The sequence below is a fragment of the Aotus nancymaae genome, unplaced genomic scaffold (genome assembly GCF_030222135.1).
Source record: "Aotus nancymaae isolate 86718 unplaced genomic scaffold, 86718_ANA_hifiasm-v0.15.2.pri h1tg000021l, whole genome shotgun sequence".
Taxonomy (NCBI): domain Eukaryota; kingdom Metazoa; phylum Chordata; class Mammalia; order Primates; family Aotidae; genus Aotus; species Aotus nancymaae.
This window is the reverse complement of record NW_026988433.1, coordinates 30,667,113-30,910,905: the sequence shown is the minus strand read 5'-3', so window position 1 is coordinate 30,910,905 and position 243,793 is coordinate 30,667,113. Positions and strand designations below refer to the sequence as shown.

General features: G+C 36.9%; 3 protein-coding genes across 12 annotated transcripts; 1 reads left to right on the top strand and 2 right to left on the bottom strand.

Moving 5' to 3' along the window:
- Positions 1-11,960: 11,960 nt before the first annotated feature.
- On the bottom strand, positions 11,961-117,349 carry WASHC3 (WASH complex subunit 3). 4 transcript variants are annotated; one of them, XM_064379916.1, is made up of 8 exons: positions 117,203-117,349; positions 116,551-116,649; positions 102,652-102,717; positions 100,700-100,807; positions 96,135-96,245; positions 78,150-78,214; positions 16,767-16,834; positions 11,961-16,408 (listed from the first exon to the last, which is right to left on the bottom strand). In XM_064379916.1, the coding sequence occupies exons 1-7, from the start codon at positions 117,251-117,253 to the stop codon at positions 16,792-16,794; spliced, it is 543 nt and encodes a 180-aa protein (XP_064235986.1). In that variant the 5' UTR covers positions 117,254-117,349; the 3' UTR covers positions 11,961-16,408; positions 16,767-16,791. The 4 variants fall into 4 exon arrangements, with proteins under 4 accessions (XP_064235986.1, XP_012324650.1, XP_012324651.1 ...); XM_012469227.2 differs by lacking the exons at positions 11,961-16,408; positions 16,767-16,834 and adding an exon at positions 66,898-67,152; XM_012469228.2 differs by lacking the exons at positions 11,961-16,408; positions 16,767-16,834 and adding an exon at positions 66,898-67,152 and having other exon boundaries at positions 96,135-96,242.
- An 8,702-nt stretch (positions 117,350-126,051) lies between these two features.
- NUP37 (nucleoporin 37) lies at positions 126,052-171,498 on the bottom strand. 3 transcript variants are annotated; one of them, XM_012469226.3, is made up of 10 exons: positions 171,441-171,498; positions 169,753-169,973; positions 164,171-164,295; positions 151,198-151,270; positions 149,291-149,385; positions 136,215-136,305; positions 132,384-132,565; positions 131,862-131,912; positions 130,034-130,127; positions 126,052-129,508 (listed from the first exon to the last, which is right to left on the bottom strand). In XM_012469226.3, the coding sequence occupies exons 2-10, from the start codon at positions 169,906-169,908 to the stop codon at positions 129,395-129,397; spliced, it is 981 nt and encodes a 326-aa protein (XP_012324649.1). In that variant the 5' UTR covers positions 169,909-169,973; positions 171,441-171,498; the 3' UTR covers positions 126,052-129,394. The 3 variants fall into 3 exon arrangements, with proteins under 3 accessions (XP_012324649.1, XP_064235985.1, XP_064235984.1); XM_064379915.1 differs by lacking the exon at positions 171,441-171,498 and adding an exon at positions 170,845-171,150; XM_064379914.1 differs by lacking the exon at positions 171,441-171,498 and adding an exon at positions 170,701-170,817.
- An 83-nt stretch (positions 171,499-171,581) lies between these two features.
- PARPBP (PARP1 binding protein) lies at positions 171,582-241,828 on the top strand. Of its 5 annotated transcripts, none has more exons than XM_012469222.3 (12): positions 171,582-171,671; positions 172,336-172,486; positions 174,874-175,029; positions 189,768-190,001; positions 196,317-196,424; positions 206,373-206,543; positions 207,686-207,840; positions 217,098-217,281; positions 219,949-220,127; positions 223,860-223,938; positions 239,441-239,576; positions 240,110-241,828. In XM_012469222.3, exons 3-12 carry the CDS (start codon positions 174,877-174,879, stop codon positions 240,448-240,450), a joined length of 1,740 nt encoding a protein of 579 aa, XP_012324645.2. In that variant the 5' UTR covers positions 171,582-171,671; positions 172,336-172,486; positions 174,874-174,876; the 3' UTR covers positions 240,451-241,828. The 5 variants fall into 5 exon arrangements, with proteins under 5 accessions (XP_012324645.2, XP_012324644.2, XP_012324647.2 ...); XM_012469221.2 differs by having other exon boundaries at positions 171,583-171,671; positions 172,196-172,486; XM_012469224.2 differs by lacking the exon at positions 206,373-206,543 and having other exon boundaries at positions 171,583-171,671; positions 172,196-172,486.
- Positions 241,829-243,793: the final 1,965 nt, after the last annotated feature.

The following is a 243,793-nucleotide window of genomic DNA, read 5'->3' as shown; positions in this document are numbered from 1 at the left end:
GTTCTTCCTCCCTTTTTATGTTTTCCACTCACGTCCTACGCATCCTCCAGGTCCAACTTCTTACCTCCTCCAGAAACGACTGTTCCATCTAATCCGCCAAACCTGGCATTTCATGATTCGTTCTAAGAATGGCAAAGACATGTCGTATAACCACATACCCACACTCCACACATCCGTGACAGACATCACTAATTGATGTTGGGGCTCTTTCCTTCTGTAGCTGGCAAAACCCTCAGAATTCTTCCCAACACAGCTCTGGAGGCAGCCACTAAAGGCTGACTGGAGTTCTGTGAAACCTAGTTGCTGTCTCTCATCTATTCCCTTATATTACTACTGAACGTTTCTGAGCGTGTTTGTCTTCTTTCTCCAGCTGAGCTGAGTCCCTGAGGACGGCGACCATGCCTCAATAACCCTAACAACAACAATAATAGCAGTGGTGAATATTTATTGAGTACTTATATGTGCTGGCCACTTAACATGTATTATCTAATGGAATTCTCAGCCCATTCCTCTGGAGAAGGTATTATTATCCCCACTTTATAGATGGGGAGACTAGATCTTAGAAGATAATAAGCAACTTGTCCAATTGTACAGTCAGAATGTAGCAGAACCAGAACTTGACCCCCAAATATTTGCTCTTATCCAAAGTGGTGCATTATCTTGACCTCCTTTGTATACGTGCATAGTAGGTGCTTAATGCAAATTTGTTGAATAGGAGATTTTTAGAAAGCAATGAAGTTCTTCACAAGAGAAAGAAAGAAATGGAATTGAAAATACCGGAAGCAAATTCTCCTCCCCAAGGAGTCAGAGCATTCTTGAAAGAGGTTTACTGAACGTTCCCAATATCCTTGGCTAAAGGCAATATCATTCCCCATTCCACAAGTAAACACGCTTTATGGATACAGAAATACTAAAGGTCAACTCCAATGAATGGGAGGGATCCTGGTGAGGAAGTGGCCTGGGAGCCTCTTGACAGGGGCCCTGCAGTGTCTACTATCTCCCAGTCACTGGCACCTCCCTGGGACTCAGTTTCCAGACTTGTAGAACGATTCATTTGGACTTGATTAGCACTTCCCAGTGTGTTCCCTGGAATGTTGGCCCTGCAAGAAATTCATGTAAAAAGTAGTTCTTTTGTCAAGCATGATTGGGAAATTGCATCTCCCTTGGGAGATACGTAGTCCATATTAAATGCTCTAAGAAGGCCAGCAGGAAAGAAGCTCCTTATTTAATGTTACTTAATTCTTATTTAACCCAGCATTTCCTAACCCTCTTTGGTTTCACAGAATATCAGCAAATATCTCTCATAACTAATCCCATACTTGGTAAAACAAAACAGAACAGAACAAAACACACAATTGGCCAAATATATTCTAAGGACCCTCCCTCACATTCGGTAAGTTTATGAGATAAAAATATAAGTTGACTATAAACGGCCCCTCAGTGAATTACAGGTGGAATCACAATTTTGAATTTTTGAGATGTATCCAAAAAGTGTAAAGGGTTTTAAGATAAGGAACCAAGCTTAGCAGTTCCTGCTGCCTGGTTAGTTTCCCAATATGAACGACAGGGGGCACTAGGGGACCGTAGTAATGACCACCCCTCCATAAACTCAGCAAGAAAGGGCAAACCAAAATTGTAGCAAACGGAGGGAGGGATTTCAGCAATTCCTTTTCCAGCTGAATGGAAAGCTACTGAGAGAAACTCCTTTCCCTTTCCTGTTTCTGTCTGTCTTTCTGGTGGAGGAACACAATGAGATAGAATCAGAATAGGTAACATCTTTCTTGTGCTGTTCTGTTTACAGAGAAAATCACATAAAGCAACTCTTTTCAACAACTGCTTGTCAATGGTCTGTTTTCACCTTGGGGCAACTAACTACATTCCACTGTGGAAGTTCTTATTGAAGAAACATAGAGCCTATGAGTTGAGAAATGAATTTTTTCCTTCAGCAGCTCTCTCGTTTTAGAGGGGGAATAAATTGTACATGTGAGGAAAAGAACAAAATTCTTTAGGACGTAAGTTCTTTGTAATTTAGTTTTTTTTTTTCTCTAGACTTTGGGGTCAAGACTTATACAGTAAGACTCTTTTTAATGATGTGGTGGGCTAGAAAAGGATTGGGGGCAAAGGGATATGTCACATAACTTTTTCTCACTTGTCATGTCTTTGGTGTTCTCCTGTGAAGTAGAACAAAACAGGCGGGCCTCCCTATCCAAGCCAAGCACAAGAGACTTAAGGTAATTATCAGCAGTAAAAGCTCAAGTGGGTTGTTTTTTTTTTCTTTAAATCTTCCCCTGTTATTACCGGCCAATACTACCCCTATACAGCACCTCTCACGTAGGAGAGAAGACTTTACATAGACTTTTAAAATGTTTTCCTTAAGAAAAGAGGTGTAAACAAGATCCAGGAGAGAAACTCTGAGCTTGGAGAGTCTTCTGCATTCATCTAATTCCGTCCTTGCACTGTGTACACGAGGGGACCAGGGAGTCATGCAGAGAGGTAACAGCCCGGCCAGTCCCTGTGCTTCTAGGCAATTGTTCGCCAAAGCAATGCCCTTCCCACCATCCCGTGCTGGACCCCAACCTCAAGCCCTTAAGCGACTTCAGGCGCTTATTTCTGCAGGCAGCAAAGTGCAGGAGCAATAGCCACATTCCGCCCTAATTCTATACACTCAGCATGCGGCTTGTTTTTGACAATCCCTTTCTTGTCCCAGTGAGAACAGTGGAGAAAATAGCATGTGAGGGGATATTGCTGGATCAGCAAACAAAGCGCAATTTGTCTGATTTCTGATCCATCTCTACCATTCACCTCTCAAAGAAATGCTGGGAAGAGCTTGGAAGCTAGCAATTAAGCAGTTTAAATTCTTTGGAAAGTTTCTAGTGCCTTAGAATTCCAGGAAGTGCTGAATCACATAGTCGCAGAATAGGAAAAGATTTGTAAGAGAAGAATAAAACGAATATTTATTGAACACCTCCCATATTATTGGATATATTTTGTCTCAACCTCACAGTCTTAGAGGCATGTCTGCTGTGATCTCCTGTTAGAGAAGTAAACTGAGGGTCAGAGTGGTTAACTGGAACTGATAAACTAAGATTTGAACTTAGGTCTATTTGGACTGAAGAAAAAACTACTCAGAAGTATTACGTGATGACTTTCTTTGTTCTCACCTCCTGTTTCCTACTGGAGGATGCTCAGCTCATATCCTCTACTATGAAAGATTTATTTTCCCCATACTATCTTCAGATTATCTTCTTACAGATGGAAACATTCTACAACCACATTTATATTTGCCTTTCCCAACCATTTCAGTGAACAAGTTCTTCCTAGCATCTAACTTAAATGCTCCCAATGCACTGAGAGCCAACGGCCCTTCCCTCGGGGAACATGGAACCTGGTTACAACATTCCAGTTAGCAGCAGATTCCCAGTCTTGGTTCCAAACTGCTTCTGTTAAAAGAATCACCAATTCACAACACATGCACTGTCACGAAGCCTCGCCCCGGTCCAGATGCTCAACTCCTTGGGCCCCTTTCAGGGTGAACATGAATATCACTCAGGATCAGTCTTTGTGATCCAGGTTGCCACCAAGAGGGATCAAGGCTTTTCTTATATCTGCATTCCCGAGCTGAGCCTAGATTGGATCTCCTTTTTCAAAGTACATTCTAGGACTATCATTTTGTGTGATCAAATAAAGGGCCTATTTGTATTTGAGCTGTGTCAGGGATGAGAAAACAAAATTCTTCCACTGAGAATTTGGGCACCTTCTATAATTCTATGATTCTTTTTTTTTTTTTTGAGACAGAGTCTTGCTTTGTCACCCAGCTTGGAGTGCAGTGGTATGATCTCAGCTCACTGCAACCTCCACCTCGCAGGTTCAAATGATTCTCATGGTTCAGCCTCCTAAGTAGCTGGGATTACAGGCATGTGTCACCACGCCCAACTAATTTTTTTTTTTTTTTTGTATTTTTAGCAGAGATGGGGTTTCACCATGTTGGCCAGGCTGGTCTTGAACTCCTGGCCTCAACTGATCCACCTGCCTCAGCCTCTCAAATTGTTAAGATTATAGGTATGAGCCACACCATTCAGCTCACCTTCTGTTTCTTTACTAATAGAAAAATCAAGCCCTTTGCAAAAATGCCTGCATACAGCATGATAGAGAATAACCTTCAATCTTGCTCCTTTAGGGGCATATCTTTATTTGACATGTATTTAATAGCTAATTTTAATAATAGCTCATGTTCAGTGAGTGTTTACTATGTGCTGGGCTTTACATGTTTTAAGCTTTACATATTTTAGCTTGTTCTTAGCAATTCCAGGAAGAACATTGTCTTGTCTTTAGCATTTTGATATTTTTTTTTTTTTTTGAGTCAGAGTTTCACTCTGTCGGCCAGACTGGTGTGCACTGACGCAGTCTCGGCTCACTGCAACCTCTGTCTCCCAGGTTCAAGCTGCTCACTTCAGCCTCCCAAGCAGCTGGGACTATAGGTGTGTGCCACCATGCCCGCCTAATTTTTGTGTTTATAGGTACAGATGGGGTTTCACCATGTTGGTCAGGCTGGAGCATTTTGATTTTACAATTAAGGCCAAACAAGGGAAGCAAATTACCTAAGGCTGCGAGGTAATAAGTGAGTGAACCTAGGCAGTCTAACTCCAGAATACATGCTCCTGAGCACTGTATTAGTATTCATTTTGGCTGTGGGTAACGGAACCCAAAATGACAGTGGTTTAAATTAAATGGAACTTTATTTCTCTGATGTAAAAGTCCAGAGGTTAGTCCAAACTAAATAGTCCAAAACTAGACTGGAAGCTCGATTCCACACAGTGCTCAGGGCTCCAGGCTCCTTCTCTATCCCAGGACTCCTAATGTGTAGTTTCATCCCTAACATTCAAAATAGATGCTAGAACTTAAGCCATCCCGTCTGTATTCCAAGCAGCAAGATGAAAGAAGTCACAGCATAGAAAAGGGATGAAACGCATGCCAGTTGTTTACTATGGACTGTTCCTGGATGCAGCCATGTGACATTTCTGCTTACATGCCACTGATCTTAGTAGCAAGAGGACTGGGGGTAGTCATTAGTCTAGGTGGCCTTGTGACTGGTTATAAATTAGAGGATTTCATTACTGGAAGGAGGAGAGGAGTAATCGGAGGCTAGATGGGTATATAGAAGGATAGAGGGAGATGAAGCTGGAGAAGGGGCAGAGCCTGAGGGATGAGAACTTACCAGGACCCTACATTTCCTCACTCTAATCTTTGGGTTCATTTCCCATTCCAGCAGGTACCCAAGGAAGGCAGGGCCATCCCTTGAAAACCATCAGTTATGGCCAGTGACAGACCCCCTGAAGCTTTGTAATCAGCACTCCTAGAACTCAACTCAGGCGTCCACTTAGGTGATGAACTTTAGGCGGCTTCCAGTCTGGGACCACCAGTTCATTAGGTTCAAATGGACGTGGGTGGCTTCTGATTGGTGTTTCTAGAAAGCCCAGAAAGGGAAGAAGGTGTGGGGAGGAGGACACTGTATTGGGCCACAGCCTCAGAGTGGCCCTTGCCTCTGAACCTCCAGAGCGAGCCTGGATGCCAGCCATGAGAGAGGAACTTTATGGTTTCCAAAGCTCTTTTGCATGTGCTATTTCCCCTGCAACACAAAAGATTGTGGTAGGGCTTGCTCTGCTCCCTGTTTTGCCAGTGAGGGAACAGGAGTCAGAATCCCCCTGTGATTTTCAGTAGGATGAGGTGAGGTCTTAGAATCTGTCTTATCACAGGGGTGTCAGGAGAGTCTTATGTTTAAATAACTTTGGAACCCCCGAGCTCAGGGTGGCAAGAGATATCGGAGGGTCACATCTCAGGGGGCAGATAAATCACAAGACCGTAGACTCTGTGATTAATAAAATGCTCTAATTTATTTTTTAAAAATTTTTTGTTTACTTATTTATTTTTGAGACAGAGTCTCACTCTGTCACCCAGGCTGGAGTGCAATGGCACGATCTTGGCTCACTACAACCTCCGCCTCCTGGGTTCAAGCGATTCTCCTGCCTCAGCCTCCTCAGTAGCTGGGATTACAGGTGCCTGTCACCCCGCCCAGCTAATTTTTATATTTTTAGTAGAGACGAGGTTTCATCATGTTGTCCAGGCTGGTGTTGAACTCCTAACTCATGATCTGCCCACCTTGGCCTCCCAAAGTGCTGGGATTACAGGCGTGAGCCACCGTGCCCAGCCAAAATGCTTCAGTTTATAACTAGACACGAAGCCATCTAGAATAGCAACTAGCTCAGCCCTCTTGCTAGTATGATCAGTGGGATGTAAGGAGAAATGCCACATGGCTGCATCCAGTAACAGTCCACAGTAAACAACTGGCATGTGTTTCATCCCTTTTCTATCCTGTCCCTTTGAGATATGCCTGTCATCGTCACTGCTGTGTCTCTGTTTCTGGCACATTGTAGATACTCAACACATATTTGTTGAAAGGATGAATAAAGACAAGCTTAGACATTCAGACTTTTAGATCCTAATTCCTCTAGTGCCGTAGAAGAATCCTAGAAGGAGTTCACATTTTATTATGCTTACCACCCACAAGATGAGAGATAAGTACTATTAAAACTCATTTTACGGATGTTAAACACTGGGCTTAAATGACTTCCCCAAGGTTACACAAACACTACGTGTTACAACCAGGATTCAAAGTCATGCTCTTCCATATGCTGCTCTTTTGTTTCTTTGATATGGAATTACTATTTATTCCATTGCAATAGATTTGTCGTAGCTCAAATCATTCCCTGGGAAACAGAAAGTCTATCCTCCAGATTTTTCATATAATAAGTAACCTAATACACAGATGTGAGCCCTGTCACTTGACACCACCCATGTTATAGAAAAGTTCCACTCTGCTTCACAGACTATTTGCTCATATTGAGATGCCAAACTACATTGGCGGAGAGGAGCGTATATTGACCTTGAATGTTTACACTCATGAGCACACATCTGTTTTTGTTTATGGGGATGGGGGCAATGAGAGCGAGCACTCCTCAGCAGACATTCTTGACGGTGGTGGATTTCTCTCCTAGTCTGTGAAGTTTTATCATCTCTGAGGTTGGAAAGTAGGCTGTCAGTTATACTGTGCCCTTTTGAACCCAGAGGCTTCTGGGCTCTTCCATTCTTTCCGAAGAGTCATTATTTCTTCAGGGCTGAACTGAACCTTAAGGAGATTTGAGATTTTGTGGTGGAGTAACTATATCCAAGGGACCTCGAGTAGACCTGGAAGAGTGAAACGGCTCTAAAAACCCTTCTCTTACCCGGTGATAAATTCAAAGTACAAGAGCTGAGTCCTAGTCTGACCTGCGTTCCTAGGGGCACTCATTCCTCTGCCCTTTTGCATCCTCTGCCCTAGCTCTTGCACGTGTGGAGGAGGGAGGGTGCTCACACTGGGAATCATTTCTGTTTCCTCCCTCTGTTGACATACCTTCAGAGAAGACATAACGCACACAGATTGCATCGGCACGTGTCGCCTCATAACGTGTTTAGTATTAGTAGCCTTCAGGTGGTTTCTGGCTAGTTCTTTCTCTGTGTTAGACACAGACTGGCCGCTGCACCGTCTAACGCAGGGGCAGGTTCGGGTAGTTGGTAGTGGGTTTCATGAGGACTTTGCTCTTTCACTCAGCTGCTTTTCCTGAAAGAAGAGTTCAAAGCAGGACTTTATGTTCCTTGGGTGCAAGCAACTATGACTAGGTTTTTGCATCTGTCCCATCACCCCAAGTGATGAGACCACTAGTCGGTTCATTGGCTGACAGAAGGTGGATCCTGTGACACTGTTTGGAAGTAAGCTTCTGCAAAGAGCATGGTATGAAAAAATAGGGGCTTGGTAGTGTGTCTATGAAGTGCTGTTCAGTCTGACTTTGTATTTATAGTCTAGCTCAATAAAAATGATGCAATTTTTTTCTTGGTTACAAAGGAAATAGGATGGCTTGTGGGTTGCTACTTCCACATCTGATTTCTTAGAACTTTGACATTTAAATTGCACTTCCAACAGTTAAAACTTGTCTTCTGAAATATCTGTTCATTGCACTGGGAAAAGCATTTTGGAATACACGTAACCTTCAGTGACCCCAGCCACCTCCCTTTACCTTCCCACATCCTGCAATGCATGCTTACTTATTTAATTTTTTTTTTTTTTGAGACGAAGTTTCACTCTTGTTGCCCAGGCTGGAGTGCAATGGCACGATCTTGGCTCACTGCAACCTCCACCTCCCAGGTTCAAGGGATTCTTCTGCTTCAACCTCCTGAGTAGCTGGGATTACAGGCACCCACCACCATGCCCGGCTAATTTTTTAATATTTTTGGTAGAGATGGGGTTTCACCATGTTGACCAGGTTGGTCTTGAACTCCTGATCTCAGGTGATCCACCCGCCTCAACCTCCCAAAGTGCTGGGATTACAGGTGTGAGCCACCACACCCAGCCTATTTATTTAATTTTATAACCAGCAACAAGCCTAGCATGCCAGACTTAAGTGTTCCCAAACTATAACTCTGCCAAGTAATGGGAACAAGAGGTTTTCTTCCTGTGGTACTGACAGGAGGTGATATTGGGTAAGCAATAGGTGGTTAAAGATTTGAGCAGGAAGGGGCCCCGTGCCCATTCCAGTTTCTTTGAGGGAGATATAAGGCATGTGTGAGTGTGAGAACCGGCCACCGCGTTCAATGCTGTAGGAACCAGGTTTCCCCTTTAGAATGCTTACACATTTTCTTTAGATACATAAATTGGTACAATTCTTTTGGCACGTAATTTGATAAATACTCACAGTCTTACATTTCTAACTAGTAATTCTTTTTCCACCACTCTATTATTTAGTGGAAGTTGTTGTTATTATGAAATAATCAGAAACTTGGATAAAAATTTATACACAAAGCTGTTTATGGGAGTTTTATTTATAGTTGTAATAAATGTGATGTTACACATTTGGTAAAAGTGTGATTTGAATAATGAAAAGTGTTTAAATAAATGATGGTGCATCCGTAAAATTTAATACTGAGGTAGACATTAAGGTTCTGCAAAACTATTATGGCTCCCTCCCAGATTAAGTTAGAAATAAACATGTGTATAAGCCAGCTCTTGCCGCATAACAAACCACCCCAAAATTCAGTGGCTTAAGACGCTGTCAAAATCCATGGTTTGCTGGATGAATCTTTTGGTCAGAGCTGGCTAAGCTGGAGCTGGTTGTATGTATGGGACAGCTGGGATGGCTCGGCCAATCTCTCCATGTGGTCTTTCATCCTCTGAGTCAATCTTAGATTATTCTAAAAGCATGAAGAGAGAAAAGCCCCAATGCACAAGCATGTGTCAAGTTTCTGCTTATGTTACATTATCTATCTATCTATCTATCTATCTATCGGCCGGGCATGGTGGCTGATGCCTGTAATCCCAGCACTTTGGGAGACCAAGGTGGGCAGATCACTTGAGGCCAGGAGTTTGAGACCAGCCTGGCCAACATGATAAAACCCTGCCTCTACTAAAAATACAAATATTAGTCAGATGTGTGGCACATGCCTGTAATCCCAGCTACTTGGGAGGCTGAGTCATGAGAATTGTTTGAACTCGGGAAGCCAAGGTTGCAGTGAGACAAGATTGCACCACTGTACTCTAGCCTGGGCGACAGAGAAAGACTATCAAAAAAAAAAAAAAAGAAAGAAAAGAAAAGAAAAGAAAGAAATAATTAAAATTAAATCTATAGATATTTATTTTACACACGAAACTTGCTTTGGTTAATAAAATGTGTATGTTTTTCAGTATTCTCCTTTCCTTTCGCTTGATGATCAGATACATTTGAAATAGCAGCTGCTCTGTCTGGCTCTGTTTCAAAGTGATCAAAATGCTGTCCTGCACTGGATGTGAAGCTTGAATCGGAAACAAACCTTTGCCATATGAAGTCATATAGCCACATTGAGAATTTTTTGTTATTGCTACAAAACCTAGTTTGTCTAAACTAATAGAAAAATTATGCAGGCTCTAAAATGATATTTTAAGAAAATAATTATGTGGGAAAGAATTCAATAATATAACTCTATATAAACAAGCAGCCTATAAAGCAGGTACGTACTTGTATATGTTATATAATTCCAAATTTACATTTGTATTTGCAAACACACACACACACACACACACACACACACATATACTGAAAGGAAATATATCAAAATGTTAACTGTGGGTTACGGGTAATTATTTTCTTTTTTCTTCTCCATATTTTCCGAATTTTCGATATTGAGTTTGTATCATCATGGTAAATTACGTATTTTTTTCAATTTCTCCCTAGCCTGTCCCTATAAGAGTATTACTCGGCTGGGCGCAGTGGCTCAGGCCTGTAATCCCAGAACTTTAGGAGACTGAGGCGGCTAGATCATTTGAGGTCAGAAGTTCGAGATCAACCTGATGAACATGGTGAAACCCTGTCTCTACTAACAATACAAAAATTAGCCAGGCATGGTGGCATGTGCCTATAATCTCAGCTCCTTGAGAGGCTGAGGTAGGAGAATTACTTGAACCTGGGAGGCGGCGGTTGCACTGAGCTGAGATTGCACTACTGCACTCCAGCCTGGGCAACAGAGCAAGATTCTGTCTCAAGAAACCAAAAAAAAAAAAAAAAAGAGTATTACTCATCCCTGTCCATCATCATGTGGTTTACAATCCCTCCTGTGGGGAAATTTTATGTCTCCACCTCACTGGACTGGGGCTTGGCCATGTAACACACTTTGGCCAATGAAATGTGAGTAAATATGGAATCTGTTACGTTGGATGTTTAAGATGCATTGTGAGTTTTGGCCAGCTTTCTTGCTTTTTCCCAGGTATGCCCCATGAAGGGATTACTCTCTCAGCCTGGCTCATGGAATGAGACAGAAGTACAGAGAGGTACAAAAAATTTTTGTTCTGAGTTGTTGAGATTTGGAGGGGTTTTGTTAACACAGCAAACCTCACTAAGAAAATGTATTTTTTACTTTAAAAAACACACCTAAAAATATGGCCATCAGTGACTCATAAGCCACCAAATTCTATGTCCTGTCCATAAAGGACACTGCTTTCTTCTTTATCCCACACCATTTTTTTCTGTCTCTTTCCCTTTCAACTTCAAGTGGAATATCACAAAATCAGGTTGTCCTGAAGTAAACCAGTTCACAGATACAAGATCTACTTCTGTCCTCTTATAAAGGAGTGTGGGTCATGTAATTCCAGAACTTTGGGAGGCTGAGGCGGGCAGATCATGAGGTCAAGAGATCGAGACCATCTTGGCCAACATGGTGAAACCCTGTCTCTACTAAAAATACAAAAAAAATAGCTGGGCGTGGTGGCACGCACCTGTAGTCCCAGCTACTCAGGAGGCTGAGGCAGGAGAATTGCTTGAACCTGGGAGGCAGAGGTTGCAGTGAGCCAAGGTCGCGCCACTGCACTCCAGCCTGGTGCCTGGTGACGGAGTGAGACTATGTCTCAAAAAAAAAAAAAAAAAGGAGTAAGTCATATCCCCGCTTTCTGGAGATGTACCAGGAGCTGTCACTTCTTTGGACCTGAGGACAGGTTAACAAAAAGGAGCTCATCTCTTATTCTATTGAATATTATAGAGCAGGTGTGTCCAGTCTTTTGGATTCCCTGACTCACATTCGAAGAGAAGAATTAGGCCACCAATTTTCTTATGTGTAGTCTTCAGCCACACATAAAATACACTAATGATAGCCGATGAACTAAAAAAAATCACAAAAAAAAATCTCATAATGTTTTAAGAAAGTTTACAAATTTGTGTTGGGCCGCATTCAAAGTCATCCTGGCTGCATGCAGCCATGCGCTGTGGGTTGGACAGGCTTATTTTAGAGAATATTTTAACACTGGCAGGGAGTATGGCATCATTCAGAAGTCATTAACCAGCATGGAACCCTTATTCTGAATTAGAATAGACTTGTTTCTTTCAAAACCTGGCCAGGGATTTCTCAAAACATACAGAAGGTTGATCCTTTATACATAAAATGTTCATTTATTAAAAGAAAATGAAGCTTTTTTTAAAAATAAATACATATATATATATAAAAATTACCTAATCCTCCATCCCAGTAACAAGGAAATTTAGATTTAAGTATCTCAATGTCCCCTCTGTCTTCTGCTCCAAGTGGCTTGCTGGGGTTTGCTGATTGTGTTGCTGTGGTGGTGGGTGGTTGGAACGCCAATCTTTGTGCTGGTCTCATGCCAGATCTTCACCAGTTTTGAAGAAATGATTTCCCCATCTACTCTGTCACTCCTCACTCTACTGCCACCTCCTGCAAACATCTGTGACTAGAATAATACTCCTGGTATGCTGTCTCTTAGCTCAGCAAGGGTTTGGGGCCTCCTGGTTAACTTGCCTCATCTCAGCTCTCTGAGGTTGTGTATTTCCTTAAAGTTGTGGGGATTCCCATTTGATCACCAGCCCAGGTGGTATGCCCCACAAACTCCCACTTTGGTAACCCTCTGCTGAACTTGCCAGCATACCATCTACCTTCTTTATCCTTCACTGGGCCCTTGAAGGACTTCAGGACATTCTCTATACCACATGAGAGCCAAGGACAGTTGGGCTTAGCAGCCCAGATTGGTAGAGGGGGACTCTATTTTTTTCCAATTGCCGCCCTTAGGCAGGAGAAGAATTTTCTGCCTTGCTGGAAGGATGTGAGCTAGACTTCCTGTCCTTGGCTTTGGGAGAAGGTCACAGAAGGAAGGTAGACTCTATTATCCCAGTGGTTGCAAGTGAGGTCTCTGCAGGCTCTTCAGTTCTAAATGAGATTCTCTCCTGCTTCTCTGAGAGCCATTCTCTAGCCGTGTTTGGGAGCATATTTCCCATCTGCTTTTCATTTCCCCGGCATAGAACATGGGAAGTCAGGATCACACAACATTCCCTTCTCGTTCTCAGGATGCCTGTGAATTCCCATCCTTGAATGTTTTGCTCAGATTCATGCTGACTTTCTTGAATGGCCCCCAGCACACCCCATGTTACTTCCTACCTCTGAGCCTTGACCCATGCTGTTTTCTCTGCCCAGACTGCCCTTCTAACATCCACTGCCCTTGGAAAACTTCTGCTCACCCCCTAAGACACTGCCTAGGACTCTTTCTCTGAGGTGTTCACTTCATTCTGGGCACTTTGCATAATGAACTTCATCAAAAAGACCTTCTGTGTCTGTCTTCATCATGAGAATAGAAGGTCCTAAGGGGCTAGGGTTTCTTCTAAAACATCTTTGTTTTTCTAATGCTCAACAAATGTTGGTTTACAAAAATAAACCTTGGGTAAAGTATGTATGGAATCTTTCTGTATTACCTCTTACAACTGCATATGAATTTACAGTGATCGACAATAAAAAATTTCACAATAATTAAAAAAAATCCCTAAATGAACAGATCCCATGATTTTCTAAAGCTCCCCGGTTACCCCCTGGTAGAAGATCAGAGTCCATAGTAAGTCTGAGGCTTTTAAGAAGATGCCATTTCCAAGTGAAGGGTGGATGCTTCAAATTATTAATAGTTGGATCCCCCACTTGCCCTCAGAACTATCAAGTTCAGAAAGCTTTGAGGGAAGTTAGGGCACCTGTTAGCACATCCAAATTACACTGATTATAAAAAGGAGAGCCTCTGGGCAGATGAATTAGAAAAACATGGGCTTCTCTAGGCTTGGTGGGTGGTAGAATCTCTGTGTGAAATAAAAGCATTGTACCCCTTCCACTGGGTGCTTCAGCCACACAAGCTAAGAGAGGAGTCAATTTCAGCCTCTCTTTCCCTCAGCCCCTCTCTCTTGTGTAAGGCATAACCTGAATGTGGCAGCCCAGGCCTGAGTATTTTCCTAGGTTTGCCATCTCACTTCAAAGGGCCAACGGCTATGTTTTCATCCCCACTGGAGTGTCTGCTCATGTGGAAACATTATTTGGGAGTGTAGCAAAAACTTAGCATTTTCTGTTAAATTTCTTAAATGAGTCAATGCAAGTAAAGAATTAATGCCAGGTGCAATGGCTCACACCTGTAATCCCAGCACTTTGGGAGCCAAGGCAGGGGGATCACCTGAGGTCAGGTGTTCGAGACCAGCCTGGCCAACGTGGTGAAACCCTGTCTCTACTAGAAATACAAAATTAGCCAGTCGTGGTGGCGTGTACCTGTAAACCCCAGCTACTCAGGAGGCTGAGGCAGGAGAATCGCTTGAACTCAGGAGGCAGAGGTTGCATTGAGCTGAGATTGTGCCACTGCACTCCAGCCTGGGCAACAGAATAAGACTCTGTCTCAAAAGTAAAACAAGAGCAACAACAAAAGGAGTATACTTGAGTTAGTGGCCCATTCTCCATCAAAGTGAGCTCCCTTTTAGTGAAGATCCCCTCTTAGTCCATCCAAGCTCTAGTGACAGTGTACCATAAATTGATGCTTAGAAACAACAGAAACTTATTTCTCACAGTTCTAGAGGCTGGGAAGTTCAAATCAAGATCTGGCAGATTCAGTGTCTGGTGAAAGCCTACTTCCTGATTCACAGGTGGCATCGTCTGCTGTAACTCACATGTTGGAAAGGACAAGGGAACTCTTTCAGGTCTCTTTTTATGAGGGCACTAATCCCATCCTCATGACTTCATCACCTCCCAAAGGACTTACCACCATCACCTTGGGGGTTAAGATTTCAAAATGTGAATTTTGGGGGGACACAAACATTCAGACCATAGCATCCTCCTTTGCGGTTTCTTCCTAGTGGAAGTTCTTGTTAGGATAAAGTTTTCTGTAGGGTTTTTGTTTGTTTGTTTGTTTTAATACCTGGAGAGCAAAAGTGAGGGTCCAGGAACCAGTTCTGGTCTTTTTCGTTTTTCAAAGGAGTGGTCCTACAGGACTTTGCTAAGCAGGCAGAAATATGCATCTTAGTTAAGACTACAATCACTGCACATAGTGTATTTGTTATATGGAGTAGGGGTAGAGTAATAGCCTGTTAAAGTCACTTTTTAAAATAAGAAATGTCTATACATGTATTTGCATCTATTATTGTCTTTGATTTCTTTTCCACAAGACTGTGAATTCTTTATGCATGAGGACCTTGAGTTCACACTTGCATGGCTAATCTGCTGGGATCTGATGTTGTCATGCCAAGGTGACATCACACCTAACAACTCACAAGTAGCAGAAAGTGAAATATGGTTTACTGGGGATGCCTCGATGTGGAGTGGCAGCAGAATGCATAGGACCCTCGCTATAATCATCAACAGAAAGCTGTGTACTTGTCAGCCAGAGCTGGATACTGGCTTCCTGGCAGGGCCTCCTGGGAAGGGACCCTGACCCTTACTGCGCTATGTATTTATGAGAAATGATGGCAGGGGACATCTAGCACACTGCAGATAGTAGCAACTTCTTGGTTGAGGAAGCAGCCTTGTTAGAAGAGAGAGCTTCTAGAGTTCAGCCTCTGGCATCAGCCTGTTTTTCCCTTGAACTAATACAGACCTGCTTAGCCAGTTTCTTGCTAAACTACCAAGAAGGCTGCTGGGATACATCTGTCTTCTAGCACCAAGTACAAAACTGGGCACTCAGTAAGTGCTGAATGAATAGAGCTATTATTGTTAGGAGGAAACTCATGGTTCTTTCATTTAGATTTACTCTCCTCTCACAAGCTGGCTATAGTAAGATCCCTTAAGAATGCATGGGCTAGGCAGGGTCAGGGGGGATGTTTTCTTCCTGTCCATTTCATAGAGAAGGGAGGGGGTAGATTAGCTACCATGAGGTGTTTTGTTTGTTTTGCACCTGGATTCTTAGAATAAAAACCAAGAGAGCTTCTCTGTCCTGCTGAATAGAAGAGGTAGCCACTGGAGAGACTAGGTACAGAGGAAACAGGCAAGGCATAGCTATATGCCCCAAAGCACAGTTTGGGCAGAGTAGCCCAATCATACTCCATTGTGCCAAGGAGAACCTCCAGACCATTCTTGGGAGGGGTCTGAGTAGGCATAATGGTCATGTCGTTTCAGCCCAAACCTCAGGGCAGCCACGTGGCAGCTGTTGAGTGCTCTTTCCGAGGTAAATGTTTGAAACCAGGACTGTCCCAAGGGGAAAAAAAAAGTCCAGGATTCATCATTGAGATGGGTTTCTCGTGGCCCCTGAAGGCCCCAGCATCACAGGAGGTTACAGATCTGCTGCTTCAGGGATCCACATGGAGCAGGATCATGCTCCTGCTGAAACTGAAGGGACAGGGCAGTGGGAAGAGTCTCCATCCCAGGACGGCAGTCTTCCACAGCCACAGCAACTCATGACGGGCCTCAGCGGGGATGAGCAGAGCTGCGTCCTTTGGAGCCAGAGACATCAGGGCTCAGGTAGTGTGGAGGATCCTCTCTGTGGAGTGGCCAGCCACTAAACTGGGTTGGGCAGTGAAGGACCAAGAATCTGGATTCCTTCCATGGGCAAGAGGAGGCACTGCAAGAGAAGGCAGAAGATGGGTTTCTGAGCATTAGGCGAGCCTTTTTTTTTTCCTCCCTCAAATGCAAAAGAATTCCAGGATAGGATGGATCTGTGACCTCCTGGTGACAGGTGGACCCATGAACTTGAAATACCAAGGATAAGGAAACAGCCTATTCTACTGAAGGTTCACATGGCCCAGTGGTCCCCAACCTTTTTGGCACCCAGGGACCAGTTTCATGGAAGACAATTTTTCCATGGACCAGTGTGAGGGGCGGGGTGATTTCAGGATGATTCAAGGACGTTACATTTATTGTGCACTTTATTTCTGTTATTATTACATTGTAATATATAATGAAATAATTATACAACTCACCATAATGTGGAATTAGTGGGAGCCCTCAGCTTGTTTTCCTGCAGTTAGATGGTCCGTCCCATCTGGGGCTAAAGGGAGACAGTGACAGATCATCAAGCATTAGATTCTCATAAGGAGTGCACAGCCTAGATCCCTCCTATGTCCAGTTCGCAATAGGGTCCGTGCTTCTATGAGAATGTCATGCTGCTACTGGTCTGACAGGAGGCAGAGCTCAGGCAGTGGTGTGAGTGATGGAGAGTGGCTATGAACACAGATGAAGCTTCTCTCACTCGCCTGCCACTCACCTTCTGCTGTGCGGCACAGTTCCTAATAGGCCATGGACTGGTAACCAGTATTGGTCTGTGACCTGGGGTTTGGGGACCCCAGATATGGCCCATCTACTATTACTACTGCTACTACTATTACTGGCTAACGAGGCACTTTGCTAAAAGCTGTACAAGCATTTTTCCAATTAATCCTAGAAATAACCTTATGAGGTAAGTACTGCAATTTACGAATCTGAAACTAAGCAAGGCTGAGTAAGTTGCTCAAGATAAAATAGCTTGGAGTGGTCTAGTCTGGAACAGAACACAGTTACGTTGGACTCCAGAGTCCACAAGCCTCAACAGTACTCTGTTTTGTGTGTGTCTCAAATGTCTTAGCAAGTAATTGACGCAGCCAAGATAGCTTCCCTCGGTGAGTGCCATGTGGCAGGAATTGTGTTTATTCTCTTCTCCACTGTGGTCCCAGTGCTTAGCACGGTGCTTGGCTCCCGATAGGTATTAGATATGTATTTGTGGAATAAAAACAGGGATGTGTGTGTAGCAGAAAACCATCAGTTTTTACTGAGCTTCTTTCCTGAAGAGAGTTATGGATCATATTCCCATCCCAGATCAAGGGATGGAGAATGTGATCATCAGGCTGTTTGTGCTTTTAACATTTCAGATTCAAAAACAAGCACTGTTTTATGATCAAGATGAATTATCCTGACATTCTATCACATCTTATCAGACTCTTCTTAATTCAAAATGCTGTTGGTACTATTACTTAATGTAACTGGAGCAAGCAATAAATTCCACTGGTCTGCAGAGACTGTGGTTGGGTTCCCAGTACCAAAATGATTTTGATTATTGACTTGGCATATACCCCTAAACATTCCTAAATCAGTGGTTGGCAGCAGCAATATTCTGAAAGAAAGAGTAAGAGAAAACAGCGTGTGCACACACATACACACATGCGCGCACACACACAGCAGCTTCGAAGCCTCTTACACATTAATGGATTCCTCATGGATTACATGGCTGTAATTGTGAAAGAGGACAAAGAACCAGAGGGAATCTTATTTCTTTAAACAAAAACATTTTTTAAAAGACGTTTCTTTTGAAAAGTCATTTGGTTTTTTTCTGAAGAGAGTAGAAAAAAAAAAAAAGCTCCAACATAATGGAACTCTTAAAAATGTGTCAGCAACACAATAGAAAACCAGAATAAATGTAGGCAAGGCAACCACATGAAGCCAGTCACAGAGTGAGTTCATTTGTACTCTTAACAGCAGACAGGGATGGAGAAAACAAGCAGCAGGAGAGAGAGTAGTGAGAAGTGCCAGCTCATAGTAAGGGGGCCAGTAGGCGTGGGGGATGGGGTGCCGTATGGGGAGGGACGTTCTAGAATTCAAAACAACAGACTATTCATATCATATTCCTAAAATTGGTATAATGAAACCTGTTTATATTATCCTCAAATTAATTGTTCAATGTTCGAATGTCAGTGTCCTAGCCAATGACCCACCAACAATTTCCTTGGTTGTAACATTTTCTTTCCTTGGTCTTTCAAAAAAAATAACGAATGAGTTTCTCTGAAATGTCTTCTTACGTCATGGAGGATGGGAGTTCATCTTGGGACACTGGATGTGATGGTGGGGGGGCCCTTGGCTGGGACCGGAAGGTTTTTGTGATTGTGAGGCAACTTTTGATCCCATTAGCTGATGGTTGAGTGACATTTTGGAACAAGATTTTGCAAGAGACTGGGGAAAGGAAAAGAAGGAGCATGGGAAGGAGGCACTTAAAAGATTGAGAAGGCAGGAATAAGCTGAGTGCTCCCAGATTTGAGGAGGATTTTATTATTGGACACAGATCTCTGGTGAGCTTGCAGCCAGGATGTAGGAGGCCTAGTATGGGGGACCTAGCTTAGGTTTTCTTGTCAACTTTGTACTGATCTTACCAAGCCAACTGCCTCTATGAGAAACAATACATTACTTCTCATTTATAAATTAAGTAGCAATGTATACAGGCATGAGGGGGACAGCCTTTCCTGGAGGGTTTAAGGTAATATTTTAGAGAAAATAAAAGGAAATACCACCTTAGATGCCTGGAAATTGCTTCCCAGAGAAGTGGCATAAGCTAAAAGTAACTAGTTCCATGAAAGATTTATCTAGATTCTTTGTTACTAGATTTGTAAATACTTTTCTTAGTGGAAGTGAAATGCTTTGGAGAATGTTTTTAAGTTTTCTTTAGTATTCATGTCAGAAGCAGAGTATTGGTTGGGTTGCATAGGATCTGACTGATTATGTAATTTCTTGCTGAAAAAAAATTATCACACTTTGGAAGATTTCGGGAAGCCCCTCTATCCAAAGTGTTGGAAAAGTAGAAAAAAGGAATGAGCTTTGCAGTGAGACAGCCAGGGGTTCGAAGCCTACTTGCACTACCCGCTGGCTGTAAGACCCTAGGTAAACCACTTACCCTCTCTGAATCTCAGCTCAATGCTGAGGACAAAAGCACTGCCTTACAAGGTTTTTGTGAAGAACAAGAGAGATCACGTACGTGAAAATGTAGCATAGGGCCTGTGGCACATAGTAGCAGTATTAGTAGTATTAGGTTGATGCAAAGGTAACTGTGGTTTTTGCCACTTAAAAGTAATGGCAGCTTGTAATGATACAAGCTTGTAATCATTTAACTAGAAATAACATAGGTCTGCCCCTGGTCATCTTGGCCCACAGTCAGGAGTTCAAGATCAACCTGGCCAACATGATAAAACCCTGTCTCGGGGAGTTCACAGCAGGAAGGGAGGAAAGTAGTCCTTCTCAACCCTGGCCGCATGTGAGAATAAATCGAGAAGCTTAAAAATAAATAATAATAATAATTTTAAAAAAAGCCTGTCTCTACTAAAAATACAAAAATTTGCCAGACTCAGTGGCATGTGCCTGTAATCCCAGCTACTCAGGAGGCTGAGGCAGGAGAATCACTTGAACCCAGAGGGTAGAGGTTATGGTGAGCCGAGATTGTGCCACTGCACTCCAGCCTAGGTGACGGAGTTAGACCCTGTCTCAAATAAAATAAAATGAAATAAAATAAAATAAAAATAAAAGGAATTGCAAAAACTATGATTACTTTTGCACCAACCTACTAGCTGTCCAATAAATGTTTGCTTCACCCATTTTCTCTCTTATGTAAATAAGTAACATACTAGCTCTAAGCACTTACCATACATATAACTTCATTTATCCTCACAACAATTTTATGAGAGAGGTATCATTATTGACCCAATTTTGCAGAGAAAGAAACCAAATCTTAGTGAGTTTAAATACTGTTTAAGATGGAAGTTATCTATGCTGTATAATAAACAACCCCCAGAACTGAGTGGCTTGAAACAACCACCATTTTATTATGTCATGATTCTGTGAGTTGACTGGGCTGGGTGGTTCTTCTACCCCCCCATGCCGATATCTGGGGCTGCATTTATTTAAAGGCTCAACTGGGTTGGAACATGTAAGGTGGCTCCCATGTATGGCTGGCGGTCAATGCTGGTTGTCAGCTGGGAGCACAGCTGGGACCGTCCACAAGGGCACATACCTATGCTTGTTTCTCCATGTACCTTTCACAGGATGGCAGCTGTGTTCCAAAAGGGGGCATTCCAAGAGGAAAAACATGTAAACTTCTAGTTCTTTTAAGACTTGAGCTCAGAAATCTCAGAATGCCTCTTCTGCCACTATCTAGTGATCAAAGCAGTCACAGGTTCACCAAGATTTGACAGAAGGAGAAACAAATTTTACCTTCCAGTGGAGAAGTGGTGTGAATGTATGGGAGGGAAGGAGTTGATGACAGCCATGACTGGAGACTATCTGCCACAAATGCTTTGCCAAAATCACAGAACTAGTCAAGTGTCAGAGTTAAGATTCCAACCACACAAATCAAAATACATATTCTCAGCCACTACACCATACACATACACATGACAATATACAATTACATGCTCATATCTATGGAAAACACAAGTAAAATACAATTTCAGAGGAAAGATCAACAAAATTAAGAGCTCTAAAGGCCAGAAACAAAAAAACATATACTTTTTTTGTGTGCTTTATCCCCATACCATGCAGAATAAATGTTACTTCTTGAACACATACTCATACTCATTTGCCCTTTTGGGTAACCCATGCTTGTGTGGCAGATGTCAGAGAGCCCTGTAGTTATTAAGGGAAGCTTCCAGGGAGAAGCAGAATTTAGCCTGGCTCTGAAGTCTAATTAGGATTTGAATAAGAGAACGAGATGAAGAAAGGGGAGGAAGAGAAAATATGAACAAGAATGAGCAGCAAGTAGTGGCTAAGGGATGGAGGAAGGGTGAAGTGATTTGGAACGGTAGGACTGATTAATAACTCAACTGATGATTAAAACTAAATTGGTTCCCCATCTTTTTTTTTTTTTTTTTGAGGTAGGGTCTCACTCTGTCACTCAGGCTGGAGTACAGTGGCATGATCTCAGCTCACTGCAACCTCTGCCTCCTTGGTTCCAGCGATCCTCTTCTCTCCTACTTCAGCCTTCTGAGTAGCTGGGACCAGAGGTGCATGCCACCACACCCACCTATTTTCATATTTTTTGTAGAGATAGTATTTCACCATATTTCCCCGGTTGGTCTCAAACTCCTGAGCTCAAGTGATCCACCCACCTTGGCCTCCCAAAGTGCTGGGATTACAAGTGTCAGCCACGGCACCTGGCTGGTTCCCCATCTTTTTAAGTATCCCGGTGTAGCACTGGGAACCTGATTAAAAAGAATGAAGATCCTCATGACACCAGCCCAACTGTGCAAACTCTGTTTTAAGATTGCCGAAGGTGGATGCTGGAGAGCCTTTTCAGGGCTACATGGGGAGGATGCTGCTTGAGGATCACCCTGATGGCAGGTCTAGGCAGGGCCAGGTTCACACCACTGTCTTTCTAGTTTAATTTGGAAATGAATTGACGAGCATATGACAAACCCAGTCATTATAACTCTTATTATAGAATGCTCTAGAGAGTTCATTAACCTGAATCTCTTTTATATTTACCTTCTACCAGTACTGCCTGATGAAGGGAAGGACTTGGGGATTTTTTTGAGCCATTCTGAGCAAACACCATCTTTAGAATATTTTCCCATGAAGGTGGCTTCTATCATTCTCATTTGCAAAACCTTTGCTCTTTCCTCACATTTGAAAGAAACCCAGCATGACTGTTGTAATTTTTTCATGTAAATTACAAATATTTAGAATCCCTGTCAAAGGAGTGAAAAAAAAAGCAGATGGTTTCCTTTATGTTGGCCCCAAAAATACCGCATTAGAAAATAGAGAGTATTTTCAAGAGTTGTCAAAAGATATTTCAAGGAAATAAACATTTGTTGAATGCAAACAAGAACAGATATGGCATTTAAAAATATTAATTTAGAGCTAAGGAGTCTGAGGGTCAGAGATGATGAGTGGTGTGTATAAGGTCACAGAGTGAATTTGCAGCCATGTCAGAATCTGACCTCAGTTCTCTCAAGTCCCAATCTGATGCACTTCCTGTGCTCTAGAAAGCACTACTCCAGATTTATTGCAAAGATGGCCATATTCCTTTGGGCCTCCCCATATCCACATCCTTCTCAATATGACTTTGCAGTTCCTTTCATCTCAAGGTAGACTATTTCCCCACTTCTTGAATCTGGGCTGGTCTTGTGATTTGCTTTGGCCAATGAAATGTGGTAGAAATGATGGTATACCACTTCTGAGCATAGGCCTCAAGAGACCTGTGAACTTCTGCTTGCCCTACTGTAAACTTACTACCACTATATGGACAAGTCTAGGTTCTTAGTCTGTTTCTTCTGCTGTTGAAAATACCTGAGACTGGGTAATTTATAAAAAATAGAAATTTATTCTTCACAGTTCTGGAGGTTGGGAAGTCCAAGACCAAGGTGTCAGCTGGTTTGGCGCCTGGTGATGGGCCAGTCTCTGCTTCCAGAATGGTGCCTTGAACACTGCTTCCTCTAAATGGGATGAATTCTGTGTCCTCACATGGTGAAACAGATGGAGGCAGAAAAGGGGCAAATAGCTCCCTTGCACTTCTTTTATAAGATAATTAATCTCATTCATGAGGGCTCTGCCTTTATGACTTAATCACCTCCTAAAGATTCCACCTCTTAATACTATCACATTGATGATTAAGTTTCAACATATGGACTTTTGGGGGACACATTCATGACATAGCACTAGGCTATACTTAGAAGATAAAAATTCATGGAGAGGATCCCAGTGATTCCAGTCAAAGCCATCCTAAACTAGCCAACAACCAGTCGTCCACCACAGATGAGAGAGCTTACCCCACATTGCCAGAGCTTACAGATGATCATGAGTGAGGCTTGAGTGAGCACAGCTGAGACTAGAAAAGGCCAGCTGACTCATGAGCAGTCACAAATACTCGTTGTTTTAAGCAGAATTGAGCAAACCTTTACTTTTAAAGGATCCTATAGTACATAATACAGGTGCATGCAGCATAGGCTCTGTTGTAACTCTCCTCTGCTGCTGTAGTGCCAAAAAATAGCCATAGGTGATACGTAAATGAACAGACATGGTGGTGTCCAAATAAAACGTATTCACAAAAACTGGCATCTGGACCACAGGCTATAGTTTTCCAACCCCTGATTTTAAGGAGTTGAGTTTTGGGTGATTTGTTTTACAACAAGAACTAACCGATACGCCACTTGATTCTGAGTTGATATCCCAAATAAAGAAAAACATCAGAGTTAATACCAAGTAATGTATTTGCAAAAATAAAAGGAAGTAGCAAGAGGAAGATATATCCATTTGCTTGAAGTTTACACCTTAGCTGCCTTTAAAGTTTATACCTTAGCTGCCTTTACAACATTTTGTTTGCAGACTGGGTATATTGTCATAGAACTGCTATTTCAATCTTTACAAATAATATTTCATGAGGCTAGCCACACTTCTAGCAGAAAAGAAGTTATTCTGGTTGCAAACTCAGTTTACAAGCTTCTGAATTCAGATTTCAATTCCATTGAAACGGATTTCAAATATTCCTGGAAAGCTTTTAAAGCCAAATTCATCAGCCTCTGCTTAGTTCTCCTCATTCTCACTATCTCCATCGCAGTTAGTGCTTCTGACTTCAGCCTCCTTGAAACTCCCTTCTCTTTTGGCTTGTGTACTGCTTCTAGTTCATTTCTTTTGTCTCTGGTCTACCAGCAGGAGCTCCGTATTCAGAGCTGCTCTCCTCCTTGCATATTTCAGTCCTGGGCCACTTTTTCTAGTGGGTCTTGGTCAGGCATATATATCAGAAACCTCTATGTAATTTATTTAAAACTTGGAAGCATAATAGCTATTATTGGCAAAAGCTCTTCAGGTGATTTTGAAGAACACTTCTGTAGCAGAGAGTAGTTTTCAAATATGGCTCCAAAATATCTCCTATCCCACATCCCCTTCTGCAGTGTGACTGTGCCACTCCCATATCAAGAGAGAGATAAAATCTAGGCCGGCCAGGCTGCCTTTGCTCTGCACCACATGCTCACTGTGGTGGGCCCTGTGCCAAGGCAGTGGCTGCAGCAGCTGGCAGTGCTAGTCCTGGTCCCGGTGCTAGCCTGGGGGGCCGATCCACTATGGCAGGAGGAGGATCGGCCTACCTCTTTGGCTGTGAAGGGAGTGGGGCTTGATGTCATCTCTGGAAAGGAGTTTTGTGGACAAAGAGCCACCTACAATGCCTTGACCAGGAAGGACTCCACTAGAGGGGTAGCCAAGATGTCCTTGGATCATGCAGACCTCACCTGTGACACACCACAGGTCTCATAGCTAAGAAGTTGGATTTTGTGGATGGTGTCTTCACCAGTGTGTACAAAGCCAAATACCCCATTGTTAGCTACAGGGCTCTGACAATTCTCAAGGAGTTTGGCAGCCCTAACCTGGACTTCAAGTTTGAAGACCAGCCCCATTTTGACAACGAGGAAAGGTTCTGAGTTCCATCTGCAGGAGCAGGTTCTTGGGAGTATGAGGGAGGAAGACACTCCAGCACTAAACATCCTGCAAAACAGGCTGCATAAAACTTCTGAGTTACCTAGGTTTGAATAAAACAGATGCTTAATCTGGAAGAAAAAAAAAGAGATAAAGTCTATTTCTCAACCTCTTGAATATGGTTGAGGCCTGTGACATCTTTGGCCAATAGAATGTGATAGAAATGACTGTGCTAGTTCTAGACATAGCCCTTTATTGGTCTGGTAGCTTTCACCTCCTACCTCTTGTAAGAAGTGTGATTATCTTGAGACAACCATGGTATGAGAAAACCAGGCCATATGAAGCAGCTGCTAAGGATGAGATCCCATGTGTGAGTGGAGAATCCATCTGGGAAGTGGATCCTTCAGGCCCAGCCACTGTCATGTGGAACAAAAGTACCTAGCTACACCTTTTCCAAATGCCTGACCCACAAAATCATGAACAAAATAAATGGTTGTGTTATGTCATTAAGCTCTGGGGTAGTTTATTACTCAATAATAGGTAAACTAGACGAACCCTGAAGAACCTGGCCAGGTACAGTGGCTCAGGTCTGTAATCCCACCACTTTGGGAGGCTGAGGAGGGTGGATCACCTGAGGTCAGGAGTTGGAGACCAGCCTGGCCAACATGGTGAAACACTGTCTCTATTAAAAATACAAAATTAGTGAGGTGTGGTGTCCTGTGCCTGTAATCCCAGCTACTCTGGAGGCTGAGGCAAAAGAATCACTTGAACCTGGGAGGTGGAGGTTGCAGTGAGCCGAGATTGCACCACTGCACTCCAGCCTGGGTAACAGAGCAAGACTCCATCTCTCTCTCTCTCTATATATATATAGAGAGAGAGAACCACTGAAGAACCTGTATTTTCTACCTGGCCTTACCCTGTTAAGAACCAGTAACATCCTATACTGCTGCCCACCTGGCCTATATGGATTAAGCCACCCTCCATGAGCTGACACTTCAGAAATCTTAATCTTACCTCTTTTATGAGCTCTACACCAGGTATTTTTATAGACGTCCTGCTGGTACCTCAAATGCAATACATCTGTTGCTAAACTGAACACATCAGCTCCCTTTTTAAAAAAGTCCTGTCCCCTTTTGCAATTAATTGTCCCATTGTCTACCAAGTTACCCTTGGAATAATTTTTCATTCTCCTCTTTCACCTGGAGCAGCCAATTAAGTCACAAAGTTCTATTTGCCTTTTTCCTTCTATCCTTTTTGTCATTATCTTAATTATGACCTTATCATCTCTCAGCTGCATTATGGCAGTGGTCTCTCTGTCTTTTATTCTTTAGTGCATCTTCCACACAATGGCCAGAATGAGCTTTCTAAAACATGAGCTTTCTCACATTATTTCCCTCCTTCAAAAGCAGCAATAGTTCCTGAATGCTTACCAAGAACATCTCACACTTAGTGTGGCAGGCAACATCCTCCATTATTGAGTGGCAAAGTAACTTCTCTACCTATCACCCATTACCTCCTTATCACAACATAACTCTCAGCTACCTGGTCTACTAGCTGCCTTTCCCTGACTCTGGGCTTCTATACAGACTCTTTCCTCAGTCTGAAATGCCTCTGCATTCTTTCTTCACGTGTAGAATTTTTTTGATTATCTCAAAGCCCAGTTCAATTTTAATGTTTTTCTGGATGTGTTTTCTGATTGCTCTTTTCCTTAGGGCTGCCACACATACCTGTGCAGGTGTGTACCACACAACTCTAAAGAGAGCCATTCATAATTACAATGTAAGTTGCACCTCCTAGAGTTGTACAACATACAACTTATAACAAGCTCCAGTCACAAGTAATTATTTTGTTCTCTGTACTCCTTCAATACAGTTCTTTATTTTTTTCCCTAAAAATACATTTATAACACTCACTATATGCCAGGCAGTGACAAAAGATCACAGACACAAATATGAATATTATCAAGTATTGGCCTCAAGAGGCTTAAAGTTAGAGCAGTAGACATATAATTGGATGTTACATATATACATACACATGTATGCTACATATATACATACATATAATGTATATTACAAAAATCTTTCACCTTTATTTTGTCCTTACTTTTGTCTTCTCTGTATCAGTGTTGGTTGAGAGCTCTATTTTAGCGCAAAAAAAAATTTTTTTTTTTTTTTGAGACGGAGTCTCGCTCTGTTGCCCAGGCTAGAGTGCAGTGGCGTGATCTTGGCTCACTGCAACCTCCTTCTCCCGTTCAGGTGATTCTCGTGTGTGTGTGTGTGTGTGTGTGTGTGTATGTGTGTAAGCATCCTACATATATGAAGGATAAATTATAAAAATTGTTCATATGTTCAGGAACAAAGGACATATTTTCTAAAATTATGTCAGAAGAGTCAGAAGAGGATCTTTCAACCCAAATGAATCATTTCACAATCGAAGTGACAGACTCAAAGAGGTGAAATGACTTGTCAAAGGCAAACAACTAGGAAATAGTTGAGCCAGGACTTAAATCTTAATCTGGATTTCCAGTCCAATGCTTTCACCAACTTCTTACTAGTCGAGTTATTCCATGATGCCATTGAATAGGGCTTCTTGGAGGTCTTAGTTCCATTTTACAGGTGATAAAAATGAGGCCCAGAGAATGATAATGATGGCTTCCATCCCTCAACCACCTACCTCATGCCAGGCATTGTTCGAAGCACTCTCTTCTATAATCTTCACCACAGCCCTATGAGATGGGAAATGAGGAAGAGGAAGCTAAGTGACTGGTTCAAGATCCCATATGTAGTAAGCAATAGAGCAAGAATTGACACCAAGGCTGCCTGGCATCAATGCACATGATCTTCATTACTGCATTATACTAGCAGATTGGATTTCTGCTCTTATTCTTTTTGTTAAAATATGATGCACATTGGCTGGGCACGGTGGCTCATGCCTGTGATCCCAACACTTTGTGGGGGCCAAGGCAGGTGGATCACTTGAGGTCAGGAGTTCGAGACCAGCATGGCCAACATGATGAAACCTCGTCTCTATTAAACATACAAAAATTATCTGGGCGTGGTGCCACACACCTGTAATCCCAGCTACTTGGGAGGCTGAAGCAGGAGAATCGCTTGAACTCAGGAGGCGGAGGTTGCAGTGAGCTGAGACTGCGCTACTGCACCCCAGCCTGGGTGACAGAGTGAAACTCCGTTACACACACATACACACACACACACAGAAAGATGATGTATATTATGTCAAAACTCTGCTGGTGAGAAGCATAAATTATTCTGTCTACAGGCACATCTGCTGAGAGTACAAGTATTATTTTATAGATGAGAACATTTGCTTGAGTGCTTACTACGTGTCAGAGTTCTGCACCTGTACACATGACCTCAGGTAAAGCATGCAGCACGATGCTGGCCCACAAAATATCAATGAAACAAAAGCTGATCATTTGAAAAGATAAACAAAGTTGACAAACCTTCAGTCAGACTAAGAAAAAAGGGAAAAGACCCAAATAAATAAAATCAGAGATGAAAAATGAGACATTATAACTGATACCACAGAAATTCAAAGGATCGTTAGAGACTATTATGAACAACTATATGCCAATAAATTGGAAAATCTAGAATAAATGAATAAATCCTTGGATACATACAACCTACTAATACTGAGCCATGAAGAAATCCAAGACCTGAATAGAGCAATAACATGTAATGAGATAAAAGCAGTAATAAAAAGCCTCCTATCAAAGAAATGCCCAGGACGTGATGGCTTCACTGCTGAATTCCATCAAACATTTAAAGAACTAATATTAATCCTACTCAAAGTATTCCAAAAAATTAAGGGCAAAAGAATACTTCCAAACTCATTCTACAAAGCCAGTATTGCCTTGATATCAAAACCAAACAAAGACACAACAAAAGAGAGAAAACTAAAGAACAATATCTCTGATAAACATAAAGGCAAAAATCCTCAACAAAATACTAGAAAACTAATTTCAACAACACATTTTAAAGATCATTCATCATGATCAAGTGGGATTCATCCCAGGAATTCAAAGGTGATTCAACATATGCAAATCAGTTAATGTGATACGTCATATCAACAGAATAAAGGACAAAAACCAGATGATCATTTCAATTGATGCCAAAAACACATTCAATGAAATCCAACATCTCTTGATAATAAAAACTCTCTCAAAAAATAGAAAGAACATACCTCAACATGAGATAAGTCATATGCAAAAAACCTATAGCTAGTATCATACTGAATAGGCAAAAACTGAAAGCCTTTCCTCTAAGATCTAGAACAAGACAAGGATGCCCATTTTTACCACTGTTATTCAACATAGTACTGGAAGTCCTAGTGGGAGCAATTAGACAAAATAAAGAAATAAAGGGTATTTAAATTGAAAAGGAAAAAGTCAAATTATCATTGTTTGCAGAGATATCTTACATTTAGAAAAACCTAAAGACTTCACTGAATACATCGATTAGAACTGATAAACAATTCAGTGAAGTTGCAGGATACAAAGTCAATATACAAAAATCAGTAGCATTTCAATATGCCAAGAGATAACAATCTGAAAAAGAAACAAAGAAAGTAATCTCATTTACAATAGCTACAAATAAACTACAATACCTAGTATTAGACCTGGGGCGGTGGCTCATGCCTGTAATCCCAGCACTCAGGGAGGCTGAGGCAGGTGGATCACGTGAGGTCAGGAGTTCAAGGCCTATCTGGCCAAAATTGTGAAATCCCATCTCTACTAATATATATATATATACACATACATAATTAGCTGGGCATGGTGGTATGTTTCTATAGTCCCAGCTACTTGGGAGGCTGAGGCAGGAGAGTCACTTGAACCCAGGAGGTGGATGTTGCAGTGAGCCAAGATCGTGCCACTGCACTCTGGCGTGGGCAACAGAGAACAGCTCCACATCAAAAACAAAACAAAACAAAACAAACAAACAAAAACACCAAAAAACTAGTATTAAATACCTAGTAGTAAAATACCTTTTTCATCAAACAAGTTAAAAATCTCTACAATAAAAACTATAAAATAATGACAAAAGAAATTGAAGAGGACACAGAAAAACGGAAAAGATATTCCATGTTCATGGTTTGGAAGAATCAATGTTAAAATATCCATACTACCCAAAGCAATCTACAGAGTCAATGCAATCCCTGCCAAAATACCAAGGACATACTTCACAGAAACAGAAAAAATAATCCTAAATTTTATATGGAACCACAAAAGACCCAGAATAGTCAAAGCCATCCTGAGCAAAAAGAACAAAATTGGAGGAATCACTTTACCTGACTGTAATACAAAGAATACTTCCAAACTCATTCTACAAAGCCAGTATTGCCCTGATACTAAAACCAAACAAAGACACAACAAAAGAGAGAAAACTAAAGGTCAATATAATACAAAGCTATAGTGACCAAAACAGCATGGTACTGGCATAAAACAGACAAATAGACGAATGGAGTCAAATAGAGAACACAGAAAGAAATCCATACATCTACAACTAGCTCATTTGCAAAGTATCAAGAACATACTCTGGGGAAAGTACAGCTTCTTTAATAAATGGTGCTTGAAAAACTCGGTATCCATATGCAGAAGAATAAAATTAGACTGTCTCTTTTCATGTATAAAATCAATCATATAGATTAAAGCCTTAAATCTAAGACCCGAAACTATAAAAATACTAGAAGAAAACGTTGGGAAACACTTCAGGACATTGGTCTGGGCAAAGATTTTTTGAGTAAGACCTTAAAAGCACAGTTAACCAAAGCAAACAAAACAAAACAAAAAAGACAAATGGGATCACATTAAAGTAAAAGCTTGCACACATCAAAGGAAACAATCAACAAAGTGAAGCGGCAACCCACAAACTGTGAGAAAATAGGTGCAGACTGTCTATCTGACAAAGGATTAATAACCAGAATATATGAGGAGCTCAAACAACTCAATAGAATAAAAATAAGAATAATTCTTCCCCCCACCCTGAGACAGAATTTCGCGCTTTCGCCTGGGCAGGAGTGAAGTGGCACGATCTCAGCTCACTGCAACTTCCATCTCTTGGGTTCAACTGATGCTCCTGCCTCAGCCTCCTGAATAGAGACGGGTTTCACCACATTTGGCCAGGCTGGTCTCAAACTCCTGACCTCAGGTAAATGTAAATTGGTACAGCTTCTATGGAGAATAGTATAGCATTTTAAAAAACAAAAATAATACTACCATATGACCCCATATGACCCAGAATTCCCACTACTGTGTATATATCCAAAAGAAAGAAAATCAGTATCTCAAAGAGATTTCTGTACTCTCAGCACTATTCACAAGAGCCAAGATATGAAATCAACCTAAGTGTACATCAGTGGATTAATGGATAAAGAAAATGTGATCCTTATACACTATGGAATATTACTCAGCCATAATAAAGTAAGATTCTGTCATTTGCAACAACATGGATGGAACTAGAGGAAATTATGTTGAGTGAAATAAGCCAGGCACAGAAAAACAAATATTGCATGTGGGAGCTAAAAATAAAAAAGGTAACTTATGGAGATGGAGAGTAGAAGGATGGTTGGTTACCAGAGGCTGGGAAGAGTAGCAGGGAGGGGTGGATAAAGTGGAACTTGTTAATAAATACAAAAATATACTTAGATAAAATCAATAAGAGCTAGTATTCAGTAGCACAATAGGGTGACTATAGTTAACAATAATTTATTGTATATTTAAAAATAACTTAAAAGTGGAATTGAAATGTTTCTAACACAAATAAATGATAAATAGTTGAGGTGATGAATGCCCCAATTACCTGATTTGATCACACATTGTATGCTGGTATCAAAACATCTCATGTACTCATAAATACATACATCAATTATGTACTCATGAAAATAAATAAATTAGCTTAAAATGCTGGCTTTTAATAGATCTTCAATATAATAAAATGGTAAGCAGTAGGAATAAATAAGTAATGCTAGAAAGAACCAAGAAACTTTTAAGGAGTGGGGCTGCTGATAGCAATATTTCTTTATCTGTATTTGGACAAATATGTTTGTGTTTTTGCAAGGTTGGGTTTGCTTTATTTAAATATAAACAGCAAGTGTCTACATAAACTTACACACACCTGTTAGAAAGAGGACAAGTTTTGCAGAATTATATATCAGTCAAAAAAAGTTATTGTGTAATATAATTTACCTGTCTGTTTAAGCCATCCCATTGCAAAGCATGGACACAGTCCTTGTGAATAAAAAGCAGACTAAAACAATTTTCACTTTCAAGTCAATTCTTTTAAAAAGGAATAAAACAGTGAAATCACAAAGTTTCTTTATTCTCTTCCACCATATGGGTCTCTTTGAGGTTTAGTAATATTATAAATAAAGCAGCTCTGAGATGAAATATGAAACAGTGAACAATTTAGAAACATTTTGAAGGAGCAAGTATTATATCCTAGTGTTGCCAGGCTTTCAGCATAAGTAAGATAGAAAACAGAGCGAGAACTCTCATTTGTTCTATCAAGAAAGCATAAATATTGGGTTCTTATTAAGACAATCTCTTGCAGCTGTACACCAACTCTCAACTATTAAAAAGAATCTCAAATTCCCAGGGAAACAAAAATTAATTTCGATCATATAAACTTACTGTGTTCATATATATATATATATATATATATATATATAAACTTATTGTGCTTTATGCCAAATATTTTCTCACCAAGGAGTTTGGAACAAAAATTTTTAGAGAGAGAGTCAGTTCACCTATTACACCATTATAAATATTTGAATGACCTCCAGCAACTTTGCTTAGAAAATTTCATCATCTGTATAACATGCCAGTGACAGCACAGCATTAGTGTCAATACATTTCATTATTTGGCAAGATAACCACTCATAGCAATAGATTGAAATTCTGATTGTCATTTTCACATATTTCAGTTTCACCACAGCACATTGGACGGTTGTTCTTGCCTTTTCTTTCCCTCTTGGCAAGATACTCATTTGTCAGATTATATTAAAAATTTGTTTTATCTGTTAAAGCTGAGAGAGTGAGCTAAGTGATACTGTTTTAATCCCAAATCAGTATGTGTAGTCAGGTCTTGAAATAATTCCAATCACTGTAGCCCTTGTTCATATTTTAGATGGATAATAATGCTATTGTGTTGTTTTCCTCGGAACTCATTTTATGTATTCCATTTGAAGGAATTATAGTGACAATTGATCACATAGCCTAAACAAGGAAATGGATGTGATATTCATTTTCTGAGTTTTACAAGAATCTTCACTGGAAAAGTGAAACATTATATATATATTTGCTTAAGTTCGGAGAAATAGAGTAGAGGTGTACTTCTCAAATTTTAGTGTGCTTTAGAATCTCCTGGAGTGGTGATTAAAATAGACTTGTAGGTCTCATAGCCAGAGATTCTGATTCAGTAGTCCTGGGTAGAATTTGGGACTTTGGGACAAATTCTCAGTTGATGCTAATGTTGCCAATTCAAGAACCATCCTTTGAAAACCAATAAAATAAAATGGAGTGGTCAATAGCAACGGCTTTGCCGTTAAACAATCTTGGGTTTAAATCCTGCTTTCTTGTTTAAAGATTTATTAATTTGAGGTAATTTATTTAAACTATTTTTAAGCCTTTGTTTCTCATTTGCTCGATAGGGGTTTTGTATGTATTAGATAAAATAATGTCTGTCCAGCACTATATCAAGATAATAAATGATAGCCACAGTTATTAAAAATGAGATAATCACTTTTACTGGGATCTGTCTGGTTGACCATGCAGTGCTTCTGTTTCATATCTGGGTGTATTTGACAAATTATTTGTCAGTTATATCTAGATAGGAGTTACTTGATTAGTGGGTTAGCAACTATTCAAGACTTGAATTGCTCAGGTGGGCCCCAAAACACTTAAATATTTTTATCTTTGAGCCCTCCTTAAACAGGAACCACAACTAAATACCATACTAAAATTTTGTTTGGTTCTGTCTTTTAAATTATTTTCCGTGTAAATTTATAGTTCCACAGTCATATGTCTTCTTACGAATGATTTTTTTAAATGAACATCGGTTTATTTTCAAAATCAAACTCGAGTCTTTGGAGACTAATATCCTTTCTCTCCATATTTTGTTATTAAGAGGCTTGGTGTTCTGCCAAGGCAACATATTAATAAATTTAAGCTTGAGATTTTCATTGTCATGTGAATGTTGAAATTGGCCCTCAATTACACAAAGCAGCCAATTCAACAGGATACGTGAATTGGATTTATAACGAACACGTTTGTGAAGAATTACTTTTAAATCCCTGATTTTGTGGTTTACTTCTAATTCATTCAAAAAACATGATCCAGCAGTCAAAAAAATCTCAGCCAATTCAGATCAAGTTTATTTTGGGAAATACATGATTTTACTTTAGTCAAGTGTTAATAAATAAATTTGTTTTACATTCAATCACTTATCCAGTTGTTCATTTAATACTAAATCCCATCTTGCTGGTAGGCACTAGGCTAGACACTAAGGAAAACACCGCATCCTCCCAGAGCCTATAGTCTTGTGAAAAAGGTAAAAGTACAGTTATTAGAATCTCATTTTAACAGGCTGATAAATCTCCAGTCCTTATCAGTTGTCAAGTGTTGGAAAAATGTTTGTGTTCATATCCAATTACCCATGAATCTATTAACCATCACCCAAAACTTCACATACTTCATGAGGTGGTATCGTCTAGATGTGGTATCCTCCAGGGTATCTAGCCAAAGGAGAACTTTACATTTCCTATGGTTGTGTTTGTAAAATGAACATAGAGATGGCAAATCAAGTCAGTTCTGTTGCTTGCAATTAGCTGTCACTTAAACTCTCTAGCAAAATGATGTGATTGAAGAAAATAGCATATCTGTACATCAAACTTGATTTTGGGGGATTTTCATACAATGCAGGAATTTACATTCACGTGATCTGTTATGAAATGAATGTTTGTGTTCTCTAAAAATGTATATATTGAAGCCTTAACCCCTAATACGATGGTATTTGGCAATGGGGCCTTTGGTAGGTAATTAGGGCTAGAAAAAATCATGAGGGTTGGGGCCTTTATGATGGGATTCGTGCCTTTTTAAGAAGAAACACCAGAGCTTGCTCTGCCTTGCTCCACCATGTGAGGACATGGTGAGAAGACTGCCATCTGCAAATCAGGAAGAGAGACCTCACCAGAAGTTGAATTGGTTGGCATCTTGATCTTGGACTTCCCAGCCTCCAGAATGGTGAGAAATAAATGTCTGAAGTTTAAGCCACACAGTCTATGGATTTTGTTATGGCAGCCCTAGCCAACTAAGACATGATCTCGGAAAGACCACAGGGATTTATACAAAATTATGGAAAAGTTCTAAACTTATATTATACCCAAATGGGGCCCCTTAGCCCTAGTCTGCCAGGGTGGCTCTTTACTATTCCCCGAATACAATTTGCTCTTTCTTGCCTCTGCTATATATTTCTCCTGTGCTGTTTTATTTGCCCAAAATGCCCTCCCCAAATCTTCCACTTCTGGCTGAGAGGCTCATCTTTAAGAAATCTTTTTTGATTAGCCCTAGTCCTTTCCTAAACAATCCTTCATTACAAACTTCGTGTTTCACCATGCATACACACATATCTAACTCTATTTTGTCCTTATGTTGACTCAAGGCTGTAGGTCTTATCTCTTCAAGTAGACCCTGAGCATTCACAAAACAAGCCCAGATCTAGAATTTTAAAATCTTTTGTGTCGTCCATTGGCTCTTTTAGAGTATTGTGCAAATAAAATGGGAATCAAACTTATTGAATGAAAATTGAACTGGATGCCAAGAGCCAACAAATGTTTTAAGGCAAATGAATCAAGTAATACAGGGAAGTACAATAAAACCCTGACTCGAGGTGCGTGGTGGGATGAGAGTTGTTCTGGATAAGTGAGTTTAATGGATGGCTGAGGATTTATCTTTTTGTTTTTACTTTTAATTGTTTTACTTTTAATTGTCTTGGATGGAAACATTTCCAATATAGCAATCTTAACTGTCTTCTCAAATAGTGCATTATGAACATGACCCAGCCAGAGGACTTGGGGTTGTCATTAAAGGGAATAACCCTGAGAAGCCCTCAGGCCCCACTGAGGTCTGCAGAACTGTTTGTCCCTAGTCTAAATGGCTGCAGATTGCTGTGTTTTTATTGTTGTTTTGTTTTTTTGGCTCTTCTGAGTCCTCCCTTGCCGCTGTCCATCTCACTGATGTCCGTGTGAATGTGCCATTTCTATTCCCTGATCCTAATTTGCTGCTTCTCATCTAAAATGAGTTTGGAAATCAGATGTCCAAGCTCACGGTGGTTATTGTCATGATTATTATTGTTAGAAATGTGTGTAAACTGAGAGAAAAGGGCTCTGTGTGTGAGGGCTTGCCAGAGTCTCCATGGCCATGGCCAAACTGGGCAAGAGTCAAACACATCTATGTTGTGAACGCCTAGTCTGTCTCCTCTGAAGCCTTTTAAATTTATTTTCTATTCTTACTTTTACGTTCTGAAAATAAAACTTCCTGGATATATTTGTTTCAGATAAATTCAGTCAGGTATTCAACAAATAATCATTGAGTGCTTACAAAGTGTAAGATACACGCTAGGCACTGTATCATGACTCTCTAAAATGAATATTCTATATCTTTCTCACTATTTTCTATATTGCATTAGCACATCATAAATACTCAATAAATATTTGTTGAACAAATGAAATGAACCTTATAATTTGAGCAGTGATGAGATACACACCACACACACAAACAAGCTTACAATGTAACTACAGAGCAAGTCATCATAGAGATACAACTAAATTCTACACAAAGACCAAAAGATTATTTTCTGCTGAAAATTCCAGAAGGACTGCCTAGAAGAGATAGTAGCTTCGACTGGGACTTGAAGGATGGCATCATATTTCAATCAGCGAGAAGTTAGGGAAGTAAGAAAGGGTGAGAACACTGCAGACAAGCCCCAGATGCTAGAATGGGTAGGATGTATTTGGAAGTTGATCAGTACATTTTGGCTGGAGTGCCTGTAGGCAAGTAGGAGAAGATCACATTATAATATTATATTGGGGTCAGAGCATGGATGGGCCTTAACTACCAGGCTAAAGAATTTGGACAGTGTTTATTAGGTGATGGGAAGGAGCTGAGGGTTTTTGAGCTGGGAGGCAACATGCTTAGATCTGGGCCTTAGAAACATCACATTGGTAGAAGTTGAAATTTAGGAGTTGAAGAGAAACAGGGCTAGAGGTGATTCCAAGGGTATAGGTGAGAAGTGATATGGGCGTGAACTAGAATGCTAGCAGTGGTAACAGAAAGGAGTAGCAATTGCCAGTGATGCCGTAGAGGTAGATTAAGAAAACTTGGCAATGTATTTGTTGCCAGGAGTGACACACAGGGACACATTGAGTGTAACTCCAAGTAATGTCCTTTTGATAGACAGTCCACAAGAACAGGTTTTAGAGAGATAGTGATGAGTTTGATCTGGAATATGCTTAGGTATGAGAGTGAACTGTTGATAGCTCTGCTGTAAAAACATGAATGAAGGAAGGGTGCGGTGGCTCATGCCTGTAATTCCAGCACTTTGGGGGCTGAGGCAAGCAGATCACTTGAGGTCAGGAGTTCAAGGCCAGCCTGGCCAACATGGCGTAACCCAGTATCTACTAAAAATACAAAAATTAGCTGGGTTTGGTGGCGCATGTCTGTAATTGCAGCTATTCAGGAGGCTGAGACTTGAGAATTGCTTGAACTGGGGAGGTAGAGGTTGCAGTGAGCTGAGATCACATCATTGCACTCCAGCCTGGGTGACAAAAGTGAGACTCTGTCTTAAAAAATTAAATAAATGAAATGAAATAGGCTGGGCATGGTGCCTCACACCTGTAATCCCAGCACTTTGGGAGGCCGAGTTGGGTGGATCACTTGAGGTCAGGACTTCGAGACCAGCCTGGCCAACATGGTGAAACCCCATCTCTACTAAAAATACAAAAATTAGCTGCTCATGGTGGTGGGTGCCTATAATCCCAGCTACTCAGGAAGCTGAGGCAGGAAAATCGCTTGAGCCTGGAAGGCAGAGGCTTCAGTGAATTGAGATTTTGCCACTGCACTCCAGCCTGGGTGAGAATGAGACTCCATCTCAAAAATAAATAAAAATAAAATAAATTAAATTAAATAATAAAAACATGAATGGAAAACGACATTGAAAAATACTAAAGAGAGAATTAATACTCACAAAATGAGTGCTTATGTGGATTCAGGCTATAAAAAGTGTTAGAAGATCCAAGTCTCATTTTTAGTCCCTTTTTGATATGACTATGCTAAAAAGTATTAATTATTCAATTTGCTTCCAACTGAACCTTTAAAATAAAGCTTTTACTTGTTTTTCTGAGAGACTACTCTTGATAAGACCAAAGCACTAGTGCTCTTCAAAGTCTGAGCATTTTTGGACTTGCTCATGGAAGTAGTAGTAGATCCTTTTGTCAGAAACAAAAGTGTTTTCGGATTAGCAAGGAAACTCACCATGGAGTAAGTAGGGAAGTTAAGACACTGCATTGGATTTCCATTTTTTCTAGAAGCATATTTTTCATAGTAAAAAGAAACATTTACTTTATTTTAATAATATATTTTATGTAACCAATATATCTGAAATTTTATTCAACATGTAGCTAGTACAAAAAGAATGGATGTGTAGGATTTTGACATGTAAATAAGAGGAAAAAGTTTATTCTAGACAAAGGAGACTGGGTATATAAACCTGGTGTGATAAGAATGATAAGGCATGGTCCGAGACCGGCAAGAAGCAATTTCCATGTGGCTGGAGCACCTGCAGAGAGAGTATGGGGAGATGCCATACAATTAGGGAACTAGATGGATGCTACACTACTGATGTGCTGCTGGAAGCAAATGAGGTTATGAATGAAGCTACTGACCAGCTTATAATGGCACTGAATGTGTGCTCGTTGATAGGCTGTTCATGTTGACAACAGCTTCTGGCCCATCAGAATTGGATGAGCCTCCTCTTAGGTTCAAATCAGCTTTAGCAGTAGGTTGCTGGAACAGAGACCTTGAAGTGGGAAAGATTCTAGAAGATTAATACTATAGCCAGCAACCAAGATTCACTGTTGGATTGGGGCACAATTTTAATATAGAAGACAAAGGGAAGCAAAATGCCATCTTGTAACACGCATAGCACCTTAAGACATAATCATTCTGGACAGGAACATATCAGGTCCTTGGGGGTCAGTGAGTGGGGATAATATAGTTTCTAAGCAAGACCAAGGGGAAAACAGCAAAGGCTGTACATCAAAGACACTCTAGTTCTTTTTTAAATGCAATAAATATGTTGAGCAATTCTATCTTATAGAATTGCTCTGTCCAACATGGTAGCCACAAGCCACATGCAGCTATTGAGCATCTGAAATGTGACTAGTCTGAATTCAGATTTGCTATAAGTGTCAAACACAGTCTACCGTATTTCAAAGACTTCATATCAGAAAAAAATATAAAATGTTTCATTATTGCTTTTTGAATAATAAAAACATTCTACATGTTGAATAATATTTTAGATGTATTGGGTTAAATAAAATATTTTATTATAAGGAAGTAAATGTTTCTTTTGCTTTGAAAAATACGGCTTCTAGAAAAAATTAAAATAACTTACATGGCCTATTATACTATTGGACAGAACTTCTATGGTAAGTTCATATTGGAATCATAAAATTGTTCTATCATCTCCTCTGATGTTTCTGAACTTTTTTCCTCATAGGGAACTTGCCAACACGTGTACTAGGAAGAAATTCAAACTGTAATAAACAGCTTAATGCATTCTTATCTGTTTTCTAGGATTATTTATCTGCATTTTAATGTTTCTGTGGAGATTAGTGCAACCGCAGGCTTGTTTTAATAGCCACGGTGTTCTGTACAGTTTGCATATTATAAAAATTATTTAAACAAAAAAATTTGAAATGGTTTATTATTTGGGGACATTTAAAAGCAAAAAAGTCGAGGGGAAAAGGTCTCATAATAATAACTTTCATGTCAGGCAAGTTGTGGTCTGACATGTTCACATAGAGACCTTTTTAAAGAAGAGTTATTGCAAAATACTCCTCCCTTGCAAAGAGCTTGGAGCCAATATCTCTATTAGAACATCACATAACAATAGCAAATTCTCAAGAAGCGGTATTTGAAGGATCATTTTGCTTTCACATTGGTAAACAGCAAGCAACTGTTCAGAGAAGGCATTCCTGGATTCAACTACAGGGCTTCCAATTATTATTTTCTTGTGGGCTAGTGGAAATTGTAATGTTTGATCATAACACAGACATTTAGCTTAATTTGTCTTAATGTCGCAATCATTCCTGCCTCGTACCAGCAATCCCCCATGATTCTACAAATTTGGTGTGTGTTAGCATTGAACAGAATGTGAAATAGGCTCAAGCAGTCTCCACCAAATGGAACTTACTTATACAATGAAAATAAACTTAAGCAAGGGTCTGAGACATCCTGTAAAGTATTTTACTACATTTTGCAAGGCTCTTGGCATTTAGGAGATAAGTTTGTTTTTAAATAGAAGTGGTCTCTTTAAAAAAGCAAAGCATTATTCACTTTCTGAAGTGTAAGCAAGCAAAAAAAAAAAAAAAGAATTTAAAAGTTAAATAATGACTAACCCAACTCGAAGGACAGAGTTACAACCTGAGGCATGCCTACCACACAGAAGGTCTACGGTGCTTTAAAGGAGTTGGGAGCAGTTTATGTATATGGACAATCTGATAGTACTTGGTAGACAGTGAACCTTTTGGAAGAACAGGCAGTTCCTAAATACCTGTCACCAGGGTTATATTGCAGAGTGAGATGGGACTGAAAGATTCTCAGGTCAAGCCTTTAATATCAGCACAACAAAAATGACTTCATCTCTGCAATTCATGAACAAGCTGTTCCCACTCGTGTAATAGCTCCAGAAGGAGAAACTTATTTTGACTTTGATTTGTCCCGGTTTTCCTCTGCACTGAATGTTGTAACCTTGTCAACTAAAATCTCTTGGCCTTATAATTACAGTCAACATTGACAAGCTCTGCCCTTAAATTACTAGTACAAATAAAAGGAGGGAAAAATAAATTAAACTTGGCCCTTATATCCCCATGTGATGGATGACATCCACCTGCACCTTGGAAGTTTTGTGCTCAAAATGTTTCAGCACTTTTTCATCTGGAACATCAAACTAAGTTTCTGCTAATAAATTAAATTTACAGAGTTTTGTTTTGCTACTACTATCATTGCTTTACTAGCCTGTTTGGGGAGTATAGTTCATAAAGTTGAAGAATAATTACATTCTTTTACTTAAAGGAAAGAAACTCTAAGCGATCCCTTTGTTTCTCCATTCAGTTTCAACTGTTTAAAGTGAGATAGCTTCCAGAAATGTATGGGTACTACGAGGCCAATGTATAATAAAAACTGAATTGTGACTTGAGCATCTCATTTAGAAGAAAACTTTCAGTTATTAACATGCTATGTCTCAGAAAAACTTTTTAAAAAGATGGTGTGTTTTAACTTTGACTCAACAGTAAGCCCAAACAAGCAGACTTATTGCTCTTCTCCATTGAAAACTGAAAAGAAACATCCAAAAACCACTCTAAATAAATCATACTTCCAGTTCTAATCTATCTTGCTAGCGATAAGCCCTCAGAGTCTAGGGAGTATGATTCAAGTTGCTAAGTGAAGCCAATTCCTTCTAGGATTTAAGGATCTAGATTTATTATTCTAAAGTAAAAAAATAAATGTAGAGCAAAAGCAATATGTCAGAAAATTCTCCCTTGGAAAGCAGCAGTGATAAGTCATTATGTTGTGGTTGTCAGGTGTACTCTCACTAGATTCCATTTTAAGTTGAAGAGAATATGTTAAGAGAATATATTCAAGTGAAATTATTTTTACTTAAAAAGTGTTTTCATTTAATTCACATCTGAATCTTTTAATCCAAATAAGGTTTTTTTCTCTCTTAATGATGGAATGATATATGGATATCTACTCTTGTCATTTCAAACAGACAAACAGGTCAGTAGGGATAAAAGAAAACCAGCTGTAGTGAGGATGGAGGGTGCCTAAATGCCCACTATGTGCTAACACAATTACTCACTTTGAACTGAATTTACTTTATTCTTCTGATTTAGGAGATGATTTTATTCAAGACTTTTTTTTTTTTTTTTTTTTTTTTTTTTTTTTTTTTTTAAGCAGGTAGCCTGGTAGCATGGAAGAGACAGAGTCAATATGCCAATATTAGCCATTCCCTAGCACTTTCTAGTGTTCAGAGCATAAATTATGAGACCAGGGCCAGGCTAAATTATTTTGGCAGATGAGACATACGAATCATTTCCTCTGAAGAAAATTTAGGCCGCTGGATTAGACTACTGTTTGATGGGTACGTAACTGTTTAGAGATGCTGTTCACAAAGATATCAGCAGATTAAGTCAAACAGAGGAAACTACAGTTTATGTAGGTTCTCTCTAAGGGATTTTTTTCTAAACATTTTAAAAGGTCTGTGGAAGGCCAGGTGTGGTGGCTCATGCCTGTAATCCCAAAACATTGGAAGGCCAAGGTGGGAGGATCACTTGAGCCTAGGAGTTTGAGACCAACCTGGACAGTAATGAGACCCATCTCTGAAAAAAAAAAAATTAAAAAAAAAAAAAGAAATTCTATGGAAGTTAGAATTTAACACACGAAATGGATATAGGAGAGTCAATATTTCAGGAGAGTGAACTGGAACTGATAATGTTCTTGGTATATCAGAGCAATGGTTAGAATTAAAAGAAAAAAGTTCATGGAGGACAATGTTGAAGGAAACAGGCCTCATTCATTCAAAAAATATTTAATGAATGTCTACTATGTGCCAAGTTCTATTCTAGGTGCCAGCTTAATTTCAAGGTGCTCACATTCCAACTAAATTTAAGACTCTAACTGAAGTTAAAGCATTGAAATTTTACCCATGGCCATAATAATCAGGACAAAATTTACCCTCCGTTCTTTAAAAATTAAAAAAAATGGTCAAAAATCTATGAGACAATGACTTTCAGACATTAGAAAACAGGCATTTCCCCAAAAGGAAAAAAAAAAAAAGCCAGGATGAACCTGAAGAATGACCCAGATTACTGGCTGAAGAATTTCCAGGTTGGCCGGGCATAGTGGCTCACGCCTGTAGTCCTAGCAGTTTGGGAGGCCGAGGCAGGTGGATCACGAGGTCAGGAGTTTGAGACCAGCCTTACTGACATGGTGAAACCCCACCTCTACTAAAAATACATAAATTAGCCGGGCATGGTGGCGTGTGCCTGTAATCTCAGCTACTTGGGAGGCTGAGGCAGGAGAATTGCTTGAACCTGGGAGGTGGAGGTTGCAGAGAGCCAAAATTGCACCACTGCACTCCAGCCTGGGTGACAGAGCAAGACTTCATCTCAAAAAAATAATAATAATAATTTCCAGGTCACTGCACAGGGATGGGAACCTAGCCTAGTTGGTGAGCTGCCTCAGCTGAAGAGACAGAATTCAGAGTTTGGAGAAGCCAAGGCAGCTAGACTTCGTGGAGAGGCAAAGTGCAGGATAGAAGGAAGCTATGACAGAGAGAGAGAGAGAGAGAACGAACTCCAGATATCTGCAGAGGGTCCCTTTGAGTCTTTAGCTGAATAATAATTAGTGCATGAACTTGAGGAAACTACCAAGCTGGAGAGGAAACCACTGGAAAGGAGCAGGTGGAGCAATCCTTAGAGCACACACATGGCTGGGAATACTTTATGTTCCCATGAGCTACAGTAGAAGGACTTCTTATCAAAAGAAACTGAGTAGAGCCTTCTAAAGGGCAATTGCCTCAATAGTAGTGTCAAATTATCCCTAGACTGAAGGCTGTTCTGTACCTACCTAACAATGCTTAAAAGCAAGCCTTGAAAACATAACACTGTTTGCAAGCAATTTTCTTTTTTTTTTTGAAATGGAGTCTCACTCTGTTGCCCAGGTTGGAATGCAGTGGTGTGATCTCAGCTTACTGCAACCTCTGCCTCCCAGGTTCAATTGATTCTCATGACTCAGCCTCCTGAGTAGCTGGGATTACAGGCATGTGCCATCATGCCCAGTGGCTAATTTTTGTATTTTTAGTAGAGACAGGGTTTCGTCATGTTGGCCAGATTGATCTCAAACTCCTGACCTCAAGTGATCCACCTGCCTCGGCCTATCAAAGCGCTGAGGTTACAGGAGTGAGCCACCACGTCCAGCCTGTTTGCAAGTAATTTAACTGCATTCTTGTGCAAAGATAAAAAATATTGAAAGGGTTACAAACATATCCAGCATCCCTCAAAAAATAAGTTTACAATATCTGACATTAAATTAAAAATTATCAGACATGCATGGAAGCAGGAACATAAGATCCATGATGAGAAGAAAATCAATAGGCACAGACTCAGTGAAATAGATGATGGAATTAGTAGACAATGACATTAAAACAGCTATTATAAATTTATTCCATATGTTTAAAGTGTATGAGGAAAGTATAAGCATGACAAGAAGAGAAATGGAAGCTATGAAAAAAGACTGAAGTCAAACCTCTAGAGTTGAAAAATGCACTGAATGTTGCTGAAATGAACAGCAGATTACACATTTCAAGAAGAAAAGAGCAATGGACTTGAAATTCACAATAGGAACCACCTAAAATGAAGGGTGGGTGTGGTAACTCATGCCTGTAATCCCAGCACTTTGGGAGGCTGAGGCAGGTGGATCATCTGAGGTTGGGAGTTCCAGATCAGCCTGACCAACATGGTGAAACCCCATCTCTACTAAAAATACAAAAATTAGCCAGGCGTGGTGGCACATGCCTGTAATCCCAGCTACCTGGGAGGCTGAGGCAGAAGAATTGTTTGAACTCAGGAGGCAGAGACAACGTGAGCCAAGATCACACCACTGCGCTCTAGCCTGAGTGACAGAGTGAGACTGTCTCAAAAAACAAACAAACACCTACCTAAAATGAAACACAGAGCCTAAAACACTGGGGAAAAGCCTGTGCAACATTGCCAGACCCTGTCTCTACAAAAAATAAAAATGTTGACTGGGCATGGTGGTGTATACTTGCAGTTCCAGCTACTTGGGAGGCTGATGTGGAAGGATTGCTTAAGCTCTGGAGCTGAGGCTCTGGTGAGCTACAATCATGCCACTGTATTCCAGCCTGGGTGACACAGCAAGATCCTATTTTTAAAGCAAACAAACAAAACCAACCAAACAATAAAACTGTTGGGGAAAAAAAATGAATAGGACATCAGTGAGTGAGCTATGGGTAACATCGAGCAGTGTAACAAGTGTAATTGGAGTCCCAAAAGGTGAGGAGAGGAAGATGGGAACAGAAAAATTGTTTTAAAGAAGCAATGGCTGAAATTTTCCACATTTGATAAATCTAAAGCATGGCTTAAAAGATCCAGGGGATTTTTCTCATCATAAATCACTACCTCTGTTGTCCTTTCACCTAGAATTCTCTTCCTCTGTTTCTTCACCTTCTCCACCTAACACAATTTAAGAGTCATCCTCCAAAAAACATTCCTGAACCCATTCAAATGATTTAGTCTTTTCCTCAACACTGCACCTTTTTGACCAGATGAAATAAATACTTGTTTCAATGAATACTTGAATTCTTGTTTGCAATGAATACTTGTTTCTATAGTTAACCTTTAAATTTTTATGCAATTATTGTCATGTTTATATCTTTCCTCCACTCAAGCTTTGGATTCTGCCTTCTTCCCCATTCAGAACATACTTTCTCCCTCAATTCTCTTCTTTTCCTGTTCAGATCTCTACCAGCTTTTGAACTACAAAAGGTTTAATGGCCAAAAAGCCTACCATGACCCTTCTACCCCACTTGACTTACGGTTGTTTTATCTTTTTCCCTTCACACCAAGCCTCTGAAAAGATTTCTCTATTTTTTTCATACCCCATTTATACCACAACACACTACCATGTGGCTTCCATCTTCATCATTCCCACCAAACTTTTCTCATCAAGGTTACCAGTGACCAATTTGCTACCAAATACAGTGGATTCTTTTAGCTTAATCTTTGCATTTTTCCCCCTCTTTTTTATTTTTAATTTTTGTGGGTACAAAGTAGGTGTATATATTTGTGGATTACATGAGATATTTTGATACAGGGATGCAATACATAATAACACATCAAGGCGAATGGGGTATCCATCACTTCAAGCATTTGTCCTGTGTTATAAACAATCCAAGTATACTTTTAATTAGTTTAAAATGTACAATTAAAGTATTTCAGACTCACCCTGTGGTCCTATCACATACTAGGTCTTATTCTTTCTAACTACTTTTTGGCACCCAATAACCATCCCCACTCCCACCTCCTGACCCTTACTACCCTTCCCATCCTTTGGTAATCATAATTCTACTCTCTGTCTCCATGAGTTCAATTATCATAATTGTTAGCTTCCTCAATTAAGTGAGAACATGCAAAATTTGTCTTTTTGTGCTTGGCTCATTTCACCTAATACAGTGACCGCCAGTTCCACCCATGTTGTTGCAAATGACAGGATCTCATTTTTTTTAAATGGGAGTGTAAGTATCCCATTTTCTTTATCCATTTATCTGTTAATGGACACTGAGGTTGCTTCTAAATCTTAGTTTTCAAAATTCCTCTTGATGTTGATTTCTAGTTTTATTCCATTGTGGTCAGAGAAGATGCTTGACATTATTTCAATTTTTTGAATGTTTTAAGACTTGTGGTCTGTAACATACAGTCTATCGAGAATGATTCATGTACTGAAGAAAAGAATGTATATTCTGCAGCAGTTGGATAAAATGTTCTGTAAATGTCTATTAGATCCATTTGGTTTATGGTGCAGATGAAGTCTGATGCTTCTTTGTTGATTTTCTGTGTGAAAGGTCTGTCCAGTGCTAAAAGTGGGATGTTCAAGTCTCCAGCTATTATTGTATTGGGGTCTGTCTCTCTTTTTAGCTCTAGTAATATTTGCTTTATATAGCTGGGTGGTTCAGTATTGGGTGCATATATATTTAAAATTGTTATATCCTCTTGCTGAATTGACCCCTTTACCATTATACAGTGACTTTTTTTGTCTCTTCTTACAGTTTTTGTCTTGAAATCCATTTTGTCTGATATAAGTGTAGTGACTCTGGCTCTTATTTGGTTTGCATTGGCATGGAATATCTTTTTTCATCACTTACTTTTCAGTCTCTATGTGTCTTCACAGGTGAAGTGTGTTTTCTATAGGCAACAGATCACTGTGTTTAATTTTCTCAATCCATTCAGCCACTCTATGCCTTTTGATTGGAGAGTTAGCCCATTTACATTCAATGTTATTATTGATAAGTAGGGACTTACTCCTACCATTTTGTGATTTGTTTTCCAGTTGTTCTGTGGTCTTGTCTTTTTTTCTGTCTTCCTTTTAGTAAAGTGATTTTCTCTGGTGGTATTATTTAATTTCTTGCTTTTTACTTTTTGTGTATCTGTTGTATGTTTTTTGATTTGAGATTACCATGAGGCTTGCAAATACTATCTTATAACCCATCATTTTAAGCTGATATCATTGTATGTTGTTTCTTTTCTCTTGTTGCTTTTAGGATCTCTTCCTTATCCTTGACCTTTGGGAGTTCGATTATTAAATGCCTTGAGGTAGTCTTACTTGGTTTAAATCTGCTTGGTGTTGATAAGATAAATATTTCAGCCAAATTAAATTTAAAGGTGCTTAATTGAACAATAAACGATTCTCGAATCAGGCAGCCTTCCCAGCCAGAGTTGGCTTGGAGATTCCAGAACAGCCACATGATGGATGAGAAAGGAGAGTGATACATAAAGTGTAAGTGAGGTACAGAAACAGCTAGATTGGTTACAGCTTGGCGTCTGCCTTATTTGAACACAGTTCAAACAGTTGGTTACATTTGATTGGCCAAAAATCAGTGATTGGCACAAGTGTGGCTACGGTCTGGTTACACCTCCACTTATAGTTCATGATGTACAGAAAAACCTTTAGGCCCAACTTAAAAACTGTAAAGTGGCAGCTTTAGGCTAATCTTGACTTAACGGCATTCTATAACCTTCTCGCACTTGGATATTAATATCTTTCTCAAGGTTTGGGAACTTCTCTGAGATTATCTCTTTGAATAAACTTTCTACCCCTATCTTTTTTTCTACCTCCTTTCTAGAGCTAACAACTCTTAGATTTGCCCTTCTGAGGCTACTTTCTAGATCTTTTAGGCATGCTTCATTCTTTTTCCTTTTGTCTTCTCTGACTGTATTTTCAAATAGCCTGTCTTGAAGCTCACTAATTCTTCTGTTTCATCAGTTCTGCTGGTAAAGGACTCTGATGCATTCTTCAGTATGTCAATTGCATCTTTCAACTGCAGAATTTCTGCTTGATTCTTTTAAATTATTTCAGTCTCCTTATTAAATTTATGTGATAGAATTGTGAATTCCTTCTCTGTGTTATCTTGGATTTGACGTTCCTCAAAACAGCTATTTTGAATTATCTGTCTGAAAGGTCACATATCTCTGTTTCCCTAGGATTGATTCCTGGTGGCTTGCTTAGTTCATTTGGTAAGGTCATGTTTTCCTGGATAGCCTTGACGCTTGTGGATGCTTGTCTGTGTCTGCGCATTGAAGAGTTAGGTATTTATTAGAGTCTTCACAGTCTGGGCTTATTGTACCCATTCTTCTTGGGCACAGCTATTTCCAGGTAGTTGAAAGGACTTGGGGATTGTTATCTAAGCCTTATCTGCATTAGGGGACATCCCTAGCCCAGTAATGCTGTGGTTCTTGCAGACTCATGAAGGGACCATTGGTTGTCTTGGATAAGATCTAGAAGAATTATCTAGATTACCAGATATTTTTGCTCTCTTCTATTCTCTCCCACACAGAGTCTCTCTCTCTCTCTCTCTCTCTCTCTCTCTCTCTCTCTCTCTCTCTCTCTCTCTCTCTCTCTCTGTTCTAAGGTTCCTGGAGCTGGGTGTAGGGTGACAAAAGAATGCCTGTGGGCACCACCACTGGCACTGTGCTTGGTCAGGCCTGAAGCCAGCACACCACTGAGACTTGCCCAAGGTCTGCTGTAACCACTACCTAGCTGTCACCTATGTTTGCTCAAGGCCCTGGGGCTCTACAATCAGCAGGTGGTGAAACCAGTCAGGTTTATGTCCTTCCCATCAGTGTAGCAAGCTCCTTCAGCCCCTGGGCAGGTCCAGAGGTACTGTCCGAGATTCAGGGACTGGAGTCAAACACCTTAGAAGTGTATCTGGTATTCTATTGTACTGCAGCCGAACTGGCACTCAAACAACAAGACACAGTCCTTCCCATTTTTCCCTCCCATTTCTACAGGCAGAGGAGCTTCACTTCATGACCACCACCACCACAGGCTCACAGGTGTACTGCCAGGCTACCACTGATGTTCTCTCTTAAGACTCAAGCGTTCTTCAGTCAGCTTGTAAATGCAGCCTGGCCTGGAACTCACCCTTCGGAACAGTGAGCTTCCTCTGGTCCATAGCAGGTTCAGAAATGCCATCCAAGAGCCAAGTCTTGGAAGTGGGGACCTCAAAAGCCTGTTTGGTGCTCTATCCCAATATGGCTGAGCTGATACTTAAGGTGCAAAACAAGTCCCCTTTAGTTTTCCTCCACTTTTCTCAAGCAGAAGGAGTCTATCCATAACTACAACAGATGGGAATGTGCTGAGTCTCACCTGAAGCCAATAGTCTGAGAGTCTTACCCAAGGCTCATGGCTCACTACCTGGGTACCTCTGCTGGTTATTCAGGACCCAAAGGCTCTTTAGTCAGCAGGTGATGGGTCCTGCCAGAATCGATCCTTTCTCCTCTTTCCACTTTAAGTCTTACGTTTTCTTTCATGATTTCATTCATGTCCATGGTTTTATCTGTCCATTTTAGGCTGATAACTTCCAAATACATATCCCAGGTTTAGAGTTTTCCCCCTGAGTTCCAGAATTGCTTTATTTCCTGGACAGCTTCACTGGGATATATCCACAAGTGCTCCAAAGTAAACGAGAATCAAATGGAATTATTCTTTCCCTTAAATTTGTTCACCTCTGAGCTCTTCAACCTAGTGAATGGGACCTATTCACCATAGCCTTAAGTCTTGGCATTATCCTTGATTTCTCTCTCCTTCAAACCCCACATACCATTGGCCACCAAATCTTGTTAATTTGCTTGTAAGCATTTCTCAAATGGGTCTCCTTTCTACCTCTATAGCCAGTGACTTAATTCAGACCTTATCATTTCTTTTGGACTTGTTAGTCTTATCTCCCTGCTTCTGACCTTGGTTTCTTTCAAATAGTCCCATACAACAAAAAGTGACCTTTCTGAAATATTAGGTTAGTGCAAAAGTAATTGTGATTTTTTGGCCATTTTTTTAGGCAAAAACCACAATTACTTTTATACCACCAACTAATATAATCCAATTATTGTTTCTGCACAATTTTTAAAAAAGTAATTCTCCATAGGCTTCCAGATAAAACTTAGGTTCACCACCACAGCTCACAGTGCCCTAACCTGCCACCTTCCTCTCTTACCACATACTGAATTACTCGGTTCCTGGACGCCCCGTGCTATCTCACAGATCCCAGTATTTCCACGTGCCACTCCTTCGGCTAATTCTTCCTCCCTCCTACTAATACCTCTTCATGGCATTTTTTAAGACTCAGGTCAGACACTTCCACATCTGAAGTCTCCCTGACATTCCCCTTTTCCAAGCTGAGATTGGGTGCCCTCCTGATATAGGTAGAAAATATCCCATATATATTATTTGTGAAGCATTGACTTTGATTTTTAAAAAGTATCTGTTCATGGCTTTCCCATCACTAGATTGTCAGTCCCTCCTTGCCCTCTACACTGTCTATCCTCTGCCCTGGCTTAGCTTTTCTTCAAGCACTTATCGCCATCTGGCATACTAGGTGTGTCTCTATCCCTAAAAAAGAATATGAGATACATGACGGTGGAGACATTTTACGTGTTATGTTCACTGCAATATCCTTGACACCTAGAACAGTGCCTGGCATATAGTAAGCACTCAGCAGTCGTTTGTGATGTAAACAAATAAATCTTCACCTTGAGCATTTAGAGCAGTATCTAACACATAATATGGGTTGTTGTACTCTACTGCAACCTTGTTTACTCGTCTGTCCCCCCTACAAGACTGTAACTCCTCAAGGTGACTATATTTTGTTTTTCTCAGTATCTCCAGTGCTTAGTATAATTTTATGGCATATACTATAGTGAATAAATGAATCTCTTCAATACTGCAAGTTCATCAGGGCTGGAGTAAGGTCCCACAACACCTGGAATACTGCCTTCCACATAAAAGATATTTGATGAATGTGTGCTTATTGCAAGCTGAGCATAAGCCACAAACAAAATGCTTTATAAAACTGAAGCATAATACCAGGGCGTGTGAATAGCATTATATTTGCACAAAGTCATTTTTTGAAACTCAACCTTGGGGGTCTTATCATTTCAAGTTAAGAATTAGATCCTCACACTGTTAAAAAAAATAAACTTTATGAGAGGAGCTTAATAAATTGGGATTATTTCATAAATTGTTTTCTCTATCTGAATAATGCAAAAATTTACTAATTTATTAGAGGTTACAAAATGGTGATATTTTATTTTGATTTTTTTTCTAAGCTGGAATGTATCTAAAAAGACAAATTTTCACTCATTGACTATTTGATTACCCTAAAAAATAGTTTGTATAGAAAATATAAGATAAAGATACTTTTTTTTTTTTTTTCAGAGTAATGAGTTATTTCACTTCATCCTTTAAGGAAGAATAGTACATTTTTATTTTTAACTTTTTATACCTTTGTGACCTAATGGATTTAAACATATTGAAAGTGTTTCAAGTCATTGCAGTTATTGTCTTTATTGATCCTCTCAAATTATCTTATTTGGTCAGTGGAAACCTATGCAAAACAGTTCTTGGATAGGATGGCTTTTAAAAAAACATTTTTTTTGACACAGGGTCTCCTCTGTCACCCAGGCTGGAGTGCAGTGGTGCAATCTCATCTCACTGCAACTTCCGCCTCCTGAGTTCAAAGGATTCTCATCTTCAGCCTCCCAGGTAGTCTCCCAAGTACTCTCTTGTTTCAGTCTCCCAAGTAGCTGGGATTACAGGCATGCACCACCACACCTGGCTAATGCTTGTATTTTTTTGAGATGAAGTTTCGCTCTTGTTGCCTAGGCTGGAGTGCAATGGTGTGGTCTCGGCTCACCGCAACCTCAGTCTCCCAAGTTCAAGCTATTCACCTGCCTCAACCTCCCGAGTAGCTGGGATTACAGGCATGAGCCACCTCACCCAGCTAATTTTGTATTTTTAGTAGAGATGGGGTTTCTCCATGTTGGTCAGGCTGGTCTCAAACTCCTGACCTTAGGTGATCTGCCCACCTCGGTCCCCCAAAGTGCTGGGATTACAGGTGTGAGCCACTGTGCCAGGCCAATTTTTGTATTTTTAGTGGAGATAGGGTTTCACTACATTGGCCTGACTGGTCTCGAACTCCTGACCTTAAATAATCCGTCCTCCTCGGCCTCTCAAAGTGCTAGGATTACATGCATGAGCCACCAGACCCCGCCATGCCTGGCTTCTAATAGCTTTCTCGCTTGCTGATATGACAACATCTTGTCTGGTCTCATAGTGTATATTTACTACCCTGCCCAGGAGACTTGATTCCTCTTATGAGAAAGGATAAAAAGTCAAAAGCCAAAACCTAAGAATGCTCACTGATATTAAATTGATCATGATTTTTTGGTCTTTAAGCACAAAGGGCAACAGTTTTTTCTCTTTTAAACTTGTAAAAAGTTTATATGGAGACACAGTGTCGCCATGCTGTCCAGGCTGGTCTTGAACTTCTGGCAGGGCACAGGTGATACCCTGTTTTGACCTCATAAAGTACTGGGATTATAGGCATGAGCCGTCATACCTGGTCAGGGCAACAGCTTTTTGTGTCATGTTTCTCCAGTTAATTTGGTGGCCTGCAGCTCATTCTCTATTGGATTCCTAAGAAAAATCTTACGGAAAAAATATTCTGTAATTGGGTTCCTGCATTCTCTTAAAAGGCTTTTATTGTGGCAAAATATACATAAAATAAAAGTTAACATCTTAATCTCTTCGCTTTTTTTGTTTTTGTTTTTTGAGATGAGATCCACTATGTTGCCCAGGCTAGTCTCAAACTCCTCAGCTCAGGCGGTCCTCCTGCTTCAGCCTCCCAAGTAGCTAGGATTACAGGTGCACACCGCCATACCTAGATCATTACTCATTATTAAGTATGTTGTTCAGTGGCATTAGGTACATTCACATTATTGTGCAACCATCACTAGAACTTTTCCAATTCCCTCTCTAGAACTTTTTTATGTTCTTTAACTGAATGCTGTACCCATTAAACACTAACACCCTACTCCTCTCTTTCCTCAGTCCCTGGTAACCACCATTCTATTGTCTGGCTACATGAATTTGACTACTCTAGGTGCCTCAGACAAGTGGAATAATAAAACATTTGTCCTTTACTGGGCACGGTGGCTCACATCTGTAATCCCAGCACTTTGGGAGGCTGAGGTGGGTGGCTCACTTGAGGTCAAGAGTTTGAGACAAGCCTAGCCAACATGGTGAATACACATCTCTACTAAAAACACAAAAAATTAGCCAGGTTTGGTGGTACACACCTGTGATCCCAGCTATTCGGGAGGCTGAGGCATGAGAATCACTTGAACCCGGGAGGTGGAGGTTGCAGTAAGCTGAGATTGCACCACTGCACTTTAGCCTAGGCAACAGAGCAAGACTCTGAGTAAAAAAGAAAAAAATTGTCCTTTTGAGTCTAGCTGACTTCACTTTTTATAATGTCTCAGGGTTCATTCATGTTGTCGCATATACCAGAAAGCCTTCCTTTTGAAGACTGAACAATATTCCAGTGTGTATACACCAGAGTTTGTTTATCCATTCATCCATCAGTGGGCATTTCGGATGGTTCTGACTTTGGGCTATTGTGAATATTGCTGCTATGAACATGGCTGGAGAAATATTTGTTTAGTCCTTTGCTTTCACTCCTTTTGGGTATATACCCAGAAGAGAAATTGCTAGATCATATAGTAATTCTACGTTTATTTTTTTGAGGCACTGCTCTACTGATTTCCACAGTGGCTGCACAATTTTACATTCTCACCTACAATGCACAGAGGTTCTAATTTATCTGCATCCTTGCCAACTCTTGTTGTCTTTTGGTTTATTTTGATAATAGTCATCTTAATGGGTGGGTGGTGGTATCTCACTGTAGTTTTGATTTGCATTTTCATAATGGTTAATGATATTGAGCATCTTTTCATGTGCTTCTTAGCCATTTGTGTGTGTGTGTGTGTGTGTGTGTGTGTATACACGTTTATTTATTTATTTATTTATTTTTTGAGAAATGACTATCCAAGTGCTCATTTTTAAATTGGGTTGTTTTTGTTGAGTTGAAGTATTAATAGTTTGTATGTTTATACTTGAAGTTCAATTTTGTTGGATATGAAATATTCAGCTCATATTTTCTTTCTTTGAGTGTCTTAAATATGTTACTCCATTCTCTTTCTAAACTGTTACTATCAAAAAGTTTGATGATGAGCTAATGTTATTTCAATTAAAAATGACTTGCTCTTTTTGCCTGGATGCCAGATTTTTTTTTCTTATTGTCCAATAGGTTTAGTAAAATATGTCTTGATGTTAGCTGTTCTCGGTCTACTCTCCCAGATACATAGTATGCCTTCTCAATAGTAGTCTTTTTTATTTTAGAAAAGTTTTCTTGAATTGTACTTTTAAACATTTTTTTTTTTTTACATTGTATGGCTTTCTTTTTCTTCTTCATGAACTCCTATCACATTTATGTAAAACCTTCTTTGATATATAAATATATAATAAATATATATCTAAAGTTTGTGTATATATAAACTTTATCTCAAATCCTCCACATTCTTGCCAAGAGTTGGAATTTTCAGTCTTTTAAATTTTAGCCATTCCAATAGGTGTACATTAACATCTCATTATAGTTTTAATCTGCATTTTCCTAATGACTAATGATGTTGAGCATCTTTTCATATGTTTATTTGTAATCTGTATATCTTCTTTGGTAAATCTTTTGCCTTTTTTTTTTTTTTTTGAGATGGAGTTTCGCTCTTTTTTACCCAGGCTGGAGTGCAATGGTGCGATATCGGCTCACCGCAACCTCCACCTCCTGGGTTCAAGCAATTCTCCTGCCTCAGCCTCCCGAGTAGCTGGGACTACAGGCGTGCGCCACCATGCCCAGCTAATTTTTGTATTTTTTAGTAGAGACGGGGTTTCACCTTGTTGACCAGGATGGTCTTGATCTCTTGACCTCGTGATCCACCCGCCTCGGCCTCCCAAAGTGCTGGGATTATAGGCGTGAGCCACCGCGCCCGGCCAATCTTTTGCCTTTTTTTTTTTTTTTTTTTTTTTTTGAGACACAGTCTTGCCCTGTCACCCAGGCCAGGGTGCAGAGGCACAAGCTCAGCTCACTGCAGCCCAAATCTGCTGGGCTCAAGTGATCTTCCCACCTTAGCCTCTTGAGTAGCTAGGACCACAGGCGCATGCCACCATGCCCAGCTAATTTTTGTATTTTTGGTAGAGATGTGGTTCCACTATGTGGCCCAAGCTGGTCTCAAACTCCTGGTCTCAAGTGATCCACCCATATTGGCCTTCCAAAGTGCTGGGATTACAGGTGTAAGCCACCACACTAGGCCCTTTTCCCATTTTTTAAAATGGTGGCAATAGAAGTTTCTAATTTTTGTGTTCCAAATAGAAGTTTCTAATTTTTGTGTTCCAATTTATCAACTTGGTTTTTATGGATCACATTTCTGGTCAAGATCAATATATAAAAATATAGCTAAAGTTACCTATTAGTTCTAGCAGCTTTTTAATAGATTGCAATAGGTTTTAGACATAGATGACAATGTCATCATAAGTAAAGATAGTTTTGTTTCTTCCTCACTATCTGTATACTGTTTATTTTTCTTCTTGCTCATTTTACTGGCTAGAATCTCCAATACAGTGTCGAATAGAAGTAGTAAGAGCAGACATTGTTGTCTTGTTCCTGATCTTAGGGGAAAAGTATTTGGCCTTTCATCATTAAGTAAGTATGCTGTTAACTCCAGGATTTTTGTAGACACCCTTTATGAGGCTGAAGAAGCTCATTTCTGTTTTCAGTTTGTTGATGATTAAAAAAAAAATCAGCAGTGGATGTTGAATTTTTGCCAGATGTATTTCCTGTGCCTATTGAGACTGCTATATGGTCTTTCTTTTTGTTAGTTTGTTAATATAACAAATTACATTGATTGATTTCCAAGTGCCAATCCATTCTTGCATTCCTGGGATAAATCCTACCTGGACATAATATTTTATTTTTAAAAAATTATAGATTATCTTTTTAGTTTGGTAGGATTCACTCCTGAAACCATGTGTGGTTCTAGTTTTCTTCATGAGAATGTTTTAAACTCTGTGTTCAATTTCTTTGGTAGACACAGACTGTTCAAATTATCTATTTAATTTTGAGTGGTTTTTGATAGTTTGTGTCCTTCAAGAAATTTTGTCAAAGACTTTAGCCATGGAGGTTTTTAAAAATTTTCTAAGCATTCTGTGTTTATTCTGGCCATTTTAAGCATCCTCACCACACACATACACACAAAAAAAGGGTGATGGTGGATGTGTTAATTAATTTGACTGTAGTAATCAGTATACAATGTATTCTCATACCAAATCACCACACTGTTCACCTTGAATATACACAATTTTGCCAGTGAAATATTTTAAAATACAAAATAGAATAAAAACTATTCTTCCACTTTTTCAGAATTTTCTAAGGTTTTATTTCTAAAACTAGAATGACAGTATACTAAAATATAAACTAATATGATTAAGAGGCCCCTAAGAAAATGTAGAAGTAGCTTTATTTGATTGCTACAGGGTTACATCTTTTAATGCAAGTGAAAAATTGAGAGATCAATGTTAAAATGTACTTAAGAGACATAAAAAACATTTCACAACTTCACTTTGCAGATTATCAATGTGAAATTTTAACAAGATTACCAAAATTGTAAGTATTTGGTCTTGTATAGATGACAAAAATTATTATTAATTATAAGAATATTACTAATATATTAAATATTTTTGTTTATATAATAAAACTCTTTTCTTTCTCCCATTTCTTGGGGCAATCATTCAACTTTTCTGGGCCTCAATTTATTCACTGGTAAAAATGAGTCAATTAGATTAGATTTTTGCTAAGACTTCTTCTAAATTTCAACTTTTTAAAAAAGTTTTCAACATTAACTATGAAACACTGTTTAAAGTGTTTTAAAATAATCATACCAATTGGAACATAAATATATAAAGATGCCTAGTAAATAATTTGTAGATACTGTAAAATGAGTTTTTTCCAAGTTAATTTGCTTGTAAGCTGCTAAAGTAATATTGTTTTGGGAAGAGAGGAAATGGAGTCACAAATAAAATCTTTATACTTCATGTTCCAAAGGAAGAGAGATGCCTCTTGTTTAAGCAATCTGCCCAAAATCCAAGTCAGAGTGAGTGCTTTGGTGTCAGTCCTCTCATTTATTAATCTTACCAACCAAAAAGGTAAAAGTGAGTGTTTTTGAAAAGACCCCTTGGCACTGTTGCAGCAGCTATTAAAGTAGAGGATTGAACTGTGTGAATCTAAGCTCTTCATAACCCTGGAAATCAAGCTTGTTTTTGTGAAGAACTTGATCAGAAACAAAAGAGTGTTACTAAACATTTTGCTGTCTGGACAGTCTTTAAGAGCACATGGACACAATTTATTCTTTAACAGGAGCCATGCTCTGGTTCAGATATAAAAGTTTCACAGAAAAACACTGTGAGGTATGTGTAAAAGGAAACATTTAAAAATTGTATTATAATTACAGCAGACTATAAAGATACAGATTTAGTCATTGTTTATCTTTTGCTCATTCTTGGAAGATTTTTTAAATTAAAATTTCTAATGAAAAAGTTCTGGAAATCTTGAATGTGCCTTACTATCCAACTTGTCTTTCTACCCAACAAGAAAAGTGTGTATTTTAAATAAAGGTAAGCTCAGGTCCTTTTGGTGTTTTGGAAGCAGCACTGTCTGTAGCTGATGCTTATGGTGATATTCTGAAATACATCCCAGACCCACCTTGGATTTCAGCCACAGCTGTAGTGGGGAGCTCCACTCAATTTTAGACTCACTTTTTGGTGACCGCAACCAACCTCAAATGACTTCCCCATTTCTCCACTTTCTGATCTTGTATCCTTTCCAAGGTCATGGGAGTACCTTAGGCCTATGTAAACCAATAATAAAATTCCAAGGACCCCCACCCATCTGAATGGACACCTCCTCTCCATCAAGGGCATTCCAAAATTAACCTGAAAAACTAGTTTAGGCAAAGATGGGAAGGGGAAGCCATACATGCCCTTCTCCCTTTTGGAATTACTGATAGATCAGACCTTTAAGTCTGATAAGAAGTATTTATGATCTAGTCTCTGTGAAGTCTGCTACCTGGAGGCTTCATCTGCATGATAAAACTTTGGTCTTCACAACCCCTTATCATAACCCAGACATTCCTTTCTATTGATTCCAGGTCTTTGGATAAGAACTCTTTCAACCAATTGCCAATCGGAAAATCTTAGAATCCACCTGTGACTTGGAAGCCCCTGCTTCCAGTTGTCCTGCCTTTCCAGACTGAACCAATGCACATCTTACATGTATTGATTGATGTGTTTTGTCTCCCTAAAATGTATAAAACCAAGTTGTGGCCCATCCACGATGGGCACATGGTCTCAGAATCTCCTGAAGTCTGTGTCACAGGCCAGTGGTCGCTTATATTTGGTTCATAATAAATCTCTTCAAATATTTTATAGAGTTTGACTCTTTTCCTTGATAGCTGTATGTGAGTAATCCCATTAATATAGAGGAGCAATGCCCCCCACCAGCTGGTCCAGGTTAGTGGACAAATTCTCCAGACTCCAGTCCTTCCAATGGACAATTCTAAAAGCATTGCTCATTTCTAAGGAGCTGCTAGTCCTGGAATCAAATCCCACATGACCATAATGACAATCACAGTAATATGCATCTTACTGGGTTTTCTTCTCTCTTATTCTTCCTGCTCTCTCACTTTTGCTTCCTGGGATTACCAAATAAACTCCTTGCACCCAAGTGTTTGTCCCAGGTTCTGCTTTAGGAGGAATGTAAAACTTTTGATATGAGGTGTGCCCCTAGAGGACAAATCTTAGGATGGGATTCTGGAACTGGATCACTTACCCTTATTGCTGGGATAAGTAGGATGGTGATAACCCCTGGTGTGCATCCTAATTCCTATGAATCTTACCCATGGTGGATTGGGATGGGAGAAGAAATGGGTTATCTGGTAACTCTGTCACTACAATGGATGGGGGCAAAGGATTGTGGAACTGGCTCACGTTTGTCAACTGCCTTGGAACCTTTGAAAAAAAAAAAATGCTGGCAGGCCCAGATCAGCCAATTATCAATTTAGGGCATGCTGTGAAAGCCAAAAGTCCTCCTTGACAGTGTTTAAAAAGGCTATTATCCCTTTAGCCATAGGGAAGCTGTGCTAAAAGCCAGACACAGAGTATAACTGTAAGGATGGCAGAGTGGCAAAGCGATAAAAGATGCGACATCAACAAGTCTCCTTTGCTAAGTTAGGGCTCTCATATCAAAGGAGTAGGACTCAGAGACCTGAGATGAGACAATTTGAGTGCATGTGCTTGAGGAACTTGAGTCTCGGATTTCCTCTGAACCCTCCATTCCAGCCAAAGCAGCTGTTTCTCCCACCCTAGAGGAGAGCAACCTCCCCTTACCTGGAGACCATGTGAAGTGTTTGTCTGAGATAGATGCCTTGTAAGATGACTCCTGTCTCTTCAAGATCTAACTCTGCCTTCCCCAACTGCTTTTAGATTAATCTCAGAGTTAGCTGAGAGGAAAAATACAGTCCTTGGACTGGGAAGAAATAGCTTATTTACTGAAAGAATTTTAGGTACTGGCTAAGAAGTACTGGCAGTAAGTTGGAGAGTGTGAGTGAAGATAGGTCTTGAGTGGGCTGGACCAGAGAGGCAGAATATGAGGCTGGATAGAGGAGAGTTTACTGACACAGGAGCACTCTCTTATGGCTCAAGATATAGTATCTCATCTTTAGGATGACTCAAGATACAGTGTGTCATCTTTAGGACACATGAGCTGGTCTTAACAGGCTGTTGATGTGGCTTCTTGAGACTTGGTCATAATGGTCTACACTAAATGAGGCAGGAATGGTGGAAATGCCTCATCAAAGTGTTGAAGAAGAGGTCAGAGGCAGAGAGAGGTGGATATTTGAATGCATTTATTTAATGTGAAGAGAACAAATGTACCATTTTCCTAGGAAGGGCCCAGAGAATACTCTCTTGACTAAGATAATAAAGGATGTCACTGAGGGTGACAACAATATCTTCGATAAAATCCTCAGAAACTGTACCCTATAGGCCAGGATTCACAGGATATGATGGCATAGAATTGGGCTCTTTCGTACTAACTGAGATGAAAGAATTCCATAATGGCAGGAGGCAGGTAGTGGCATTCAACCATCTGCAACAAAGTGACAGGAATCCTGAAGTAAATGCTACCTATGTCACCAGGAGTATATATGGTAAACATTCACTCAATCTTTCTCCAAAGGACTTTAAACCACTTAGCAAAGTGAAGCAAGTGGAATACTCAATCCTCTCAAAGGTTGTTGTATACAAGGCTTAGTTGACCTGATATCAAGTGATCTAAAACATCCTCATTGCCCCCCAAAGAGAGTGGAGCCTGTGGATACCAGGTAATAGATGGGAGTTTTGGCTCCAGTCCATTTCACAGTATTTTCAATTGCTCCAGTGGGGTTACTTTGACTGTTTCCCTGGTATCTAGTGCATACCTGGGCTAAATATTCTTAATACCTTCTCATTAGCTTCCTGACCTATGAAAAAACATCCACTGTGGTATGGAGGAGCTAGTGAAAATTCCCTAAAATTGTACCTTCCTTATCCCAGCCAAGATAGCAAACCAGAAAGAATATTGCATTCTGAGTGGAATTTCTGAGATGAGCACCACTTCCAAAGACTTACAGGATGCAGAGGTAGCATCCTCTGCATTTACGTGTATGGCATCTGCCATGGTGGAAGACAAGGGAATATTATAAACTTTATCAAGTAGTAGTACCAATCATGTCTACCATGTCAAGTATGGTACCTTTCCTGGAACATATCAACACAGCCTCTGCATGATATGTGACCATTGTTCTGACAAACATTTTTCCAGTCATTAGGAACATCAAAAGTGTTTATATTTATATGGAAATGATACCAATATGTATTAACTTGATTGTCCCAGAACCTCTCCTCTCTCTCACAGTGTAGTGTAGTCTTTTTTTTTTTTTTTTCTTTTGAGACAGAGTCTCTGTCACCCAGGCTGGAGTGCAGTGGCACCATCTTGACTCACTGCAACTTCCGCCTCCCAAGTTCAAGTGATTCTCCTGGCTCAGCCTCCTGAGTAGCTGGGACTACAGGTGCACACCACCATGTCTGGCTAATTTTTGTATTTATAGGAGAGACGGGGTTTCACCATGTTGGCCAGGATGGTCTCAAACTCCTAACCACAGGTGATGCACCTGCTTTGGCCTACCAAAGTGCTGTGATTACAGGCATGAGCCACCGGGCCTGGCCTACAGTGTAGTCTTCAGGGATCTTGTTTATTCTCACATTACAGAGAACCTTGTGTTGATCCTCTATATTGATAACATTAGGCTGCATGTATCTGGCAAACAGCAGAAAGAACTCTTGGTGTTCAATAAGATGCACATGAGCCAGCGGATGGAAGATTCAGATCCCTACAGCTTTTAGAAGATCAATAATCTGGAAGGTGCTGGGACATCCCTTCCTAGGTAAATGACAAATTAGTGAACTCTTACCCTTTACCAATAAGAAAGAGACATAGCATGTTGGGGACTTCTGCTTTTGAAAGCTTCATATACTTTCTCAGGAATACAGCTCTGAATTGGAAGATTACAAGTTTTATGTGGGGCCCAGAACAAGAGAGGGCTCTGCTGCCAGCTCAGGCTGTGACACAAGCTGCCCTCCTTCCTGAACTATATGGCTCAGATTACCGATTGATGATAGAGATGTCTATGGTAGATATGAAGATTGTGCAGCATGTCTAGCCAGCCCTAACAGAAGATTAATAGCACAGATCCCCTGCATCTGGAGTGAAGGTCTTGCCTTCTCATTGTTTGAACAGCAATACCTAGCATGTGCCCAGTAGAAGGTGAGAATCTGTCTTTCCATTTCTTCTTTTTAGAAAAAAAACACAAAGAAAAAAACCTGAGAATCTGACCATATATGATATCAAGTAATGAACTGAGCTGCCCATCATAAGCTGGGTGTTATCGGATATACCAAATCATAAAGTCAGGTAGTCACAGTAGCAATCCATTATTTAACGGAATTATACATCTGGGATGAAGCCTGAAAAAGTCAATACGGCACATGTAAGTTACATGGATGAGTGACCTATCATTTACTTCCCATCTCATTTACATCTCTTACACTAATGCCTTATCTTCAACATACTTGTGTGATCTCATGGGGCATCTTCAATCGTCAACTGTGTCAGTTATTTATCACTACAATTACGTGGTAACAACCAAGAACAACAAAAAACTTTATGATAATCAACAGTGAGCATTTACTATTCACACATCCACAGCCAGCTGGGAATTGGCTAGGTAGGTTTTCTGATCTTGGCTGGTCTTGCTCATGTCTTGGGTTGGCTGATATGTGAATGGAACAACTCATCTGCTCCATGCATCTTTCATCCTCATCAGACTATCCAAGTCATGTTCTTATGTCAATAACAGAGCCACAAGAGAAGGCAAGACCAACCAACCAAGTATTTGTCAAGCCTCTGCTTGGATCACATTTGTTAATATTCCATTGGCTAAGTTCAGAATCAAAAGTTGAGGCCAAATGCTCTACTCAGAGGGGGAGGGCAATGCAAACTGGCAAAAGGCATGGAATAGGGAGAAGTGAACAATTGAAGCTATTTTTGCAATAGTATCACACCAGCTGACAGGAAACAGTGGACCTTGTTGACACATGGTCAAGACTGATATATTGATGTGGGCAAAAATGACTGGCTGCCACACTGCTGCCTCTAACAGAGGCGGCTCTAACAATTAGTGGTAGGGAAAATAACTTTCCTGATAGACAGAACTTCAAACAGTACACTTTGTCATGATGTTGCTGAAAAAGCACGTGGCCTGAGTTAAGCACTACACAATTTTGATCTTGGTAACTGGCTTGGCTGGTCAGGGACAAGGAAGGAACAATATTGGAAGATTAGAGAAAGTGAGATTTAGGGATAAAGAATGTGCACAAAACTATGGGAATGTGCACAAAGTGTGGAGATTTTTGTAGATTTTCTGCCAGAAAGAAAACACTTAGGAGGAAAAATTAGGTGGATAGGATGATTTCTCCAGTAGATGTCAACCAGCCTTGTCCTTGATTGCCCCATGTTACACAATGAGCCCACAATTGGAGTAATCGTGGTAGCAGAGATGCAAGCTATGATTGGGACCAACGGCTTGGGCTTCCTCACTAAAACTCATCTAGTGATGAGCGAGATGAGCTAGGATTCAGCTACTGCTGAATACCCAATTGGTCGGCAGCAGAGACCAATGATTTGGTACTACTCCTTGAAGAGGTTAACCAGTCACTTGGAGCAATTTATTTGCATTAAATTTCTTCCACCTTGGAAGAGGAGTAATTCTTTCCTATTGTAATTAATTATTACTCTTAATAGGGGCTTTCATTTTCTTCCAGAGGCACCTCTGCCAGCATTACTCTCTGAAAGCCTACAGAAATGCCTATTTATCAACATGGTATCCTGCATTATACTGCTTCAGATCTTGGGATTATTTTGTAGCAAATGAGCAACAATAGGTGCATGAATTGTTGGATCCACTGGTCTTACTGTATACAGCATTATCCAGAAGAAGTCAATCAAACAGAACAATGAAATTGCCTATTATAGGCTCAGTGTAGGCACCAGCTCAGAGATGACATCCTGCAGGGTTGAGGTGCCAATCTCTAGGTTGTGGTAAATGCACTATAAAAATGACTACTGTATGATGCTGTGTCTTCAACTGCCAGGATTCACAGACCCAGGAACCAAGAGAAGAGAAACAGGAATGGTCCTTTTCCACCATTCTCAGTGACATTCTTTGGCAATTGTGCTTCCCATCCTGCCACCTCAGACTTTGCTGGAAGTCCCAGTTCACAGACGGGGTAGGGGGAAGAAACTAGCACACTTCCGTGGGCAAGCACAGTAAGGATTCCACTAAACTGAATTTACTGCTGCCAATCGGTCCCTTGGGACTGCTCATGTCTGTGGGATAACAGACAAAAACAGGAAGTAATATGTTAACATGAGGAGCTAGGGTTGTCATTACAGACTGAAACAGGAATTACATGTCTAGAATGCAGGCAATTCACTGGGGCATGTCATGGTGCTTCAGTTCCTGGTGTGAACAGCAAACAGATGACTGTGATAACCATTGCCTAAACAGGGCAAAGCAATCAAAACCCTAGAAAACTTAAAGGATGAAGGTCTGGGTCACTATACATGACAATCAACCTAGACCAGCGGAATTTCTGTTAGAGCAAGAGAAATGTAAAACAGGTGGTGGAGGAGACGACAAGTATCAGTTTTGGTCTTGCACTCAGGTGTAGTGACAGTAACGGTAGCTTGTCTCACTAATCTTCCTGTGTAGATTTTAGAAAGACTGTGGCTGGCCACCACCTTGTGCTATTCCACAGACAAAAGACAAAACAGACTTAACATGGGACTCAAGCAGTTCTGATTTGACTGCTTATGGGTAGACTGAAGTAAATATCTCTTTTGCACATTCCCTTGTCCACTTCCAGTATCAGTCACAGCTACATGGATGATTCTAGGTGAGTAAGCTCAAACTTGTCCTTTTTGCTGGTGAAATCCCACTGCAAGCTGAAGCCATGCATCTTTCTGCTTTCTGTTTCAAGTCTTTCTTCAGCACTGGAGTGCTGCTTTCCCACATAAAAGCACAGCCCAGAAGCACAAGGATAATTAATGCCCCTAGAGACAACTCTCATCTAATGGCGGATAGAAACTGGTTAATAAATGGTCCCAGTTATATTAGGTGGAAAATTTTGGGAGGCATTCTGAAAGCTTCTCAGAAGGTCTTGGAGCACTCAAACCCTAACTGGCAATCTTGATAACACACTTTAAAAAATTTTTATTATTTTTGAGTCTCACTCTATCACCCACGCTGGAGTGAGACAGGGTTTCACCATGTTGGCCAGGCTGGTCTCGAACTCCTGACCTCAAGTGATCCGCCTGTCACAGCATCCCAAAGTTCTGGGATTACAGGCATGAGCTACTGCACCCAGCCAATAATATACTTTTAAGTGGGTTTCTCCCTTTTCCTCTCCCTGTTTTCTCACATCTGTTTTCTGGGATCACCTTGCAAATGACCTATATACATCCAAATCATCTTCTCAGGCTCGACTTTCAGGTGAACTAAACTAAAATGGGCATAATTAGTTAAATGCATTTATATATTTTTCCACATAAGTACTTTAGGAATTTTCTAGACTGTGTGTAAATAACTATGAATAATTACTTATTTGCAAGGTGAGGTGAGAACATTTTAATCCTGCACAAATTTTTTTTGTTGTTTAGGTAATAAAGGAGTTGATGGCAATGATGGTTACTCACTCTGAACCACACTGAAACTACCTTCAATTCAATTTCTATCCGCTAATAAATACAGTCCTGTGCCACATAACAATATTTTGGTCAATGTTACCTAAGATTATAATACCATATTTGACTGCACCTGTTCTACATTTAGATACACAAATACCATTGTGTTACAATTGCCTACAGTATTCACTATAGTGACACGCTGTGCAGGTTTGTAGCCTAGAAGAAATAGGTTTTGTGTAAGTACACTCCACAATGTTTGCACAACAACAAAATCACCTAACAACGCATTTCTCAGAATGGATCTCTGTCATTAATCAATGCGACTGTATAAGAATATCTGACTTAAAAAACATACAAACTAATGGCCAAGTGGTAAAAGTCTGTATATGCTAAAAAATACTACCAATAAGTACCATACCCATAACATAGGTGATATAAGTTGCCACAGAAAATTTCAACCCAGTATTACTTTCTACCAGAAATGTCTTTAACAACTCATGATATGAATCCATATAGTTTTCATGCTAAAATATTCACAAAAATTGAATAATTTTGTCAAATTCACTAGTCTATTATTAATCACTAAACTCACACTGACTTTGTTTAAAATTGCTCATTGCATCTCTTTTTTTTTTTTTTTTTTGAGATGGAGTTTCACTAGATGCCACGGCTGGAGTACAGTGGCACAATCTTGGCTCACTGCAACCTCTGCCTCCTGGGTTCAAGCCATTCTCCTGCCTCAGGCTCCTGAGTAGCTGGGATTACAGGTGCCCGCAACCATGTCCAGCTTATTTTTGTATTTTTAGTAGAGATGGGGTTACACCATGTTGGCTAGGTTGATCTTGCACTCCTGACCTCAGGTGATCCACCCACCTAGGCCTCCCAAAGTACTGGGATTACAGGCGTGAGCCACTGTGCCAGGCCATAATTGCTCATTTCATCTCTAAAATAGTCCATCTTAGTATTTGTAGCACTAATTGTTCTTTATTTAGTTTATCTTATTTTTCATTTTGAGGCCCTTTATTTTAGTAATGAGACATACTGGCAGGTTATAAATGCTTTATTATTATTTTTTTAATATAGAAGAAGCTTGATAGTGGACATGTGGTCATCTGATGTTTTTATGACTAAGAGTTAGAGTTCAGGCTCAGTCTCTCATAGAATGTAAATGTACCCTTATGCATGCACATGTAATTCTTATTAAAATAAAGCTTAGTCACTAAAAGAAGATTCACTATCTGAACTTTCTTCTACAGTTTTTTCACTTTCGCCATCAGGCACTGGAGCATCTGGCCTCCTAAAAGAAAAGAAAAAAAAAATTCAAGGTCTTTTCCAATTGAAAAGAGCACTTGCAAACTGTAAATTAGGTTCATCTTAGAATATTGCTGCTAGTAAATCTGCCAAGTCCACGTCCTTAGTCTTCCGCTCCACACCACAGCGTGCTTCTCTCGGGCTTCTTCGGCACCATGGGGATTAAATGCTACGCCTGTAGAGGCCTCGGCAGTATTTTCTCTTGCCAGTCCTTACATAGTGTGCTGCTTCAGCACTTTTTGCTTCTCATTACCATGGAGACTCAACTACAGACAGAGATGCGATCTGTAGAGGCTGGCATGACCACTGCTAAATCCCTGAAGCTTCCAAGTGTACATGAGGTACAGCGAAAGGAAAGCTAGAAATGGAAAGAAAAGGAAACACTTCACGTTCAGGAAAGCTGCAGGGAGAAACTTAGAAATGGAAGAGAGTTCAATAATGGCTATTAAAAAAACAGGTAATGAGGAAATTTTGTAGTGAAGGAGAGTGCCTGGTCAAAGAAGGTTCTTAATGTTTTTTAAAATGTTTTCACTTACATATTTCACATTTATAGAATGAAAATATAAAGTATGAGTTGGCCAAAATAGTGTTTCAAAGATCCCCTAGGCATAATAAGGAGACATGAGAATGGTTAGATTCCAACTTTGCATGGATGTGCTCTAATAAACCAAAAATGAAACTTTAATGATGTTATTAAAACAGTCAACTAGTTAAGCCCCAATAGTTTGTGCCAGTAAATCACTTAACCAGTGCAGTGGCACTACCACTCAGCCTCTATTCACTCGTACCGAGAAAGCAAATTAAGCAAGGAAAGTATTTTTTTGGGGGAAACCAACAGGAGAAGGAGTAACAATATAACTGCCACATCTTTTTTTTTTTTCTTTTTTGAGACAGGTCTCTCTCTGTCACCAGGCTGGAGTGCAATGGTGCAATCTTGGCTCACTGCAACATCTATTTCCTGGGTTCAAGCAATTCTCCTGCCTCAGCCTCTCAAGTAGCTGGGACTATAGGCACGCACCACCACGCCCAGCTGATTTTTGTGTTTTTAGTAGAGATGGGGTCACCATGTTGGCCAGGATGGTCCCAGTCTCCTGACCCTGTGATCTGCCTGCCTCAGCCTCCCAAAGTGCTGGGATTGCAGGTGTGAGCCACTGCACCTGGCCTACAACTGTTGTATCTTAATAATTAAAAACTACCAGATTGATATCTCCCTCAGGCTTTTTGACTCTTATTAAACATTTAGGACAGATAAAAATAAAACTCTTCTTCACCGCAAACAGAAATTACTAAAATAAAAAAATGCATGGTATTTAATTTAGGTATTAAAATGATGGCTTATATTTTAAAATATATTTGGCATACTACAAAAGAGAAAGAAATGCTAGTGTTGCTCCCTTGTTGTCAAATATAAACCCATTTGCTCTGCTGAACAATTTTAGATTATACCTAGAAGGAAGACTTACCTACTCAATACAGTAAAACTTTAAAGCTGGGTACAGCAGTTCCAAGATTTGACTGATGCTTCATCTGCCTAAAATACTAACATGGGGCCATCATCTTCAACGCTTTTCATTTGAAGCAACAATTCTAGAATCAGTGGGCATGAGTACTAGGCACATTTTCCCCAGTAAATTTCTCTTTGCTATATAGTTGATTTCTTACTGTCTACACTTTGTTAAGTAGGAAAACACTACCAGTGGGAATTATTTCAATACCACATCAAAATTATATTAGTATCTATGATAACTCAAACAAATATGACAATGTACATAACTTCCCAAAATAAATGCTATTTAGAAAAGGGTAGGCCAGGGATGTTGGTTCATGCCTGTAATCCCAGTACTTTGAGAGGCTGAGGAGGGCAGATTGCTTGAGCCTAGGAGTTCAAGACCAGCCTGAGCAACAGGGCAAAATCCCATCCTTTACAAAAAAAATACAGAAATTAGCCAAGTGGAGTGGTACAGGCCTGTAGTCCCAGCTCCTTGGGAGGGTGAGGTGGATCACTTGAGCCTGGAAGCAGAGGTTGCAGTGAGCTGTGATTATGCCTTGGCACTCCAGCCTGGGCAACAGAGTGAAACCCTGTCTCAAAAAAAAAAAAAAAAAAAAAAAAAAGGGAAAGGGTAAAAGCAGCAGCTTAGGTCTAGAAGAAAGTGAAACTACGAAATTCATTAATTTACATGTGTAATCATTTATTGATACATGTGATGCTATATATTGCATAGTAATTAAGAATATAGACTGCCTGTGATGAAATCCCATGCTTGTTTCTTACTTGTTGGCCAATTTTGGGGAAACTATTTAACTACTTTGTGTCTGACTGATTGGATTTTGTGAAATTTAAATTAACTAATAAATATAAAATATGTCTGATAACATCTGGAAATGAATGTTATCTGCCGTTATTATGATTATATTATTTTCATCATGTATCTACTATTTGTTAGAAAATGTGTTAAGTACTGGAGATACAGAGATGAATAACAAGTAGTTCCTTCCCTGAAGCAGCTAATATTTTTGTGAGAGACAAAAATGCAAACAAATTGTTACAGAATATGATACAGCCAGGTGCCACATAATGATGTTTCAGTCAAGGATGGACTGCATATGATGATGGGCCCATTAGATTATAATGGAGCTGAGAAACTTCTATCACTTAGTATTTACATCTTATCTTATAAGGAATCTCACTCTGTCACCCAGGCTGGAGTGCAGTGGTATAATCTTTGCTCACTGCAACCTTCATTTTCTGGGTTCAAGAGATTCTCCTGCCTCAGCCTCCCAAATAGCTGGGACTACAGGCGTGCACCACCACACCTGGCTAATTTTTGTATTTTTAGTAGAGAGCAGGTTTCACCATGTTGGCCAGGCTGGTCTTGAAATTCTGACCTGAAGTGATCCATATGTCTTGGCCTCCCAAAATGCTGGGATTACAGGTGTGAGCCACAGCACCCAGTCTCTGTTTTTATTTTATTTTATTTTAATTTTTTGAGACAGAGTCTTGCTCTGTCACTCAGGCTGGAGTGCAGTGGTGCAATCTCAGCTCACTGCAACCTCTGCCTCCAGAGTTCAAGCCATTCTCCTGCCTCTGGCTCCTGAGTAGCTGGGATTACAGGCATGTACTACCATGCCCAGCTAATTTTTGTATTTATTACAAAATACAAAAAGTATTGATGGTCTGGAACTCCTGGCCTCAGGTGATGCACACGCCTCTGCCTCCCAAAGTGCTATGATTATAAGCATGAGCCACCGTGCCCAGCCAGCAAGTGAACTTTTTAAACTAGCATTTTCCCAACTGTAGTGTTAAGTAGTCACGCTGTTGTACAACCATTATCACCATCCATCTCCAGAACTCTCTTCATCTTGCAAAACTTAATCTCTGTACCCAATTAATAATATTCCCTTCTCCTTCCAGCTGCTGACAACCACTATTCTTTCTGTCTCTATGAATTTGACTGCTCTAGGTACCTCATGCGAGTGGAATCATGCAATACGTGTCCTTCTATGATAGGCTTATTTCATTTCGCATAATGTCCTAAAAGTCCGTCCATGTTGCAGCATGTGTCTGAATTCCTTTCCTTTTTAAGGCTGAATAATATTCCACTGTATGTATATACCATATTTGTTCATCTATTCATCCACTGATGGATACTTGCATTGCTTCCATCTTCTGGCTATTGTGAAAAATGCTGCTATGAACACGTGTATACAAAATCTCTTTGAGACCCTGCTTTCAATCCTTTTGGGTACGTGCCCAAAAGTGGAAGTGCTGAACAATAATGCTATTTTTAATTTTGTGAGGAACCACAATACTCTTTTCTATACCAGTTGCATCATTTTATATTCCCACCAACAATGTACAGGGGCTCCAATTTCTTCATATCCTTACCAGTACTTATCATTGCCTTTGTTTATTTATTGGAGACACTGTCTCATTCTGTTTCCCAGGCTGGAGTGCAGTGGCACAGTCATAGCTCACTACAGCCTCAGCCTCCTGGGCTCAAGTGATCTTCCTGCCTCAGGCTCCCAAGTAGTTGGGACTGCAGATACACACCATTGCGTCTGGCTAATTTAATTTTTTGTAAAGATGAGGTCTCACTTTGTTGCCCAATCTGGTTTAGAACTCCTGGCTTCAAGTGATCCTCCTCTCTTAGCCTCCCAAAGTGTTGAGATTACAGGCATGAGCCACTGCACCTGGCTCCTCACTCATTTTATTTTAATTAATTAATTAATTAATTTAGAGATGGAGTCTCGCTCTGTCGCCCAGGCTGGAGTGCAGTGGTGCAATCTTGACTCACTGCAACCTCTGCCTCCCAGGTTTAAGCAATTCTCCCTGCCTCAGCCTCCCAAGTATCGGGGATTGTATTTGTTAGTAGAGATAGGGTTTTGCTGTCTTGGCCAGGCTGGTCTCAAACTCCTGACCTCAGGTGATCTGCCCACCCCTGCTTCCGAAAGTGCTGAAATTACAGGCATGAGCCATTGTGACTGGCCCCCTCATTCAAGTTAAAATAAATTCTATACTAATTGCCAGGAGAAGAAAACAAAAAGTACGCACTAGTTCTCTTTGGGTATAAAAAAGAAAAGCACGAGACTTCGGAATCTCAAAAAATAAAAAAAAAAGCAAACCATAAGAATCAAATGAGGTAATATATAGGAAAGCATTTTATAAATTGTAAAGCCTTAAAAATATTCCTACTAATAATAAAACTCACAGCAATACCATCATTTCCAGCCTGGATATTCGTATTTTCAAGGGGAATAAAAATTTGGCTCTGCATATTATGATCATAAATGTTCTTACTTCACCCTACAAGTTGTTTTTCATGGAAATAAATTTTAAGACATATTTGAAGAAGTTGCTACTTTAAACTACTAAAGTTTAGCTTCTCTCAATTCAAAGAAAACACACTTTACTACTAAAATTTGGAAATGATGACTTTATAATAGTCTCTCATTATTTTAAAAATATGTGAATTTCCAAAAAAGATTATATTAACAAAATCCAGAAAAATATATATCATGAATATCACATATATTTTTTTAAAATTTCAATCTTTGATGGTTACAATAAAAACACTTGGTGGCCACATTTTAATAAGCATATTTATATTTGTGACATCAAAATTATCAGTACAATTTTTAATAAAAGCAAATTTTTAAAAAGTTTAAGTTTAAACTAATTACTACATCTAAACTATCTAAATATATATATATATATTCAAAGAAGTTACTAGGTTGACCTCAACTAAAAATGAGCCAAAATATAGAAAGGAGCAGGAGGAAGGATGAAGTATATACAAATCTGCCCTGTTTTGCATACCAGAGGCTGTATGCATTCTAATTTTAACACCCACTCTTCTCCTATTTATGTGAATCAATGAAGGTTGTCAATCAGAATCCTTGCTATCCTCATCTTTTCCCTATCCACTTCCTTGTTTCCATTACACAATCTAGGCTTGGCCAATCACAGGAATCTATTTCCTGGGGTGGGGGACGGGGAGGGAGAGAGAGAGAGAGAGATTCAAGGAAAGGCACACAATTCAAGCAGGGCTAGTCTCCTGAGAAATGAACTATGGGTTATGGAGAAGGAGCTTTATTTCTGTTCAACTGGAAAAACTAGCGATATTAAAGCTTTGCTGGGTAATATGTTCCCAGGCTTCATAGAGGAAACCAGGAGAGGCACGGTTTATTATATCAAGGAAGTAAAGGTAGAATGAGGTGGGGAGAGAAGAAGGCTGCCAGCAGCCCTGATGACACTGAATCCTGTGATCCTGTCCTTACCTAGATTTCTCAGCTATGAGAGTCCATAACTTCCCTTCTTGTATAAGCTAGTTTGAGTTGGTTTCTGCCTTCCTAAATATGAATAGAGTCCTAATACAGCAATATTGTTGGTTTAATTTGTTTTCATTAAATGAAGATTTGTATTTGTGTTTAAAACTGCAGTTACTTTAAAGACAACAAAAACCAAACATTCTTTGGGAAAACATGTATGATAAAGAGTTTAAAAACATTTTTCATTTTCTATACATTTAAAACCACTGAATTTAAAGCAGATTAAGTACAAAAACATTGTTAGTAAAAATATTCCTGAGTAGGAGGTGGTGAGGTAGTTGTTATTCAAATTACTAATGTCAGCTACACACACGAAGTTATGTCACATGGTACTTTTGTCAATTAATGGTGGTTTGTCAGATGAACTGAGATTGCATTGACTTAATAAGGACCTCTGGGTAGTTAAAATATAACAATTTTGACTTTGATACTATAGCAGCTAGTGAGATCATTTGGTATTTTCTCTTTTGAATTCTCATCAACAGGTATATCCTGTTCTTTCCTTAGTATGTAGACTCCTGCAACCACGAAAACAATTTAATGCCTGATATCATGAAGAAAAAGAAAAGCAGTTGTTCTAGGTAGGATGGGCTTTTGCTTTTGATCTTGGGATCCTTTATTTCTCAGCAGCTCCTCTGTCACTCCTCTGCTAGCCACTGACAGACCACAACTGCTTTAACACCTCCTCTTTGATATATCTATTATCTCTCTCATTCTTATGAGCAAGTTCTCTAGAAGCAGACCAATCACAATTTTTTGACATGGTTTTTATTTTTCCTATACTTTCTAATGTCTGCCAGCTAATGAATGGGGACTGGTAATTACATAAAATGGAGAACCTAGCTCAGCAAAAACTAACAAAATGGAAACAGTAAAAACCCTATTTTTGGATGTCCAGTTGTTCAAATGAGGTCTAATCTATCCTCAACCAGCCAAAATTCAATCTTTAATCCACTATGTTATTATATAGCAGGAGGTAAAGATCCTCCTGGCAGATAAGGAATTCTCTTAGAAGGCAGAAAAATCTGCTGGACATGCCATGTAAAAAAAAGGTTTCTTGCTTCCCAGTATCCTTTTGTTTAACAATAATAAATGCCCTCTTGTCTCAGTAATAAGTAGGTGAAGGTGGCTACTTTTATTTCTGGCAACTGTAAGAGTGGTCATTCCACTGTCTGGGAGGATGGTACAAATGTCTTTTGGATAGATATATCCAGGAGAAATCCCAACTGAGGTAGTTCTGTTCAAAGTCTGGTTCTGAACTCAATTTTTATAAGCTTTCTTTAGCCAAATCGATAAGCTGCACACTGCACCCTCCCACTAAGGTTAAGAGTGTGATCAACTGAATTTCAATTTCAGAAATCTGTTCTTTATAGCAAAGTAACAATATAGGTTTTCAGTTTGAGAAAACAGAATGTAATTTAAAAGGTAACTACTCTGTATATGTTAAATATGTCTTTGTTGAGAACACTATATAGGCAACTAAAGGATTATAAACAAGTTGTGATCCAAAAGCCTGATAACTCTTGTCTAGAATTTGCCACATATTCCTCCATTAAAACATTAATAAATCACAACTAATATTTATTAAACATTTACTGCTTATCCAGAGCTGTGCTGAGTGCTTAGATCATTATGTATCTTAGTCTAAACAACTCTATAAGGGAGTAAACTCTTCTATTTTTCATTTTACTGATGAGGAAACTGATGCTCAGAGAGGTTAGGTAATCAAACCAGGTTCATACAGCTAGAAAGTGGCAGGGTAGAGTCTGAATACAAGTAAGTAGACCATCGCTAAAGTAGGCCTTATTCCTGAGCCTTAACCATCATGAATTTCATGGCTTGCTGATGCTCAAGTCCAGAAGCTGATCTGTTTATCCTAAACAGTAAAAGTAGCAATTACTAGGTAACAATAGTAACGTTAGTTCAGGGACATAAATGTAAGAGGACAGAATAGGATAGGGGAGAAACATTTTTCTTTTTTTCTAAGCAAGAAAATCTAGGCAATGATTGAAAGAATATTTAAGGCATGATTTACTCATTCTATATTTCTGATTGTAAAGCTAAAACAGATTAACCTTTGGCCAAAGACCAATTAAACTTTTCCATTTTCTTTCCCCTTAAACTCTTTTGAATATTTTGGTGACAAAGGTATTCTTTCACATTATCTTTTTATCTCAGTGGTAGTAAAACTAATTTTTAGAAGCTAAACAGGACAAATTCTTGGTTATATATAAATGATCATTTTCAAAAACTTGAATTTTTAAAAACAATCACTTAGAAGAATAGAATCTAATTTTTATTTAGTAATTATCAGACATTTTCTATAGTTTTATAGACTTCCTAAAATTCTGTAATAGCCGTTTTTCTAGGAATATTGCCAGGGTCTCTTCTTCTTTATCATGTAAATATTTTGGTTTAAAATTATGTACTCTCAGCTTCCAATTTTTATATACATGTCAATCAAATATCAATATATTTTCTGATCAGTATTTATTTCTATATTAACCTCAGTTTTGCCCTTTGCTCAGTACAGGCAGATCTAGGCCGTTTCTTCCAACAGTTATATGAGTTTGTCTTACTACCTAAAGCTAATAAAAAAGAAAGCGTATGCTTACACTTTAAAATAAAAAAGAACACAGAACAATCTTTACTGAAAGTTCTTGGCTGAGGCTTCAAATGTACCTAAGATTCTAAATAAAAGTGTACTCTTGCCTTGGATGGCACATTTTCTTCTCTTTCATCATCTCATACTTTTCTCCCAAAGTGAGGCTATGTAACTTTTATGTAAACATGATTCCAAAAGCACCAGAATTCCTCTGTTAACAAGGTGGTTGATTCCACTTATCATATCTAGCTAAAGACAGTTAAAATTGGTTTGCCAGTAGTGATGATAGGTTACAGTGAGTCACCCCCATTCCAACCAGTGCCCCTGGTGACCAATGGCATGTGCTTATGAGGTAATGGGTCAGAATTCAGGCTCCAGGCTGTGGTTGAGGAGCAGCTTTTCTGTAAGACAATGTTAATTGTTACTGGAATTTTACCCTTAAACTTGGCACCACCTCACAAGTGAATGTTTCTCAACATTTATAGACAACGAAATACTCTCAAACTGGCCAAGTGAGATACAAGGAAACGTTGAAGGGCCTGGGATCTTCACCCCATGGTAGTTACCTTTGGATTCTATCAGGTGCTGATACCTGATGGAGTCTTGAAGAATAATAGGTTAGCCAGGCCAATAAGATGGGGGAAGGGAGTTTCACAGAGAGAAGAAGAAAACATTTAAGACACCAAAAGCGAATAGGAAAATGATACATTCAGGGAGCAGCAAGTAGTTTGGTATGACTACATGAAATAGGCATATGTGAAAGAATCACAAGAGATGAAGCTAGTGAGAGAATCTGGGTCTTAATGATAAAAGCATTTCTATACAATACTAAGAGGTTAGACTACAAGTTGAAGGCAGTGGAGCGTCACAGGAAGATGTGAAGCAACGATGAAGTATGAAGAAATCCACTCAAGCTTCAGTGGATGACTTGAAAGAAAACAGGAAAACCAATCAGTAGCTACTATAACAATTCAGATTACAAATCATGAGAGTGTGAACTAAACAGCAATGGATACGAAGGCATATGGTGAGATGTGAGAGATATTAAAAATGGGAAAATCATAGTGATTGACATTGTAGTGTGTAAGGAATAAGACAGAATCAACGATGATTATCAAGTTGCCAGTGTGGGTTGAAGTAAAGGATTATAAAGTAGATTTAGGTTGGGCAGGGGATGAAATGAAGCCAGTAGCAGATAAAAGGCTTGGATATCCAGCATATGCTGATACTATAGGGAGCTACTTTTCCATTTATTATATTTACTCTAGAAAAATGTCATAATTTTAAAGGTAATTTTAGCTCTGTGTTATTATAGGAGGTCTATGTATTTCCAGAAGCAAAAGGAGGTCATAGTTAATGTTAAATATATTTACAACCTATATATTGCAATGAGAACCAAAATGGATGGAACCTATATGTTCGATTCACATTAAAATATATATCACAATCCATCTGGCTTTTAAAGTGTGTGTCAGAGACAATTTCTGGAACAAATGCCAACTATCCCGGAGATGCTTCAGCTCAAGTTACCAAACTATACCACTACACTTGAACTGTCTGCTACTTGGATATATACCAAATGTAGATATATGTTGGACATTCATTCTTTCAGACTTTAAAAGAATTCATAAATTTCATGTTTTGGCAGATAAAATATGATAAAAAGACTACTTCATAGTGTTTTACCTCCAAAGTGTACACCTTTTCTTGGAGGACTGAGAGTCAAAGTAAAAATTCCAAAGTATACTGCTAGCACAGTAATGAATGCTTGGAGTGCTTAGCTAAATACATTGGGGTGAACTACAACCCCAAACTGGAAAGATTCTTTACAAGTACCTAGATACTTACAAAACAGAATTCTTCTGAAGAATCCATTACGATATATTTTATCCAAGATGAACTATGTAGCCAGATTTACTTGGATGAAATAAATAGTTGTCAAATTTCTGAGCCGTAATTTTTTTTATCATTTCTCAAAAAAATTTTATAAAACCCACATAATATGGAATTAAATACTTTAAGGTTAAAAAATTTCACATAAGTTAGTATCTAGTTTCTTAATAACAATGAACATAGACATAGGGTAACTTTAACCTATTTATTTTTCAATCTGCCTTAACCTAAATTATAGTAGACTAAATTTCCTACAAACTAAGATCTTAAATGAAATCATCTACCCCCAGTAGATAATAATCACCCCCCACCAAAAAAGCACAAACAAGCAAACAAATAAACAAACAAAAAAAAAAACCCAGGAAGGAGGTAGCACAAAAAGGAAAAAAACTCCAAAAACTGTCATTAAATTCCAGCTCCTTTGGATATCTAGAATCGTTATTGATCTATTAAAACTGTTCCTAAAATGTGTAAAGGCTGGTTTTAGTAGAATAGGATATTTTTCTTTTTGGTAACATAAAAGACACTATTTACAAACATGATGTCCTCAACCATAAAACACTATAGAGAAAAAATTTAGAGAATCTGAAATATTTTCATTGTAACTGACAAAGTCAATGTCTTGGCAATAATATTATATTAGAAGAATTACTTACTCAAGAAGATCTGGGTCTAGTCCCTCTGATATCATTTTGTTTCTTATTGCCATCACTGGTACACCCTAAGCAAAGGACATGAGATAATCTGATCATTAAAAATGCTTCCTTTATATGTCTACACATACCATCTAAAACAAGACCTTTAGATGCCTCATTATTTAAAAGGGTTCGTATTCTACTTTTAAATTAGCACATGCCTAGCACTTGCATAATCTAGTAAAGTACCCATTTTACACTGACCTAACAGAATCAGTCTTATCCAATACCACATAAGCCCAAATTAAGTCATTTGAGCTTATTCATTACTAATTCTGCCATATAAAAAACAGAGATCATATTCTTACTCTTCTTATATCACCAAAAAAAAGAAAACATTACTCAAATGATTAAAATACCAGCTGAAGTGATACAATAAACACTTTTACTTGAAAAGGGAAGAGAATTGATGTACAACTAAACATTTATTCCAAGTTCACTTAGTAAAGCTCTAAGGGGAGAAGATGTCATCAAATCTGTCAACTCCCCCTCTTCACACCATCCCCAAGGATAAGAAACACTAGACTGATGTGTTCAATTTGAGGGCCTTGATTCTATCTCCTTAAAGGAGGCAGAGTCACGGCATGGGACTCTCTCTCTCACCCCATCTGGCATAAGAAGGAAGGTACACCCAGGAACACACAGGAAAAAGCCCAATCACCGCTCTATTGCTGTTGCACACTCTTCCCTTATCACTAGCCAGTTGTGATGTTCATTTATTTTTACTTTTATTATTTTTTTTTTTTGAGACGGAGTTTCGCTCTTGTTACCCAGGCTGGAGTGCGATGGCACGATCTCGGCTCACCGCAACCTCCGCCTCCTGGTTTCAGGCAATTCTCCTGCCTCAGCCTCCTGAGTAGCTGGGATTACAGGCGCGCGCCACCATGCCCAGCTAATTTTTTGTATTTTTAGTAGAGGTGGGGTTTCACCATGTTGACCAGGATGGTCTCGATCTCTTGACCTCGTGATCCACCTGCCTCGGCCTCCCAAAGTGCTGGGATTACAGGCGTGAGTCACCGCACCTGGCTGACTTTTAACTGACTAATAATTATACATGTGGTAAAGTGTGCTGTTTTGAAATATGTATATATTGAGGAATAATCAAATTAGGCTATTTAGCATATCCGTCACCTCCAATATTTATTATTTGTGGTAGGAACTTTTAAAATCCTCTCCTATAGCTATCTTGAAATATACATCTTGAAAATGAGATAGGAGTTTGTCTAAAATGAAAAACATAAACACTTAGAAATATCCACAAATCTTAATATAACCTATCATATGTACTTGTAGAGCTATCTATATCTATATCTATATCATATTAATATAACCTATCAAATTTGATCTTGCCAAATTAAGTTAAATCATTACATCTAATCCTCAGTTTTTTAATCAGAAAATTTTATGTCAAAAAATTTAATTTTTATTTACTTTAAAAAACTGCCCAGAAAAGATAGCTACAGAAAGACTTATAACCACTTATTTTGGCTATGGAGGAAAAAAATAGCCACATCCCCTCTCACAGCCTGCTAGGTTAAGTAAGGTTAGGAAAGCAAAGGCTTTCTTTTGAGTTTACAGGTTACTTAGAAGACTTTCATGAGAGGTAGCAAAGGCAAAGCAGTCATTTGCAGGCCCATTTATATACTTATCTTGGTAACTGTTGTGTTTTATCTTATAAATTAGTAAAATTTAGCTTATTAAGACTCAGATAAAAATGAATACTTAAGTGCATTCTAAATATTAGATGAATCAATATAAATAGCACCATCATAGAATTCTCTTCAAAACCATACCTCTGAAAGCAATATTGTTCCATGAGGCAATTTTTGAGATATTCTGAAAAGTGCATTATAATAGGTTTGGAAGACAAAGAAGGTGGAAGATAAGTTTAATGAGCAAAAAGCGAAAAGAAAAAAGAAAAAAGCCCACTTGCTAGGGGCATCCAATGTGAACAGACTCAAGTTTGAAATAAAGTAAGCAAGAAATTAAAACTAACACCACTTTTGAAATATATTATCTAAAACTAAGACTTGAATGAAATATATTTAAAAACAAAATGTACTTAGTAACAAAATTTTCATAGTAGAGGAGAAAGCTGATTACTTCAATGACACAGCTGGTATTGATAATTAAATGTCATTCAATTATTTAGGATAACAGGGGGTAAGTTAGGAGTTTGGAACATTCCACAAAAAAATATATGAGTGCTAAGAAAAAAGAGAGGAAGAGCAGAGTTAATGTCATACTTCTTTAAAAAGAACTCTTGGCTTCTATTAACTATGGTTTGATGGTATAAGGTCTTTCTACAAACTCAAGCATGTGATTTATTTATTATACTTTAGCATAATCCACAGGACATCATTGGAAAGGTTATACAAATAAATTACAAAGCCAAGACAAGAGAAGGGAGGAGAATGAGGTTGAAAAAAAATTCCTAAAATTTAGCAAAGAAAGTGTATATTGGGTGGTGGTGAGGGGAAGCAGTGGGTGGGAAGGGGGGAATGGGGAACAGGGAAGTTGGTAGAATTAGATAAGCCCTCTATTTGAACATTAGCTTCACGGAATTGATTATACAATAATAATAATAGAAACCTAAACCTGTAAGCTCCAAATTTGAACCTTAGTTTCTGGGGTCTGCTTACAGTAGAACAGCACAGATACATATACAATTTGGTATCTTTAGTCATTTCTGTATATGGATATGGATAAAGGAAAATACATACAACTGCTCATATCTTACTTGATTCTTAGACTTATCGCTACCTTAATAAAAATCTCATAAAGCTTGATAAAAAAGAATAATCTGGCCTGTGTTCCAAAGAATGCATTCCAAAGGGATCTGCTGTTGTTTCCAGTGATGTTGCTTAGTTTGCTATATTCTTCCTTAGAGGTCACGTAACATAGTCTGGTTTGTTAAAGACCAAAAAGAAGTGTCCAATTTCTGACTGCCAACAGACAAAGCTACTGGTGGTCTAAGAAGGACAAGAAAGACCTCAAAACTGAAGTCTACTGAACTGTGGGGTTTTTTTTGGCAAGTGAAAATGGCAATGTGTCCAACATAAGTAATGAAGAGAGAAGGCAGCCATAAGTCTGATGTTCCAAAAAATAACATCTGTATTTGCGTCACTGGAGAAAGTGTGTACAGAGCCACACTAATGAAATTATGATGGCAGCACTAACAGTTAAATACTAGTTTCTTATATCACAAAAAATTGTTTAGAGGTTTATAGGCCTGACAATATTTACATTTATTTCTTATTGTGTTAAAGAAAATCAAAAGACAAAATCCTTTTATAAACCATGTTGAAATTTTCCTAAAGTTTTAGATTAGAAGGAGGAAAAAAAAAACTTTGTACTCAAGAGAGACAAATTACTTTCCTAGTTTAAAAATAACTAAAATGCTCCTTACATTTTAAAGTTTTTCCTCTTAGTTTATGAATGTGAATCATAACATTTCAGTTATAAAGGATGAAAAACATGAAGTTTTCTTCCCTACCTAAGCAACAATAAAAAACAGATCTATTGAATACGTTGATGGAAAAAGCTTTTTCTTTGCAGAGAACGGGAACTAGTAGAATTTAAAAAGATGCTACAGGTTGTTAAAAGGCAGCCAGTTCTCCAATTAGGCCCCTTTTACTTAAAATTTAACTTCATAAAATGGACTTATATCATATCTTTGCCTTCTTTTTTTTTTTGAGATGGAGTCTCGCACTGTTGCTTGGCTCACTGCAACCTCCACCTCCCTGGTTCATGTGATTCTCCTGCCTCAGCTTCTTGAGTAGCTGGGATTACAGGCGAATACCACCATACCTGGCTTTTGTATTTTTAGTAGAGACAGGGTTTCATTATGTTGGCCAGACTGGTCTCGAACTCCTGACCTCGTGATCCGCCCGTCTCAGCCCCCCAAAGTGCTTGGGATTACAGGCATGAGCCACCACACCCGGCCCCTGCCTTCTGACTTTCAACAGTGCTATTTTAAAAATATTTGACTGCAGTTTATAAAATAAATTCATAGGATGCTACATTTAGGATAAAATTTTCAGATAAAATATATAATGGATTACTGTTCACTGAACAAATTGTATCACAAAAGAAAGCCAATGCTCAATGACCTTTTCTCTTCAAAGCTTTCAGTGAAGGAATATAAATTAATTTAAATAAATCTTTTAATCACTGTAAAATGAATATGGCTGTCTAAAAAAATGGAAACTTTATTTCTAATGACCTAGAAAATGCTAGACTCTGAGATTAACTCTGATACTGTTACCATCAAGTATTATTCATTAGAACTTAAATATGTGGGTCAAAAAGAGTCTCACAAATCTTGACTAGTTATATATATATATATATATATGTTATATACACACACAGTGGTTTCCATGAAAACTAACGGTAAGTTATTCCTTTTTCAAGAATTATCTCAAGACATCAGTTTCAGTCAGAAAGTATTCTTCACTGACTCCAGTGAGATATCTTTAAAGGTGAAGGAACAAATCACATGAAAAAATGGACAAAAATGAAACCAGCCAAGACCAGGGCCCCAGCAAGTTGGTAAAGCAATTACTGTTACTTTATTCATAAAATAAATGCATTTTAGCAGTTCGACCTGTGACTTTTATAGGTGAGAACTAAGGGTAACCTGAATGCCTATGAAGAAAAACCTTTAAGAAAATTATTTCAAAAGTAAGGGATCTATTGTTATGACACAATTGAAAACACAATTCATAAATTTCCCTATGTGATTGACTCACTACTCCCTTAATCTGCCTCCCATGCCTGCATAAAATATACTTATTATAGACATCATCACATGTTAATCACCAAAAAAAAGTGTATGGTATTTTCTTTGCATACTGTAGCTACTCAGGTATTTGTTGATTTAAGGATAATTTGGGGCTGTTGAAGACCCATTTTCCTCTCTGCATTATAAATGCAAAAGCAGCATCTAAAATTTATAGATTTGCTATGCTAGGCTAATTAATGCTAAAACTCCATTATGGATATATACCTAATTTCATTCAAATGATTACAGTATTTCCACTTTGAAATATACATTAATTGTAAATTTCTAAATCTTCCTTTACAGGAATAAGAACTTTAAGAGAATTTTTATAGTAAATCATTTTGAAATTTGCTAATTAAATTAAGAGTATACAAATAATTAAAAATATAACTACCATTCAACACAGCAATTTTATTACTGGGTAGATACCCAAGGGAAAATAAACAGTTCTACCAAAAAGACACATGCACACACATGGTCATCAAAGCATAATTCACAATAGCAAAGATAGGAATCAACCAATGTGCCCATCAATGGTGGATTGCACAAAGAAAATGTAGTATATACATGCCATGGGAAACTACACAGCCATGAAAAAAGAACAAAATCATGTCCTTTGCAGCAACATGGATGTAGCTGGAGGCCATTATCCTAAGTGAACTAATGCAGAAACACAAAACTAAATACTATGTGTTCTCACTTATAAGTGAAGCTAAACATGAGGTACTCATGGAAATAAAGATAGAAATGACAGACACTGGAGACAGTAAGAGAGGAGAGGAGAGGGATGGGGCAAGGGTTGAAAAACTACCTATTGGGTATTATGCTCACTACCTGGGTAATAGGAGCACTTATACCTCAAACCTTAGCATCATGCAATATACCCTTGTAACAACCCTGCTCATGTACTCCTTAAATCTAAAACTGAAATTTAATAAACAGTGTAATAAGTTCAGATGTCTCCTGATCAGTTTTTCAAAACTTATTACTACATTGCACCTATTCAAGAAGTTTTAAAGAAATATCTCCAAATATAGTAATAAAAGTTACAAAGAACAGAATCCTTAGTAATTAACAATAAAGACGATGCTACTGATTGACATAACAGCATATTCACTTTTGAATTAATTTTCCAATAGTGGTAGTTTGTTTGAAATGGTATGATTCTCTCATTCAATGCCCTTAGGGATCTAACAGGCACCCATTTAAAGAGAGATGGCCAGGATTAGGTATTCCACGTGGCTACAGAAACCACAATGAAAGGGCCTTCAACCTGATAACATTGTGTCATCAGCACATGGTCTAACTAATCAATGGAATAAAAGTCATTTGTGAACTTGGACTAGGAAAAAGCAAGAAAAGAAAATCTGGGGTGTTTCACTGTATTATGAAAATCTTCAGAAAGTCATACTTAGGTCTGAAAATATTTTTTAAAATGATGGTATTAAGATAAACACAAAAATGAGGTTATCTTCAGGTAAAAGAACAGAAAACTTTCATTTATTTTTCCCAATGAAATTCAATATTTTTGAAATCTTCTTTAATTTCCTTTTAACACATATAGTTAACAGCATTTTCTCCAAAATGTAAAATAATCCTCACCCAAAAAAATTAGCTTACGAATGAAGTACGTGGTTGCATCTCACATTGCTTTGACCCACTCAAGACAAATTATCTTCTGACCTAGGACCATCTACCACATTATGAATGCTTGCTTATACCATCTGAGATCCTTGATATAGTGCTAAAAATGCCTTCCTCAAGTTCATGGTCTCTAAAACTTCTAAGGCGCTTCTCTCCCTTCTGAGATGAGCCCACTTGCTTATCCTAGCTCATTTGCTCCTGTGGTCCTTACTTTTTCTCTCATTAATTAAACATGATCTTAGATAAATTTAGTTAAGGTGAGAATCATGGTGTTTCTAAAATACACCAATTTGGAAAACTTATGTGAGATCCCTTCTTATTTCTGGCAGAGGTGGTCAGTAGGAAAGACAAGAGAAGGGCACTGAGAAATCAAAGCTGGAAAACTAAAAAATTACGATTGCATCAGAGAAAAGAATGATACCACACATTTCAGCAAGCTGTTATAACAACTGTTATTGCTTGTGTGCATCTTCAAGAGCTTCCTTACGAATCGTAACAGTAGAGTGCTGTTCCTTTTGTCACACCTTCCAAAGAGTTAAGGAGTTGCTTAAATGAGTTAGAAGGAAAGATATAAAGTCACAAGTTAAAATGTTTTTCTGCTTATGCCTTCTGTTCATTATCATTTTATGCATCATCTAAAGGAAATTCCTGTGAAACTTAGAACGACTCTGAGCTAATCCTCTGGAAGTTCTCTCCCCTGAACTTGCTTACTTGTGCTCTCTCTTTGCCTTACTTTCTTCTATCAGGAGATGGGGACGGGGGTTTGGTGCTGTGATGAATTTAAGGTAGATAAATACGTTTTATTGTCACGGTGAAATAAACTAAAATCAAGAATTAAACATTTTGGCTTAAAAAGGACTGTTTCAGATAAACCATCCTCCACCTTATCTAAATTATTTGAATTTTAATACCAGTGACACCAAAATATGGAGAATAAATTCTGAAGAAATAACATCTTCTTCAAATACACTTTCACACTTATGAAAAACTGATTTGACAAATTTAGCACCTTAAATTAGCTTATCAATTTTTTAAAAAGATTATTTTGCATTTTGAATTCTCTTATGTTTCACTTATTCCTCCTTTAAAATTTTTTTAATTAAAATTAATTTTACTTATCTGATGTTTTATTAAAAAAACAAAGAACTCAAGTCCACAGTAGCCAAATATCCTTCTACCACTCTAATGGAGACTGGCATCTATGCCATCTATTAGTTTGTTGGTATGTGACTATTGTTCAAATATGACGGAGAATTCTAGAACGTTCTGAGGGGCTCACAGTTCAAAATATATTTTCCAGAGACTGTATGTACTATATACAAAAATAGTTATGGTAAACAACTAGTTCCTGGAAACAAATTATTCAAAAATAAATACTTTCATGGCAATTAAATACCACCTAAGGATGGCTGTAAGAAAAAATGTGATATTAGCATGAAAATATTCTCAGCTATATTATTATGACAACAGTGGTATCAGTGAGAAATAAAGAGATGAGAATCGAGGGAGGCATATATAATATTACCAAGTAGGCACTGACATGACAACCATATAACTATTTAGTATCTGCCCACTACACGGCAAGTAATTCCTTCAATCTTCTATCTTTTTTTTTTTTTTTTTTTTTGAGACGGAGTTTCGCTCTTGTTTCCCAGGCTGGAGCGCAATGGCGCGATCTCGGCTCACCGCAATCTCCGCCTCCTGGATTCAGGCAATTCTCCTGCCTCAGCCTCCTGAGTAGCTGGGATTACAGGCACGCGCCACCGTGCCCAGCTAATTTTTTGTATTAGTAGAGACGGGGTTTCACCATGTTGACCAGGATGGTCTCGATCTCTTGACCTCGTGATCCACCCGCCTCGGCCTCCCAAAGTGCTGGGATTACAGGCTTGAGCCACCGCGCCCGGCCCAATCTTCTATCTTTATCACAAATCAGGAAAAGCAAGAAATTTAAAACCTGAACTTAGCAGTATCATTGTTTACTGCTCTCTAACAAACACTTATAACAAGAAAAATTTAAAATACACAAAAGGACAAATACATAATAAAAAGACAATACTTCTCAACATTAAATCTGTACATAGTATGAGTGGTTCTAAGCTCCCTAACTTTCAAGGCAACATGGGGAGGGTTCAAAAGGCAGCTAAAATGATGGAAAAATCATAATCTGTAAACCTGGCATAATCATTCTTCACACATACTTTCCTTAGAGGCCAGTTCACTGACTTTAGCAGAGAGTAATTTTTGTAATTCTTTGACAAAAGTATGACAAAAGTTATCTGTCTCCAGGTCCTCTGTATACTGGGGCCATGGCAAAGCGTAGGTAACATGGTAGGAGCTTCCAGTTGGTGGATAACTGTCAGTTTTCTGCTTAAGGGAAAGCTCTATCCAAACCTTGCATTTGATATAAGATAGAAAGCAGAAGGAGGAGGACAAATGTCAGAGGTCACTTTAATTTCATTTATCCCAACTCAAAATTACTATTTATATAGTCTACTATTTTGCTAAGCTTTGCTTCTTTCTTTTAGTTGTAGTCAGACAGACCTGTCTACCTATTTAGTTCACGGGAAAGATAAAATATTTTTTACTTAGAATTTTCAAAGTTGGCTAAATTATGCAATTAATTCAACAGACAAATGTTCATTTGTATCTTTTCTTTATATTCATAAGTGTGGCAAATCAAAGTAATTGGACATGAAGCTTTTATTTTCAATGAACAAAATGAGGCTAAAACAATACAAAAGTTATTCCTCCATCCCACAAACCTTCATGTACTCAATAAATGTTGATCTTGATATTGATTAGTAAGCCTTAGGTATTATAAAACAAATGAAATACATATTAATATTATAATACCTATAGTTAAAAACAATAAAAAAAATCACATAATTATTAAGCTAAATCTGTAACAGTGTTTTTCACAGCTATGATTATATATAAACCAATAGCTCCTCTTTTTTGATTATACTTTGACTATATTGTTGATCAGTGTTGAGGACTTGGAGTTCTCTAAAACACGGAAAGCCACATTGGGGTCATATCCAAAAAAGGTTTTAAAGACTTTAACTACTCTTACAATAACTACATCTTGTTTGTTATCTAAAGAACATGCTACTTCCTGCTTGATTGGTTTCACAAGGTCCAAGGTGCATAACTTCTCGATGAACATCTTTAATAATCATTTGGAGCCTCCTCATCCTTAGGTAATGGAAGTCACATTTCCTTAGGCCAACATCCACCACTGGCAACAGATGCATCAGAACCACCAGAACCAAAGAGATTATTCAATTCACATTTTAAGCCAGCCAAAGAAAATAGAGCTTTAAAAAAGTCTAAGTGTCCAAGAGACTGTTTTGGCAAATATGGTTTCAAAAAATACAAGTCATTAGCTTCTTAATGTGGAAGTCGGACTTTCCCAATGCACAATTTATTACTGGCAAAGGATTCACCAAGATCTGCCAGTAAAAAGGGGAGAATTGTTGGAAAACTGATCTATGTACACAATTCCAGTTAAGTTATAAAAGCAATATGTAATTTAGTAAAGGCTTGTGCTGCACTATTATGACAACAAACATTAAATCAAAATCAATTATGTGCCACATTTGGAACACAAAAGTATTACTGAAAAATCTTGCATAAAACTTGCTTAAAAAGGAAAAAAAAAAAGTCAGAAAATGCCAGCAGGTGTTCCAGCAACAGTCATAAGTAATGAGATTCAAATTTGGGGATCAATTAACAGATCATAAATCTAAAAGGAATTTCTGATCTCATTTTATATACGGGAGAACCAAAGTCTTGAGAGGTGACATGGCCTGATGTGATGACAAAGCTAAGAAACTATACCATGTTGTATCACAGAAGTTCTGGGAAAAGATCTGGGTGTACTCCTAGGCAATGAAATTTTTTCCCAGAGAAAGAACAACTTTTCTTTCATTGTTTTAATCTAATCATTGTTTTATCTCTCAGAGGGCAGTAATCCAGGAGTGACAGAAAAGAGAGATCAAAAAGCAAGGTATTGCTTATTTGGAGATCAAAAAGCAAGGCATTGCTTATTACTCTGTGAACTGGTACTTGTAATTAGTGAAGGACTGTGTTGGTTTGTACCTCTATACTCTCAAAGGAGTTTATATTGATTAAATAGTTTCAATTCTCTAGACTGTAAAATAGATTTACAGGTATGTGGCAAGTGAAGCAAGGCACATAGAAAAGCAAGGCATTCCAGAAGATAGTTAGTACCCAGGAAGAGGATGTTTTCATAGCAGTTTAGGGAGGAAGCCAAAGGAGCCTGTAGTTCATCCTGATACCCAGAAAGTCTTAAAATCAAGAAAAATCTGTTTTTGTAACATCCAAGACTTTCTGCCATATCTAAAGTGAATGATCACATCAGAATTCTGCAAATCAAAGCTTTCTATATTAGAGAAGATGCCAAAAGGGCTTGAAAAACATGGTTCTGTCATATTATATAAGACAAAATCGTTCTAAAAAAATAGGATAAATGGTTAAAAGATTGTTGAGGAGCTATGTATCAAGATGATACTGAGTAGAAGTATATTACACTTTGGAAAAAGAAACTCAGTATAATTGGAATAGAGGTATAAGACTACTTATGAAGCAGTAACTCATATTTTTAAATGAAAAGAATATAAAGGCAACTGAAAAAGAGATAAATCTGTTATTACCCTTTCACAAGGTGAAAGACCTGTGGCACTGTTAATTCCCTTTTGAATGTATAGAGACAGTTATTTTTAGGATCTTGGGATTAGATACTGTTGGCATAAAGGATTAGACATTGTTGGTATAAATACAGTTTTGGTTTTTTTTTTCAAAAAGAGGTTTTTTTTGTTGAGACAATGCTATCCTCCTTTTCGTTAATACAAACAATTCCCTAAAAGCTGAGATGCAGGCTTCTAAAACTGTTTCTATAACCTGTTGTCTTATGTACAATGGGTGGTAAGCTACTCAAGGTCATACCAACAGACAAATTGGAACTCATTTAAAGAATTATGTTGTTATCGGTCTTTCTGTGCATTAAGAACTAAAAGTGAATTTTGCCTGGTAGCTAAGCAAACTTTAGTCACCCCTAAAGTTGAGAAAAATTGGGTATTTTAATACAAATTTAAAGAAAGTGAAACACTTTTCAGTATGATAAGGTAGTTTGTAATGAAGTCACCCTCTAGAATTAGCTGCGGTTAGACTTCTCCTTATAGCCAGTGGTCAAATTTGCTTTTCTTTCTATCTATATCCCTCTAAACCCTGTTTGTTCTCAGTTATACTCCAGGAATTGAATCACATTTTCAGAGTGAATAACAAATTAGCAGACAAACACAGAAAATAGAAAGGCATATCACCATCCTGAGGTATAGCGATACAAAGCCATCTGTATTCTTTCCATGTCTATGACAGAAAATGAATGGTTCAATGGTACAAATTGTAATAGGCCTCTAACGGTTGTTCTTCACTCCACTTCTATGAGGCATTTTCTAAAGCAGAGTGGTACTGTCATCTGTTCTTCTAGTTAAAAGTTATAGTTTTGTAAAGGAATGGATATAGGAAACACAACTAGCTATGCAGATACTGCTGAAGAATAATATTTTAGGTGATAACTTATGACATTAGAATGATTGTACTCTTGGAAAAGTGCTAAGTGGTTTGGAAGAACCAACGGATTATGTTCCCAAAACATAAGCAATACCCACAGGTATGTTCAAGAAGCTTTACACTGAAATCAAAAGATTTAAAAATCCTCAATTAAAATTGTAAGACTAGACTTACGAATAACAACAATATAATAGGGAAAAAACAGTGGAAGAACTGCCAGGAAATTGTTAGGAGGAAAATGTAAACAGTAAACAAAGCCAATAGCCTAAAAAAAAAAGTATGTATGTGTGTGTCTGTGTGTATGTAAATAGAGCAAATCTGAAATTTCAAAATAAATAAGTTAACACTTAATGGGAAGAAACTTGTGTATGAGAACTGGCATTTGAAAGAAATGTCTTACAATGTTTCCCAGCAGAAAGAGGACAATTACCATAAATCAAAATATATACACATACATAGAAATTCTTGAACAAGGGATAAAGAAACTCCTATGTGAGGCTAAAAGTAGGCAAGAATTTTATCAGACGGAGCATACTTTTTTGCTACCCTGCCAGATGGAAGATTTAGATAAGGCTTTCTTAAAACACTGTAAAAGAGCAGAAAGATACAGACACGATGGGGAATATTATCCATCTACACATACTAGTAGCTTAATTTTGCCTATATTAGAATATCTGATAAATTCGTAACTTGCCCTGCTGAAAATTTAATTCCTCAATAGATAAAGGGGGCAATGAAGCAAACACGCAACTATTTGTGCCTAAGTTTGAACACAAAGGCCAAAATAAATGATAATCAAGAAGGGGCAGGAATTCTGGTAGTGATTACATGAAGGAAAGAAAATTCCTGGGCATTATCAAACGTGTTGCCTACATCTGTTTTTGGAAATTTTGACAGTCACTCATGATATGCTTAGAAAACAGAAGAAAGAGTGAATTTATAGATTGTTCAATAATCATAATCCAAAAAATAATGATTGGTAGATTCATGTCAACCTTGAGGAGGACCTCTATTGGGTCTATTCTTGTTTTGGTCCTGAAAACATTTTAAATTGATAACTTGAAGAAATCAGAACATATTTATACATATCCAGGTAGCACAAAGCTAGGAAGGAGAGACAATATGTGTGATTACATATATAGTCCTTTAACGAATATGGATTGAGCACCTTTATGGGTAAGCTGTTAAAATGAATATGCAGATTAATCAAGACGCCATTCTTCCTCTCATGGTTCCATTTTCAACTGGAGATATAAAAATATGTACAGATAATCATAAAACAAGGTATTAAGTGACAAATTCCAGAAAGAATACCAGTAAATTTATTAGATGGGTCAACAAAAGGAGCTATTACTTCTAGCTTTATGTGTTGGTGGGTTAGAATCTGGGATGATTTAGTGGACACAGTCATAGAAACATGTTAGATAATAGAATTTGGACATGTGACAATAAAGAGAAGGAGAATCTAGATTCAGAGAAGGAAAAGCATAGAACTTACATAGGGAAAGGTTTGTGGTTCTGTCTGATTAAAGAATGGAATTCAGGGCCTGACGCAATGGCTCACGCCTGTAATTCCAGCACTCTGGGAGGCCGAGGCAGGTGGATCATCTGAAGTCAGGAGTTCGAGACCAGCCTGGCCAACATAGCAAAACCCCATTTCTACTAAAAGTACAAAAATTAGTCAGGCACGGTGGCAGGCGCCTGTAATCCCAGCTACTCAGGAGGCTGAGGCAGGAGAATGGCTTGAACCCAGGAGGCAGAGGTTGCAGTGAGCCGAGATCACGTCACTGCACTCCAGCCTAGGAAACAAGCATAAGACTCCATCTCAAAGAAAAAAAAGTGGAATTTAGGACAAGGAGCAACAGGAAATAAAAGTTGGGTAATAAGGTTCTGGGATGTCAGTTGGCACAAAAAACTAAAAACAATAATATTAAATTAAAGTTGGATGGACTTCTAGTATTATGATGGCAGTCTGATGTTGCTCCCCACTTTCTTCTTGAAAATTACCCCTTAACAATTAGAAACACAATATGACCTCCAGCTTTAATGACTAAGAGGCATATGTGAACCAATTACATAAAAATTAAGAGCAGGTAGAAGAATGATTGATGACTTAGCAGAGCAAAAGAAGGTCAAAGTCCATGTGTCTGAAGGAGATGCCAGGAAGAAGCTGCACTTCCAGAACCCTGAAAATGCTTAGGAAATAGATATACCCTTACCAAAGGCAAAAATGAGACAAAGGCTAAAAACAGAAAAATTTGTCTTAAATAACAAAAAGTCTGAGGCAGAAGAAATTTAACCCCTAATCATAATCAGTGACATCAAGCAAAAAAGGATGGGCTGGAGTTAAGTACCAAGTACAGCTAGAAAGTTAAGGCTTTTTAAAAATAAAACAATTGTTTATTTTCTTAAATGTTTTTAAATTAAAAAAATTAAATTATGTTAATATATAGTTTAAAATATATATATATTTTTTTTGAGATGGAGTTTCGCTCTTGTTACCCAGGCTGGAGTGCAATGGCGCGATCTCGGCTCACCGCAACCTCTGCCTCCTGGGTTCAGGCAATTCTCCTGCCTCAGCCTCCTGAGTAGCTGGGATTACAGGCACGCGCCACTGTGCCCAGCTAATTTTTTGTATATTTAGTAGAGACGGGGTTTCACCATGTTGACCAGGATGGTCTCGATCTCTTGACCTCGTGATCCACCCGCCTTGGCCTCCCAAAGTGCTGGGATTACAGGCGTGAGCCAAGTTTAAAATATTTTTAAGCAGTTCTTCATCAGAAGTATTTTTTCAAAACACACATGCTCTATGTACCAAGTACTAACTCTAGAGATTCTACTTTTCTAAGAGAGGGCCCAGGAACTTACATCTTGGAAGTTTCTCATTTTGAAAACCACTGAGCTAGTGTGAAAAAGAAATCTATCACCTAAACCTATCAGAAGGTGAAATGGTATAGACAAATTATAAGCATTTTCATTTACAGAACTACAGACAAGGTACTGTTAAAGGAATGAAGAATAGTGTAGTACATGAAAAAATTCCCTGCCTTGTGGAGTTTATAATCTTGTAGAGAAGAGAGAGAGTAAATACATAAAACATGTAGAATGCTAGAAGTTGATAAGAAGAAAAATATAGCAGAGAAGGGGTAAAGGGAATTGGGTAAGAGGACACTGCAATTTAAAATAGCGTGGCCAAGGAAGGCCGTACTTAGAAGGTAGTATTTTTGAATACAGATTTGAAGGAAGTGAGGGAGCAAACAATGCAGATATCTGGGGAAAAGTGTTTCAGGCAGAGAGAATAGCTGAAGCGAAGGCCCTGAGACAGGAGACTGCCAATATATTTATTCAAGGGACATAAAGGAGGCCAGTAGAGCTGGAGAAGAGTAAGTGAAGATATGAGATTATAAAGGTAACAGGAGAGCTAAACTGTATAGGATTTCATGGAGCTGTGAAGGATCTTGGCTTATTCCTACTGAGGCGATAGACATATGATTAAAAAAGTAAATATTTAAAGAGTCATTTATTTTTTATATATATATATGACTGAAAAGCAATGGAACTTGTTTTAATTATTAACATAATTAATAACAAAAATAAAAATTGCAAGTGATATCTGGAAACCTTAGCTGGCTAAATAAATCTAGACAATACCTAATACAGTAGTTTAAAGTAAGTGTTTGATAAATATTTGTGGAATAAACAGTTGGCGAATTTATACTGAAAAACAGTTTTTGAAGTTCTTGTAAAATCGAAGGCAATTTATCAAGAATTTAACAACTATTCTAAGATGCAGTCTTCATAAAAGATTTCAGGGCAGTTTTATGGAGTATTATCTAGTAGATGTTCCTATTTCTTATTTTATATAGGTTTGGCAAGGAGGGGTGAAAATAAAAATCTTTCAGAGTCATTTTGAAGCGTCTCCCTTTTGTTTAAAGAGTGAAACAGAGTGTTTTTTCATTTGTTTGTTTGTTTGTTTTTGAGATGGAGTTTTGCTCTTGTTGCCTGCTCAGGCTGGAGTGTAATGGTGCAATCCTGGCTCACCACAACCTCTGCCTCCCGGGTTCAAGCAATTCTCCTGCGTCAGCCTCCTGAGTAGCTGGGATTACAGGCATGTGCCACCATTCCAGGCTAATTTTGTATTTTTAGTAGGCAGATGGGGTTTCTCCATGTTGGTCAGGTTAGTCTCGAACTCCAGACCTCAGGTGATCTGCCCACCTTCACCTCCCAAAGTGCTAGGATTACAGGTGTGAGCCACCATGCCTAGCCCCATAGTACTTTTTTTTTTTTTTTTTAACAAGTCTATCTTTTAAGCTTAGGCTTTCCTGAGTTTTAGCTTTAAAAATGTGTCCAATATGATTCACAGTTAAACTGGCTTTGCTTTATTCTTTTTTTTTTTTTTTCTTTTGAGACGGAGTCTCACTCTATTGCCTAGGCTAGAGTGCAGTGGCCTGATCTCAGCTCACTACAACCTCTGCCACCTGGGTTCAAGCAATTCTTCTGCCTCAGCGTCCCGAGTAGCTGGGATTACAGGCGCCTGACACTGTGCCTGGCTAATTTTTGCATTTTTAGTAGAGACAGGGTTTCACCATGTTGGCCAGGCTGGTCTTTAACTTCTAACCTTGTAATCCACCTGCCTCGGCCTCCCAAAGTACTGGGATTATCAGGCGTGAGCCACTGCGCCTGGTCTGCTTTATTCTTATTAATTTAAAAACTTCATGTATTTTCACCCCGAAGTCTTGTTTATTTTTTTCTAAATTGACCATCAATACCCTGAGCTCTAGGCTTCAGAAGAAAAAGGAATCGTGAAAGTGAAAAATCCACTTCTGATAGCTAGAGAAAGTAAATGTACTTTCTTAACCACTTTCACCACTGCAGCTTCCAAAAGAGCCAATCTACTCTTTCTGATTGTCAGAATTTGCTTTTAACTTACTAGGTGATAAACTATTCCATGGACAGCAAAGCAAAACTGTCCTTTAGTATTAGCATTATGCTTCTTTTGCTTGATAATATAATTTTACAAAAACTTTTTTTTTTTTTTGAGACAGGGTCTCTGTCACCTATACCAAAGTACAGTGGAATAATCAGTAAGGTCAGCCACTGCATCCTTGAACTCCTGGGCTCAAGCAATTCTCCCACTTCAGCCTCTTGAGTAGTTGGGACTACCAGGTACACACCATCATACAGAGTTAACTTTTTTTTTTTTAAATGTAGAGGCAGGGTCTTGCTTTGTTGGTCAGGCTGATCTCAAACCCCTGTTTTCACGTGATCCTCTCACTTCAGCCTCCCAAAGTGCTGGGATTACAGGTGTGTGTCACCGTACATGGCCTTACTTACTTGATTAACAGAAAAATGATGGACAACTACCTCCTTCAACTACTGAAATAGTTTCTAAAGGAATAAAAAAATGTTAACTTCTGCTATCAGAGACAACTGCAGATATTTTTGGTACCATATCATGTTATGATTTGTTATGAAAAATATGAATTCTGAAGTCATATAATATTAAAAGCATTACCTTACATGGCCAAGAGATCACTGATAGATGAACATAAAAAAGTGTTTTAAAATTATTATTTGTGCTAGTGTATGGGGATTAAGCTAGAGTCAAATGATTTACCAAATGAACAGTCTACTTTCATTACTTTCTGTATCTAACATTTGCATTGATAACTTTGTGTAAAGCAAAAAAATTTACATAAATCTAAATTAAACTATGTTAATTTGAAATGTGGGATCAATTCTGATTATCAAGATTTGACTTCTGATTTTTTTTAAATCAGAGTATTAATTAAAATAGAAAAGAAGTAAGAGAATAGAAAACTTGGTTTAGCAGTTTTCTCAGATTGAAAAAATAACAGTAAAACTTTCAAGGTTAAGAATTTCAAATGAGGCTGCTGCACAAAGAAGACAGACCAATAGCTTACCACTTGAACCATTTTGAGATATCTGGCATATCTTGGATCCTTGGCTACAGTTAAGATATTTTCTGCTGATACTTCACTTTCCTGTAGTCCAGAGTCTTGTGTACTGTTCTGCTGTAGAGAGTATTTTGTGTAAATCTTTAGACAATTCACAAAAGGGGTCCATCATGTTACTTAAAAGGGATGTTTCTTTCCATAATTCTAAGGCAATAAATGGCAGAAAAAATCATATCCCCAAATTTAAATACCAATAATTTAATTATGAGATATGTTTCCAAATATCTACAAATATTTAAATATCGCTTCATAGGAGGTTACACTTCAACACTATATTGGTTCCTTAAAATGCAAGTATATTCATGCAATAAAATTAAAATTCTGCTTTACTTGTCCTCAGCGTGCTGACACAAAGCATGAATTATAGGTGGTTATACTATTTTAACAAAACTTTTAATAAAGCTAATGAAACTTATGAACTGTTTACAAATTAATAAGTTTACTGAGATAATGATGAATTGATTTCCTAGGTATCTATCATCCACCTAATTGAGCCCTTTATTTATTAAATCATTTTATTCTAAGTGGACATGGCTCTTCTAACTTTTTAGAAAGCAATTTTTAGAGAATTTGTAGAACAAAATTATCTGGTTTTATACATTTCAGCTATTGATGGAACTATTAATGGTAACATTGTCTACAGAGTGGTTGAGATGAATTACTAAATATGACTTACAGTAAAGAATACTGGGGAGTGGTCTTTTTAGACAAAAATGCTGTTATTATACAGGCAGTATATATACTTGGTACCATGTTAATGAAACTTGTGCATATCAGATCCATATCCTTGCTTAAGTGCAAAACTAGAACTGCCTGTATACAGTACTTATTTTTCTATCAAACCAAACATTTAGAAAAAGCTTAATTTTGTGAATCTCTCTCATTAGCTGTATATAAGCATTAAGAAGAATTACCTTAGCAGAAATCAATTTTATGTCTATTGTCTATGCTGAAATATAGAAAACTCAATATCTTTCTACCTTCATAGTCTTTAGAATATGAATGTGAATTACATATTGAAGCTTTTCCTCAGATAATTCAAATATAAATTAAATCTGTCAAAAACTCCAAAGCAAATAAAACACCCAAAAATTCTTTAGGTTTCTTCTGTTACATGATATTGCTAAGTGTTACAAAAGTGAGTATACATATATTCCTCTATAATATACATAAATACAAAACTTTCAAAACACTGTTAAATAAAAAATTAAAATAATATCCAAGTATGTTTTTAAAAAATTTATGGAAATTAAACTCATATAATAGCAAAATTGTGCAAATGAGAACTATATCCTGGCCAGATATCAGCTCTCAATTGTTAACTTTTGTGTAATAACAAAGACCTCAACAAGGTTTAATTATGAAATATATTATATCTTTGCTATTTGAATGACCCATTCAATCCTCTATCATATCTCTCAACTGTCCTTCATTTATTCTCAAATCAATCTCAATCTCCACAACTGGATATTCTATTGTGAATAATGATAAAATCGGAACCATGAAATTAAATTTGCCGAAAAATCAGTATACAAAGCTTGCGTCTCTGACTCATGTATAGATTAGAAAGAGTGATAATTTTTTTAAAAAGTGCATTATTCTCCTTTATCTGATAATTGAGTTGACTAGAATGTCAATGAAAACTCTGCATTAAGCAACACTTAAGCCCATTTCAAAATATTTTGTATAAAATATAAAATATACCATTTAATAATAATGAAGAAATGAGAAGTTGATTTGAATATTAAGAACATGCTGAGCAGTTATTTTATTAAGCTAATCAACATACAACTTTATCACAATATTTCAAACTTTGGAAGCCAACAGAACTTCATAAACCCTCTAAATAAACACATGTACAATTTTTAAATAAAGCTGCCAGAGATATATCAGGTTATTCTTAATTTCCAAAGCACATTAAGAAATTCATCTGTGATTAGTGGTAATCAACTATTTTGGGACATTAAACATGTGAGGACCAACACAACTGAATAAAAATTTTAAAGTACATATTATAGATGGCATTCATAATAGCACCTGGAAAAATTAATAATCAAAGTTAGACAGGTATACTTAAAATTTTTATAAAAATATTTGACAACACTGTCTACCACGTAACTACTAGGTAGAGCAGAAATATTTTCTTAACATTCTTTATAGATGCTTTGTTTTAGAAAGAGGATAGTCATATTTAATTGAGATAATGTAAAGTTAAACTCCTCTACAACATCTGGATATTCTCTTGCACATTTTATATATTTGAGTGGCCATGATAATGAAATTTGCTATACATATATATATGTATACATACATATACACACATATATATGCATATACATATATATGTATATATACATATACACACACGCACACATATATATAGTTTTTCTTTTTTTTTGAGATGGAGTCGTGCTTTGTCACCAGGCTGAGTGCAGTGGTGCAATCTTGACTCACTGCAACCTCTGCCTCCTGGGTTCAAGCAATTCTCCTGCCTCAGCCTCCCGGGTAGCTGGGACTACAGGTGCGTGCCACCACATCCAGCTAATTTTTGTATTTTTAGTAGAGACGGGGTTTCACTATGTTGGCCAGGATGGTTTCAACTCTTGATCTGTCTGCCTCAGCCTCCCAAAGTGCTGGGATTACAGGCATGAGCCATCGCGCCCAGCCAAAATTTGCTTTATTAAATAAATAGATGCTGAATTTTATAACATCTAATTAAGTAAATGATCATCTAATTTATTACCCAAATACATATGATATTCTAAACATATGGCTCTTTCCACAGGGCCTCATACCACACATCATAAGTATGTTTAATAAATTGAACACAGGTAGTGGAAACAGTGTAGTGTAGTGTAGTGTAGTGTAGTGTAGTGTAGTACAGTGTAGTGTACCAGGTAAGCGCTAGGGCTCTTGGCACCAGACTGTCTGGGTTAAAATTCCAGTTTTTACATTACTTTTTGAACTTCGGCAAGTTACTTAACTTCTATATACCTCATTTGACCCATCTATAAAGTAAGATAATATAGTGCTTATATCATAGGACTGCTGTAAAGATTAAATGAAGTTTACACAAGGCACTTAGAAATGTGCATGCCCTGGTACACAGGAAGCACCCTTTACGTGTTAGCTATTATCATCATTGTCAACATCATCATGATCTAAAATATATCCTGGAAAAGTACCTCCAGGTATAAAGGCAGAATTCCATTATACAAGTCTATTTGTTTTATTTGTTTATTATTATTACTTTGGTAGGCCACCATTTTGATGATTATTTTGTTTTAGATTTTAATACCTCACTGAGATACACTAGAGACTGTTCTCAAACAACAAATAATCTTTATTTTTTTGAAATAAAAAGTAATAAAAAATTTTACAGAAGTTTAAGTGAACATTAAGATCTAAGAGCCAAATGTAAAGTATAGGTTTTACTAGGATGCAGACTCAAATCAATCAACTTCAAAAACACACTTTTTAGACAACTGGTATTTCTAAGATCAGTAGCTCTCAAATTTCAAGAGCCTACAGATCACCTAGGGGTCTTGTTAAAATGTAGATTCTGATCAGCAGTTTTGGAGTGGAGCCTGAGATGCTTCATTCTACCAAGCTGCTGGTGATGGCCATGCCATTGGTCCATGGGGTATACTTGAGTAACAGGGGGTTAGACAATACCAGGATTTTTTTTTTTTGAGACAGAGTTTTGTGCTGTCACCCAGGCTGGAGGGCAGTAGTGCAATCTCATTTCACTGCAACCTCTGACTTTTTGGCTCAAGTGATCCATCTCAGCCTCCTGAGTAGCTGGGACCACAGGTGCGCACCACCACACCTGGCTAATTTTTGTATTTTTAGTGGAGATAGGGTTTCACCATGTTGCCCAGGCTGATCTTGAACTCCTGAGCTCAAGTGATCCACCTGCCTTGGCCACCCAAAGTGTTGCGATTATAGGCGTGAGCCACTGCACTTGGCCAATTATTGTTAATTATATTGTATATGATAAAGGCATTTATGTAAGAAAAATGTTACAGAAGGAAATGTCAAAACTTTACAGAGATGCTCAAAAACTTATGCAGGAGTGAGATGACATGATGTCTGAAATTAATTTCAGCAAGTGACAAAAAAATAGATGAAGTAATTATAACAAAATCATAACTGGTGAATCTAGGTCTATTTTTGTGTATGTTTTAAAATTTTACAATAAAACATTTTAAACGTACATTTCTTATAAGAACTTAGAAAAATTTCTAATTATTTTCAAGAAAATAATTATTTGATGATTTTTCCTAGTCTTATACAGATTGATTTTCTTTTTCATAGGCAAAGAAAGTATTAACATCAGGAAGGTCTTCAAAATAACACAGCGAATTTGTTTTTCCCAAACATCATTTTCTATGTTAAGGCTTTAAAATTTTACTATTAGAAGTTTTATGTTTTTATTTTCCTTCCTTCCAACCTGCTGCTTAAGACTATCAGTCTCAACAAAGAACATCTGCTTGTTTCTTAGAACTCACCTGTGGTTGCCCTGAAGTGGCTTCAGGATGTGCTCCATTTGTGACACTCGTGACACTTAAAGGAGATACTTCAACTGTGACATCATCTAGGCCTGGGATAGATGACAACTGAGAAAAGAAAACTGGTATTGAACTATAAAGATAGAACCTGCATAGATGACCACTATACATTTCTAGGTTTATTTTTAATAGCAGTCTTAAGTTTTAAGTCTATACAAATAGGTTCATAAAATCTTGTTTTTAATTCTCCATGTCATAAACTAATGGGGAAAGATAGTCATAAATTCTTTTGAAGAACTTCTCAAAAATTTAATTTAGTTTATATAAGAAGCTATGTCATTTATATCATTTTCAAAATGTAGACAATCGTAGTGTAAAGACTGAGAGCCTGGTCTTTCGGGTCAGACTGTCTAGGTTTAAGTTTTAGCTCTACCACTCACAAGCTGTGTGATCTTGTATAAATTTCTCTATGCCTCAATTATCTCACCTGTAAAGTGGAGATAAGAAAATGTACCTAGTAAAGTTGTTGTAAAAATATTTCTATTAATAATACTTTGGAAAAAAATTGCTTTGTGCAAATTTTGAGTTTGAATTATCTAGGATATGACAAAAATCTTGTCTTTACACTTTAATGTATGACACAGCTCATTCTTTTTTCTTTCTTTGAACACTCACCACTGAATGTTATTAAAATATTTCTTGTATGCAAAAAAATGGGCATATTGTTGGCATTTCAACCTGAAATGGTTTAGCATTTCACCATGAAATAGTTAAGCATTTCAGGTTAGATCTGGAAGACCCATGCAAACCTTCTTTTCTGAGTTCATCCCGATATCAATGACACATATTTGTCAGATGTTTGGCTAATTTTGGGGATGACTCTATGGCTATGGGAATAACTAAGGTTAACTTCCCCATATGGTAACTTAATGTGTCGCCTTGGACTCTAACTCCGGAAGAATTCCTTAAACACGAAAATAAAACACATATTCATAATAAAGAATAATTAAAAAAACCAATGGTAATAAGATCTCAAGCAGCAATACCCATTGAAAACTGTTGACTGATAACCATACTTAGCATAGTGGCTACAGCCCAAATAGTTTCAAGTGGTTATGGCTGCTAAAAGAATATCTAAACAGGTTCAAGGCCAGGTTTTCAAACTAGAGAAATGTTCTAAGAGAAACACAGGTGCTGAAGTCCATAAGGAGACCTAGAAAGTGCAAACTAGATATTCTAGTCATATTCAAAAGAGATACCATTTTTTTCTTCCTAATAAATATTCATTGAATATTTCTTAGTTTTTTTTGGTAAATGGACAACGAAAATATTAATTTCAGAAAAGTCAGTCATGAAATACACTAGTGTCTCTGTAACTTTAAAAACAGAAAAAAACCATGTGAAATACATAAATATATTAAAAATGAAACCAAACTATATATATCACTGTTATCAAAATCTTTAAGCTTTCAATCTAAAACAGTGTCCTGTTTTTCTTAGTTATCATTTGCAATTTCTGACACTAATGAAAAACTGGTATTCTTCATTAGTACTTAAGGTATTTGCAAACAGAAACAGCTGATATTGTCTCCAAAGTTTGCTCTGAGACATCTAAAGGTTTATATAATTATTATTGTATTATCAAATAACTAGTAAAATAATTTTGGAATTTTCTATCAAATGAAGTGAACTATATAATCGCTCAACTTGTTAACATGTTACTCACATTATGCGTTTGTCTATCTCAAACTATGTGTACATTTGAATTAATGTTTCATACTGAACACCATTTTCTTTGCAACTGTAGTAAAATTAAAAACACAACCAGTATCACTTCATAGATACAGAAGTTAAATGGAATCATTCCTAAATGCAATGAAAGTTAAGTATGATTAAGAAAGCTGGTATATGTACAGCAAAGTTTATACTACAAATTATTCAGAAATACAAACCTTTGCATCTAAAATATTGAGAGTTGTTTCAATTTGTTGGATACGAAGTGAAAGGTCTGCCAGTTTCTGGAAAAGAAAAATTAGAGACAAAAAAATAAGAACTGATTAAAATAAACTGTTAACAATACTAAGGGCAGATTTGAAAATATGAAAAACCATGGTTTAAATATTTGTCATGTTTTAATATAGTACGGTCTTACATGAGTAGGAATGAGAACTCTTCTATTACCTGTATTAGAATGCTTCTCAGTTATTTTATAAAATTATATTTACTTTTAAGATAGTAACATTTTCAGCTTTAGCAAACTCATTATCAGAGCAGTAAACAGTTGTTGAGACTAGAATATAAACAGCCCAGGACAGAACCTTTTGTTTACTACCGTCCTTTAGTGTCCAGAATAATACCCTGTCACTTAACAGGGGCTAAATAATTATTTGTTGATGAATGAAGAATTTTTTTCATTCAAAGACACCCTGTAACAAGGTCTGCCTTTATAAATTACTTAAATGAATAAGCATATACAATTTGTCCCAGATTTAAACATCCCTAGTTTGAAAAAAAAGGGGGATGAAATTGGAAGATGAGTAATTCATTTTGGAAAGAGTTACAAGATAAAAAATTAGAGTATTAAAAAAAAATCTACCACCAAAATGCAAGATAAACCAGATTGAAGAGCTTATCATGCTTGTTACTCTGTATAATTAAATTATCAATATACCTTGTAAATTTACACCTACACAAAGAAAAGCAACATCATAAAATATTATCTGTAAGAACATTTACTTAAAACCTCCTAATCTTAAACATTATATTCAGTCACACAGTCCAAGAGCAGTTGGCAGATACACGCATCCTGACTGTATTCTGGGATACTTTTAAAATCCTGACTATTAAGTAGAACTTTATCATCTTGTGAAACTATCACTTGCCCACAATTAGAGGGGTCAAAAACTGAAAGTGGCCACAAAGTAGAGAGTGCTTCTTTACAGGTCACTTATTTTTAGGTTAGCATCTTGATATCCACAAAGATATCAAGATAATCTATAAATAAAATATTAGGATCTAGTTTTCATGGTATCAAAGCTAAATCTACCTTTAACTTCAGAATTCATTCACATAAAGCTTTTAAGTAAACACTAATACAGGTCTATAACATGTATTATGGATGAATCCCTCTCCAAATTATAAGTATATTCCTTAAATCACAGAAATTTAATTTTGGCAAATCTCATCAGTCTCAATTCACTAGAGAAGAAATTCTACAGCAAATTAATATGTAAAGTGAATGATAATTTCCAACTTATTTAAAAATGGATGTAATGGTTTGATTGAAGGAAATAGAAAAAGAAACAAAAAAATTGAATTAAAAATTTTTGTGCTTTAATATACCTATATAAATATGTACTTTTAAACAATAATCATCAATATTGCAAATATTTGAGCATTTACCTTAGTACATATGCTACACTGTATATGCAATATATCATTTGAAATCTTACACCAAATCTATGAAGTAGGAACTATTATGCCAGTTTTAAAGATAAGAAAATTGAGACTCATACAATTAAAATAACCTGAACTCAAACCCTCTAACTCCAGAGGCGATACATTTCATCAGATTTTTTTGAGAGAATTTTACATTGTTAAGATATAATGGCAAATTCTTGGGTGTTGCATAGAATTTTTGTTATCCAAAGCTAACAAATGATCAGTTCATTTCTCACTATGATGATTCTGTGCCAAGAGGAAAAGCCTTTTGCTCTTCTGATTTTGAGATGATCATTTACAAAGTGGTTCTGAACTACAGTACATGAACCAAGACAAGAGAAAAAATTCTACCTTTATTTTTATCTACTTCTAGCTTAAATTTGGCATTAAAAAAAAATGTAGTAAAAAAAAAAAATCACCATAGGCCAGGTGCAATGGCTCATGCCCGTAATCACAGCACTTTGGAAGGCCAAGACAGGTATCACCTGAAGTCAGGGATTCGAGACCAGCCTGGCCAACATGGTGAAACTCCATCTCTACTAAAAATATAAAGAAATTAGCTGGGTTTGGTGGTGTGCGCCTGTGGTCCCAGCTACTTGGGAGGCTGAGGCAGGAGAATCGCTTGAACCCGAAAGGTGGAGGTTGCAGTGAGCTGAGATCATCATGCCACTGCACTCCAGCTTGGGCATCAAGTGAGACTCTGTCAAAAAAAAAAAAAAAAAATCACAGTGGTTTTAGAATCCATGACTGTCACCAATAGAAATCATAGATTTTTAAAAATCACATTACAATTATTACAGATTTCTTTATACTTCAAAATTATGGTTATTAGACATACTAAAGGATTCTATAATTTGACGCTTTAATAAACAACCTACCAGCATATCATAGTTTTGAATTTTTTAAAGTACATAACAGGCTTCTTTTGTAATCCTATGCATTTTATTTTATCCACCTGAAAACACTGATTTGGTTTCACTAGACTGTCAAAGTGTCCATGGCATGATAAATAAAGAACTATTTTTCAAAGATAATTCAGTATAATAAGTGGTTTTGTCTGTTACAATGTATTTATTGCTATAACATAAATGAATGTATACCTTTTACAGAGCCATCGTCAGTTCAAAAGGTATACCTGGGTTCATTTGTGGGCTGCTAAAGTACATTTCTAAGATGTTTATGCTTGTGGCATTTTCCTTATATAATCCCCAGACCACTATAAAGCAGGTGTTTCAACACTGGCTATATTGACATTTATGGGTGAAATATTCTTTCTTGCAGAAGACTATCCTGTGCACTACGAGATGGGCAGCAGAATCTCTGGTCTCTATCCAGTAGAGATTAGTAGTCTACTAAATGCCCGTAGCACTCCCCAGTTATTACAATAAAAACACCTCTAGACATAGCTATATGTCCCCTGCTTGAGAGCCACTGCTCTATAGTATCGATGACTGTGGATATGACATAAGTAACATAATCAGTGACAGTAGCTGTCCTCACCTCTGAAAGTTTTAGCTAGAGGAAATGGAAAGGTAACAGTCTTTCTTATCCATTTAACCATCGTCTTTATGAAGACTAAAAACAAACTTGAAATGCTATGGTTTGGGATAACAGGGGAATTTACAAAGTACCTGATATTTGTCAGATAAGCTGAAAACTTGATCTATTTTTAAGGCAGTACATCTTATAAAGTCAAAGTAAAAGGATAAAAGAAAGAAGGAAATACGGAGTTACTAGTTGAATATGGAAACAAAATAAAACACTGGTTTTTCATGGATGTAAAATATCTAGCTTATATATCCATTTCTCTAAAAGAGAAACAGTATTTTAAGATAATGGATCTCTTGGTATATCCCACTGTGTTGTATGTGTCCCAGAAGCCAGAAAAGGAAACAATCAATGGTTTTAATTAGGTTGCATCTGATACTTAAGTCTAGCAGTTGTTAAAGACATAAGCGCAAATAAGGATTTAAGCAAAACATTATCTGATTAAAGGTTAAGTCCAATGGCAGGTAATAAGCACTAAAAAAACTTTCAGGTTATGTGACAATTCTCAGCACTTTTGCTTGTACTTAAAAATTTTAGAAAAAGAAATTTCAGAATATTAAAAATTATTTAAAAATCCAGTGTTTAGGCATGTCATAAGTCTGAGTTTGGCCGGGGGCACCTGTAATCCTAGCACTTTGGGAGGCCGAGGCAGGGAGACGGCTTGAGCTCAGGAGTTCAAGATCAGCCTGGGCAGCATAGTGAAACCCTGTCTTTGCAAAAAATACAAAAAATTAGCCAGGTGTGGTGGTATGCACCTGTAGTTCCAGCTATTTGGGGCACTGAGGCAGGAGGTCTAGGCTGCAGTGAACTAAGATCACTCTACTACACTTCAGCCTGGGTGACAAAGTGAGACCCTGTCTCAAAAAAACAACAAAAAGTTTAAATCAAAATACATTCTGGCCTGGTGCAGTGGTTCATGCCTATAATTCCAGCACTTGGGAGGCCAAGGCCGAGGGATGACTTGAGCCCAAGAGTTGGAGACCAGCCTAGATAATGTAGTGAGATGCCATCTTTAACACACACCCACATACACATATAGCTGGGTGTGGTGGCACATGCCTGTAGTCCTAGCTTCTAGGAGGCGGAGGTGGGAGGATCACTTGAGCCCAGGAAGTTGAGGCTGACTTGAGCTGTGATCATGCCACTGCCCTGCAGCCCAGGTGATAGAGCAAGACCCTGTCTCCAAAAATAAATTACATTATGAAAAAAACATAGTAACACATCTGACACGTCTGTTTACAAAGTACCTCTGACTTTAAGGTTCACTATAAGGTTAAATGCTTATATGCACAGATCTTATATTGCTTCCTGCCAACCCCTCAAAATTTGCAGTCCCAATGGATGACCATAAGATTCTGCTGACTAAAGCAAGAATAAAAATGCTCACCGGGGATTTGTGAAGGAAGAGGAGATGACCGTAAGTACCCCTGTAACTTGGGTCTGATTCTACTACTTTCTCTGTCATCTAATCTCTCTTCTACTCTGGTGCCAATCAATGGAAGAGTTACAAAAGTAGCCTAATAGGCAGAAAGTGTTTGAAAAGTTGAGTTCTTCACAGAATGCAGTTTATACTCTTCTCTTTAGTGAAGAACTCTAAAAACAGTGTCACTGATGAGGAAGGAAGCCTAGCAATTTGTTTCAAACTTAATTCTGGCTTGAGAGTTTATCTGTGACTGAAGTTGCTTAAGTTTGGGTTTCATTCAAACCAGATCCTGTTGGGGGTGGAAAAAGTTTCCTTTTTCCTCTCAGTTCACTTTCAGTTTAAAAACTAACAGTTGAGATTCCTCTTTTGTGGAGAGAAACAGTCAGTTTAGTTCCTGTTTAAGGCTTTAAATAAACAAGGACTAGAGGCCATTAACAAAAAACATTTCAAAACACTGAAGTGACTTTAACTTGGGAGAAAATGGCACCTCACATTTGAATACACATATCCTTGGAATTTACATCAAAAAATATATTACACCAAACAGACATGGCATAGCAAAGAAGTGAATATGAATCTAAAAATAGATTTTAATATAGCTATAAGAAGGTACTGGTACTGTACTCTCTCACTCGAAAATTACATAAACATGCTTCTTAATCAGATAAGGCAGTGCAATGTAAGACAGTAATGAGATACTGACTTTTCCAGTTAAAAAATCAGTTGGAATCCAGTTCTGCTACATTCTGTGTATGTGCAGTGAATGCAGCTACAACTACTGGGGGCAAGCAAAGATACGTTGAATAAATGAATGACTAAGCAAATGATTTAAACTTCTCTGCATTTTAGTTTCTGTATCTGCACGAGTGGGATAACCAATCCTCTCTCAAAGGGCTGACTCTGATAATTAAATATACATAAAGCACTTAGTATGATGCCCAGCACAGAGTAAGTACACAATAAATATTAGTTGTCATGTCATTGAGCAGTCTCCAGCTGACACGAATGTACAAATTGCCTAAATATATATTGTAGAAAATGAGTTACAGTCAACCCTAGATGATCATACATAAAGGAGAAAAAGGTGGGACAATAGCAAGATGGGGGAATAGGACTTCCCAGCACTCATTCTCTCACAGAAATATTCATTTGGAAAACGATCCACGCACGAAAATACCTTCTCAAGAGCTAAGGAAACCAGGTGAGAAATTACAGCACTAGGTGTAGCACAAAAATAAGAAAAAACACATTGAAGAGGGTAAGAAGGACAGTTTTATAGCAGTCATGTCACCCCTCCACCAACTCCAGGCAGCAGAGCATGGATAGAGATATCCTCCAGGTGGGTGAAAGAGAGGTAGTGAGCACAGGACTTTGCCTTGGACCGTAACAGCAGGCCCACCCCAGTAGAACTCAGTGCTGAGCAAGCCCCCTCAGCCCAGACTCCAGGCTGATAACTGCAGGCAAAGACTTTAGGCCCATCCTGGTATGAGGATGGATCACAAAGTCCTGGGTTCTAGGCTTGTCCCACTGGGATCCCAGACTCCAGACCAGCTCAAGACTCAGGACAGCCCCAGCACCAGGCAAGACTGCATAGACTGTTCCAACTCTGCTCCAGGGCCAGGCCAGCCCCAGTGGCCCTAGGTTCTAGACCACTCTCAGCACAGGACTGGCCTCCATGGGCCCAAGGTTCAGGCCCACCCCAGCACCAGGCCAGCTCCTGCAGATACAGGTTCCAGGCCTGACCAGTGCCAAGTTAGCTCCTGCGGCCCTAGACTGGCTCCTGCAGCCTACACCCCAGTGGAAGTAGGGTTTAGGCCCTTCCCAGTAGGGCCCTCTGTTGGGTTGGCCCCCATAGACACAGGTTCCAGGAACACCCCTGTGGACTCAAGTTCCAGGCTAGCTGCTATTGCCCTAGGACCCAGGCCAGCCCCATGTGGCCCAAGTCACCAGGCCAGCACCCATAACCCCAGGCTCCAGACTAGCCCCTGTGACCCTAGGCTGCACACTTGCCCCAGCATCAAGCTGGTCCTAGGCAATTTCCTGTGGTGCCAGGCACCAGTGAAGTCAGGGTCTAGGTATGTTCCAGCAGAACCAGAGTCTGGGACCACTCCAGTAGATTCCATTGCCAGACTGGCCCCCATAAACTGAGGCTTCAGGACCACTCTTGCAGACTCAAGCTCCAGGCTAGGCATGGTATAATCAGGACCCAAGCCCACTCCAACGTACTCAGGTTCCAGGCCCATCCCAGGGGTCCGAGGCACCAGGACCACCTTGGAACCTGGCCAGATACTGCAGACTCAGGCTCAAGGCTCATACCAGTGCCAGACCAGCCCCTGTGGACTTAGGCTTCAAGTTGGAACCCTAAGGATCCAGGTCCACCCCTATAGAGCTCATCAACAGATACACCCCAGTAGATCAGGCTCTAGGAAGAACCCCATGAACCCAGGCACCAGGCCAGCCTACCCAAGGACTCCAGCAGCAAGCCTGCCATGCACCACGCCAGATGGTTTGTCTAGAACCTCTGGATGGGGTTACTGGTAAAGAGCTTTCCCAGACAAAGCCAGCCTGCAAAGACTGGAATAAGTCCTTATTTCTTCAAACACGCACACATCAACACATAGCCACAAAGATCAAGAATAATCAGAGAAACATGTCACTACCAAAGAAATAAAATAAATCACTAGTAACTGACTCTTGTTCACAAATAATCCAAAATTATTGTTTTAGAGAAGCTCAGCGGACTTCAGGAAAATTCAGGGAATAATTTGATGAAATCAGGAAAACGATAAATGATCAAAATAAGAAATTTAACAGAAAAATTGGAATTATTTTTTAAAAAATCAAACAAATTTTAGAGCTGAAAAAATGTATACAGTCAAATTCAGAATATTCTAATACTGCTGTTGCATATAAATCACTTATATCTTTAGTATGAAGGTTAACAGACAAAACTATTAAAAATAATAATAGCTACAATGACTTGTTAAGGGATATGCAATATAAAAAAGACTTACATTGCAAAATCAAAAACAAAATGTGGAGAGGTGGAGTAAAACTGCAGAGGTTTTTTATGTTATCAAAGTTATGTTATTATCAGTTTAAAATAGCCTGTTATAACATGTTTTATGTGAGCTTAACAGTAACAACAAAGCAAAAACCTAATAGTAAATACACAAAAGATAAAAAGGAAGGAATCGAAGTCCTTACTAGAGACAATTATCTAATCACAAAGGAAGACAGCAAGAGTAGAAAGGAACAAAATATCTAAAAAGCAACCAGAAAACAATGAACAAAATGGCAGCAGTAATTCCTTACCTATTAATAATTACCTTGAATGTAAATGGACTAAATTATCTGATCAAAAGACACAAATTGGCTGAATTGATACAGAAATAAGACCCAATTATATGCAGTGTACAAGAGACTCACTTCATCTTTAAAAAATGGACGCACATAGATTAAAGTGAAAGAATGGAAAAGAGCTGGGCACAGTGGCTCACATTTGTAATCCCAGCACTTTAGGAGGTCAAAGCAGGAGAATCCCCTGGGCTGGAGTACAGTGGCATGAACACAGCTCATTGCAGCCTCAACCCCTCAGGCTCCAGCAATCATCCCAACTCAGCTTCCCAATTAGCTGGGACCACAGGCAGACACCAGCATGCCTGGCTAATTTCTTAATTTTTTGTAGAGACAAGGTCTCACCATGTTGCCCAGGCTGGTCTTGAACTCCTGAGTTCAGGGGAATCTCCCAATTTGGCCTCTCAAAGTGCTGGGATTACAAATGTGAGCCACTGTGCCCAGCTCTTTTCCATTCTTTCACTTTAATCTATGTGTGTCCATTTTTTAAAGATGAAGTGAGTCTCTTGTACACTGTATATAATTGGGTCTTATTTCTGTATCAATTCAGCCAATTTGTGTCTTTTGATCAGATAATTTAGTCCATTTACATTCAAGGTAATTATTAATAGGTAAGGAATTACTGCTGCCATTTTGTTCATTGTTTTCTGGTTGCTTTTTAGATCTTTTGTTCCTTTCTTCCACTCTTGCTGTCTTCCTTTGTGATCATTGTCTCTAGTAAGGACTTTGATTCCTTCCTTTTTATCTTTTGTGTATTTACTATTAGGTTTTTGCTTTGTTGTTACCGTGAAGCTCACATAAAACATGTTGTAACAGGTGATTTTAAACTGATTATAACATAACTTTGGTAACATAAAAAAAATCTGCACTTTTACTCCACCTCTCCACATTTTGCTTTTGATTTTGTAATGTAAATCTTTTTATATTGCATATCCCTTAACAAGTCACTGTAGAAAGAAAAGGAAGCATGGAAGAGAATATTTCATATAAAAAAAACAAAAAAGAGCAGGAGTTACTCTTTTCAGATAAAACAGACTATAAGTTAAAGGCTGCAAAATGAGTCAAAGAAGGTCATTATATAATGGTAAAGGGAGCAGTTCATCAAGAAGATGTAACAATTGTAAATATACATGCATCCAACATCAGAGCACCTAAATATATTAATATTAGTGTATTAATGTTAATAGATCTGAAGAGATAGACTCTAATACAATAATAATGAGGAACATCAATAACCTACTTTCAATCTTGGACAGATTATGCAGGCAGAAAATCAATAATGAAACACTGGCCCTAACAGACATATGTAGAACATTCAATAAACAGCAACAGAATACACATTCTTCTCAAGGGCACATAGAACATTCTCCAGGTTATATCATATGCCACAAAACAAATCTTAATACATTTAAGGAGATTGAAATCATTATCAAGTATCTTTTCTGACCATAATGGTATGATACTAGAAATCAATAATAGACGAAATTTTGAAAAAATTACAAATATGTGGAAAGTAAACAACATGCTCCTAAACAACAGGTCAAATAAATTAAAATGGCAATTAAAAAATATTTGAGACAAATGAAAATGGACATACAACACATCAATACTTATAGGAGGTAGCAAAAGGAGTTTTAAGGGGGAAGGAAGTTTACAGCAATAAAGACCTATATCAAAAAAGATGAAAGATCCAAAATAACCTAGTGTTATAACTCAAGGAATAGATGAGCAAATGAAACCCAAAGTTAGTAGAAGGAAGAAAATAATAATGATTGGAACAGAGAAAAATGAACTAGAGACTAGAAAAACAATAGAAAAGATCAATGGAACTAAGAGCTGGATTTTTGAAAAGATAAAATCCGCAAATTTGTAGCTGGATTAAGAAAAAGAGAGAAGACTCAAATGATATCAGAAATGAAAGAGACGTTACAACTGATACCACAGAAATAGAAGGAATGCCTTTTTCAGCCACGGGGTGCAATTCGGCTCAGTGACGTTACAAATGCTGACAAACTTAATTAAGGTCTGGTGTGTGTTTTAAAGAAATAGCAAAGCTCTTCTTTTTTTTGGAGGTAGAATCTTGTTCTGTCACCCAGGCTGGAGTGCAGTGGTGCAATCCTGGCTCAGTACAACTTTCGCTTCCTGGGTTTGAGTGATTCTCCTGCCTCAGCCTCCCAAGTGGTTGGGCCTACCGGCATGCACCACCATGCCCAGCTAATTTTTGTATTTTTAGTAGAGATGGGGTTTTACCATGTTGGTCAGGCTGGTCTCAAACTCCTGGCCTCAAGTGATCCACCTGCCTTAGCCCAAAGCGCTGGGATTACAGGTGTGAGTCATTGTGACTCGTCCAGCGAAGCTTTTCAAGTAGATAAAGAGTATTTGAATATGAAACCACTGATATATTCAGAAGAGAAGTTTTTGCTTTCTTTATCTCTTTCACGGTAGTAGCTGGGGTGAATTCTGAGATGGTCCCAATTTTCTATAGGAATGTTTGTATGAGATTTTTTTTGTCTCTGTCCTGTGGCTGAGTTGGTGCCATAGAGAATTTCCATAAAATTCAATTCCATTATTTAAACCAGTTTGTTTTTTAAACAGTTTTTCTCAACCAGCCCCAATCTGAAACCTGAAACAGTGTTAACACAAAAGAGCAAGTACTTAATCTTGGTTCACATACTCTACCTACAAAGACATGACTAAAAGTAGTTCTTCAAGCAGGTCAGTTTTAGAGCACGTTAATTCTATCTAATTAGACTAGCTATTTTACAACTATGTAGACAACTTTATAAACTCTGCTTTAACTTACAAAGGTCATTTAAAAATCCCATTGCTTTGAGGATTCTAAAGATTATAAGTTTATTTTTACAGTCTACTCAAATATTACTGTTGAGGCAAGATAATAAGTTTATTTTTACAGTCTACTTAAATATTACTGTTGAGGCATATATAGGGCAATGGTGGACTTAATTCTGCCTAAGATATCTGAGCATCTGCAGTAAAATATGAAGCTACTTTCATTTGGCTGGTATGCTAAAGAAATTCTTTAAAGTACCTCATTTTTTAAAAACTTAGTTTGTGTGTTTTGTATGCTCAGACATTTTTCTACAATACTGGAGATCACCGTAGTGATTAAATTTGACCCTTTTGACAGAAAACAGAACAATGGATTCCTAGGGATAAAAAAGGGATGACTGCAAAGTAGCATGAGGGAATTTTTGGAGTGATACTACACCTTGTTTTACAATTATTCTACATCTTGATTATGGTATGACTATGCATTTGTCAAATCTCATACTTAACAGTAAATTTTACTGAATATAAGTTCATACTTCAATAAACATGACTTTACAATTAAAACAAAAGAAATATGAAGGCTCATAAGAGATTGCTATGACCAATTATATGCCAAAGAATTGGATAACATAGAATGGAAAGTTCTTAGACACATACAACCTATCAAGACTAAATCATAAAGGAATAGGTAATCTGAACAGACCAATAATAAGTAAATAGATCAAATCAGTAGTTAAGTCTCCCACTAAACAAAACTCCCATTCCTGATGGCTTCACTCCTGAATCCTACCAGACATTTAAAAAAGAACTAATACAACTCCTTCTCAAACTCTTCCAAAATACTGAAGAGGAAGGAAAACTTTCAAATTCAATTTAGGAGACCAGCATTATCCTGGTTCCAAAGCCAGCCAAGGACACTACAAGAAAAGCAAATCACAGATCAACATCCCCAGTGAGCATACAAGCAAAAATCCTCTACAAAATACTAGCAAACTGAATTCAACAGCACATTAAAAAGGTCATTCACCATGATCAAGTCTCAAGAAAAAAAAGTACAACTCAGAAATATTGAGTAGAATGGTGGTTACTAGGGGCTTGGGGTTAAGAGGATTGGGGAGATATGGTCAAAGGATATAAAATTTCAGTTAGGCAGGAGGAATAAGTTCAAGAGATCTCCTATATGTCATGGTGACTGCTGTTAATAACAATATATTGTATTGAAAATTGCTGAGAGAGGAGATTTTTCAGTGTGCTCACCACAAAAACAATTAAGTATGTGGGGCAGTGCATATGTTAAATAGCTTGATGTAGCCATTCCACAATGTATATATATATCAAAACATCATGTTGTACATCATAAAAATACAATTTTTACCTCTCAATTTAAATAAAGAAATAAGATTTTTGAAAAACGAGGAAAGGCAATAGACTACCTTTAAACTTCATGAGGTTTTGATGAACAAACTTTTCTCTAGAGTTCAAGGAAGTACTAGGGATGATACAGCCAGAACAGCTGCAGAGAAGTTGAGAGACGAACAGGAGGAGGTTAAAGAGTGACTCATGAGGCTTTGATCATAATCTACCAATAAATGAGACGATTATTGTTTTGTTTGATCTAGTTGTCAGTAAACAGCTCTCATTCAAGAACCACTGGGCACTACAAAAGTGAAGGGCTATCCATGCTTCAAGACAGCTCAACCAAGTTGCTTTCATAGGTGTGTTTACTTGTTGATTTATTCTTTAGTTTTCAGCTTGATGATAAGGACTATGGGGATGCAGTATTTGCTCCTTTCTGCTAGTAATCCTGGGATAGTCCCTTTCCAGATACTCCTCCATCTTGCCCTGGTATAAAAATTGAAAGGTGAAAACTTTGGCTTACTGGTTTTTATTCAATTTTATATCCTAAATTATTTAGAGAGATAGCAGGACAAAATAAAATTGACTGGAGGAAAGCATCTAGTTTCCGGCCATTAATATATAAACTAAACTGAATTGAGTCCCTTATTCTACCAATTATTACATTTTACTTTGTCTTAGAAGGAAGAAGAAATGTTGATAATTAGACAAAACAATAACTGGAATTTCATACAAGTAAAAAATAGTTTTTCCATCTTCATGCAATTTTTATTAATAGCAGTAACACACTTAACAAAAGCTCTAATTGCTAAGGCTATACCTTACATAAGACAGAATGTTCAACAGATTTACTTGTGAATTATCTAAGTCCCATGATTTACTTTTCTTTCCTTAAATTTCAACCCATGGTTCCCATCGTCCTCCTCATCCTCTTTTTTTGGCTTTTTAAAAGACAGGGGTTCCCTGGATCCTGGAGCTAGTACCTAATCCTCTTTTTTAAAACAAAAACAAAAACAACAAAACACTGGGTTTTTCGATGTTGTCCAGGCTGGTCTCAAACTCCTGGGTGCAAGTGATCCTCCTGCCTCTGCCTCCCGAATAGCTGGGATTACAGGTGCACACTGCTGTGCCAGTTCTGGTACCTAATCCCTAGTTGGGTACTTAATCCTTACATCACAAGTCATTCACAGAAAATATTTTTATTTCTATAATCACATTTGATGCCAAAGTTCTAGGTTATATCCTCTAGCCATCTTTTAGATTAGAATGTAAAATAATTTTAATAAAAACAATGCATTTCTGGGGTAGGAGAATGAATTTCAAAATAAAAACTATTTTCAACTGTGAAATTTTAGAGGCTGGGCGCGGTCGCTCAAGCCTGTAATCCCAGCACTTTGGGAGGCCGAGGCGGGTGGATCACCTGAGATCAGGAGTTCGAAACCAGCCTGGCCAAAATGGTGAAACCCTGTTTCTACTAAATACAAAAAATTAGCCAGGAGTGGTGGTGCACGCCTGTAATCCAGCTACTTGGGAGGCTGAGGCAGGAGAATTGCTTGAACTCGGGAGGTGGAGGTTGCAGTGAGCCGAGATCGCGCCACTGCACTCTAGTCTGGGCGACAGAGTGAGACTCCGTCTCAAAAAAAAAAAAAAAAAAAAAAAAAGAAGAAAGAAAGAAAGAAAGTTTAGATTTCCTTTTGTTCACTTTAATCGCAATAAGCCTGAACTATCTCACCAGGACTTCTAGAAAACTAATTCACTAGAGGAGGGGGTGCAGGAAATCAGAGTAAAAGAGAACTTAAGGTGTGTTAACACAATTGGTGACAAGAGATCATGGTACATGAATAAAGACTGTAATTCTTGTTTTACTCCATTTGTCAATCTCAGCAGTGCAAGGTGATTTCTAGGCGACTCTATAAACCAGTATCACAGGACCTACCTCCTCACAAACTGTAGAAAAGCGGTTGAGGAACTGTACAGTGTGCACCACAAATTGGTTTAGAAAGGCCACTGTTCTTTTCTGTTGAATAGCTGGCACCTGTGTTACGTAAAAACAAACAGGGTTCATACAGGAGGAACGTACGCTGTGCAAACCTTTTAATATCCGTACATAATCACGAGGCACTTTGCTGTGTGATATGAATTTCTTGAAAGACTGTGAATAGTCATTAACTTGTTTTCCTAAACTGTAGGTGGGGTGTCCGAAGATGACAGAGGATGCACTAAAGTTTGAGACCATGCTCTAGCGTCACTAGTATGAATTTTAGCAGGCAAAAGCCACACACATAAACACACACAAAAACTTGGGGCTGAATAAGAGGTAGGGCTAGCGATCACAACCGGCTTGGGTCGCCGGTGGCACCTAGAGACACCCGACACCGGAAACGAAAGTTGGGAGATGCACGCCGTCTCAATCAGTTCAGGAGGGACCCCATTTCAAGGTGGACTGTGGGGCTCTCCCTCCTGAGGCCGGCGGAAGGGCCCGGGGTCGGGACAGGGTGGGGCCCGGGAAGGTGGGGTCTCCCCGGAAAGCGGCGTCTTCCCCAACCTCCTCCCGGGTGGCCGGAAGTTTAGCACCGTCTTTTACAAACCTTGGTCAGGTCTATGCCTGACCCCATGAGAGGAAGCCCGTCCTCATCCATCTCCTCAGCGGGCGGGAGACCCAGAGTTCACCCACAAACCCCTCCCAGATGGTGACCGCCCAACCTGGTAGTCGTGTCTCAATTGTCCCCTGCAAATCCCCGCCTCCGGGGCCCTTCCCGGCGGAAGAAAACGCCTCCGCTCACCAATCACTCGGCGGCTTCCGGAGAGCCCGCCTCCTTGCTGGGCATTCTGGGATTGGTAGTTTAAGTCCAGCTTGTGACGTTAATTTCGGGGTGGTGCGTGATGGTGCAAGAATGCAGTTATAGCAATAAAATCTTAGAGGGGGGTAAAAACAAACAAACAAAAAAGCCAGAAATTGCGGGTCCTTTTGAGGTTATCCCTGCTTAGTTCTGTCTGTTATATAATAGCTCTGTCATTCCTTGAGCAACAATTTTTAAAAAAATCCTAAGTGCCATATACTCTGCTAGGCCTTGCTGGGAAAACAAAGATTGAGTTCGATTGCTGCACTGGCAAGGTTTATGCTCTGAAGAACGAGATATAAGACCTACTTCTAAAGCGTGTGTGTGTGTGTGTGTGTGTGTGTGTGTATACACACTAGTTCTCGCTATTTACCCAGGCTGGTCTCAAACTCCTGGCCTCAAGCGATTCTCCTGCCTCAGCCTCCCAGAGTGCTAGGATTACAGACGTGAACCACCGCACCTAGTCTTCCAAAGGTTGTTAAAACATGAAGTAAAACGTCAAATACTAGAGGTGAGGCACAACCTACAGAAGTGACTGTCACAGAGAGCATCAAAAAGATGAAGACGTAGACTGAAGTGGGCAGTTTTGTTTTAAAGATGCAGGGAGGTGGGGTCTTGCTCTGTCACCCAGGCTGGAGTGCTATGAGGATCATAGTTCATGGTAGCCTCAAATTCCTTGACTCAAATGATCCCTAAGCACTGAGATTATAGATGTGAGCCACCAGCACCTGGCCCTGTTGGTTTGGTTGAAGCAAATGATCCCATAAATGGAGAATGGTAGGAAATGAGGTGGGAGTGTTACTGGTGGTGGGTATCCAGGTTCTTGATGCTTTGAACAAAGAATGGGACAAAACGCACCAAGCAAGGAAAGAATGAACCAAAAAAGCAGAGATTTATTGAAAACGAAAGTATACTGCACAGTGTGGGAGCAGGCGGGAGCTCAAGGGCCTGGATACAGAATCTTCTTCTGTTTAAATACCCGCTAGAGGTTTCCCATTGTCCACTTGGTGTTCTCCTCATGTAAATGAAGTGGTGACCCACAATCAGTCTGATTGGTTGTGAAAAACAACCAATCAGAGGCTGAAGTTACACCAGTCACAGTCCTATACAAACATCTGATTGGTTGTGAGAAACAACAGTTTCTCACAGTCAGTCTGAGATTTGGCCCACAGTCAGTCTGACTGGTTGCAGACAGCAACTAATCAGAAGCTGAGGTGAAGTTACAAAGCTACACTCCTATGCAAAATCTGACTGGTTGCAGAAAGCAACCAATTAGAGGTATTTTCTATTTTCACCTGCCCATCAGAAAAGGTAGGGGTTTGCAAAGGGAGTAGCCTCTGGTCCTTTTATTACTTAGGTATAGAAAGTTGGAGTTTTCCTTTTGATTTTGTTCTAGGAAGTCAGTATGAATCGGCTTTAGGCTCCCTCCCTCCAGACCCTATTCTGCCTCAGGAAACATAGCCAGAAAAATTTCATTTAAGGGCCTTTTATGCCAGATTTGATGCTGTAGTCCACGTTTATTTAATGTGATCCATAGACCATCAGTAGCAATTATTTGGGAGTGGGTGGTGTTTCACGTTGCCTAGCTTAACCTTAGATTGATCACCTTCTCCTGATTGAACTTTCTTAATTTTTCTTTCAAGAAGGCATAGCTGAAGCATAGTGAGCAATGTGGGGAACTGGACATGATGTCTGAAAGTTACGTGGAGACCTGATCATGCAGAGCTTTATGGGACATCATAAGGACTTTGGCTTTCACTGTGGGTGTAATGGGAAGTCATGGAAAGATCTTGAGCAGAGAAATTATGGGAGTCAATGAAGAGCTTTTAAGCAGGGGTGTGGCATGATCAGAATTATACTTTGGAACATTCTATTTGGTACAAGATAATGAATGTGACTTGAGGGTAGTGGCTGAGCCTGGAAACAGTCACTCTTTACTCCATCCTCCTTTACATCTTACCTCTTCTATCTCCTAAGTAGCTCTTGAATCAATCTGTAACTGCATATTTATTGCCATATCTCAAGTTCTGTACAATACACTTTTATGCCTGGGTTACTGCAATAGTTCCTGCCTCCATCTTGTGTCTCTCTAATCTATTCTACACATTGTAGCCATAGTAACTTTTAAGACAAATCTGATTATATTACCCAGGATATAATTTTGTTCCCCATCTTCCTCAGTTTAATATGCTCACAGGTCTTCTCTATGGCTCTGGGACACTTCTTTAACTGTACCTCTCACTGTTACAACTTTCTCCTTAACCCCAAATAATTTCTTTCAATTCTTGGAACTGCTTGCTGTGTGTGGGTCTTTCAAGATGTCTTCCCTCTGACTGGAACTATTTCCCTTGCTTCCTAACCACCCCTGCCTGGGTAACTCCTACTCATTCTTCACATCTCTTCTCTCCTCTGTCCTTGGTTTTCAAGTTTGAATATAATGTGCGTGGGGTATGGGTATGGTTTTCTTTGTATTTATCCTGCTTGTGGCTTGCTGAGCTGCTTAGATCTGGGGGTTGTTGTTTTAAATCAAATTTGGAAAGATTTTTGGCCATTAATTCTTCAAAAAAAGTTTTTATCATTTTTCTTTTATTCTGGGACTTCAAAAATACTTGTATGTTAGACTGCTTGATATTGCCCACAGGTCACGGTGCTCTGCTCATTTTCCCCCAATCATTTCCTTTTCTCCATGTGTTTCAGTGTGGATAATTCTTACCAACCTATCTTCAAGTATTTTCTACTTTCCAATTTATTATAAAACTCATCCAATAAATTGATTTCAGATATATTTTTGTTATTTTTTAGAGTTTCTATTTTTCTCAGGAAATTCCCTTCATTCATCTTTTCCTCTTTATTAAAAAAACAAATTTATAAAATTTTTCAAAGTCCTTATCTAATAATTACAATTTCTGGTTCATCAATGTGCCTGCTTTTATTGACCACTTTTTCCTAATTATGGGTTGTTTCCTGCTTTTTAGCATGTCTTATAATGTTTAATTTTATTCTGGACATTGTGAAAAAAAGAACAGAATGTTCAGTGAGGAATGAAACATTCAGATTCAGTCACAATTTGAATCAAGCTGGTGCTGGGCTGCAACTTTTGACTAAGTTTACGTGCAGTTAATTCAATTCAACCTCCTGCAAAACACTCAGCTCTTGCATCGTCAGTATTTGAGTTAGAGTGGGATGGGCCATAGTTTCAGATCAGTTGGTTCACCTCTGGATTCAGCTTCAGCAGGGCTCAGAAATCCAAGCACTGGAAGAATGTGTAAGATTTAGTGAATTTTCTCTACTTACCAAAAGCATTTCCTCCATTGCTGCTTTCTTAGCAATCTTAGGGGTGGGGCGTAAGCCTAAGTGATTTATTTTTGTGATTGAGGTCCTTTCAGACCCAAGTCTGTCTCACCAGCTTATACTATTGGCAAAATCTCAGCCACTTTCTCCTTAACTCTGCAAAGTTTCCTAGAGTGTGGCAGGCTTGTTCTGGGCATGGCAATGCCACAGCTCTCTGCTCAACTATGTTCCTCCAAACATAGGCATGTCTATAGAATTTATTTTATTAAGGTCTTACAGACATTGCTTTTCAGCAGTCCCATAAAAAGTGTGATTTTTATCTGGTTATTTCTTATTACCACTATGTAAAAGGCTTTCATGCATCTTTCTGTATTCTAACTACTAGCAGAAGTCTTACCATTCCATCCTGAGAGCTTTCCCTAACCCACAAAGATTAGATTAACTGTTCTTATATGCTTCTATAGCATTCTCTGCTTAACTCTACCTTAGCACATATAATTGCCTATTTGCTTCAAAGCCTACTATATTATCAATTTAGGGCAGTCTCTGTTAGTTCACTATTAAGGCCCTAGCCCAATGTCTGACCTACAGTAAATGCTAAGTATCTTCTGAGTGACATTTGGGCTTAATAAAACTTGTACTTCCACATCTTACTTGATATTCCATGAACCTTCAATTTAGGTGGAACTCACAACTCTGGTTACTCACTTAATCAGCCTCCCTGAGCAGAATTCCCCAGTGGTCAGCCTAGCCTTCTTCTAGAGCCAAGAGAGGCTCCCAACTAGGAGAAAAATAAAAAACAAAACAGCATAGTAACTTCATGGTTATGGTTATGTGAAAGTAGCAGGTGTTTATATACGTGTATTTGTGTATACATGTGTATATGATGTGGTTCTAGATACAGTTATGGGCCACATACCGTTTATTCAGTAATGGACTACTTATTACAGGGTGAATCCTTTAGATTATAGTAAAAGGTATAGTATTTTTACTACACCTTTTCTATGTTTAGATACACAAATACCACGGTGTTACAATTGCCTATAGGATTTAGGACAGTAAAGTGCTGTACAGGCTTGTGGCCTAGAAGCAATAGACTACCAACAAAATTTTGTTAAATGGTTTAGTTTTTAGAGTGGCAGTTTCTTTGCCTCCTAGGATCTTTGATGATTACTGTTCATCAGTCGTCCTTAGTTCCTGAGAGCGGTGCCATTCACATTTTAATAAAGGATTTCCAGGACTATTAAAAAGAATCTATACCTAGAAGTCTTGGCCAACTGCCAGATACCCTTTGAAATATGTACTCTTTCCTTCAGGTTTTCTTGCACTGGTAAAAATGAAAAGTATTAACAAATTTCATTTACTGTAGTGAATTTTGAGGGCAAAATATATTGTAATGAATACTGATTTCAAAGACTATATGTGCCACCTCCATATATTCATTTAAGAAAAAAACCTTAAGAATTTTTCAATTTCTTGAAATGTTTTCATAAGATTACCAGAACATTGCTGTTATTTATTTTTATCATGAGTATGGTCTTAGGTGGGGAAATAATTAAAAATGGTTCCCCCTCCCCCCGGCTTTTTTTTGTATTTCTCCCTGCTCTGCTTCAGGATGGAACAGTTAGAGAGGCATGGTGTTGATTCATAATAGTGGGAAAACAAAATTAAATGTTTCCCATCCTTATTTCTTCCTCAACCCCACCTCTCAGGAATGATACCAATCATCTGTTGAGACTTGGTTAAGTGAAGGAATTTCAGCCTTGTTACTTCAATTGTGTTAGTAATTAATGTTTCCAGTTATTCCTTTTAATTGTTCTGTCTTTCCTAACTTCATACAGAAAATTGAGTTGTAACCTTATATCCTCTGGGCAGGAGACTTGATTCCTCTCTGGAAAGCTAACTACCTCAAGAGAAGAGACCTACAGATACTTAAAGTCAGCTATTCCTCAGCAAAAGAACAATCAAAATGATCCTGCCTTCTTTGAGGGGGTTGGGAAAAGGTCTCACTGTACTCATGGGACTTTTACTTATGGAGACAAGAGGTGACAAAGAGAAGCTAATGCTATTGAAAGAATTTAGTACTTATTGTTCCCAAGAGGCACACCATGCCATACAAGGCCACAAGGGAAACACCAGTGTGGTTAGGAGAGAGAAGCAGAAGCGAGGAGACTTCTTAGGAGCAACCATTACTATTTTTATAGAGTTATGGTACTTTATCTTGAATTCACTGAGTCATATTTTTCCCCCTTTGGTGCAGTAGAAATTAGGTAAACCTCAGTCATGAGTCTTTGCTTAGTTTTGCACACTTTTATTAGCACTCTGTCCTCTTCATAGAATTGCCATCTCCATTTATTTTTTTGAAAAGCAGCAAATGATGCCACTATCAGCTGCTTCTAATTAACCTCCCCTGACTGTGTTTGTAAATGACTCAGCACCTGGACTTCTTAAAGTGGTCAGGTCATTTTGAATCATAACCAAATAAAATCACTTAAAACTACTCTGAAGTTCAGCACCAACATTTCTTCCCGAAGCTTTGTTTCTAGAGTTCAAAATGATCATGCTAGAGCCTTTGCTATGAACTTTTAAAAAATATCTGGGCCACAAGTTATAAGCCAGTCAATCTAGGAAAATGGTTCATAGTGTTTTCCAGTATGAGAAGCCCTTTAAATAATATTAAAAACATTTTGAAGAACATTGATGATGATTGTGGTTGGACATCTAATATTCACTGAACAAACACACATACATTGTTGTGTGGGAAATTTTAAATAGGAATATAAGTGAGCTCTATTGGCTTTTTTCCAAACTCCAGAGCTAAATCTGAAGACATGTAGTAGATATCAAGATGACAGACACACCTCCGTATATCTGGGAATGCCTTATTACCCTCTCAAGATTGCTGAGATCTCCAAAAGCCACTGTCTCTGAATATGAATGGAGAGTTCCTTGGCTAGGTCATTCCCCTCCTTCCTATTATGGTGTTTTGGGGAGGAAGTGAAAGATGGCAAGACACCTTAAGTGCAAGTCTGTTAGGAATATGTGAACAAGTTTGATTCTGGGGCTGTCTTACTATCTCAGGACCCTAGGAGGTCATGAATTCTAAGGAAAAAGAGGATTTTGCTAGTGGTAGCATGAATATAATTTTGAGAAACCTTGCAATAGTTCCACATTCTCCCAGGTACTTGCCACCAAGGTTGGGGAACAATGACCCAGGGTTACATGAAGACTATATACACAAAAAAATACATCTTAGTTATGGTAGGTGGGTGTAATGATAGGAAGAGAAAGAGGTCAAAAACACTGACAGAATTCCAGAATTGTTCCCTAGTTTTGGGATTTAATGGATTTGTGGATTAAGTCCAGGATGAGGTGAGATCTCTGAAAGCTGTCTATATAACCACATCCTGTACTTGCTCAAAATCACATGCCAGGAAAATCTTATGAAATAAATCCAATATTAGAGCTCTACAGATTTCAGGTGAGGGGTAGTCCTACAAATGTTCTCTTGGAATAGGTAATTTGGAGAGAAATGCATTATTAGCTGTTCACAACACAGCTTGAGGTGCTAATGTCCAAATCACAGGAGAATCAGCCCTACAGAACATTTGGCAAAGTATACAAAATTCCAGAAAGTCTAATACTTAATGAAAAAAAAATTTTTTTGTAGGCTGGAAACCAAAATGAGCTATTACACAATAATTACAATGAAATGTATCAAGTTATTCTATTTGTAATAAACACCTAGTTTTAGTATTAGTGAAAGAAAATACTAGCAATTAACCAAAGAAACATTAAATTAAGATGGTAGAAAGTCCATTAAAAAGTAACTTATATGGTCTGATTTAATGTCAACTAAGACTATTATGGTAAAAGGTGACTTTCTAAGTAAAAATGAACCAAAATGAACTTACTTGGTTAGACAGTTTCCACCTTTCTATCTTCTTTATCACTATGGTATAATTTATCATTAGTTGCGTCTGGCTTACTTTAGAGGTCAGTTGGCTGGAACTTACTTCCTTTTATGCTGTCTCAAAAACAGATTTCCTAAAACAGTATTAGAAAGCTCTTACTTAAGATGGTTGCAAAGATTAACCTTAATTTTGGCCAGAGTTTAATCCTGTCTGCATTTGGCTCAATGATAGGACAACAGCTGTGTTTATAAGATCAAAGTTTTATGTTTAATCACCATTAGAAACAAAGATGCCAGCAGCATTTATTGTCTTTTACCACATAGAAATAGAAACTCAACTCATTACAGCATTATAAATGCAGTTGGTAGAAATGAATATTTCATAAATCTTTAAATCAAATTGTTTGTAAAGGCTGAGAAACTTGGTGGTCTCCTCATTACTTACCATTGTTCATGTGGATTTTATAAGCTTACATTAAGTGTTACAAGTCTCAAGGTAGAGCATCCTGTCGAATATTAGTTCAAAAGGCAAACAGCTATATAACAAAGACATAAGTTGCACAGAAATAAGCTGATCCAAGGAAATTTTCAGACAGACATCACTTGATCCTAGATAAGGGCAACAATTTTTTTTTTTTTTAATTAAGGTAGTTCAAAAAACAGATGAAAAGGTCAGAAAGTAGATTAAATGCTTTTGATTTTCCATGAAATCTGTGCCCAATGCATGCAAATGGAAGTGCTTATGAGTTTGAGTAATGGATATATCATAATGTGTGTTTTTTTAGCTTTTGTGAAATGAGATCTTCAAAGCTGATACATTAATTATTTTGTGGTGTTATTGTGATTAGGTAACAAATGGTTGCTATAAATTGAAATCATGTTAATAAAAAAGTTCTACTCACATTTTAAAGGGCATTATTTCTTTAAATGTATAATCAGAAACAAACGTTAATTGTTTTGAAATTCTTTTCAAATGCTTGTTAAGATAAATGTTTTAGAATCAGCAAGGTGTTAAAATTAAAGTGTGTTCTCTCCTGTCCTTTTTACTGAGCACACAGTTTGATAAAGATATATTGGAACACAATGCTGCTTCTGAGGACTTGACCAAGCTCTCAGAAGGAATGTGTGGAAATGAATAATAATTATTATTTTTATTTGGCAAATTTTATTTGAGCCCAGAGCTAAGGCTATTACTTCTATGGAATAAAGTTGGGTTAAACTGAGTTTAACTTTTCGAGGTATAGAAAAACATGGAAAATAGTCTAGAGCCATACTTTTTCTCTCCTAAAAACTATTAAAATCAGTCTTGGGCACAATATTACCTCATAACTTCCCAATCAGCATTTCTGGGACAATGTCAGATTTTGGACAATTACAAAAAAACAGACACAAATGTGCAAACCAGATTTTAATTTCTTCTCCACTGACATGAGATTTAAAACAGCAACAGAAACATTTCTGGGTCAGTGTCAATACGCAGTCACAAATTACCAAAGTAAGAAACAAATTGGAGTGCATGGGTGTGTGATTTTGTGTTTTGCCATGGGAGAGATATTGAAATATTCACAACATAGAAGCCAAATCATAAAAATGAAATAGAACTTATAATCCCATCATTCTGAAAAAGTAGGATTTAGCTCTGATATCTTGCAGATTTGTGATATCCTGACTTCTGCTTCAATAGTCCTAAATAATACAAGTTTTAGAACATAAGTACAACTTTTTCTCTTTGATGTTTTAAGTGAAGCAATCCTGAGGAAAACTTAAATTACAACAGAAATTTAGACATATTTATAAACAAACATGGAAAAACTAAAACCAGGACACGCAATGTGAAATATCTCATGTTATCATCAGGAATTAGAAGTGACGACCAGTAACTAATTCCTCATAAATACTTCCTCCTGTCTTAGTATAATTTAAACATATTTCAAAGAACAAACTTTACCAAGGAAAAAAAATCACTATACAATTTCAAAATAAACAAAATAAAGTTTAACAACAAAGTGTAAGTTGGAAAATGGTCCTGTAGCCTACTTTTACGATCTAAAGAAAGAAAGAGGTTACAGTTCTCAATGCTTACACAGAATAAAGTACATTTCACTCCTGAAACTAACAGGTAAAGGCAACCCTCTCATTTCTTGAGAATGTCTTATCTTACAGTCACTATATTAATTCACAAATGGAACCACCATTTTTTTTCTCTTTGAGGATAACATTTCCTCTCTTTTTGGCATAACCACATACAATCATGTTGAGTTATTGTTTTCCAACACAGCTTCCCCTACTGCAAGATACAGAAGTCCTACTGGGTAATCTTTTTTTTTTTTGAGTTGGAGTCTCACTCTGTCGCCCAGGCTGGAGTGCAGGAGTACGACCTCGGCTCATGGCAACCTCTGCCTCCAGGGTTCAAGTGATTCTCCTGCTTTAACCTCCCGAGTAAGTGGGATCACAGGCATGTGCCACAACATCTGGCTAATTTTGTTTTTGCATTTTTAGTAGAGATGGGGCTTCACCATGTTGGCCAGGCTAGTTTCGAACTCCTGACCAAAAGTGATCTGCCTGCCTCAGCCTCCGAAAGTGTTAGGATTACAGGCATGAGCCACCGCACCCAGCCCTATTGGGTAATTTCATCAGACAACTGTTTTATTTTGGATAAGCCCTTATTCTAGCCCTATTCTTGGGTATCTTATATACCCAAGCCCAACATATTCAGCTCCCTAATTTCCATCCCTAAATAAAACCCACCACTTCCTACATCAATTTTTCGAAGTATATGACAACCATTTTTGAATACACCAGCCTTAGGGATGACTTTATTTCTTGGATATACCCTGAAATGATAAATTTTTTTAAGAGTCATTATTGAAAGCCCTTTGGCTATCCTGATACTTTTAGGAATCCTTGCCCCATCACAGAGAATCTTAAAGAGAACCATGCTAAAACTCCCTGCTCTTTGCTTTTTCCTTTATTAGTTCAAAATCTTCTGATAGAGGGGTAAATGAAACAATTTATATCATTTGGTTATAATATCTTACTGTATTAAATAATTGACCTGGAAATTGCTATGAAATTTTTCATTTGTACTTTTAAGCATGTAAAAGTTGAACCCAAACATCTACATGATTATAAAATTTCACTGAATAATTATCTAGAACATTCTCCTATCTCTTAAAAATATAATGTTCTTGATTTCGTAAGATAATTATTTTAAGACACCTTACGAAAACTTGAGAAAAAAATATTTATTGGCATTAATTAAACATAAATCTCTAAAACCTCAAAAATAAGACTTACTCATCTCTGAAATAAATGCACATCTCTAAACCGTGTGACAGACACATAGTATGTATTTTCTTTCACCTTTATTTAATCCTTAGAGCAACTCCACAAAACAGTGATTTCTATCTGCATTTTACAAGAGGAAATGAAGCTACAGAGAGGGCATTAACTTACAGGAATTGACAGTTTGTCAAAATGTACTGAATTCTATACATGACTGATAAGCAGAACCATAATTTTATATGCTTCTGTCCGTATCACGATGTATCCCAAAAATGTGATACAGCTGTCTTAGGTAATGTTGATTTTTCATGATTTTTTAGAGGGTGAACACAGTTCCACTGCCACTAGGTCCCATCTCAAAAACATTTGAGTTTCTTGGTAAGAACAATGAAGATTCTTAAAAGAGGCTGTTAAAAAGGTATCCACTAGAAGTCATTTTTCAAGGTAAGTTTTATCCCATATATCAGATGTTCTAAGACTGTTAAAACACCTAGTCCAAAGGAATCTGCACAAACAGGGTTGAGTAATATAATCAATCACATATTTAAGAAACTAAAGACCATTTTTTACATTGAGTATACATACACATATATATACTCAACAACCACTTCCAGAGTACTCTAAGAGATTTTTTTTCTTTTGAGATAGTGTTGCTCTGTCGCGCAGGCTGCAGTACAGTGGCATGATTTTGGCTCACTACAACCTCTGACTTCCAGGTTAAAGTGATTCTCCTACCTCAGCCTCTCAAACCATGCTTGGCTAATTTTATTTTTATTTTATTTTTTATTTTTTTTTGAGATGGAGTTTCGCTCTTGTTACCCAGGCTGGAGTGCAATAGCGTGATCTTGGCTCGCCGCAACCTCCACCTCCTGGGTTCAGGCAAATCTCCTGCCTCAGCCTCCTGAGTAGCTGGGATTACAGGCACGCACCAACATGCCCAGCTAATTTTTTGTATTTTTTGTAGAGACGGGGTTTCACCATGTTGGCCAGGGTGGTCTCAAACTTCTGACCTCAAGTGATCCACCCCCCGACAGCCCCCCAAAGTGTTGGGATTACAGGTGTGAGCCACTGCACCTGGACTTTATTCTCTTTTGATATATGTTTGTGACCCTGAGAATTAGAATTCTACACTCAAAGTATAGAGGACAGGATACACTTTGAATACTCCTTTTTTGATAAACTCAAAAGCATTACTTTTCCTTAGTCATCTCTTCTCTGGAGCTGAGCTGCTGAGTCAATATATAGTTTTATCAGATGATTAAAAAAGATATATATGTATACACACAAAGAACAGAGTAGGAAAATAATTTTTCAAACCATGAACATTTTATGTAATAAAAGCAACTGAGACATTTTCTAAAGTATGCAGTATATTTGATATAAAAATAAGAAATTCTTCAAAATGTGTATTAAAAATACAAAGTTTGTGACTCTAAGGTTCAGAGAAAACTTTATACTTCAGTCACCCAAAACAACAGCTTGTGGTCTCCTCCAATTACACACAGAGGGAGAGTTCGATGCCAGGAGAGGCCAGATCCAACGGGTACAGAACCCACGAGGATGGGCTATAAAATATGTGAAGAATTCAAGAAGCACAATAAGTCCCCAAAATTAATAAATCAAAATGACTTTCAAAAATATGAAATGCACTGATAAATTGTATTTGTAGCAGAAACAAAATTTAAAAATATTCTCCCTTACAGGTGAAATACACATTATTGATATGCAGCTGGAATATGGGATACAATCCATCTATGAATAACTGGTACAGTCCAGATTCCATTTTTGCTGTCTACACCAACCAAACAAGCAAAATTAATGTATTTAAATAAAGAAGAAAATATAAAAGCGACAGAAAAAATAAAAAGCCTCTTACATGAATATTGGCCAAAAAACCTGTTGTTACTGGTAATGTAAACATCAAAAAATACACAAAAATAAAAAAAAATTAATCACCTTTTCTTGCAATTTAAACAGATAACAGATACAAATGTTTTTAGTTAACAAGTTACAAATTTAGACCTATGAGTGGAAAAGTCAAAAACACAAATTAAGAAAAGCACATATGTTACAAAACATTTCCACATTACCTGAGAATGTCCTAAATGATGAATTTGAAACTGGCTTGCCATTTTGCCAGGATAACCAGTGGTTGCAAACAGATTCTCACTAATTGTGGACCACCTAAGAAATATGGAAGCATAAAAGTAAGTATTGTATCCTACAGATAACTACAAGTTTTTCTAAAGAAGGTTTTTTGTTTTTCTTTTCTTTTTTTTTTTTAAAGAGACAGGGTCTTGCTCTGTCACCTAGGCTGGAGTGCAGAAGTGCTAACAAAACTCACTGTAGCCTCAAATTCCTGGGCTCAAGTGATCTTCCCACCTCAGCCTCCCTAGTAGCTGGGACTACAGGTGTGTACCATGAGGCCCAGGTAAGTTTAATTTTTTTATTTTTTGTTAAGAATGGGGTCTTGCTATCTTGCCAAGGCAGGTCTCAAACTCCTGACCTCAAGTGATCCTCCTGACTTGGTCTTCTGAAGTTCTGGGATTATTGGTGTGAACCACAGCACCTGGCCAGAAACAGGTTTCTTTTTGTATAAAACCAGTGATTTTAATAATCCTAAATTTGTTCATATGTCTTTATAATTAGACTGGGAATTCCAGGAAAATATTCCATAAATATTTTCTCATACTTTAAATATTTATGAAGTGCTTATTTTGTGTTACTTCATTAAGTTCCAAAGTTACACAAGGTTAATACGGTCCTTTTTTTCACAACCCAAAGGGCTAACAGTGTGGGAGAAGACACAAATAAGGCATCAAATATGACAGCCATTCTGTCCCTTTTCCATGCTAAGTGAACCCCAACTTTGTTCAGGGCACAGGGTGTCCAACCCCAAGGGATGAGACACAATTAGTTTAAGGCAGTCACAGCAATCTCCCATAAAAAGAGAGGGTTCCTTCTTCTCCTTTTTTTTTTGTTTAATTGTTCTGCAAATGGAGTAATTCTCTTATGCCTGGAACTCTCACAGCCGTCCAGTGACTATGAAGCAACAAGCCCCAAATCCTTGCCACTGAGAATAGCAGAGGGAAAGGATGAAAAGGGTCTGTGAATTCTTGATGACATTGATGAGCTGCTAAACAAGCCTGGAGACTACCTATGGATTTATAAGTACCATAGCTCATTGATTTTAAAATTGATGTATACTTGCTCATTGGTGTATACTTTTTCACATCTCTAAAGTCAGGATGTATCTTATAATCCATGGCATTCTTACATTTAGTCAAATGTATTTTATTCTCAATAATAATATCCCCAAGTTCTACAATTTTATTGGGGATAATTTAGATTTGCTGGAATACAGAATATGCTATATTCCAGCAAATCTAAAATATCCCCAATAACTGGTTTTAGTCTCTTATTTGGTTTGGCTGTTACTTAAAAAGCAGAAACAATAGCTTAATGACCACACTATACAATGGAGTATTATGAAAAAGAACAAGGCAGATATGTATGTTAAGTGAAAAGTAAAAACACATTGCAGAGATATGCTATCTAGCATGATTTCATTTAACACACAACAATAAGTTTATATACATGAACATGGGCTCCCCTACATTTACATCCTTAACAGCACAGAACAATCAGGAAGCATAATATATTCCAAATTGTTGGGGTGGTAGTGGTAGAGTGGTTACGTGTTTTTTTGTGTAAAGAAAATATTTGGAAAACAAATCAACTCCTTGTCTAGACCAAAAGAAAAAAGCAATGACTTACTTAGGAAGGTAAAATAACCACTTATAAAACAATCAGGGAAAAAAAATTCCAGCGCAAAGGAGAGAACTACACAAGTATACCAGTGGTGGCACAGCACAACATCAAAAGATCAAATCAAAGCTCCAACAAAAACGGTATTACCTGAATAAGCAGGCTCGATCCATGTGAACAGGTCTCTTAGTTTGAGGATAACTAAAAGATAATATTTTGCATTTTATGAATTCTGTATTAGACTCAAGAAGATGAACTTAAACTAAGATTTAAAAGGTATTTTCTCTTTATAGGACAGAATATCCAATATGTTTAAGCTATAATACATCCTAAACAAGCAATCAGTTAAAACAGATGGAACACAATAAAGACATGACTCAGAACCATTACAGGGAACCATTATGCAACAGGGTTGGTGTTTTTTCCTATTTTCTAGTATAAGTAAACATTGCACAGATCCACAATTTCCTCTTTTGCACTGTCCTTTCTGGGTTACTCCCAGAGTAAATCTGCATAGCAAGCTTATGTTAGGTAAAAATCCATAGATCTGGCTTTCTATAGGAGAGACTTCTTTTTGTTTGACAATGTAGTCCCAGGTGTAACAGGATGGCCGAGTGGATCATTTAGCAGTTACTTTTCTTCTGTAATAGACAAATATAATCAAGAAAGTACCTGGACCGAGTAATATCCCAAATTAACCAATCATTTCCTGCAACAGCTCCAACTTTGAAGGTGTTTTTTAAGCACCAGTGTGCTGACATTAATGGCACTTGTTCCGATTCAAGAGATAAAATAGCCTGTTGAGCCACAAGATCGTAAAACCGGATTGTTCCATTCTTCTCTGCAACCATCAGCTATAAGAAAAAAAAAAAAAAAAGAAAAGGAAACTCAGTCCCTTATCTCACTAACTATACCTGAGGTGTGAGCAGATTCACTGTTATACAGTAAAATACAGGGTTGAGCATTCCTAATCCAAAAATCTGAAATGCTCCAAAAATTGAAACTTTTTGAGTGCTGACATGATGCCACAGGTGAAAAATTCCACATATAAGCACTTAACACAAACTGTTTCATGTGTGAAATTATAAAAAAAGTTACATAAGATTATCTTCAAGTCGTGTATAAGGTATACATGAGACATAAATGAATTTCATGTTTAGACTTGGGTCCCATTCCCAAGATATCTCATGTATATGCAAATATTACAAAATACAAAAAAATCCCAAATCTGAAACACTGCTAGTTCCTAGAATTTCAGATAAGGATACTCAACCTATATTACAAACGGAGGATCAAATGTAAAGGAAGTAAAAGGCTATGTAACAATCTCCAAAAAATTCCCTTAGATGAAGTGAAGAGAGTGAGACAGAGTTTAAGTAACTTATCAGAGATTACACAGCTAGTAAGTGGTAAAATTGGGATCTGACTGCAGGCAGTTAAGTCTTAACTCACTTTTAACCATTTCTCTGTATTCTAGGTTTCTGAGTTTAGCAGTGATAAGATGAAACTAGTATTTTAAGACTCTTAGTCTAGTAGGCAAGAAGGATCAAAGAGTAAAGAGCAAAAGACTTTAGAAACAAGCTAAGGCTTGGCAAGTTAGGCGTGAGAACAGAACGGGGGAGAATGCACCTTAATGAAGAGAAGAATGCTAGAGTTAGTGAAATGAAGGAAAAATTAAAAGACCTGGAATAGTTTCTGTATAGGAAAAGAAGGAATTAAAGATGATTTTAGGATTCTGAGTTTATGTGATTTAAAACAGGGACTTTCAAACATTCTGAAGTCATGGTAACATCATAAAAGAAAGGAGATGGAGTAAGGTGGAATTTTAATGATAGGTAGGAGAAAAACTAAGTTAAAGCATATGGAAGAAAGAGATAAAAAATAATGGCAAGAAAATTAAGCACTAAGATGTAAGTTTGGGGACAGAAGTTGTAATCAATGTTCTTACTTGTCATGCAGGTCATAGTTTTTAAAAAGCAGTCTACTGTTATATGTGGTGATATTAACATTTTGGTAAAAACTGTGACTGTTTTAATTTATGGAGACTCACTGCTCTAGGGGAGAAATGTAGGCATAAAAATTTAGGAACTGGATTCAGAAATAAACGTACCAATTTAGTAAGTTAGAACATTTCACTCATGCACATATGCAGAGTATAATTCTACAGATGAAAGACTCAATGGGCCTGAAACAAATTTCCATGAAATCCCAGGGTTCAGAGAACACACTTACATATAGTCTGGGGATTATCTCCTCTGTGAAAGCTGTGAGAAGATTTGGTTAATCCTTCTTCATTTCATCATTCTACTTAATAGATTTTTTTATTCTAAAACTTATTATTTGTATTGCTGTATTTACATGTTTTCCTTCCTTATATATCAGTATACAACTTAATTAAGAGCAGGGACTTTGTTCATTCTTTTGTTCCCTATTACAATAAAGGGTACAGTGTAGGTGAGAACCCTTGAAGCAATTAATAAATACCTGATGAAAGAAAAGTTGGCAGAGTATAAAGAGAAAGGGAACATATATGCAAAGTTGCTCAAGAGGACTCAGGAAATGCGGCTTTAAAAATCAAACTAGCAGAGTTTTAAGAAGGAGGTGATCTGCAGTGTAAAAAAACTGGCTGAAAAATAACAATGAAGGAAAAGGCCATGGGATGTGATGAAAATATTCCTGGTACCTTCTGAAAGAGTAGTGGAGACTGACTGAGATTGTGGAGTTAGACCAAGTGATGGGAAAAGAAGAAACGAATTTAAAAGATTTAAGTGATGGAGTCAAACATTTAGAAATAAAAGGTGTGATGAACATACTTTAAAAGTTAAGGGGGAGGTGGAGAAATGGAATTTTTAAGAGAAAGAACTATGGAGCTGGGCCGCATGAGTGCAAATGCCAATTCTCCCACTTACTAGCTGTGTGACCTTGGATAACTTATTTAATTTCTCTGAGCCTTTGTTTCCTTATCTGTAAAATGGGGATAATCACAGTACCTATCTCATGTTACGAGGAACATACATGAAATGCTGACTATGGGCCTGTCAGAAGTAAGCATGATTACTGAAACTTATCTTCTTGTGCAAACTTGAGGACAAACAGAGTCGATAGAGAAAAAGCATGAAGATGGCCAGATGTGGCGGCTCAGCAATTTGGGAGGCTGAGGTGGGCAGATCACTTGAGACAAGGAGTTTGAGACCAGCTTGGGCAATATGGCGAAACTCTGTCTCTACAAAACGTACAAAAATTACCAAAGTATAGTGGCGCATACCTGTAGCCCAATACTCAGGAGGCTGAGATGGGAAGATCACCTGAGCTCAGGACGTGAAGGTTGCAGTGAATGAAGAATGCTAGAGTTACTGGAAATGAAACTATCAAGCATGGCACTAAGTTGGCCATGCTTGATAACTACCAGATTAAAGGTGGGCTGATTGTGCCACAGTACCCCAGCCTGGGCAACAGCCAGACTCTGTCTCAAAAAAAAAAAAAAGTATGAAGATATTAGAGGACTGTAGGAGCCTAAGGAACTGCCATGAACTTTAGAGAATAGATGAAGAGTTAACTTTTTAAGAAAGATGATAGTGGTAACTTCTCAGATTCCAGGGAAAGATACAATAACTACAGTGATGACCAGGAGAAAATACTGGCAAATGAGAGAATTCTTGTTTAATGGCTCCTATCTTACCAATGAATCAGCATTAAGGGTAATTGATAATAAAAACTTGTAGTGTATTTTTAGTATTTTAGAAAGCTTTATTTTGAATAGGAATTGGACACTACTGTAGCTAAGACAAATTTGCCTTATGCCACTAACGTTTTTGTTCACAGACTAGGGCTCACAAGCGTGGATGATGTAAATTATTTTTTCAAAAAACTGCCTACTGGGCCAGAAAAGGTGGCTTATGCCTGTAATCCCAGCACTTTGTGAGGCCAAGGTGAGTGGATCATCTGAGCTCAAGAGTTCAAGAGTACCCTGGGTAAGACGGCAAAACCCCAGCCCTACCAAAAATACAAAAAAAATTAGCCAGGTGTGGTGGCATGTTTCTATAGTCCCAGCTACTCAGGAGGCTGAGGTGGGAGGATTGCTTGAGACTGGGAGGCAGAGGCTGCAATCAGCCAAGATCACACCATTGCACTCCAACCTGGGTGACAGAGTGAGACCCTGTCTATAAAAAAACAAAAACAAAAGAAAAACTAAAACAAACAAAAAAACCCTGCCTACTGCTACTAGATCGTTGGAACACCAGTTTTTGTACTGAAATCCACTAAAGGTCAGGAAAAACGTAGTTTGAATAAAGGCCATTTATGGATGATGGCTGCCAAACAAAAACCTTAACAATTACAGAGAAACTTTTACAGTACAGGTTTCTAGACTAATCCAAATGCATTTATGCTTAGTACCTCTGAGATGGGAAAAATCATTGATTTTTCTTCTTTATGTATGTGATGTCTTATATCTCTATATGTCTTTTCCATTTGATAAAAGATAGTTAAATTATACATAATTACCTTAAAAGTTTCCTCAGGATGCCAGCACACACTCATGCCAGGAGAATGAAGAACAAAATGAGATGTTTGCACTCCTTCCAAGGTCCAAATCCTAACAAAAGAATAACAGTATAATGTTAATTGTTCTCGATATATCATTACTAAAAAATTAAATTTCCATGAATTTATTCAAAGCTATTAACTACAGATTATAAGACAGACATCTGTACTTAATGTATATCTTTTAAAGAAAATTATAATACCACTTTTAAATAATATGAAAGTAGTATGAAGAATTTAAATTTTATCATACTCAATCATGGACAAAAGAGTCACACACGTTTTCCCTCTAATTAATCCAGCACAGCAACACTGTTACATGGTAATGAAATTAAATTATTCATACATTCTTTATTTTGTGGGCAAAATCTTGAGGTGTCTAGGTCACTAATCAAGTTTCTGACTACTTTAGTAGTCATTTCAATTGACGATAATTACTACTGGAGTGCTTATAAACACACAAGCATGCATGTACGCAGAATAACCACATACAAAAAAGATAATATGAAGTTATGAAAATTTAGCAACATGGCCATCTTCCATATTGCTTATTCCTTCTACCTTTAGGATTCCAAGCCAGTGGATACTTCCTATTTATACCTTTTGTAATTTGGCTTACTTTTCCAGTTTTCTCTCCTCAAGTTGGCCATAGTTGATAGCTAACTGATTAAAGCTGGGTTGAAAGAACAGCCATTTGGTTCCTCCTATTCTCTCCTCAATAGTTACAAATTCATAGTAACAAGGACCAGGTTTTTCACCAACATGGCTCTCCATTTCAATTGCTTTACCAACTGCAGAAGGGGAATCAAGACTTAGAAATGTGAGTCATGGCACTAAGTTGTAAGAATTGCTATTCTTCACCCACTGCTCCTTCTCCATACTCAGCCACTGTTTTACTGCACTGGCATGTAGCACAGAGTACAGCTGGTGACAGAAGTTGGTGGGAGGTTGGCAAAGTGTACACAGAATTCTGATCCTTAAGAACTGAACTTGACTGGGCACCATAGCTCATGCCTGTAATCCCAGCACTTTGGGAGGCTGAGACAGAAGATCGCTTGAGCCTAGAGTTCAAGACTAGCCTGGCGAACATAGTGAAACTCCATCTCTACAAAACATACAAAAAATTGGCCAGGCATAGTGGTGCACACCTGTAGCCCCAGTTACTACTTGGGAGGCTGAAATGGTAGTCTGATGTGGGAGGATTGCTTGAGCACAGGAGGTAGAGGCAACAGTGTGCCATGTCTGCACCTCTGCACTACAGTCTGGATGACAGAGAACCTATCTCAAAACAACAACAACAGCAACAACCCAACAATAAAAAAGAACTGAACTCATTCACTGGAATTTTTCTTCTAGGTTTTACATGTCACATCTCATTAGGGACCAAAAAAAACAGGTTTAACCAATTTCAGGAATTTATTTTCAATGTGAAGGCAAAAATTCATTTCAAAGAAAGTAGAATATGAATTGGACAATACTACTATTCTGTGCCAAAACATTACTTCAAATACTCTTCTTCCTTGTAGAAATTATTTGGTCTCCAAATATTGAAATATCATAGTTACATATAAACTAACACAAATGTTTTTCAAAATGATTATCTTTATGATTAAACAATTTAGAAGCATACTGTTCTCTTGCCAAATCAATACTTTTCATCTGTATTTATTATATATGGGAGACAATTACAATTTAATTGAAGAGAGGAATCACATTTAGCAAGAGTTTATGCAACTATGTTTCACTCCCCACGATGAATCAGATTATTAATTATGGCAACTGATTTAGTATTTCTTCTCTATTGCCTTTTGCAAAATAAAGTATTGAGCTAGCATATATTTTACCACTATTGAAATAGTAGAAATTTGTCTGGAAAATTCTGCAAGTCTCATGAGAGGATGGTTTAAAACCGTCCATTCTTTTGATCTTATTCTAATATGTATTTGATTTTTGTTGGCTATTATATAAATTGAGTAAATACATTCTAAAATACTTTCATGATTTTTTTCTTTCAAATGAAGGAAACAAAAGAGGGAGAAAATATGGATAAAAATACTAGATAAAAACTGGTCAGTTAATAAAGTGTATTCCTGTCCAATGAACCAAAGTTTTACCTAATTTTTAAACAGTATTTTATCCTGAAAAGAATAAGAAATTTAAGAAAAAACACAAAACAAAAAAATCCCCTGACTTAAAAATGAGGAGGGTGATCCAGATTACTTTACAAGGGAATGGGATAAAATGATTTATAGTTTATAGTTATATGCTTATTCAATAATTCTTAGTGGTTACACAGTCCAAGTACTAAGTATGTAAAATACAACAAATTGGGCTAAAACTAGTTATCCTAACTAAATTAGCTACAGATGGTATAATTTAAGTTGTTAAGTTTTATTTTCCTTTTTGATAGATTCCTTAATTAAGTCCTTCTCAAATCCTTTCGTGGAGCTCAGCTCATTTTTCTTTGTCTTTACTACAAAACTCATCTAGTTAATATTACTTACACGAGACAAAGTCACTTTTTTTGGATGTTTTAAGTATACCATATATAATAAAAGTATACAAGCCTTAAATGTACAATTCAAAGAGAATACACTCAAAAAGAATTGCACCTAAATCATGAAACAGTATTTCCAAGACTCCAAAAGTTGTTTTGTGCTCCCTTCCAGTCATGCTTCCTTGCTCTCACAAAAGGTACCCACTATCCTGACTTCAAATGGCATTGCTTACTTTTGCCTGTTATTGAACATCATAAAAATGATGTCCATTTTCATATGTTACGTATTTTCTTGGTCTGACTTCTTTTACTCATCATTAGGTTTTGTGAGATTTACAACCATTGGTGCATGCTGTTGTAATCTGTTTTTTCTTATCGCCTTATATAGTCTTCCATTAACTCAGTATACAACAACATATTTATTCATTCTACTGCTGATAGACATTTAGGTTGTTTCTAATTTTTGATCATTACCAAGAATGTTGCTAGAGGCCTTCTTGCACATGTCTTTTAGTGAATATAGATACCCACATACAATCACATACACACACACACCTGCTCGGTACAAACCTAGGCATGGAATTGCTAGATCACAGCTTATAAATATATTCAACTTTAGCAGGTAGGTATCATCAAATAGTTTTCCAAGTTGGCTGCACATCATATTTCCTTTTCTCCTCCCATATTCAATTACAAGTAGAAAAAGCCAAAACTTTCTCCTATTTTCTGACAAAAACAGTTTTAATGACTTATGTGAATGGCAATGGGTACAGCTTTTCAGGTGGTCTTATTTTGTAAGGTAGATTTCTCAATTCATCTTTTTTTTTTTTTTGCATTTTATTTTCATATATCTATGTATGGGCAAATATGCCTAAGTTTTAAAATGTGGTAAACACAATTTACAGTAGAATCTCTCTTAACTGACTCTAACAGATTTTTTCCCTTTTTCCCTCTATAGAAGTGATGGGAATGAGAAGGCTATTTCCTAATATACCCACATGTGCATTTGTTGTATGTGTACAAAGAGAGAATATAGCTTCTTTGCTTAGCAAATCACTGTTTGTATGTGACGTAAACCCATACTTATTAATGTAATTACATGATATTATATAAACTGACAAAATACAAATGTGAAAGAGCTATTTCAACGAAACTAAGTCAGTGCAATCTAACTAAAGGTAACTTTCTAAAAGAAAAAAAAAACTCACTCAAATTAGGTATGTGTGACAGTTATAAAAGATTAAATAATAAAAATTATAAAAATCTAGATGTATTCTGAATTAAGACTGCTTTTCTAAGTGCTATTTTCATTAAAGACGTTGTATTCTGGTCATGCTTCATGCAAAAAAAAGTGGTTTCAAGCCAATCAATGGACACATAACCGAAGGAAAAAAAGCATTTGCCTAATATCAAAAGACAGGCAAATGGTTTTTAATATACATGGGTTGTATATTAAAATAAAGCAGGTAGCCATTCTTCTACGACAATTTCCTGAGTTTACTGACCTTTTGTTATCTACGAAACTTTTGGTCTAGACCATGTCAGATGATAGGATTTCTACTATAACAGAAAAAAAATTCAAAATTTGAAAATTCAGGTTTTAATATTTACAAAATCATTATTACTGAAAAGTCAGTTATAACCACAGAAGCACATTTTTCAGGAAAGTGGTGCATCACAGAAAAAGAAAAGCTCACAGCTAGCTGGGCACAGTCGCTCACACCTGTAATCTCAGCACTTTGGGAGGCTGAGGCAGGCGGATCACCTGAGGTCTGGAGTTTGAGACCAGCCTGAACAATATAGTGAAACCCCGTCTCTACTAAAAACACAAAAATTAGCTGGGTGTGATAGCAGGTGCCTGTAATTCCAGCTACTTGGGAGGCTGAGACAGGAGAATCGCTTGAATCCGGGAGGCGGAGGTTGCAGTGAGCCGAGACTGAGCCACTGCACTCCAGCCCGGGCGACAGAATAAGACTCCATCTCAAGAAATAAAAACCAAAAACCAAAAACAAAACAAATAAAAAAACAAAAACCCCCACAGCCTTCATAATAAAGACAATTAAGTATATGAAAAGATGATAGACCATTTATCAAAGCATAAAAGTATAGAACAAATGCTATCAGGTTTAATTACCTTGGGCAAAACCTAGGATCTATATTAATATACATATGTACATATTTAAATGTTTGCAAGGGAAATTTCAAATGAAAAGCTTTTATGGCAAAGTTAATGTGCTGACGAATTAGGAAGCCAATACAGACTGAATCAAAAGGCACTCGGTAAGTACAGCATCACTCCTCAAGTGAAATAAAATGACAGTTTTCATCCAATTTGAACTGTAATTATAAGCATCCCCATCCCTCCCAACATTGTGGTCCTAAAATAGAACTCTTAGATTTAGCTGTAAAATGATGGGATGGAGAGCTATCCAGATCTAAGATTATGAATTATATTTATTTTACTTTTAGTATTTTATTGCTGTAATTACTGCTTCATTTCAGGCCGAGTCCTTTTCAGCAGAACGTTAAATATCCCTACCACATGGTATTTAAATGTTATTGTCACATTTAATTAATAAAAAGGTCCCATAAATTGGGTGTTGGCATACTGGGGATATCCTACATATTCTCAAAGGTCTTTTAAAGGGACAGTTAGTAAAGAAAGATGTTACGTCTGAGAATTCAAAAGGAAATTTCCCAGTTAATACTCTGTTCTATTTGTTCCTTCTCCCTTTTTAACTGGCAGCTCACTGTTTGCTAGGAAATTCATTTTTATTTGTTCCTTCTCCATTTTTAATTGGCAGCTCATTGTTTGCTAGGGAATTCATTGCAGAAGGAAATTTCTACCACCAAATGTTTTTTGACAACACAGACATAAGAAGGAATGGATGACATTAAATGACTCATCTGTATCCATTTGTCCCTAACTGGTAAAGCAAAAAATATGAACCACAATCTTTCTAAAAGACATGACTGGATCACATGAATCTGTATATTGACTAATTAAACAAGAAAGAAAGAACAAAGTAATACAGAGATGAGTATTACTCATCTATAAGGATGAGTAGGCACTTTACAATGTCACTGGTACGGGAAATGGACCCTCAACATTCTTAGACAAGAAACATATTTTTCACTGAGCTTGTGATAGCAAAACTAGATTTTCTTTCAGTTCCAATAAATCAATAACTAAGTTAATCAGGCTATGGATATTCAAAGAAGGGTAAGCCATGGTGTATTTCCTTATTAAATGAGTCCACAATTAGAAAGAAAGGTAAAATAATTTGTAAAAGAATTTAGTGTTAAAATATTTGGTTTTAAGTGCAAAAGGAGTTCAGAGATGGGGAATCATGTGACTGAAAACAAAAGTCTAGAGATTAGATGGACAAATCTTTATAGTGGGTATGGTAGGTTAGAGTTGGTAAATAAACTTTGTCAGTTTACAGTTGAGACTATGAAGAACTTTGACAGCTAGGCAAAAGCGTTAAAGTGGAGACAACAAAATAGCAGGATAGCTGGAAGTAAGAATTTTGTAAGGGGTATTTTCAGTATGTGTGTCTCAAATACATTCAGAAAATAAGATTAGATTAATTCTTTTTTTTTTTCAATACTTGAGACTACTGAGCAAATAGTAGTAGCAGTAGTAGTTTTAAGGTACTAGCAGTACTAATGATAAAAGATTATTATTAGAAGTTTTACTGACTTCAGAGTAAGAAATAAAAGGGTGAAAATGAGATAATTGTACATGCTGATTATTTTACCCTTCTGAGTTGATAATAAAGGCTGCATGTACTTTGAGGGTAGAGAGGGAAGGAAGGAGGTAGCCTGTTTCAAACTGATAAAGTTTCCACACAAAATATAATCTATTATACATCTTCATAAAGCTTTGGGGAGGGTAAAAAATCTTATCAATGTATATGCTGCTGCTTCATTTTGATTTCTTGTAATTGTAAACAAGTTGAGCAGAAACTACAATTTATTAACACAGAGGTGAGAAAATGAGGCTGTCTCAGAGGAGAATTATTAACATATCATTTAACTCATATAGAGAGACATTTTTGAAGGATGAAAATTAAGAGAAATTTTGTCACATTTAAAAATAAACCTCAAAAATTAAACTCTCAACTGCAAAGAAATACCATATGGTAGTTTTCAAACAGACCATATGTAATGATTTCATCTTTAAGGAATTCAGAGTAGAAGGGCTTTTTCTTAAACTAACATAAGCCTTAACAAAAGCAACAGTAACACTACCCAGGAAATATTAGCATTTCATTTTTTCCAATAAAAATTTCGATAAACTTTACAACTTAAAATTTGACTATATGCTGAATACTAAGGAAAGTATTCCTTTATTATTCATATCAATGGCCTTTCAAAGTAAATCTGAAAACTGCTTATGGATATGATTCCCTTTTTTTTGAGATGGAGTCTTACTTTGTCGCCAGGCTGGTGTGCAGTGAGTGGTGCGATCTCAGCTCACTGCAACCTCTGCCTCCCATGTTCAAGCAATTCCCCTGCCTCAGTCTCCCGAGTAGCTAGGACTACAGGCGTGTGCCACCACACTCAGCTAATTTTTTTTTTTTTTTCTTTAGTAGAGTTCGGGTTTCACCATGTTGGCCAGGATGATCTCGATCTCCTGACCTCATGATACGCCCGCCTTGGCCTCCTCCCAAAAGTGCCGGGATTACAGCACCTCGCCGTGATTCCCTTTTTACAATTCACTTACTGCAACCACATGAGGGCCACATAAAGCAAGTTTAAATTACTGCAGTCACTGATTTGATGATAGACTTTATTAAGTGAGTTCTAGAAGACAAGAAACTATTCCTGAATTTTAACTATAACACTAAAATAAATCATATGAATTATTCTGATTATACTTTGTACCTTGGCCAGATCACTTCCCAAAGAATGCTTCATTGGCCTACCTTCAGAAGGCTCTCAGTTTCCTTTCTTCTGTTTCCCATAAGCACTAAATTTAAGTACACTGAATATTCTGTGATCCCAAATGAGGTGGGGGTGGAGCAGAAACACTCCACTTTAATTATGGATCTTAAAGACTTGCAAATGTACATAAAAAGAGGTAATATGAAAAACACATAGGTAGCATGTGGTACACAGAAGACATTTGATAAAAATCCTTTTTCCTCTTATAACATTTTTCATAAAAACTATACTACTGGCTTACTGAATAGCTTATGTAATTTTAGTATTATTACCTTATACAGTGATTTGGTTACATTCCTAAAAAAATGTTATTCTTTATTTTTTATATGCCACCCTTCTCTCATTTTTTTAAGAAAATGATCCCAGTTAGAACATGATAACTACAGCTATTCCATGTTTTATAGAGGAAGTAAATGGCACATTGTATGCACACTTACACTATATTGAACTAAAAATTCCCTTCTAAAAAGAAGTCAGTTTTATTTCACCATAAATTTTTATCTCATATTTTAAAAGATTATTGAGGGATGGGATTTACTACTGATATCCTCTGTAGTTACAGTGAGTACTGGGATCTTGTATTTCTTTTGTATTCCCCAAAGTACTAAATGTTGGCTATACTAAACGTGTTTAATAAATACTTGTTGATATGACTTGTTCTTACAGAATGGTACTGTTTCTAATATACAAGAACATCTGTTATTTGGCATGGACTGGGAATGAGATGTTCTGTATTAGGGAGTTTTTAAAATAATAAGCTTAACCCATTAAATACTTAAATGACACTTTCACCTTCTTTTGGAAGTAGGAGATAATATTTTTTTCTAAATGAATATGCACTTTTTAACCTCTCAAATACTGTGATAATTTTAGCCTTCTTTCAATGACACTACGTCATAAATATGAATATCAGTATTTATATTTTTCTGTGCATATGCATATACAAACACACACATAAGCATCAGTATTTGTATCATCCTGTGCATATATGTGTACATACATTTATGTATATATGTGTATATGCATGTGTGAGTGCATTTGCATATGATAGACATGATGAGGGATCATAAAGAAAATGGTGTAGAATATGAGGCTGAATGACTAGCAACCCCATGCTTTGCTTGGGAATTCCTTTTATTAAATACATCTATCAGATGCTCTTTGTTTCAATAATGGCACCTTTTTCATAAAGATACATATTTCTTCATAAAGATATATACTTTTCCATAAAGATATAAACTTTATACCTTTTTCATAAAGATACTACTTTTCATAAAAGTATACATCCTGCACCCACTCACTCACTAGTACCAGAAGAGCATTCTTCTAAGTTCTGTGATGTCCTCTATGGCAGCAAAGCATGGCCAAATCCAGAAAATATCTTATTAGTGACAGTCTAAAGCAATCTACTCCAGAGTAACTTTCCTCATTCCCCAGAAAAATCTGTTTCTCAGCAGCAGTCTGTTACTTAGGCATCACTGATACCATGCAGCTCTCTGTGGCAGTTTGCATTTACTCCTTTTCCTTATCTGAATAACTGGGCTAATGCAGTATGAAGAAGGAACCTAACATCTTCATTTCAAGAATCGGTACTAGGGTGTGATGGCAAAGGTATCTTTAAAAAACTATAAATTCTTTGCCAGCAGAAGCTGATGACACTTCTATAGACATGACTCTAAATGCAATTCTATAAATTTTATTAAGCCATACATAATGCTTGATTTTGACAGGTAATATGAACATCTGCTTTTTCAATAACCCAAAAAGACTAAAACGTCTTAGAGAATCTTAAAGTAGAAACAGTATACTTCAGTATTTAAGAGACAGACTGCTATATAAGGGAAATAATAAAGGAATCTATACTATAAGGTTTTTGAGGATTAAATGAGTAAATTCATAAAAACATGCTCAGAATAGTGCCTGGTCACATATTATTATCTAAAGCAATGATTCTCAAAGTGGGATTGGTCCAATACCTAAGGGGCTATTTTTGATTGTCCTAATGATTGGGTTGTCACATGAGAGCCAGTGCTGTTAGTCATTCTATATGACTTTTGAATGACTGAGTGAACTTCAGAAATCCCAATAAGTGGGGATATTTCAAAAGAAATATTTTCTGCAATCTACATTAATATTTCATTCCATGGCATAACAGTGAATTATTTTGATACTATACATATAAAAACTAGCTGATTTGCAAGAATATTATTTTTCCTTATTTTTTTCAACTTGACATCCTATGATTTGTCTTGCTATATTATTCCTATTTTGATTACCTGTATTTCCATATTTCTCTTATGAGATTTAATTTCATTCTATTATTACTAACATGAGCTTTTATCCTAAAACTATAGATCTGCTCAGGGCTATGACACTGTAGAACTCCAGATGGCACTATTTACATTATACTCTATACAGCTCATAAATCCCTAGAACTGTGCAACTTGATTTCCTTGCCTCTGCTGCCTTACATTTTCCTGTTATCTTATTTTTCTGATATCCAGGCTTATTCATTATAAAGAAGGACAAAGACTATCCCACTATGTCTTCATATGTAGTTTTATGTGAGCTTATACATAATGCATTATTATTCTACTTGTTTTTCTTTTATAGAAATGTATCATACAACTAAGGTACAATAATTTTTTGTACTTACATATTTGGAAGGCTACATTTTCTGTGAGTTTCACTTAAAAAGGTGTGGTAGGTATTATAAGATGTTAAGAAAGACAGTGTTAAAACTGATAAAGACCTGGTGATTTATATGAGAACTCAATTTTCTTATAAACTTGCACAGATCACAGAATAGTAAAACTAGATGGAGTCTTAGATAAAAAGTAATTTGTCCTCTTCTATAATAACATTTTGTATTATGAGTCGTATCTTGGTTCACAGTGTGACTCTATTCTGTTTGATTCAGAATTTGGCAATTTTCAATAAAACACATATATTTCACAAAATCTATTCAGATGACAGATTGTTTTAAAATAGTGTTCATAGGGCAAAATTCTGCTGGCTGATTATAATATCACGTCTTTCTTGGAAATGTCAAAGTCAAACATCAGAAAATGTGCATAGATCAAAATACTGAGGTTAAATTTTTTTTTTTAAGTAAGCACTGGGTCTACTCTTTATAGTACAGAATACATATTGTAGGACTGCTCATATGATATACTCTCTTTTGTTACATATGTGATAACATATGTCCTCTCAGAATTCCTTCTTTCCTTCCTATTAGAGTGTATGATACTATCTACTCTTTCTCATTTTAAACTTTATATATATGCTCTGTTTTTTAAAAAATCTTATCTGTATTGCTTAGGTTTTGGCTTAAGAGGTTTGGCTTTAATAACCAATCAGAGTTGTTTATTTTTGGTTGGTGAACTAAGTTGTGAATTCTAAAAATATTGCTATTTTGATGTTGTGCATCAATCTGAAAATCTCAGTAGTTTACAAAAATAAGCATAAATTCTTGCACATGGGTGTATAAGAAGCTCTGTTTCTATAATGCCATATGGGTCCATATCTGCTCCATGTGTTTCTCATTCTGGGATCAGTAGCTATCTAGGACATGCTCATCCTATAGCAAATGACAGAGCACAGGAGGTCAAGTCAAACCAGGCAAAATATTTGAAGTTTCTGCTGTGTCACATGTGTGAATGCTACAATGGCCTAAACAACTCACAAGCTAGGGACAATCAGTTGAGAAAATCTCCCACATGGGAAAGGGAAAGGAGAGCAAATATTTGTTGAACAGTAATATCAACAACGACAGTCTACCAAAATGAGAAACTTAGAGGCAATGTAGTGAGGTTTTAAAAAAATTAAATTTATTTAAATGAAAGGACTTACTCTTTAGCTAGGCCTTTCCTACTTTTTAGAGTAATAATGTCCTTTCTTTTATAAAATAATAATGGTAGAAGGCAGTAAACTTAAAAGCTTTATATTTGAAAAAAATAAAAAGTTAGCAATGCTATGTCAGCCCCCTAAATTTTTGGAGAAACTTGCTGGTTCACAAAAAATCTAAAAGTCATAAGAAAAACAAACAAGCAAACACAGACTACCGAGTGTGATGATCCTAGGTCTCTATGGCTTTTGTTCACTATTCAGAGGTTATTCCTTGGCTTGCAAAGACACTCACTTTCCCCCTTTGCAGGTTTCATTATTTAAAATACTTGTGATTAGGAGAGTCTATCTTTTAAAGAGCTGAAATGCCATTATTTATTTCCAGTGATTGAATTTTCACTTTAAAACTATTCCATTTACTCCTCAGGTCACTATACCAACTTGGTTTTGTAATACCTGGGGCCTCAGAATCTTAATGTCATGTAAACCTGTCATATCTCTGACATAAAAATTTTAACAGGCAGCACATAAAGAATAATGGCCTATGACCCTATCACTTTAAAAAGATGAGTTATATTAAGAAGATTAAAAATTTAAAATGTAGCTAGCAGCTTTACTTCTAATGTGAAGTTATACATATTTAATAGTTTTATATGTACATAAGTACCAATAAATACTAAGGATTTTGGCATAGTTTTATAAAACATTATGCAAAACAGCAGAGCAGCAGTTTTTTTCTTCCTCACAGTATTGTTAAAGCAAATGAAGCAACTGACACCCTTCCAATGACTGATGCACTCATTTCACTCCTGACTCCTCAGCTTATTTCAGCCTGCTATTGTTTTTATCTTGTTCTTTACTTGTGATATTTTCCAGCTTTAGGCACTATTAAAATGTTATAGCTACCTCATCTGTCCTAAGTTAGGGGGTGGGGTAGAAGAACATAATAGTGACATGTATTGTATCTACAGAAAACCTTACGTAGAAACCTCTGAATTTATCAAAACACTAAATTTTCCATCAGTCTTAGGTAGCAGATAAGAGTCATAGTTCATCATTAAACACTAACTTATATAGGATCTGTGAGGTAACTTGACAACTGCATTTCATTCCTACTCATCTTGTCCAATATTGGGGAATTTGATCCAATATATGTTTGGGCTTTTTTTTTTTTTTTTTTTTTGAGACGGAGTCTCGCTTTGTCACTCAGGCTTGAGTGCAGTGGCACAATCTTGGCTCACTGCAACCTCAGTCTCCCAGGTTCCAGTGATTCTCTTGCCTTGGCCCCAAGAGTACCTGGGATTACAAGTGCACACCATTAACGCCTGGCTAATTTTTGTATGTTTAGTAGAAATGGAGTTTGCCATGTTGGTCAGGCTGGTCGTGAACTTCTGACCTTAGGTGATCTACCTGCCTTGACCTCCCAAAGAGCTGAGATTACCGGTGTGAGCCACTGTGCCTAGCCCAATACATATTTGGATTTCGTAAATGTCAAAATCTGAAATAAGACATAAAAGACACCCATGGGAGGCAAGGGAACTTTTCATTAATGGTGACGAGGACCCAACTCACTGGTTTTGAAACTCATGTTTGTGTCATACCTACAGTTGAAATAAGGTATGCTTCTTTTACAACACTCTGTAGAATTTATATAAAAGTCACATTTTTTTCTTATTCAAAAAATGTAATTCTCATTAAAATAAAATGAAAATTTATAAATGTGGTTATAACATAAGCAACATACCTGCAGGTATGATCGTCACTCACACTTGCAATTCCTTGGCCACCTTTGGGATCAAACACCAAACCATTAATGAAATCTGAATGGCCCTCTAAAACCTGACAGAAAGAGAAAACTTAGTATGAAAACAGGAAAATCTATAATATTCCTACATAATATTTTTGCTTCACTGCCTTAAAAGCTTTCACTGCATGTTTTTCTATAAATATTTCTTAAGCAATCTGCTATTTTTAAAGCATGATTTATACACCCACTTTTTGGAAGGTTTATCTTGGAAAGAAATTGATCATTCAGCACACTATTAGCTTAGTCTTTCTTTTTTAGTATGCATTTCTTAAAAAAACACACATACATTTTTATCGTACCTGTCCTCATATCACCTCCTTTCTCACTTTTTATATAAAGCTTAAATAAAAATTAGAGCTAGAAAACTTTTTAGGGGTACTGAGGTAGAGTGCCTCTAGGCTTTTTACCTTATAACTGTTGCTCTGTATACTCACTACTACTTAACAAACACACACAGGATGGACTTCACCATCTAATGCCTTCATTTACATGTTCAATGTGACTGCCAGCAGTGAAGACAGCTAGTTGTTATAAGACCATAGTAATCATCAACATAAAAATCTTCGCCTTGACAGAGAAACAACAAATGAGAAGTTGCATGGTAGAGGACTGTGTGAGCAGGTAAGGTTCAATCTGTCTAAATCTTCATGGTTGAAATCCTATATAGGCCTGTCAGATAATTACTTAAATGATTATCATTTTTTCTACCCTTCCTTTTTTCCAAAAACTGAAATTTGATCTCATTCTGAGGTTATTAGAGCAGTTCTGTATAGTACTGCTCACTATGTAGAAATGTAACATGAAAAAAAAAAAGAAGGATTTGGGTCAAACATTCCTGAAAAACTTTAACAAACCCAGGTCCTCCAAATCATTCTCCAAAGCTTCTGTCACAGCCTACAAGACAAACTAAATTAATAATGAATGTTTAATGTGTATTATAACTAGCATTTTAACTTTGGATAGGTCAAAATTTTATGTGCATTTATATACTTGGTTATTTTTGGTATAGCCTTAAATCAGCCAATCTGTACAATAGGTTAAGCCAATTGTAAATAGCTTAGAGCATAATTTTTTACTATTTTCTAAATGATTGGAAAGGTTTAGTTTATCTTTGTTTTATAACAATGTTCATATTTTGGTTTATTAGAAAGCCAAGAAGGCAATACCATTCTTACAAGAAAACATGATGCAATTTCGACCCAACCTGAGGGTAATTATTATAGTAATAGAAAACACACATATGGGTTTTGCTATGTACCAAGCATTATTCTAAGTGTTTTATACGAATATGCTCAGTCAATGCTCATAATTCTATAAGGCAGCTGCTATGATTACCCACATTTCACAGCTGAGGATATTAGCACAAAGAGATTGGGTTACTTAACCAAGGTCACACCATTACTAAGTAATAACACGGAGTTAAATGCAAGGAATCTGGCTTCTGTGTCTGTGCTCTTAACTACTTTGGAATCCGGCCTGTGCTATGCTGTGCTGATCATTTGTTCCCTTGAAGTTCAACTCTTACTCTATGGATGTTCATGTCAATTATATTCCTAATATATCCAACTTTGAATTTCTAATTCTTTCTTATTTATTGTTCCTACCTAACATTTCAAGTTAATAAGTGATATGAGATTTATAACCTGCAGTCATTATTAAGAACCTAGATCTTAATATAGTAACCTAGTTACTATTACCTATAGTAGAGTAAATGAGACCCTAAATTATATACTTTAATGATGACCATAAAAAGCCATTTTAAATTGGGATAAATTCAATTAAAACAGCAAAAAATAAACACGTTTTAAAATAAACTCTAAAGATTTGTATAGCTGTCAACATACCTTATATTCATTTTTATCTTGAAGATCTGAAGTAAATAATCTAATTTTCAAATCAGCAGCTGACGTACAAAATCTGGAAGCAATAAAAAACAAAACTATACCAATTTTCAGCCTTTGAAAGGAAAGGTCTCTCCCTCCCCTCATCTTTCCCTCCAGGTCACTGAAGTTTTTATCAGTAACTCATAATCATGCTTTTTATGGAGGGAGAAAGAAGAATGTTGTGGCACTGTAAAAAGTATTACACAGCCATCATAGAAAGTAGGAGTCATTTTATTTTGAGAGCATACAAAAGTTTAGTCTATTCTGGATTTGCTTCTTGAATAAAGTATAGAATTTTACACTTAATCAGCACTTGAATTTAATTTTAAATGTATTCTTAAAAGCATAAAAGGATATATTTTAAAAAGTATCTTCATTTTAGCCAGGTCAACAACAGATGTTAAAAATATTGTTATACATCTACCTTAGTCTTTGCCCTCTTCTGTTATCCATAATCCTTAGTTTTTCTATTTCTCCAAATAAATCAGACTATATAAGATACTATTTTTATACCTATAAAAGCTGACATATTTATACTTGCTAAAGGCTGGAGTATTATTTATACTTTAAACATTTAAGATACATTTTTCAGTAGTTCATCAATGGATTATTAAATTAAAAAACAAAACCTAAGCAGCAAACAACTCCTTTTTTTTTTTTTTTTTGAGACAGAGTCTTGCTCTCTTGCCCTGGCTGGAGTGCAGTGGCATGATCTCAGCTTACTGCAGCCTTCACCTTCCAGGTTCAAATGATTCTCCTGCCTCAGCCTCCCGAGTAGCTGGTATTATAGGCACCCACCACCACACACGGCTAATTTTTGTATTTTTACTAGAGATGGGGTTTCACTATGTTGGCCAGGCTGGTCTTAAACTCCTGACCTCAGATGATCTGCTTGCCTCGGCCTTCCAAAGTGCTAGGATTACAGGTGTGAGCCACTGCGCCTGGTCAACAACGACTTCTTAAACTAGTTTACCTCTAATCCTAAATTTTCCAGATTCTCAGGATGTGAGACAATGGCTGTGAAAGAAATACAAATTATATTTATATAGTGAAAAAAAGTTTATTTTCAATTCTTTGTTAAAAAGAATATCATACAGATCTAAATTTATTCTTTAGTTTTACTACAGTGAACCATTTTTTTCCTCAACTAATAAATTTAAAGAACTCCATAAAACAAGACTATTAATCCACAGACCCTGATGTGTTGGTAGACCTTTGCTACTACAATCCCATTCCAGTAATTTGTCAAGAGCCGTTAGAGAAAACAGACCAAAGCTATCAGGGAATGATTCTTTGTCCAAGGTCTTTTCAGAGGTAAAATTAAAAGTTGTAGTGGAATAAAGTGGTTCCCTCCCAACTGGGGCTATACTGTTTTGAAGTGTTCATAACCATAGCTCAAATTTTCTGACATTCTGTCTTTCCCTGGGTTCAGAGAGGAAGATACAAAAGCATGGTGGGGAGAGATACATATTTGTGTATATATGTATGTGTGACAGGGAGAGGAATCTGAGGAAACATCCACGGTTTTTGGATAAAGCGTCTAGTAATTTAGTGACTGCTTTTGTAGTTTCAAATTTTACTTTACAAATATAAAACACATTTTAATAAAGGCAATTTCCTAGAGATTCTTTTTAAAAAAACATATTTGGGATTTATTTTTTTCTTTATATCTTTGATTTTTTGTGTGATTGCCATATATTGACTTTCTTTTTTAATTGTGGTCAAAAACACATTAACAAAATAGACCATCTTAACCATTTTAAAGTGTAGAGTATAGTGGTATTAGTATGAAAATTATTGTTTAAACAGATAATCTATAACTTTTTCATCTTGCAAAACTGAAACTCTTAAATACACTGACCAACAACATCCCTTTTTACCCTCCTCTCAGTACCTGGAATCTACCATTCTAATTTCTGCTTTAAAAGGATTATACTATTTTAGGTACAGCATATAAGTGGAATCATGCAATTTTTGTTTTTTGTAATTGGCTTATTTCACTCAGCATAACGTCTTCAGGCTTTATCCATGTTGTAGCATATAACAGAATTTATTTCTTTTTTAAGGTTGAATAATACTTCATTATATGTATGTATCATATTTTCTTTATCCATTTTTTCATGGTCATTTAGATTACATCTACCTCTTGGCTATTGTGAATAATGATGCAATAAACATGGGAGTGGAAATATCTCTTCCAGACCTCAATTTCAATTCTTTTGGACATATACCTAGAAGTGGGGTTGCTGGATCATATGGTAATTCTATTTTAAAAATAATCTTTATTTATTCTTAATTGACAAATAATAATTGTCTATAGTTATGAGGCATAATGTGATTTATGGACATATATACATTGTAAAATGATTAAATCAGGTAAATTAACATATTCATCACCTTACAAATTTATCCTTTGTGATAAAAACTTTCAAAATCTATTCTCTTAGCAGTTTTAAAATCTACATCATTAACTATAGCCATCAAAGTTGTACAATAGGTTACCAGAACTTACTACTCCTACCTGAAACTTTGAAACCTCTAACTTCTCTCCTTTCCCTGTCCACTTCCTCTCCCCATACCTTCAGCCTCTGGTAACCATTCTACTGTACTTCTGTGAGTTCAGCTTTCTTAAGACTGAAGAGTATTCCACTGTGTATACACCACATTTTCCTTATCCATTCAGCTACTGATGAACAGTTAGGCTGATTCCATATCTTAGCTATTGTGAACAATGCAGCAATGAACATGGGCACGTAGATATCTCTTCTACATACTGATTTCAATTCCTTTGAATAAATCCCCAGAAGCAGGACTGCATGATGATATAGTAGTTCTATTTTTAGTTTTTTGAGAAACTTCCATACTGTTTAGCAAAATGGCTGTAATAATTCATATTTTACATTCCTAAGAAGTGTCCAAGGGTTCTTTTCTCCATATCCTCATCAACACTTGTTACCTTTCATCTTTTTGATCACAGCCATTCTAGCAGGCACGAGGTGGTATTTTATTGTGGATATAATCGGCATTTCCCTGATGCTGAACATTTTTTCATATATCTGTTGGCCATTTGTATATCTTCTTTCAAGAAATGTCTACTCAGGTTCTTCGCCCATTTTTAAATATAATTGTTTTCTTGTAATTTGAGTTCCTTACATATTGATATTAGGCCCTTGTCAAGATGTATGATTTTCAAATATTTCATAAAAATCTATAGGTTGTCTCTTCATGCTGTTGTTTCCTTGCTGTGTAGCTCTTTAGTCTAATACAATCCCACTTGTCTAGTTTTGCTTTTCTTTCCTGTGCTTTTAGGGTCAGATCCAAAAAATTCACTGCTGTTGAGATCAATGTTGTTAAGTTTTTTCTGTATTCTTCTAGCCATTTTACAGTTTAAAGTCTTAAGTTTAAGTTTTAATCCATTTTCAGTTGCTTGTGCATATGCGGTACGATAAAGGTTCAATTTCATTGTTCTGCTTGTGGATATACAGTTTCACAACACCATTCATTGGTAAGACTGTCCCTTCTTCATTTTATGTTCTTGGCACCTTTGTAAAAAATTGACCATAATGCATGAATTTATTTCTGGGCTCTCTATCCTATTCTATTGGTCAAGGTATCTTTTTTATGTTAGTACCATGCTGTCTTGAATACCATATCTTTGCAATATATTTTGAAATCATGTAGTGTGATACTTCCAAGTTTCTTCTTTTTTGCTCAAAATTGCTCTGGCTATCCATGGTCTTTTTGTGATTTCATATGAATTTTTGAATTGCTTTTTCTATTTCTGTGAAGAATGACATTGGAGTTTTGATAGGTAGGCACTGCATTGAATCTGTAAATTGCTTTGGGTAGCAAGGACATTTTAACAATATTAATTCATCCAATCCATGAAGACAGGATATCTTTCCAATTATTTGTGCCGAGTTCAATTTCTTTCATCAATGTTTTATCGTTTCTGTGTAAAGATCTTTTCCTCCTCAGTTAAATTTATTCCTAAGATTTTTTTCGTGCTATTGTAAACCATATTCTTAATTTCTTTTTCAGATAGTTCATTGTTGGTGTATTAGGTTACTGATTTTTGAATGCTGATTTGTATCATGCAACTTCACTGAATTCACTAATCAGTTCTAACAGTTTTTTGATGGAGTCTTTAGGGTTTTCTATATATAAGATTATGCATCGAGAAACAGACAATGTAACTTCTTCTTTTCCTATTTGGATGCCTTTTATTTCTTTTTCATATCTAATTGCTCTGGCTAGGACTTCAAGTACTATGTTGACAAAATGCTGGCAAACTGTGTTCAAGAGTACATTAAAAAGATCATTCACCATGATCAAGTGGGATTTATCCCTGGGATGCAACAACGTTCAACATACACAAATAAATATGATTCACTTTATTAACAGCATGAAAGACAAAAATCACATCATCTCAATAGATGCAGAAAAATAATTTGACTAAATACAACATTATTTCTTGATAAAAACTCAACAAATTAGGTATAGACAAAATGTTCTGAATCACAATAAAGGCCATCTATGACAAGCCCACAGGTTAACATCATTTTTTTTTTTTTTTTGAGATGGAGTTTCGCTCTTGTTGCCCAGGCTGGAGTGCAATGGCGCGATCTCGGCTCACCGCAACCTCTGCCTCCTGGGTTCAGGCAATTCTCCTGCCTCAGCCTCCTGAGTAGCTGGGATTACAGACATGCATCACCATGCTCAGCTAATTTTTTGTATTTTTAGTAGAGACGGGGTTTCACCATGTTGACCAGGATGGTCTCAATCTCTTGACCTCGTGATCCACCCGCCTCAGCCTCCCAAAGTGCTGGGATTACAGGTGTGAGCCACCGCGCCTGGCCATAACATCATTTTTAATGGTGAAAAGATGGTGGTGTTTAAGATTAGGAACAAGACAAGGATGCCCTTTTGCACTTATATTCAATATAATACTAGAAGTCTAGCCAGAGTGATTAGGTAATTATATTTTTAATTTTCTGAGTAACCTTTAGAGTTTTTCATAGCAGCTATATCATTTTACATACTGACCAACAGTACAGGAAAGTTTGAATTTCTCCACATCCTGGACCAACATCTGTTATTTTCTGCTTTTTTTGGTAGTGGCAATCCTAAATGTGAGGTGGCCTCTCATTGTGGTTTTGATTTGTATTTCTTTAATGATTAGTGATGTTGAACATCTTTTCATATGCCTGTTGGCCATTCATATACCTTCTTCGGAGAAATGTTTATTCAAGTCTTTTTGAATCATTTTTAAATTGGATCATTTATTTTGTTGTGGTTGAGCTGTGGAAGTTTTTTTTTTTTTTTTTAAGACGCAGTCTTGCTCTGTTGCCAGGCTAGAGAGCAATGGTGCAATCTTGGCTCACTGCAACCTCCGCCTCCTGCATTCAAGCAATTCTCCTGTCTCAGCCTCCGGAGTAGTTGGGACTACAGGCATGCGCCACCACGTCCAGCTAATTTTTTGTATTTTTAGTAGAGATAGGGTTTCACTATGTTGGCCAGGATGGTCCTAATACCAAAACCTGGCAGAGACTCAACAAGAAAAGAAAGCTTCAGGCCAATATCCATGATGAACATAGATGCAAAAATCTTCAATAAAATACTGGCAAACCGATTGCAACAGCACATCAAAGAGCTTATCCATCATGATTAAGTAGGCTTCATTTCGGGGAAGCAAGGCTGGTTCAACATTTGCAAGTCTATAAATGTAATTTACCACATAAACAGAACCAAAGACAAAAACCACATGATTATCTCAATAGATGCAGAGAAGGCCTTCGCAAAATTCAATGGCCCTTTATGCTAAAGACTCTCAGGAAACTAGGTACCAATGGAACATATCTCAAAATAATAAAAGCTATTTATGACAAACCCACAGCCAATATCGTACTGAATGGGCAAAAACTGGAACCATTCCCTTTGAAATCTGGAATTAGACAAGGATGCCCTCTCTTACCACTCCTCTTCAATATAGTATTGGAAGTTCTAGCCAGAGCAATCAGGCAAGAAAAAGAAATAAAGGGTATTCAATTAGGAAAGGAAGAAGTCAAATTGTCTCTATTTGTAGATGACACGATTGTATATTTAGAAGATCCCATCGTCTCAGCCCAAAATCTCCTTAAACTGATAAACAACTTCAGCAAAGTCTCAGGATACAAAATCAATGTGCAGAAATCACAAGCATTCCTATACACCAATAACAGACTAACAGAGAGTCAAATCATGAGCAAACTCCCATTCACAATTGCTACAAAGAAAAATAAATACCTAGGAATACAACTAACAAAGGACATGAAGGACCTCTTCAAGGAGAACTACAAACCATTGCTCAAGGAAATAAGAGAGGACACAAACAGATGGAAAAACATTCCATGGTCATGGTTAGGAAGAATCAATATTGTGAAAATGGTCATACTGCCCAAAGTAATTTATAGATTCAGTGCTATCCCCATCAAGCTACCATTGACCTTCTTTACCAGAACTGGAAAAAACCACCTTAAATTTCATATGGAACCAAAAAAGACCCCACATAGCCAAGAGAATCCTAAGCCAAAAAAAAAAAAAAGCTGGAGGCATCATGCTACCTGACTTCAAACAATACTACAAGGCTATGGTAATCAAAACAGCATGGTACTGGTACCAAAACAGAGATATAGACCAATGGAACAGAACAGAGGCCTCAGAAGTAATGCCACACATCTACAATCATCTGACCTCTGACAAACCTGACAAAAAGAAGCAATGGGGAAAGGATTTCCTATTCAATAAATGCTGTTGGCAAAACTGGCTAGCCATATGCAGAAAGCTGAAACTGGATCCCTTCCTTACACCTTATACTAAAATTAAATCAAGATGGATTAAAGATTTAAATGAAAGACCTAATACTATAAAAGCCAAAGAAGAAAACCTAGGCAATACCATTCAGGACAGGCAAGGGCAAGGACTTTATGACTAAAACACCAAAAGCAATGGCAACAAAAGCCAAAATAGACAAATGGGATCTAATTAAACTCCAGAGCTTCTGCACAGCAAACAAAACAAAACAAAACAAAACAAAACAAAACAAAACAACAAACTATCATTAGAGTGAACCAGCAACCAACAGAATGGAAAAAATTTTTGCAATCTACCCATCTGACAAAGGGCTAATATGCAGAATCTACAAAGAACTAAAAAAGATTTACAAGAAACAAACAAACAAACCCATTCAAAAGTGGGCGAAGGACATGAACAGACAGTTTTCAAAAGAAGACATAAACATATGAAAAAATGTTCATCATCACTCATCATTAGAGAAATGCAAATCAAAACCACACTGAGATACCATCTCACGCCAGTTAGAATGGCGATCATTAAAAAATCTGGAGACAGCCAGGCGCAGTGGCTCAAGCCTGTAATCCCAGCACTTTGGGAGGCTGAGGTGGGTGGATCACGAGGTCAAGAGATCGAGACCATCTTGGTCAACATGGTGAAACCCCGTCTCTACTAAAAATACAAAAAATTAGCTGGGCATGGTGGCGCGTGCCTGTAATCCCAGCTACTCAGGAGGCTGAGGCAGGAGAATTGCCTGAACCCAGGAGGCGGAGGTTGCGGTGAGCCGAGATTGCGCCATTGCACTCCAGCCTGGTAACGAGCAAAACTCCGTCTCAAAAAAAAAAAAAAAAAATCTGGAGACAACAGATGCTGGAGAGGATGTGGAGAAAGAGGAACACTTTTACACTGTTGGTGGGAGTGCAAATTAGTTCAACCATTGTGGAAGACAGTGTGGTGATTCCTCAAGGATCTAGAAATAGAAATTCCATTTGACCCAGCAATCCCATTACTGGGTATACCCAAAGGATTATAAATCGTTATAAAGATACACAGACATGTATCTATTATAAAGATACATGGACATGTAAGTTCACTGAGGCATTGTTTACAATAGCAAAGACCTGGAACCAACCCAAATGCCCATCAATGATAGACTGGACAAGGGAAATGTGGCACATATACACTATGGAATACCATGCAGCAATAAAAAATGATGAGTTTGTGTCCTTTGTAGGGACATGGATGAATCTGGAAACCATCACTCTCAGCAAACTGACACAAGAACAGAAAATCACACACCACATGTTCTCACTCATAGGCAGGTGTTGAACAAGGGAGAACACATGGACACAGGGAGGGAAACATCACACGCTGGGGTCTGTTGGGAGGGACAGAGGGAGGTAGGGAGGTTGGGGAGGGATATCATGGGGAGAAATGCCAGATATAGGTGACGGGGGGATGGAGGCAGCAAACCACATTGCCATATATGTACCTATGCAACAATCCTGCATGATCTGCATATGTATCTCAGAACCTAAAGTACAACTTTATATATATATACATATATATGCATATAAATTTTAAAAAATCATGAGTTCATTCAGTGCAGGGTCTGGATCTTTTCCAAGAGATACAAAATTATCTCCAGAAGAAAGCAGATTTTAGATAAATGTCCACTTCTAAACTCAATGTTATTCCAACAACAACAACGAAAAAAAACGTTCATAAGCAGGCAAAATTAAGCTATATTGCTTAGGGATGCATCAATACCTCACAAAACTACAAAAAAAGGCAACGTAATGATTATCCTAATAATCTTGAAAATGATAGCCTTTAAGGGGAAAGAAGAAGGTTGACTGGAGAGGGGTACACTGGCAACCTCAAGTGCTAGTGATGTCGCATCTCTTGATCTCTGTGATGATTACTTTGCAATAAACATGTTAAAATGCACGTACTCTGTGATGGGTAATATTAGGATTGAAGGATACAAAGCATTCGTTCTTGGTTTATCTGGGTGCTGCCAGATGAGATTAACATTTGAGTCAGTGGACTGGGAGAGGAAGACACACCCACAATGTGGGTGGGCACAATCCAACTGACTGCCAGCGCAGCTAGAAAAAAACAGACAGAAGACTCAGCTGACTTGCTGAGTCTTCTGGTCTTCATCTTTCTCCTGTGTTGGATGCTTCCTGCCCTTGAACACCAGACTCAAGTTCTTCAGCTTCTGAAGTCTTAGACTTACAGCAGTGGTTTGCCAGGGGCTCTTGGGCCTTAGGCCACAGACTGAAGGCTGCACTGTTGGCTTCCCTACTTGTGATGTTTTGGGACTCGGACTTGCTCCTCAGCTTGCAGACGGCTCATTGTGGGACTTCACCTTGTGACCATGTGAGTCCATACTCCTTAATAAACTCCCCTTCATGTATACATCTATCCTGTTAGTTCTGTCCCTCTAGAGAACCCTAATACATACTGTATGTACTTTTAAGCATGTATGCTATATTTTATACATGCAAATAAAGGGTAAGAAAAACTGTAAAACACAGCTTATTCTACCTAATTCTTTTCCTTTGAATTTGTCTTGTTCTTCGGGTATTCATTATTTCTTTGCTCATAGGAAAGTCTAGACAAATTTGCCACAATATCACTCATGTTGAGGGTCTCCTACAGATTTCCTCAGTTATAGGATAATGAAATCATAAAACATTCTTCAAAATGTCATCTCTAAAACAGATAAATGTTATTCTGGAAGCTGTTAAAAGAAATATCCCAACTAAAAGGGTTTGTAAAGAGGTATTAATGCAAAATGAGGCCAAGTTCAGTAAAAATGTCAGCAAACAGAGGAGTTACAGCAATCAAAGAAAGCTTACTTAAAAAGATAATTAATAATCTTAATAGGATTTAAATAAAACCAAACAAACCAACCCACAAAACTTTATGGCCAGCCTTGTGTTGCCCCACTTTTCTTTGAATCCTTGCTGTTGTAGGAATATTTAGGTCCTTCTTTAACTGAAGCAGAAAACCTCAGAGAGCTGAAATAAGATAAATAATAAATTCTCTAGCCACTGTGCAAGAAAAGCAAGTAGAGACGGAAAGAGTAGAAAGGCAGGGAGAAAGAGAATTTAAGGCAACTACACGCTAATCATAAGCCATCATGAAGGGTTTCTAAATGTAAGATAAAAACTAATGATAGTAAGAGAGATGCTGAGTTATACCTTAGTCATGGTGATAGACTACTACTTATTTTAGAATACTATTAAAAATTTTTTAATAGTATTTATTAAATTTATTTTAGAATGCTATTAAAAATACTAATTTTTAATAGTATTTATTAAATTTATTTTAGAATACTATTAAAAAAGTAAAGTTAAAAAAGTATAGAGAGTTACTAAGTATAATCACAATTATGTACAACTATGTATAAAAAATGGAAAGGGTATTGGGAGTATAAATGGCATTCTTATCCTTTTTATTTTCTGTGTTTTCTAAATTTTATCTATTAAGCATTTATTATTTTTATAATAAAAGTAATTTATTTGAAAACAAGATTGTGCTGTCAGCTTGCTCTAAAAATGTCTAAAATTAATGTCTTGCTAATGTCTTTTGAATTTGTTAATGTTATTTGTATAATTTCAAAAAGGACTTGAGACAGTTTACCAAAAACTAAAAAAAACCAACCAAAGAAAAACACCAACCAGAAATGGTCAAACACAGCAAATTCACTAAAAAGAGGATAGAAAAACAAGTACTAAGCAACAAGGAGAGCATAGAATACAAGAGTTGAATATCTAGGTTAAAGAATGTATCACAAAACTTAACTCAAAACCAAGGGAAGACGATTGTTTCCACAGCTTTCAAAATTTAAAGAATCAAAGAGATTTTGCTCTTATTTAGGTCTAGATATTGTGACCAGTTTCTTTAAATATAAAAGGAAATAAATAGCACACCAGCTTTGGTAATACTACATATGCTGACAAAAGCTATTGTGTAGATTATTCAAAATTAAGTTAGCTAAATATTGGTAAAGGCTTCTAGGAAAAAGCATGCACCAGCTTCACAACCTATAAAAAAAAAAATCACACAAAGATTTCTAATAGAAGAAGCAAATACATCGAAAAAGCATCAACATCATTAGTCATCATGGAAATGTCATTGCGGCATCAACCAGAATGGCTAAAATTAAAAAGACAGGCTAGGCACAGTGGCTCACGCCTGTAATCCTAACACTTTGGGAGGTCAAGAAGATGCGTGAACTGCTCGAGCCTAGGTGCTCGAGACCAGACTGGGCAACACAGTGAAACCCCATCACTGCAAAAAATACAAAAATTAGCTGGGAGTGGCAGCGCACGCCTGTAGTTCCAGCTACTTGGGAGGCTGAGGTGAGAGGCAGGGTTGAGGCTGAGACAAGGGAGATTGAGGCTGCAATGAGCCATGATCATGGGTCTGGCTGGCAGCCTGAGTAATAGAGTGAGATTCTGTATCAAAAAAAAAAGAAAAAGAAAAAGAAAATAAAAAGATAGACAATAATAAATGTTGGAGTATAGGCCAGGTATGGTGGCTCATGCCTATCATCCCAGAACTTCGGGAGGCCGAGGGAGGTGGATTGCCTGAGCTCAGGAGTTTGAGACCAGCCTGGGCAACATGGCAAATCTCTGTCTCTACAAAAAATACAAAAATTAGCCAGGCATGGTGATGTGTGCCTATAGTCCCAGCTACTCAGGAGGCTGAGGTGGGAAGATGGCTTGAGCCTGGAAGGTAGAGATTGCAGTGAGTAGAGATGGTGCCACTGTACTGTAGCTTGGGTGACAGAGCTAGACCTTGTCTCAAAATGAACGAATGAGTGTTGGAGAGTGGGGAGACCACCCGTAGATTACTGGTGAACATACGAAATGGTAGAACCACTTTAGAAACTGGCATTTTCTTAAAATGTTAAACATACATCTACCCTGTGACTCAGCAATTCTACTCCTAAGATAAATTAAACCATATAACCACCAAAAGCAGTATTCAGCAAAAAATAATAACTAAAAACTGGAAACTGTATTGGTACCCATTGATAGAAGAATGAATAAACAGACTATCATCTATTTATACACTGCAATGGAGTACTACTTAAAATGCACTGGTATACATAACAATGTGGAAAAATTTCAAAAACATTAAGCCAGACACAAAAAAAATTCTGTATGATTCCACTTATATGAAGTTCTAGAATAGGCAAAACTGATTTCTGGTAATAGAATTCAGATCAATAGTTGTTTCTGTAGGGAATAGGGTACAGTGCTTAACTGGAAGGGAATATGAAGTAACTTTCTTGGGTGACAGAAACACTGTGCATGAATAGAGTGTGGGTTATACAAATGTATGCATTTGTCAAAACTGATCAAACTGTACCCTTAAGAGCTGAGAATTTCAGAGTATCTAAATTATTCTTTAATTTAAAAAATGGAGTTAGCTTAATAGTTGATAACTTTTAGTTGCTAAGTACTGCTTACTAAAAGAAGACACATCTTTTAGATTTGACATTTGTGGAGACAAGGCTAGTGTTTTGTAACAAATCTTAAATAATGTAACATATTCTTGCCCCCGTAAAGAAGACTTCAGCAGGCATTGCTAGGATTTTTTTCTCAGAAAACCATCACTCTTTTTAAACACTTTCACAAAAACTGAAGTCCAAAGCCCAGAACTACAGATTTACATACTGTGAGACATGAAAATGTGATCTTGGTCTATGTGGGGGGAAGGAAGGCTCATTAATGTCTCAACTGCTCATTAATGTCTTTTATTAAAAGAGCTGTACTTTCAATAAAGTTGTGAATTAGTGAAGAATCTGTAAAGACCTTGATTCAGATGAAGCTCACGTAAAAAGCTGTGTAGTTTGGCTCAAACACATGCTCAAGGCATCATAGTCATGGCTATATATTTAAATCACAAATTCAGATGATAAGCCTAAATTATTAAGTAATAGGAAATATAAAAATACCTAGTATCTTGGATTGTGGAAAATGGAAATGGAGAAAAAAGTACCTATAATCAGACTTCAGATCATGCAATACAATCAAAGAACATTAGTAAAGAATGCATTTGGTGCTGTTGTTAAACTTACTTGATTATTGGAGGCAATGAATCAAGTCTAGTCTCTGGGCTCCAAGCTATGCCATCAACCCTGACTCCATGGTGAAATGTTCGAAGTGTTTTATATTGAATGCCTTCAACGCCTGCTTCTTCTTCCTAAGCACAGTAAATATTTTAGTAAGTTATGAAAACAAACAGTATTATTTCATTAAAATGAATTTATCAGGAGGCTATGTTTATGCTTTTGAAAAATTTTGAGATTTAATTAGTTAATTGAATTAAATAAAATCCAAACTTACCTTAGCCTCACAAAGTAACTCTCTAAGGCAACTAGAAATAAATGATAAACATGTCCTACTTTATCTTAGGAGGCATTTCATAATAAATTCAATGAAAATGGACTGCTTGTTGGGGTGTGGTGGCTCACATCTATAATCTCAATATTTTGGGGGACTGAGGTGGAAGGACTGCTTAAGCTCAGGAGCTTGAGACCAGCCCGGGCAACATAGTGAGACCCCGTCTCTACATTATAAAAAAAGAAAACAAAGAAAATGGAATGCTCTAAAGAATCAAAATATTCTAGTAAATGAATTACCAGAACTGGATTATCTACTGACAATATTAAAAATATATGCTGAACATTTTGATTAAACGGAAAATACTTTGGGACCTTATGATGCCTCTAAGTCTTTATAATCAGTGTCAATGATTTTCATGTAGTATTACATGTGGCATTATATGTGTGTAAGATGCTACAAATAATTCATCTGGACTATTATAGTCTATGAAGAGTGAATATGTAAGAAATAATCTGGTTAATTTAGTTTTAAATATTTTATTCTGGGAATAAATGCTTAATAAAGTTGGCTTATCTATCTCGTTCAGGTCTACAAAAATGATTTCAGTTTATCCTCATGGGAAGGTGAGAAAAAAAAATCAACTTTAAAAGTCAAGGCATCTAGCGCTGTAAATGGGGACAATACCCTGAAAAGCTCTCCCATTACAACATTGCAAAAATCCAAATACAAACAAGCAAATGAGTACCAAGGAATGCAGCTGTTATAAGGGCATCTGCCCACATGCAATGATTTAAAGCTTCAGTTTGCAAGAGAGAGGAGACAAATACTAGTGCCTGCACAAGGAAAGATGCCAGAGAGATCTCTGTATAGGTCCAGGGCCCTTAAGGGGGAAGCAGGGAAAAAAACAGACAAACAGAAAACCCTGCCATGCAAAATACCTACCATGAGTAAGCGAAGGATACTGAGGGGGCCTCAAAAGAATTGCTAATGTTCCATTTCTTAAACTAGGTAGCGGGTATATAGGGATCCATCTTATTATTCTTTATGCCTTTATGGATAATGTATATTTTATACGCATTAAAATACTGCTCAGCGCAATAGGAAAGGTAAAAAAGAAAAAAAAAACATAAAAAATTTTCGCAATTTTAAAAATAAGTAAATCATCGTTGTTATTTAAATCAATATCTGAACTGGGTCTAGAGACTAAAGCAAAATTTTCATGACAAATTTGTCCAAGGAATCTTGTGTATTAACCACAGTTTTTTTTTTTTTTTTTAATGAAAGTGTATGAGATTATAAAATATCAGGAAAAAAAATCCAGCAGGTGAAACTTGGTATTTATTGAAATACGTATGTCTATATTGATAGGAATTACTTGAAGTCCTGATCTAAGAATTCCATTCACCCAGAATCTAAATGCAAAGTTTTATAATGTATACTTGAATGAAATCCAAGTGGATATGCTGATTTTTCTAGGATAGCCTTTGGGATCCTGGTAAAGTCATTTTACAAATATATTACTCATCTTTCTCTACATAATTCAAATACCCTTTGAAAATAACTTTAAATTTCAGGTGAACTAACAGTGAAAAAGTTTTTTATAAATGAAATAATAGAAATACACTTATCAAGGAAAGAAAAACACTCAAATTTTATTACTTCATAATTTATGTGTATAATAGTTGTACAGCTAACAGCCAGATATGCCAAAGCAGCAGCCACTAAGCAATTTTAAAATAAGTTTAGGAGCCTAATCATAGCTGACTTCATAGTTTGGGTTATATCTATTTTTCCCAACTTGACAAATCAGTCTCTTAAAAATGAAGTTTTTACATGAAAATACACATCATCTTACTACTGAAACAATATTGCTGACAATCAGGTCCTATAATTTGTTACCCAAATTACACATGGAATTACTGGATGGTCATGGTGATAAAGAAATCCCAGGGATGATATAGCTTGAGTTTTTTATATTACCAGTGAAACTTTTTTTCCTGGCTGCACTGTTTGCCACTGAGCCAACTAAAAGGCCAGGGTGTGTGTGTGGTATAGGCAGAGACAAATGTTATTTTGGATTTAGTTTGGGTGTAAGCAGGAATGGTATAGGCAGGAAATTAAGACACTTTGGAAAACTTACTATAATACAAATGATTATACAAGGCTTCAGCATATTTGAGGTTGGGGCAAAGACAGGTTGATGGAAGGGTTATTATAAGGGTTTGAAACTGGCAGGCCCTCCTACCACACCCATTTAAGGCCAAATACAGAATTTCAGTTAGTCAAGGCCGTGAAGTTTCTCTAGTTCAATTCTTTCCTCTAATGCTTGAATCCCTAGGAGAGCATCTGATAAAAAGAGTTTATACAACCCCTCTCTGAACACTTCCAGTGAGAGGGAACTAGCTACTTCTACGGTAGCCACTAGCCAATTATTCAATTGGGGGATAGCTCTAATTATTAGAAGAGTTCTTAACCTTAAGCCAAAATTTGTTTCCATGTAAATTCTATTCATTGTTCCATGTTCCATCTCTGGAACCCCACCAAGTAAGTCTAATTGAACGATGGCAAATATCTGGCCATAGTTATCTCCCCTAGGTGAATACACACTGAGCAGCAGATTCAGCCTCAGCCTGAAAGCATTATAAGCAACAACTCTGTTCATTCAAATAGAGGTAACAACATAAAATACATTTACCATTCTAAGTCTAATACCTCTTTCACAGTTTTAAACATTTAGACACTACTCTGAAATTTATATTAAAATATATTATACCCTCTGAATCCTAATATACTGCTGAGAACTAAATAGTATTATTATTATAATATTAAAGATTATTGCTAATTTACAGAGGACAATACAGAGAGAACTGTGCTGTCTGATATGGTAGCCACACAGGACCTTATGAAGCATGTGAAATGGGGCTAGTTTTATTTGATACATGCACACTTTAAAAAGTGTAAAATACATACAAGATTTCTGTCTATTCAAAGGGTCCTCATTAGTGAATTGAGGCCCCTAGTAGAACTCGCATGAGAACACTGATTTAGGCAAGCACCTATGTTCATGCTCCTCTTAACAAAGGTTTTTATAACATTTTTCTCATTGTACTGCTTTATATTTAAAATCTCCTTAAGGACATGGTCCATATTTTTTTCACTTCTTGACACCCAGTATGCACTTAATGAATATTTGACAAATACATGACACCAGTTAACAGCACTATCATTTAGAAGCTCATATTTCCATCATAATCAAAGGGACAGCATGAGATTCTGAAAAATGCTTTGTTGAAATTCAAATTCACTGTATCTACAACGTTTTCTAAATAGCTTTAAAATAAGGATTGTCTTTCTGACAGGAATGTGGAAATCTTTCCACTTAATTTACCTTTACTTAGTTTTCTCTCAAGACAAGAGGTATGAAATTGGGTGCAATGGAACTTGAAATTCTAGGACAAGAGAACAGTAATAATATTTAACAGTGTTTAGTTACATTAAAAAATAACTTCAAAGAAAAGCAATAATTTATTTTGAAATGGACTTAATTAATTGTATTTCCAATGTCTGGTACAGAATATAATTTGTGTTTACTACTGTCCAAATTAATAAAAATCTAATTTTTTCCTTCGTAATGAGACCTACATTGCTAATCTCACAAGTATGAGGATCAGCTGAGACAATACATGTGTCCATAACCCAAAACAGAACGCAAATGTTTATACTAGTTCTTTTTTCCATTTTGTCATTTTCCTTCTCTTTCTCATCTCCCTCTTTCATCTTTGCTTTTCCTTTTTCTTAATTTGTTCTCCACTGACTTTCTCTTTCAACATTTCTTAATCATGAGAGATAAACATTTTTCAGTGTTTTTGAATACAATTTTATGTCCAGTTATTAATTTTAAGAGTAATGAAGTAAAAAGTTAGTTTTACCTGTAGGGGGCTGCTTTACTCTTTTGTGCATTGGTGACTTCCATTAAAGAAATGGATTTTCCTCAGGTCTTGAAATTTCAAGTACGTTATATTGTCTTAATCATATGACTTTTTATGATCCTAAACCGAGTCCATCTAAGGGTGAGGGTCATATTTAGTCTAAAAGTTAGTAATTTCTACACCCACCCAAAGAGACAGTACGGGATAGCAAAGGAGCTGTCATATTCTACTCAGACAGCAACAAACTGAAATGTTAAATTCATATTTTCTCTTAGGATAAATATGACTATATCCCAATTTGTATAGCTTTATATATTTATTGTACTATAAAACGCCAAATTGCATTTTTGATGTCAGAATACTGTAAGATACAGAATTGCCTTCTCAGTAAAGGAAGAAGTAACTATAACAATATAATATCACTTCAGTGATAAAGTTATGTTAAATCTTTGAAAATTGGCGACTTCCAAATTACTACATTAATTATAATTTGAGAAATACAGCCCTATTAATAATATTCAGATAAAGGATTAACCAGCTAGTCCTGAGGGTTGAACCTTCATCGTTCAAAGTCTCTCTTACATGTAAAACTAGCTTTCCTCTCAGAAAGCATGGTGTATGTACACCACAAAGCAATCTTACTTTGGTGATTAAATCTGAGTGTTACCACTGCCCATATCAATGACAACTAAAACATACATGTGGATTACAATGTTGTCAGATGCCCTCTTGGAATTTTACATATGCTAAAATTCGAGCATTATTTTCCTCATGTTTACAGGAGAAGTTAAGTATTTTATTCAAGGTTGCATAGCTAGTAAGAAGTAAAGCCAAGCAGGAGTGAACATGTAGGCATTCTGGTTCTAGAATTCATGCTCTTAATGGCAATGCTTAACTGCCTGCTCAATTAATATGGCCCATACTTTGTACACTCTGGATGCACAAACAATATGATAGCACACTAATAGGAAAGCTAAATGTTATAAAAACTATAAATTCTCCTGGAAGATCATTTTTCAGGCTCTCAATATTAGCTGACTTCGTATGTTAAAGCAGAATGTAGAAAAACCATAATTAATTGGCTCTAATTTAAATTGTTTTTTTCCTGTACATACCAATGTTCAGTTAATCACAGCCTTCAATTAGCAGAACATTCCACTAATGACCATGAGGCAAAAGAGAAGCCTTATACTATTCTTTTTCACTATCTATATAATGTTTACATAAATCTCAGGCACATATAACTGGGAACATCTTTCTCTATGGGTGTTATCTGTCTTTAACATTCAAACTCAATGTATTTTCAAAGTTTAGATTTGGTTTGTGTAAGTTCTTTTATCGGTGAAATAGCTTCACTGCCATTCAGTGCAGTTTTGTAGACTAACCTGAAACGTACACGTGCCAATGACCACATAATTATTGCCACCATATGCAATTAGGTTTCCTGAATCCCCAGTCTCAAAGGGATTAAATTCTACCACATGCACATAATCTTCACAATCCACAGTGTAGGCAGGATTTCTTGAGGCATCTTGCTTCATCTTGTATGTCAAAATCCAAGCAGTTATAAAAATTAAATAGCCTTCTACTGGACAAGGTCACGAAACTGTGGATTACAGCACAGATACAATTAGAACAGTCAAAGTATCAGTCATTCCACAAATGCATCAAAATAAGGTTGTGGTGTTGCAATGAGACAGAAAGCTCAAAAGAAACATTTAAAGTACTTATCAAGGGGTAAGTACTTTATTAAATCTAGTTATTAATGGTTCCACATTTGCTCCACAGCTCTTTTCCATATCTGTGATTATAGCAAACAATAACACCATAAAGTTCTGTTTAGATTATCTAAAAGAAATAGTATTCCATATTAAGATGGAATCATTTTAATAGCAAATGTTAATAAAAATTAATGATAATTAACATTTGTGAAGCGTTGTTTGTAGGTGCCATATTAAGCATTTTACTGACATGATTGTTATCTGTACAAACCTAAAAGCAGGTACTACCTCTTGTTTCCATTTTGTAGATGGAGAAACTGAGGCTTCAGTAGGTTAACTTGCCAAGCTCATAAGCAGAGCCAGGATTTGCAAGAGTTCATTGTGTGTGGAGAACCAGTGCTAATGAAGAAAAACACAGCCTCCTGGCTTGAAGGAGACCACAATTTTAGGGATAGTTATGATTCAACGTGAAAAGTGCTATCATATAAACAGATACAAAATACAGGATCTGTTTTAAGGAGTGCCAAAACGTGTGATATAAAAATAATATTCAGGGGGCCGGGGAGAGGGAGAGCATCAGGATAAATAGCTAATGCATGCGGAGCTTACTACCGAGGTGATGGGTTGATAGATGCAGCAAACCACCATAGCACACGTTTACCTTTGTAATAAACCTGCACGTCCCGCACATGTATCCCAGAACTTAAAATTAAAAAAAATAATATTCTTAAAACTAGGCACGAGACCTTAACTAACCTGTCAAGGACTAGTGTGCACTCTGGAAGTAGCATTCCCATATGAGAATTACGGGTTTTAGAGTTTTTGTTTTTTGTGTTTTAATTCGACACAAGGGTTGTCCTGAAAACAGTTGGGCTCAGTAACAAACGTATCAAGCACCTGAAGAGTACTGAGAATCAGATGAGTCCCACCTGGAGACGCTTATAAACTAGTAACCTTAGGAATGGACATCCGGGACTGGAGACTTGTTAAGGGTGACCAGAAAGTGTTATGGACACGGAGGCAGAGAGGTATAAGAAGTGCAAGAGATTCGAGGTCAGGAAATTGTCCAGTCCCCACAACCACTGATAATTAAAGCAGTGCCCAGGGCCTCACCGTACACGTTGGGCAGGACTTGCCCCTGTAAAACTAGAAGGGCAGAGAAGGGAGGGAACAAGGTAAGTCCCTGCAATGAATCCCGACACCTCTACCAGGACCAGGCGAGTTCCACAAGACCCCGCTCCCTCCTCCCGGAGCCCGAGATGAGACAGAAGAACTCCCGGGGATAGAGTGGCAGGGCGGGACGGCCGGCAAAAAACCGTCGCGGCCTCTTGGGCTCCCCGCTCGATACGCACCGCAGAGCGCCGGGAAGCGACCAGAGGCAAGCTGGTCTTCGATGCGGGCTGCCGCAACGCGCGCCGGCTCTGCTTCCGGGTCGGAGGGCGAGCGCCGCGATTGGCTTCCGAGGCCTCCCGCGAGGTTTGAAATGTATTCGGCTGCGACTGCGGCGGCAGCTGCTGAGGGGCGGTCAGTGGGGGATCTTTCTGCGCAGTCCAGCTTGCGCCTTCGGGTCTACCCGTAAGCAGGTAAGTCTCGCGTTTGCCCCACCTGCCCTGTCGCATTTTTAAGCGGTGATTCAGGCTGTAGCTTTTGAGGGTGCTTTGCATAGTAATACCTCGGTCGTAGCAAAGTGCCGTCGGACCGAGGTATTAAGGTGCAGTGACTTCGCTCTGAAGCCCTGGTTGGGCTGGGGGGTGTAGGTGGAGTTCACATTATCTAGTGATGGAATTGGAAAGCCCTGAAGGTTCATCTGCAGCCTGTAAGACAGGCCCATAGAGGCCTGCTTAACTTCCATTAGTTAGGCAGGAAACCAGGGTTCTAGTCCCGTGATGTACTCAGACTCCAACTTTCCCCTTCCGCAACTTTCCCCTACCCCCGATTAAAGCCTCCCAAGGAACCTTTGGGACTTGCACTCTAACACTGATAATGACTTCGAATGCCATTTTAAAATTGAGCACCTACTAAATGTCTGGCACTAGGTGGGTTATGTACTTGTTTCACTAACATCTCATTATTCTATGAGGTAGAAATTCCCTTCCTGATTTTGCAGGTGAAGAAACTTGTGCTCATCAGATTTTAAATACCATATATGGAGGAGCCTGGACGCGAACCCTGTGGTATCTGACTTGAAAGTGTAGTTCTTTCAACCATTTCACACTGCCTGCCCAGTGACAATTTTCTGTCTCACAGTTTGTGCTCTAGAGCAGCTTGGAATCCAATTTTGAAAAAACAAGTGTTTATTATCGCTGCTGTCTTTTGCTACCTGTTTTTTGTATGGTGAAGGCTGTCATTCAGAGTGCTGGCATATTTATTGTCTCATTGACTCACAACGGACTGGAAGGTGAGTATTTCTGTGTGATGATGCCTCCACCTAGGCAACCATGGGTAAGGCTTATCACACAGGCTCCCACAGCCAGCTAGCTACAGGAAAAGCTGGGGCTAGACCAGGGGTTGGCAGACTAGCTGTGCTGCCTGTTTTTGTGCAGCCATCTCCTGAGCTAAGAATCAGTTTTACATGTTTATATGGTTGAGGAACAAAAATGAAAAGAATAATGTTTTGTGATTTGTAAAACTTACACGAAATTCAAATTTTAGTGTCCATAAAAAAAGTTTTGTTGGAGCACAGCTATGCTCATTTGTTTGTTTATGTGTGTCCGTGGCTGTTTTCACACTACAGGTCAAAGTGAGTAGTGTTATGCCTCAAATATTTACTGTTTTTTCCTTTCCAAAAAGTTAGCTGATCCCTGAATGAGATTCTTGGTTTTCTGTCACCCATAGTAATGCTTTTATATATATCTATATATGATGGAGTCTTGCTCTGTTGCCTAGGCTGGAGTGCAGTGGTGCGATCTCGGCTCACTGCAACTTCCACCTCCCGGGTTCAAGCGATTCTCCTGTCTCAGCCTCCTGAGTAGCTAGGATTACTGGTGCGTGCCACCACACCCAGCTAATTTTTAGTAGACGGGGTTTCACCATGTTGGCCAGGCTGGTCTCAAACTCCTAACCTCAGGTGACACACAAGCCTCAGCCTCCCAAAGTGCTGGTATTACAGGTGTGAACCACCGTGCCTGGCCAATGCTGTTTTACTTTTAACTCAAAACAACTTAGAAACTCATAATGCATGATGATAGCTAATGTGCTTTTATGCGTGCCAGGCACTGTTCTAGAAGTTTTACTTGTGTTTATATTGTTTACTCGTGATAAAACCCTATGGGATTGGGTTTTCATTTTCATTATAAGGAAGCTGAGGCAGGGAAAGGTGATGTAACGTGGCCAAGATCTCACAGCTAGTAAGTGGTGGAGCCACATTTCAGAATAGTCTAATTCCCAAGTGAGTCTTCATTCCTAGCAATCAAATCTCATAATACTACCTTTAAATAATACCAGTAAGTAATTTACTCCTAAAGATTTATTTTAGGAGTAATACCCAGACTATATACCCATATACCAAACATATACCCAGACTATAAGTCTTGGGTATATAAAACATTGGCACTACCTACCTCCAATTATTTTGAAAGACTTTTGTGTGCATCAGGAGAAGTTATTTAGCATAATGCTTTAAGAACACAGCTTATAGAGTTAGACATCTTGGGTTTATGCTGTTTGTCCATTTATAAACTGAGTGACATGGGATATTAGGTAAAATGAGGGTAATAATACATCTGCCTTATGAAACACTTATGAGAATTAAGTGAAGTAATCAATATTAACCTTTTGAAAAGTATCTGGCACCAAGTAGGCTCCTATTAGCTATTTTATTGGTTATGTAATACTGTGTAACAAACCACTTCAAAAGTTATCGTTTTAAAATAGCCATTTGCTTATGAATCTGTGGATCAGCAATTTGGGCAAGACACTGCTAGGTGATATTCTAGTGGTCACACAGAACACAATTCCTCCAGTAACAGGTTGTGACAACACATGTGAAATGGCTACTAGGGAAGGTTATTAGAGGTTCAGTGCCCAGGGTTTTTATTGGGGGCTGAACATAAAGGCATCCATTGTCTGACATGTACCAAAATTTTGGACTCAGAAGGAAAGTAAGTGTTTAGCATAAACTGTATTGTTTGTATGAACAGTTTAGCACAGTGAGCCACTCTTACTGGAAACACTTCTGAAATCTAAGTTCCTGGACTGGACTCCAGCTTCAAAGAGATAGCATTGAGGCCTATTGTGTTAATACTTATGCAACACATCACTTAAGACCTAAGCTCAGAACTCCCGCAGCATCATTCTTGCCACATTCTGTTGGTTAAATCAAGTCACAAGGCTGGTCCATATTCAAAGGGGTAGAAAAATAGGTCACCTCTTTTGGGACAATATGGGATGGGAGGAAATTGGCTTTTTTTTTTTTTTTTTTTTGCAGTCTATCAGATATTATCTATCTCAAAACAAATATACATATTTAAATACAGCTTTAGGTGTGTTGTCTGTCATTACAAGTTTGCAATAAATTTGCATGTCTTGTGTAAATTTTCAGAAGTAAAGGCTGGATTTTGTTCTTTCAAAAGGTTTGGCTTAAGAAACTAAAGGGGAGGAAAGTACGATTCTGCAGAAATTGTATTATTTTATTTTCCTAAATTTAATTAAAAGCAATCTTGGTAAATATGAAATGACCTCTCATTCACTGTATATTTTTCTCTATCTGTGCTTGCTTATACATGTTAAATGTTAATTTCCAGTTAACATAAGGTACTTAAACTTTGTATTCTGTCCTACTTTAAGATAATGGCTGTGCTTAATCAGAAGTCTGTCTTGGATATGATTAAAGAGTTTCGAAAGAATTGGCATGCTCTTTGTAACTCTGAGAGAACTACTCTATGTGGTGCAGACTCCATGCTCTTGGCATTGCAGCTTTCCATGGCAGAGAACAACAAGCAGGTTGGTAAACTATATTTAGGTTAACTTGCGTTTTTAAAGCAAAATTTCATTGCTCCCATTTGAATAAACTTAAGCCTAAGAATATTAATTTCTTTATAATATGTGCCCTTCTATGATAATACACCATTTTCACAAATGCCTCTATGTATCTGTGTCAAAATATTACAATTGAATTTGAAATGAATTATTTCAAAATTAAGCTCTTCCGATGTATAATTATACATGGGATATGCACATTCGATGTTTAATAGGAAGACTTAGGATAAACATGTAACCATTATTATTGTGGTCAAATTATTTTTATTTTATTTTATTTTTTTTGAGAGACGGAGTTTCGCTCTTGTTACCCAGGCTGGAGTGCAATGGTGCGATCTCAGCTCACCACAACCTCCGCCTCCTGGGTTCAGGCAATTCTCCTGCCTCAGCCTCCTGAGTAGCTGGGATTATAGGCACGTGCCACCATGCCCAGCTAATTTTTTTGTATTTTTAGTAGAGACGGGGTTTCACCATGTTGACCAGGATGGTCTTGATCTCTTGGTGGTCAAATTATTTTTATGTGATAAGACTTCCTTTGTTCCCTAAACTTTTAAAAACTACTGGCTGTTATACCCCAATCCTGGAAATACTCCTAATCTGCACTGAGATGCTGGAAACTGCCTTTAAAAAATCTCCACGCAGTGATTCTTACTTAGGTAGCTTGAGCCAAACTAGTGTTTGGAAGTAAGCCCTAGCTAAAGGGCTGGAGGTGTTCAGATGACAGAAGAATAATGTAGGATAGTGTGGTAAGGAAAGGGTTTGTGATATTAGATAGATTTTAGATTAGGAAGAGAAGGCTGTAGAGGAGGGATTATGAGGAAGGTTAGTTCAGAAGAAGGGTCCAGGGGAATCAAAGTCATAGTTTGAATTTGGTAAAGTTACTGGCTTGACCAGTGAAGAGGATTTTTGAAGGGTAGAATTAGTTTCAGTGGATCTTTTGGGCTAGATATTGAAATGATAGTCTGATGAGTTATTTTAATTTTATATGTCGGTAGTTTCCAGATTTTTAGATTCCATAGAACAGTAAAATTTCTAAAAAAGTATTAGACACTGACAGATTTTAATCATTTCTCATTTTGGCAAATAGGCCCATTGAGAAAAAATAGTTACTATATACTATGATCATCATTTTGTAAAAGGAAGAATATTTTAACAGTTAAAAATTAAAAAGTATAAAATCTTAAAACAGGGATAGTCTTTTTTACCCATGAATAGTTGGCAGTTTTGCATATTTTAAACACTGCATGTTAAGATAAATTTTGAATATCTAAAAATGACAAAATGTTATTTTACTTTATGTAGTCATTTTTTGAATAAATATTGAATTTTAACTATGTGTTAGACATCATTGTAAAAATTGGAACTACAGTAATGAAAGAAGTCTCTGTTCTTATATAGTTAACTTTCTGGGGAACGACAGTAATGTAAGATATTTAGTCTTTTGGGACATAACAAATGCTACAGAAAAGAATAAATCGGATGCAGCAACTAAGGAATAGGCAGAATTTGGGGTGAAAGGGTTGTTGGAATTTGAAATAGGATGGTCAGGGAAGGCCTCATCTGGAAAGTACCATTTGAGCGAAGATTTGAAAGAGGGGAAGGCATTAGCCATGGGGATTTTTATGGGAAGGGACTACCACAGGCAAAGGGAGGAGCAGGTGTGGCAGACCTGAGGTGGGACTATGCCTGGCATTTTCCAGGAACAGTAAAAAGACCAATGCAGCTGTTTGAATAAATGTTAGTCTCCTTCCCTCCACTGATTACTTTTTTCTCTTTTTCTGTTTTTGAGCTTCTACTGTATGTCAGGCGTTGTGATATGTGTTGGGGTTAAAATGGTGAGCAAAACCAGATTTGACTCCTGAAGCATATTACCTAGTAGATAAGGCAGACATTAAGTAGAAGATCATACAAATAAATGTAAACGGGTAGCCATGAGAAAAATATGAGGCTCAGACACCAGACAGTTGACTTGGTCAGAGAGATCAAGCTGAGCCCTTGTATTCTTTGGTCCAGAGTCTCTTTTTTACATTCTCCAGGGAATGAACCTTCAATTTTCTGCCAAGATAGATGATTATTCTCCCCTACCGCAACAGAAATTAATTGTTAGGCAAAAATCAAAGTAAAGATTACCCCAAGAGATAAGCACAATACTGAAATGACTTCAAGAATCTCTTCATTGGCAAGTCTCTTCACCATTGCCTTCCACTGGGCAGATTGTTTTTCTAGAAGTCATATTAAGAGTGTTGCCTTTAGAAGGCTTTGGCTTTATGTGGCAGAAAGGGTCTCTGATTCAGCTTTCTACCTTTCTTGGGCTCTCCTTTGTCTTTTAAACTTTGTGCTCGGGGTTTATAAAAGCCCGGTTCTAGAGTTCCAGGGAGTAGTGGATGCCTTGAAACAAACACAAGCCCCAGCTTTTGCTAACCCTTCCATATTAGCACTTTCTCATTGTTTTTGACCTTTTGTAGTTTCTCTTCTCTTATAGACTATTTAGGCCTGCTTTTAAAAAGGTTTTCTATTTTCTCCTGTGGTTTTTGGTATTCTGTACCAGTTTGTTTTTCTGCATATCAAGTTGGCTGTATTGCACTGTTGGTGTGTCTGTTTTAAAATTGTAACAGATGGGGCTGGGTGCGGTGGCTCATGCCTGTAATGCCAGCACTTTGGGAGGCTGAGGCGGGCAGATCATGTGGGGTTAGGAGTTCAAGTCCAGCCTGGCCAACTTGGTGAAACCCTGTCTCTACTAAAAATACAAAAATTAGCTGAGCATGGTGGCGGACACCTGTAATCCCAGCTACTCTAGTCATATCAGACTGCTACATTTTATTTATTGGTGGATCTTTAGACTGACTTTCTTTTGTGTTAGTTTTGCCATTATTTTTCAATAATGGTCATTCTAACAGGTGATAACTTATTGTGGTTTTCGTTTGCAGTTTTCTGATGATTAGTTATGTTGAGCATTTTTTTTGTATACTTCTAGGCAATTTGTGTGTCTTCTTTTGGGAAATGTCTATTCAGATCATTTGTCAAATTCTTAAAAATTATTTTTAAAATTTATTATTTAGAGACGGAGTCTCAATACGTTGCCCAGGCTGTACTTGGACTCCGAGGCTCAAGAATCCTCCTGCCTCAGCCTCCCAAGTAATTGAGACTGTAGGCATGTACCATTGCATCCTGCTTCTTTGCCCATTTTTTTAAATGGGGTTGTTTTCTTATTACTGAGTTTTTAAAATATATTTTGGATATTAATCTTTTATCCAATATATGATTTTGATGTATTTTCTCTCATTCCATAGGTTTTCTCTTCACTCTGTTGATAGTTTCTTTGGCTGTGCAGAAGCTTTTTAGTTTGATATAATCCCATTCATCTATTTTTGCTCTTGCTGTCTTTGCTTTTGAGTTTATGTCCAAAACACCATTCCCTGGATCAGTGTCATGGAGTTTCTCCTCTATATTTTTTTCTAGGACTTTTACAGTTTCAAATCTTAAATTTAAGCCTTTTATCCATTTTGATATTCATTCTTCCTAGCCATGAGCATGGACAAGTGGGTATCCAGTTGTCCCGACATTTATTGATTAGACTGTTCTTTCCCCATGAGCCATGAGCATGGAATGTTTTTCCATTTGTTTGTGCCATCTCTAATTTCTTTTAATTGTAGAGATCTTTCACCTTGCTGGCTGACTGTATTTCCATGTATTTTATTCTTTTTATGGCAATTGTGAATGAGGTTGCATTCCTGATTTGCTTCTAGACTTGACTACTGCCCGAAGCAATTTATAGATTCAATGCTATTCCTGTCAAATTACCAATGACATTATTCACAGAACTAGAAGAAGCTATTTTAAAATTCATATGGAACCCAAAAAGAGTCCAAATAGCTAAGGCTATTCTAAGCAAAAAGAAGAAAGCTGGTGGCATCACACTACCTGACTTCATACTGTACTAAAGGGCTACAATAATCAAAACAGCGTGGTATTCGTACAAAAACAGACACATAAACCAATGGAACAGACTACAGAGCCCAGAAATAAGATTCCAACAACCATCTGATGTTCAACAAAGCTGATAAAAACAAGCAATAGGGAAAGGATTCCCTATTCAATAAATGGTGCTGAGATAACTGGCTAGCCATGTGCAGAAGATTGAAACTGGACCCTTCCTTACAGCACAGATAAAAATCAACTTAAGATCAATTAAAGACTTAAATGTAAAACCCAAAACTATAAAAACCCTGGAAGATAACCTAGGCAATACCATTCTGGACATAGGCATGGGCAACAATTTCATGATGAAGACGCCAAAAGCAATTGCAACAAATGAAAAAATTGACAAATAGGATCTAATTAAAGAGCTTCTGCATAGCAAACAAAACTATTAACAGAGTAAACAGACAACATACAGCATGGGAGAAAATGTTTACAAACTATGGATCAGACAAAAGTCTTATATCTAGCATCTATTAAGAACTTGAACAAATTTACAAGAAAAAAAACAACCCCGTTGAGAAGTAGGCAAGGGGCTGGGCACAGTGGCTCATGCCTGTAATCCCAGCACTTTGGGAGGCTGAGGTGGGTGGATCGCCTGAGGTCTGGAGTTTGAAACCAACCTGGCCAATGTGGTGAAATCCATCTCTACTAAAAATATAAAAATTAGCCAGGCTATGGTGGCTCATACCTGTAATCCTAGCTACTTAGGAGGCTGAGGTGGGAGAATCACTTGAACCTGGGAAGTGGAGGTTGCAGTGAGCCAGGATCATGCCACTGTACTCCAGCCTGGGTGACAGTGACAGAGTGAGATCCTGTCTCAAAAAAAGAAAAAAAAAAGAGAAATAATTTGTACAACAAAACCCCATGACATGAATTTACCTATATAACGAACCTGCACATGTATCCCTGAACTTAAAAATTCGAAAGAAAAAATCCATTTTGAGTTAAGGATGAGATAAGGGTTTAATTTCATTCTTCTGCAGAGGGATACCCAGTTGTCCTAACATTTATCGATTAGACTGTTCTTTCCCCATTAGGTGTTCTTGATATCATTTTTTGAAAACCAGTTGCCATTTGGTGTTCTTGATATCTTTTTTGAAAACCAGTTGCCTGTAAATTTGTGGATGTATATCTTGGTTCTCAGTTCTGTTCCAGTGATCTTTCTGTATGTTTTTATGCTAGTACCATGCTATTTGGATTACCGTAGTTTTGTAGTATATTTTGAAGTTAGGTAGTGTGATGCTTCCAGCTTTGTTCTTTTTGCTCAGGATTGTTTTGGCTGTTTGGGGCCTCTTGTACTTCCATACAAATTTTAAAATTGTTTTTTGTATTTCTCTCAAAAATGGCATTGGAATTTTCACAGGAATCGCATTTAATCTGTATATTGCTTTGGATAATATGGACATTTTAACAATATTCTTCATTTCATCAATATGGGATAACTTTCCATATATTTGTATCTTCTTTAATTTCTTTTATCTATGTTTTATAGTTTTCAGTGTGCAGATCTTTCATCTCCTTGGTTAAATTTATATGTAAAAATTTTGTGTTTTTATAGCTGTTGTAAATGGGATTGTTTTCTGGATTATTTTTTCAGATTGTCTTTAGTATATTGAAATGATACTGATTTTTGTATCATGCCACTTTACAGAATTTGTTTATTTTATAGTTTTTGGTGGAATCTTTATGGTGTTTCTGTATATGAGAAACATGTTATCTATAAACAGGAACAGTTTCACTACTTTCTTTCTAATTCAGTTGCCTTTTATTTCATTTTCTTACCTGACCACTCTGGCTACCTTCTAGTACTATGTTGAACAGAAGTGGGAAGTATAAGCATCCTTGTCTTGTTCCTGATCTTAGAGGGAAAGCTTTCAACTTTTTTCACTATTGAGTATGATATTAGGTGTGTGTTTGTCATATATGGCCTTTCTCATGTTGAAATATTTTCTTTTATATCCTGTGTGTTGACAATTTGTATAATGAGAGGATATTTAATTTTGTCAAATGTTTTTTCTGTATCTTTTGAAATGATTATATTGTTTTGTTCTTCATTCTGTTATGTGGCATATTTTGTTTACAGATTTGCATATGTTGAATCATCCCTGGTATGAATCTGACTTTACCATCATGAGTGGTCCTTTTAATGTGCTGTTTAACTTGGCTTCCTAGTATTTTGTTGAGGGATTTTGCATATATGTTCATTATGGATATTGACCTCTAACTTTTTTTTCTTGTAGTGTTCTTGTGTGGTTTTGGTATCAAGGTCGTGCTTGTTTCGTTAAATGAGTTTAGAAGTATTCCCTCTTCAATTTTTTGGAAGAGTTCTTAAGTGCACACAGAACATTCTTCAAGATAGATGATATTTTAGTCCACAAAACAAGTCTTAACAAATTTAAGAAGATAGAAATCATACTGAATGTCTTTTCTGATTACAATGGTATGAAACAAGAAATCAGTAACAGGAAGAATCTTTAAAAAATTAACAAACACGTGGAAATTAAATAACATGCTCCTGAGCAACCAATGGTTCAAAGAATAAATTAAAAGGAAATTTAAAAAATCTTAAAAAAAAATGGAAGTACAACATACCAAATCTTATGGAATGGAGCGAAAGCAATCTTAAGAGGAAAGCTTATAGCAATAACACCTACATGAAAAAAAAAGTCTTAACATTACACCAAAAGGAACTAGGAAGAGAACAATACACTAAATCCAAACTTAGCAGAAGGAAGGAAATAATAAAGATGAGAGCAGAAGTAAATGAAATGGAGACTAGAAAAGCAATAGAAAGAACAATGAAACTAAGAACTGACTTTTTGAAAAGATACACGAAATCAACAAACCTTTAAGTAAACTAAGAAAAAAAAGACTCAAAAAAACTAAAAATGAAAAAGGATACATTACAACTAATACCACAGAAATAAAACAGATCATAAAAGAATACTATGAACAATTTGTATGTCAACAAATTGGATAACCTAGAAAAGATGGATAAATTCTGTGGCATATACTATCTACCAAGACTGAATCATGAAGAAATAGGAAATCTGAATATACCAATAAAAAGTTAGGATATTGAATTAGTCATAAAAAGTCTTTTATTAAAGAAAAGCCCAGGACCTGATTGCTTTACTGCTGAATTCTACCAAACATTTAAAGAACTAATACCAATCCTTCTCAGACTCTTCCAAAAGCATGCAGAAGAGAGAACACTTTCAAACTCATTTTGTGAGACCAGGAGGTATTCTCCTCATAGACTTTCTGTTTATATCCTTTGCTTATTTTACTCTTGAGTTGTTTTTGTCTCCCTATTTTTGTTTTTGTTGTGAGACAGGATCTTGCTCTGTTACCCAGGCTGGAGTGCAGTGGCACAATCTTGGTTCACTGCAACCTCATCCTCCTCAGGCTTAGGTGATTCTTTTACCTCAGCCTTCCAAGTAGCTGGGACTACAGGCATGTACTACCATGCCCAACTAATTCTTTTATTTCTTTTTTTTTTAATTGCATTTTAGGTTTTGGGGTACATGTGAAAAACATGCAAGGTTGTTGCATAGGTGCATACATGGCAGTGTGATTTGCTGCCTCCCTCCCCTTCACCTATATCTGGCATTTCTCCCCATGCTATCCCTCCCCAACTCCCCACCCCCCCGCTATCTCCCCTCCCCCCAACAGACCCCCGTGTATAGTGCTCCCCTCCCTGTGTCCATGTGTTCTCCTTGTTCAACACCCGCCTATGAGTGAGAACATGTGGTGTTTGATTTTGTGTTCTTGTGTCAGTTTGCTGAGAATGATGTTTTCCAGGTTCATCCATGTCCCTACGAAGGATGTGAACTCCTCCTTTTTAATGGCTGCATAATATTCCATGGTGTATATGTGCCACATTTTCCCTGTCCAGTCTATCATCGATGGGCATTTGGGCTGGTTCCAGGTCTTTGCTATTGTAAACTGTGCTGCAATGAACATTCGTGTGCATGTGTCCTTATAGTAGGACGATTTATAATCCTTTGGCTATATACCCAGTAATGGGATTGCTAGGTCAAATGGAATTTCTATTTCTAGGTCCTTGAGGAATCGCCACACTGTTTTCCACAGTGGTTGAACTAATTTACACTCCCACCAACAGTGTAAAAGTGTTCCTATTTCTCCACATCCTCTCCAGCATCTGTTTTCTCCAGATTTTTTAATGATCGCCATTCTAATTCTTTTATTTCTTATAGAGACAGGGTTTCTCAATGTTTCTCAGGCTGGTCTTGAACTCCTGGGCTCAAGGGATCTGCCTGTCTCCGCCTCCCAAAGTGCTGGGATTACAGGCATGAGCCACTGTCTGGACCTCTTTCTTATTTGAAATATTTTTTTTTTTGAGATGGAGTCTCACTCAGTCAACAGGCTGGAGGGTAGTGGCACGATCTTGGCTCACTGCAACCTCCGACTCCCTGGTTCAAGCAATTCTCCTGCCTCAGCCTCCTGAGTACCTGGGATTACAGGCACGCACCACAATGCCCAGCTAATTTTTGTATTTTTAGTAGAGATATGGTTTCACCGTGTTGGCCAGGATGGTCTTGATCTCGTGACCTCGTGATCCACCCACCTTGACCTCCCAAAGTGCTGGGATTACAGGTGCCTGGCATATTTGGAATATTTCTATATGTATTTTAGATATTCTCTTTGTTATAAATTTTGTTGGTACTCTAAGGGAGGCAAAATTTTACCTCCACCCTTTTAGAGTTTTTTTGGCTGGGCCTGAGAATTAAATTGACATCAGACAGATCAACAGGAGAAAATCATGCAAATTTAATATGAGTTTTACATGGCACAGGAGCATTCATAAGGAAATGAAGACCAAAAGACAAGTTAGAGTTGAATACTTACATACTGAATGGGAGAATGAATAGTAAAATGAAAATGTAACAAGGCAGAGAAACTTGGCCTAGGGTGTTTAATTGGATGGAGTAGTGGCCAGGAAATAAAACTTAGTTTAATAAAGTTTGTTTGTATAGATTTTCCTGGACCTCGGCTTACACTCCTTGATGATAAGACTGTTACTTATATCTTCACATGGGAATTTTGTCTTCTGTTTTGAAGAAACAGAAGGAAGTTCATAGTGATCATCTTGCACCTGCTATTTTTCAAGAACTTTTAACTTAGATTTTCATTTTGCCAGAGTGGCATAATTTGGGGGTGGGGTGATCTTCTAGTTTTACCTGTAAGTTTTACCTTTTCTCCATTTTACCTACTTTCACTGGATGCATTTATGTGAGCTACCGTTCTACTGAGTCTTAAGTCTAGCATGATCATCTTTACCTTGGTGTCCCAGCACTGTTTCTACATCAGTTTTTAAAGTAGAGCACATTGTCTGCTTTTTCAGCTTACTTTCCCATTCATAGTCTTATTGGTGTGTGCCGTTGTAAACTCAGTCACTTAAGCTAGATACCCTATTTTTATTTTTTTATCCTTCTTTAGTAGTGTAAAGAAATAGTACTAAGGTAAATGATGGATTATGAGAATATTGAATGAATAAAATAGACTAGCTAAGCGTTAAACCTTGGTGACTATACACTGGAAAATAATAAGAGAGAAATTGAGGCAGTTTTTAAGAATCAGTGTTGTATAGTGATTGAAGACTGTTATTTTGGAATGAGACTATATTCAAATCACCTCCTTTCATTTATTTATGAGTTACTTCTAAAGATATAAATAGATTTTATCAACAAGCTAAGTGAAATGTACCCTGAAAAAATTTAACTCTCATTGTAAAAATTCTGACATACTGAAATATTCAATCCAAGTCAGTTTTTCTTCAGGATTTGTCTATGTAGCAGTCACTCAGGGTCTCTATCTACTTGCTAATTTTCTACTTACTAATTCACTTAATTCAGTGTGAAAGGTCAGTCTCTGAGTGGGAAAGAAGAGGTGAGTTGAAACTGAGCTTTTCACAGTTAGTGTATGTGTGTGCACATGTGTAGTGGTGTGGTAGGTTGCAGTTCAGTTTCATTTCAACTTTTCACATGCAGAGTTAGCTCAGGCCTCCTTGACTGTGCTCAGACTTCCAAGCACTCAACAATATGAAACAACGTACATGTATGTCTGCAGGTGCATTCATAAGTAACATATAGTAATAAAAGGTAGATAGAGTTTGTTGTATATATATCCATTACCTCTATTTTTTATCCTGTGTTTGAGCTCTATTTAGATTTTGAATTCTCTGAAGTTTGAGAACATGAGTCTTTTTTTTTTTTAAATGTATTTATTATGATTTAAGTTCTGGGATACATGTGCAGATTGTGCAGGTTTGTTACATAGGTATACATGTGCCATAGTGGTGGTTTGCTGCATCCATTACCCCATGATCTACATTAGGCATTTCTCCTAATGCTATCCCTCCCCAATACCCCCACCCCCTGCTATCCTCCCTTAGCCTCCCACCCCACAGGCCCCCAGTGTGTGATGTTCCCCTTCCTGTGTCCATGTGTTCTTGTTGTTCAGCACCCACTTATGAGTGAGAAAATGCAGTGTTTGGTTTTCTGTTCTTGTGTCAGTTTGCTGAGAATGATGGTTTCCAGTTTCATCCATGTCCCTGCAAAAGACATGAACTCATCCTTTTTTATGACTGCATAGTATTCCATGATGTATATGTGTCACATTTTCTTTATCCAGTCTATCATTGATGGACATTTGGGTTGGTTCCAAGTCTTTGCTATTGTGAACAGTGCCACAATAAACATATGTGTGCATGTGTCTTTATAATAGAATGATTTATAATCCTCTGGGTATATACCCAGTAATGGAATTGCTGGGTCAAATGGTATTTCTATTTCTATATGCTTGAGGAATTGCCACACTGTCTTCCACAATGGCTGAATTAATTTACACTCCCACCAACAGTGTAAAAGCATACCTGTTTGTCCACATCCTCTCCAGCATCTATTGTCTCGTGATTTTTTAATAATCACCATTCTAACTGGCATGAGGTGTTATCTCAGTGTGGTTTTGTTGTGCATTTCTCTAATGACCAATGATAATTAGCTTTTTTTCATATGTTTGTTGGCTGCTTAAATTTCTTCTTTTGCAATGTGTCTGTTCATATCCTTTGCCCACTTTCTGATTGGGTTGTTGGTTTTTCCTTGTAAATTTGTTTAAGTTCTTGGTAGATTCTGAATATTAGCCCTTTGTCAGATGGGTAGATTGCAGACATTTTTTTCCCATTCTGTTGGTTGCCGGTTCACTCTATTATAGTTTCTTTTGCTGTGCAGAAGCTCTTAAGTGTAATTAGATCCCATTTGTCCATTTTGGCTTTTGTTGCCATTGCTTTTGGTGTTTCAGTCATAAAGTCCTTGCCCATGCCTATGTCTTGAATGGTATCACCTACATTTTCTTGTAGAGTTTTTATGGTGTTAGGTCTTGAGAGTATGAGTCTTAAAGTATAGTTCTTACAACTGAATTTGACTACGGTAAAACTTTTGAATACCTAGTAGAGTTGTTAGTCTGTCTAATGACATACTTGTTTTTCTTAACTGTTTAAGTGGGAGAAAAGAAAAGATATATTAAAATACACTTTGAGTTTTAGGTTTCTAGCATGTTTTTAGAGAGGGAAAATTTTTTAGTTGGAATCATGTAACACCTTTCTAGTAGTTTTATACTGCTAAAAGATTTAACCTTTATAGATTCATAGGACTTTTGACTTCATCATATGGCAAATGTATATGACTTGATTGGGTGGCAAATAATATTTTGGCTTTCTTTCTTTGGAATTATCTTCTTAGTTTGCATCTGACAATTGTGTTAATAGAGGCTATTTTTTGCCTTAAATTGTCTTATTGAGAAGCTTACAATATTCCATTGCATAAAACAGATGAAGGTATTAATTTTATACCTTTATGGAAAGCAATTATAGTACCTGTGATTGACTGTCAGATTTGAAAATGATGTAACTGTGATCTAACAAGTAAGAAGAAACAGGTTTTTAAAATTGTATTATATGTATCACCACTCTTTCCCCTCAAAACAATTATTTTACTTTAAATAGGAAAAGAGAAAAGAAATTGACATTTTTGATTACCTATCATTTGTCAGGTGTTATTTAATCTGTGTAATCTCATTTTATAACCAATGAAACTGACTCAGGGGTTTCAGAAAATTATATCATATTTCAGAAAAATATGATATAATGTACAAAGTACAAATGCTCTGAAAAATGTGTAACTCTTGCTTTTCTCATTTTATTCTTGTGAAATATAATCCTTCGTATGTTCATCAGAGAATTAAAGTGCTGAACATTTTGAACTTCCTTAGTATGTTAGCCAGCTGGCATATTTTCCTAGCAAAATATTTTCTGATTTGACCACAGACTCTCTAAATCAGTTGTTACTGGTTTGAATAATAGAATATGCTGTCATGGTGGGCACCTGATCATGAAAAGTGATATCTGGAGTGCATTTTTATTTGGATTTAAAATGTTTTTACAATCCCAGTATAAACACTGTTAATCTAGTCAAAACTTTTTCTCACAAGATCAAGAGCTTGCATAGTTTTACTTTAACTAGTTATAGCCAAAAGGGTAAGAATAAGTTGTGCATTTACATTACACAATATCTTAATTTATTTTAAACATGAAGGATGTCAGACTAAAAATAGTTGTAGGAATTTGTGAGATAAAACAGTTTAAAAACTCTGAATAACTGGATTTATTTAATTTAAATACCATTTGGAAATTTTCTGGTGTGTAACCTTTGTGGGGTTGGGGAGTAAAGTATATAGTTTTTGGTGCAATGCTGGAAAATTACAACTATGTCCTACATTTGGAAAATAGATCCAATATTTGAGAGTTACTGATTTTTTTTTTTTTTTTGGTTATTCATTGAACTAGTTTACGTATAGAATTAATTTCCATTTTCATGACACAACAGGCCCCTGCACTAAGGACAATGAGGCTAATTTTTTTTTTTTTCTTTTTTGAGACGGAGTCTCACTCTGTTGCTAGGCTGGAGTGCAGTGGCGCAATCTCGGCTCACTGTAACTGCCACCTCCCTGGTTCAAGTGATTCTTCTGCCTCAGCATTCTGAGTAGCTGGGACTACAGGCACGCACCACCACGCACAGCTAATTTGTGTGTGTGTGTGTGTGTGTGTGTGTGTGTGTGTGTGTGTGTGTATATATATATATATATTTTTTTTTTTAGTAGAGTTGGGGTTTCACCATGTTGGCCAGGATGGTCTCAATCTCTTGACCTTGTGATCCACCTGCCTCGGCCTCCCAAAGTGCTGGGATTACAGGCATGAGCCACTGTGCCCAGTCAAGGATGATTTTTTTAGTTGTGTTTATATAGATGAGTAAAGAGCTACTTATTTTAAGGCAGTTTGGATACCTTGTCTTAAATTTGGATAGTAAGTAGTAACAGTGGCTAATTGTTATAAGAAGTATAAAGATGTAGATTTAAAAAGGTCAAATATAGAGAAAATAATATTTGGGTGTGCTTGATTTCTTTCTATTGGTTTTTGCTGGGTAAAGGTTATGTTGCAGTTTAGTTCTAGTGAACTATAGTTGTAATTTAACACCCACCCATCTTTAAATGCAGTTAATGGACAGATCTTGGTGTTAGCAGAAACTACTAAAATATTAAAGGAACTTAACTATGGAAGGCAGCAATGTATTACATTTCGTAAACCATATATGGATACTTAAAAATATTTGGTACTCATGCTGTATTAGAAAGGAGTAGTTAGAATTTTTTGCTGAATTAGGGCTGGCCACTTTTGGAAGGCACGATTATTAATTTCTAGAATATCAATGAGGGAGCAGAATTGAATCAATAAAAAAACCCTTCAACTTGTTCACTGATAGAATTTATTATGTAGATATTGAAGAAGACTTAAAAGAAAGCTTTATAGTTAGATAAAATATTGGCATGCAAACATGTTGGTAACATTAGTGGGTCTCTAGCAACTATATATCACTGTAGATAGGTTATAATCTGTTTCATTTTTTTTTGTGGGAAAAATAGAAAGTCTGTCAAAAAAGAGAAAGAAAAAGAATGATTTTGCCTGATTAGTAACATCTGACAACTTATAGAAAGAAACCTGACCATGTCTTCTTAGCTCTTGTTTGTTACAGTTTCATGTGTCCATGAGCTGAGAAGAGTCAAAATTATTCTCTGGCTCAAGGTTTTAGCACTGATGTTTTGCTTTCCTTGTAATAGTTATGAAACATAATTTGAAAAAATTAATCTTTATGACCGTATTTTAAGACTAAACACTTAGAATATTATGTTATGTGGGAATTCACTGTGGCATTGAGAATTTAAAATATGAGATTAAAAATAGATTAGCCAAAAGAACTAAAAGGAACTAAAAAGAATAAAAATTTTCCTCCCTCAATAGTACTTAAGTATAGTTTACTGCCCACCCATTTGTCCACTTTGGGTAGAACAAATCTGGCGAATTTCAAGAAATGTAACAGTGACTCTATGTTTACCAGTTTTGTCATGTACAAACTTGCCTTAGTTGTTCATATTTTATAAAATCATGGAAACCTTTTTCTTTTATATCTGATTTCTAAAATTGTCTCATAGTTCAACTTGGGTGTTCTCTTCAAACCCATAAAAATTGAATGTAAACTTTACTATAACAAAATTTAATTTGTATTTCTTATCTCAGTTGTAAGTTATTGAATATTCTGGCACCCAACTTTATCTTTTTTTCTTCTTGTTGGCATCATCTTTTTCAGCACAATGGAGAATTTACAGTCTCTCTCAGTGATGTTTTATTGACCTGGAAATACTTACTCCATGAGAAACTGAACTTACCAGTTGAAAATATGGACGTGATTGACCATTATGAGGACATTAGGAAGATTTATGATGATTTCTTGAAGAATAGTAATATGTTAGATCTGATTGATGTTTATAAAAAATGTAGGACTCTGACTTCTAATTGTGAAAATAATAACAGAATATCTCCTGTAAGTATTTTTTAAACAATTATTTTTTAATCAAATTAAAATTTAGCTCAATTTATTTTGAATTATAGTATCCCCAGTTATAGTAACTTGGTAATGTTTTGCTTAGTGAATCATGATAAAATGGGAAAATTTAGCTACCTGAAAGCTAGTTATTACTTGAAAGAAATCTTCTGGTGGTAAATTTTGTTGGACTTGTGTTATTGTTATTTGGTTGCTATAAGAATAGCTTCTTAGACCAAAAAATTGTAACAAAGAAATTAGCCCCAAATGCCTGATATCTTTTTGAATTATATCAAAGATTGCTTTTGTATTTAACTTTCTTGGTTGAATGTGCATTTGTTGATTTGGCACATGTTGGATAAATGATTGGTATGGCTTTTTGTAATGTTATTTTACTACATATAGGTACCATTTATGAGAACAGTATTATACAATATACATAAGATAATAGACTATTCCTTTTTTGAACCAGCATTTTTTTTTTTTTTTTTTTTTGAGACGGAGTTTCGCTCTTGATACCCAGGCTGGAGCGCAATGGCGCGATCTCGGCTCACCGCAATCTCCGCCTCCTGGGTTCAGGCAATTCTCCTGCCTCAACCTCCTGAGTAGCTGGGATTACAGGCACGCGCCACCGTGCCCAGCTAATTTTTTTTGTATTAGTAGAGACGGGGTTTCACCATGTTGACCAGGATGGTCTCGATCTCTTGACCTCGTGATCCACCCGCCTCGGCCTCCCAAAGTGCTGGGATTACAGGCTTGAGCCACCACGCCCGGCCTGAACCAGCATTTTTTAATGGAGTAAAAATTTAAAAATTAAACGGAGTAGTACCCCTTGCAGTTTGCTTTTGTCTACGTTAGAATTTATAAACTGTTTTAGAACATATTTGGGCATATCTTGTTATTTTTAAAGTGTTGAAAATGTTTTTAGATATTTGAACATTTACTGAGTGCGAATAAAGTAGTAGTTAAATAGTGGTAATAAATAACTGTACATGGAATTAGAAGAAAATGTTTACTATATTTTATAAGATACTCAATTACTTTATAAATATTTTAATATAATACTTGGGAATCGTGTTTTAGCTGATTATAACAGAAACCTCCACTACAATAGTGGTTTGGAGAAAACAGAAGTTAACTTTTATGTAAGATATCTAAAGATGCAAACAGGACTGATAGGGTAGCTCCATGGTTATCAGAGACCTGGGCTTTTTCTGTCATTCTGCTCGCCCATTTTAGTCTTTGGTCTCTACCATCAAGACCATTTTATGGTCCAAGATGACTGCTGGAGCTCCAGCCATTATCTTCATTGTACTGGTATTCCTTGTACCAAGAAGTAGTAAGGAAGAACAGCACTTTGCTTTTCTATTAAGGGTACATAGCTTTTTTCTTTCATCTTATTGCCAAAAAGTTAGTCACATGACTGCAACAAGCTGCAAGGGAGGATGGAGAATATAGATCTTATTCTGGGTGATAACTTGTCAGAATAAAAAGAAAACCTCCATTACTGGGGAAGAAAGGGAAAATGGATATTGGCAGGTAGTTTGCTGTCTTTGCCTCATTGAACTGTCACAGAAACCTTTGCCTTGTTACAGCTTCCTCAAAACACATCCACACACATATACAACCACACTATGGTTAGGATACTTGTGAAGATAGTTTTTTAAATTCTTCCTTAGCTGTATTTTGTTTGCCTACTTACGGAGATGATTTTTGTCTTCTTTTTACATAGTTGATTTAGAGAGGCTTATTCATACGTAAGTAGTGAATTGTAGAAACAATAAAGATCTTAAAAGCCAGTGGTAGTATAATCTACCTGAGGTCTTCAGGCACATTGTTTTCATTCTATTCCTTGCCATTGTTCTTAGTCCTCTACTAAGTCTCTTCATTTGAGTGGGTAAAGTTATAGTATGATATATATCAGGGTACATGTTTGAGGTTGTCTATGTGGGAGACTCTCTCCAAATGTCAGCATGTCACCAGGAATAAAATTGAAACTGCTAAGATGGTAGTACATAAGTAGAATATGTCCTGCGTTTTTTTTTTGTTTTTTTTGAGACGGAGTTTCGCTCTTGTTACCCAGACTGGAGTGCAATGGCGTGATCTTGGCTCACCGCAACCTCCGCCTCCTGGGTTCAGGCAATTCTCCTGCCTCAGCCTCCTGAGTAGCTGGGATTACAGGCACGCGCCACTATGCCCAGCTAATTTTTTGTATTTTTAGTAGAAACAGGGTTTCACCATGTTGACCAGGATGGTCTCGATCTCTTGACCTCGTGATCCACCCGCCTCGGCCTCCCAAAGTGCTGGGATTACAGGCGTGAGCCACCGCTCTCGGCCCATGTTCTGCATTTTAATCCTGGAAGACCAACAACTTAATCTCTGATACTGTTTGCTCTAGGGAAATTTCCAGTGCAGGGAAAAAATAGATAGGAAAATATATCCCTAGATTGATTTCCCAAAAATGTACTAACTATAATCCCAATTTATGCTAAAGTCTCATTAAAGATACATATTAGAATATTTCAAACAGTTTTGAATTCCGTGATCCTGAGTTTTCGTGATCATGATAAAATTTCTTTGCTTCATATTTGTTGAAGCTGAAATAAGGCAGGGATTATGAGAAATTAAGATAAAGCTAAGTCAGGGCAATTCTCGGAATGTGGTCACTTGAACATTGCCTCTTTCCTCTTTGCTCCCTATTATTCCTCTTCTAAGGAAAATGGATACAGGGCCCATGGGCATCTCGGAGCATACAAAGCCTTAGATTGTAACTGGAATCTTAAATAGAGAGATTTGGTACAGGGCTTGCTTTCTCATGAACTGAGCAAGTATCTGGAAGACGGGATCAGAGACCTGAGGTGAGGAGCAGAAATGGTTGATCCTAAGAAGAGCTTAGCCTCAGAGATCTGTGGACATCTTTGGGGGAAGGTCAGCAAATGCCCTCTCTGGGTACGCTCAGATTCCCCGACTCTTACGCCAAGAAGTATCTGAATGGATGGGCTCACTTCTTCTTGGTAAGGCTTGGAAGAACACATGACTCTTCCTTAGCCTCAGCAGATGACTGGTAGCCTGCTTGTTTCTCCACTGATACTCTGTAAGTATAGAGACCATTTCAACTTCCATTAGCTGTAGAACTGTCATCACTTAAGATACATCAGCAGTCAGATCTGAGTCCCAAAAAGCTAATGAAGAAAGCAACACACCATTAAAGGGCTTTCAGCAGCCAGAGAAGGATGAGTTAGCTGACAACACACATGCCTAACAGAACAGAGCTGCTAGAGAGGAATAACAGCAACTTGAATGATATAAATATTAGGTACCTGGGAAAATTCAAGCATAGCACCTCAACATAAAACTATGGAGCTGACAAAAAAAAGAAAAAGGCAGCACACCTGCATGGGCCTGGGTCTGGGTGGGGGTGCTGAGGGTGCTGAGGGTGCTTCATGCTGCTGGGCTCTGGGACCGGAGGATGGTGGAGAGTGCTGCAATTATCCAGGGCAGAATGCAGCTGGAGGTGTAGGTTCTTGGCTTGAACTTGTTTTGTGATGAGAAGGCCACTCTTGAGAGAGCTCATAAACTATAACACCTCTGCAGAAGCAGTCCTTAGCTGGAGGCTGAGCCTGCTGGGGGATGCATCTACATCAGTGAATGGGGTCCTGCAGGTGGGTCCCTGATGCCTGCAGACTTTTTAGGATCTTCTGATCTACCTGGCAGGGATCAACTATACTGCCACCTTCAGAAAGAGAAGGCTTGCTGCTGTCCAGGCCTCCAAGGGGTCCATTGGGCAGTGGGGGCCAGACTCAGATCTCTTGGCTCCTGGGGAAGATCCACCAGTATCAGCATCATTGACCCAGGAGCAGCAGAAGGGAGAGTCCCTCTGTGCATGGAGCTGGTCTCTAAACTTGAGATTGCCTGGGATTCCCAACACGGTCCAGAAGAAGAGACAAGACCTGAAGAAGATGGCAGCTGCCATGCAACAAGTGAGACAGTGGGACAGCCACCTGCTTCAGAGCATTGAAGCCACCTGGCACCAACTCACTGTCCAAGCAGAGAAGAAGGAACCAGGGACCCAAGGAGCTTCATTCAGTTTAATATAAAACCAGCAGCAAACCTCCAAAGTCCAGGCATCTCAGAGAAATGCCTTTTTTTGTGGACACATTACTAAACACAGCTAGATTTTAGTTTTGTAAATATTTGCATCTCCTACGTTATCAAAAAGTTTTCTTTTTTATTCCTAAAAACCAAAGAATGCTTTCATTTCCAACTGCATCACTTGCTCTGCTGCCTCCCTGTTCCTTTTCTCAAATGTTGGACAGGTGGGCTGACTCTTCTCAGGGATGCAGATGAAAGCTTGTTGGTAGAGTGGAATAAAAAAGTGCAACTCCTCTTCAAAATCTCAGAATGAATTGAAAAACATAGGACATAATATATTCTAAGTCCATCTAGGATGTTCTGTTTTAAGAGACAAGTGTAAAGCTGTACTCTGAAACTGCAGGATGGGTGGACAGTATTCTAGATCAAGGATCTGGTTCTCCCTGGGAGCACCCACATTTCTTTTAAGGTTTCCGACAGAGATGTAATGATGAAATTACTCACAAGAGGGATTAGATGCCAGCTGCTAGTTGCAGTTACTGGGTTACTGTAAATTTCATCTGTTGATGTTCTACATGTGTGGTAAGAATTTATTTACTGTGTAGTATGTTTAAACATTTGTAAGTTTTATGAGCTGTTTCCTCCTGTATAAGCTAATGATTCAAGTTGTTCACTGTTTTCCTGTGACAGTTATTATCTGGTTATAAAACTATCAGATTTATAAAAATGAGAGAAATTTATTAATTTTTCAAATACGACATTAAAGTATAAATAAGTGGACTTTTTCCTAATTACATAACATTGAGATAAATACTTCAGAGTAATTTCATCTGATTTTTATTAAAAATAAATCATTTCCAGACATGGTGGATCACACCTGTAATCCCAGCACTTTGGGAGGCTGAGGCAGGTGGATCATGAGGTCAAGGGTTCAAGACCCGCCTGGCCAACATGGTGAAACCCCATCTCTAATAAAAATACAAAAAAATTATCAGGGTGTGGTGGCAGGTGCCTGTAATTCCAGCTACTTGGGAGGCTGAGGCAGATAATAGCTTGAACCCAGGAGGTGGAGGTAATAGTGAGCCAAGATCACACCACTGGACTCCAGCCTGGGCGACAGAGTGAGACTCCATCTCAAAATAAATAAATAAATCATTTTTATGACAACTAAAAAAAAAAAAAAAGAATTCCCAACACGGTGGATGAATTCAGACCAAAATTAGTCTTGAAAATTAAGCATAGTAAATATTTAAAACACAAATAAAAATATTAAAGAAATCATGAAGTATTTAGTGCTTTTCCAAGTAGGAGAACAGAAAAAAAGAGTTAAACAGAAGCAGATGCATAAAAGGCTATAATTAAATACATAATATATTTCATATAAATATATTTGTTATAATACATATTTTCCTTAGCTGGAACAAGCAGATAACACCATTATTGTAGGTTGGCCTTTTGAGATAGCTCTTCAGGGATTTTGCATGTCTGACACCCATGGCTCCACCTGGATCCACCCAGAAGCGATTCAGCATGCAAGATGACAGCTTTGATCCCCTATGATTTCCTCTCTGCCCCCACCAATCAGCAGCAAGCCTAGCCACCCCCATCCCTTCTTCCAAATTACCTTTGAAAACCCCCTAACCTATGAGCCTTTGATGATAATTGGTTTGAATATTAACTCTGTCTCCTACATGGCATGGCCAGCCTCGTGCCTATTAAACTCTTTTTGAGACAGTCTCACTTTGGCATCCAGGTTGGAGTGCAGTAGTGCAGTCACAGCTCACTGCAGCCTTCCTGGGCTCAAGTGATCCTCCCACCTTAGCCTCTCATGCAGCTGAGACTACAGGCATACGCCACCATGCCCAGATAATTTTTTACAGAGACAGGGTTTCATCATGTTGCTCAGGCTGATCTTGAACTTCTGGGTTCAGCAGTCCACCCGCTTTGGCCTCACAAAGTGCTAGGATTACAGGTGTGAGCCACATTGCCTGACCCTAAACTCTTTTCTTTACTGCAGTTATGTGGTCTTTATTTGTGCAGCAGACAGGAAGAACCCACAGGCAGTTACATTATGAAGTTTAATTATATGTATACTTAATGACTGCTAACAATTGTCAGGTAACATTCTGCACTGAAACATCAATGACACTCAGTAGAGCTTTGTGTGAAGTATTTTTTATAGTCACATAGCATTGTATTAGTAATACCCTATATTTTCTACAGACTCAACTACTGGATTTTCTATCTGGCACACAGTATGCAGTAGGTGATGAAACTGATCTTCATATACCGATATCACCAACGAGTAAATACACCCAGGATAATGAAAAGGTACTGATTAACTGTGAGTAAATTAAAGCAGATTATAATCCCTTTCAAATCACTGAATTTGGCAGTAGCTTAAAGTGACTAAAATGCTTTGTAAAAATTTTTTAACAAATCTTTAATTTGTTTAAAACTGTACTTGCAAAGAATAATATATTGGAGGCTGGTGAGAATGTGATAATAGAGTCTTCATGGTTTGGGGCCAAGGTAACAGGCATTGAACAAAAATAAGTATCATTCAGACTATCAGGAAAGTAATTGAAGGTCCAGTTTGTCAGAGTTCTTTGAACCTCTTTGGTAAACTTCACATTTACTGTTTTGGATGGTTGATTCTAGGGAGCATATGCTCAATTGAAAAATTTCATCTGTACCCCTTGCAGTAGTACAACTCATATATCAGGAGTTTGGATAATAGGGTTTGTCGTATAAACCACAGAAAAGTAGTGCCTCATACAAGTTTGGTCTAATATAATTTACCTTCAGCTGAACGCTATGCTGGGTACCTAATTATGTATGGTAACCTCCCTAAACATAGTAGTAGTGCTTATGAAAATGGGGACCAAACTATGACCTTTTTTCTCTCTTGCCCAAACTCCTATTTAAGTGGCCTGGGAAGTCATACCTTCTAAACCGTAAAATCTCATCAGTTGGGTTTTATTTAACCCTCTATAATGTGGTTTACTTTCCCACCTGACTCTGGCATAACGTCACATGACAGAGAAGGAAATAAAAATATTTTCTCCCAAAATATGTTTTTTTGCCATATTTTGAAATGGTCTTACAAAGCTGTCTTTTGTGAAAGAAAATTTGTATCTGTAAAGGATCTCTGTTAATGTAACTAAATCTTTCCCCTTCCAGACCCTCACAATCTTGAAGAAGTAACTGAGAGTCTAGCACCTTTTAAAGGTCTAAATAGGAAGCCTTTCCCAACTATCGTTTCTTTTTTTTGTTGTTTTTTGAGACAGAGTTTCGCTCTTTATGCTCAGGCTGGAGTGCAATGGCAAGATCTCAGCTCATCGCAACCTCTGCCTCCTGGGTTCAAGTGATTCTCCTGCCTCAGCCTCCTGAGTAGCTGGGATTACAGGCATGTGCCACCACGCCTGGATAACTTTTGTATATTTAGTAGAGACAGGGTTTCTTCATGCTGATCAGGCTGGCCTCGAACTCCCAACCTCATGTGATCTGCCCGCCTTGGCCTCCCAAAGTGTTAGGATTACAGGTGTGAGCCACTGCTCTGGCCTGCTATCTAAGGGTGGCTGCCTATGAGACTTCTTCTGCATAGTAAGAACCTTGGTCTTTACAATCCCCTGTCTTAAACCAGAGACTCCTTTCTGCTGATTCCAGGTCTTTAGATAATAATTCTTTCAACCAGTTGCTTCCCAATTGGAAAATCTTTGAATCTACCTATGACCTGTAAGCCCCATTTCAAGCTGTTCTACCTTTCCAGGCTGAACCAATGTATACCTCACATGTACTGATTGATGTCTTATGTCTCTCTAAAACATATATAACCCCAGCTACTCAGTAGGCTGAGGCAGGAGCATTGCTTGAACTAGGGAGGTGGAGATTGCGGTGAGCTGACACCGCACCACTGCACTCCAGCCTGGGTGACACAGCAAGACTCCATCTCAAAAAAAAAAAAAGAAAAAGAAAAAAAAAAACCATATATAACCAAGCTATAACCCAACCACTTTGGGCACATTTTCCAGGATTTCTTGAGACTGCACCTTAGGCCATGATCACTCATATTTGGCTTAGAATAAACCTTCTTAAATATTTTACAAAGTTTAACTCGACAAAAGTTTCTGTGATTAATAAAATCACCATTGACAAGATGAGAATTTAAGAGTATCACAAAAAGTAAAATTATATTTAACATATTTTAATTTTTTTTTTTTATATATTTTGATTATTTATTTATTTATTTATTTTTGAGGCAGAGGCTCACTCTGTTACCCAGGCTGAAGTGCAGTGGCACGATCTCTGCTCACTACAGCTTCCACCTCCCGGGTTCAAGCGATCCTCCCATCTCAGCCTCCCAAGTCGCTGGGATTACAAGCATGTGGCACCATGCCTGGCTAATTTTTGTATTTTTAGTAGAGACTGGGTTTTACCATGTTGGCCAGACTGGCCTCAAACTCCTGACCTCAAGTGATTCGCCTGCCTTGGTCTCCCAAAGTGCTGGGATTATAGACATGAGCCACTGCAGCCAGCCAACATATTTTAGAAATATATATAAAAAGTTTAAATAGATTTACTTTCAAAATCACCTGCTCCAGTAAGTTAACACATTTGGTGAATCGCCTTCATTTTTTAACAAACATTGCTGAGGTAGATTCTTTTATATGTCCCATGTTATATAGATTGCACTTAAAATATATATTTTATCAGTGCCCTCAAATACCTGTATGTCTCCTTCCTGGATTTAGTGAAGTATTTTATATGTGCATCTAATATTATTTTCTGTACTATTTGAAAGCAAGTTGCTGACATCATGTGGATCCCTAAAGTTCCTTAGCATACATTTCCTAAAAGTAATGACATAACTGCAAAATAATTATCATAAATGAGAAAACTTAAGTATTTTCAAATATCATTTACTAACTTTCATATTCAAATTTCTCCCTTTGTCCCCAAAATGACTTTATGTATCTTTTTTTTTCATTTTAATAATTAACCTTCTGAAAGCTTTATGTCTCTTTAGACTACTTTAGAGAATTCCCCTAATCTTAAAAAAAATTTTTTTTTATTAATTCCTTGTGGTATTATTTAACTTGTTTCTTTATTTGCTGTATTTCCAATAAACTGGAAGTGCCATCTAAAATGTTGCTTAGATTTTAGTTTAATATTTCCTAAGAAATACTTCTGAACTGATGCAGAATATTTCATTTTATATCATATTGTGAGAAAACTCAGGTGTTGGGGAAAGCAGCAATGGAGGAAGGGTTTACAGTGTGCCTACATAAACTAGTTATAAGTAATATATAAAAGAAATCAGGAACAATAAACTGGGGAAGGCCTCAGGAGGCCTCTGGGGAGGAAGAACTCTCTATTGCCAGCATGTTCCCAAGTGCAGAGTGTCCTAAGCTCTGATATTCTAAACATAGTGCCTAAGGATATAACACTCTCTTGAAGTACTGGAATGTAACCAGACATATAGGCTCCTTGCTAAGCCTGCTCCTACCAACTACATTATCTGTTGATAAGCATATGCTTTTAGCTCTTGAGAAACTCACCTAAACCGCCACTGCTATCAGTTTTATGTTTGATGCACAGCCTACCTTTCACCGATTCACCCTATCATCTACACTATAGATAAAAGTGATTGTATTCAATAAATACTGCGGAAACCAGAACTCAGGGCCTCTGCAGCCTCCACTTTATGTGCTGGTCTCACTTTATGCATTCTTAACCTATCTTTTTCTCATTCCTTTGTTGCCACTGAACTTGGTATCCACAGGTGGTATGTGGGGGCTGGCACCCTACACTCAGGTTATCCTAAATTGCCAGGTCTCTCCAGTATAAAGATGTAGTTTTTCCTTTGCTGTCAGCAAAGATCTATGAGGTGACACTTTGGCACTGTATAAATATCCTGTTTCCCAATAACCTTTTATTTAATGGCTTTAAGCATGCATTGATGATCCCTACTTGAATCAGTTTTTTCTATAGTGAGCTAATTCTGTCATGTCTTTACATGAATTACTTGCCATTTCTCAGTAAAGAAAAGCTTCATCTTATGAGATGAAATATCATTTTCTAAAAATCTCAGGGTCACTCCTTAATTCTCTACCAATTTAGGGGTTAATGTAATAGTTATATATAATATAAGCAAATTATATTTTTTCTATTTATTGTTCTCTTCTTTGTGTGTCTATTATATGGACTTATGAATTTATACTTACTCAGTGTTTTAAATCAGTTACACTCATTATTCTTTGAGGCTAAAATAGAGGAAGCTGCTTCAAGCAGGTTTTTGTGTCTTTTTTAAGGTCCTAGTAGATTTTTCAAGCATTTTCTTCTTTTCTGGTACAAGAAAATATTCCAAGCCCACCTTGAATGTTTCCTGCCCAGACCTGGTTCTTTTTAGTGATTTGTAATTATTTTCTCTTGCTTGAAATTAATTTTTCACTTGCATTTCCTTTCTTTTTGCTTGATGCCCCAAATCTTGACAAAGTGATTGCCAAATTGCCTGATCTTAGTAGCATTTAAGCAGTGTATTTGTATATCAAGAGGGTAGAAAGATCTCTTTTATCTATTCTATATATGCTATAGGGAGGAAATTATAATTGTTATATGTGTATTTTTGAAGAGGAATGAACTAATTTGCATATGCAAAAAGAATTAAGCTTTAGGAACTTCGGCTTATAGATATAAAGTTTAAAGGGGTGTCTGTGACTAAAGATTATAAGCATATAGTTTCCTCATTTAAACACCACTGATAGTTTGTTTCATTGTGTTAATTCTCTAATTTCTATCTTTTGCTTTCTTGAATTGTATTTTCTAATAGAATTTTATCTACTAGTTCAATTAATGGATTAGATTTTTCTGAGGACTCTTAAATTGGCAACCATCTTCTTAGCTGTGCTCCTGTTACCTGCAGTTTCTAATTTTTCTTTTTACAAGGTCTCTTTGGAAGTCAATGTATTTCTTGCCCCCACCCCTAGATGGAGTTTCACTCTGTCGTCCAGGCTGGAGTGCAGTGGCACAATCTCGGCTCACTGCAACCTCCACCTCCTGGATTCAAGCAATTCTCCTGCCTCCGCCTCCTGAGTAACGGGGATTACAGGCACGTGCCACTACACCAGGCTAATTTTGTATTTTTAGTAAAGAAAGGTTTTCACCATGTTGGCCAGGCTGGTCTTGAACTCCTGACCCTGTGATCTGCCCGCCTCGGCCTCCCAGAGTGATGGGATTACATGTGTGAGCCACCATGCCTAGCTGGAAGTCAATGTATTTCTAATTAAAATCCTGATGTGAATTTTGGGGCTGCAGTCTTGCAAAGATATATTTTGGCCATCAAATATGTTTACTAATACCACACCAGATTCTTCAAGTAGGTGAATGGAATGAATTTGAGAAACAATATTTTTGTTTCTTCATTTTATTCTACTTCATTTTATTTTTCCTAAGGTACTAAACCATTGCTTTAAAAATTCCAAAGTAAGGAAGGGGATAGTAAAATAAAGGCCAAAAAAAGAAAATCATCAGTTAAAAAAAAAGTAAGTATCTTAGTTTTAGACCAACTTTTTTTTGTTGGTGTATATATAAGCATTTATGCATTGGCAAACAAAGTCAAAAAAAAAAACCATATAAATTGTTAATCTTCTAAACTTAGAAAAACTGACTTTCTTCAAACTAAGGTTGAATATTTGCATCTCAGTAAGAAAAGATAGGAAAAAAAACTTGGAATAGTCAGAAAGCTTAAATAAAATTGTCCAATTTCTAAACAAACATTGGAAATACTTTGTGGTATGGATAGTATCAGTTTATTAAACAAATAAACAGAACAGTATCCTTATTTTTGGTATCTTGGTAAAGGCTTCAATCTTGTGGATTTTTTCAATTTAGGCCCTTGCTCTTGGACATCATAACTGTACTTATGTGGACTTCTTTTCCAGGGAGTCTCTTTAAAACTCACTTGTAAATACAAGAGAAAGGAAACCATAACAGCCATGTTATCTCACCATAATGATAGGGATAGATTTCCAATTGCAGCCATGAGTTAAAAGAAACACTCTAACTGTGAGGACTCCAAGATGTTTTTCCCTGATGTTTGCCCAACATCACAGATCAGAAGGACAAAATTTGCTAGCCTTAAAGAGCAAGTTGTATATATGAGAGTTGAAGCCCTGGTTTTGTGCCCAGTTAGGATCAGGTATATACATATTTGTTAAGTTATTGTTAATTCTGAACAGCAGAAGAACAATGACATAGAGATTGCATTAAGTTAAATGTAGGAAAAGTTTCTGATTACAATATGAATGTCACTTTTTCTCTGCTTTGATTTTTGGTAAATTGTGTTATTCTTCCCAAATGTCAAAGGAATAAAAAGAATTGTGTTTTAGATAGACTATTGCACTGTGAAGTTAAAATGGAAACTCATATTATAGACTTGTCTAATAGAAGTATTGTGATTTACTGTAAAAATAAAAATAAAAGAACATTTGAAATATAAGCAGAGACCGGGTGCAGTGACTCATGCCTGTAATCCCAGCACTTTGGGAGACTGAGGCTGGAGGATGACCTGAGGTTGGGAGTTCGAGACCAGCCTGACCAACATGAGAAACCCTGTCTGTATTAAAAATACAAAATTAGCCGGGTGTGGTGGTGGGTGCCTGTAATACTGGCTACTTGGGAGGCTGAGGCAGGAAAATCGCTTGAACCTGGGAGGCGGAGGTTTCAGTGAGCGAGATCACACTATTGCATTCTAGCCTGGGCAACAAGAGTGAAACTCCATCTCAAAGCAAAGGAAAAAAAAGAAATATAAGCAGAAAACTATATTATACCTTATTTTATAAAATTTTAGGACACATCTTAAAGCTTATTTTTATTTGATTGTGCCTTAGAATACCTCTCTTTGTAAGGCACCGTAATAAAAAATATAAGCATTTATTTTATCCCATGTAAGTTTTTTTTTCTTTGAAGACAGTCTCATTCTGTCGCCCAGGCTAGACTGCAGTGGCACTATTTTGACTCATTGCAACCTCCACTTCCCAGGTCCAAATGATTCTTGTGCCACAGCCTTCCGAGTAGCCAGGATTACAGATGTGTGCCATCACGTCCAGCTAATTTTTTGTATTTTTTAGTAGAGTTCGGGTTTCGCTGTGTTGGCCAGGCTGGTCTTGACCTCTTGGCTCAAGTGATCCACGTGCCTTGGCCTCCCTGTGCTGGGATTACACGTGTGAGCCACCACACCTGGCCTCAGGTAAGTTTTTATTAATAGATTTTCAGTTTTGAAATTTTTAAAATGCCAAATTCAAGTATTAATTTTTCTTTCATCATCATTGAACAAAACTCATTGAGGACCTATTGACAAAAATAGATTGATTACCTCCTATAATGTGAATCATTCCGTTAGGATCTAAGGACATATTATTTGGTCACTTGGAACTCATAAAATAGGAGGATTAAGAAACATATCTAAAAGTGGCTGGGCACAGTGGCTCATACCTGCAGTCCCAGCACTTTGGGAGGTCAAAGCAGGAGGATCACTTGAGGCCAGGAGTTTAAGATGAGCCTGGGCAACATGATGAAATCTCATCTCTATAAAAAAATACTAAAAAGAAAAGTATCAGAAAATGTTAACACCTATGCAGAGAATAGGGTGATATGCAGAGTTATCACAAGATGGCAGGAAAAAGAATACATGAATGTCTATTTTGGATTGGGGAATCAGGGAGCATCTCTGAAAAGGTGACATTTAGCTAGTATATTTAATACGCAAGAAAAAAATCATGGTTAATCTTTAAATTTTGTTTTCTTTTAATCAGTTTTGCTTACATTCTATCTCAAGTCCATATTTAAGGCAACGCTTTCTTGTCCAGTGAAGTTTTTCTTTTAAATTGACCCTGATTGCCTCTTACTTTTTAATAATTGTCTTTTACATGGAAATTTAAATAGTCGAAATATATTATCTTTAGAATTTCTTTTAAGATGTACATGCTTAATAATTGTCTAAGAGGCTCTCTGAGGATTTGTAATTTTTTATTGCTGCCTTTTTTAGTTTCTTTTCTGTTTCAAAAATTTAAAATGTGAGTAAATTGAATATGTGAAGTTTTAGTTTTAATAAGGCAAATATTTTCTTAGCGTTTACAGATGATAAATTCCTGGGACATCAGTTATGACTGAAATTACTGAAGGATTTTTGAATTTCATATGTTTTGAGAGTGAATTGAGTTTAGAATTTGTGATTCTGTTACCTGAGGGAATAGGCAAGAAGATGATTTCAAGTGAACAGTTTGGGAACAACATTTAAGAATTAAAAGCAAACGGGGTTCTAGAGCTGAAGGTGGGATGGAAGTAGTTAAGAAGGCAAAAGCAGGAATAAAATTCCATGCAAGGAATTTAATTTTGAGCTGGTCATGGTGGCTCACGTCTGTATTCCCAGCACTTTGGGAGATCGAGGCGGGAGGATCACTGGAACCCAGGAGTTTCACACCATCCTGAGCAACATAGTGGGACCTTGTCTCTAGAAAAAATAAAAACAGGTTAGCTGGGTGTGGTGGCACATGCCTGTAATCCCAGCTACTAGGGTGACTGAGGGAGGAGGATCACTTGAGCCTGGGAAGTTGAGGTTGCAATGTGCCCTAATTGTGCCACTGCACTCCAACCTGACAGCAAGACCCTGTTTCAAACAGAAAAAAAAAAAAAAATTATTTGATTTTGACAAAATCCAACTTGTCAGTTTTTTGCTTCTGGTGTCCTATGTAAGAACTCTTTGCCTTACTTATTCGAGGTCATGAAGGTTTTCTACTATGTTTTCTTTTAAAAAGTTTTATAGTTTATATTGTACATTTTAAGACTTATGATCCACTTTGGACTTTACTTTTTAAAAGGTTTGAAGTTTAAGTTGAAGTTCATGTGTTTTGCATATGGATGACCAATTGCTGCAACACCAATTATTGAAGACTGTCTTTTCTTTATTGTTCCTTTGGCACATTTGTTAAAAATCAGGTTGCTATATTTGTGTCGGTCTATTTCTGCACTCTATTCTGTTCCATTGAGCTGAGTAGTCTTTCACAAATACTAGTCTATCTGAATTATTGTAATTGTATAGTAATTTAGATTGTTTCTCAGCATGTTTAATATACTGTTCCAGTATCTTCTAGCCTACATACTTCTGGATGATTTGTTAACCTTATTATTATTCCTCTGTAGGTAATGTGTCATTTTGTTCTGGCTGCACTCAAGATTTTCTCTTACCTTTGGTTGTCAGAGTTTGTACAAGTTTTGTTTGGTTTTCTTACTTAAATAGCTTATTGGATCTATAAATGAATGTTTTCTACTAAACTTGGGATGCTTTGGAACAAAATTTATTCATGTATTTTTTCTACCGTTTTCACTCTTCTTCAGGGATTCCAATTACATGTATGTTTGATCTCTTAAATTGTCTCACAGATCTCTTTGGTTCTTTCCTCTTTTTTTGTTGTTGTTCTCCTTTATTTTTCAGATTTGGTAATATCTATTGTTTTGTCTGTAAGTTCACCAATACTTTCTTCTACTGTCTCCAAGTTTTTGTTGAACCAACCCATCAAGCAAATTTTGTTTCATTTATTGTACTTTTCATTTTCAGAATTTATTTTGTCCACTTTTCTGTTGACATTCCTTCTAATGATTTGTTGATAACAGATATTCTTTTAATTCATTGAACATATTTCCTTTTAATTTCTTGAACATAATTTGTAGTAACTGCTTTGATGTTTTTCTCCTAAATGCGGCATCTTGGTCTACTTGGTGACAATTTCTATTGACTACTTTTTACCCTGAGTAGAGGGTCACACTTTCTTTTTTGTTTGTGGATTTTTGGATAAAAACTGGATATTATAGGTAATATTTGGTAACAACTCTGGATTCCTTTATGTTCTTCTGAGAAATATTGTATTTTTGTGCTAGTAGGCAACTGACTTGCCTGAATTCCAACTTTATACTCTGTCTCTGCTCTATGTTGATATACAACTGTTGATATCTGTTCTTGTGGCCTCCTTTGCTGCTTTTTTTAGCTGGGTTTTTGTAGGTCTGTCCTCTGCCTGCCAAATTTGGTAGCCAGCCAAGAATTTGGGGAGAGATGGAGTTTATTGATTGTCCAACCTGTTTTTATATGGCAGTTCCCTTTTTCTGAAGAGTTAAATGAGGTATTGTGATTGAATGATTATATACGTTTTTACTGCATATGAAAAAGATTATGGATTTAGAACAACTGCAATAAAGAAATTAACTGAATATTTTATTGTACAGGTGCAATGGCTAGCAAGGAAAATTATCTTTTCATATTTAAACCTGCTAGTGAATTCAAAGAATGACCTGGCTGTGGCTCATATTCTCAATATTCCTGATAGAGGACTAGGAAGAGAAGCCTTCACTGATTTGAAACATGCTGCTCGAGAGAAACAAATGTCTATCTTTTTGGTATGGATGTGTGACATGTTCAAGATTAAGACTCCTTGCACAGTGGATCCATGTACCCTAATATCCTTGTAACTAGGATGAAACAACTTTTAAGTGGTTAATATATGTTCTACCTCTGTATTAGAAAATCCATGATATTTCAATTTTTTGCCATATCCTTCAAGTTTGGTGAAGGAGAATTTCTCTAAAGCAGTGGTTCCTCGTATGTTCTGTATAGTGCTAGCCCTGATAAATTCTCTGTGAATAAATCTTTCCAATGTCAAAATGTTTCTGTTCAATGTTCTTTGAATAAATGTTCCTAAGGGCAAAATGTTTAGAAGTAGTATTTACCCTTATCGATTATACATAATCCATGATTGTTTACCAAGAGCTCTGAGAAGACCTGCCATAAAGAAATCTGCATGTAGCAAATTAAGCTTGTTATTTAATCTCTGTTGTTTCCTAATTTATTTGACTGTGGAACTTTCCCCTAAATTATTGACATTTCACAGGATTTGTCTTTCTTAGAATGTACTTTGGAAAATACTGCCTTAGAACATTTCATCTTTGATTGAAACACTCTTAGGTACAGCTATCACATATGTATTTTTATCATTGTAAGGACAAGTCTTTTGAACTATACATGATCCTAGGATGCGAAAGCTGGATGGAACTTAATGATTATATAGGCTATATTTTTATTTTACAAACAGAGAGGCCGAGGCTTAGAAGTATTAAATTGCCCAACCAATTCACCTGTTTAACACAACAGGTCAGTTGAGACTAAAATTTCCTTGGTTCCATTTAACAATTTCAATAGCCAGTAGTCAATCTGTGTTAAAATGTATTCATAATGAGTTCTTTATAGTCAATAATACATTCTAATTAATATATACTTTAGCTCTTAATTTGTCCTCTAACTCAGCTCCTCAGTCTCGATCTGCAGCTGAGTGTCATTGCCACCACACTTGCTAGCATGAATTCTGCATGCTATGTTTCTTTGGTTATTTGCTTCTGATTCAAAGTATTTCATGAGTTATAAAATGTGCTTCATTTTAACTATATACCCAGAATTATATAGATGTACTTAGCTTTATGAAGTAAATTATAGTTTTAACTTAATTGTCACTGGACATAACTAAACCATTTGTTTTAAATTATAGGTGGCCACATCATTTATTAGAACAATAGAGCTTGGAGGGAAAGGATATGCACCACCACCGTCAGATCCTTTAAGGACACATGTAAAGGGATTGTCTAATTTTATTAGTTTCATTGACAAATTAGATGAGATTCTTGGAGAAATACCAAACCCAAGGTAATGAATTTTCATATATTATGAATATCTGTTATTAATCTATCTTTAAAACTTTACAGAGTCGGTAGAAATAAGGGATATTGAAATGAGCAAGCATCAGACCAAATGGTGGGGAGAAGAAACAAAATCTCAATGAATGAATTATAATCACATGACCTAACCCCCTAAATTTCTACCTATGATTCTGAGTTTTTGCCGAAGTCAAAAGTCACATTCATACTAAATTTGATTAGAGAAGAGAGTTGCCATTTATTTTTTTCTGGAAGAAATAGATTTTTGAGGACTGGAAGTGATCAAATAGATAATTTCTGTATATTTTTTATTTAGCAATAAAGGAAACTGGTATCAAGAATGAGTAAGAAAATCAACAAAGATATGAAATCTCTGTTTTCTGTTATTTTTCATTTTCTTATGTGCACATCTTTGGTTCATTTGGGATTTGTTTTTATATGATATTGGAGGTAAGAGATTTTTAAAATCTGATAGACTCCCATTTATAATATTAGTGTATTGAATAGTGAGTAAGTTTGGGGGGCAGAAGTGGATTGTATATGCTAGCAATTATGGTGGATCACTGTCAATTGGTTGGTATCCTATAACATAAATAAACATAATCAAAATAGCTGATATTTACTGAACACTTGTTATGTGTCTAACATTGCGCTAAGTTCTTTACTTGGATTATCATTTGTTCATTACAATAACCTTACTTGATAGATATTACTACTATCCCTAATTCAGAGGTGAAGAAACTAAAGCACTGGGATCAGGTGACTTGACCTAGGTTACATTAAATAGCAGAGTAGGGATCTGAACTCAGTCATTTCTGACCTTGGCATCCAATCTCTTAATGACTATATCTTGTTCCATGAAACTTCATTCCATTCTAAGATGCTAAGAAGTATTTTTTTCAGGGTTTTATTCTGAATTGCATTCTATCTTGTCACACGGATATTCATTACAAAGAAGTAAATTTGGAAGAGAGTTTTGAAAATAACTTACAAACAAAATCAGTGACATCTTCTGAACTTTCAGATAATATATTTGGGGGCCATTTCTATTGTGATATCAAATGTTTAATTTTTAAAAATATTTTTTATAAGGCAATATAGATATATCTTGCTAGAGTCAAGTGGTACTACAGTCATCTGTCAGTTTTTTTTCTCCTTGAAGATATTCCTTTTGGAGAGTCTCCTGTTGTCTTTATTCAATCTTTGCTTTTGTTTGTTAGGCCTGTGTCAGAGTGGCAACCATAAATCTTCATCATCACCTTGTGAATTTTCTGTCTCTGCCTGTTTCCTGGCTCTTATGACTCTATTGTAATTGATAAACCCCTTATTAGTTTCAAATAGCTTTCTCAGAAAAAAATGAATGGTAAACAAATATTTTTATGTTAGTCTCACTTTGATTGCCTATGATTTTATGTCATGTTTCATTTCTCTAAGGTTATTTATTATATTTAATGTAAAAATATTGTTATCTGCTTCCTGAATGATCTTTGTTTTATCTAGATTGGATGCTTTTCTGTTTTTTACTTCCTTTGTTTTGCTCTCTTTCATGGTAGAGGTGTTCCCACAATGTGTGGTGATTCTGAACTGTCCTTTCATATTTAAGAGTGAAGCTCTATAGAGCTGATTAGTAGCTCTGTATAGTGGGCTTAATTATAGCATGATGCCCAGTTGGCTCTTTTGTTGGGTACTTACTCTCCAAATGTCAGTAACTTTAGGTCTTTTCTTTGGGACTTTCCCAAAAATTTCCACAGAGGGATCTTTTAGTCTCTGAAAGCTGTGAATCTGGCTAGCAATATTGTGGGATTTGAGATAGGTCCTGGGTGATGCTGAGTTCCACAGTTCCATATGGAGACTTACTCAATTCCTTTGTTTTTAGTTCTGCTGCCCCTGAGTCTGGAGCCTCTCTGGATTTGTTTTTTTAGAGCAGTACTGCTTCCCATGCTGAGGTGGGAGGGAAGCACTAGCCTGACAGCTCAGAATAGAGGGAGAATGGGGGTCTAAGTGTTCCTTATGGAGACCGTCAACTAGCTTTTCTGTTTTCAACGCCACCTTTACTGTAGCCTTCAGTATTGCCTTCAATTTGTGATAATTTCTGAGTTTGCTTCTTACCGATGTTTCTCTTAGCAGTTATTTAGGTTTTAGCTTTTGTATTCTGGGTACTTAGTTATGACTCAACCATCTGTTTTTATTTTTTTATACTTTTATGAAATGTCTCTACTCTCATCACCTGTTGTTTCCTCTCCATTCTCTTTTTCTTCATAGATTGAACTTTTTTGTTTTTGCTTTTTTGTCATTTTAGTGAAGTTTTAGAAAAGAGCAGAAATAAATGTGTATGTTCAATCCAATATAATTTGTTATAATTACATGCCTTTTGGAGGAATTTCTGGTTGGGGTCAACAGGGTAGAAGTACATTTGTTTAGAGACATCTAGGGTGAGGGAATAGAATTCTTCAACTTAGCAGCCATTTATTTTGGATATCCTATGTGGTTATAATAAGCAAGTATCTTCTAGAGAAGGTCTTGAGGAAGTGAGTATCTAAGTAGTGAATATCTTCAATTGGGTGTCTGAATAGTCCACTTGAGCAATTTTTGTTATCCTTTTTGTGGTGATTTTTTTTTATATATTTGTTCTGCAGTAGGTATAGGTTTGTTTTATAAATAAAAAAGTAAAATTATTAAAAACTAAAAACACATATCCCATGCGTGTATCATAATAGATATTAATTGAAGGTGTACAGAGGAAAGGGCAATTGACCTGGATTTTGGGAGCCAGGGATAAGGGTGTCAAGAATGCTTATCTGGATGAGTGTTACAGTTAAGCCTAATTTTGAAGGATGAGCTTGAAGGAGTTAACTAGACATGGGGGGTGAGAGAGTGGATAACCCATTGGGACATTGCTTCACTGGTTATTCATTTTATCTTATAATTTCAACCTCTCCCTTTACTAATACTTTAGCCACAGTCTATAAGCTTATAAGAAAAAGACAACAAACTGCCTTCTCTGTTTCTTCCTGTCCCTTCTCCTTCCATTTGCAGCTCAGATTGTTAAAGAAAATACTTTCCTTTTTTCTGCTTCCCTTTTTGTAATTATTTAATGTGTATTTCTCAATAGACTGTGAACTCAATAAGAGTTTATTGGTTTTCTTCACTAATATTCCCTGGCCCTAGTACAATTTTTGCTGGAATAAGCAGTCAATATTTGTTTGATTGTACTTGACTGATTTATACTCTTTCACTTTTTCCCTCTACTGAAGCTATTCTGCCAGTGATCACTTGTGATCTTCTTATCGTCATAGTCTTTGGTCTCTTTTGAGTCTTCAAATTTAGTCATTTCCTTTTGGAACTCTTTTTTCCTATAAGTTCTGATATGTCATTCTCTTATTTTCCACGTACCTCTTCATCTACATATATGCAAATTCTTCTAAATCTATATTTCAGTGAAATTCAAACCTCTTTCCTGAGTTTCATAAACATTTCCTCAACTATCTTTAAGGTGGTGCCTCACAGGTCCACCTTAAACTCATATGTCCTAAACTAACTCTTCATCGTTCTCTGCAAAACTGCTTCTCCTCCTGAAGTGATGAAGCCTGTCTCCCACCAGCTTACAAACGAAACTCCAGGGCATATCTTAAATGCATTCACTCACTAAGATCCGTCACTTCTTCACGTTTTTTTGTGTTCTTTCTCCTTATCTTTTTCTATAGCTACTATTTTATTTCTAGTGTTTACTGTTTCAGACTTTCGTCCTTTCTTGACTGGACCTTTTCACATGTCACTGACTTGTCTATTCTGCCTCCAGTCTTGAGTTGCCCTATCCTGTCATCCTCAATGCTGCCAGAGTAATTTTTCGGAAACAGCAAATGTTACTCCCATAATTAACACTTTTCAGTGATTCCATATTTGGTACAGGGTAAAGCCCCAGGAATCTCAATATGATACACAAAATTGCAGTCTAATTCCTGCCTGCCTTACTCTGGCCATTTTATCTTCCTCGTCTCTCTCAACCTTAAAACTTAGAGATAAAAATGTGTTTAGCTCTTGTGTCTAAAGAAAACTTTTTACTGTCTTAAAATAGAAGAATTACAGTAATCTTTGAGTCCAAGGAAAGATGGGATAGACAGACTGGGAAGAAATAAAAAGAATTGATTCTTACACTCATTGTCCTACTGCCCATTTTTCATGAGGCCATCTTAGCTGTAGGGAGCTGCATTTCTGCACTTTGCCAGTAGATGACACCGTCAAATACATAACATACTTTCACCTGAAAGATGTCTTAAATGAGTTGTTTCAAGTTAATAGTTTCCTGTTGTTTAGAAGTTGAAAATTCTGTATTTCATGTTTATCATACAACTTTTTAATGTACATCTACATTATACTGTCATGTGCCACTTGATGAGGATATGCTCTAAGAAATGCATTGTTAGGCGATTTCAGCATTGTACATACATCATTGCGTGTACTTACACAAACCGGGATGATACAGCCTGCTACACACATAGGCTATATGGCATAGCCTATTGTTGCTAGGCTACAAACCTGTATGGCCTGTTACTGTATCAAATGCTGTAGGCAGCTGTAACACAATGGTATTTGTGTGGCTAAGGATATCTAAACATAGAAAAGGTCCTGATCAGAATGCAGTATAAAAGGTCAACATAGATGAGCACGTGCTACTGCCCATGATTGGAGTCTGCAGCATTTGAAGTTGCTCTGGATGAGTGGTGAGTGAATTTGAGGGCCTGGAACATTATTATAAATTACTGTAGACTTTATACATGTTATAAACCTAGACTACACTAAATTTATAAAGCAAATTGTTCTTTCTTGAAGAATACATTACACTTAGCTTGCTGTAACTTAATGAACTTTAAAATTTTTTTTGACTATGAATTTTTAAAAATTTTGAAACTTTTTGACTCTTGTAATAACACTTAGCTTAAAACACAAATACATTGTACAGCTATACACTTTTTTCCTCTGTGTCTTTATTCTGTATGCTTTTTTCTATTTTTATTTTTTTTGCTTTTTAAATTTTTTTGTTTAAAATTAAGAGACAAGCATACACATAACACAGGATTATCAATATCACTGTCTTCCACCTCCACATCTTGTCCCACTGGAAGATCTTCAGGGGCAATAACACCCCTGGAGGTGTCATCTCCTATAGTCACACTACCTCCTTCAGGAGTACCTCCTCTAGGAACTGTCTGAGGTTGTTTTACAGTTAGTGTTTTTTTTTTTTTTCCCATAAATAGAAGGAGTACACTCTAAAATAATGATAAAAGATATAGCAAATACATAAACCAGTTAGATAGCTATTTATTATAATGATCAGGTGTTATGCATTATACTTAATTATATGCACTACACTTTTATATGACTGGCAGCACAGCAGGTTTGTTTACACAAGCATCACCACAAACACGTGAGTGATGTGTTGAGTTATGATGCTACAATGTTACATCACTATGTAATAGGAATTTTTCAGCTCCATTATAATATTATGGAACCACCATCATATGTGTGGTCTGTTGCTGACCGTAATGTCATTATACAGCACATAACTATGTATATTGGACTAAATATACATGTATGGAGTGTTAAATCTTGTTGAAATTATTTAGTCTAATCTCCTAATGTTAAAACTTTTCATATTTAAACATATTTCAGAAATGTTTTTCATACATTTTATGTGGCACCTTTAATAACATTTAATTTTTAAAGGTAAAATTTACTTCAACAAATATTTATCAAATTCTTAAGTTTGGTACAGAAAAACCCGTCACTTTATTTAGGAAGGCGAAGATAGTAGTAAAGTATTACCAATCATTTGTCTGTATTATTGCTTAGTGTTCTCTTCCAATTACTTTATTTTGGTACAAGCTTGGGAATTCAGTTGTGCTTTTCCTCAGCAGCCTCATGTTTCTCTTTCTGCCCCAAGGCACTGGTGTGATGCAGTTAGGAGTCAGGTGCTCAGTTTGCCTCTTTCTCATCTAAATTCTCCTATTAATGTTTATCCAGAATAGCCGTAATGTATCTTCTGGGAAGCACTCCTGAATACCTCCTCCTTCTCTCTACTTCTTCACTCAAACTCCTTTATACTTTCAGTAGTTTATTGCCTCATAATCACTTGTGAGCTCTTAAAGAGAAAGATTTTATTCATTTTTGTATTGCCAGTGAACAGCATAAATATCCTGATGTCATATTAGTTAAAACTTCTGGAATTTCTAGTGTCTAGAAGCAAGAATTTGAATTAAGCCACTGTGTTGCTGAGCAGATATTAGACGCCAACCTAATGGTGGCTCTAGAAGTGAGTATATAGTAATAGAGTAGTCAGAGCACTACTGTTTGGGGTATTTTGCCAGGGGTTCAAAATGTGGACCTTGGCAAGTCTCCAAAATACAGGTCTTATTTTTTTTCCTAAAATACAATTCAGCCAGTGAATTACATCATCTTTAAAATTTAGCATTTTTGTCTTGTAGAAGGAATGAGAAGAGGTCAAAGGTGACTTTCCTAATATCATTTGAAGCGTTTTTTTTGTTCTTATAATTAGCACTAAGACACTTTTAGATTTTATTAACCATTTGAATCTTTTCCAAAACTCTTTTCTATTAGAGATTAATTCCCAGGAAAAGCATATAATGTTAATTATGTTTTCATTTTGGCTACATTTCATGTAGTTCACAGCTGAAAAGAGAAGTCCTCATATATGTGAAAGAATTCCTAGGGTCTGCTCAGACTTCCGATTACAGAATTATAGCAGACTAGGCCCTCAGCTTGTTTCTTCCATTGAAAATAATTAATAATGTTGGATAGCATATTTCAAAAACGCTTCTTAAATGCATTGATAAGTAGGCAAATGTAATGAAAATACAGGTCAAAAATAGGTGAAGGAGGGAAGCTAGAGAGGCAAGTCAAGAAGCTAGCTTTTAGACAGCCCAGGAACCGGCCAACGTGGGGAGATGAATAGGAAACATCCACTCTACAGAGCTAAGCCCTCAGTTTAAAGATAAATTAAGAATAAGGGCTTCAGCTTGACAAAAGGGTTTCTATAAAAACCGAGTTAATGGTAAAATGTTTTAGCATTCAGCTTAAGAATAAGACAAGAGTTTCTGTTGTCATTGTTTCTTTTTGACATAGCATCAGATATCCGATTCAATGTAGTAAGATGAAAAGAAATAAGAGATATAACAATTGAAAAAATAAAATCCTATTTGATGATAATATGGCTAATTATATAGAAAACTGAAAGAATCTAAAGGTAAATTATTAAAATTGGCAGTAGAGTTTAAGAGTGTTGCTGGACACAAGGCCAATAAATGAAATGCAATTGGATTTCTGTATCATTACTAAATAGAAGGAAAAAAGCTTCAAAAATATAAAGTACATAGAATAAATCTAGTAAAAACTATACCAGCTGCTTCTTCCTTGGAAGGTTCCGACTGAACGTGAAAGTCCCTGCTTGTCCTCTTCCACCTTGTTGCTAGACCAGAGCTTTATATCCTGATCACAGTGCTACTAGAGATGTTTGTCCTTAGGATGTTATCCTGCTTCTTTACTATGCACAGCTTTCAACTTACCACGCCAGCTCTGGTTGGTTCCTTTTTGAGGGAGAGATTGGGTGGTACTTGGAGATTTTTCTCTATTCGGTAACATGTTCTTCAGGGTATCTAGTATGCCATTGTGTAAGTAGACACCTCCTAAGTACTTTTGTATTACAAATAATAATGTGAATAATAGTAAAATACATATCATTTTTCTTACTCTTAAAAACTTTATATTGTTGCATATGATAGTATTCATTTATTCAACAAACATACGTCAATCATCTCTTCTGTGTGCCAACTGCAAACTGACAATGTGAAGATTAGTAAAATATTGCTTTCTCAAGGAGCTGATTTTTTTCACGACTTCTTTCTCACCCTTGCCTAATCATAAGAATCACCTGCGGTATTTTTAAAACAATGCAAACATTCAGTGCTCTTCTCTGAAGATTGTAATTTTGTAGGATAGGATCTGGAGTTGATGTTTTAAACAAATGCTGGATATGAGTCTCATGATCAGGAAAATACATTGTCATCATACACTGAGTCTCTCTTGAATTTTCTTCTAACTTCCCTCTTTTATCTGGACCAGCTATTTAAATGTGAACAATCATATTTCTATTGCTTGTTAGGGAACCTGGCATTTCTGTAAAACATACAACCTGGCAATAAGGTAGTGAAGGTGAAAATTTTATTTCATAATTTCCTTTATGCCACTACAAAAGAGAAGTTTAATAGCATATCCAAGGTTGAAAGTGGCAGAGCTGTGATTTGTGCTCAGGCAGCCTCACTTCATGGTCTGTAGTCAGACCAGACCAAAGGCTGCACTGTGCAGCCTTTCCAGCCTTTCCAGTGATACCTCTAGGGATGGGATCTCCTGGCTTTAAAAGAAAATCCTCTTCTATTGGACATACCTCATGTCTTTCTTAAAATGGACTGAAATTCTTCCTCTTATATGTTTCTCACATTTGTCCTTTAAAGCAGAAGCTGCAACCCAAACTCTTAGATTGAGGTGCGGTATAAAGAAACATCAATTTCAGGTTTTTTAAAAACACTTGTCTGTTGGCCATAGTTGGTCCAATTTCTTGTTTGCTTTAGATCAGTACTAACTTGCTTGGTTTCCTCTTCTGTAGAATAATCTTTCACTTATTAGCATGCAATATCATGTTTTTCAGGTCAGGTTCCTTTCTCCCTGTCTCTTCCCTCCAGAACACCATGTGTTCTTGGACAAACCATTTAACCTTTATGGGACTCAGTTATCTCATTTGTGATTTATGATAATAATATCAACTTACTGAATTGGTTTTAAGATTAAATTAATGTAAGAATCTAGGTATTCAATGAGAGGTAACTGTTTTTGTTATTTTAGTTGTATCTAAAGGTATATATTTTAAATATATTGTATGTACATAACCACTTCTGAATCTGTTACCATATTTCACATATAATTAAATTATTTCTCTTCAGCTTTCAAATCAAGGAAAAAGTAACTTGTTGAAATTACTTGCTTTTAGACAGACTTTTACAATTTTTTTTCTAATGGTTCTCATCTTTTTCTTAAATGCTTTAACTGTTTGATTTGTAAGATCAAAGCTATATTCTTTGAAAAGTGTTGATTAACTCTGAAAGTTGTATTTTCAAGTCTGTAAGCATATTGTCACTTGCAATACTGTTATAAAGGCAATCTTATTTCTGTTTGCAGCCTTGCAGGGGGTCAAATATTATCAGTGATAAGGATGCAGCTGATTAAAGGCCAGAACAGCAGGGATCCTTTTTACAAAGCAATAGAGGAAGTTGCTCAGGATTTGGATTTCAGGATTAAAAATATTATCAATTCTCAAGAAGGTGTTGTAGCTGTTAGCACTACTGACATCAGTCCTGCTCGGGTAATGAGCTTTTTATTTTTCATTATCCTTTTATACAAATCATTATCTCTTCTATTTATTGTAGAAATGGTTTTTTATTGCTACTTAAGTCAGAAGAGTGTGTTTCCTATGCTCTAAAATGATGTTGAAAATGTAAGTTCCTCAATAGGATTACTTAGGATTATATGTTCAACTTGGGTAAATTATCACATATTTTGGCCAGATTTCTGAATTTGTTAAAGTAAGGCATTGAGTAATCTCTGGTATTCCTTTTAGTACTAAAATCTTGCAATTCTTGATGGATATTCAAGTGTTTTATGGTATTTTTCTGTACATACTCTTAAAAACGATTACTTTCCCATTTACTCAGATATAAGGTATTTCTGTAAATACTCTTATAAACAATTACTTTCCCATTTACTCAGATATAAGAGCCTGTTTTTTCTGTTTCTGACTTTAATACTAAGCATCGTATTAGGACAAAAACAGTCCTGTTAGAAATTGCTTCCATTCAGCAGTTTACTTTTCTTTTATATATCTCTGTGATCTCTTATTTTTTACCTCCATTCTCAGTCTATTACAACCTGTAGCTGGCAGTTTTTAAACTGTATATTTACAGAACATTTACTTATTCTTAATTTTTTTATGCAGATAATCAAATAGAATGGATTCTAACCCACAGCATTATAGGAGAAATTGACTACTGTGTTTTTAGAACAGAATTTTAGAGTAGAATAGTTCATTTATTGCAATTTATTCAATTTTCCTGAAGGCCCCTTTTCACTAGGTGTGATTATGATAGCCAGTGTATGAAGAAAGACTTTTGCTTAGTTTTTATTATGTATCATTCATTCACTCACTCACAGCCCTCTGGGACCACTTTTAGCTATTTTTCTATAACAATGCTTGTTTTTAGATTTACTTTGACGGTGGGGAAGATTCAGGGATATTGCCCTGTGTGTTTCATGTGTGTTAACACTTCCTGATGAATAGTTTGGCTCAAATGACAACCAGGTTATTACTATAAGTATAAATCAGGAATTGTCAGCTTCAAATAATTAACAACATCAATTGCCTCCATTTCTTGGCAGAAGAAATAAAGATACTAACTATCTGGTTCTTAGTTTCATGTTTTTAACCAAATCAGAGATCTTTAAGATATAATCAAGTAGTACTCATGAAGTTACTATTAAGCAATATGGAATTCTCTGGTACTAACGAAAAATATGTGTGAAGCACCAGATTGTGATAGGCAATTTGTTACAGTTCCAGTGGAGCTATATACATTATAGTTCACCTGGTAGCCTGAGTCTGCCAACAGAGAAATAAGGCCAAGACGATATTGATGAAAGCTGAAGAAACTGGCACAGCTTACAACAGATGGTCCCAGAAGATGTAGTTTTAATATCTAGGCATAATGTCCAGCAACCCTCTGGGTTAGGCATTATCATTGCCTCTAATTTTTCAGGGTGTTTAAGAACAGAGAAGTGAAGCACCTTCTCTAGAATTATGCAGGATATACAACTAATAAGTTGGTATCAAATCCAGCCAGAAATGCCTTCAGAGTTTGTGCTTACATGTATCTATACATAATATTTTTTATTATATATTTTATCTTATTCTATTCTAGTCATGAAGTTTTTTCAGCTTTCCCTTTTTAGTAAGCTTTATATCTATTACTGCTATCTTAGTTCAGAACCCTCCATTTCTAAACTGGTCTATTATAGTCTTTAATTTGTGGTCCTGTCTCCAGATTTGATAACATTCATATCTTGTAATATATTTTCCACATTGCCATCATTGATTCTTTAAAATCTAAATAGCATCATTTTACTTCCTTGCTTAATAAAGCAAGAGATTTTTCTCTCTAACAGACTGGCTTATAACTTCTTGACATGATATACAAAGTTTCCCAGGCTCACCTAATATCACTTCCTCCCTTTTACCTTATTCTTCAGCCATGCCATGCTACCTGATCCTCTGAAAGCACCATGCTTTCTTCTTCCTCCAGCTGCCTCCTCCACTGTGGAATCATCTTTGATGCCATGGTACTCCTTTTGTACTCCCACTGCACTGTGCATACATTTATTAGAAATAGCACTTAGCATTCTGTAATGCAATTGTCAGTTACTTATTTATCTTATCAAGGAAACTATGGGTTCTTTGAAGGCAGTGGTTGTCACCTTTGGAGCTGTAGCTTTAAGCACAGTGCTTGGAACATAATATATACTTATCAATGCTTATTAAATGAATGAATGTCAACTAGCTTTTCATTTTTGTATTTGATCTTTACAGTCATCCATGGGGCCTGTATTTAGATGGCCAGAACCTCATCCCTCTTTGACATAAGAGAGAAAAAATCGAGAAGTTAAGTCATGGGGTTGATGTCACATAGCTAGATAGTGGCTAAATTTTTCGGACTCATGTTATTTTGGCCTGATGTTATTTTGACCAGAACCTAATGTCTTCTTTTGATGCTATTATTTTTGTATATCTGGAATTGGTAAGGTTGATTGTAGCGTGACTTAAAGAAAAATAGTCACATGCCTTACAGTCCCTTATTATAGCTGATGTTTTATTATTTCAACAATAGAAGAAAGAGGCCAGTGGCACAGGGAATGGAAAAGTGTGGCCATTCACTCAGCTGGGGTGATTATTACATTTACTTAAAATTATTTTTTGTCTTAGCCAAAATCTCATGCCATAAACCATGGCACTGCATACTGTGGCAGAGATACTGTGAAAACCTTACTAGTTCTTTTGGATGAAGAAGCAGCTAGTGCTCCTACCAAAAACAAAGCAGAGCTTTTATATGATGAGGAAAACACCATTCATCATAATGGAATTTCTATTCTTACACTTTTTAGGTAAGTAATATGGAAGTTATGTATATTACAAATGTTAATTCTAGAGAATTATAAAAAATATGCTTATGGTAGGGGACTTAGAAACTATAGAAATTGTGAAGAAAGAAAATAAAAGTTAATTAAAGGGAGATTGAACATTTGAATTCAGAGGTTATATGTAAAAGAAGTAATATTTTATGAGAGTACAGCATGAGAGGTGTCTTTGGTTTCAGTGTTAAGTTCTTCTTTTCTTGCTTTGAAAATATTTCTTTCCTTTGCTGTGTGTCAAAAATTTTGCTAAATGTTTTCAGTTAAATTGTTTCAGCCTTCCCAACAACCATGTTCATAAGTGAAGAATTAGAGGCTCCACTTTATAAGTGAAGAATTAGAGGCTTGAGAGATATTAAGTAATTTGCCCAAGTAAGGTGTGTTAGCCATTAGCAAGGGTGTCTTTCCTAAAGCCTGAGGCCTATGCTCCCAGGATTGCTAGTCTGCCTAAAATAAGAAAGAGCACATGCACCAAACTTAAACTGGAATTGACAGCTCCTGATTCTTCTTCAGATTATGCAGAAAAATATTTACCCAATTAATGCTGGTATGTATAAGACGTTGATGCTGTCTTAGTCTACTCAGGCTGCCATAACAAAATACTATAGACTGGGTGGCTTCAACAACAAAAACCTGTTTTCTCTTTGGGCTGGAAGTGAGATCAGGGTGCCAGCATGGGGAGGGCTGATGAGAGCTTTCCCCTTGGGTTACAAGTGATTACTTTTTTGCTGTGTGCTCACATGTCCTTTCCTTGGTAGAAGCATGTGGAGAGAGATCGCTTTCTCTTCTTATAAGGCCACCTGTCCTGTTGGATTCAGATCCCACCCATGTGACCTCATTTAGTCCTAATTACCTCCTAAAAGCCCTATCTCCAAATACAGTCATATTAGGGAGTTAAGGCTTCAACTTATATTTATTGGGGTGATGCAATTTCATCTGTAGGAGATACTCTCCAGTTTTAACGACTGGGTTAGTCATTGAGTAGGTTGATATTTTTAATTAAGAGGACGTTCACTAAGAATATTAAAATTAGAACAACCACTTAAAATTGTATTTACTACACTATAGATAATTTTCACAAAATTATCTTACTGTTTGATCTCTTCTATTTTCTACTGGAGGTATTTTTTAGAAATCTGGCTTCATGTACTCTCTCCTGTGCTTCGATATCCTTTCTCTTCTCTTTTCTTTAAACAGAAGCTTTACAGTGGTCTGTCATTCAGTGTTGTCATCTAATTCCTCTAAATCTCATCTTCTTTACCAACTTCCATGACTGTTTTTTAATATCTGGACATGAAATAATTCTTCCACATTCTACCTCAGAATGCCCAAATATTTTATTAATGATGAATATTTTTATCAGTGATTTACTTATACCTGGTACTGGAATCCCAGAAAACAGTAAAAAGAAAAAAAATGAACTCTTTTTTTTTCTCTTTTTATCTTCTGTTTAACAAGTTTGCTTTTAGGTAGAAATATAAATAATTTCAATTTTCTCTGAGATTGAATTCCTTTTCTTAGACAAAGTTATTTTTCTTTCATAAATTTTTTTTTTCTAACAAATTTAATCCTAGAGTCCGTTTTAAAAAGGGATCTTTCTAGGCCAGACATGGGGGCTTATGCTAATAATCCCAGAGCTTTAGGTGGCCAAGGCAGTAGCATTGCCTGAGACCAGGAGTTTGAGGCCAATCTGTGCAACATAATAAGACCCTTTCTCTGCAAAAATAAAAAAGAGTTAGCCAGTGTGGTGGCACATGCCTGTAGTCCCAGCTGCTTGGGAGCCTAGGATTGCTTGAGGCTGCAGTGAGCTATGATTGCACCACTGTGCTCTATCCTGGGCAACAGAGCAAAAGACTCTGTTATCTTTAAAAAAAAAAAAAGAAAAGAAAGATTTTTCTTTACTTAATTGTGTCACTGAACACGTTGCTGTTGTTTGCAATTTGGATTCTACATTCGCATTTCTAATTGTCATTGTGCAGACAAGCTCTGGTCTGTGGTAAAGTAAATGGACTACACTAAAATGATAAAATTAAGGACAAGGGGGTATATCAATTTAAGGTTGTCAACTATTCTATCTTAGGGTAGGCTATCTTCTATTCTTTTGTAATAGTCATTTGAGTTAAGGGGGTTCTGACTCTGGCTCTATTAAGCCAAAAGGGATTAATTTATTAAGGTATACAAGTTGGTCTGAATCCAAAACTGTAAGATGGGTCTCCTCCATTGTACCGTCTCTGACTCTCCTATTTCTGTTTTTCTCTTTTTAATTCCCATACCATTTTGAATTTTAGTTATGTGGATTTCTTATGTTCCTTACTTAGACTTCAGGATGCTTGAATATAAGACCAATAAATTAGTCAACTTTCTGTTCTTCACAATATCTTGTATAGTGCCTTACGGCTAGTAGAAGCTCATGAAATATTTAGTTACTGGATTAATTAAGCAAATTATTAATATTTAGGATTTTCAGAATAGAAATACTGATACTTTTATAAAGAAAAGTCATGTGTTGTTTAACGATGGGGATACATTCTGATAAAGACACCATTAGGCAATTTTGCATGTGAACATTATAGAGTATACTTACACAAATTTAAATGGTATAGCCTATTACACACCTAGGCTACAAACTTGTATGGTATGTTATTGTACTAAATAGTATAAGAAAATAGTAACATAAAGGTAAGTATTTACATGATAGGCATTTTTCAGCTTCATTATAATCTTATGGCATCACTGTCAAATATGTGGTATGTTGTTGACCAAAAAGGTCATTATGCAGCACATACATGACTGTATTATAAACACGTAGATTCAGTTGTCCTTTATCCTATAAGTGTGGTTTTGGGTAGGAGAGGGGCAGATACTAGCTTAAAAGCCACTTTGGTTTGTAAGTGTCTTCATCTGTTCAGGCTGTTGTAGCAAAACACCCCAGACTAGATAATTTCTAAATAACAGAAATTTGTTTCCCGTAGTTCTGGAGTCTGGAAGTCTAAGATCAAGGCACCAGCAGATTTGGTGTCTGATGAGGGCCTCTTCCCCATAGATGGTATTTTCTTGCTGGGTTTTCACATAGCTGGGAAGACTGAAGGGCAAAAAGGGCTCCCACAAACGTTTTCATAAGGGCACTAATCCCGTTCATGAGGACGGAATCCTCATGATTTAATCACCCTGAAAGACCCTACCTCTTAATACCATACATGGTCCCCAATTTATGATAGTTTAACTTGTGATTTTACGATTCTCACGACTTTACAATTGTGTGAAGGCTATACACATTCAGTAGAAACTGCCTCAAATTTTGAATTTGGATCTTTTCCTGAGCTAGCAATATGTGGAACAGTATTCTCTCATAATTCTGGGCAGCAGCAGTAAACCACAGTACTGAGACAGACACATGATCGTGGTGGTAAACAACTGATACTCTCCTGTGTTGCCTGATGATTTTGTCCAACAGATATTGGAATGTACTAATTCCATGTTTAAGATAGGCTAGGCTAAGCTATCGGTAGATTCGGTGTATTGGGTGTATTAAATGCATTTTGACAACGATATTTTCAATTTATAATGAGTTTATCTGGAGGTAATCCTATCATAAGTTGAGGAAAAACTATATTGTGTTGGGGATTAAGTGTCAACGTGAATTTTGGAGGGAAACAAACATTCCAACCATAGTAATAAATTTTTGCCTTTTTTTTTTTGACATAGATCTCCCACACAAGTGAATAATTCGATAAAACCCCTAAGAGAGCGCATCTGTAAGTCAATGCAAGAGAAAAAAATTAAGGTACAATTTAATGCATGCCATGAAAATGGTAGACATTGTTTTATTTTTAGAAGAAATAAATACATAAAGCTGAGCTGGGTATTGTAAATACTGTAAACACTGTACATGGCACAATAGGAATTAAATGGAAAATGAGTTACGACAGTTGACATGCAAAGACTGTCCTCTTATACAGTCTTGACTAATCTGTTTCTGGTTTGCTTAATCCACTGGACCTAAAAAGGGAAGGAATAAGCAGTTGCTATTTTAAGTGTTGAATAAATATCTGTTGAATGAGTGAAGTGGAAAATAAAGATCATCAGACTTTCTCATTTACATTTCTGATATCTTAAACTGAATCTTAAGATATGTGATTTTAGGCTGGGCGCAGTGGCTCATGCCTGTAATCCCAGCACTTTGGGAGGCCGAGGCAGGCGGATTACAAGGTTAGGAGTTTGAGACCAGCCTGGCCAACATGGCAAAACCCCATCTCTACTAAAAATACAAAAAATTAGCTGGGTATGGTGGTGGGCGCCTGTAATCCCAGCTACTCGGGAAGCTGAGGTAGGGGTAGGGGAATCCCTTGAACCTGGGAGGCAGAGGTTGCAGTGAGCTGAGATTGTGCAGTTGCACTCCAGCCTGGGCAACAGGGCGAGACTCCATCTCAAAAAAAAAAAAAAAAAAAAAAAAAAGATATGTGATTTTAAATTTGCTTTTGTCTGAAGATATAATGGCAGAATATAATTAATTGTAGATTGAGCTGAGAGCATTTTACATTGTTCTTGACTAGAACTGTTCCTATTCTTTGTTCATTCAGTTTGAACTAAGTTTACCTGTCCTCATATAAAACATCTCTACCTATAAGTAATCAATAATGTGTTTTCAAGCATTTAAGTTTTTCTTGGCCTTATTTTTCAAAAAGAAATTTGGCTTTAATTCATTTATTTAACATACTTTTATTGGGTATCTACTATGGTCCAAACACTATTTTCTGGTTGGGAATTTATCAATTCATTAAGTAAAATTTTTTATATAAAATTAATAATCACCCTTAAATTGTCAAATATTCATCTTAATACAACAAAAAAAGAGAACTGTAATTTGTATGCTTTTTATTTTTTCATTTGGAAATTTAGTTCAAATTAGCAAAGTTTTTAGTTAATACCTGTTTTACTGTATACCCCATGCCCATTTAGTTTATTTATTTTCTTTCTATTGGCTATTAGTAGTTGTTAGCAATTAATGCTTGTGTAATACATCAAGGAGTTTCATAAAATTTTTCTGTGAATAAAATTTGTTGATTCTTTGTTATATTAATATAAGTTTGCAGTCATAAGATAAGATTTTAAAAATCTACTTTTTGGACTTGAGTAGAAGCAGAAATATAATTTAAAAATTTTTTTTCTTGCTATGAATACTGACAAACTTTAATATTTTTATTTAAAAATAAGTCATATTTTGGGGGGCTCAATTTTTCTGTCTCCATTCCAAATAGAATAAGAAAGTAGGTCAGGCATGGTGGCTCACGCCTATAATCCCAGTGCTTTGGGAAGGTGAGGCAGCCAGATCACTGGAGGTCAGGAGTTCAAGACCAGCCTGGCCAACATGGTGAAACCCCATCTCTACTAAAAATACAGAAATTAGCTGGGTGTGGTGGTACACACTTGTAATCCCAGCTATTTGGAGGCTGAGGCAGGAGAGTTGCTTGAAGCTGGGAGGCAGAGATCATGCCACTTCACTCCAGCCTGGGTGGCAAAATGAGACTCATCTGAAAAAAAAAAAAAAGACTGTAAGATATCACATAAGAAAAAATCACTGACAGTGAAGCACGTTAAATATTACCAGGAAAGGGCTTAGAATTTTATTTTATTTACTTTTATTATTTTAAATTTTGTTGTTTGTAACTTTTGTGGTACATAGTAGGTGTATATATTTATGGGATACCTGAGATGTTTTGATATAAGCATGCATTGCATAATAATCACATCATGGAGAATGGGGTATTCGTCTCTCAAGCATTTATCATTGGTGTTACAAATAATCCAATTGGATTTTCTTAGTTAAGTAAATCAAAATGAAAAAACACTATCTGAAAAATGAGTTTTTTTTTAAAATTTATTTATTTTACTTTAGGTGCATACTGTATCTGGCTTTTCTCCTCATGTTATCCCTCCCTACTCCCCGCTGTCTCTCCCCTACCCCACCAACTGCCCCCACTGTGTTTTGTTCCTCTCCCTGAGTCCATGTGTTCTCATTGTTCAACACCCACCTATGAGTGAGAACATACGGTGTTTGACTTTCTGTTCTTGTGTCAGTTTACTGAGAATGATGGTTTCCAGATTCATCCAAGTCCCTACAAAGGACACGAACTCATTGTTTTTTATGACTTCATAGTATTCCATGGTGTATGTGTACCACATTTTCTTTGTCCAGTCTATTATTGATGGGCATTTGGGTTGGTTCCAGGTCTTTGCTATTGTACACAAGGCTTCAATGAACATAAGTATGCATGTGTCTTTATAGTCGAACAATTTATAGTTCTTTGGGTATATACCCAGTAATGGGTTGCTGGGTTGAATGGAATTTTTATTTCTAGATCCTTGAGAAATAGAATGAGAGATTTTTAAAGAAAATGTTAAGGGTCAACTAATTACTATAAAATGTATAGACAAATTTATAAAGTTTCAGGAAATAGAAGAGATCATCTAATGCAGTCTCATTTACAGATGTAGAAACCAAAATTCTAAGAAAGCACCTTATCCGAGATCTCATAACTACCATGAAATATTTTATAACAGTTTGCAAAACCATGGTTAAATACTAATGAAGTTATAATTACATTGCTTCCATTACTTAGCAGTAGAGCTGGCTTAGTCTATACAGCTCTGAATCTATTAGTAAATGGCAATCGAGAAAGGAAAGCACTGTTTATGTTTTACGATACTCTTTATAAAAGTGAAGTATGAAAATGATTAGTTTAACCAGGTATAAAACTGAACCACAGCCATGTGGAATAACAGCAAATGCTGCTAGTATTTACTACCAAAAGTTCCTATGGAAAAGTACTTTAGCAGCTTATTTCTTATTACTCTGTACTTTTGCTCTTTTGGTATACAGTGGTTTTTAGTCACAGAAAGAATATGTGATCTGCACTGGAAATACTGTCTTGAAATGAGCATTTGAAAGATAGAAAATATTAGATAACTCAGAATTTTGATGTACTTGCTTGTGAAATGTCCATATCATTATTATATGGAGTAAATTAACTCAGATTTTAGTTTCCTCATTCTTAAATAGAAATAAATACTCTATGATCACAAGATTCTATGAAACCACTTTGGAAATGGTTCATGAACACACTCATTTTAGGTCCACAATTTTTATTTCCTACTGTAATGGATCGGCAATCTTGTTTATGATGGTCAAGTAAATTTCCCTGCAAAGGAAACCAGGAGGTTCTTCCTGAACCTTCATGATCTTGTTGGTTTTGTTAGGACCCTTTAGTGACTGTTTTTTCCCACTTTCTTACCCCCAATTTCCAAGCACTTTATTTTTTTTTATTTTAAAAAATTCTTATGGGTACTTAATAGATGTGTATATTATGAGTACATGAGGTATTTTGATAAGAGGCATGCAATGTGTAATAATCACATAAGGGTATATGGAATATCTATGACTTCAAGCATTTATCATTTCTTTATGTTACAAACATTCCAATTATTCTCTATAAAAATGCACAATAAATTATTGCTGAATGTAATTACCCTGTCATGCTATGAAATACTAGATTTTATTCGTTCTATCTAACTATATTTTTGTACCTATTAACTATCCTCACTCTTACCAACCCTATGCCTTTCCCAGCCTATGGTAACAATCATTCTCCTCTCTATCTTCATGAATTCAAGTTTTTAATTTTTAGCTCCCACAAATGAGTGAGAACATGGGAAGTTTATCTTTTTATGCCTGGCTTATTTCACTTAACATAATGCCTTCCATTTCAATGCATGTTGTTGCAAATGACAGGATCTTATTTTTTATATTTTATTCTTTTTTTACTCCATTTTATATATGTACCACTTTTTTTTTTGAGACAAATTCTTACTGTGTTGCCCAGGCTGGCATGCAGTGGCACAATCATGGCTCACTGAATCCTTGAACTCTCAGGCTCAAGTGGTCCCTCCTCAGCTTTCCAAGTAGCTGAGACTAGAGGTGGGAGCCACCATGCTCTACTAATTTTTTTTGTATTTTTTTGTAGAGATGAGGTTTCACTATGTTTCCTAGCCTGGTCTTGAATTCCTGGGCTCAGGGATCCACCCACCTCAGCTTCCCAAATTGTTGGGATTACAAGTGGCTCACATTTTCTTTATCCATTTTTCCATTGATAGATGCTTAGGTTGTTTCCAAATCTTGACTATTGTGAATAGTGCTGCAGTAAACATGGCAGTGCAGATATCTCTTTGATGTATTGATTTCTTTATTTTGGGTATATGCCCAGCAGTGGGATTGCTGGATTGTGTAGTAGCTCTATTTTTAGGTTTTTGAGGAACCTGCAAACTTTTCTCCATAGTGATTTTATTGATTTACATTTCTACCAACAGTATATGAGAGTTCCCTTTTCTCCACATTTTTACCAGTATTTGTTATTGCCTGTCTTTTGGAGATAAGCCAGTTTAACTGCGGTGAGATGATATATCACTGTAGTTTTTTTATTTGCATTCCTCTGATGATCAGTGATGTTGAACATCTTTTCATACACCTGTTGGCCATTTGTATGTCTTTTGAGAAATGCCTATTCAAATCTTTTGCCCATTTTTAAACTGGATTATTAGATTTCTTTCCTCTTGAGTTGTTTGAGTTCTGTATATATTCTGACTATTATGTCAGAATATAATAGTTTGTCAGATGGATAGTTTACAAATATGTTCTCTCCTTCTGTAGGTTGTCTCTTCACTTTGTTCACTGTTTCTTTTACTGTATAGAAGGTTTTTAACTTGATGTGATACCATTTGTTCATTTTTGCTTTGGTTGCTACTGCCTGTGGGTTATTACTCAAGAAATCTTTTTCCAGACCAGTGTCCTTGAGAGTTTCTCCAGTGTTTTCTTGTAGTAGTTTCATAGTTTGAGGTCTTAGATTTAAGTCTGTAATCCATTTTGATTTGATTTTTATATATGGAGAGTGATAGGGGTCTAGTTTCATTCTTCTGCACATGGATATTCAGTTTTCCCAGCACCATTTATTGAGACTGACCTCCTGTCTTCACTGTATGTTCTTGGAATCTTTGTTGAAAGTGAGTTCCCTGTACATGTGTGGATTTATTTTTTGCTTCTGGCTCTCTTATCTGTTCCATTGCTTTCCATGTGTCTGTTTTTATGCCCGTACCATGCTGTTTTGGTTCAGTAGCTCTGTAGTGGAATTCTAAGCCAAATGTGATTCCTCCAGTTTTGTTCTCTTTGATCAGGATGACTTTGGCTATTCTGGCTCTTTTGTAGTTCCATGTAAATTTTAGGATTATTTTTTTCTATTTCTGTGAAGAATGGTATTGGGATTTTGATAGCGATTGCATTGAGTCTGTAGATTGCTTTGGGTAGTCTGGACATTTTAACAATATTGATTTTTTCCAATCAATAAACATGGAATCTTTCAGTTTTTTTGTGTCCACTTCAATTTCTTACATCAGTGTTTTATAGTTTTCATTGTGGTGATCTTTTACTTCTTTAAATTTCTTTCTAGGTTTTTATTTTATTTGTTGTTATTGTAAATGGGATTACTTTCTTTTTTTTTTTTTTGAGACGGAGTTTTGCTCTTGTTACACAGGCTGGAGTGCAATGGCGCCATGTCGGCTTACCGCAACCTCCGCCTCCTGGGTTCAGGCAATTCTCCTGCCTCAGCCTCCCGAGTAGCTGGGATTACAGGCACCAGCCACCACACCCAGCTAGTTTTTGTATTTTTAGTAAAGACAAGGTTTTGCCAGTCCAGTCTCAAACTCCTGACCTTAAGTGATCCACCCACCTCGGCCTCCCAAAGTGCTGGGCTTACAGGCATGAGCCACCGGTCCCGGCCACTGGGAGACTTTTTATTACAGCTTCAGTCTCATTCCTTGTTATTGATCTATTCAGGTTTTTTATTTCTTCATGGTTCCATCTTGGTAGATTGTATATATGCATCTAGGAATTTATCCATTTTTTCTAGGTTTTCTAACTTATTGGCATTTGTTGGTCATAGTAGTCTGTAATGACCCTTTGAATTTCTGAAATATTAGTTGTAATGTCTCCTTTTTTTTTTAATTTCTGATTTTATTTGAGTCATCTCTTTTTTTTCTTAGTCTGGCTAACGGTTTGTTGATTTTGTTTATCTTTTTTTAAAAAAATCAACTTTTCATTTCCTTAATCTTTTGTATTGTTTTCTTGGTTTCAATTTCATTTATTCCTGCTCTAATCTTTATTATTCATTTTCTTTTCTTCTACTAATTTTGGATTTGGTTTACTCTTGCTTTTCTAGTTCCATAAGATGCATATTTATGTTGCTTATTAATTTTTCTAGTTTTAGGATGTGGGTGCTCATTGCTGTAAAGTTTTCTCTTAGTACATTTTTGCTGTATCCTATAGGTTTTGGTATGTTATGTTTCCATTTTCATTTGTTTCAAGAAATTTTTAAATTTTCTTTTAAATTTATTAAGCACTTTTAGTAAGTCATTATAAGTACCCTTATACCTTTTTATTAAATGATTTTTTAAGGAGATACCTCCTTAAATCCCTGTAAATTAATTTATTCTTTCCAACTTGGTTTAGCAGTATTCTGTACATGAGGCACAAGTGAAAAGTCATATATACAGGTCTTTTCCTTATTCTGAGTCTAATGTTTATAGCATATTATATGTATGTCAGAAAAATCTTTAGCCAGTTAATAAGCATGCTAATCAGGAAAATACTGGACCTTTAACATGGAGCTGTTGGGACAGTGAAAATCAGGACTTAGTATAAAAAACTGGACTGGATAGAACTCTGTTATTTTCATAAACACCCAGGTAGTCCAATGCTCATGGTACTAAAAAATTCTTACTTAGATATCCAAATTTAACCCATAAGGTATTTGAAAACTCTAAGTACATCTAAATTAAAATGGTGGATTGAGTTTAACTCATAGAATTTTCTTCCTCTAATACTTGAAATGAATAAAAAATTTTAAAAAATGATTAAAATAATCATGAATACCAACTAACAAAGAATAATGTAATCAGTTGCATTACATTATTAAATGTAATTTAATTATTATTAAATGTAATTTAATAATTAAATTACATTTAATAATGTAATGCAACTGATTACATTATTAAATGTAATTATTAAAAGATTACATTATTAAAAGATGATCGTCAGGTAAAGAAACTGAAGGTTTCAGAGTGAAGAGGTGTAGAATGATTTAGCAACTTTATTTAGTCCTGGTCCCCAGATACAGTGCTAGTGAGTTAGTAAAAATCTGAGGATTACCACTAATATTTCCAAAACTGAGAACTAAGTTGTGCATTCTTCTTTCTTTTTTGTTAGAGAAATAGTAGAAGTGGCAATTTGAGAAGTGTATAGACAAAATGTGGAAAATGAACCCTGGGAGTTACACACTGAGAGAAGTAAACGCTCTAGTTCTCCTACTGAATTGGGGAAATTATCCAAATGCTTTCCTTCCACTTGATTGAAATACACTCCCTAATGAGATGAAATGAACCTTCCTCTGGCATATACAATACCTAATAAACTCCTAGAGTGCAGAACCCAGAAATTTTCTTAGACTACCTGTCTCCTCAGATAAGCTCAACTTCTACAACTACTTTTCCTCATGCTATGGGAAAATGAGGAATAACAGAAAAAATGCAGCTTTCAAAATGTGTCTCTGAGGAAAAAATAAAATGGTGTCAGATAAGGAAGGAATAGAATCAAGTAGTGACGTGGAGAATTCTTTTTCTCGTGAGGATATAGTACATCATGGCAGAACACCATTCTTACTATAACAAAACAATAAAAGGCATATAAGTTGGGGAAATATATTTTAAAGACATAGGAGAGCTACATAATCAAAGAAGTTTAAGAAAATTAAAAATCTGGACAGGATAACATCCTTCTGATGTGAGAAGTCTGTTGTTAGCTGTTTTCTTCCCTGGGATTTGTTGCTACTTTTGGATATGAGCTGAGGATTGGTGTTGGCCCATGTAAAGGAACTCTATTGAGGAACAGAGAAATCACCAAAGTATTCGGGTGTCTTGAGGGGCTGTTAACAAACTGGAAACTTCAGAATCCCTAAATGCAATTATTTTTACCTATGACACATACTCCGAATTTTGTAGTTTTATGGGAGGTAGGGAGCCTTAATACAATAGACTAAAATCATCTGTGGTCTTGTGGTATTTAGAAGACAAGACTTCACTTGAGAAGTGGGACCTGCCTCAAACACATGGCTGGTCTTTTTTTTGCAATATTTGGAAATAAGTGGGGTGGGAGGTCAAAGAACATAGTGTGAAAACCTGTGAAAAACAGACTGAATCCCCTAGGTTTTAGACCAGAGATGATAGAGATCCCTACCAGGCTCTCAGTTGAAAGCTTAGAAGGAATACACCTGAGGAAGAGGTAAGAACCAGAAGTCAAATGTGAGTTAATGAAAACTGCAACCCAGCTCTGACCCAGCTCATTCCTTGATTATGTCGAGGTTATCAGTGTTTCACTGTGTCTGCCTAACAGTGAAAAGGAGAATCCTTCTTGCTGGAAGAGATCATCTGTAGCTTCTAGAGTTCCTTTATGTGCAATATTCAGCATGAAATAAACTACTGGACATGAGAAAAGGCAAGATGATTTGTCCTTTAATAAAAGAAAACACTTAACAATAGAGGGAAACTGACAAACGATCCAGATATTGAAAGGTACTGACAAGGAATCAAAAAGAAATTAACTTATAAAAGTAATTGGAGAAAAAGATGGTCAAAATGTATGAAAAAGTGGAGAATTCCAACAAGAATTAGAATTGATGATATAGAGCAAAAGAAATGATCCAGAATTGTAAAAACATTATCTAAAATTAAGACCCTGTCAAATAAGTTTAATAGTAGACCAGACACAGCATTAGGCAGGTTAAGCAGACTTGAAGATGGAGCATTTAAAAATCTCCAAACTAGAGAGAAGAGAGAAAAAAAAATGGAAAAGCAAAATAGAAGAGCAGGACAGAGAGAAAATGTATAACATATGCCTAATTGGAGTCCCAGAATGAGACGAGAAAATAGGGTAGAAACAATAGTTGAAGATAAATTGATCGTAATTCTTTCCAAAGCTCAGTTCACATCAGATTACTAGCTAGCATTTATAATTGAGAGTGAACAAATGCAGGGTTTCCTTTATAAATATAACATTGCATATGAGTTCCAAATGTGTGGACCCAGCAAACTACAAAATGTACCAGAGTCCTTTGAGAATTCATCTGCAGCACATAAATGTGCCACAGGGCATAGACTGTAAAGCTTTGTTCTGGAGCAGTGCTTTCCAATAGAACTTTCTGTGGATGGTAATGATCTGTGTTTGTGCTGTGCTGAAGGCCCTAGTCACATGTGGCTATTGAGCACTTGAAATGTGGCCACTGCAATTGAGGAACTGGGTTTTAAATTTTATTTAATTTTAATTAACCACACGTAGCTAGCATATTAAACAATGCAGTTCTAATGGATTAAGGATACACTTCAATGCAAGAACTAGAGACCCATGTTAAGTGGAGGAAATAATGAAAAGAGATTAGAATAAGTAGATTTGAATAGACAGAGAGAATGAAATAGAGCATTTCAAACAACCGATGATGAAAGTATTGAATTGCCTTGCTGTTGTGAAGAGAATGTGTATAGGGTAGTTGTGGAAAAAAAACAACAACAACAGTGAATAAATAATGTTGGGGAAGATTAAGGACAGTATGCCTTTTATGGTATTAAGGAATAGAGTACTTTGTTTTGTAGGGATTTATTGTAAGGATATGTACATGCGAGAGAAAGGCAGAATATTTAAGAACTCAAAAGTGAATGGTGGATATTAAGCAGCTTAAGGAATTCAGCTGCATGGTACTTTTACATAAATGTGATTTAGCTTTTCTCTGCATGAATATTTCTCTCTTGTTTCTGTACTGACTGGTTTCTTTACCTTACTGAACAGAGTAGAGTTTACTCTGAACATATTTTCTACCTCAAAGCTTGTGTTCTTAGGGTGATGTAGCTATTCTTTTCAAGTCTATACTAGTTATATACTTTCATGGGGTACATGTGTTATTTTGATACAAGCATACAGTTATCATGTGGTTTCCTTACTTTCTATAGAGTCTATTCTCTTTTTCCACCTCCAAACTTTTCCTTGCTCATGGCTTCTGTTCCCTCATAGCTCTGCTTGCATATACTTGTAGTCTGTTGTAATTTTACTTAATTAATTCATTCATTCAACAAACAGTAAGTACCTCCTGGATACCAAGTTCTATCCTAGGCACTGGAGATACATCAGTGAAAAAAACAGACAAAGTTTTCTGCCCTAAAAGACAAGGCTTCCCTAAATATTTTTGTAGCTGAGATGCAAGAATATAAATGGAAGCCGCTGGCCTACCCAGAAACCCCTTCAACCCTGAGTATATTTTGTACTCTGAAGGACACTCTGCCAGTAGGCATATGTACCCCACAGCCCATCACCGTTGCCATAAACAGTCAGCTCCTGAGCCTAAAGGGAGAGGCCAGTGCCAGCCAAGTGCCCAGGGGGTCCCTGAAACAGGATCTATAAAGGAGGTCATGGTTTCCTGGTGAGCACATCTGAAGCCCTGGGGACTCCTCACCTTGTGAGGCAGGGATGGCAACAGGAGGACCACAGTTGGCCATCACTTGTCAAACTGTAAGGGTTTTACTGATGTTGGAGTTTATATTTTAGTTGAGAGAAGCAGACAATAAGCAAAACAAAGAGGTGGATTATATGGTGTATTTGAAGGTTATCAGTGCTGTGGGGTGAAATAAAACTTGGGAGAAGGCTAAGGAGAGTGGGGCTCCTTTGTGTGTATTCGGGTTTTAAATAGCTATGAGTAGGGCTCTCCTTGAGAAGGTGACATTCAGCAAAGTCTGTAAAGGAATGAGCAGCATTTTCCATTAAAATGAAAAAGGAATTTTGTATTAGACTGAATTAAAATTGAATTTGTTTTAGCTGAAATAATGGGATCTGGATTTATTGAGTACCTACTAAGTGTCCAGTGTTTATACTGGATATTTTATATCCCTCATCTCAATTAATCCTTGCTCAACTCTAGAAGGCATCATTTTGCAGACCGTACAGCTAGTAGGTAAAAGAGCAAGGGTTTATATTCAGGTGTTAGACTTCAATGCTAATGCTGTCTTCAAAGAATAAATCAAGGCATGGTAATTATGATGAAGGATCATAAAATGATAATATTACTACTTAGGTCAAAAAGATTTCCTTTCTGCTATCACTAATGAAGAAATAGATTATTTGATTTATTTACAAATTAATATGCCATAAGGATATCAAATCTCTGTTCTTTGGAAAATGTGATAATGTAAAAAGATAAATTTAGAATATTTATTTTTAGTTACATATTTAGTAGGTATGTTGAATAATATCCTTTTTCAAACTTGGTAATATGTTGGTATAATGAGGAGTTTAGAACTTTCACTTTCTTGTTAATACAGCTAATTCTGAGAGTGTCTATGACTTTTTAGTGTTTTGACTCATTCATTTTAATTTAACTGGAGTCAGCCTTTCCTATGTGAAGTACTATTTTCCTCAAACTGGGAACTTACTAATAATTTTAAATTAAAAAGAGCTTGTGGCAAAAGGACTTTTCCAGTTCTTGGCAAGTGTGAAGTTCATTGCAATTATGCTGTGGATAGAAATCTTTCCAAAGGGGGGAAATCACTCTACAAAGGAATACTTTGAATCCATTTCTCTCATGTGACTTGAACATGAAATGATTTTAACAGCCATGTATGAATCTGGACATTATTCTTTGTTGTTTAGTACTTCAAAAGCACTTTCAAGAGGGAATTGTTTTGCTTATTTGTGATTCCAAATCAAATACACAGAGAGATTTGGAAGATTTGCAACAGGAAGTAATCTCAGTTCTATGTAGCCACTAATGTTGTGTAGAAAAATTCAACTTTTGTGAACAAAGGAAAAACAGTCTCTTTTAAGTTACAAATATAAGCCAATGTAGTTTGCATTGTTTAAATAATTAAAATGAAGAAGCTGTTTGTAAGTTCATTTTTTTTTGAGCTGCATTCCTAGAATCATTTTAGAATTGGCCTGGTTCTGAGACATCTAACTGAATAGATCTTTTTCTTACAGGAATACCCTTTTCCTACATGTTATCACAATAATAATGATTTAGTGTCTTTATAGATTTCTGGAGTTTATATAACTTTGGCATATTTTTAACTGCATCCAATTCTGATAATTCTGTGAGATAAATATTCCCATTATGTGTGGATAAGTGAGAGATATAATGGTTTCCCCAAGGTTGTCTAGTTAATAAGTAGTAGGGCCAGTATTAGAAGCCAGGTCTTCTGACTGCAAATCTGATGGTTTTCCCATCACATCATCTTATCTTTCTGTGCTGCTTTCTTAGTTGGACATCACACTGTTGGCTCAGTCAAGTTCATATCAATTTAAATCTCTAGGTCTTTTACATATGTTATTTTTAAGTCAGAGTTTCCTCATCCTGTACATCTGTAATTGATATTTTTGAACTTAAATACTGGACCTTGTTTATCCCCATCCATTTTCATCTTATTATTTTCTACTTATGGTTCTAGCCTTCTGAAATCTTTTCAATCTTGATTCTGTTATCCAATTTATTTGTTATTCCTTCCAGCTGTGTGTCAATAGCAGCTTTTACAAGTAGAATGTCTTTGAAGTTGTAGAAGCCATCCTAGTAATCTCTAGTATACTCTGTGCTTACCACATATTTGGAACTTAATAAATCGTATTGATAAAAAAGAGATTTTTTTATCAATAAAAAAAATCAGGGCAGGGACAAGAAAATATGTATACAATCTTTTATGAAAAGAAAAAACTCTCAATAGACAAAGGGGAGAATTCTATTGTGTTTATTTCTCATATTTTAATGTTTATAAATTATATTTTTCATGGTAAATAAAGTCATTAATTATATTTCTTTTACATCTGAACTTGTTTTCAGTACTTCAGAAATCCACTGCCTGGTAATGGTAGTTTTCTGAAATTGTACTATGGTCACTGAGGATTCTAGAATTTGTCTATGGGGAAGCCTCAATTGAGGAAATCTAGTTGTAAGGAGAGCTATCACACTTATTTTGTGACTATTTGCATATCAAGCAAAGATTTTTTTTTTTTACCTCAGTGATATGTTAAAAATTAATACAAATAACAAAACATTCTAAAGAAATTTTTATTCATGCTAAACATGAGATTGGAGAAACATTAGTTTTCTGTACTAAATAATTATTTTTTAGTATTATATTTTTATTTAGAATGTTTTATGGGTGGTGCTGATGGAGATTTTGTAGTGGGAAGCTAACAACTCCTAAGGTAACTCTAGGTGCCATCACTATTGGGGTACAAAGAGTGATCCAAGCCAGCCACTTAGCATCTATTTGCCTGCATGGTCTTACTATACTCTTTATAACTCTTTATAAGCAATATGTTTATAATTCTCTATAAGCCATAACTTTTGTGAAGTAAAAAAATGTGTGAAAAGATAATGTCAACAGTTAGTACTGGTTTTGCAGATGGAAATAAAAGTTCATGGATAATGCTACTATTATGTGATATAATATAGTCAATTTTATTAATAAAGATTATTTAAATAGGTTTATCAACTGCTTTAAATATGTAGTTATAGAATTAATAAGGTCCAGAAAGAGCTTCTTAAAATCTTCAGTTATTTATAGGGCATCTTGTGGTAGAAGCTATATAATAAATCTATAAATCTTGCATTCATAGGGATTCGTGAAGGTAGTGGGTTGTAGTCCCTTTCGTTTTCAAAAGTCCATTTTGTTCAACTTCAAAAAAAATAGTTTTTGATCTTGTATATTTTCACCTTTTATTTTCAATTTTGTGCATTTTTGTGCTTATATGGAAGACAAAACTCCAATTGTCTAATGCTTCATTTAAGCACATGAAACATAATTTTTCGTGATCTGGAAGATGGAGATTGTCACAGACATCATTAATCAGAAAGATGGAAAATTTGTCATCCTAAGAAAACTTGCTCTTATGAAGCAGCTGGACAGGAGATTATTCTAATTTTTTCTAAGTCATAGTAGATTTCACTGCAATTATCTTTATGAACATCTGAGTAGATTAATGCACTGATCTCTCAATATATAACATACTATATAACTACTGAATATGTAATGTAAAGCCATGCTGTTTTAGATTTCGTGACTGTATCAATAAATACTCTGTAAGTAATAATCAGGGTAATATAGTTATACTCAAAGTGTTAAATTTTTGAATTATTGAAGTCATCTTTATTGAATTATGTATTTGAAACTTTGTCTATTTCAAAAAACGATTTCAGGAGACTTCTATTTGGAGAAATCTCTGCATTAAACCTGAATGCTATATTACACATCATCTGTAATTGTTGAAACTGGCATTATTTATATAGACTACTTTGTTCTAAAATTAATTTCTATTCCTCAACAGCTCACTAGTTTATGTTTGTGGAATATATTTCCAAAACTACTTTTTTTGGCATCCTTTTCAATGGTCAAGAATTAAGTTTATCTTTGTAATTTTCTCCTATTTATGTAGAAAGTCAGGCCCTCCTATTTGATATTTGTAGATAAATGCAAAAGTATATTTTGAATTTCTGACCATTAAGTCACTTGGTCAAATCTTTCTAGAATGATATATTGAATCATCTTTCTTGTTTTCCTAAATACTCGAGAAATAATGCCTTTCCAATATCATTTTGTTTTATCTTGCAGTTATTTCTTTGCTAGTTTTCTGGTTTTGATTCTTTTGACCTCACTTAGTTCTTTTTTTCATCTTAGTATTTCTTCCCTCCCTAATTTCTTGAATTTGATATGCTATCTTTTTCCAAAAGAGTTGTGTTCTTCTTAGGATGAAGAACTTGTATTTTTCTATGTTTATGTATATTACCTGTATTGTTATTTTACTTACAATAAAATGCTCCAGAGCAGTGCTGACATAGGAATGTATAACAAAGCCCTATGAAGAGTCTAAAATTGATTGTTTTATAACTGTTACAAAAAACATTAAAAATATACATAAAGCTAGTATTTGTAGTAAAGAACAAAAATGCTAGCCATAGCAATGAATGAGTTTGCAAACTATGAAATATAAAAGGTTATAGGTTAGTAAAGGATTGAGTAATTACAATGAGTAATAAATAAAAATTTCTAAGGGAAATTTTTATACCTTGATTACTATAGAGTGTGTATGTATCTAGATGAAAAAATAAAATAATGAATAAATTGCATATTTTCTTTTCTCTTTCTGTTACCAGATGAAGCAAACCTTAATTAGATCCCAATTTGCTTGTACTTATAAAGATGACAACATGATAAGCAAGGATAATTGGAATAATATTAATGTAGCATCAAAGCCTTTGTGTGTTCTTCACATGGAAAATGGCCTTTCTGGTAATTGATCTTTTTTGTGCAATTAAAAAACAATTTAATTCTAGTCTACTAATTAGTTTTAAGTAAAATTAGATTATTTTTGCAGAGTACTATGAAATTTAAAGGTTTATATATTTTTTTTTCTTTTGAAGGCGGAATTATATTTTTAAAGACCTCAGTTTATTCAAAAAGTTAAATCTAAATACAAATTTATGGATAGGAATAGGACACAATTTGATTTAACTAAATGTATTTAAGAAGTAATATGTAGCATATGTTTAAGGATGAAATGTCATGCATTCAAACAAATATTTTAGTAGCACTGACGATTTGATTACTGGCCAAAGTTAACTCAGAGGTGCTGTGGTAAACTTAAAAGTAATGGGATAGTAATGTAGCTATATTTGTTAATTATATTATTTATAGTATTATTTTACTTTAAAAATAAAAATTTGAATATTCTTTAGCCATTTTTAAAGTTTATTGTAAAGTTCTCATGAATATTAATACTAAATATTATATGATTCTTTTCCTCTTTTTATCTTGCATAACAGAGGGTATAAATTCATCCGTTGGAAGATCAACAATTGGAATGAGTTTTGGAAATGTTCATCTGGACAGAAGTAAAAATGAAAAAGTAGCAGGAAAATCAAGTAGTCAGACAGGAAATAAAAGCTCAAAAAGGAAACAGGTGGATTTGGATGGTGAAAATATTCTCCGTGATAATGGAAATGAACCACCTCAACATAAAAATGTTAAAATGCCTAAGAAATCAAATGATTCACAGAATAAATTATATAGCAAACTAGCTAAAGTAGCAAAAAGCAATAAATGTACTGCCAAGGACAAGTTGATTCCTGGCCAGACAAAGTTAACTCAGTTTTTTAGACTATAAGTTTGTGTATTATATGCTTTAGGTTTATGCATCTATAAAGCCATTCACCAAAGACATGCTTAATTTTTAAGAGATAAAGGTGTAAATTATAATGCTTTACTATATTGGTTTAGAGTGTATGTAAGGTTAGTATGTTAAGCATTGTTCAAAAATACTAATAAGTCATAATTATGCAGAATTTTCACAAAGTTTAATGCACAGAAAAAGCATATCATTTCGGTTACTGATATATCTTAACACTACTTTCTTTTAAATCAGACATTTAACATAATACACAAGTTATAGTAGCATTACAGGCTTCTCTTCCCATTGGCAATTAAATGCTTTTATTTTCTTCTGAAAAGATGATGTGGACCAACAGGTATCAGATTTGCCAACAAGGTCGGTAGACTCTTCCCAGCATACATCTGAGCACTGAAGAAAGAAGAAAGTTTAAATTGTTTAAAGGATTATAATTATCACACAAAATTTATTAAGAAAAAAAAAAGAATGGATCTAGTACAACTAATTCTGAGTAAACCAAACTATTAATAACTAATTAAATGCTTTTTAATCCCACATTTTTGGCAGGTATAATTGAGCCATGGTCTTATTTGATTTTGTTATGATTGCATCCAAATTCACTTAAACTCACAGTTCTATTTAATGGTGGTAGGATGTAAGAATTGAATTTTAAAAGACTACTCACTGTCAAAATCTCTCCTTCCTATAGGAAATTTAGCTGAATTTTCTTCATCCCCATTTTCTCTCTTTTCTTGTGTTGATTCAGTATTCTGAACTCCATTCTCAGCTGGAAAAGCTACAGATCCTTTTAGTGCAAGATAAGGTTTTATAGCCAGATTCAGTGGCAGACCATGATTTAAGAAATTATGTTTGGAGCCTGTGTTCTGTAAAGAGAAGGTTGATTTGTTTTTTAGCTATCATATTTGGAGTGGAACTATAATACAATTGTAGAATATTCTTGTTGATCAATTCAAAGATGCTCTGTACTGTTTTTGACTCTTTAAAAATACCTTATATGCAAATTTATAGGAGAAATAAAAAACCTTTTAGATTAGAGGTGTTCTCCAGGATGGAAGAACTACCTGGCATTTAAGAAATATCAGCAGTTGTCCTAATGCATATTGTGACTGTTTGCATATACTTCTGTTTATAAATGTGTGTTTTTTATAAAAGTATCAGTTTTCAGAGGATTTGTAAGAATCATTTAAATTTTCATTGAAATAAATGACAAGTCACATTGCCACTTACCTTTAAGTTTTTGTTTTCCTCTTCATTCATGAAACTGCTCACATCATTTTTATATTGTTCCAGGGAAGGAGCAATAACTGATTTTTCTGCAGTGTCTTCCTTCTGAAAGGCTTTCCCCAACCTGAATGTATTAAATACCATGTCATCGTCTAAATTTCTTATGGACTTGGATGCTGAAAGTAAAATACCTTGAGAAAACAAAGAAAAAGTTAGTATTAATATGTAGGAAGAGAGATTCATTTTTGCCATTCTTAGTTTGATGTCTGCATACAGTCAAATGAGAAAGAAAATGAAAAATTTCTCAGTCAGCCTGCTTGGTGAATGATTCCATATCTTTATATATTTTCCAGCTTGAATAGAAAGCACTTCAAAGAATTATACTTTTCATTATCTTAGAAATGACTCATCAGATTGAGGCTAATCTTTTATACAGCTGCTAATACCTACATTGTTTTGGTTTTAGTGGCACATTGTTTATTTTGAGTGTGAATTTACTCAGAATCTGATTAAGATCCTTGGTAGAATGCTTTCTGTTGAGTAGATTATAGTCTCTTGAAAATGGGTTGTTATTAAGGAAGACCACAGGACATCAGGCTCTCTCTATATTATTGTTTCCCTCTGTGTATTTTCTGATTAAGTAAAGATATTAAAACCCAAGTTACTTCACTCAAGGATGATAAGGATAAAGTTTTTTTTCCTTTTAATCCTGATTAAACCAAAATAATCCTCAAAAAGGATTTTCTTTTATAAATACTTGATATAGTGTTTGGTGATTAAAGTACATATGCCTGTCAGTGTGAACAAAAACCTATTCATGCTATATCAAAAATTGACCTGTCAGGTATATTTTATCTCTGCATTTACAAAAGGATAATATATACAAATATTTATTAATGAATTTAGCAATTAATGAATAAGTCCATGAAAAGAATATTTATGTGCCCCATAAACATTAATTTTGGATGATGAGTGTATATTATATGATTTTTTCATTTCAGAGTTAATATCTAATTTTGACCCCAATGAGTAAGATAATATATTCTTTTATATGTCTTCTGGTACATATATATAAGAATTTTTCTAGAGTATATTTCTCAGTATGAAATTGCTGGGTCATGAAGTATGTATATGTTCAGCTTTACTAATGCCAAAATATTTTCCAAAATAGTTGTAGGTCATTTGTGCCCCCAATAAGCAGGGTGTGAGAGTTCCCATTGTTCCATGTCCTAGCTGACTCTTAGGTATCTCATTATCCTTTTATTTGTATTTTCCTAATTACCAAAGAGGTTAAGTGTCTTCCATGTGTTTACAGTTTTTGTTTTGTTTTGTTTTTTGCTTTGTTCATTTTTCTATTGGGTTTTTTTTTTTCTAATTTATGGGTGTTCTTTATGTATTCTGGATATTAATTATTAATTTCATTATATTGTATTTTCTCTCAGTTTGTGACCTGTATTTTCAACCCCTCTGTGGTGTCTTTTGGTGAACCAAACTGATTAATTTTAATGTTCACATTTTTTTTTCTTTTTTCTTTATGGCAGCGACTTTTTTTGTGTGTATGTGAGAGAAAGATGCTTGCATTCATTTTTTTTTTAATATTTTAATTTCTGAAGTAATATGCAGAATGTACAGGTTTGTTACATAGGTATACACTTGCCATGGTGGTTTGCTGGACCCATCAACCTGTCATCTACATTAGGTATTTCTCCTAATGCTATCCCTCCCCTACCCCCCAGCAGGCCCCAGTGTGTGATGTTCTCCTCCCTGTGTCCATGTGTTCTCATTATTCAACTCCCACTTATGAGTGAGAACATGTATTTGTTTTTCTATTCCTGTGTTAGTTTGCTGAGAATGATGGTTTCCAGCTTCATCCATGTCCCTGCAGAGAACATGAACTCATCCTTTTTTATGGCTGCATAGTATTCCATGGTGTATATGTGCCACATTTTCTTTATCCAGTCTATCATTGATGGGCATTTGGGTTTATTCCAAGTCTTTGCTATTGTGAACAGTGCTGCAGTAAACATATGTGTGCATGTGTCTTTATAGTAGAATGATTTATAATCCTTTGGGTGTATACCCAGTAGTGGGATTG

Bases quoted from the DNA above. Each gene is read 5' to 3' on its own strand.
- WASHC3 (XM_012469227.2), bottom strand. From the start codon at position 117,253: ATGGATGAGGACGGGCTTCCTCTCATGGGGTCAGGCATAGACCTGACC. The intron at 102,718-116,550 runs GTAGGTCCTGTG...TTTCTTTTCCAG, and splicing joins TTTCTACAGTTTGTGAGGAG to AAACTGGCAGACCTTTCACT. The intron at 100,808-102,651 runs GTTTGTATTTCT...TTCTTTTCTCAG, and splicing joins TCAATATTTTAGATGCAAAG to TTGTCATCTATCCCAGGCCT.
- NUP37 (XM_012469226.3), bottom strand. From the start codon at position 169,908: ATGAAGCAAGATGCCTCAAGAAATCCTGCCTACACTGTGGATTGTGAA. The intron at 151,271-164,170 runs GTAAGTTTAACA...TATTGCTTCCAG, and splicing joins TCATTGCCTCCAATAATCAA to ATTTTGTACGTCAGCTGCTG. The intron at 129,509-130,033 runs GTAATGTGGAAA...CATATTTTATAG, and splicing joins ATCATTTAGGACATTCTCAG to CCCATCCTCGTGGGTTCTGT.
- PARPBP (XM_012469222.3), top strand. From the start codon at position 174,877: ATGGCTGTGCTTAATCAGAAGTCTGTCTTGGATATGATTAAAGAGTTT. The intron at 207,841-217,097 runs GTAATGAATTTT...TTCTGTTTGCAG, and splicing joins GGAGAAATACCAAACCCAAG to CCTTGCAGGGGGTCAAATAT. The intron at 223,939-239,440 runs GTACAATTTAAT...TTCTGTTACCAG, and splicing joins TGCAAGAGAAAAAAATTAAG to ATGAAGCAAACCTTAATTAG.